This window comes from Gymnoscopelus braueri (genome assembly GCF_963280865.1).
Source record: "Gymnoscopelus braueri genome assembly, chromosome: 22".
Taxonomy (NCBI): Eukaryota; Metazoa; Chordata; class Actinopteri; order Myctophiformes; family Myctophidae; genus Gymnoscopelus; species Gymnoscopelus braueri.
Window position 1 is genome coordinate 10,527,889 of NC_137624.1, and position 288,358 is coordinate 10,816,246.

The following is a 288,358-nucleotide window of genomic DNA, read 5'->3' on the forward strand; positions in this document are numbered from 1 at the left end:
TCTGTGTTTATGCTGGCTGTAGGTGTGAAAGCAGCAGATGCCCGCGGGGCTCGGGCTGCTAGAATCAAGTGCTGCTATGATAGACTGACTGACCAGGGATCAGATTACTGCAGCAATATGGGAACAAAGTTGTTCCCCCGTCAGTTTAAGTGAGAGCCGAGAGCGCACGCACAAAGCGCATCAAACTATACCTCCGTGGAATCAAAGTGCACCATGTGTGATCATGGATTACTTATTCATCGGGGTGAAAACATGCAATTTAATGTCATCGTCTCTTATTGTAGGCTGCTACAGCTGACCTCTCGCCTATACTGTGGTAGAACAGCATTTTAGGTTTGTCTGGTCCATAAAATAATCGTCCAGGTGTCTCTTTTTTTTCTGTCGGCTCCACTCGGATCTCAGAACTACTTTCAGGGGTCCATTAGAGTTTGGGTCCGTCATTTTGAACCCGTGAAGAGCTCTGTGTATTATATATACAGTAATTTAATATCACTGTTTATTCTGACTCCTTATTACCAAGTGATGTTTATTGAAATGTAATATTTCATGTAGTTTTCACTTTCACTATAGAGTAAGCTTGAATTTCCCTGAAAGAAAAATTACTTCCTCGATGTTAAATTGGCATTTCTTTTCCAAAATGTAAAATATATATATATATATATATTGGAATATAAAATATTTGGAAATGGTCTTAAAGTAATGTAAAGTAGCCTATACATGATTAGAACATGCTTGAACATTCGACAGATAAGGCCTAACATTTCTACAATTGCAACAAAAAAGCAAAACCTCTATATGCAGTTGAGAAGGGCACATTTAAGTCTGATAATGATCAGACTTGAATGTACTGCATGTTCACATCATGTATACTAATAGTTTAACATGACTTAATTACTTAATTATATTTTCCAAATATTAAATGTTTTAACATTTTATGGGCGAAAATGTCAATGTAACATCTGAGGTGGCCACTCTTCTTGGGTGCCCACTTTTATTATCTTAGATTATATATATTAGTCATCATGGTTCAATGGTTTCCATCTTCTCTATGGGACGCGTCTATATGCTGGACCTGGCTAATTAATTCACCTGACAAGTTAACAACACAAGCAATACTGAATCCGTCTCTTGACCCAACCTGGCAACGTCATGTTAACAGTTTCACCACACAGGATAAACTAAGACAGAAAACTCAATTTAAATGAATACACATCACGACTAACTATAGAAACCCTTGAAGCAACCAGTAGTCCGTGAGCCAGGGGGGTTGGTCATTACCATCTGAGGGGAATAATGCTCATAGTGATTTTTGTCAAGGTATGCATGTCTAGAGTTAGAAAATATGTGATAGCCTTGCACCAATGGTAGCTTTATGGGTGCTATCATGCATTTTATGTTATAACACTAGGCGAAAATTACATGGGTCAATATATGAAAACATACTATCAACCCCCCCCAAAAAAATATACAAAAGGTTTTTCAATTGGTTCTGGTACATCTAGGCATGCTTAAGAACATACAAAAAAATCTAGGAAATTATATTTCTCGTAAAGCCATCATTTTCAAGATGGCGTCCAATATGACTGCCAGGAGCTTAAATGGCTTTATGATACTGTTCAAAAAAGGTGGTTTTGGTGTCTAAAACTAGGTCTTAGGGTTCAAGAAATATGGCTGAATCAGTGAAATTACCATCAGTTAATTTTGTATTGCCAAATCAAAGATGGTGTCCATCCCATGGTGATGTTCCATTGTACTAAATTATGTTAAAAACAACAAAATATTGCAGTTGTGTGAGGGAATCTGTGAACTTCGTGAACGTGATTCATATGGGGACCTGGGGGGGGGGGATTCATAGGTGTAGAATCTATTTCTAATGTTATATTTTGACTTGCTGGTCAGTCTTTGGCCTATGTGCTAAAGGTCAGGTCAAGGTCTCTCTCGCACCTTATCGTCCAACCAGGTGTCCAAGCAGGCAGCAGATATGGTCACTGGTTGACATGTACAGCAGGCCCTATTCACCTCACAATTGACATGGAGCCGTTTGTTGACACCTTGCAGGTATATAAGCATCTTATATTCTTCAGCTGCATTGCAAAACTGATGCAAGGTTCAGCACTGGAAGTGGAAATGCATGTGGTTGCAGAACATGACAGGCAAGTTCAGTGGTCAGTCCCGAGTGTATCAGCAGCACTCTGAAGTGGTTTCTATCAACTTGGCCAAAGACATTTGAACAGATACAGCAGTAGCCTACCTGGACACTGCACATCTCCATCCTACTGGCTGACAGTGGTTAGACAACTTCTTCCTACACTTCACATCCACCAGTTTGAATGCGCAGGGAGACACATTGACATTAACTTCACCTTTTCTCTCATGAAGCACATGACTGAAGCACTTCTTCCATGCTGGCCATGTGCAGTGTGCTTGATATCTAACCCAGTGCCTGCTGAAGATGCATGTGCTCCATGCCATAGCATAGAGGCTAAGCTAGACCTTGTCTGTCGGCACCATGATGGATTCTGGATCACTGTCTCTGCTGACCAGTCTGGGGAGCAGACTGCCATAACGATCAGGAAAGATGCTGTCATGATGCATGTGAGTGGAGTGGACTGAAGCCTTCCCCAAAATGTGCAGAAACAGAGGGAGAGTTGAAGCACTGGTGTGTCTTGGTCATAAAATATTGGGGTGTAGGATTCCTCACACACAGAAAGATCATCTCTTCAATCCCATCCTTGGCTAATTTGCCCCCATGCTGTTGTGAATAGTAATGTCCTTTACCCACATGAGATGTCATCATGAAGAGTAAGAACATTAAGCAGAAGCCGTTGAGCATGTTGTACACCTTCAGTGCTGACGATAGATACTCCATTTAGTCATGATGAGGCAGACATCACCATGAGTTCCTATATCCCTGATGCAGCCATCTCTGGAAAGGGTGTGATACACATGCTCAGTGATTACACTGATGTTCTTGTCCTGTTGTATGCTGTGTATTGGGGTGTATCAGGTGGACCTACAGTGTAAAGTATAGATGGAGCATTGGGATGGGACAGTCTTATATGTATGACAAAGGCAAGATCAGAGCACACTACACTTTGCTGGCAGGGAACTTCCCAGGCTACCCTGATGTGCTGGGTGAGGTGGGTGCCACAAGTCAATGGCCCTTCCTCCAACACCGACCAACCTGTTGCACCACATGTGGGCTCATTTATTTACAAGTGATGTTGTGGAAAGTGGCAGACCACCAAGCCCCACCTGACAAGTCGTTTGATGTCACAAAATGTGGATAGGAGATCTAGGATATTCTTGTTCCTGTCATTGCTAAGGGTGACCCCACCGTCAGAGCTATGTGACATGGTGCAATATCAATTTAGGGCACAGAGAGTGAGAAGTACATCACTGATGTACTGTAACTGCTCTGGTGAAGATGGTTACTGATGATATGTTCAAGCTACAGATGAGGAGTGATGTTAATAAGGAGGATACTTGTAAGGATGAGGTAGAACAGGATGTGGGTTGGAGAATACAGATGTAGTTGCAAAAGATACATATTTGACATTAGATTATATCATTTTACATTCATGTTATTATGAATACCAATTCTTGTGACATGTTAATGACACTTTTCACAAAACAAAATCATGAATAGTGAACCATGAATGTTCATCAAGTTGTTTCCATTTGTTGTTCTCCCAGAGGTCAATTTTAACCTTGACCTGACCTTTGACATGATTGACCTGATATTAAAAAAATAACATCAGGAATGGATTCTACATATGAAAACCCTAAAAAAGAGGTATTAAACAGAGGTATTCTAAGACAAGCGGATTAAAAGTAAAAAATTGCCAGGCGTGTGTTTAGTGGCCATTTTGGATATTTTCTTACCCATTGCACTATATTCTGTTTATTGAATTTCATAATACATTTCCTTAGAATCTATGTATGTAAACATGGTTTTAAATCTATAGGTAATTTACAAAGGAACCCTTTGTGTTCCATCTTTCATTAAAACCAAAGTACATCTTATGTCACATAGTCACTATGTTGTCACTGCCTGTAATAGAAAAATATTCTAGATATGCAAATTTTAACAACCTTTCTGGACAATATATAGTCTGAGCTTTATCCCAACCATTTTTCAGAGAGAGAGGGTCAATAATAAGAGAGAACCATCAGTTTGAAGTAGAATGCTTCATTCGGATTTTGAAAACTGTGTTTTGGCTTGTGGTTATAAAAGGAGTGATAACACACAGATAGCTACCACCGATGCAAGGCTATCACATTTTTCCTAGCTCTAGGGGTGTATACCTACCCAAAAATCACTATGAGAATTAATCCCCCCAGATGGTAATGATGACCCCATTTTTGGGGTCCTGGCTCATGGACTACAGGGTTGCCATGTCCGCTTACTATAAGCGGTTTTGGGCTAGTTTCTTAAGTGTACTTGCTAATTTTGGTCTTGTTTCCAAATGTTGTATAAACTGTTGCACCTCTATAATAAAGAATACACTTTTGTAACAAATGTACAGTATGTACAAATGAATAATAATAAACGCCCCTGGTTTGGGATTCTTTAAATGTAGGGCAACAGATAAAGAACAACTTCAGATATTTGCATACTTGTCCATATCTAGAGAACTATATCAGTTGCATTTTTACATATAATTATATGGAAATTACTTAAAATGAGAAGTTCTGAAAAGGCAGCTGTACAGGCAGCAGAATGGAATTAATAATAATAATACATCAGACTTATATAGCGCTTTTCTTAGTACCCAAAGTCGCTTTACAAAACAGCTTTAAAACAATTTTATTAGGAGTAAGAGAAAAGAAAAACGTTAAAAGGCTAAAAACAATAAGATAAGACTAAGAGGAAGAAAGGGAGATTTGGTTTGGGTTAGGCAGGGAAAGCAAGTCTAAAAAGGTGGGTTTTGAGGGAGGCTTTGAACACGGCAAGAGTGGGGGCGGCTTTGATGTGAGGTTGTAGTGGGTTCCAAAGGGTGGGGGCTGCAACTGAAAAAGCCTTATCACCTCAGGTGCGTTTGTTTGTTTTTTTGGGGAAGTCCAGGAGGTTTGCATTGCCAGACCTGAGGGAGCGTGGCGTTTGAGGAGGTCAGAGAGGTAGCAGGGTGCCTGGTTATTGAGGGCTTTGTAGGTGGTGTATTTTGAAATCTTTTCTATGTTTTACTGGGAGACAGTGAAGGTCATGGAGGACTGGGGTGATGTGGTCTCTGGATCTGGTTCTGGTGAGAAGGCGGGCAGCAGAGTTTTGCACATTGCACACAGTTTTTTTTTGTACTTTTGCGGTGGCACCATAGAGGAGGCTATTGCACAGTGATGACATCACCAGTGGAGGACGTTACTAGTTGTAGGCCTACATACTGTAATGATGGTACTTGGTACAATATTGGCCTATAAATGTATATTGTAAATATCTAGCATTCAAGGCTTAAACAATTACATGTATTAATGATATAAGTATCCTAGTATTTTTTTATAGGGTGTTTAGGTGAGTTTACCAGGGTGGACTTGCAACTGCTCTAAATATTGAATGATGGAGGTGCATGGGGCAGATGTATAGCTGTTCAGCTGTTTGACAGATTTCTACTCTCCTCAATGCAACAGTTGAACTATTTTCTAATATTTTAAATGCTATTATAAAATACAAACCTACCACAATAAGGTATTTATACTGCCCTACACAAAGCCAAAGTGCAGTAACTACGAAACATCTTTTAGCTGATAAATGGGTTTAAAAGTGTTTCAACTCGTCAGCCAAATGAGATATCGGCATACTGTATAAGTGATATTACACTAATTGTATATCTGTTCTTGAGGTAATTGATTATCCCCCAAAATCACGAAGGCTAATTTGACCTTTGGGATACACAAATAAGTTGGTGTGTCCAAAAACGTAGTTACTGCATTTGGCTTTGTAGGGCAGTATACCTGTTGTCAATTACACTATCCAGTTAAGCTTTTTTGCTCCCCCAAAATATTGCCCTGAGTGCTCTGCAAAAAAGATACAAAATAAAATAGGACACCAAGAGCACTGAAACGCAACCATTCCACTAAACCAGAGGCCTATTTCACGAAAGCAGAATTAGGGGTTAAGCCTGGATTTAACACCTATCCTGGCTTAATTTAGCCAGGATTATCGATGAATCGGTTTCATGAAAGCTGAATTATCTTGCCAGATTAGTTTAGCCAGATTACCCTGGATAAGTTTATCCATGACTCGATTTCACGAGATAAAAAAAAATACTAAGTCATTGACTGAGTAATGGTGTAGTAATGCTTTCCATTGTCAAGTTTTGAAGCTAAACTACCAATTAACAACTCAAGAGCATTCAAAGGCAAAAGCAGGGTCGAGCAGGAAAGTCACATAATGAAGCTTTAAATGCTGGAGTATTTCAACTTAACTATCTGAAGGCTAACCCAAAATAACGCTTCAAGAGTACAAAGAGACATAATGTGAGTGGCTGAGAGATGGTGTCGTGGTCTAAAGATCAGACTCTCCGCATTGAGATTCCATGTTCAAATCCCAGTCCTTCTTTGGTTCATTGCTTTTCAACTTTACTAACTGAAGGCTGACATATAAACACATCAAGACTACTACTAAGAGACACCTGCTAAAAAGCAGTGAGAGATGGTGTAATGGCATAGTGATCAGACTCTCAGCACAGAGGTTCCATGTTCAAATCCCAGTCATCACATATTTCAATGTTGTAGCACTTTGAAATTTTCAAGGCCAAAATACAAAAAAGCGAACACCACTAGAAGACACCTGCTGAGGGCCCAAAGGTGCGTTGACGCAGTGGTGTGGTGCGCTTGACCAGTTGCCTTTGCTACAGACAGTTTGCAGGTTCAAGTCCCAAGCCATCAACGTACACGGAGGACCATCGGGGGGACTGCGTCCCTCCCTTGTTTGCTGATAGTTAAAGGTGGGGGGTAACTGAAAGAACTCTTCCCAGCTAAGGTTTTACTAATTAATTAGTATTACCTTTATCAGCTAATTAAAACAGACACACAGGGTTATTGTAATTTAAAGGTGTCCCTGAGCAAGTCACCCAACCCCTAACTGCTCCCGTTAATTAATAATACATTTAAATTTGTATGAGGTCATATCATTTATAATAATATAATATAATATAATATAATATAATATAACATAATAAGTATAAAAAACAGATATGTCTTTACCCACTGGGCACACACAATACAATGCCCATACGCCGTGCATACGCCGTCCATACGACGTCCGAGTCAGACCTCAGTCAGCAGCTGTTTTGCAAAAAATACGTTGAAACGACGTCGACACACGTCTTACTCGGACGGCGTATGGACGGCGTATGCACAGCGTTTGGGCGTTGTTGTATTGTGTGCCCAGTGGGTAGAGACGTCTGTTGAAAAGACACGTCTTTGTGCAACTTGAATTATGGATTTTTGATTGCATTTTAAGTTTTAGATGGCTTTTCCCAACCCGTAGCCTAAGTGAACGGTGACCACCAGTGATATTGTAAGTTTATTACGTGGAATTCATAATTCATAATTTATTTCCAATTATTGTTTCCCCCCTTCCTATAAATGTAAGGCAAGTTTTAAATTCATCACGCACAAACCTTACATTTCCCCACCAACATAGAAAGAATGCTATCAGTAATTTATCTACATAATGTATATACATAATGTATATACATTTAGCTGGGGACCCCCTGGAACCCCCCGAAGGACCCCTGGGGTCATTAAATCATTTCTACTTTGGTACTTAGTACTTTGAAAAAGACTTGCGCAACAAAAATCGGCAAGACACACCATCTCTGGTTTAATTCCCGTAACTGCATAGTCTCGCGTCTTGCGTAGATATATCTGCGGTTGGCGTCCGGAGATGGTGTGTCTTGCCAAATTATGTTGCGCGAGTCTTTTTTGTTCATCTGCTGTTTTTGCTTTAGAATGTTTATGCTGAAAAGTAACAGTTTTGGCCATAATGAGGTTCCCGCCCGACAGACAATATATTTATATTTATATTGTACATGCAAAATTGCTGCTATACGAAAACGTATTGTTACTGCACTGTTTCTTATTTTTATTAATTTGTAATAAAATGTCACTGACATCACAAGGTATTCTTCATTTTATGTATGGTCCAGTATATTATTAATTCATATCAGTCACTGTTCCAGTGGGGCAAGGCAGCCTACTGTAAGTCTTAAACAAAATATATAAAATATAACCCTAACCCTCAACAGTGGGATAAAATCAATATGGTAACGTCTCATGCAAATGGCCATGCGGTCGAATGTAAACACATCGCTAGTGCAGTCTGGATCTGTCATGACCGTCATGGGTGAACTTCAACCTGGTGTTTGCACTTACTCCATTTTTGACCCGTTCATTCATCTGTACATAAATGTTCGGATTTCAAATATCAAGTTTTTGACCTTGGCAAGGGTGGCAGTTAAAAGTGTGACTTCAGCTTCTTATGCAGCTGCTCTATCCATAGCTCAGTCGGTAGAGCTCTTGACATCAGACCGGTTCGATTCCCAGCACAGGAACCTTGGCATCTGAGTAATCTGGCTCCCACGGGTCTACTATCTTTTTTCGCCTTTATCATAAAGGTTGCTGGACAATATATAGAGGATGAAATGCATAATTTATTAAATAATATAAAGGTAATATCAAATACATTGTAAAAAATGAGAGACACGACGCTGTATTAGCAAGACAGTCTTTTATTATATTATTCCTCATTTTGCTGGTTTCCCCTGAAATCCCTTTACTGTTACAGAGTAGAAATGCCTTAGAATCTCTGTAGCTGATGATGTGGCCATAGCTGAATGGTTAGAGAGCCTGCCTGACAAGCGATTTACATCCAGGTACGATCCCAGGCCTCGGCAATCTGTCAAAGTGTCCCTGAATAAGACACTTAAAAGAATAGTTCACCCCAAAAATACTTATTTTCTATCAATTACACACTCCATGAAGCCTTGAATTCATGGAGATTTTTTAGTTTTTTACATATTCCTGAGCACAGACATATTGGTTGGATGCATGGCGCATATAATAGGCTATCGCATTGTAGATTAGTAGGCGATAATTCCAATATTCACTATACATTCCTCATGTTTAAGCCTAACTGAATTAGATATTTATGGACTTGTATATAAATTGTATATATTTTTGGACGACTTGTGCATTTAATTTGTCGGCAATACTTTGCCACGCTTTCTCCCTGGATCCATTTATTGCGGCCATGTTTCCTTTCTTGCTTATTATACATTTTACTTCCTCGTATGATTCCGGGGAGACATCAAATTTCTCTTTTGGGTTTTGAGTCAAGACAGAGGCTCCCGCGGAGACATCAAATTTCTCTTTTGGGCCTTGAGTCCCAAGTCTCAAGGCCCAAAAGACAAATTTGATGTCTCCGCGGGAGCCTCTGTCTTGACTCAAGACTCTTTTGGGTCTTGAGTCTTGGGACTCAAGACCCAAAAGAGAAATTTGATGTCTCCCCGGGAGCCGGGACCCAAGCCTCAAGACTCTTGAGCTAAAAAGTTTGTGAACCACTGCCATTTAGAACAGTGGTTTTCAACCTTTTTCATGCCAAGGACCCCTAAATTGATATGCATTTGGCCGCGGACCCCCATCTGAAAATGTTTTGTGCCAGGGACCCCCAGAAGCAAAGATTTGAGTCAAAAATGTGTAACGCTTTAAAAATTAATATATATTTCAAAGATTTGACATTTTCAAGACTTTTCAAAAATAGCAAATATCGCGGCACTCGGTGCCGTGCTATGAGCTTGTAGATCTGCTATTTTTGAATAGCCAAAGCTAAGTGGTTAAAAATGATTGTGACGCTATCAGTGGCGTACCCACCGTAGAGGCAGGAACTAAAATCTCGCCTCCCCTAGAAAATGAAGTAAAAGACTGACTGAAAAAACAATTCAAACAGAATAGTGGCCGTCGGACCATTATTAGCCCGCCTCCTCGTCCATTCATAGGCAGGCAGCTAATCACCACCGTATCCATTCAGCAGAGCGACCCTCGCCTATATAGTGATGCAAATGTAGGCCTTTGTCTTCATGGGGTACCAGGAGTGCCAGGGGTGGGGGTCTGGGCCATCACCTGTACTCACCTGGCATAAAAGGGGCTCTGAGAGCAGCTTGAGCCATTCATTACTAAACTACATGAAGTGACCACCACTGAAGAATTGATTGATTGATTATTTTGTAACACAATAAATATATATAATACACAATAAAACGGTACATGAGCACAAATTACTGTTACTTTTCAATTTATAGAATTAATCAAATCAATGTTCTGTTTGTGACACCAGGGAATTTATATAAACTGTTGCACGTCTATAATAAAGAGTAAATGTTTTCAACAAATGTACAGTATGTGCAAATTAATACAAAACGCCCGTGGGCTTCCTTAAATGTAGGGCAACAGATGAGGAACAACTGCAGATATTTACATACTAGTCCAGACAACTATATCACGTGCTTTTTTAAATATAATTATATGGAAATGACTTCAAATTAGTTCTGAAAAGGTAGCTGTACAGGCAGCAGAATGGATTTGCACATTGATGACATCACCAGTGGAGAAAATTGCTAGTTGTACATACTGTAATGATGGTACTTAGTACAATATTGGTCTATAAATGTAGGCTACATTGGGAGAGATGAGACATTGGATCTATGATGAAAATATCTTATGATGGAAGTTTGCGGCCAAATACATAATTTTGGGGGTCCCTGACATGAAAAAGTTTGAGCACCGCTGATATAGCAACATATGTTTTTCAGAAAACCGTTTTAGAAGACATTTTTATGATTGAAAAAGGTGCACTCGTTTTTCAGTTCAGACAGAGGTGCGCCGCCTGAAGGGTACTTGAGCCACGAGAGGCATCAGCGAGCGAGCTTAGGAGAGCGAGTCACCGTGCCGAACGTTGCAAAGTCACCTTCAGTCGACTCAGTTCCGTCCGAGTTATGTCCCGATAGGGGCAGAATCGTAAATTATCGTCCCCCCTAGTCTCGGTACCTCCGAGGTGTCATTTCTTTTTTTGACGGGGCGTAGGTGGTGAACTCGAAGAAAAAACGAGCACTCCTTTTTCAATCTGACTGGTTTTCCAATCATACTGTAACATTATACATAGCATACACAGACTGGTAGGATGTGCTGGGGTCCACACAGACCAAAATGATGCAACAGCTGCAGAACTCAGAACTCAGCATACATCTGGTCATACCATGTCTGGTCAAAGCTCAGTGTTTGTGACCAGTGATACTGTGGCTGGACTATAACCAAGTTGAACTGTCACTTTTACTGATCTCACTGCAGAAGGTAATAAACATCTCCAAAAATGTGGAATAAATTCAGATGCCAAACACCGTGGCTGCAGGTGGTTTGGTAGAATTCATGGCTGAGGAGACGCTGGAGCTGATTTGGGCCTGAAGGATCCGAAACACTAGAAAACAGCGACCTTGGACGGTTCACAGAATGTACCAACAAGGGGGAGCACCAGAGGAACCTGCCATGTTCCTCATTGACAGTAATGTTATTTACTGTTAACCCGTTAAAACCGGGTCATCTGTCAGTTTAGATTTTAACCTCTTTTAACCATTATTTCTTTGGCTATTCAAAAATAGCACAGATATACACGCTCATAATACATGAGCTTGTAGTTCTGTTTGTTTTTTCTTATCATGAAAATTTGTGCAAATATTTGAATATATATATATTTTAAAGCAAACATTTCCAATCTTTGCTTCTGGGGGTCCCTGGAACAAAATATTTTGAGATGGGGGTCGGCGGCTAAATACATAATTCTGGGGGTCCTTGACATGAAAAAGTTTGAGAACCACTGACATAGAAACTTATGTTTTTAGAAAAGTTAAATCGTCCGCTCAGGTCTTAATGTGTTAATACAATGATATGTACTCATTGTCTGTGAATACATAAAGCTACAGGGTTTCATAAACAAATGAGCACCTTTGCATTTACCGAAAGGGAAGTTTTAAGGAACAAAGAAATAGATATCCAAAGAGATAAACTACTTCACTATTTTTTCAAAGCATTAATTTTCATCTTCCGCTTTTGTGACCTTTGTTTTCCAACAAGTCGTACAACGAGTGCAGTTTGAAGATCAACTAGAATGAGTGAGGAGTCTGAGGACGTGTACGCCAAGCCAGATCTGACCAAAAAGGTCAGATATGGCCGAGGAGATACAGAAGGAGAGAGAGAAGACAGAGGAGACTGGGAAGAAAGAATAGTAGACATCTATGGGACTGCAAACTACCCTGACCCCAACCCTGACCCCGGCATACAGCTGAATGCTATACAGAACAACACAGCACAACAGCAGCATGCAGGTAAAATTAAAATTAACAGAAAATTAAAAAGTCTTCAAAAGTTAATATTATTCAATAGTTAATTAACATATCTATGGATGTTACACAGTGTAGTTGTGTCTGCAGAAGTGGGTGAACTGAACTCTCTTTTTGAACACAAAAGGTTAACCCAGAACCTTATGGAACTTTCCAGAACCCATGAAGTTCTGTGATGTTTTTGTTGTTTACTATCCATTATAATAGTCTTAAAAAATGCACTCATAAAAAAGTTGTGAGCTTGTAGATCCATGTTCTACAGATGCCATGTTTCATTAAAAAATATATATATATATTATTATAAAACAGTTCCCAGACCTCAGGATGGTTACTTCCATCTCCTGAAACCAAGCCGTAGCATGTGGAAACAAATCCTGTGAAATATGTTTAATTGCATAGCACTGTTCACTTAGTTCCTGTCGTCGAAAAAATACATAATTTGACCCATGTAGTAAATGACTGTTCCCTGTGTAAAACAATCTCAGAAGCAGTGAGTTGAACCCTGAAAGCTACTCAACATTATTAATGTTATCTCTCATAAAGCGTCATGATAGATGTAACTTATTTCAAATGTCTTATTTTGGAACTAAACTCTATAAAACTTAATATAAAGTAAGTGTGATGATGCGTCTATTATGTTGATGTTGCTTGTTTTTCAGGCGGTGAAGCGTCAAAGCAGAATGGTTGCAGAGCTGTTGAAGTGTGTGTGGGGCTGCTGTGTCTTCTCCTATTGGCTGGCATCATTGTCCTGGTCATACTCTGTGAGTAGCATATTAATATAGTAACACTATTGTGTATGTCTATGATTTGACTCCCAAATACTGTTGATGGCTGTTGAATTAAATATTTGAGATATTTTACCTTTTTGAGGTAGATGGATTGGCATGAGATGTGAAGCAATTGATAATCTATTTAGGTGTTTTTGTCCCTGCCTGCATGTGCACATGCAAGTGTGGGAAATTCACACACTGCCATGTTCTGTTTGGCTCATTGCCAGACGTTATTGAACAGTTTCTTCAGGTGTTTTGTTTAAAGCAGGGAGCAGACATATTATGGAGAGTCCAGTGGATTGTCCATGGACTTTGCCTTTCATACTCCAGTGAACTGGAAACAAATTCAGAGGATAACTAACACCTCTATAGACAATTCTCATGGAAAGGTCACATAGACAGGTATATGAATGGAAGAAAACACTAAACAAAACTGCTGCATTGACCTCCTACAGTCAGATGTCTGCTCAGTGTTCATTATCTGTCCATGCAGAGCCTGAGTTTATTTCCTAGGAGGTCTGTACAGCCGTCATTATGCAGAGGTCTGTTTATCATAATTAGCCCTTATCCCTCCCACCTCACCACTTGGCCACAGTTCCTCCACCCTACACACCAAATGTGTATCACCACGCCCCACCTGCCATGACGTCTTTCTGCAATAAGTACTTTTGTCTCGTTGTCAAATGAAGATAACAATCAGAAGAAAGTTGATTGTAAAGATAATCTGTGTATTGATTCTCCTTCTTACAGATTGTGTATTGATTAAAGAGAAAAACATCCTGCAGTCCAGTTTTGATCAGTTACAGACCAGACATGATGACAACATGACCGGACTGAATGACCAGTGGAATACTAGATTTGACACGTTACAGACCAGACTTAACAACATGACTGAACAGAAAGACCAGTGGAATACTAGATTTGACAACTTACAGACCACACTTAACAACACGACTGAACAGAAAGACAACTTACAGATCAGACTTAACAACATGACTGAACAGAAAGACAACTTACAGACCAGACATAACAACACGACTGAACAGAAAGACAACTTACAGATCAGACTTAACAACATGACCGGACTGAAAGACCAGTGGAATACTAGATTTGACAGGTTACAGACCAGACTTGCTGCATTGACACTTAACAACATGACTGAACTGAAGACGATTCTTTGTGGTCAGTGAGACGTCACTGTTTTTATACATTCTTATCATGTTGTTCATCATTTGTCATTAATCTGAGCACACAAAAACAGTTTCTAACATTATGTTTTGTTGTTAGAATCACATGGATTTACATTTGGTGATGGCGTGTGTTATTACATCTCTACTGAGAGGAAAACCTGGGAGGAGAGCAGAACATACTGTACAACCAACCAATCTGACCTGGTGATCATAAACAGCGAAGAAAAACAGGTGAATGGTGTGTGTGTGTGTGTGTGTGTGTGTGTGTGTGTGTGTGTGTGTGTGTGTGTGTGTGTGTGTGTGTGTGTGTGTGTGTGTGTGTGTGTGTGTGTGTGTGTGTGTGTGTGTGTGTGTGTGTGTGTGTGAGAGTGTGTGTGTGTGTGTGTGTGTGTGTGTGTGTGTGTGTGTGTGTGTGTGTGTGTGTGTGTGTGTGTGTGCGTGCGCGTGCGTGCGCATTTGTGTCCATTACTGCATGCTGTTACCGATTCCATTTTGTTGAGAGAGAGACACACATGTATTGTACATACAAACATCACACACATCTATTCAGTAACCAGCTGCTTTTCTGTCCAGGACTTTGTTAAAGGAGTTGTTGGCAGAAACAAGAGTGTGTGGCTGGGATTGACTGACAGTGACGTAGAAGGAGACTGGAAGTGGGTAGATGGAACGCCACTGACCGAACCGAAGTAAGACTTTACCTTCATTCTTCTACTCTTCATTTCATCAAACATGTTAACTACATTTCACATATAACCTCCTCACATTATTTTCTAAATGGTATTAAACACTATACAAAAAGATAATTATACTGTATCTGTTGTCTTTTTTCATTATCCAGTTGATGTGTAATACCTATTAATGTAATTTGAAGTCATGATTAAAAAACAAAAAACATTTAGAGAAAAATGTTCTTGTGAAGGTATTGTAATGAATGAAATGTTCCTTCTACAGGTACTGGCACGGTCCTGAGCCTAATGACAATGGTAAAGGAGAAGACTGTCTTGAGTTGTCTAATGGAGGTTGGAACGACAGATCATGTTCTCGAACTAAACTAAATTGGATTTGTGAAAAAAAAATCTGGTGAGATGCTCATTTTCACAATGTATTAGTTATGTGGTGTGTTGGTACAGCTACATGATGGTGTGTTTGCATGTAATAGTTTATGTGTTTGCTTTGGTTTGTCTGCCTTTCTACCCAATATGCATTGTAGACATTACTTAACCACTTTAACCCTCTATTCTGAGTTAAACGGACCAGAGTTACAATTGTACTTGGACAACTTTTTTTCTGTGTACACCAAACCTCTTCAAGACATGATGTGAGCTTGTAGATCTGCTATTTTTGGCAAATCTTCCCCCCTGAATGGGCATGCAGGGTTTCAAGAGGATAATTTAATTTCATATTTTCATTATTTAGTTAAAGGGGACTCTATGTAATGTAACAGGTAATACATGAATAATAGCCATCTGTTTCATTTTAATACCACAGACAGATAGATCAGTAAAGTGTTTTTGCATTCTGTGTTGTATTGTGATGGAACTGGGTTTGGTCCAAATCAGTTTGTTAAAACAGTGAATGTTATAACATACATGAATAAAACAGTACATGAACACAAATGACTGCACTGTAAATTACTGTTACATTTCAGAATGTATCAAATCAATGTTCTATTTGTGACACCAGTGAGTATAAACTGTTGCACCTCTATAATAAAGAATACACTTTTGTAACAAATATACAGTATGTACAAATGAATAATAATAAACGCCCCTGGGTTTGGGCTTCTTTAAATGTAGGGCAACAGATAAGAAACAACTTCAGATATTTGCATACTAGTCCATATCTATAGACAACTATATCAGTTGCATTTTTACATAATTATATGGAAATTACTTAAAACGAGAAGTTTTGAAAAGGCAGTTGTACAGGCAGCAGAATGGATTTGCACAGTGATGACATCACCAGTGGAGGACGTTACTAGTTCTAGGCCTGCATACTGTAATGATGGTACTTGGTACAATATTGGCCTATAAATGTTTATTGTAAATATATAGCATTCAAGTCTTAAACAATTACATGCATTAATGATATAAGTATCCTAGTATTTGTTTATCGGGTGTTTAGGTGAGTTTACCAGGGTGGACTTCTAACTGCTCTAAATATTAAGTGTTGGAGGTGCATGGGGCTGTTCAGCTGTTTGACAGATTTCTACTCTCCTCATTGCAACAGTTGAACTATTTTCTAATATTTTAAATGCTATTATAAAATACAAACCTACCACAAAAAGGTATTTATACTGCCCTACGAGCCAAAGTGCATTAACTACGAAAAAAGATTTAGCTGATAAATGGGTTTAAAGGTGTTTCAACTGGTCAGGCAAATGAGATATCGGCATATAAGTGATATTACACTAATGGTATCTGTTCTTGAGGTAATTGTTTATCCCCCAAAATCACGAAGGCTAATTTGGCCTTTGGGATACACAAATAAGTCGGTGTGTCCAAAAACGTAGTTACTGCATTTGGCTTTGTAGGGCAGTATACCTGTTGTCAATTACACTATCCAGTTAAGATTGCTCCCCCCAAAAATTGCCCTGAGTGCTCTGCAAAAAAAAAGAAAGATAAGTAGGACACCAAGAGCACTGAAACACAACCATTCCACTAAACAAGGCATCATTCAGGTTTCAAGGTTTTTCAGCACATAAATGTTATTATGTTATGTTGTTATTCTTCTACAAAACTGGTAGTTTAGTTGTTCCATTACAGTGTTTTTGAAACTGATAGTATAATATACTGAAAGTGTAATAGTATAATATGGAGTTAATGATGATGATTTTTCATTCTGTGGATCACAGGCGCGTACGGTGGGTTCTAACGTGGACCGGGCAAGATTCTTAATGACTCCCCCCTTCCCCCCGGCCCCTCACCCACTGCGTCGCGGGCATGTACGCGCGCGAATTAATTCATTAAATGACCATAAAACAACATTAACAACACTCTACCCATCCCTCAGTGTGTTCCATCCTCAAATGTTTTACTTAAGTAAAAGTATCAAGGGTTAGAAAACTTTTTTTTCACATTTGAAAACTTGTGAAATGGGACCTTCTGCATAATGAGTAGCCTACTTTTACTTTTGGTACTTTAAATACATTTTGATACCAATACTTTTCTACTTTTACTCAAGTACATTTTGAATACCTTACTTTTACTTGTAACAGAGTATTTTTACATCGCAGAATTGATACTTTTGTTTAAGTAAAAAATTTGAGTACTTTTTCCACCACTGGTATTCAGTGCATGCAGTGACTGTTAGTGCACACAGGACGAGGGTGCACACAGGACGAGGGAGTCGAGGGACACAGCATAGCGACCCTTCATTTCAATAAGGGCAGACGGCAGAGCCAAAACCTGCAGAACATGTTTAGCACAGCCACAGAGATCACGACTTGTTTATTAGAGGCAATTAGCATGTCTGGCTGGGGCCGCTTGACAATGGGAACGGTGGGGTGGGCGGAGGCTGCGGAGGCTGCGGAGGCTTTTTTTTTTTAATATATATAAAAAAATAGGGGAGCAGAGTTTTCCAGACCGGGCCATGGCCCCATTGGCCTCTATGACGGTACGCCCTTGGTGGATCAATGGTTGGTGTCATTGAAGGCTGATAACTGTGACTATATATGCTACCACTTGGGAAGGGCTATCATGTTGAAATATTATCTATATTTATATAGACTTTTTCAAAATACCAAATTAGAATTTGCCACCATGAGTGACATCGATTAGTGAAAATTCTGGCCTGGGCCCATGGACTATTTCTTGGGTTTAAAATCCTCTTAACAGACCTTGTATTGAACTGTACTTCCCTGTGCTTGTCTTTGCAAACTGTTACTAAAGTATTCAATCAATCAATCAATAGAAGCTGGCAGTAACAGAACACTGTCCCCCCCCAAAAAAATAAAAATAAAAAACAGAAGTCTCGCTAGACGAGATTGAAATCTCGAGATTTCAATCTCGTCTAGCGAGACTTCATTTTTTTTTTTTTTGGTTGCATAGTGTTCCCAGACAGCACCCAGCGTCGCTGCGACGTCAGAATAAGAGCGTCATATCGCCGATACATCGCGTTCCATTTCTGTGCATAGCGTGGGTGTTGCTAGGGGATCGGCAGAGCGACTTATTTTCCCTGCGTTGGCTATGTAGAGGCTATGTTGCTGCTACATCGCATCGGTGCTATGTCGCGTTCAACAGGATGGATTTTAATCAGAGTTAAATAGTTGGCTCACTTGCCTGTCACGCCACAGGGAGGCGCTAACCTCTCGTCACCAGTCTAGGGATGAGCTGTGAACCACTCCCACTTTACTAGCTGTTCGTCAGAGCCCAGCTGGCAGCGGTGATGCAACATAACTTTCTCCGGCCGACCGTCGTTTCTCCTCATTTCAGCTGTTTAAAACAGGTTTGTAATGTAAAACATCACAGTTATGCACTAGAAATGGTTAGGATATGTTCTAAACTTCATAATTTCATCGATGATATGTCAAATATGATTTTATTTTTTAGGTTATATTGAGCTGAAAACTTCAGTTCTGTTAGTAAAGTAGCCTACGTCACGCTAGACTAGACACTACACAGGTCGGTACCTGGTTTATGGCTACACATGTTTTTCTATTTATATTCGACTCATTGACAGCTTATTTTTTAAGATAATGGTTAAAAATGACACATTGTACTGTACACATGAGGAAAAGAGTAACAGGCTTAGTTTATATGCTCCTAGCCCTGTTTGGAACCTCACTCTCTGTACGAAAGCTATCGTGGAGAGTGAGGGTCACTGTGTGTATATATTGGGCCTTGAGAGAGAGGTGTGTGTGTACTAACCTGACATGTTGGAGATGATTCTTGAACAAATTGAATGATAAATAAATGGTAATTTATTTATTTATTTTGTATAGTGTTGTGTATGTATTTTTATGTGATGTCTATCTGCTCTGTTTTTTTTTTTTTTATAGGCTTTTTTTTTTTTAAACACAAGAGCCATACTGTTGTCATGTTTTATATAATTGAAAAATGCAAAAAATAAGGGGGAAAAAGGAGGAGATTGGTACTGGAACAGAACTAGTATTATCTGTTAAAACTGTTACTGTGTGTCATGCTTGGTGCCTTTAGATTTTTGGCTGATGGCTGCTGGGACTGATTCTGTGACCTATGAACTACGAATGAGACACATGACCAGACAAGACCACGGACATACAGCCAGTGACCGGCGACCACAGGGCACGAGGGATCCAGGCTGAGAAAGTATGCTGTGCATCTGGTACGTTCAAAGTGACTCTGTATCTCTTGTACATTCTTGTGTCTTTCTTCACCAGCGACTATATAGACGCCTTAACAGACTACGTCACACTAATAAGAACCAGTTTGCGCACGCAGGCCGGCACCAACTGAACCCCACTGCTCATAAGATGCGATGTAAAAGTGGTCATAGCCTCACGTGTAAAAATGCATCCCATCAAACTTTCAGATGCTGTTTTTCTCCCAGTGTGGAGGAAGAATGCTTAGGATTTTTACTGTGATCTCTCGCTCTTGAAATATATATAACCCATGGTTTCTGTTGTGTGTAAACAATAATAGCAATTCAAAACAGTTGTCCCCCAAACCCCACCTCCAGTGGCTGTCATAAGAATGGAGGGAGCGCTCTATGATCATGGCACCAGAACCTGCTCTTGCTCGCGCAGCTGCAGCCCGTCCGTCCCGCAAAGGTGTCGTGCGCAGAGAACGTCTGAGAACAGCAGACCTACAAGCTCACAACAGTCTCATCCGCGACGTGATTGTGAGCTTGTATGTCAGCTGTTCTCGGCACTTAATACCGTTGCGGGGTGAAGTACATATGTCTCACTAGGACGCACCTCACTAGCCAACACACAAGAGGGGGTTGAATGAACTAAAACCAGCGCACCCCAAAACAGCAGGTTTGGGGTTTGGAAATCTGTTGGGAATTGATTACATGAAGCAGTCACCTGTGCGTCCAGTGTCAATGTTTGTTAACAAATAATTGGTCTATACTACACTGACTACTTATATTGACACATCAAAATGTAAACTTTGTTCAATTGTAAACTTTGTTGTATTGCCAAGTGTTCCATTTTTCTTTTACCATCTTTTTTAAAATATTTTTTGGGTCTTTTCTGACTTTATTTATTGGTATAGTGGAGAAGGACAGGAAAAGATATGTGAGAGATGGGGAGAGACGTGCAGATCGTCGTGAACGGGACTCGAGGCCTCCCATCTTCTTTTTAAGCAGCTCAGCCAACACCAGACATTTCTGAGACTTGTAGCCCAACAACCTGAATGTGAGTTTTTAATTTTTATGCCTTTTTATTCAATGGTGTCCTCTTTGTAGCTGAAGACTGAAGACTATCTATTCCATTACATTTGTAATAATTATTATGTTGTGCTGTTGACAGCCCCTCTCCACACCAGGTATACTTAAAGAAAGGCTATCTTGATTGACTTATGATCCCTACCACCTAAGCCGTTTTGAATAAGTGTGTGTGTGTGTGTGTGTGTGTGTGTGTGTGTGTGTGTGTGTAAACTAACCAAAAAACAGATGTTTCTTGACAAAAAAGAACTAATTGAATGATAAACAAATGTTTATTTTTAAAAATAGACTGATAAAGGTACAGAGAAACACAGCAACCAGTAGCCTGGGATCCAGCCTGCTTCGCTACGTTCGGCGGACTTTTTATTCTCTCTTCGCTTCTCAGTCTGGAAAGCCTCCCATTGGGAGGTTTTGCAGAACTACACTGGAACTACATATGTTACGTTGGGCAACGTCGTTGCTGATTGGATGTTGTTCAAACGAATGACGAATCACAACGATCACACTGTTTTTTTGGTCCCGCCCCGCACCACAGACCAATCAGAAGCCCCAGGTTCGATTCGAAGCTTTTGGCGTGTCCCGCCTCCCTTGGAGATAGGAGGCTTTCCAGACTGAGAAGCGAAGAGAGAAAAAAAAGTCCGCCGAACGTAGCGAAGCAGGCTGGATCCCAGGCTAAGCAACCAGTACCATATGTTCATTTCATCTGTTAATACTGACATTTATCTGTTATTGTGTGTCATGCTTGGTGCCTTGAGATTTTTGTCTGATGGCTGGTGGTACTGATTCTGTGATCTATAAACAAGACATATGACCAGAGAAGACCAAGGATATGCAGCTAGCGGCAGGCGACCATGGCATGACGGGACTTAAGCAGCTCAGCCAACACCAGACACTTCTGAGACTTATCAGTGATCACCCAACACCTAAATGTAAGTTTTCAATTTGTATCTTTTTTTTATTCAACGTGTCCTCATTGTAGCTAATTATGAAGACAATGTATTCCACTGTACATATGGAATAAGTATCCTCCCAGGTACATGCCGGCCATGTCAAATATGCTGGTGACAGCCCTCCCCACACCTCAACACCAGGTATACTTAAAGAAAGGCTATGTTGATTAATTCATAGTCCCTAATCCCCTGAAGCAAGCCCATTTTATGACCATGCATACACCTCATGGTACACTAGTACCTCAAAGGCATTAGAAGCAAAACTTCAGACCTCCCAAAACAAACTGATCAGGTTACTACTAAACCTTTGCACACGCACATTCCCACTAGGCCGAGGAAGAAATGCCACTTAAAACTTTTCAAATCAGCCTCATGGTGGCGCTATAACAGGCCGATTTGCATTTTTAACTATAACTGCACCGATCTGCGTGAAACTTTGCACGCACACTCCCTAGAAGCCAAGGAAAAACATCTGCACTGCATTTTTCACATTTGCTTTTTACAGCGCCACCAGGAGGCCGACTTATGTCAAATACATTTTTGGATATTAATCCTTCAGATCTTATCCAAACATCACACAAATCGGTACACAGTATCTCTATAGTCATGTGATCAAGACGCATCTGTCCGATATTTCATATTCCATCCTGTTGGCTAAGGTTGGCTTCCAAAGTTAGCAGGATTGGTCCGTTTTGAACAAAATGTCTCAAAGCATGAACGCGGCGTGCGATTTCCCTGAAAATTTGCACGCACATTCCCACTAGGCCGCAGAAGAAATGCCACCCTTTTCACATTGCCCTGTTATAGCGCCACCAGCAGGTCTACTTTAGCAAAACACATTTTTGGAACAAAATGCCTCAAATCATGAATGCATGCACATTCCCACTAGGCCGAGGAAGAAATGCCACCCTTTTCACATTGGCCTATTATAGCGCCACCAGGAGGCCACAATAACCTACCTGACCTGGCGGAGACCTGTGCTCTAGTTATACTATAGGGTGGGATGGCTCAGGGTAGAGGACAGAGTACAGCAACTTGCAATGGGCCTGGTCTTCAATATACTAAAGGGATCATTGAGCCCATGTACCTGTCTAACTGCTTCAAGAACGTGAGAGACACATGCAGGCCCAACATCAGAAGGAGCTCCACTGAACTCGTTCAACCCAGATTCGGCACAAACTTGGGGTTAAATTTGTTCTGTTATGCCACCAAAGTGTGGAATGCCCTACCAACACCCATCAAAAAGTGAGACTCCGTACCCTCCTTCAAAACCGCCATAAAGAGCACCTGTCTGCAATTTGCAACTGGTCCTAGACAAGTCTTCTAAGCTTGACACCAGGAATGTATTCAATCAATCAAAATAGCTTGATACCGTAATGTCCATCTTTACAGCAGCTATAAGTATAAATGTCAAACCACATAACATTGAATTTATTTCATTGTGTTTTCCGCTGTAGATCTTGAAAGTACTCTCTACTGCACATCAAGAGCCAGAACAAGCACAAGGTATCTCTATATGTATATATTAAAATATTGTTTATGTTGACTGTTTTTGTTCATTCGTTTTCTCACATGCATTATCAGGCCAAAAACTAAATATGCTCTAGGCCCTCTTGAAGAAAACGGCACAGGGCTAACAATCTGTAGAGCTGGAAAGTGTTAAACTGTATTTTGCATTCAACATTGGGGACATATTCCTTTACAGCAAAGAGTGAAGACTGCACAAGGTACATTTTAGCCACATTAACCCTATAGTCCCTATTCTGGTCATAATAGACAAACCATCTGTGAAAGTTGCCGATCTATAGCTCACAACATGTCGCGTTGCAACGCGTTGTGAGCTTGTAGATCAGCTATTTTCGGCACGATGGATTTGGTGTTGCAGTGATGGCATCGAAGAGATGCAAGGCTTTAACTAACACCATATTGGTGTATATCAGTGGTTCTCAACCTGTGGGTCGGGATCCCCATGGGGGTCCCCACATGATTTTGGGGGGGACCATTACTGCATCAAACTATACCATAAACGGGTAAAACATTGGCCAAATTGTCAAATAGCCTAATATAACAAAATTGTGAAAATAGCCGATCTACAAGCTCACAACGCCTCGCAACGCGAGGCGTTGTGAGCTTGTAGATCTGCTATTTTCACAATATTTATCTGTGGAACCGAGTCAAACTAAATTGAATGCCTCAACTCCTTACATTCCAAGTGCTTATCAGGGTGAGGGGGTCCCCAGTTCAATTATGATCATTTTGGGGGGTCACGGCCTGAAAAGGTTGAGAACCAGTAGTGTATATGTTACAGTATGATTGGAGAACCAGTACGATTGAAGAAAGCGCGCTCGTTTTTACCACCCACCCAGCACTAGAGGGAGCCACAAGCCAGGCTTGTGCACAAACATATATGGCCACACACACACACACACACACACACACACAGTCACACACACACACACACACACACGCACACGCACACGCACGCGCACGCGCACGCGCACACACACGCGCTCATGCTTTTTTTGGTTTATTGAAAGCAGGACTGTTTAGATACTTTTATTGTGTTCTGGCTTTTGTTTTACTTTCTCCCTGACACACACACACACACACACACACACACACACACACACACACACACACACACACACACACACACACACACACACAAATCAAACGGCGCTGAGTCGACTAGTGGAGCATCGGCCGGTCAGCGCGGGCACTCGCGCCTGGAGGCGCGAGGGCGCGCTTCCTCGGCCTCAAGCTCCACTAAGTCGGCGCGCCGTGCGTGTGAACGCGTGTTCAGCGTTCCCCTCATAGATATTATGGTTCCCCTAGCGTAGCTTCCTGGTTGCTATGTGGGGGGGAACAACAAAAGACAGGTCTCCGTCGGCGCATCAAAGCCCCGCCTCTCCGCGCTCTCCTTCTCCTCCTCGGAGGAGGAGGAGAAGGAGAGAAGGAGAGGACGGGACGGTTTATTACGCGAGGAGGAGGAGGAGGAGGAGGAGGCTCCTCTTCCTCGCGAGCCTCGCGTAATAACCCCCCGCCTCGCAGCGCCGTCCTCCTTCTCCTCCTCGCGAGCCTCGCTAATAAACCCTGTCTCGAAAAGCCCCGCCTCGCCCCGAAGGAGCCCCGTGCCTAAAAACGAGCGCTCTGTCTTCAATCGTACTGGTTCTCCAAACGTACTGTGACATATATATAACACCATATTGGGAGGCTTCCACGACGAGGTGGTCATATTAATGCTCTTCTCCTTAAACGGGAGAATGGCGAAAGCCTGAAACGTCACAGCAGCACTCGGGTGCAATGAAGCACTTTGCAACAGGAGCCCACAGTGTGCAAGCCTTTTTTGTTTTACAACATGGGAAGAGCACCTTAAGGAAGACAGCCACTGGGGCGCCCGCTGGCCTAGTGGTCCTTTGCTGTGTGTCACCCCCCATCTCTCTCCCCGTCTACTTTCCTATCAATAAAGGCAGAAAAAGCCCCCAAAAATATCTTAAAAAGAAAGACAGCCATCCATTCTGTCAGTGGAAGAGTTATCTGTTGATTGCTTCTTCACGGTGTACACATGTGATTGATAAGATGTATAGTCATGAAGGATTTTTTTTCCTTGTCTGTACTACGCAACATCTACAGTATATTTGCTGTTGATGTTTTTTTGTTTGTTTGTTTTTTCATTGCAGAAGCCATTGGGACTACATGTACATGCTACAAAGCATCAAGTCAACAGCGCCATGACCGATCACTTCAAACAGGCTTCAGGTCGAAAGTGGTGGTGGGGGCTAAAGAAACGGACTGCAATCAACAACAGAATGAAGTGGTCTTCTTGTCTTTGTGGGCTCCTCAGCTTTATCATATCGTCAGCGTGAAACAGAAACCTTGCATGTCTAAAACTGTTTCGTTTTCAGGAAATGGGGAAAAAGAACCTGTGTTCCAATGTAGTATTTAGTCACAAGCTCTTTTCATTGGTTAAATATTTTTTAAACCCACAGACACACTTGACCACTTTCGCTTTATTTTTATTTTTTTAATGGCAGATCTATAAGCTCACATTCTGTCGCTATGCGTTGTGAGCTTGTGGATTCACTGTTTTTGCTACTTAAACTCATGGTTCAAGGTTGTTTTATGTTGTTACATCTTGTGCACAGGTAGATGGACTGCATTTATGCATTTAACGCCTTTATAGTCTTTCCGGCCCTTCAAATCGCTGTACGATGTACTTCACATTCACCCATTCACACACCGATGGCGGAGGAAACCATGCAAGGCACCAACCTACTATCGGAAGCAGTAGGGGTTCAGTGTCTTGCTCAAGGACACTTATGATACTTAGCCAGCTTCCTTCCTCTTGTATGTCAAAGTAGGGCATTCATTTACTAAATATTCTAAAATAATAGTCTGCACACTATGGCTTGCAGGGCACCCAGTTAAAAGCTTTATTGGGTATATCAGAGGTCTTCAACATTTTTCAGGCCAAGGACCCCTTAGCTGAGAGAGAGATGGAGCAGGGACCCCCCGCTACATACTGGATTCATGTTAAATGTGTGTTTTCAGACATTTAACCACTTAAAACCCTCAATACTTTGTAAGCTTGAGCTTTGACCTGCTCTTTTTTTCCCTGTACACAAAACCTCTTTGCCGAAAATAGCAGATCTACAAGCTTGTATGCTATTTTCGGCTAATGTTCCCCCCAGAATAGGGATGCAAGGGTTCAAGTGGTTAATGTAAAAAATTAGAAAAAAAATCCCTATCACACAAAGATTTGGCGGCCCCCCTTCAGTATCTCTGAGGGGTCCTAGGGGTCCCGGAGCCCCTGTTTAAGACCCCTGGTGTATATCATACAATAAAGCTTTTGACTGGGATCCCTGCAAGCCACAATGCAGGCTATTTTAAAATTGCCTGTAATGTTTGACATTTGTGACATTCTGCATAATGAGTACTTTTACTTTTGGTACTTTAAGTACATTTTAATGCCAATACTTTTGTACTTTTACTCAAGTACATTTTGAATTCCGGACTTTTACTTGTAACAGAGTACTATATTGCAGTATTGATACTTTTACTTAAATAAAAAATGTGAGTACTCTTTCCACCACTGGTGTTGTGACACTGCACTTTTTGGACTTGTATATACTGCTCTGTATATTATGATTATATTTGCACTGAAAATAACAGACTTCATAAAGAAAAAGGTTTCGTACAAAGCTTTGCTAAATGTTTCTTTGTTGAAATGACAGGGAAAGGGTATTGTGAATGAAGTAGAATTTTGCAGAACAATTTTAAAAGGTATAGTAAGAAAATGTGTCATTTCTATGCAGTGGTAGGCTAAACAATGGAAAACTATTACTGTTAAACTAACTTATATTTAAATATCCAGTAAGAGACCAAAGACATTTTAATGTATATTTATCATATGAAAGGCTTCCATTACCAGGTACAGCAGGTAAGGACTTTTTCTAATAAATGATTTATTCATTTTAGATTTTTGGAAAATATTAACCATCATAAAACAATGTTTGCACATGTAGAGTAGTGTAGAATAAGTGTAGAATGGACAGCGTGAGAAGATAGGATAAAGAGAGGACAAGGAGAGAATGAGGAGAGGGTGAAGGGAGTATAAGCGTCCAACCGTCGGAATTAAGATCGCACAGAGAGAGCAGCGATGTCGGCGCAAAAGCGGCCAGCGACGTCGCGGAGACATCTTCCCAGTGAGCAAACGCTCCCCACGCGACATAGCCCCTACAATGCTACAGAGGGATGTAGGCATAGGCACTACATCGGCGCTATGTCGCTGTGCTGTCTGGGTTCTGTCACTATGAACGTCCGATCTCTCTAAAAAAATTAAAATAAAAAGCTATTAAAATATGTGATCTAACCTAAGGCCTATCCGCGCACCTTTTAAGCTGTGGCGGCTCAGGGGTGGAGTTATGACATTTTTCTACTGTACCATTCATCCTAAGATATCATAACGTCATAGAAAAGGTAAGAAAACTTTAGTCCAAAATTCTCCTTTAAGCCTTAGGTCCTGACATCTCTGTGACAGGGATGTCTGTCTGTAGCAGGTGATCAAGAGAACCGATCAAGCACACACAAAAATTAGTCCACTGACTATACTATCACTCAGTCACTCACAGCACGTCTCTTAGTAGGCTACTGTTGAAGCGTTCTTTTGTATTTTAGCCTTGAAAATTCCAAAGTACTCCAACATCGAACTATTATATACTGAAGGAGGACAGGGATTTGAACATGGCATCTCTGTGCTGAGTCTGATCATTAGTTTAACTGGCAAAACTTTAAAATACTCTGACTCATTTGGTTCAACTGCATCCGTAACCTGGGATTTGACAATGGAAACTCTTTGCAATAACATATATTCAGTCATTTCAATTTGGCCGTTAAGCTTATCTACAGTGTAAATTCAATATGCATCATTCTTCATCATCAGCTGATAATGTCATCTTTTCCACTTTGCTTTGTGCCAGTTACTAATTTGGCTTCATGTGATGGTCTATGCTGCCCTCTTGTGGTTCACAATGTATCCTGCACATAAGGCGCTGCTCCCTAGCCTGGTAATCCATCCCAGTCACTATAGTACTAAGAGAACACAATTATTGCATTGCAGTCGTATGAATTCACATTATCATGCGTATTCTGCACAGGATTAAATTTTGTTTTGGCTTTGGCCTCCCCGAAGATATACGCTTTCCCTATTTGTGTTTCTAATTCAGTTGCTGTAAGCTTAACTTCAGTATTGGTAATAAGTGTACACTTTTTTTGTGAGACTTTAAATGTGTTACTCCTTCCTAGCCTCTAAACTACATTAGGGTTGTGACAAAGTTTTGGATGAATGTAAGTTAAAGGACGACTTCACCGATTTTCAACCTATCTTCATATAATTGGTCCTCCTTACTAATACTCATGATAAAATGGTACAATTTTTTCCTACTTGGTCTGCGTCTCATAGGAGGGCTGTGGACAGTCCAGAAACCTGTCTAACAGTGACATCATCATTAGGCATGATTTTTTTTCCCAACAAGATTTCACATTTTTTATTTCGATTTGTATTAACACGAGAACAATGGCTTCTTTTATTGCATTGCAACTTTCCAGGAATAGAAAGCCTGCAGTTTCTATTAGCTTGGATTCCCCATTGATGATGTCACTGGTAGACGGTACTCTGAACTTGTCCACAGCCCTCCTCTGAGACACAGACCGAGTAGAAAAAAGTATTAGTGAGGACCAATTATATGAAGATAGGTTGAAAATCGGTGAAGTCGTCCTTTAACTCAATTCTCATGACGTACAAATAACTCCTTCAAATAAGTGAACAAGAGTCATGGCAGTCATGGCATAGATTAGAACTTTATGCACAGCATATTGCATACAAGCAAACAATCAAGAGTTTTTGTTTATTTTAATTCTGTAAAAATGACAGGAGTGATGATATGCCACAGGACCTACGTGTATATAGATGTTTCGGGATTATAGACTTTAATAGGCCTACATAAGCCACAATAATGCCTGTCTTCTTACAAAGCCGTTGTCCACAAGACAAACTCTGATTATTTGCATGCAGTCAGATATTGTAATTTTACTTGAAAATATATATAACAAAACATTTACCATAACATGTTCATCATTTAGAAATCTTAGTAATCAAAAACTGCTGCTATAACATCTAGGAATCGCAGTAACTGGCAAGTGAAGAGAGAAAATAAACAAGAACAAATGCACATAACAGGTGCATGAATAATAAAACAAAACGTCACCTTCCTAAAATAATGGTCCAAATATTATATACGTTTTTCAGAAAACATAATGAACGGAACCAAATATATTACTTAATTTCACACAAAACATTTATGACTATATGACTATTGACACACAAACAACGCCGCCTGTTAACTACACGTAAGAGAAGATAATTAAATGACTTAGGCCAATTTGCGTTGTGACTTGGGCAATTGTAAACCTGACTACAGCCAAATTACTTCTGGATTAAGTGACTTGTGTCACCTTGAAAGGTTGTAAAATTACAATTACATTGTCTTGTGACTTACGCAAAATACAATGGCCTAGGTCACATTCTTGACATAGGCCATTATACTACAGCATCATCTTAGCATCATCAATAAGGATATATAGCAATTCTATCAGAGGTGGCCAGCATCATAAAGAGATGATTTAGGCAAAAGACATATATAATTTCCTCGAACAATTATTTTAGGAAGGTGACGAAAACCTCCCTAATCCTGGAGTTGACTACCTTTCATCATCCTATTTGGTAGATGCTGTTTTGTTTATCTTTTCCTAGGATAATTTTGGTTTCATAGTAGCTATCAATACAGAACATTGTGAGATTTACTTAAATTTCCTCCATTTTGAACTGATCAGAACCTACAGTTTTGACACACCAACTGAATTTGAACCACTGTAACCATAAAAAGATCAATTTCTTGTAAAAAATGTCTCTACATAAAACAAATTAACAAAAATGTAGAAGGCCTATAATTGTTTATGCATCCAATGTGATCAATCCAAAAGTAGAGAATGGAAATAAAACAAAAAGTCTAAATGACTATGGCTTTATTAATAAATCATCATCAAAGTTCTGCTGTAAGAGGAAGTTTGCGGCCAAGTTCTTGTTCTTCTCACAGGCAAAGTAGGCTTGTATAACAAGTCCCTTTGGAAATCCTAGAGCTTTTAGCTGGAATGACAAAGACAGAGGTTAGAAGTAAGATAGCAACCAAGAGACCGGTTGACTCACATTTGGGCCTTCTCTCAACCCTTTAAGAGCAGGAACGCATCTGTCATTTTAGATTTCTTTGGCTACTGAAAAATAGCCGATATACAAGCTCATAGCTATGAGCTTGTAGATCTGCTATTTTTGAATACTGTGCGCACAAACTGAAAGAAGAAGAAATAATTGTTATAATAATAATTATATTTCCATTCCAACAACATGGTTTGAGTGAAAACATTGCGTCTGGCTACAGCTGCTATTGACAATGAATATATACCACCAACTTAGAGTTTCTCACTACTTCGCTTAAAACATTTTTCTGCTACTGTAAACAAAATCACACTTTATATGGATTGTTGAAAAACCTGAAAACAAGTTCAATAATCTCTTTTGTGATATACAAGACTTTGCGATATACAGTATATATTGCAATGACGATACATTTTCATTATATTATGCAGCCCTACAGTGTTTTTGTTCATATCAGTAATTTTTTAAACACAATGAAAATCAGAACCCTTAAATTAGTGTTTGTCTGTCTGTGTGTTTCTATGTGCAGGGCGTTGCTGAAAATGAGCACTTGTGCTCAGCTACTACCCTGGGTAAATAAAGAACAAACAAACAAAAAAAGTCTCTTGATCAGAGTCCCCCAGGGCTGTATACTAGGCCCCCTCGATCTCTCTACACCAAATATCTTCGCCAAAACATGTAGATCCGCTATTTCTGGTGCATGTTCACCTCAGAAAAGGGACGCTAGGGTTCATGTGGTTAAAACTATGACTGATGGAGCCATGCAGCCCACTCTGTCTCTCCAAGTCCATAAAATGAATGCACAGATTACCAAAACACTGTTGAACTGCTAGAATGTCACCAGACTGGTGTAGAGCTACCTGGTACCCGGGATCTCCACATTCCATCCACCAAATCAAAGGTCTGTCAGAAATATAAACACTATGAATAATAATAATATTTTTATTCATAATGCAATTTATATTTGAAACAAATCTCAAAGTGCTACATGGCATAAAAAGTCAAGACAATAGATAAACAATGTATAGGAGACCCCCCTCCCCCCAACTATACACAACTTAAAAAAAAAAAAAAAAGGAATCTCTGACTATGTCTCAAGCCATTACAAAGTGATCATTTACAAGTGGCACTATGTATCTTTTTTTTAATGACTAAAATGTAATTGTGTCCAATCTGTATGGTAGAGTATGTAAATACAATAAGACATTTAGATCGTGCCAAAGGTCATGTCTCACCTAGACACAGGATTTGACTCAAATTCTGACCTGATGGTCAAGATTCAATTTATCCCCTGAGCAAGCAGGCAGGCTCTATTAGCTCAATGGTAAAAATGTCAGCACTTGCACAGGAAACCGGGTTAAATCCGGGGTAGAAGAGGAAAGTTACATAATGCAGCTTGCCCTTAACCCTCCAAAGCAGGGTATTCGGCTGGCATAAGATGTGAGAGAGAGATCAAGCAGAAAAGGCGGAGTAAATCAAACATGATGTGTCAAGATATACAACTCTGAACTCTGACTGATGAATAAGATGATGGCGTGGGAGTCTGGGAGAGAGATGTGGGGTTATTGCTGAGTCTAATGATCATTACAAGTTATTACAGCATATGCATAATATGGACAATAAAAATCTGCTGTTTAATGTTGATATGGCACACTGAATAACAAGAAAATAAAAACATGGCTCATGTCCAAAAGTTTGCCGACCTCTGCTCCAAAGGGGTTTCTTTCTTTCTTTCTTTCTTTCTTTCTTTCTTTCTTTCTTTCTTTCTTTCTTTCACTCTGTGCCCGGCTTCCCTCCACAAAACAGTGGTCAATTGTGTTCATATGTACTTCACCCCAGTGCCATCATTTAATTATTCTTAATAAAAAAGAAGGAAAAAATGTGCTGCTTCATTTCAACAGTTGTTGCAGAGTATGTTAGTGAGTTGATGTCATTCTCTTGATCTACAGTACCAAAATCACACTGTGCTGACATTTCCAGTAAATCCTCTGTAATATATGAATATCACCAATGTTGCGAATGGTCTGTCAGCAAGGCCTTGAGGCAGTTTAGTGAGGTATAACCTCACTAAACAAATAAAGGTTCCATTTTAATATCATTTTCAGATCAATAAAATGTGTTGCGTATTCCGCTGAAACTGGGTTTGGTCCAAATCATAATAAAACAGTGAACGTTTTAATCAAACTGAACTTTGTAACGTATATTAATAAAACGGTACATGATCTAATTACTGACTGCACTGCAAATGGCCTATATTCTATATTTCAACATATTTGTCAAATCAATTGTCTGTTTTTGTGACACTAGGGAGTTGATATAACTGTTTCACCTCTCTGATAAAGAATACACTTTTGCATCAAATGCACAGTATACGCAAATGAATACAAAATGCCCCTGGATTTGGACTTCCTTAAATGTAGGGCAACAGATAAGGACAAACTTCAGATATTTACATACTAGTCCATATCTAAACAACTATATCAGTTGCATTTTTTACATAATTATAAGGAAATTACTTCAAATGAGAAGTTCTGAATAGGAAGCTGTACAGAATTGCACAGTAATGACATCCCCAGTGGAGGAAATGACTAGTTGTACATACTGTAATGATAGTACTTGGTACATTATTGGCCTATAAATGTACATTGTAAATGTCTATTCAACTCTATTTGCAAGGCTCTGGAAGCCTTTCTAATGTCAACAATTAAATATATGAATCATAATATGAGCATCCCATTATGTGTTTATACAGCGTGAGTTTACCAAGGTGGACTCTTCCACTCCTGACATCACTAAACTGCTCATGAAAGTTGATATAATGTTGAAGATGTTTGAACTATTTTGTACTATTTTCTAAATGGTATGAAAGCTATTATAAAATACAAACTTACCACACTGAGACAATTATACCTGTCTGTTTAAGATTTCTTTCCTAGAAAAAAAAAGCAGAGAACTCTGAGTGCTCTGCCAAAACAAAGCAGGACACCAAGAAAGCTGAAACGTGACGATTCCACCAAACAGGGCACATTAAACACTGCAGGGTTTTTCAACACATAGATGTTTATTATATTTTTCTACACAACTGGTATTTTATTTTGACAGTGTTTAGATTTTGTAAACACACTGTTAATCAGAAACCTTTTTTTTCCCACTACACCAAATATCTTCCCAAAAAATATTGAGCTTGTAGATCCACTATTTTCGGAGAATGGTCACCCTGAATAGTGACGCTAGGGTTCGTGTGGTTAAAACTCTGACTGATGAAGCCAGGTCTGTCTCTCCACGTCCACAAAATGAATGTAGAGATTACCAACACCACTGTGCTGAATTGCTAGAATGTCACCAGAGCTCCTGTGTCTGGCACACTGTACCTGCTCCATTCTGCTAACCCAAGGCCAGAAATATAAACACTATCTATGATCATCAAGTCATTACAAATGGATCATTTAAAACTGCTGCAACTGTCCCTTCAACTGTTTCATTTTGTTGCATTGCATTGGTCTGGACTGGTCTTTAGTCCCCCACCATAGCCTCATGGACACCTATCCCACAGCCTGGAGGGATGGTGGGTCTGAGGTTATTAATTCACAAAAGAAAACAGTTGTCATACGGATACAAAATAAATAATCAGAAATGGAGTTCCTTGGCTTGCTGGCAGTGCACACGAGAAATATGATGCTGATCTGTGTAGGAGTTGACAGCAAACACATACACACACACACACACACACACACATACACACACATACACACACACACACACACACACACACACACACACACACACACACACACACACACACACACACACACACACACACACACACACACACACACACACACACACACACACACACGCTATCACAACTTAACTGTGTGTGTACACATGCATGCAAGTCATAGGTTTGCTGGTCATGTGGTCAGGTTTCTAAATGTATGTTGTGTTAATCAGACAGGCTTATGAACTTAGCGGTCTCTCTCTGCTAAATTGCTAAATTGGGCATTGGGTGTCAATTTCTTACTGATTGGAGACAAGAACCTGTCTATTATCTACTCAACCAATACAAATTATTGTGCTAAATTGTGATGAGAGTAGCCTAAATGTTAACCTCACAATGCCAAAAAAACAAACGTCTATTGCAAAGTTTTTGAAAAAAACGAGATTGGATGAGCAGCAGCAGCCACAGTATGTGTGTAATTGCACTTAAGTCCACGCACCCAAAGGTGCAGAACTCAACACCTGACAGAGAGACATTAAATATGATTTTCTGTATTTTTTATTAAAGAACAGCATGTACTTACAGTATATTCGGCCATCTGGCCTGGCTGAGACTAAAACGGAGGGAGAAAAAGAGGTAGCTGTTGTCAAGTGTGACAGTACAACACAGTCTTCACATTACTGACCAGAGTGCCTGAGGATAAGCTCATATATCTGCTAACATTGTCCCATTTAAAGGCCAGCTGCTTGCATTTACTTAATGGGAAGTTTGCACAACTGGTAGAAAAATAATACTTCACTATTCTTTCAAAGCATTCATCTTCATCTTCCTCTTTTGTGACTTTAAGTTTTCCAACAAGTTGTGACACATGCAGTTTGACACTGAACTACAATGTCTGAGGACGTGTATGTCAACACCGGGAGAGATATGGAGATGGAGGAGAGAGGAGAGAGAGAAGACAGAGAAGAGATAATAGAAGATATCTATCTCACTCCAGACGACCAAGACCCCATCTATGAGGCTGCAGACGACCTTGACTCTGGGACAAAGCAGGATGCTGGACAGGACAACACAGCACAAGAGCAGCATGGAGGTAAAAACGTAATAGTATACAAAGGTTAACTAACATATATATGGATGTTACACCAGGACAGTGTAGTGGTATCTGGAGAGTTTTGCCACAAAAGTATACCATCACAACTAGTTAAAAAGTGTTACTTATTTTAGATGTCTTAATTTGGGACAAATCTCTCAATCCTAAAATGAGTGTGATGATCAGTCTTAATGTTGGTGTTGTATGTTTTTCAGGCTCTGGAGATTCAAAGCAGAATCTCTACATAGCTGTTGCAGTGTGTGTTGGGCTGCTGTGTCTTCTCCTATTGGCTGGCATCATTATCCTGGTCATACTCTGTGAGTAGCATTCTGTAAACACTATCTCTTTACCTTAGATGGATGTTGATTGAAATACTTTGGGCTCTATTGTGAGGCAGGTGGATTGGTGTGAGGTTTGTAGTGGACGGGCATATTTAAAATGTTTGTAGGCAAAGTTTTTGCCTGCATGTGTGGTGTGTCAGGGACTCATCGTGCACAACATTTTGCCTTTCTGAGTCCAGTATTCTCAGAGCATACTCAGAGACTACAGCCCAAATTAAAGACAACATTTCTCATGGACATGTATGCACAAAATAAATAACTGCTGTATGGACCTCCTAGACCAGGGCTGTCAATGTGGTGGCCCGTGAGCCAAATACAGCTTGTGAAGGTGTCCAATCCGGCCTGTGAGAATATTTGTTGAACAAGAACAGTATGAATCTGTATCTGACCCCAGGCCATTCTCTCGTTTGGTGTCTGCCTCTACTGCTGCAGTAGCATGCAGCTTTGTTGTAGGCAGCCTATAGAAAAGAATAGACAGCAGTTATTGTCACTTCACTCCCCCAATCTCCCAAATATGCATTTGTCAACCCGTCTATCCCAGAGTGAGTATAGGTTGGTCTCAGAGCTGCGCAGTTCATTTCACCTCACTCTCCCTATTGCAAAATTGCATCCCGTGTCTAAAATGTATTATAACTACTTAAAAGGTATTATATTCCGCTTTTAACTCATAAATACTTATAATGCTTCATAACAAAGTAATCATGGTAAATTATAAAGCATTCTGTATAGTGACTTTTAAGGTCAAGCATTATAATACTTCATAATAATATTATAATGTAGCTTAATCATAGTTTCATTCAATAATTACATTCCTGAAGGCATAGGCAGACACTTTTTTGTGTTGTTCTTTCATACATTTAAGGCAATTTATATTTTACTTTAATTAAAGCACCCAATGACTACTTATAGTGACATTAAAATCATGCATTAAAAAAATCATTATAATGTATTACAATATATTGTTATAAAGCATTATGAGTATTTATGAGTTCTTATAACTATGATTATACAGTGTTATGAACAGATTATAATGCATCAGCTGATAAAGCATTATAGACATGTGAAGCATAGCAAGTGTTACCCCCTCCTAACACTGCTGATTCACCCTGCATTATTGCCTGTATCGTATCAGAAAGCCAAAATCGTATATTTGCCTTCAAATCAAAGATGCCTTTAGGCAGATAGTTATTTTGGAATGTAACAAGCATTCTGATAGGCTGAGGACATAATAAATAATGCAGGGTGAATCCGCAGTGTTAGAAGAGTAGATTTAGACAGATATAAATAAAGGCAGACTTAAGAAATTATGAAAACACACAAATTCAAAGGTTTACTACAAGTAAGACGCGCGAACGCTGGAAGCAAACGCAGCTCGAAAATATTGTGTATTTACGGACTTGTAATCCGTGTTATTTCACTGTGATGGGGGATGGTGTGTGTGTGTGTGTGTGTGTGTGTGTGTGTGTGTGTGTGTGTGTGTGTGTGTGTGTGTGTGTGTGTGTGTGTGTGTGTGTGTGTGTGTGGTGTTGCATTGCATTGTCTAAATTCCTGCACTCTGGCGCCCTCTACATAGGTACTGCATGCACACAGACAGACAGACAGACAGACATACAGACAGACACACACACACACACAACCCGAGCACGGTTTCATAGTATGCTCCACTTGCGCGGAGTCCGCTGCGTTCGCAAACACCCCTATAGACAACATTTCATGGACAGTCACATAGACAGGTATATGAATGGAAGAAAAAACAAAATAAAACTGCTGCATTGACCTCCTACAGTCAGATGTCTGCTCAGTGTTCATTATCTGTCCATGTAGACCCTGAGTTTTTGTCCACCTAGGAGGTCTGTACATCCGTCATTATGCAGAGGTCTGTTTATCATAATTAGCCCTGATCCCTCACACCTCACCACTTGGCCACAGTTCCTCCACCCTAAACACCAAATGTGTTTCACCACGCCCCACCTGCCATGACGTCTTTCTGCAATAGGTCCTTTTGTCTCGTTGTCACATGAAGATAACAATCAGAAGAAAGCTGATTGTAAAGATAATCTGTGTATTCTCCTTCTTACAGATTGTGTATTGATTAAAGAGAAAAACATCCTGCAGTCCAGTTTTGATCAGTTACAGACCAGACATGATGACAACATGACCGGACTGAATGACCAGTGGAATACTAGATTTGACACGTTACAGACCAGACTTAACAACACGACTGACAAGTTACAGGCCAGACTTAACAACACGACTGAACAGAACGACAAGTTACAGGACAGACTTAACGACATGACTGAACAGAACGACAAGTTGCAGACTGAACTGAAGAGGATTCTTTGTGGTCAGTGAGACGTCACTGTTTTTATACATTCTTATCATGTTGTTCATCATTTGTCATTAATCTGAGCACACAAAAACTGTTTCTAAAGTTATGTTTTGTTGTTAGAATCACATGGATTTACATTTGGTGATGGTGTGTGTTATTACATCTCTACTGAGAGGAAAACCTGGGAGGAGAGCAGAACATACTGTACATACATACAATCTGACCTGATGATCATAAACAGCACAGAAAAACAGGTGACGAAGTATGTGCGTGTGGGTGTGTGTGTGTGTGTGTGTGTGTGTGTGTGTGTGTGTGTGTGTGTGTGGGGGTGTGTGTGTGTGTGTGTGTGTGTGTGTGTGCGCGCGTGCGTGAGTGCGCACGTGTGTCCATTACTGCATGCTGTTACCGATTCCATTTTGTTGAGACAGAGACACACATGTGTTGTACATACAAACATCACACACATCTATTCAGTAACCAGCTGCTTTTCTGTCCAGGACTTTGTTCAAAGAGTTGTTAGCAGAAACACGAGTCGGTGGCTGGGATTGACTGACAGAGACGTAGAAGGAGTCTGGAAGTGGGTAGATGGAACACGACTGACCACACCAACGTAAGACTATACCTTGATTCTTCTACTCTTCATTTCATCAAACATTTTAACTACATTTCACATATTTCCTCCTCACATTCATGGTATTAAACGCTATAAAAAGACAATTATACTGTATCTGTTGTCTATTTCATTATCCAGTTAATGTATATGTAATACCTATAATATAATTTGAAGTCCTGATTAAAAAACAAAACATTTAGAGAAAAAAACATTCTTGTGAAGGTATTGTAATGATTGAAATGTTCCTACTTCTACAGGTTCTGGCGACCTGGGGAGCCTAATAACCATGGTGGAGAAGACTGTGCTGTGCTTATTTATGGAGCATGGTGCGACATATCATGTTCTGAGGATAAAGGTTTTATTTGTGAAATAGTTATGTAGTAGTATACATTATCTAGTAATAGTTATATGTATTAGTTATGTGATGTGATGTTACAACAAACACATAAACTGTACATGTACTGTATGTGTTTGTTGTAACATCACATGTTGCTTTGGTTGGTCTGCCTTGCAATTCTACTCAATATGCACTGTATATTACTTAACCACTTAACCCTCTATTCGTAGTAAAACGGACCAGAGTTACAATTGTACTTGGACCACTTTTTTTCAGTGTACGCTAAATCTCTTCACGACGCGATGTGAGCTTGTAGATCTGCTATTTTTGGCAAATGTTCTCCACAGAATAGGCATGCTGGGGTTCAAGAGGATAATTTATAATCATATTTTCTTTATTTAGTTAAAAGGAAAGCTATGTAATGTAACATGTAATAAATGAATGATAGCCATCTGTTTCATTTTAATACCACAGATAGATCAGTAAAGTGTTTTTGCATTCTGTGTTGTATTGTGATGAACTAGGTTTGGTCCAAATCTGTTTGTTAAAACAGTGAATGTTATACAGTAACATACATGAACACAAATTACTGACTGCACTGTAGATTAATGTTACATTTCAGAATGTATCAAATCAATGTTCTGTTTGTGACACCAGTGAGTTGATATAAACTGTTGCACCTCTTTAATAAAGAATACACTTTTTCAACAAATGTACAGTATGTACAAATTAATAATAATAAACGCCCCTGGGTTTGGGCTTCTTTAAATGTAGGGCAACAGATAAGGAACAACTTCAGATATTTGTATACTAGACAATATCTAGACAAATATATCAGTTGCATTTTTAAATATAATTATATGGAAATGACTTAAAATTAGAAGTTCTGAAAAGGCAGCTGTAATTGCACAGTGATGACATCACCAGTGGAGGACGTTACTAGTTGTAGGCCTGCATACTGTAATGATGGTACTTGGTACAATATTGGCCTATAAATGTATGTTGTAAATATCTAGCATTCAAGTCTTAAGCAATTACATGTATTAATGATATAAGTATTCTAGTATTTGTTTATAGGGTGTTTAGGTGAGTTTACCAGGGTGGACTTGTAACTGCTCTAAATATTGAATGATGGAGGTGCCATGGGGCAGATGTATAGCTGTTCAGCTGTTTGACAGATTTCTACTCTCCTCAATGAAACAGTTGAACTATTTTCTAATATTTTAAATGCTATTATAAAATACAAACCTACCACAATAAGGCATTTATACTGCCCTACAAAGCCAAAGTGCAGTAACTACAAAACATCTTTTAGCTGATAAATGGGTTTAAAGGTGTTTCAACTGGTGGTCAGCCAAAGGAGATATCGGCATATAAGTGATATTACACTAATTCTTTCTGTTCTTGAGGTAATTATTTATCCCCCAAAATCATAATTTGGCCTTTGGGATATACAAATAAGTCGGTGTCCAAAAACGTAGTTACTGCATTTGGCTTTGTATGGCAGTATACCTGTTGTCAATTACACTATCCAGTTAAGATTGCTCCCCCCAAAAATTGCCCTGAGTGCTCTGCAAAAAAAAGAAAGAAAAGTAGGACAACAAGAGAACTGAAACGCAACCATTCCACTAAACAAGGCATCATTCAGGTTTCAAGGTTTTTCAGCACATAAATGTTATGTTATGTTGTTATTCTTCTACAAAACTGGTAGTTTAGTTGTTCCATTAGTGTTTTTGAAACTGATAGTATAATATACTGAAAGTGTAATAGTATAATATGGAGTTAATGATGATGATTTTTCATTCTGTGGATCAATGGTTGGTGTCATTGAAGGCTGATAACTGTGACTATATATGCTACCACTTGGGAAGGGCTATCATGTTGAAATATTATCTATATTTATATAGACTTTTTCCAAATACTAAATTAGAATTTGCCACCATGAGTGACATCGATTAGTGCAAATTCTGGCCTGGGCCCATGGACTATTTCTTGGGTTTAAAATCCTCTTAACAGACCTTGTATTGAACTGTACTTCCCTGTGCTTGTCTTTGCAAACTGTTACTAAAGTATTCAATCAATCAATCAATCAATAAAAGCTGGCCAGTCCTCCCTTAAGCCTTAGGTCCTGACATCTCTGTGACAGGGATGTCTGTCTGTAGCAGGTGATCAAGAGAACCGATCAAGCAAATTAGTCCACTGACTATAGAGCATCGCAGTTCCCGCCCCTTCCGGGTTCCACCGCAAAATACTCAATGCATTTTTCCCATTGACATTTCAAAAAATATTTATATCTATTAATTTAAGCCTCGAATCAAGCCATCATGACATGACATGAATCATGACCATAAAACGTTTGATTCTGTGATTTTTTTTGTGAAAACGGCAAAACAAAGGGTATTTATTAAATATAGTATATCATATAATTAAATATAAAATAAAATAAAATCACAGATAAAAACGTTTTATGGTCATGATTCATGTCATGTCATGATGGCTTGATTCGAGGCTTAAATTAATAGATATAAATATTTTTGGAAATGTCAATGGGAAAAATGCATTGAGTTTTTCCTTCCGGCACCAGGAAAAACCAGGAAGTGGGCGGGAACTGCGATGCTCTATACTATCACTCAGTCACTCACAGCACGTCTCTTAGTACTGTTGAAGCGTTCTTTTGTATTTTAGCCTTGAAAATTCCAAAGTACTCCAACATCGAACTATTATATACTGTAGGAGGACAGGGATTTGAACATGGAATCTCTGTGCTGAGTCTGATCATTAGTTTAACTGGCAAAACTTTAAAATACTCTGGCATTTGGTTCAACTGCATCCGTAACCTGGGATTTGACAATGGAAACTCTTTGCAATAACATATATTCAGTCATTTCAATTTGGCCGTTAATCTTATCTACAGTGTAAATTCAATAATAATATGCATCATTCTTCATCATCTGCTGATGTCATCTTTTCCACTTTGCTTTGTGCCAGTTACTCATTTGGCTTCATGTGATGGTCTATGCTGCCCTCTTGTGGTCTACAATGTATCCTGCACATAAGGCGCTGCTCCCTAGCCTGGTAATCCATCCCGGTCACTATAGTACTAGGAACACAATTATTGCATCGCAGTCATGTGCATTCACATTATCATGCGTCTTCTGTACAGGGACGGATTAAACTTTGCTTTGGCTTTGGCCTCCCCGAAGATGTACGCTTTCCCTATTTTGTTTCTAATTCAGTTGCTGTAAGCTTAACTTTGATATTGGTAATAAGTGTACACTTTTTTGTGATACTTTAAATGAGTTACTCCTTTCTAGCCTCTAAACTACATTAGGGACAAAGTTTTGGATGAATGCAAGTTAACTCAATTCTCATGACGTACAAATAACTCCTTCAAATAAGTGAACAAGAGTCATGGCAGTCATGGCATAGATTAGAACTTTATGCACAGCATATTGCATACAAGCAAACAATCAAGAGTTTTTGTTTATTTTAATTCTGTAAAAATGACAGGAGTGATGATATGCCACAGGACCTACGTGTATATAGATGTTTCGGGATTATAGACTTTAATAGGCCTACATAAGCCACAATAATGCCTGTCTTCTTACAAAGCCGTTGTCCACAAGACAAACTTTGATTATTTGCATGCAGTCAGATATTGTAATTTTACTAGAAAATATATAAAACAAAACATTTACCATAACATGTTCATCATTTAGAAATCTTAGTAATCAAAAACTGCTGCTATAACATCTAGGAATCGCAGTAACTGGCAAGTGAAGAGAGAAAATAAACGAGAACAAATGCACATAACAGGTGCATGAATAATAAAACAAAACGTCACCTTCCTAAAATAATGGTCCAAGTAATTCTTTTCAAGTTTTTCAGATAACATAATATGAACGGAACCAAATATATTTCTTAATTTCACACAAAACATTTATGACAATATGACTATTGACATACTAACAACTGTCTGTTAACTACAAGTAAGCGAAGACAATTAAATGACTTAGGCCAATTTGCGTTGTGACTTGGGCAATTGTAAACCTGACTACAGCCAAATAACTTCTGGATTAAGTGACTCGTGTCACCTTGAAAGGTTGTAAAATTACAATTGCGTAAGTTACATTGTCTTGTGACTTACGCAAAATACAATGGCCTAGGTCACATTCTTGACATAGGCCATTATACTAATGGGGTGGGAACAGCATCATATTTTCAATAAGGATATATAGGCAATTCTATCAGAGGTGGCCAGCATCATAAAGAGATGATTTAGGCAAAAGAAAAATATAATTTCCTCGAACAATTATTTTAGTAAGGTGACGAAAACCTCCCTAATCCTGGAGTTAACTACCTTTCATCATCCTATTTGGTAGATGCTGTTTTGTTTATCTTTTCCTAGGATAATTTTGGTTTCATAGTAGCTATCAATACAGAACATTGTGAGATTTACTTAAATTTCCTCCATTTTGAACTGATCAGAACCTACAGTTTTGACACACCAACTGAATTTGAACCACTGTAACCATAAAAAGATCAATTTCTTGTAAATATGTCTCTACATAAAACAAATTAACAAAAATGTAGAAGGCCTATAATTGTTTATGCATCCAATGTGATCAATCCAAAAGTAGAGAATGGAAATAAAACAAAAAGTCTAAATGACTATGGCTTTATTAATCAATCATCATCAAAGTTCTGCTGTAAGAGGAAGTTTGCGGCCAAGTTCTCGTTCTTCTCACAGGCAAAGTAGGCTTGTATAACAAGTCCCTCTGGAAATCCTAGAGCTTTTAGCTGGAATGACAAAGACAGAGGTTAGAAGTAAGATAGTAACCAAGAGACCGATTGACTCACATTTGGGCCTTCTCTCAACCCTTTAAGACCAGGAACGCATCTGTCATTTTAGATTTCTTTGGCTATTATATAGCGATATACAAGCTCATAGCTATGAGCTTGGAGATCTGCTATTTTTGAAAAGTCGTGAAAATGTGTGCAAATCTTTGAATATATACGTTTTTTTTTTAAAGCGAACATTTGTAACTCAAATCTTTGCTTCTGGGGGCTTCTGGGGGCTTCCCTGGAACAAAATATTTCATACCAGTGGTTCTAAAACTTTTTCATGTCAAGGATCTCCCACAATGATACGTATTTGGCGGCGGACCCCGCCATCTCTAAATATTTTGTTCCAGGGACCCCCCAGATGCAAAGATTTGAGTACATTTTTTTTTCTCCAAAAATATATGTATTGAAAGATTTGCACCAATGTTCACGATTGAAAAAGAATTGCAGATCTATAAGCTCATAGCACGGCACTGAGTGCCATGCTATGAGCTTGTAAATAATGGTTATAGCTAAAATCTAAAATGACACAGATGCTTTCCCAGTCTTAATGGGTTAATCAACTGACAGTAGAGCACACTCAGCTCGGGACTTCTGCCCCATAGTATTTGGTCACATTTGGGCCTGTTACAATTATTACATAAATGCAATTATTTGAGATTATTACAATCATTTTGCATAATCGTCATAATTGTTTCCATGTTGACAAATGTTCATACATTTTCAAATATATATTTTTTTAAATAGTGAAAATAGCCGATCTATCGCGATGCGACGCATTGTGAGCTTGTAGATTGGCTATTTCCACTATTTCTTTTTAATCGTAGTTATTTATTTGTGTATTTAGGTTATTTGTCACATGTGCCCTGTGGAATTTTGGTTCACGAAGCCTAAAAGCCAAACAGAAATGTAATTTTGATTTACATAGTTTAAATGTTCATGCCAAAACAATAAAATTGTAAATCGCAATTATTTGTATGATAATTAATCGTCGAGTAACATTTCATGATTGTGACAAAAGTATTGAGCAATTTATATACTATACCAAAATACAGAAATCAGTACAATTTGCTGGTAAATTAATCAGTGCGGTACATTTTAAGTGTTCTAGCAAACGCTATTTTGACCATGTGTATTGCTAAATAAATGTTATAATGCGCGCCAAATCTACAAACCGATCTACAAACTCACAAGCGTATCGCATCACGGCGCGTTGTGATCTTGTATATCGGGCTATTTTCGGTGTGCCACACCATTGCGCGACGGAGTAGAACTTAAACATAAGTCACAGCAGGTGTTATGGTCCTCCTCACCCTTTCGATGGCCTCTTTCTCCTGGGGTGTTACTTGGATGTAGTTCATAGGGTTTCCACCGGCGGCGTCACCTGTTCCACCTGCACTAACACCACCAGCTCTGCTGCTGCTGCTGTCCTGCACCCCCTCTGGGTTGGGCTCGTTCAACATCTGGATGAACTGTTCCTGATGGTTGCTGATCTCCTACAGGAGAAAAACGAACGGTTTAGAGTATACCACACACACACACACACACACACACACACACACACACACACACACAGACAGACACACACAATGCTACCAGTGTCACAAAACAAGAGACGCCACCAGTGTTGCCATGTCCGCCCGTTATTTGGGTTTGTGTAAATATTGGTAGCTGTGAGCTGCGTTTTTTGGGGGGCCTGTTTCTTTTTAAATATTCCTTTTTGGGGGGTCTTTTATGCCTATATTGACAGGACAGTAGGCAGACAGGAAATGGGGAGAGAGAGATGTGGAGTGACATGCAGCAACAGGGCAAGTGGAAGCTGGTGTTCCGTTATGCAGAGTGCCAGCATTATTTGATGTCAGCCTTGATCACACCTGGCTCCAAGCCAAAAAACTATTCAAATTCTGCTCTTTCCCAAACAATTCAAAGTAATCTTCCTCTGCATACAACCCAACATCGCTGTTTATTTTAGTGATTATGGAATTTTTCACAGAAAACTGAATGTAAGACCCCATTTAGACGGCAACTCTGTCCGTCTCTAGAGAAAACAGCAAAATAAAATATCAGATGTTGCCACGGCAACAGTGTTTTCGGGGGTTGTAAACGGAACAAAATTAAACCTGATCCCAGAGTGGAAATCTTTGAAAACGCTCCGCCTCCCGTCTCAATGTAAACGGGCAATACGGGAGAGACGACAAAACGTGCGACATCATGGCTCACGTCGGCTCACGCCACGTGCGCGATGTCAACAAAACAAACTGTGATAGGAAGAAGAACGGGAGTGGTTCTACGCATGCGTGACTGGTCGATCTGGCAGCGCGTCACCGCCACCTAGCCACCTGGCATGCACACTACAGCGTTTTTTTCAATCACCGTTGCGTCACCGTGTAAACAAAGAATAAAAAGTGAGAACGCAACGGCACTTTGTCGTTTTCTATTCTGATCGTTGCCGTGTAAACGTGGCCTAAGAGATACTTACGGAACCCATAAAATGAACTATGCACATAGTTTGGCATCTCAGCAGACAGTAAAAGCACAAGTAATGATCCCAAACTGCTGCTGGAGAGAAAGAGATGGCACTGCAAGAACTCCCTTTTCTGCAAGAACTTGCGTTTCATGATCAGCTAAAAAGGTTAACCGACATAATGCAAACGTTAGTGCTCAAGGACCTATACGCACTGAACCACAGGAAAGAGATATCGTGTGCGGCTAAATTGCATCTACATTCCTGCTGCAGTGACACAGTCTGTAGTTTAAGAAAGACACGAGACTTGTCTCGTCATGATGCTTTTGCTGGGTTGACAGCTCTCACTCCTTCGGTGTGCGACGCATGCTTTCAGGATGCTAATCTAAAATAATCTAATGCGAAATCGGAAAAAAATCACAGGATCAGATGTTGCATACCGTATTGATGGAGGAGTGTCGTCATTCAATGAGACAAAACTTACTATATAGTGGAATTCCATCCCTTAAATGACACAACAATAGGTGTGGGTAACCTATAGTTACAGTATGTGTAGGGGTTTCAACAGTAGTCCTAAATTGGCTATATTAATTGGGCCCACAGCCCACAGGCTGTTAGGTGTTGTACCTGCAGGAGCTCTGGGTTCTCTCTGCCGATCTCCTGCAGCAGGGCTGGAAGCAGGGAGGCATTCTGCTGGATGAGCTGCCTCATGGTGTGGAACTGGGGCTGGCTGGCCAGGTAGCTCAGGGGGTTGCCTGGAGAACAGCAGCAACTTTAATTATCCAATAAATAAGTAAATATATATTGAAATGTATTTTATTTAACCTCTTAAGCCCTTAACTGTCATTCTCAAAAATAGCTACAGGATCATAACGCAGTCTGCTATTTTTGAAAACATGCCCAAAATAGGGACGGCAGATTATAAGTATTTAAAAATCGGCAAATACTGATGTCAAAAAGGTCAAATAATGGCCGCTATATTGGTGGGGATGGGGATCTGGTAGACTAGCATTTGGCTTACAGAGCCTACAGAAATGGTTCTCAAAGTGGGTTCCAAATGGACCCTTCCAGGTCTGTAACTCTGAGAGTGTACAAAAGGAACCAAATGGACCCTTCCAGGTCTGTAACTCTAAGAGTGTACAAAAGGAACCAAATGGACCCTTACAGGCCTGTAACTCTAAGAGTGTACAAAAGGAACCAAATGGACCCTTTCAGGTCTGTAGCTCTGAGAGTGTACAAAAGGAACCAAATGGACCCTTACGGGTGCATTTGGTTCCTTTTGTACACTCTCAAGAGTGATGGGGGTCCTGGAACAAGATAATACAAAAAAATAACGTTTGAGGACCACTGGTGTACAGCAATGTGTGACCCTCCACTATTGCTTATTTTCTTACAGATTTGATTCGATAACGTTTTTGTTTAATCGAATATTCATGGAGCATGTTTATTTTTTTTATATATCAACAAATCGATTAACCACTTATACCCTATTTTATATTTCATCACACAACGCATCACATAATGATTGCACGCATTGGGAGTATTTGTCAGTATTCTTTTCCAGATGTTTTGAAACTTTTCACCTATAATGACATGCCCAAAATAGCGATCAATGATTGTATTAAATTAACAAAAAAAACATTGATTGAATTAATTAGTTTGAGTAACTGTTGCACCCACCTCCACTGTCACCCTGTGAGGAGCCGGTTGTGGAGGGAAGACTCAGACCAGCTGTGGAAATGGCTGGCGTTCCTCCTACTAGGGTGGCCACTGGGTCGGCCCCTCCCCCTCCTGTGCTGCGTTCCTCCCTGGCTGGGATGCCCTGGACAACAACATATTGACTGGGCAATTAACCAAACATATATCCAAATAGACGTTTAGAACCAATAACTTACTTAACTCATTCACTGCCTGAATTATTTCTGGCCGCGTTTGCCCACTGCCAGAGATTTTTCATTGAAAAACAAGAAAGAAATGACTTGAAGTCATATTCTACCAGGTGCTCTGTGTGTGTGTGTGTGTGTGTGTGTGTGTGTGTGTGTGTGTGTGTGTGTGTGTGTCTCTGAGGCACAAGTACAGGTCATGCTGTACTTGCCCACAGGTCTTGCCCACTTGCCCGCAGAGTAAATCATCCATTATAAAAGGATAAGCAACATTGTTTTTACCGTTCAATTTAACGTGTATTTTTTACTTTCTACTTGCGAATTCTGGGGCTGTACGAAGAAAAATGGCATACCTCAATGAGACAATTTCTTTTATTTATAAAGTGCTAGCCTAATCACTGTCATTCAAGCAAAAATGTATAGGACTATAGCCTACCTATTGTGGTACAAAACATAAATCCTTCTGCAGTGAATTACAATATTAGAATTGTGCTGTTTTTAAAAAAAAAAGTTTTTTTTGTTACTGACTTATAAAGATCCAAGCATCAAAATATTGTTGGAACTTGTACCACAGATTGTTCTACATACACAGTAAATGATCTAATGGAGAAAAAAAAATATTAAGCAAGAAAATGAAATGGACAATAATAAATAAATAAAATTAGCCTACAGATATACAGTTTTAGGAATACTCTAATACAGTGGTCTTCAACGTGTTCAGGCCAAGGACCCCCTAGCTGAGAGAGAGATGAAGCAGGGACCCCCTCTATATTGTATGAAATTGTGCTTGCAGATTAAACTTTTTTTGTTCCAACTTGGTCTGCTCTGGCAAAAAATAGCCAATCTACAAGCTCAGTTGTGTAGATCTGCTATTTTTGGCTAAAGTTCTCCACAGAAATAGGATGCTAGTGGTTATTGTAAAACTCTGTACTCTGAGGACCCCCTAGGGGTCCCGGACCCCCTGTTGAAGACCCCTGCTCTAATAAGGGACTTGTCTTAGACAGGCATGTAGAGAAGGGCACTTCAGAGTTAAATTAACACTGAGCTTATTGAGAGTTGACAAGTGTCTATTGTGATGAGCGTGGCGAACGGCTGTTGTAAATCACAGATGATTAGTAGATGCTGCGCGTTCAAACTGGCCTACTTTTTATGACTAAATGACTTTATGACTCAGCCCCTCGATCTGTCCCTTAGAGGCAGAAGGAACGGCACTGTGTTGTGTTAGCATGTAGCTAACGCATCAGCACAGACAGTTGAAAGCAACGTTGCCTTCAGAAGGAAAACAACAACAAACATATAGGCTATAATTGCGGATGGGATGCATGCAACCGTTGTGAGCTTGTAGATAAGCTGTTTTCAACTGAGCTGGTGTGTGCGTGACTGCGTGTGTGTGTGTGAGGATTGAGGAACTACTATACGGAGAGGGGTAGACGAGCGGAGCTGTTCAGACGATCTGCAAGACCACAACGCGTCGCTGATGGAAGCGGTGTGGGCTTGTAGGTCAGCTCATTTGTGTTGCTTGTGCTAGACAGGGGAGGGGTCGTATGATCCCATAGCATGGGAGTACGGCCCGTCTCCCCATTGGCTTAACACATTGACTGCCAATCACGTAGATCTACGCGAACCGCTTTAAAGCCGCCACGTGCCAATCGCGTAGATCTACGTGAAGTGAAACACATGGAATGAAGTCAGATGGGTAGTGATTGGTATAATCATTGGGACAGTCATTCATCCTTTCCCAGAAGGTTTTCGACATACAAGGTTTAAAGCACCACTTTTGCCGCTTGAAAACGACACATTAGGCGTAGAGCAGTATGATGCTTCAAATCCACCACAAAAGCGCCGCACATGCGCTTTATCGTGCGCACGGTTGCGCGCGACTGTTCTCGCCAGGCCAGGCCACAGCCGCACGTCTGGTCATCCTATGATACAATACATTTCAATGCCATGCGCTGCCAGCGAGAACGTCTGCTTTCAGTAACATAAAAAAGCAGCGCCTGTGCGCCAATGCTTGCCCGTTACACATTAGGTGTAGTGTAGCGTGAGTATACATGAGGTATAGAGCGGTATGAGTTCACATTAGATGGAGTGCAGTACGAGTACACAGTATTGGATGTAGTGTAGTGCAGTGTGTGAGTACACAATACGTAGGTGTAGTGCAGGGTATCTTACAGAGAGCAGATACTCCACAGCTCTGTCTGGGTTGTTGTAGCTGGCTCTGAGAGCGGCCACCACCTGCTCCCTCTCGTACCCCATCAGCATCATCTCCACCACCATGGATTCATACGACTGGCCCGTCACTGAGAACACACACATACACACACACACAAACACGTTTCTACTACTATACTTGTGAGGACAAACATTTTGGGATGACGATTTTATGAATACTTTTTTTTTTTTCTGCGCCATCTTTAACACATCGACCGCCAGAGGTTAATCTCATAATGTACTCACCAGTGCCAAGGTGTTTTTGTTGTTTTTTAGTTTTTTTCATGTCGCCATAGATCTTGTTAAAATCCTTAAGATTGAGCCGTACACATCTGTTTACATCCGCGACATCCCACTGTATCTCCCAGTGAAGACCACGTGTCAAACGGGGTATCCATGTTGTAGTTAGAGCGGATTACGTTAAACAGTGAAATGCGAGGAGAAAAAACTACAGGAAGAGAATTGAGTTTCAGTTTCGTCTGTAGAACGAGAGCGGACGTGATCGTCAAAACCGGATCCCAAATAATTCTATTTCCGGTCATCAAACCGGAAACGGAAGTGGATCAAAAAAAATCCGAAAGTGAACCCGGAAATTTTTAGCGCGAAAAGACCGTGGACCGTAGGGCTACGGTCTCGGCGCTTAACAGTTGGATTTAACGGACCGTAGGACTACGTTCTTGGCGGTTAATAGGGTAAGTGATATTTCTTGGTTAAAACAAAAAGTATTTTGTTAAAAGGTTAAAATACTATATTCTGATTGTAATCATTGCTATAGAGTGTTTTTTCAGTAACAGATGTCTCCCTGTCTCTCCAGCTCTTTAATAAACAGAAAATCAATTTTTTGGTAGGTGTCAAAATCTCAGCCAATCAGGAGAAAGTACCAATTTTTAAGCTTAATTTGTATAGTGTTCCAGTTCCAATTTTGTCTGCTCATTTCTTAGTGTCATCACTTCCAATTTCACTTGTTTAATCTGTATCCTGATTGAGTTCTCTGTCCTGGTTGGATAAAATTGGAAATGAAACTGAAACTGAAACGAAAATGCATTTTCTGTTTAATAAAGAGGTGGAGAGACAAGGAGACTCCTAATACTGAACAAACACTCTATAGCAATGAGTACTATCAGAATATAGAGCTATTTAACAATTATGTTAACCAACGCAAATCACTTACCCTACCTTTAAGCCTAACCATAAAGCCGAACATAGCCGATCTACAAGCTTGCGACCCGTTGTGAGCTTGTAGATCGTGCGCGAAAGCGCCACACAACTAAGTATAAATCAGGCATAAATCATGTCAGTGCAAAGCATGTTAGTGACATCAGTGGTTGATATAATGTTTTACCTGTAATGTTTTATCAACTGTTCTTAGACCACAAAGAAAACAAAGTGTCGGTAAAGTAGTTCCCCCACATTTGACCATCGAGGGGCCTCGAACACTGTAAAAGTGTCGCTGACAGCAATTTGATTTATCTTTTTATTCCCCTTGTTTTGCTTTGCTGCTGCCAACGGCACCAGTGCCCTTGGAGAACAATAAAAGTTTGTATTCATTACCGTCACAAACAATGTCAAATGTTCAAATTTCACAGGCCTGCATCACCACCAGACAAGAGGAGATGTGGCCGCACTAGCGGTAGAGAAGAATGACGTGACATGACTACTTACTACTCACTTTCAGCTTCATTAAAACCCTCTGTTCGATATAAACAATAATACAGACACAGTTCAAACAAGAAAGCTTGCACTCAGCAGAGTGCGTATCTCTGCCAACAATGTAACTGTCAGAATTATAATCTATATGAAATATTTTCTTGTCGGGACAGCCAAATGATCATTCCCTCCAAATGTAATGAATATTTGGCCTTGACAGTGACCTTAGATTATTTTTTTTACCCAACCCAAAAGTTAATCATCTACGGAATCCGGCGTATTGCCGGAGAACTTAAAGCTCTACATATGGTACATGTATTCAAATCGATAATTCATGACAAGATTGTTGACATTAGTAAGGTCTTACCGAGAGCTGAAAGTGCTTCATCGATTAAGTCGGGATTTGTTCCCTCTTCAGTGGTACTGCAAGAAAACAATGAACATGTAATAATTAATAATAATATGAATAATATGAACGTTACAGTACACAACATTAAGCAGCATGGTGGGTGTCCTGACAGTACGACTGGTCCTAGAATTAAAGTGCCAGTATAACAATACGATATATATATTTTTGAAATGCTTAAAATGATTTAAGTGATGGTTTCATTTAGTGTTTGTGGTAACGTGTCTGGTTGTACTTTCTAAGCAGATATGGAGACAACAAGACAAGTTACGAAACTTCTATATTATCTATGTATATTTCATTAACTCAACAGGGCGCCACCGTTTTGTGCACATCATTGTTAGAACATCTTCAAAACAGTTTTCCAAAAATGTAAAAATTCTCAAAAGTTAGTTTTTGCCATTTGTCATATGACCAAGTATATAGGGCCTGAGTAGCTAAGAGAGATATACCCTGTAACTGTAACAGGTGCAGCAGTTGTGGGTGGACTGTCCTCTGTCTTGTCGTCTTTAGGTGCATCCTCTGCTGGGGTGTCAGAGCCCGACGCTGAGGCAGCTGGAGCTGTGGATGATGTAGTGACAGGACCTGAGGGTGCAGCTGCTGGGGCTGGTTTAGGCTGCAAAAAAAATAAAAAGAGAGCGAGAGCAATGCTTTTATGACTGTCAGAAAAACATACATAGCTAACTCAAATGTCATTAACATTGCATTGCAAAGCAATGCCGTCATTGTAATGAATGTAATCCACATATTGAACAGAGGCGGTTCATTACCTGTTGTAATCTAGATGAGTTTAAGTGTAAACACTTGACCCTGGGGTTAAAGTCCCACGTGTTGGAGTATAAAATGCTCTTACACAATACCATACTCCTGATGAAATCAATAAAAAGCATAACATTACACCCTGAGCTCATGCCTTTTGGCCCCTCTTATTATTTCTCCATTATATTCCCTTCTATTAAGCTTTATGTCTTTAAATTACTTTTAGGTCAAAGGTCAGCTTTTTAAGGCAGTCACAGACTGGTCTTTCCACAGATACAATTACATTTATTGTGAAACGACATGACATTGTTCTGGTGTTTATTCAATCGTTTCTCTCCCTTTCACTGCCAACCCCTTCTTTTTGGTATGGTGGGGCACTGGGGGTGTAGACAACCATGTGTCTCCTCCGACACACATGGCGTCAATGGCGCACGGCCAAACCAAAGGCACCGTGGAGGAATCAAACCCCAGTCTCCATGGTTGTGGGCATAAAACTATTTTTAAAGTTCCATTTCATTTAGAACAACCCAGTGTGCTACAGGATCAAGCAAACCTTTGCTTTTCGCAATGTATGCCCAGGCAGAACACAACAACTTCACTGCTGGTATTGGGCACAGCAAGAGAGACTAATAATTGTGTTTAAATATCTCAATATCTGGCTAAATAACTTAGCCAAAAACATAATTCCCCACACTTCATATCACTCAAATCAAATGTGTCGCAAACTGTGACCTGTCCTGCATACAGCCTAGAGGCTAGTATATAAAAATATGCACAAAGTGAAATTACATTTTTTAACACATTCCCTGCCAGAGGGTTTTTTTTATTTTACTTCCCCCAGTGCCAGTGTTTAATTTTTTTTTACACAGGAGCCGAGATACAGGATTTTAAAGTAATAAGTTAACCAAGGAGTGAATGGAGCTAGAAATCTTTGGATCGTGATATCTCTGGTTCTGTGTGGATAAATTGAAAAAAATTTTTTTTTTTTGAAAAACGGTTATACTCGTGGATGGATTTTTTTTGGCAGTAAACGGGTGTATTTTTCATCAACGGTTATACTCGTGATTGGCAGGTAAAGTGTTAAGAGCACTCCAATACACTCACAAAAGCCAAACAGACAACCACTATTCTCCGACTCCCTCCATTATGCTCACGACGCACCTTCCCCTCCAATGACATGGAAAGTTAACCCATTAAGGCGGGATTCCGATTCTACAAAATGTCTTCGAAATCCTAACAGTTTTCTGAAAAACGTATGTTGCTATAATATCAGTGGTTCTCAAACTTTTTCATGTCAAGGACCCCCAAAATGATATGTATTTGCCCGCGGACGCCCATCTGAAAATATGTTGTTCCAGGCACCCCCCAGAAGCAAAGATTTGAGTTAAAATGTTTGCTTTAAAAAATATATATATATTCAAAGATTTTTCAAAAATAGCAGATCTACAAGCTCATAGTGCGGCACTCGGTGCCGCGCTATGAGCTTGTATATCTGCTATTTTTGAATAGCCAAAGTATAAAATAATGGTTTAAGTACACGTTCCCGGTTTTAATGGGATAATTAACCATCTGCCATCGTCGCCGGTGGTCACAGTGTGAGCTGAACAAGGCCTCTTAAAATCAGACACACATGCATGGTTGAACGTACAAGGCCATGGTTTAAATGTCGTTTCATGGCCAATCGTGACATTTTTACCGTCTGCTTCCACCGAGGGCTTTCCAGGACAAGTGATCGAGAGGAGGTTTTATAAACCAGTGGTTCTCAACCTTTCCTGGACCAGGGCATACTTGAAAAATCTCAAAAGCGTTTGCGGCCCAACCATCTGATCACTTAACTCTTTTATTGCCAAAAACGGGAATTCCCGTCCGATTCTACTATGGCTCTCATGGCCACGGACGGAAATGACGATTTTAATTTAAAAAACATTATTGTGGTTATTATTATATTTTTTTTATCTCAAAAGGAACTAGGAGATAACGCTAACCAAAAAAATGCTGCTCCATTCACTTCAATGTTAAAAAATAAACGGAGGAAAAATGCACATTTTTCGTGGCACTGGGACGACACAGTCTGAAATAAGTGTGGCAATGAAAGAGTTAACAGTCACTTAATCAGAAGGGTGGGCAAGGTGCATTTATTTTAATGATCAATTAATAGTGTTCTGGCTTGAATCAGTGGACCTAACGTAGTATAATTAAATGTATTGGTATCACAATGAAAACACATTTGTTTTAAAAAAATATCACACCCTGTGTGAAGTGGGCGGTGTCTTGCTAGCTAATCACAATACTGAATGGAGTCGATCAATCATGTACAAAGGATAAATACATTTATTGAAACACTCTTTATGATGGACAAAACCATAACTTGAAAAAAACCAAAATTTTGGTTTTTTTCAAGTTATGGTTGCTTATATAGGGCTATGCACATGTGTCATGTGACACTGGCCAATCACAGTCCTGAATAGGCTGTGATTGGCCAATCACAGCGCAGGATAATTCTACTAATTTCCTGGGCCCAGATCACAGCGCAGGAAAATGTACATTTTTCCAAATCTCACTTATAGGGGCGGTTTCACCGCCCAAAAATACAATGATTTCCTTTTTGTATATAGATAGCTAGCTACATAGCTAGATAGATAGATATGCGTGTTATATTATCATCACAATCTTAACTGTTTTGCAAATTATTTGGGGGCCCACTTGCAATATCCTCACAGCCCGCCCGGAGAAAGAGGGCTATCAAACAGTTCTAATGTTCAGAAGGGGAAAAAAATGAATATAAATTGATTTCTCAGACACCCTCCTACCTTTGCAACCATGACGACCACAAAGTTCTTCTCATCTATTTTGTACTCTTTGAGCGCTGTGTCATCACTCAGGATTTTACCTAGGAGGAGAAAACATGAATGAGTGTTCAATAACAACCATGAAAAAAACAAAAGACTGCTATAGTCTTGTTAGACACTGCAAAAGAACAGTTTGAGGAGACATTGATTAAGCCGTTTTTAACGTGTTTCAAGACGTTTCGCTAGGGAGCCATCCACACATTTGTTAATCAGACGTTTTCCTAAGTGACCAATTACAGTAGGAACATAAATGATTTTATGGCATAGCTTGAATAACGGACGGTACTAACAACTATAGCTATAGATTTGTGTCGAAATAGTTTTAACATTAATCAATTTTAACTGAAAATGCACAGTTTCCTCAAAGTAGGCATTAAAAAGCAATGTAATTGGTAAATAATGTATAGGGCCACTTCATTATGCTAGCAAGTGATTCTGGTTTCAATCTCATCTCAAGTTTTGTAGAAAAGGCAAAGGACTCCCATTATCAAGCACAAATCACACAAAAAAATTAAGAATTATGCCTCTCATCAAAGGGCGCACCTCGTTATTTAAAAAATAGTGAAACTAGCAGATTACAAATTGTGTTGCACTACAATGCGGTGAGACCTCCCAAGCAGGCATTCATGTAGCCTGGCATTGGCCAGACTGATAACGTGGATTCACTCTCACGTTCATCCCCGGTATCAGTCTGGACTTCGGCCCATAAGGAGCGAGTATGAGAAATCGGAAAATGATTTTGATGCTTTTCACTGTTGTACGGACAGCAGTTGAAACTCGTCACTCAAGTCACTGATTGGCCCGATCATTTCTGATTTCTCATACTCGCTTCCTATGGGCCGAAGTCCAGACTGATACCGGGGAGGAACTTGAGAGTGAATCCACGTTATCAGTCTGGCCAATGCCAGGCTAGCATTCATGTACCAGCTAGGTGGATTTTGCACTCAATTTAAAATCGAAATGCTTAAACGTTGTATGATGTAATGTCGTGCTTCATCATACAAGAGTGTTGGACAAAAGTAGTGAAAATAGCAGATCTACAAGCTCACAACACGTCACAATGAGACGTGCTGTGACCTTGTTGATCGGCTGTTTTCACCGTTTTAAAATCAGGAACCGTTTTGGACTTACAAGGTTTCTGCCCAACAACAACGATTTGCAATTCTCTCTGTCTGTCATGTGACAGCACAATACCGGGTGTCCTTAAGCAAGTGCACCCTATGGGAGTGGGAGACTCTGGGAGTGACCCTGGCCTGTGTATATTTGTTTTTAATATGTAATGAAGGCATGTTCAAAATAAAATTGAGTGTTAGGTAAATAATACAATCAGCTGATATGTGATTGTTATAGTAGAAGCGAGTGCATTACTGCACTGATATGAGCAGGAATTCATCATTGTAACATACCTGCATATATCAGTTTCTGTCCATCGACTGGAAAACCGTCCTTCCCCTTCTCATGTTCAATCCTTTCTTTCAATGTCTTGACCTGTGGAAACATATAAATACATGTAAAGTACCCTCTTAAATGTTACAGTACATGTTTGACAATCATAAGTGCAGATCCCAATATCATTGGAACATCTCGAGAGAGAGAACTACACAAAGACCATTTTCACTAAAAATCCATCACTACCAACTTCACTGAAATGAGCTTGTTAATTTATCATTTCATGTATCTGGGGTGAACAGGCTGGTTTTAATTTTATGGACACTGGATCAGATCAACCTTGCAGCCGTTGGGGTCACATTTTTGATAGCTCATGCTTTGTAAACAGCACGCTGTACGAGCGTCAGTGAAATCTGAGATCTCCTCGATGTTGCCGGTGGCTCAGCGGTCAACCCCTTCTGTTTGATCGCTCCATTTTCAGTTTTTCATGGTCAATGTGTAGATCGAACAAGTCACAAGCTGCTTTAACACGTGACTGTTGCACTACCAAAATGTCCGGGTCGCCTGCAGAACTGTCCACAGTGCAGCGCTACTGACATGATCGATTCCCGTCCTGCTGCACAGCTCCACTTGTAAATTAGTAATGTTAATCAGTTCAGGTTGTCATATTGCTTATTACTAATGCAATACAAGACGGAATTAGCACCATCGGTAAGTAGACGTGTTGTTGTCGGCATAGGTTGCTGTTGTAGGCTACTTTTTACTTGCCGGCACATCTCATAATGACGTATACAGTCAGTCAACCCACACAAACCGGTACAAGCTTGTACGCCAGACAGGGTAAACCGAAAGCCGACCCAACTCTAGTCACCACTGACGACAATCTGAATGCACTACGATATGGAGATGAGATTCTGTAGTCATTGGCAGTGTTGCCAGATTTTGCGAGAGAAACAAGCAACCATCAGGTCTATGAAAATAAGCCCAAAAGAAGTGATTGTAGGCCACATGATCATTGGCGATTTACATTGTATCACCATACACATTAGCTACAGGCTCACAGCACGTAGCAGATATGACAAATAACTTATGTACAGAGATGACTGACAATGACCAGTACCGGTACCAATGATCAAAATAAATCATCAATACATAACTATGGACAGAACTATTTTATAGGTTCCATTTCATTAAAGAATAACAGATTTACAAACTCTCCAGGAGATTATCTCAAATAATTGCGATGAGGCGATTATGTAAGAATCGTGACATGCCTGCTGCTGTTTGTTCAAAGAATACAGCATCAAATTGCCAATTATGTCCTGTCTGAGTTGGCTGTTCTGTTGTGCACAGATAATGGCAATGTGGGCGCATTTCACTGGGGACCCACCCACATAATCAGCATGTTTTTGCTCATCCCACAAATGTATGAACAGTACATTACAAAGGGCACATCAATTTAAAGGGGAATTCAATGGACAGAAAATACATTACAATGATATAAGTAGTACAGTGAACAGCAAGATCATGATCAAACACACATTTCCAAACCTTTTGAGGGATTTACATTCAGACAGACAGACACTTTCATGTCCCTGGTATGGTTTGAATCCTTTTAAAAAGTCATCTTTGTTGAATAAATGTACATGTCACGTATTTTTCTCCGCTCTACTTCAATGTTTTCTTCCTAAACTTCATTCTCTATAAAGCATAGGCGGCGGACGGGGGGTCAGAAGGCCCTGAACGCCGCGATGACTGTTCCGTTACTGGCTACATGGAGTTGCTCTCTCAACTCGATCAACTAGGTGTCAGACAAGGTAATACACAACAAATCGTTGTTCTGTGTATGCTGGCTGTAGGTGTGAAAGCAGCAGATGCCCGCGGGGCTCGGGCTGCTAGAATCAAGTGCTGCTATGATAGACTGACTGACCAGGGATCAGATTACTGCAGCAATATATGGGGGAACAAAGTTGTTCCACCGTCAGTTAAAGTGAGAGCCGAGAGCGCACGCACAAAGCGCATCAAACTATACCTCCGTGGAATCAAAGTGCACCATGTGTGATCATGGATTACTTATTCATCGGGGTGAAAACATGCAATTTAATGTCATGGTCTCTTATTGTAGGCTGCTACAGCGGACCTCTCGCCTATACTGTGGTAGAACAGCATTTTAGGTTTGTCTGGTCCATAAATTAATGTGTGTCGTCCAGGTGTCTCTTTTTTTCTGTCGGCTCCACTCGGATCTCAGAACTACTTTCAGGGGTCCATTAGGGTTTGGGTCCGTCATTTTGAACCTGTGAAGAGCTCTGTGTATTATATATACAGTAAGTTAATATCACTGTTTATTCTGACTCCTTATTACCAAGTGATGTTTATTGAAATGCAATATGTCATGTAGTTTTCACTTTCACTATAGAGTAAGCTTGAATTTCCCTTAAATAGAAAGTCTGAAAATTACTTCCTCGATGTTAAATTGGCATTTCTTTCCTAAATGTAAAATATATATATATATATATATATATATATTGGAATATAAAATATTTGGAAATGGTCTTAAAGTAATGTAAAGTATACATGATTAGAACATGCTTGAACATTCGACAGATTAGGCCTAACATTTCTACAATTGCAACAAAATAGCTACAGAACCTGTATATCCAGCCATCTTGGGCAGAAAACAAGAAGTTGAGAAGGGTACATTTTTAAGACTGATAATGATCAGACTTATGCACTGTGCATGTTCACATCATGTATACTAATAGTTTGACATTACTTAATTACTTACCATTTTCCAAATATTAAATGTTTTAGAATTTTGTGGGGGAAAATGTCAATGTAACATCGAGGTGCCCACTCTTCCTGGGTGCCCACTTTTCCTGTTACCATTTTCAACTTAGTCATCATTGGTTCAATGGTTTCCATCTTCTCTATGGGACGCGTCTATATGCTGGACCTGGCTAATTAATTCACCTGACAAGTTAACAACACAAGCAATAATGAATCCGTCTCTAATGACCCAACCTGGCAACGTCATATTAACAGTTTCACCAGACAGGATAAACTAAGACAGAAAACTCCATTTAGATGAATACACATCACGACTAACTATAGAAACCCTTGAAGCAACCAGGGTTGCCATGTCCGCTTACTATAAGCGGTTTTGGGCTAGTTTCTTAAGTGTACTTGCTAATTTTGGTCTCGTTTCCAAATGTTGTTTAAACCAGTAGTTCTCATCTCAACATTTTCATGTAAAGGACCCCCAAATTACTATGTATTTGTCCATAGACCCCCCCCCCTCCTCTTGTATGGGGTTGGGGTGCCCCAACCCCATACAAGATTTGTGTTGTTAAAATGTTTCAATGATGTTCCAAAATAACCTTTTTTTCCCCCAAGGTTCTCTTTTCTTTTTAGAAAATAGCAACATCGGCTATTTTTAAATAGCATAGCCTACAGTTGCTTATTTTGGGCTTGTTTTCTTAGAACATGCTTGCTTGTTTCTCTCGCAAAATATGGCAACAGTGAATATACAACTTGCAATAAGTTAAAATTCCGTTCCAGGATATAGTCGACTCCCGGTGAGTGTTGCCAGGTTTAACGAGAGATACAAGCAACCCAGGTCTATGAAAACAATTCCAAAAGCAGCGTCACTATGAGCACTTTAAACCTATATTTGCATCGGCTGTTTGAAAATAGCAGATCTACAAGCTCACAACGCGTGGCATGAGCTTGTGGATCTGCTATTTTCAATAAAATCTTGAAGAAAATGTGAAAAATGTGGAATACTCTTGAAACCTCTTTAAGAAAACACTGGTTTTAAACAATATCAGGAAAACAAAGTCCAAAATAAGCAACTGCACTTTAGAAACAAGCCCAAAAGAGGCAACTAGGCCACATGAGCACTTTAAACCGGCTATTTTCTTGCAATGAAATGTGAAATATTTGGAATATATTTTTTGAAACATTCAAACACAAATGCTCCCATGGGCACAAAACATTTTCATGAAAATATTAGAGAACCACTGGTTTAAATAATAATTTAAACATTTGGAAGCAAGCCTAAATAAGCTGCTACACTTAACAAGCCAAAAAAAAACTATAACCCTCAACTACCAACAATATTTACAAGCAACTTTACAGGAAAAAACAAGCCCAAAGACGCTTATAATAAGCGGACATGGCAACCGTGCTCCCTGTGTGTGTAAATGACATGCATTAATTCAAACCCTCACCGTCTCCTCTCCGTCTATGTCTATTTTGAACGTCTGCTGCTGCAGTGTTTTCAGCGTGATGGTCTGCATGTTGTTTTCTGGACGTTTCGTTTGGGTTTCTCGGCCTCTCTGGTCGGTCTAAAACACAACTTGAAGTCTCGTTGTTTTCACTAGTGCTTCATTACGAGCTGCTGACAGCCGCCATTGCGCTTGTTTTGATTTCTTCTTCGACTCTCTCTCTGTCGCTCTCTTTCTCTCTCTCTCTCTCTTTCTACAGAAGGAATTGGTTGGGTGACAATCTGCGCCCTCTACTGGTTGTTATGTGTCAAGACTCAAGAATCAAGAAGGTTTTATTATTCTATTTAGGTACAAGCAGTGAAATTGTGCTTACAATCTAACATGATAATATATTGAAGGAAAAATGTAATAATAATAATAATAATAATAATAATAATAATAATAATAATAATAATAATAATAATACAATAATAAAATAATAATAAAAGTGTACAATGAAGAATGTACATTCGGTTAATGTACATTGTCTTGGATAAGCACAATAATTAATAAATAATAAAGTTTAATGTAAAAAAATGATTTGCCATGTAACTCTTTTATTTATGTGTAAATTAAACCGCATCCTACCATGGAATTTGTCCCCCAATAAAATGAACACTGAAGAGGTATTGTATGTGTATTATTAAATATAAAATATAAAATAACGTGATTGTTTTAATTGAAAGTGCTGCATGTCACCTTGATGTGGTTCATTTTTTATTTAAAATTGTCAAGGTACAAGAAAGGATACATCTTTAGTAATTTCATTGATTTTGATCAAAACCAAAACAAGGATCAAGGTTCAATGTTTTTATATCTCATGCATTTACAATACCAGCTGTGGCAACATTGCAGGAAGTGAAAGTATTGTTCTAAGAGCCTCTTCAAACAGTGTGACAACAATTAAAAATACAATATAAGCACATCACAACGTCATGATAATAAAAAGTTAAATAGCAACAGAAATAACAGTGCAAGTGGCATACTGTGTATGTCTACAAATAGAATAAATTAAAGTTTTAAAAGCATTAAAGAGTTCTCTGTGCGTGCGTCTGTCTGTCATTTGTGAATTATTTCATAGTTTTCAAAATAGTTCACTTTAAAATCGTTCAGATTTCATGCATTTAAATTAACTTACTATCTATTGTTATTAGGTTTTGTTTAGATTTTTCTTTTTATAATAATATTGATTTACTGGTTGACATTTTTAGGCTACTTCACACAGATGAAGGTCATTGTATTATGGCTCAAAAATAATAATCCTGAAGAAAACATGGAGGTGCCACCAAAACATGGTTTTATAAAGCTAATGTTTGATGCTCTCATATTGAGACCTCAGATAACGTTTTACAGCTGCAGTATATCTGAAGAAATAACTGCAGCATTGCTGCAGTAGGAGGAACGACTACACACCTGTACTGCAAAGCATCATGATATCACTTTAAGTGAGTCAAGAACAAATGAGCCAACGAACAAAACAAAGGCTCAATCATGTTCTCATGTAAATGTACATCCTATAAAAATAAATGGGAAAAAAATACATGATAGAAACTGCTCTAATCAAACTAAGCTAAACCATGTGGTTCTCGACCTTTTGTGGATCAGGGACCACTTGAAAATCTCGGCCGCGTGCATTTTCAGAGCATGTTTATTTCAACGATCAATCAATCTGTGTGTTCCAGTTTGGATCAAGGGAACTAACGTAGTACGCTTTAAGTTCCTTTTTTAGCGATATCTAGGCCTATATCTTTTAGCAATGACAACTCACTTTTTCAAGGTTTTAAAGAAAAAAATGCAAACACATTTATAATTTTGTGTTAATGTTATGTTATCATTACAATCTAGGGTTTTGCCAATTATTTTTGGGGCCCACTTCCAATATCCTCATGGCCCACCACTGGGCCCCCCGGGGCCCACAGGTTGAGAACCACTGTGTTTTACACCTTGGGTTTAGTCTCTCCTCCATCCTGGCTCCTTTTTGGTGCGTCTCAGTGTGACCGGCATCATCTATAGCCGTGTATTCAGAGGCTTCAGTGATTTGTGTCTGACAGGCTGCCAGGCCCAGCAGCTCTGACTCTGTCAAGTGTAAGAGATAATGCGCTTGGAGCTCAATACGGTGACACTCTGCTCCTTCGCCCTTACTTGCTGTCTCTGTGGTTGCTTCTATCTCTCTCTTTATCCGTCACCTTGCTCTCCCTCTCTCTACCAGTGGTGTAAAGTAACTAAGTACATTTACTCATATGCTGAACTTAAGTACGAGTTTGAGGTATCTTTATACAACTTTAAACTTTTTACAACTGCGGTATATCTGAAGAAATAACTGCAACAACTGGAGTATTTCCAATTTTTACTTTTACTTCTACTCCACTACATCTCTGAGGAAAATATTGTACTTTTACTCCACTACAATTATTTGTAAAAAAAAATTACTTGACATGGGACATTCTGTATAATGAGTACTTTTGGTACTTTAAGTACATTTTGATGCCAATACTTTTGTACTTTTACTCAAGTAAATTCTGAATACCAGACTTTTACTTGTAACAGAGTATTTCTACATTGCAGTATTGAATCGAGGCAGGGACAAAGGAGTGCTTATATCTGTTAGTAATAACAGACATAAGCACTCCTTTGTCCCTGCCTCGATTCGTGCAGTCAACGCTGCCAGTAACAGGTAAATGATAATATGTTGCTTATGATGACGATGGTGAACGAACAAGCACTTTATGCCGGCACTTTATATCCTAGCACTTTTTCTGGATGTAGCCTTTTTTAAATATTTGTATTGTCTATTCTATACTTGCACTAGATGCGCCCAGGTTTCTGTTTAGGCTATGGTGTTTCACGTCTGTTGTTGTCCTGTACTGTTTGTATGTTTTAAACCACTACCGCTTTGCTGTAAACCTAATTGCCCTCTTGGGACATTAATAAAGACCTTGATACTTTTACTTAAGTAAAACCTACTTTTACCACCATTGCTCTCTATACACAGCGCTCGTCACTCTTGCCCTCTTCCTCTACCACCCCTTCTTTTCATTCCTCCATCCATCCATCCATCCATCCCTCCCTCCCACCCCCCTCTCTTGCTGGGTCATTAAAGAGGGGGGACAGCAGTCAGTGTCTTCACTTGCCTTGGCTTGCACTTCACTCATCAGGCATTCAGCATGTTTCTCCTCCACTCATGTGTCCTCCTATCCCCTCTCTTTCCTCCGTGGCTACTCCTCCTGCCTCTGTCTCCAGGGGTCGTCGGGGCTGCCGTCGGCCCCTCTGAAGTGGTGAGCCATGGAGATTACCGGGCTGATCCCGGGAGACATGGAGATATTTTTAAAAGATGATGTTAGACCTGTGAAATAAGTAGTTGTGCCCCCAGTCCCCCCATATAGGCAGCAAAGGAAATAGTATGTAAAAAAAGAGAGAGAGAGAGAGAGAGAGAGAGAGGGATAGAGAGAGAGAGAAAGAGAGACCTTGAATATGAAGTGTTCATATTGATAAAAAAGACTTGTCAACAGCATAAGGAATAGACTTTGAAACGTGTTGCACAACCCTGATCAGAAGTGTGGGCCCCACATTCTCTAATGTTTGTGTCCTGTTATCTGAATCGGTTTCCTTTGTTCCTTTGTTCTTTTTCTTCTTTTCTTTATTCTCATGACTACTTTTGACACTGCAAAACATTGAGATCTTGTACGAAAAACAATGTCACCCTCCTTTACACGTGTGACGTGACGATAAGTTGGAGCAGCAGCATATGAACACAAATTTGTATTTAAGTATTGGTACTGTACTGGTTGCGGTGTCAAATTAGCATGTGCACACGCCACACATGCACGCATGCACGCTCAAAAGTTTATCATTTAACGTTTTATGATCATATATTTGATGTTGTTATGAGGGGGTTATGAAGAAGCTACTGCACTATTTGACAAAGGCATATTTATTTCCTCTGCTTGTAAGGTTATCAGATTTTAAATATAGGCTACCACATGGAACAGTCATATTCCACTCAGTATCACCAAAAAAATTATATACTACAAAAAAAAGAATAATTTATTTTCTACAGTACAGTAAGTACCCTACACTACAGACTAGCTCAAGGCCAGGTTTCTTAAGATATGTGTTAGTTAGATTAAAAAAAAGAAAATCCTACTATAACACAGTGAGAAAAATAAGTGAATTGAAGTTGAACATGCTTTGAACTGGCTCTAATAGTGAATGTCAGACCTTTGTCTCCTAAACTGGTCACATCTCCAAGGCCTGTGGGTAGAATGGACGTCTCTGATGCAAACATCGCCGAGCTTTGTCACCGTTCCTTTAGAAGCGACTGCTTGTCACATCTTTTTATCTGTGCCCAAGGTGAAGCGACTACTCAATGGCCTCTAATGTCACACCTCTTTTGTCCCAGTCTGCCTGGAGGGACACCGAGCACAATGGAAGCTGTGTAAATGAAGACATCTGATTAAATTCCAGATACTGTATGCCGGAAGTCACTCGAAGGAAGGTCATGTTTAACTACTTTTCAACCTTGTGCATGTCATTATAGGTGAAACGTTTTCCTTATTTTCCCCTTGAAAATAGACAAATTGTAAACACTGGTTATCACTGTTTCCCTTCAACATAATTATACCACTCTGTCAAGTTAAGTTATACTTTATTGGGTACATTTGTCATCTGCATTGAACCCATGCTACAGTAATGATTAGGAGCAGTGGGCAGCCACTTAGCAACCAGTGGCCAGCTCCAACTCAAGACCACTGCCTTGCTCAACGGCCCTGGCAGGAGGATGTCCCAAACATCATTTATGTGTTTTGGTGTGACAGGAAACCATTTAGGTCGAAACATTGTACAAATAAATTCACTGTGGCAGATTTTGTATCTATCTTTTCTCATGTACTGTTATTCTTTATCCTGCAACTGTCATGTACTGTTTTTTCCAGATGTTTAATTCCCTTGGAGAACATGCAAACTCCACACAGAAAGGCTCCAGACCGGTTTGAAGCTGGTGATCCACTCGAAATATTAATATCTTCTGCAAAGTGCAAAGTTCTCTCACTTTACCATCGATCTCGCTTGAGTCTTGAAAATTATAGTGACACATGGCTGTCTTGATATGCATCCAATCTCATTTGTTCAGGAAATTAATGAGCATAAGTAATGTATTTAACATACTACTATAGGGTGTATGTAGGCTACCATGTGATACTGTATGGAAAACATGTCAGCATTACCCTCATAAAACGTTATTATATCAAAGCATATACTGTCATGAAAAGAGAGAACACACAATTTAACTGTTATCTGATAACTTTATTATCAAGTTAAAAAAGACAATGAATTACAATATTTACATAATATCCAGAGATAAATGGAATAAAATTGTAAACAATCATTCTAGGCAACATCACAACCCATCATCAGGTAATCGGATTTATATTGGAAGAAAGGCAAGATGGAGAAAATCTAGGACTCAAACTATGGAGAGAACAGTCTGAAAAACAAACAAACTAAACATATATACAAGTATCCAGTGTGTTGTCAGCAGGGGCTAAATTGGGGGCAAATTGGGATTCAAGAATAATACAGAGTTTATCTCCCTTATGGAAATACGAGACTGTACACAGTGAGTTGTTTAGAGTGATCTTCTGTTACCCAGCTTTACTACCTGCAATGTCCCAATTTATCCCCTGGTTTCGAGTGGGCTTGCGAGCCTCTGAACAAGCTCCCACTGCAAAGCTTATTTCCATAACGGTTTTTAGAACGGTTATAACTTTCAAAAAGCTACATGGTAGACATGTAAATAGGGAGAGACAAATAAAAAAGGTTTTGAGTTTCAGCACAAACTCAGCCTGTGTTTCTGAGGTACTGAGGCTGAGGAGGGGCGTTGTTGGGAGAGGGCAGCTACATTCCCACCTGTTAGTGTCCCATCTATGACACACTGGGATCAATGTGAGGCTTAACACCCCGGGGCGACTTTAGCTTGTTAGCCGGGTTGACCACAAATGAATGGACTGCTTTCTTCTCTGTTACTCTGAGTGGCAGGGGACCTTATGGGTATTAAGATACTGGAGTTTCTGGCTTTCGGAGGGAACTGGCCTCTCCTAACCGTGAGTTTGCTGGTTTACCGGTAAACCAGATGGCGAGTGACCAAAACAGCTAAAAACATAAGACGCTCCCGAAGGCGCAGGTCTTCAAAGCGGGCTGCTGAGGTGGAGCTTGGGGATAGAAAGGAGATGGACAATAAATAAAATAAGAAATAAAATAAAATCATATATAAATATTGTGCCAGTTTAATCCCTTTCAATCTGGCATCCCTAAAATTGTGTCTCTGCTACTTTAGCCATTTTTAAAATTAGCATTATTTTTTTCCAGCCATTTTGCAAAGTGGGGGCCACAGTCAGGGGCTATGGCTATTTGGGGGTCCTTGACATGGAAATGGAGAACCCCTGCCCTAGGGAACCTGCCGCTTTCTCTTGCTCTTTCTTTCTTGCTGTTTTTCCCCGCCCACAGTAAAAGCCCCATGTCATTGATCAGTAAGGAACTACATGTGTGTTAATATAGAACAACCTGCCCAGTCCCAATACAGTACAACAAAGAGGAGATAGGAGATAGTTTCATTGTAACCAGACATTGTACAACAGCATAATAACATTGGATGGGGGGCTAAAAAGCCCCCAAGGGTTATCTATTATCTTTTGATTTATTTACTTTTTTGTTTATCATGAGAACAACACCTAAAGGAAAAAGGGTTAAAGTATTCTTTCTGAAACACCACAGTTCAAACACTTGACAAGTAGTTTTTGTTTTCTATACATGGCTGCAAACATGCAGATGATCTGGGTTCCTACCCACAGAATTTAAAAATCTGCTTCTAAAATTCCATGGTTCCCATTTCCATCAATGGTTCATTGCTCAGGAAAGACAATCACAGCAAACATCGCCAGCTTGCTAGACATTTTGGTAACAAGAACACAACTCCATTCCCTTTGCGTTCTCTGCCTACACATTGTCACTCCCAGGTCGTAACATGTGGCGAGATGGGAAAAGATCTACTGTCGAGTCAAAAGTTTGTTTGACGCGTCAGGGCAGGCTCCCGTGTCGCGTTGCTCTTCGAGGTTCAGGGCAGTCCCGCGTCACGTGACTGACAAAGGAATGCGGACGTGCGTAGTAAAAACATTTAAAACAAGTCGGGCCGGGACGGGTCGGCAGAAGCAGACTTGAGCCCTGCGAGGCATGCTCGAGCGAGGCGACAGTCGAGCGAGTGCCCGCGCCGAGCGGTGCGATGTCTGCTTCTGCCAACTTAAGTGCCGTTCGAGTTGCATACCGATTGGCTTTAAATCGTAATTCATGTCTGACACTTGGTCAGAAGGTGTCCAACGTGTCACCGTAGTACGACCCGGCTGTGAGGATGTGTCGTCTTTGCAACTTTGACTGCTCAAAGGAGTTACAAGTAACCATTAATCGTTTCAGACTGTTAAAATGTTGCTTACTGATCTCATCGGAAATTGAAATTAAAAGTTGAATTAATTGCTATTCATTTCTAATAAGGCTTTGGGGTATTAAAGCAGCAACTTCCAACAAAATACAATCTCTGCCTTATTTGTCAATAACATCAAAAAAACAAACACAGCTTTGTTTAAAAAGAAGAAGCACACAAATGCAGGCTCTGACGGTTGTCTCAACACAGAGCAATATAATATTATAGCCTCGCATTTGAGGTTCGGGGAACAACAATGTATACACCTCAAAATAATTATTCAATCTTCACATTACGGCCCTCCACTACACACACTCCCATTAGCATACATTAGCATACATGTATGTGCAAACAAATGCTGTCCAAAATGTCTTTTAGCCACTTTCACCCTGGTGGCCCTATTTTGGGAATTTTCCAAAATGTCCCCAAAAATTCCAAAACATTTCAAAAATAGATATAGTTGTATATCTGTTATTTTTGAGTTTTGAATAGGGCTTAAGTAGTTAATGAGGAAAAAGACATACCACACGTATTACTACTAAACGAGTTGTGTTCCAGGGTAATACTTGTTGTTACTGTATATGACTCGGCTCAACGGTACAGTTATGACACGTTAGCATACCTGCTGAGCTGGTATCCTGGAATACAATCACAATATACAGTTTTATAGGGCAGAAAATTCAACGCAACATAGTCCCTTCATTATGTTATTATCAAAGAAATTATTAGCCAACAACAACAAACAAACAAACAAACATCAACAAAGTAATGTTGGAGTGGAAATGCTAGGGGGAGACAAAGGCTGAAGTACATCAAGGGAATTATGATGTAGCATTACGCAAAGAAGGGGAGGAGTGTCCTACAAATCAATGAAAAAATCATAATTATGTATATAACTAGGATAAATAAGGTGCAACTATTCCTCAAGGAATACTTCTACTCAATTACTGTAATACTAGGCTAAGATGCAAAAAAAATACCTCTTTCAACTTTGATTTTAAATAAACAACAAACGGTAGCACAGCTGGGATTCTTTTGATACCAAATTAGTTCCTTTTAGGTAAAAGGTGAAAGGTAAAAGGTGCTTAAAAACAGTGAATTCTTAAAATTTTGATTCGGAAACATGTTTTTATTAAACATCTCTGTAGATTTATATAGGAGGAGGATTCACTGTAGTTTTTGACCAAAATGTCAGCACTAAGAGATCTGTCTACTATTGGTTACCAATATATTAAGATCTGTTCTAGGGGACTGCCCGTTTTAAAATGAGTACTGTAGGATGCAGTACAACATAATACTTCTAATGTGTAACTCGTGTAATCTAATAATATGTCCACACAAGAGAATTCACTTCAGTTTTCCTCTTTTTTTTTTTTGCATCGTCATTTCCTTTAGCATCCTACTTTGATACCCAACTCAGTATTGTTCCTATCAAATATTTAGGATTTTCTAGCTCAATATCATGTTAGGCAACAATTCTCTTCAACCAAACTGTTGATCGTTTTTGGTCTCAAGCAATTCTTTGTCTTCCACGAACAGATTTTGACTTCTCTGTGACAGGTCGGTAGGACTGATGCTCGATAGATCCATGACAGACGGTCCTCCTATGGGTGTCTCTGGGGTGCTGCTGGTGTCCATAATGGTCCTACAAGAGGAAACAGTTCAAAAAGTAAACGTCTGCATCATGGTAACGACAAGAGATGAACACAAAAAAAGATTGCGGTTGTGTAGCTAGGCAGTCAAAAAATCTACATTTCAACTACAGATTATTGCAATGCCCCTTTTGCTAGAAGAATCCAGCTGATTCTAAATGCTGAGCCTGCGGGACAAGATACACTGAACACAATACTACTATACTTACATCACTTCCTATACGATACAGAACCATATACGATACAGAATAATACTACTTACTATTTACAAGCTCCTAAATATATCTCTGACCTGTTCACTACTAAAAAAATCAGAACTCTCAGACTCTGCTGAACGTAGAGTAACATCTAAATATGCTGAGGGTGCTTTAGTCACTATGGTCCTACTCTCTGGATCAACCTCCCTGATGACCTGAGATTGTGCGGTGTCGTATTTTAACAGTAGGCTTAAAGGGGTGATCACACCGACGGCCATCACTACAGGCGCAGAGGCCTCAGACAGGCTTTGGCAAAACAGCCAGGCACGCCAAACCGTTTGAAAACAATGGTTTTCAATGGATTGTCTCAGTATGATCTATCCTTTAAGTGGCTGGCACCTTCGACTCTAGTTTAGAGGAAGCTTTTATGACCAAAGTCATTAAATACCAGCCGCTCCTCAATACCATCACAGAGCTAGGTTATAGGTGTAATCTACTTGATTTTGTTTTTGGCAGTTTAGGACATGTTCATAGGTTGGCCGTGAGAGGCTTCCAACAACTTGGGAAGCCCAAAAGAGCAGCCAAACGGCTTGCAAAATTCTGTGCGGTCTCTTCTATTATTGGTAGCCGCCAAACATGGAGCAGACGTTGTTACTAATACCCCTGAGGGATTTATAAGTAATGTTGTTACTTACATCCCTGAGGTTTCTTTGTGTTTTGTCCGGGGTTTGCTGACTATACTTTTTACAGCAACTTGTAATGTTTGTGTCCCAGTGCTTGTACCCTCTTATGTGGACATAAACAAAACGTGTGTGTGTGTGTGTGTGTGTGTGTGTGTGTGTGTGTGTGTGTGTGTGTGTGTGTGTGTGTGTGTGTGTGTGTGTGTGTGGCATCACTGTATCCTGTGTGGGTGTACGTGTGAGTTGTACAGTAGGTGTGGGGTAGGGTGTCATAAATGTATCATGTACGGTACTGTAAATGTGTGGTGGACGTTATCTGTAGACGCTTCATTGTGTGTGTGTGTGTGTGTGTGTGTGGGGGGGGTATCTGCACATATTGAAGTCCACAGAGTTGAGTGTACTTTGTGTGAAATGTGCTATTCAAATCAACACTGTGTGTGACTTGACATGAGAGAGGACTGGGGTCGAAGTGGAGAATATAGACACAGCGATAGAATATATCGTCACTGTCGGACAGAAAAATGTTTCATAGTTCGTCATACTACAGTGCCACGCAAAAGTAGTGAACATAGCCAATCAATAAGCTCAACATGTCATGCTACAGTACATGTTTTGAGCTCAACAATATACTATAAAATCCACTCTACTTGACATACAACACAAATACATCAACATTTGAGGGTGAACGACAGGACCCTCATTGAGATCCAAGATATAATCTTTCCCCAGAAACATGGAGTGAGGGGCAGATGGGTAGTGGTATAATCATTGGGACAGAGAAAAAAATAGTACAAGCCTGTTCTATCTTCTAGCAGCCATTAGGTAACACAAGTAGAATACTTACATGCCATGTCGCAGGACATGTTTCTCCCACTCGGTGCTGTTGGTGAAGCAGCGACCACAGAACTCACAGGGCAGACGCTTCTCCACGCCACTCAGCCCGTTGGGAGTGCTGCTGGTAGGAGCAGCAAAGGCTTCTGGGAAAGAAATGTAAACGTCAATATTCAGTATTAGAATAATAATGATGATCTATTATCTGTTTGTAAGTCTTTTTCCTCAGAGCTCTCACCAGATTCAGTGAGAAGCATGACCAGCTAGCAAACACGGAATAAGTAAATAATTTCATATTTATTATAAAATAGTAAATTGTGTCAATTTTGGGGGGAATTAAATAGACAAATCCGTGCTATTATATCTTGAATCAATCTTGAATTAATTATTGATTAATCATTCATATAAAAAAGAATATCACTTTCTAATTTCCCTTGTTCCTCACAAGCACATTTTATGAGTGCAACAAAATACATTTTAGACAACTACATTGTCTTCATTACTTTAAAGTGTTTGGCAGTGATAGTGGTTATCTATTTCAAACTGGAGGATTCACAAGCTTTCTGACACCAAAACAATGTTTCTAAACACATCAGAGAGCAATTTATTAGAAAGTGGGACACTGGCAGTCAAGATAAAGTTATTCTCCCTTGCTAACCTTGGCAGCTGTCAATGCTTGGGAATACTACTTAGAAACGAAAAGTATCCGCACACCATCTTAAGAGCTCCCTAAATAATATCAATTCGGAGTACTGAATTAATTCATCATTCATCAAGTCATTTACTTTATGACAAAGTTAACTGGTTAATCAGACTAACTGCTTTTAATTATAAAATATTAGTTGATTATAAATTTTTTTTGTGTGTGTTGATTCGTTGATATATGCATATGAAAATCTAACAAATTATATAAAAAGTGTGCTTCTCGATTATTCGATTAATCGGAAAAGGTATCGATAGAATAATCGCTTAGAAAATAAAGGATAGTTGCAGCCCTATAATATTCAACGACAGCAAACGATGGTTCATTGGTGATCATCTTACCTTGTGGGGCTGGTTTCTCTGCCTCCATGTCCCCAGCTTGCTCTTCCTCATTCAATTCCTCCTCCTGCTCTTCCTCCTCCTCTTTAATTCCTCCCTCCAGGACGGCGTGGTCTGCGTCTCTCCCTTCCTCCACCTCATTGTCCATCATGTCCATCCCTTCGTCCTCTTCCTCTGCAGCTGCCGCTCCATCATCTATCATTAAGCCTGCCTTGTCCTCCTCTTCCTCCTCCTCTTCCTCCTCCTCCTCCTCCTCCTCCTCGCTGGTCCCTCGCCCCTTCATCATCTCCAGCTGGTCCAGGTTGACGCGGCCCATCAGCTCAAAGTTTCTGATAACCTGAAGAAATACAGGAAGTAGATCGATCAATCGATCAATCAATCAATTGATCAGTCAATCGATCAATCAATCAATCAATCAATTAATCAATCAATCAATCAATCAATCAACCAATCAATTATGCGATATCTCCGCTTTAACAGTTAGAAATATAGAAATGCAGTAATTTCTCTGAATCAAGATTGAATCCAAATGAATTCAGCTGAAGATTAATTTGGAGGTTATCAGTAAAGGAGTAGCACTTTAAATTGCATGAATGGCAAACTGACAATCATTCTTTTCAACAGAGGTTTTTTTCCAAAAAAATATGACGGAAGCAAAGAAGCCTAGTGGTGACAGAACTTCAGAGCGATGGAACCAGCAGCACTTTCAAAGAGCACAAACACTTCACACTTCTTCTGAGCTTCTGCTTCCTTCCTCATTCATGATAGAGTTTAGAGCTCTATGTCGGCAATCTTCTTGTACTTCTTCCACTCCTCTTCCTACAATCAATAGACCCTGTCCATCAGCTCATCTTCTGTCGTTTGATGAGCACCAGTTACTCGCTCCCATTAAAATAGCAACTCTTGCAAAACCCATATCAACTGGCAAGAACATTTGTGCTGCTACTGAAGCATATTTCTGCATGATTTCAATAGCAACGGAAAAGTAAGCTAATGCCTTGAAAATTGTGTCTGAAGACAAAAAGCGGAATTGTACAGACTGGGGGAAAAACAGTATATACACATACCGTATATAATGTCTGTGTGTGTGTGCGTGTGCGTGTGCGTGTGCGTGTGCGTGTGCGTGTGCGTGTGTGTGTGTGTGTGTGTGTGTGTGCGCGTGCGTGCGTGCGTGCGTGCGTGTTTGTGTGTGTGTGCGTGTGCGTGTGCGTGTGCGTGTGCGTGTGCGCGTGTGCGTGTGTGTGCTTGCAGCAACTGAAACATCCTTAAGCACAAATCACCCTGTTTTCATGACTTGGTTTTTCCTCTGCAAAACTTTACACATTTATTCAAGCAAAAGATGTTCACTTATCACCGTTTCTGTAGCGTTCCACAACGATAGTTTTGCAACAAGGTATAAAACTAGGCTTAAGTGGTTAAGACACTAAGAGACCCCAAACATAACATTTGCGGTAGTCAGATAAATATCTAACATCGTCATCATCCTGTCATTGGTATCAGAGAGCTTCTCCATTTCCACCTAGAATTCATGGTCTTCTTCTTGAGGTCCCAGAACGTCTACAGCAGTTGTTCTCAAACGTTTTCATGTCAAGGACCCCCAAATTGATATGTATTTGGCCGTGGACCCCTATCTTAAAAAAAGTTTGTGCTAGGGAAGGGAACCCCATAATTAGATTTTTGGACATAAAATAGGGTGGAAGTGGTACCACTGTGGCAACCGATTTCAATGATATATTAACCAATTTAGCTGGGGACCCCCTGGAACACCTTTAAGGACCCCTGTTGATCCCCGGACCCCACTTTGAGAACCACTGATCTACCGACCTCCTCGTGACATCACATCCCTCACAGACACATCAGGACCACCAGCAAATACTTCATTTTTGAATACCGGTACTTCATTCCACTGTCAGTCTCCACCCAGATGTCACTGTTCCCCTTTCCCTTATAAAAGGCATTTGAGCAGACGCTCTAATCCAGAGTGACTTACAATAAGCAAGGTAAACACATACATCAAATGCAGAGAGACAGTGTAGTGCCTCAGTAAACTAGGATCGCAGGTAAACCAAGAACCTAGCAGCAGTCTAAACAATATACAGTACTATCAAAAAAAGAATCTGTGCAATGAAACTATAGGATTCCAGGTAAACAACGAACCTAGCATCTGTATAAATAGCATGCTATCCAAATGACATTTCAACCGTTGCTTAATACGTCTGCACGGTCGTCAAGACTAGGTCAAGTGCTACGGGCTAAGGTGGCGTCTGAAGAGGTGAGTCTTCATTCAATTCACTTATTTTTCCAGAGACGTCGAGTCCCTCTTCCACACTATTTCCAGACATTCCAGGTCCCGCCCCTGAACTATATCCAAACTAGTCCGTTTCCTCCAAATTTCCAGACATTTAACCCCTCCTCCCCCCGACTCACAGAATGTCCAGTTTCCACGTTCCTCCATCCCAGATCTGCAGTTGTCAGTTCTAACTTCACAAAAGAACGAGGACTCTCACTCCCGTACTGGTATGACGATTCTATAGTTGCCGGGTTCACCGTATCATTCCTACCCCAAGTCAGCCAGTAGCCCCTATTCAGAGAGGTATCACTATAGGGTGTCTGACCCCAACCCACTGACTTCACTGTGTCTTTTGGTGCTTTTCCAACGCATAGTCCTGGCATCGCCATGTCACGCCTCTACTCTCCTAGTCTTGCCAGGTACAAACACGTACGTTTTTAGTATCTGTCACGTTCAAGTTCAGGTTCTTACAAACATCTAAACACCTTTTCCAGTGCGTATCTCATGATGTGAAATGCTATACTACAGAATGACCTATGTATAATAACAACTGCACTGACTCATACTGTAAAAGAGGTTATGTCAATTATTAATCTTTGTTTTTGCTGACTATATTGCCGTTGTTCCGTGGAGCTTCAAAAGTGCATCTGTGCGTCTCTTCTTAAAATGATTTCTGTCTGAAAGATGCAAGAAGCTGTCACACGAGTCACATGAGCAGAGACGCATGGAATTACATCTATTAGAATTTTAAGATAACTACTGTTGTTGTCTATTGCCTTGTCATTCTCTATTCTCAGCAAAAGGCCTCATTTACTGTATATCACTCAACTAAAGCACTTTAACCACTCAAGTACCTCAGGGCTCTATACTAGTGTATTTACTATATTCGCTCTACATTAAATATCTTTGTTGAAAACAGCCGATCTACAAGCTTACAACGCGTCGCGTCGCAACGCAACGCAACGCGTTGTAAGCTTGTAGATTTGGCTATTTCCCCAGGTTTTCCCCAGAATATGCATGCTGGGATTCAAGTGGTTAACACATTGCATGCCAGTCGCGTAGATCTACGCGAACCTATTTAAAGCCGCAGCGTGCCAGTCGCGTAGATCTACGCGAACCGCCGATTCCCATGTTAAGTGCCCCAGGTGCACTTTCCGAATTTTTTTGATCCATTTCCGTTTCCGGTTTCCGGTCGGAAACGGAATTATTCGGGTTCTGGTTTTTTCGATCGTATCCGCTTCCTGTCTGGGATCCTGTTTAAAACTCGATTTTCTCTGGTTGTTGTTTTTCTCCTCGCTGATCACTGTTTACCGTTGATCGACTGTAGCTTCAAGATGGCGGCACGGATTTGGAAACTGTTTTCGCTGCCCGTTTCTCACGGATCCGCTGTGTGTTTAGAACCAAATGAACGCGCACTTTTAACTTATTTAGCGAGGTCTGTGGCGACATGAAAAAAACTAAAAAACAACAATAAAACGCTGGCACTGGTGAGTACATTATGAGATTAAACTCTGGCATGGAATGTGTTAATGAGATACATACTGTATCAGACAGTTGATTAAAAAAAACAGTGTTTATGCCACTTATTATACACACACAAATTATAATTTGTACGCAACCGTATGAATTTCAAATCAAACCCTCAGGACAAGCATGAAAATAAACTCGCAATTTCACCGGTAATTCTCTGCATAAAGTATGCAGAGAGAAAACTGTAGCTTTTTCCCCCTTTCATTAAAAACAGCGGGCACAACCGTTTTAAGTATAATGTATACTTCAACCTTCCGAAAATGTCGGATGCCCTCTCCTAGCGTCGCCTGCATTATCTCCATTAAGGGATTGTGGGAGATGAAACGCATTCTCTTTCTGGATGTGTTCGGAATTGATGAGCTTTAAGCAGTGTGATCTGTATGCACCCAGTGTAACGCCCACTGCACCCTTTTTTCCTTTTCTTTTCATCATCACCACGCTACAAGAAATATGATTTGGGTTTATACTAACTTTATCTTGTCATTTGGAGCCGTGTCTGCGACGGAATCAGTCACGTGGAATGCAACAGACGTTTTTACACATTTTCGCATTATACTCCCCAACAGTTAGGCCTAAGTGAACATCTCTAGAATGCATTTACTTAAAAGGAGCACTTCACCCATTTTAAAGCTTATCTTCGCATAATTGGTCCTCACTAATGCTGATTGTAAGCTGTCACATGCAATTTCCGTCTACTCACTCTGTGTCTCATGGGTGGGCTGTGTACGGTTCAGAAACCTGCCTACCAATGACATCATCGATAGGGATTCAAACCTAATAGAAACTACAGCCTTTCTCTTACTGTAAAGTTAACATGCTATATATAAAAGCCATTGTTCTTCCATTGATATTTTCGGGGGGTAAAACATTTGAAATCTTGTTTGAAATGACCAAAGCGGCCTACCGATGATGTCACTGGTAGGCAGGTTTCTGAACTGTCCACAGCCCTTCTCTGAGACACAAAGTTAGTAGACAGAAATTCTATCATCTTATAATGAGCATTAGCGAGGACACATTCTGTGAAGATAGGTTGAGAATGGGTGAAGTGGTCTTTTAAGCAACTTAAGAAGAGATTTTGTTATATCAATTCCAAAACCAGACTACAAGTCCTTTCACAACGGGGCCTTTTTTCCCCTATGCGATTCAATCGCCCGAAAAAAACATTTGTTTTGTGGGTACCTGACATGTAAATGGTTTGAATACCAGGGTCTACACAACATATAAATAACCTACTGTAGATGAATATACCCTCGGTGAACGAAATGTGAGCTTATAGATCTGCTATTTTTAAAAATTCTGTCAAAAGTGGACATGTGTTTTTTTTTTAAATAAATATTGAACCAATGAAAAACATTTACTAAAGTTTGTGACCAAATAATGACTACATTGGATCCAATGGAAAAGTAAAGATTTGGGATATGCAAGGTTTTTTCCGCCCCACAGCGTCGTCGATACCAGGGCCAGTGTACTGACCAGTGGTGTAAAGTACATTTACTCAAGTACTGTACTTAAGTTCAATTTTGAGGTATTTTTACTATACTGGAGTATTTCCAATTTTCTGTACTTTTAATTCTACACCACTACATCTCAGAGGCAAATATTATCACGAAACATACACTAATCACTTCAGCCCTTGATATATTTTGGCCATTTGAAAATCTGCTATTTTCAAAAGATTTTGATACATTTTGAACTTGTGTGAAATGGGACATTCTGCACAATGAGTACTTTTACTTTTGGTACTTTAAGTGCATTTTGTACTTTTAATCAAGTACATTTTTAATTGCGGTCTTTTACTTGTATTTCTACATTGCAGCATTGATACTTTCACTCAAGTACAAAAGGTGAGTACTTATTCCAGCAGTGGTACTGACCTTGTGCTCGAGGCGGAGGTGGTCCTCCAGCTGGCTGTTTTGGCTGGTGTCGTAGTAGCACAGCTGGCACTGGTAGGGCTTGAGCTCGGCGTGCTTCTGGACGTGCTGCTGCAGGGTCTGGTCACTGGAGCAGGTGAAGGTGCACTTGTGACAACGGAACACCAGGCCCTGGAGATGGCGCGACAGCTTGGAACGGCTCACCTCCAGCGGTGCAACTCGCTCCTCTGAGGGGGGAGGGAGGAGGGGGGGGGGGGGGGTTGTTGTTAGGGTTGTCACGATCATGATGTTGTTGTCGTAGGGCAGAAACCACTTATCTTATGGACGAGTTTTGAGCTTGTAGATCTGCTACTTTTGCTATTTCTTTTATTTGAATCGTGAAAAGTAACAGTTTTGGATATGAGATATGAGGTTTCCACCCCACAGAGACGATGACATTTTTACTTGACCCACATAAATAATTGCCATTAACGATTTAATTGTGTTTTTGGCAGTGAACACTGGAACATATGAAAAATTACATTTCTGTTTGGCTCTTAATATTCCACAGGGCAGACAAAATAACTTAAATATACAAAGAAATGATAAACAACTTTATACTTTCAAAAGGTTTTTCACAAATAGTGGAAATAGTCTATCTACATCATCACAACGCGCCGCACATGAGCTTGCACGGCTATTTAAAAAAAAAAATAACGATTTTAAATGTATGAAAATGTTTTGAACATGGAAATCGTTTCCATGTTCAAAACATTTTCATACATTTAAAATCGTTAAAAAAATTACAATTATAATAATTGTGACAGGCCTAGTTGTCGTTCAAGAGGAATTTAAATAACTTTATTTAGTATTTAGTTAGTATATTCAGTGGTTCTCAAAGCAGATTCCAGGTACCATCGGGGTTCCTGAGGGGGTTCCAAATGGACCCTTAAAAGGTCTGTAACTCTGAGAGTATACAAATGGAACCAAATGGGTCCATTTGGTTCCATTTGTACACTCCCAAGAGTTGTGGGGGTCCTTGGAATCAAAAGGTTTGAGAACCACTGAAGTAGATGAAGGGTTTAGATGAGAGAAAGGGACTGGAACACTCAGCTAGGATGTTGTGGTTTTGAGAGAAAACTAATTTTACATTTTCATTTTCCGTGGCACTCTGCTCTTACAATATGGTTTGCTTCTTGGGCAGTTCTCAAGGCCATTGTCCCAAGTGGAGAGAATGGTTGTATTTTTTGATGTCCCCAGCTGAAGGGGTCCCCATCTAAACGATTGATAGTTAGGAACCAAATGGACCCTTACGGGAGAGTGTAGTGTAAAGTACAAATGGAACCAAATGGACCATTCAAAATGGACCCTTCAAAAGAAGCATACGTGTGTATTTTTCTCGGCTAAATGTTTTTTTGTAAGGCGCTTCACAATTAAGACATTAGAAGCGGATGCATTACTTTCTTTTTATTATTACATTTTCATCTATCTACTGTACATCACTTTAAGTAAGTTCTGGTCTACAAATAATGGCGTTGCTTCCATTTTGCATGTGTGTGTGCGTGCGTCCATGCGTGTGTGTGTGTGTGTGTGCGTGCGGTATTACCTCTGTGCAGGACGATGTGGTCGATCATATTGCTCTTGTGTTGCGTGTGGTAGAGGCAGAGGGGACAGCGCAGGTCTTTGGGACCCTCCTCTGGGACGGTGACGTTGTGACCCGCCTCCACGTGCATGGTGAACGTGTTCCTGACACACATTCACACAGTCAGACACACAATTATTCATTGAGAACATGCATACTCTTTCGTTAAATATGATTTACTAATACTGTATAATCGGGTGGAAACCTCATATGTCCAAAACTGTTACTTTTCAGGATTCAAGTTCAAAAGTAGCAAAAGTAGCAGATCCACAAGCTTAAGTGAGAAAAAGTAGCAGATCCACAAGCACAAAAGCATCAAAAAGCTGTGCGTTTTGATGCTTTTGTGTGACGCTGTAGTATGATCAAGTAGGCCGTTAAATTTACGGGGAAAAAAAACACAAAAAGTTAGAAAATAGAGATAGGAGGTTTCTGCCCGACAGCGACAATATATCTGACAACCCTGGGTTAACTATTCTTACTTGTAGCAGGTGAAGAAGGAGCAGTCTTTGCACTTGAACAGCTTCTTGCCGCCGTGGCGGTCCCGGTAGTGGCGACGGAGGCTCTGCATGTAGCCAGAGCTGAACTCACAGAACTCACAGGTCAGGATGCCGTCTGGACGGCCGTCAGTGCCGGCCGCTGAGCCGCCGCTAGACGTTGGACCGGACGTCATGTGACTGCGTGAGGCCAACTGGTAGTGGTTGAGCTGCTGGCGAACGTCGGCCGGCTCCAGGTATGATGGGTCTATGACAACACAAAATATTTGATCAGGTATGATGGTTCATGCCTTCATGTCAACAGGGAGAATCAGTTTTGTATCATTATTAAGACCGGGAAAGCCTATACCTTTTCTGAAGACTTAGACGAAGGCGTTAGAAGGCGTTTTTAAAATCGGCCTCAGTTCTAAATGGGTTATTATCCTACCTTAGATTCGAACTCAGGCGTCCCGCGTGATATTTAACCATTCTGTCAAGACAGAATGCCTGCTTGGCACTATATAGTTCAGAGGTAAACTACATTTTCCCATAGAACATGCCAACATTTTTTCCCTTTTCTCCTTTGTACATATAGTGTTTTATATTTGTTGATGATAATATCATCATCAATATTCATCAACATAGCATAAACATAACGCAATAATTCATATTATGTATTATTGCGTTATGTTTATGCTATGTTGATTAATTGAATACATCGGACCACAATGGAAACAAGTCCCCAGTACGTTTTTGTGTTATCCTTTTAGCCTTAATGTCTGACTGTACCTCGCGTGACTAATAAACTATTCAATCAATTAATCAATCAAACTGCTTGTCAACACGACACCAGAGTCTAAATCTATCAATGGAAGAGTAGGGAGGCCACCTCCAACCACTGCCGATGTACTAGTTAAATTGTATCACTCACACAGAAACGTTTGAAAAATTATTCCTCAACACCTTTGCTGCAGTGACAGTAAATACATTCACAGCAAGTGCAAGTGTGTTTGACGGTTTTGACGCAGGATTTGTGAAAGACATTTCAACCAACAGGCGCATGTCCTGTAATAGTACAGTGGTGCTAATGACATCTCTGCACACAATAAGCTAGAGATGATTTAGATCAGACATCTGCTCTGAGTCTGTCTCCTATTCTTACGCACGGTGAATATGTTCAAAATAACATGAACACCAACAAAGGAAGTCCATTCAAGCCACCAAGTACAGTAACATCATCTGTGTTAATTGGTCCATTTGTAACTACATACAAAATGTACACCCTGGGATTAGGAATAACAGAGGACCAGAAACAAGGATATTTAGGGTGTACTACAGCAGTGGTTCTCAAAATTGGGGTCCCAGGGACCCCCAGGGGTCCTTGAGGGGGTTCCAAGCCAAATTTGTTTAACCACTTTAAACCCATACAGCCTACATACATCTGTGATGTGAAAATAGCTGATCTACAAGATCGAAACATTTTGAATATTTCTTGTATGGCACAACATATTTTCAGATTTTCAACATATTTCCTTGACATGAAAACGACTGCACTACAGAACTCTTGCGTGATGCTATGTCACTGGATTACTGGGAGCTCTGTCTGCCCCCCCCCCCCCACACACACACCCTTTCTGCTCAGTCTATAATATCAGTGAACAAGCTCCTCTTCTTGTCCCAGTTTGAGCCTCCACCACATCAATAAATAAAGCCCAGTGATGCTAATAGAAAGTCTATCCATGTGAAAAATGCCTCATTCAGCACAGGGAGAGCGTGAGGTGGCCAAGAGAAAATCCCCACACTTTCTCTTTTGACTCTTTAAAATGCTTGTGATCCAGTTTTCTCACTTTTTGCATAAGGGGCAGATTTCATATGAATCAAACAATGCCACAGTTGATTCATGCTAGCAATATTTCCCCCATTTTCCAGAGGTGCATATGGAAGTGAAGACGGCAGATGGGAGTTTTGTGGTGATAAGTCTTCCTGAGTAGCTGAGGCAGGTCGATGCCGTCGAGATGTAATATTAACATTAGTGTGCAAAAAAAAAAATGAATAGAGGAAACCTCTGTTAGAAAGTGGACGAGACAAAAGGACAAAAGCTAAAAGTCTTAAAGCTGCAGTCCCTGAGGTTTTGTATGTCCTTTCCGGGATTCGAACGCAGGTCTCCCGAGCGGGAGACAGAATTTCGAACACTAAGATGCTAAGACAGAACGCCCGCTTGGGCTGGGGAGATTATTGTGCTTATGAGCGACAGGCAGTACTACTTGTCAACCAGGAGGTGACCTACCAGACACCAGGGTAGGAGACCACCTCTAATCACTGCAGATGTACCAGTTATATTGTATTGACAGATTCTACCATACATATTATTCATTAAAATAAGCTGCGGATTGCAGATTTAATAATTAATTAAGTCATTTCCCAAAGCACTTGATTATCAGCAAAAGTTTGTTTTTGAAGAGTCAAGGTTGTCAGGCAAAACATTTTATTTTAATGAATGAAGATAAGGCCAGCAGGCCGCAATGCGAAATGAAAAAAAGAAATCACATGGAGCCAGAGCATGCCTCACCTTTTTCCTCATTTTAACGAATGAAGATAAACACACACAAAAAAAAGAATCAAGTGATCCTTCATACTGCATTTTCTCGAAATCCATCGGTATACCCAACGTGTTCTTTAAATTAGTCTGAACTCTGAATACTTGCAACCCTGCAGCTTCTGTGACACCAAACTATAATGCTTTAAAGTTGCCGTAGCTAACTCTGCAAAAATAGATATTTGATATTCTCTGCCCTTTCTCAATGCTTCGTTTGTCTCGGTAGGGCCTGACCGACATCGGTGTTTGGTGCACCGAGGAGGAATGCTGCTCTACTGTGTGCTTCTTCCTCCTGGGAAGATTCCACGGCTCCAGCAGAGCTAGGTGACACCTACTGCCAAAGATCTGTCCGGAATCTAGAACACCGTATTCCCAAATAGTGGGTCGGGACCCATGTTTGGGTCGCGGACCAATTTTTATGGGTTGCAAGTAAATATCCCCTTCTTTTTCGTTTAATTAAATACACAATAAAACAATATTTCAAAATATTTTAAAAGTTTATGCAAAAAAAGTCACTACTTTTCATCAATTACAACAATTCAGATTTTTTTTTAAAGTTAAGTAGTAAATAAAATAAAAAGTTTTAGAAATAGCAGATCTTGTAGATGAGCTTGTAGATCTGCTATTTTCACTAGTTTGGGTCCCGGGCAAACATCTAATTTCTCTTTTGGGTCTTGAGCTAAACGGTTTGGGAACCACTGATCCAGAACACCTAAAACATCACACACCTAACTACAAGGCTTACCCGTTATGACAGCAAAGACTGTTATAATCTGTTTGTCCACAATTACCGAAAACTATACTTCATGGAAATGTAAATTTGTGTCACAGTGCTTGTACAGTGAATATTAAAAGAGTATTTAGGCGTGAAACCTATTATAAACAGGATAACTGGGAGCGCTCGCAGAAGTGTGAAATTAACAGATACTAATACTTGAGGTAACACTGCCTGTCGTGTTATGTATGTATGTTTAATCCCTAATTGAAACAGAATTGGCTTCTGTTATATATCTAGAATATATATTGAATATTCTAGTCAAATACACTGATAAGTATACATGAGCTCCAGAATGAAAGAAGGCTAATCAGAATGAACACAAAATGGCCACTTAAAGGATAATTCCGTCCATTTGGGTTTTATTTACAGTAGCCTGTTTTGGTAATGATCAGATCATGATCATATATTTTAACATGTGTGTTTGGGTTGGGGTTTCACTCAGGGCATACAGTGCATCATATTGTAAATACTGTACATCATTGGTTCTCAAAGTGGGGTCCGGGGACCCTCAGGGGCCCTTGAGGGGGTTCCTAGGGGTGCCCGGCAAAAATGAGGAATATTTAAACCATTTAAGCCCTATTTTATAATTTCACACATTCTTAAAACAAATAGTGGGAATAGCTTATGCATTCTGTGCTTGTAGACCCGCTATTTCCACAGAATTCTCATCTATAAGGACATGCCCAAAATATGGATGCCATGTTGGAAGGATAAAGATAATTCCTTTAACAGGTCCGTTCATGAAAGCCCTTGCGGTCTTGTTTCCAATGAGGGCCTGTGAGCAATTAGGGGTTAAGAGTCTTGCTCAGGGACAAATTTCATTTCATCGACACATTTGCTGGCCTGGCCTGGAATCGTACCTGGGGCAACCAGGGCCTCCGGCTCCCTAGGCGGGCTCACTAACCACTCAGCTATGGCCGCCCCTAAGTGGTTAATTTCACTGTTATTTCAATAGCTAGCTAGAAGTCGGCCAAATGAGAGAATATATAAGAACGGCTAATACTGTAGGTTTCACTCTCCTCACTGTTTGCTTATTTCCCCACCTATAGACATGTAGCTGTAGAATGCTGTGCTGTGCTGTGCTGTGCTAATAACAACAATCTTCACGTATTATGTATTCCGTGGCCTAACAACACATATTCATTTGGGGGTCCTTGACAGGAAAATATCTTGAGAGCCGCTGCTGTACATCATACTGTACGTACTGTACATCAGTGGTGTAAAGTGACCATGTACATTTACTCAAGTACAATTTTTACTTTACTGGAGTATTTTAAAATGTCAGTACTTTTACTTCTACTCCACTACATCTCAGAGGCAAATATTGTGCTTTTACTCCACTACAATTATTTGAAAACATTAGTTACTTTGCAGGTATAAATTATTATATTAAACATTAAACATATTTTATACATAGCCGATCTACAAGCTCACAACACGTCGCATATGTGAGCTTGTAGATCGGCTATTTTCAAACATTTTAGTACTTTTACTTTTGATACTTTAAGTATATTTTGATGCCAATACTTTTGTACTTTTACTCGAGTAACATTTTGAACACAGGCCTTTTGCTTGTAACAGAGTGTTTCTACATTGCAGTATTGATACTTTTACCTAAGTAAAATGAGTACTTCCTCCACCACGGCCGTACATCCCCTGGGATGCGCAGTGAGAGACAGTACAAACTCTGCTTCAGAGACGGATCGTTAACAGAGTGACATCATTACGGGGGGGTATATCTATCTTACCATCTGGGGCCAAGGGAGCCTGCTCTGTGTCACTGCCGAGTCTGGAGGGCCTGAGGCTGCCGTGAGCAGACTGACTGGCAGCCCGGAGCTTGGGGAGGGTCAGGGTCTCGCCGTGGTCTCTCAGGGAGTGCTCCTTCAGCTGGCTGATGGTCATGGATGAAAATGGACACGACAAGCACTTGTACGTGTGCTCTCCTGAAGGAAGAAGAACATGGTATAGAATACTTTATTGGCAGTTAAAACACACACAAAGTACTCATTATGCAGAATGTCCCATTTCACAGGTTTTCAAATGTATAGAATTTATTCAAATCTTTTGAAAATAGCAGAGCTACAAGCTCACAATGCGTCGCGATGCGACGCATTGTCAGCTTGTAGATCGGCTATTTTCAAATGACCGAAATGTATACAGGGCTGAAGTGGGTAAAGCATGTTTTGTAATTATAATCAAAATCTATAAAATAACTAGTAGCTAAAGTTGTCAAAGTTTTGGTACACAACAATGTCACCATTTAGAAAACGCCAATGTGAATTATACACAAAAAAGTAGAAGTTTTGTTTCCATTGTGGTCCACTTTTAGACATAGAACAACGCGCAACAAATTGGACAAATAAGAAGCACATATCGTCATGAGGTGTTGTCAGGCCGCACAACGCTGGCTGCCCAAATGAGTTTAGATTAGAAGAAACCTATAAATGATGCTAACAAAATGGTGCATGGTGTTTTGGGTAGGGTTGCATCGATTATCTTCTTAGAGATGATTACCTTTTGGATTAAACAAATAATCGAGAAGCAGCTTTTTTATAGTTTAAGTTTATTTTTAATAATTATTTTTGCTAATTTTAATAAACAATTAAATCATTTAGTTCGAATACTGAATACTGTTGCCCCTAGTTCAAAACATTTTATTAATGCACACAGTAAGTAAAAGTAAGACAAGTGATGGTAACTCCAACGATACTTGCTGACCACATCACTGCAAAATACATCATTACTGTGTAATATTTCTTATAATTTCCTAATCAATCAATCAATCAATCAAAGCCATTGTTGTCAATAAGATATTGTCCTTGATGCTGTCGTACCAGTTCAACTTGGACTGGTGTTCCACTGAACACAAGCACAAGTCCAAGCAAGAACCAGTCAGGGCACGGGCTACAACAAATAAAAAATCGGCTTCATTCTCCAATTTTCTATTTCTGACACATCTTGATGCCGGCCAGTCAGTGTCCCATTGCAGGACAACTAGATTGCCTGAATAGCAGCCCGAAAAGGCACAAGCCCTCAGACAAGACTCTGAAAAGAGGTGCATTCATCAGTCATTTTCTGCTGCTTTACCCTTGAATGGCTTCAAAGCACCTAATGGAGAGAAGCATATTCACATGGATCTCTTACAGTGGTGTAAAGTAACTAAGTACATTTACTCAAGTACTGTACTTCAGTACAATTTTTAGGTGCTTTTACTTTACTGGAGCATTAAAAAAATGTCAGTACTCTTACTTCTACTCCACTACATCTCAGAGGCAAATATTATACTTTTACTCCACTACAATTATTTGACAACTTTAACTACTTGTTACTTTATAGATTTAGATTATAATTACAAAACATACATTAACCACTTCAGCCCTGTATACATTTCGGCCATTTGAAAATAGCCGATCTACTCTCTGCTCACAATGTGTCGCGATGCAACGCATTGAGATCTTGTAGATCTGCTATTTTCAAAAGATTTTAATAAATTCCATACATATGAAAACTTGTGAAATGGGACATTCTGCAGAATTCGTACTTTCTACTTTTGGTACTTTAAGTACATTTTGATACCAATACTTTTATACTTTTACTCAAGTACATTTTGAATTCTGGACTTTTACTTGTAACAGAGTATTTCTACATTGCAGTATTGATACTTTTACTTGAGTAAAAAATGTGAATAGCTTTTCCACCACTGCAAACCATTCACCATGTGATATGGATCCCACGGCATACAAAACATTCACCAGCGTAACACAAAGAGATTCGTGGAGCGTGGCGTTTCGACAGACAAACAATCAAATTGAATGCTGAGAAAGACACCGGCCTCCACTTTTCAAACATAATCACTATTCGAAATAGATTTTTGGTTCATGTCCATTATTCACAGCATCTGTCAAATTTGACTGGTATTTCTTGTACGCTCCTAGCACAAAGATGAGAACATTCTTTACATTTTGAAAGAAGGTCCTTCTCTATTGTTATTTTTAATGAGAGGCTATTGTGCTACTCCGGTGTTGGTGCGTCTGTCAGCCTGTTTGGCCTCTTCAAAATAAACATCACAACCCTACAGGTATATGTTCCAATTTGTGCCAGGATGGAAGTTTTCTTATCCAAATTTCAACCTGGTGTCCCTATTTTGGCCATGATCATTGGGCCAAAATGTTCCAAAACTTAAAAAAAATTGAGAGCTTGTAGATCTGCTACTTTTGCTATTCAGGGCTTAATTGGTTAAACAGGCACCCAATGAATTAACACTATTATCGTTATATTATTATTATAATTTAAAGCTGCAATCCACAACTTTCATATCATATCCATATTTGGGATGTGGATATCTAAGATAACCCGATGAACGTCTCCAGACCAAAACATTGTGATTCCCATTATGTTTGTATTTGCAAAAAGACAACGAAACAGTGTGCAAGAGTCTTCCACACCACTGGTACACATTTTCATGTGAAGACACCCAAAATAGATATAGATAGATAGACCCCCATCATAAAGGATTTTGTGCCAGGGCCATAAGAGAATATTTGTGTTGTTAAATATTTCGAGATTTTCCAAATATGTGCTGATTCAATTAATACAATTTTAAGTTAAAATGTTTTAACCTGTTCCTCATTTTGCTGGGGACCCCCTGGAACCCGCTCAAGTGTTGTCTTTTACTAGTTTTAATCCCTTAAGCCCTAATGATACTTTCAAAACGTAGAAATTGTTCTCAAAATTGCGAAAATAGCCGATCTACAAGCTCACGCACAACATTTTGCGTTCTAAGCTTGTAGATTTTATTATCACAAATATATGAATAAATACAATGTATATTATTGCATTACAATGAGGTATTTGGTCAAAAGTATCGTGATATCTGATTGGAAGATGACAGACTAACAAGTACTATTGTGGACAAACAGGTATATGTCATGTCCCTGGGTGTGTTCATTTATTTACCTGCATGTGCCTTGTGCAGGTGGCTCTTCAGGCGGCTCAAGTAGGACGACTTAAAGGGACACAGCTTACATTTGAACGGCTTGTGGTGCCCGTGGTGAGACTGCACATGTCTGTCCAGACTGGAGAACAACAAAAACACAAGGAATGGGTATAAAAATAGACAGATAAGAGGCGATAAGAGGATAAAAGAAAACAGAACAGAGACAGGACAAAGGGGTTCAGACAAGGTAAAGAGAATACAGAGCAAGTGAGAGGGAGGGAAACAGAGAGATGCTCAGACAATGTGAGAGACAGACAAACAGAGACAAGGAGTAGAGCTCGACCGATATATCGATTTAGCCGACATATCGGCCGTTATCTGACGTTTTTGACGACATTGGTATCGGCAATTTGCAGCCGATGTGTCCCGATATTTGACCACTTTAAACCGGGCATCCCTATTTTGGGAATGGCATTATTTTAGGTGAAACAATCTACTTTCAAAGATGTTCGAAAATAGCCCATCTACAAGAGATCCGAGCTAGCAGATCGGTCAAAAGAATATCGCTAATCGGTGATCTATACAGTGGTTTTCAAAGTGGGGTTCAGGGAACCTCAGGGTTCACGACGGGTCCCAAATGGACCCTTTTAGGTCTGTAACTCTGAGTTATGTGGGTCATTGAAATGACAACGTCTGAGAAAACTGTTCTAGGACTCTCCAAAATCTGGATAGGCGTTGGACACAAAACGCTGGCATGGGTCAGGCTCTAACGGAGAGATTCACTAATGTCCCGCAGCATCAGCTTTGATGGTTCCTCCAGCAGGACACCTAGCACCATCTAAGCCCTTGATTCTGTTTATCTCTCAACAAGCAGCAGCAGCAGCAACACATTTCCAATGACTACAAAACAGGGAACCCGTGGGGCGGTGAACTCATCTACCCACAATCCCCCGGGGAGAATGGATGTGTGTGTGTGTGAGTGCCTGCAGGGATTGCGGTGGGGTTTTTTATGCCAACCTCATAGGTGGGCATGAGAATAACGGCTTCTTTCTAGGTCAGGGCACATACAGAACAGAGGGATTACACCGGGGAGCCGAGAGGAGATGAGGGGCGCTCTCTCTCTCTCTCTCTCTCTCTCTCACACTCTCTCTCTCTCCCTCTTTGAATAAAAGAAACAAATTATACCATCAGATATCTGTCTCACTAGAATGTTTGTTCCTAAGTCTGCCTCTCTCATAGGAGAGTGGTTCTCAAATATTTTTATGTCAAGGTTCGCCAACTCTCTATGTGTTTAAGCAAGGTTTAAGGTTTATCGCGTCACGATAAGTTGTGAGCTTGTAGATCAGCTACTGTATTTTTGTATTTAACGGAAGTATAAAATAGGGTTAGAGTGGTTAAACTGTTCCTTCTTTTCCTGGGGATCCCCTAGAGCCCCCTCAGGACCCCTGGGTGTCCCCGAACTACAGTTTGAGAAGCACCGTCAAAGGAGACATAAAAACAGGTTAAGATGTGAGGTCAAATAAGTCAAATAAGGACCAATATATTGGCCAGACCAACAAGGTAATCCTTCCCATCATCAGCTGTAAATAAAAACTACAGTTATCTCAGCTTACTTGTGTCTGAAAGGGGAGATGAACTGGCAGTACTGGCAGCTGTACTTGTCCTCTTTGCTGAACAGGGCCATGGCCGAGTGGCTTCTCTCGTGGGACCTGAGGCCCTGCATGGACATGAACACCCGGTCACACTGGGCACACGGGTGGCCCCCGGACGCCAATCGCTGCTTCAGCTGGCCCCCCGCCGCCGCCGCCGCCGAAACGGCTGCTCTCGCAGCGGCCACGAGGGCCGCCGCCCTGCTACTGCCGCTACCGGCGGCGCCACCGGCCGTCCGGGGGGCTCCCATCGTCTCCATGGCGACAGCAGCGACACCGCCTGCGGAGGAGCCCTCTGGTGGGTCTGTTGTCGTGGTGGTGGTGGAGGTGGTTTCCAAGCCGTCAGGTTCTGCCTCTCCGTTAGTCATGCTGTCCTCTGCGGGGAGGGACAGGGGCAGCTCACTGGACTCCTGCTGCAACGGGAAGGAAGAAGAGATGGTTCAGTTAGCGCTCTCTGCTCGCCCAGTGTAAAATCACTCTTATTACTTAATCCATTGAGACCTGAGTGCTCTTAACTTTTTCATGTCAAGGACCACCCAAAATGATATGTACTTGGCCCGCGGACCCCCATCTCAAAATATCTTGTACCAGGGACCCTCCCAGAAGCAAAGATTTGAGTTACAAATGTTCGCTTTAAAAATATAAGCTCATAACCAGAAAAGGCTCAGAACCACGTTGTTTGAGAACCACTGACTTGTCTGATGCTACTATATTGCAATGAATTACAGAATTACAGACATGGATAGTTTTGGATACCCTTTGAGGAAGCTTAAAATTGTGTTGTGTGCAGTGTTGATTTCGTCGACTAAAACTATGACGAAAAAAATTCGACTACGTCAACGAAAACTAAATAAAAACGAAATGAAAACTAAGCTATGATGACAAAAACTAAGAAAGAATAAATATATTGACAATTTCGTCAACAAATAAAAACTAGACTAAAATTTTAGGGAGGGACTAGTGGAGAAGAGATCCAGTAGAACTAAGACAAGTCATTTTATGTTTGGTTGCGCTCTGAAAATAGCAGATCTACAAGCTATTTTCAGCATGCAACCAAGTGTAAAATCAGCCATCAAGGCCTGCCAAAATACATTTTAGTCGACTAAAACTAGACAAAAGCTAAAACATTTCAGATGACTAAAATATGACTAAAACTAAATGGAATTTTATTCAAAAGACTGTGACAAAAACGAAATACAAATTTGCTGTCAAAATCAACACTGGTTGTGTGTTATGATAATAATGTGTTATTATTATTATATGATGGGTCCTACATGAGCGGTGGCCAATAACTGAAATAACTAGTGAGTCAGTACACCCTGCAGGAGGTTGTTGTCACACCGTGTGAATGTGCAAAATGAGAGCAATAGCACAGCAAAGCTGACTTCTCCCACTACAGACACTTCTAGGAATATAAATATTGTTACATGACAAAGAAACCAGATAATCTATTGGTAATAGAAAATAAGACAGGGTCTAATAATGGCTTGGCTTCATCTGACAGTGGTTCCCAAACAGTGGGCCGGGACCCATTTGTGGGTCATGGACTCATTTTTATGGGTCGCAAGTAAATATCCCTTTTTTCATTCCCTACAAAAAATGATTTTTTTTTCAAAATAATTTCATTAAAAAAAAAAAAAAAAACATACAGTTAAAAACCTTTTAAGAAGTAGTAAGATCTGCTATTTTCACTAGTTTGGGTCCCGGGGAGACATAACGTTTCGCTTTTGGGTCTCGAGCTAAAAGGTTTGTCAATGTTCCTATTGGGTAAGGTTTCAACCCGATCGGACCACCCATTGCCTTATAATGCATGTGTGCCGTGTGCACAAGACATTTGGTGCTGATCGGGTCCATCGGTTTGCAAGCTTAGTCCCGGACTGACAGACAGACTCACAGACAAACCCATTTCTAGACGGTTAGCCTCTTAATAATTCACTGCAATAATAACTGGCTGCCTCTATGACACACTATTGACTCGCACCTAAATTATACAATGGGGTTTTTCAAAAATAAATGTAAGTTAAGATTAAATTAAACATGAACTTTCCAACTCTATTTAAATGAGTCACTGGCTAAATGTAGATAGCTATTAGCCTTGATTAAACTCCTGTCTTTGCTACTACCCTAAACATTGGCAGACTTACAAGATGACAAAGCAGTGCTCTCGTCATCTGTAAGAGTGCAGTTCTTGTAGCCATCACAAACATCTTTTTATGTCCTCCAGGAAGCATATTTTTTATGTGGATGGACCTGACCCTGCACTTCTTACAGCCATAAATAAGCTGTAGCGTCTATGAGGACAGTCCTGCCATTCTGGCAATGTTCCTAAAATCCAACATTAACGCGTGTGGCTTCCTTCTCACTTTAAGTATTATGACATTTTGTGGACCTTTCAACTCAAAGTACTACTTGAGGATACAGGTGAACACACTGCAGGTGGTTATTAGAAACAAATCAAATCTTTAGGTTTTTATTTTTAAACTTAGTTGATGTTCACTGAGCTTAGTTGAAAAACGTGTCTGCTAACAAGGCTCATCATTGTTCAGATATGGAGAGACAACAAAGTCACATCTCTGTTCAGTGTTGGTGGTTGAGGTACAGGTCAACCTAGTTCACTGGGTCTCAACATGGGGTCCGGGGACCCCACGTGGTCCTAGAGGGGGGTTCCCTCTAGCCAAATGATTTGATAGTGAGGAACCAAGTGGACCCTTACGGGTCTGTAAACCAGGGAGTGTGCAAATGGAATCAAATGGACTTTTACAGGTCCACTTGGTTCCATTTATACATCCTCAGAGTTAAATTCACTGAGGATTGTGTATATATAATTCTGTTTACCTTGACATGTCCCTCTTTGACCTCTCCATACTGGACATGCTTCCTCAGGTGGTTGCAGATGGCTCTGAGGGTTTGGTGAACCTCCACACAGAAGTTACACCTGAAGCCTATGGGGGTTTTGTTTGTAGGATTCTCCTGTTAACGGAAAAGAGAAGGAGATAAAATAAATGTTTACATGCAACACTTTTGAAAAGGATTTAAAATTAAATTTTAAAGGTGTTTTACACCATTTCCAATCGTGGTATGAACGTCTGCATATACTAACCTTCTCAGACTTGGTGTCGGGTGGCAGGTCCGTGGTCTTCTGCTTGCTGAGAAGCTGCCTCCTCCGCCCTTGCCGCATGGCCCTCTTCTCAAAGTCGTCATTGTGGTTCACCAGATGTGTTGCCAGGACTGGCAGATCCAGGAACGTCAGCTCACAGTGAGAACACTGGTACGCCTCTGAGCCGTCCTCCCCAGGACTGACTGACACGGCAAAGTCTCTCTTCAGGTCTTTGCCGTGCTGGTCGTTGTAGTGCATGGAGAGCAGCACGGCCGTGCTGAAGGACAACCGGTAGCATTTCAGACACTTGAACGGCAGCCATTCGACTTGGCTGTCTTCCTCGGACTGAATTTGGGCCCTCACGTCGTCCTTGTCGTCCTCGTCGCCGGTCTTCTCTGGTTCTTTGGCGTAGATCACGGTGAAGTAGCGGCCCAGCTTGCTAGCATGCTGCTTCTTAGGGAAGACACCCGGGTGGCGTTTAATGTAGTGCGAGACAATGCTCTTCCGGCTGAAGGCCTGGAAACTGCAAAGAGAACACTTTTTCCTCTCCACGGCCAAACGCAGCTCTTCACTCATCTCTGAAGTGCTGTCCCCTTCAGACGACGAGGGCACCGTCACTTTAGCGATTGGCTTGTCCGTCATCGTCTTGGAGGCGGCCAAACAGTGGGTGTAATAGGCGTCGATGTCGTGGCGCTTCTGGTAGTGCGCTGCCAGGCCTTTGCGTATGGGGTTTGTGTATGGACACAGGGCACATTTGAAGACGTTGTTTTTGCCTTCGGGCTGAGCGCGAACATTGTTGTGCTTGATGCGGTAGTGGCGTGCGATGCCTTTCCTCGTGGAGCAGAAGTATTTGCACAGCTGACAGTTGAAAATAGCATGTTTCTCTGTCTTATTGACGGGGAACTGGGAGAGGGCGTGTTCGAAGTCTGATTGGACCTGGGGCGCCGCCGACACGCTCGTTGAGCTGCATTCACCTACTGCCTCTGAATCTTTACCGGAGGAGTAATGTGCGTGAGCGAAGATGTCGGTGGCTGGTTGATTGTGATATTTTTCATAGTGGATTTTGAGCTTCTCCAGTGTCCCATGTGTGTAGGGGCACATCTTGCATCTGTATGCTCCATAGCCCTGCCGTTGCGTTTTGCATTTGTCGTCCGCTCCTTCGTTTAAATCGGGGATCTGCTCTATGTCATCTGCAAAGTCCTCCGCAGTGACTTTCACTAACGGGTGTCGTTTCTGATAGTGGGTAAGGACCCCGTGGATCCGAGAATTCACGTACGGACAGTGGCGGCACTTGTAAACGGAACTGGGGTTGATGTCGGCCTCCTGTGCGAAATCCGCAGCTTTTACCTTCATGCCAGGATGCTTCTTCCCATAGTGTGTAAGGAGGCCATGGAGGCTGTTGTATTCAGACAAACAAACAGTACACTGATATGTGTTGTTGGAAATGGACATGCGGGAATGAGAGTGGTGGGAGACGCTTTCTTGGGGTGGGGTAGCGATGACCAGCGCTCCGTCATCTTCAACAAACTGGAAATTGAACGTTGAATGTTCTTTGGCCATTGGCGGCGTCAGCTTTTCAGGTGGCCTATTTCCTTTGATAATATCCAAAAGTATAGATTCATCCCCTTTGATGACCCATGGGTGAACTGCTTGGTAGTGACTAGTGATGTCCCATATGGTACAGGCTTCAAAAGCACAGTCTCTGCATCGGTAGTGCTTAGTGTCTAAACTGCCCTCTTGCTGGGTTGTTTCAGGTCCAGCCCATAGCTTACTGGCCATGTATGTGTAGTCTACGTTGTGCTCAGGGTGGCGTCTTTGGTAATGCAGCAACAGACCTTGGGGTTCCGCATGGGAATAGATACACCACTCACAATGATAACCAGCCTCTAGAATGCCATCTTGGAAGGCCCAATGTAAAATAGTCATTGCCGTGGCCTTCACAGTAGGATGATCTTTCTTCAGATGTTTCTTCAGGGCATAGACATAGGGGGATGTGTAGGAACAGTGTCTGCACTTTAATGAACGGAGACTTGAGGAGTTCTCGGGGTCTGGGGGCGGCGGTGTCACGAGTCCGACAGATGAGACATTTCCTGATTGTCCCATCTGAGCACGCTCACGCTGACTCCGGACAACCGCCGTGTGGCGCCGTACGAGATCTGCGTTAGCTTTGGTGTCCTTATGTTTCTTCTGGTAGTGAATAAGTACTCCTTTTACAGTACGGTTGCCATAGTCACAGTGCTGGCAAAAGAACAGCATCTCAGCCTCTCCCTTTTCTCCACTTCCAGTTTTGGGACTTGAGCTACTAGATGCATCATGTCCATTATTGTGGAATTGCTTCAGAAACTGTTTGGGAGTTGCGATCTGCAATTCGTCCATTAGTTTCATCAGTCCAGGGGTAGGAGAGCCGTGTTTGATGTATTTTGCTGTCACCTTTACTTCTGGGTGTCTCTTCTGATAATGGACCAGCACGCCCACCACAGACCTGTTACTGTACACACAGTGTTTACAGTAGAAGATGTCCTCATCAGATCCATACAACGAGGAGGTGGCCGAGGGCTTCGGTGGTGTGGCGACGCTGAGGTTGAACGCAGAGTTGGCAGCAGGTTGTGAGCTATCTACCGAGATGACCTTCATGGTCTTTTGTATGCGGAAATAAGACGCCTTTTGTTCTGGATGTTTCTTCTGGTAGTGGACCAAAACGGAGTGCATGTTTGGGCTGGAGAAGGAACACACGTCGCAGTCATAGATCACAACGTTTCCGGCCACAGCCTCTTTCAGAGCTTCTGTCTCAGCACTGGTGGCTTCGGGGGTTTTGGAGGTGCTTTTCGGTGCCGGACTAGAGGAGGATCTTGGGGTGGAGGTGGGGGAAGTGAAATTCTTAGGACCAGAGTTCAGTATTTCCCTCAGTGTTTGAGATTCTCCACCCTTGTGAGATTGCTCCACCACATAACTGGAGAAGATCATGGCATTGTTGATTTTGACAGTGGGATGCATTCTTTGGTAATGAGGCATTAGGCTCCTGACATTGGGGCTTGTGTATGAGCAGAAGCGACACATGTACACCAGATTTGGCTGGTTAAAGTTGAGAACATTGCTAGCTTCGGGGTGGTGTTCCATATAGTGTTGGTGTAAATCATTATAATTTGTATACTCAATGTAGCACTCCAGGCAGCGGAAGACAGCGCTCTGATCCTCAGGATCTAGAATGTATTTAAAGCTGAATTTGATGTACGGGTGCATTCTCTGGTAATGGGTGCTGACACTGCGGGCTGACTTGTTGTGGTAATCACAGTGTTTACAGTAGAAGCGCGCTATTCCAGGCTGATCCGTATATTCTGCAGTCTCCTGGAAAGTGTCCCTGCTGTCTTGGTTATTCTGGTCGTGGAGATCATTAGGGTCAGCAGACACGTTTTCACTGTCATCTGAGAGTGTTAGAGTGATGGGAATGTTTCTAGATTTAGACTTAGGGTTGCTTTTCCTTTTGCCTATTCTGCCACTCTCATGAGAGTTGAGGGATCCTCTTAGTTTAAGTTGCTGTGTGTTGTAACGGTGTTTACTGCTATGGCTGCTTGCGTCTTCATCGAGACCAGTGTGGTTTTCTGCCCCATCTTCCTCCTCCATGTCATCTAGGTTTATTATCATATCCTGTTGGCTTTGGCTGATCTTGCTCTGAAGGTTGCTTGCAATTTCATCAATTCTAGTTCGTTTCTTAACTGAAGACAAATCCAAAGGCAAGTCATTGATGGACTTCCTTGCTCTTTTCCCTGCCACGAGGGGCTTTTTGGTGGCAAGACCAAGAATGGAGGTTTGGGTTTTTTGTAGAAAAATTGGAGAACTGTCCTCTTCAGCGTCGGGCTGGTCAGTCCCTTGGCCTTCAAAGACTTTGGCCTGGAGGTCGTCACAGTAAGAGTGCTTATGCTGCTGGTGAACCCTCAGGCCCTTTAGAGAGGTGGTGGAGAAGCTGCACAGAGTGCAGCGGTGAGGATTCTGATTTAGATCATTCAATGCGGTGCACGCTCTTTTCCCATTGACCCTGGAGCCTACACTTCTTCCGTTTACCGGGTCTGCTGCAGTATCATCCTGTGGTTCTGGGCTATCACTTGTTAGGTCCATAGTCTCCAAGTCCGAGGAGTTGTGGCTCTGCTTGTGTGTGCCTAGTTTGAGAGGGCTGGTACATATGAACGGGCATTTGTCGCATTTATACACTGTAGTTTTACCAGACAGGTGGATGTTCTCGATATGCCGGGAGATGCTCCGCCGGTGCATGGTTACGAAGGAACAGAAGGGGCACTGGAAGCGATTCATGTACTTTCTGAATGGTATCCCTTTAGTCTCCAGTAATTTGTTACTCTCATCATCAGTCAAAAGTTCTTTTGCATCGGCTGACAGCGTTCCAGTATAGCTGGGATCATCTATGTCACCTAAATCTTCATCATTCTCTTCCAAGCTGCTCTGAGAGTCCTCGTCATTGAGCAGGCTGGCGTCCACCTCACTGGCGGAATTGGAGACATTTGACACAGCAGCAAACCTCTTGGACACAATGGAGGAGCCTGTGCTGTTTGGTGTTGCTGCAGAGATGTGTGCGTGCAGCAAGGACGGGTTTTCAGCAGTCGGCTCCCCCGAGTCGAGTTCTGGCGCTTCCACTGTGGATCCCTCATTTGCACCCACATCATTGGGTGTTACATTTGACCTTGACGGGCTTCTGGAAGAAGAGGGAGAATTTGGTTTGGAGGAGCTTGTGCTCGCCTCGCCGTCCAACTCTTCACTACCGGAAACTATCTTCACTTTGTCACCATGCTCCTTCACCACGTGATCAGTCCAGCTATCCCTCTGATTAGTCTGATAGTCACACCATTCACAGGCAAATGTTCCCTTGAGGAATTTACTGGATGCATCCGTGTCCTCCTCTGCCTCAGCCTGCGCTGAAGCCTCCTGCGTACCTTCAGAGGGCATTTTGTAATGATATAGTTGGTGTTTCATGACTCTTGATTTGCGTGGGGACTTATATGTGCAATACTGACAGCAGTACACTTTAGTACCGTCATTGTGCATTACGATAGTGTAAGGGATTCTTAGATGCCTGGGATTCTTAGATGCCGGGGGGACGGAGGAGTTACTGGTATCCGAATCTTCCTGTATATTGTGCACCTTTTTGTTGTGATTCCTCAAGATGGATTTCGATCTGAAGTAACGAACACAGAACTTACACTGGTAAAATCGGAGGGATTCAGCTGTTTGTTTTTGTAATGGCTGACTGGAACTTTCATGGGAGTTGGGACCTGAAAAAGACACAAACTTCTGTTAGTATTGTTGATAACGAGACTTATTGTAAAAACAAAACAAAAAACAATTGTACTGTAATTCAACCACTAATAAAAATGTAATTTGACATCATAAATACGATGATTCTCCAACAAATACCATACAGTCCCTCACATAGTGAGCATCTACCCCCCTTTGGGGGACTTAGCTGGTTTTGTCAGAAGCACTTTTTAATACTTTCCATTGGTTCAATATTTGTTTAATCAACACACAGACGTAAAGGGTGTTCAATAGCACTGATTTATGGAAAAAAATCAAAAGCGGAAAAATTTAGTTTGAGGTTTCTGCCGGACAGCAACGAATAGTGTTTTTTTTTGTTTTACCAACCTTGTACAAAAACATTTAATTACTGGTTTTACACACCTGAATGTATAGCAGATAGCAGATAAGGATTATTATTATTTGTATTAACGTTTCGGTGCTGAGACATTCATCTGAACCTAATGAATGTTGCTGCATCAAAACACAGTTTCAAAATTTGCTAAAAAGCTGCTATTTTCACTATTCATCATACGGCGAAGTATATAGGCCAGGGCATAAGTGGTTAATTGCAACCAACCTAATAGTATACAGATTTGTTCAAGCTCTAGACCAGGGGTGTCAAACTCAATTTAGGTCAGGAGTCTGACTGGTCGAAATGCAACTTCACTTGGGCTGGTTTACTTTTTTTTCTCCAGTGCATGCATGTGTGCTCCCCACTCTAAAGAGCATGAACACTGTCACATATTCTGTCACTAAGCATCAACAGGCTTTTAACCACTTAAACCCTCTAGTCTTAGTGAAACGGACTTGAGTTACAACTGTACTCAAGACCTTTTTTCCCGTCTATACCAAATCTCCTCGACAAAAATAGCCGATCTACAAGCTCAAAACGCGGTGCAACGTGCTTTGAGCTTGTAGATCGGCTATTTTCTGTGAATGTTCCCCCCGGGAATAGGCATATGCATGCTGGGGTTCTTTAACAAGCCTATGATGCTCACCAGTACATATGCGTGCTATGATCAGTGTCCGCATGGGGCTGTAAATATAATTATAATGAGCCTGATGGTCTACAAATATACTACAAATAAACATTGTGTTGTTCATAGGAGGTGTGTCACTATTGACTTTGCACAAAGAATATAAATAATTTCTGTGTTGCCTTTTCCTACGATCTCATTCTGGATAAGAGCATCTGCTAAATGTCTAAATTGTCATTATGATTGACAATTCAAGGTACTGTAAGAAGCCATGACAGCATGATAACCTCCCACATGTCTCCACACACAAGTGCATTTTAATCGAACCAAAGAACAAATTCAGATGGGGGGAAAAATGCAGAATGGAAACGATTATATACTGAATACAGTACGCGCATTTGGTGAATGAGGTTTATGTAAGGCCATTGTTGCCCCATTCATTGAAAGCTCCCCACTTCTTCTGCCGTGACATGTTCTTACATGTAGTGGTCCATTGCTGTAACCAACTTTGAAACTCAGGTGACAGTTTGGTCCAAATTAAATCTATCATTTTGTAGGATTTCAAGGCGGAAGCAGAAGGCTGGCAGCATTGAAAGCACCGAAGGGCACTTGGGAACAACGTGTGCAATTGCACACAGCTTCCCAACATGTTTACCTACAGTAGATACTAGGGGTGTTGGAAAAAATCGATTCGAATACGAATCGCGATTCTACTGTTTTCAGAATCGATTCATTCATTTTGATTCATTTTGAATCGAGAATCGTTTGTTTTGAAAAAATCGATAAAAATCGGAATCGTGACCCCAAGAATCGGAATCGAATCGAATCGTGAGATAGCAAACGATTCACAGCCCTAGTAGATACACCAGTAAGTGTACTCAGGTGGGTAAAAAAGACTTACGTCAGATGGACTCTAGTCTGTACCGATGTTGAGTACTGACCCAATTCAAGCACCGTCTGTAACAACTTTGTTGCGGCCTTTCATCCGAACATGAAGCACAATCAGGCTATCATGAAACAGTCTGGTTCATCTCTAACACTGGCTTCCCTTTCTTGTTTATGAATAGTCCAATTTCTGCACGTAGCCTAATTGAAAGTAACGTTTGAACACCCCTCTCCCTGTGTGGTACGGTAGGCCGTGTCCAATATTATCATCAGACAAAAGAGCATCAAATTGCTGACTGGGTGAGTTGATTGGCTCTAATAAAATTTACCGTCTGTGCTCTCATCAATTGTAAGAGAGAAGACATTAAATGACTTTGTCTTTGTCTTGTAGTTGACTGTAAAACATATCCTACAAGGTCCCTGATTGTCTCTTTGTTTCTTGATTCCATGATTCTTTCTGCCTTGTGGTCTTTAGTTCGTTGCACACAGCGGGAGGCTAACCGCTGCCTCCATTGTTTTTGAAAATTGTCATTGTATGAATTAACAATCATGGCCACTGACTTTTCTTTTTTGCCATTTTTTGTTGTTTTGTTGCCTTTCCTTTTTTCTTCACTACTATTATTATTATAACCTATGCTGCTACGATGTCTGAAGGAAGCCGAAGAAATATACGTTTTACTCTTATTTATGTACCTGTGCACAAGATGTAACAAAAGAAGAACAACCTTGAACTTTTACTAGTAGAATGATGATATATAACCCCATCTAAAGCCTAATTTATGCTCCGTCGTTAGACGGCGTCACGCGCCGAGAACGGGCCGACGTACAAGCTTGCGTCAAGCTTGTAGATCTGCTAGAACTTGTAGATCTGCTATTTTTAGAAAATCGGTGCAAATATTTGAATACATATATTTTTTTAAACAACATTTTTAACTCAAACCTTTGCTTCTGGGGTCCCTGGAACAAAATATGTTGAGATGGGGTTCCGCAGCCAAATACATATAAAAGTTTGAGAACCACTGATATACAGTATAGCAACATAAGACATTTGTAGAATCCCCAGAAGTAAAGATTTGAGTTAAAAATATTCGCACACATTTTCACGATTTTTCAAAAATAGCAGATCTACAAGCTCGTATATCTGCTATTTTCACAGATGCTTTCCCCGGTCCGGTCTTTAATGGGTTAAATAAACACTCACTGGTTCCAGTGTTAGGAGGAGGCGAACAGCCCTTGTTGTCCTCTTTGTTGTCAGAGTCCTCTTCGCCTTCCTCCTCCTCTTCATCGTCCTCCTCCTCCTCGTCTTCATCCCTCGCGGACTCGGACTCGTCGGCGTCGGCGGGCTGCAGGAAGGCGGTGTGCACCTCCTGGATGTGGCTCTTCAGGTCTTCATACGACTCGGCGCGGAAGTCGCAGCCGTCACACTGCAACACCTCCATCCTGGAGGAGAAGAACCACCACGCCCTGGAAGATCAGGGACACCTAGGAAAGGGACAAAGAGGGAGACAGATAAATAATCAGTGGTGTAAAGCAACTAAGTACATGTACTCAAGTACTGTACTTATAAGTACAATCTTTAGGTATTTTTTTTACTTTACTGGAGTGTTTCAATTTTCAGTACTTTTACTTCTACTCCAATACAATCTCAGAGGCAAATATTGTACTTTTACTCCACTACAATTATTTGAAAACTTTAGTTACTAGTTACTTTGTAGATTTTGATTATTATTACAAAACCACTTCAGCCCTATATACATTTCGGCCATTTGAAAATAGCCGATCTACGAGCGACAGCCTACTATCTGTCGTTAAATGTTTTGATGAATTGAGTACACAGGATCCCAACGGAAACAAGCCATAGATCTTTCTTGGGTATAATCCTCTCAGCAGACCTTGTATTGAACTGTACTTTCCTGTGCTTTTTTTTTAGCAAACTACTAATAAAATATTCAATGAATCAGTCAAAAGTCTAAGGTGGATCATACCTCTCAAATGTAACTCAACTCATCTTTCGACAGACAACAACTCACACTATAGGTGTAATACGTCCTTAATGTCATCCATCTAGCCGTTACATTAGTTACAGCTTCTAACTTACATCATGTTAAATGTCATGAAAGTCTATATACTGTATGTCTAAAATGATCAAATGTATTTCTCATAATTAGGGGTGCGTAGACACGCCTTTTTCAACCCAGTACTCTCTTTCTGGGGCAAATTCAACCCTGCTTGGTATCAGGGTTGTTATTTGTGTGTGTGTCAGCTGTTAACTAGCCTCTTTTACCAGCCTTTAACAGTTTCAGCAGAAGGAAGGATGTGCGCAATTGTTATTTCAAATCAAAAATGTATGTGCATACACGGTTTCCAAGCATAATATATGCTTGGAGATATAGATACAGTTTACAGTAATATATTTGAGATTATGCAAATGTGTTAATGAGGAACATTGTTTGTGTATCAAGTTCTTGCCATGTATTAAGCTTTATTAGCCGGTGAAAGTGATTCTTTTTTTCCATGTAATTCTCTGGTGTGAAAAAGAAAATGCTGAAAGACGTAACTATGGTACACAAGGTAGGCCTAGCTGTGCTGTGAAAAGAAATTGTCATGAAATGTAATCTTAATCTTAATCGTTAGTCTCTGGCAAGTGGGACAGGTTGGAAGTTCATTTTAATTCCCAAAAACATTTTTGGAACAAAAGGATGAACTTAAAGGAGAATTCCGGACAAATTAAGTGTTATCTTTGATGTCTCGTTACTCACCTACCGATGTGAAAAGTAGCGTTCTTTTTTTTCATATATTCCCCTGTCGTCATTTTTTAAACCCCCTCCGTTGTCATAATGGGAGTGCGTGGCTAAGGGAAATTCGTCTATTATAACCGACGCAAAGTTGTTTTTTTCACTACTAGTATTCATAGTAGAGTCTCATGATAGTCAAACATGCGTTGAAACTATCTGCGAGGCTGCCGTCAATGGCGAACGATTTAACACTGGTTGCTTGTTTCTTCCAGAACCTGGCAACTCGTGTTGCCAGAATCTGGAAACAAGCAACCAGTGTTAAATCGTTCGCCATTGACGGCAGCCTCGCAGATAGTTTCAACGCATGTTTGACTATCATGAGACTCTACTATGAATACTAGTAGTGAAAAAAACAACTTTGCGTCGGTTATAATAGACGAATTTCCCTTAGCCACGCGCTCCCATTATGACAACGGAGGGGGTTTAAAAAATGACGACAGGGGAATATATGAAAAAAAAGAACGCTACTTTTCACATCGGTAGGTGAGTAACGAGACATCAAAGATAACACTTAATTTGTCCGGAATTCTCCTTTAAGTTTAACATTGGGTGACCATAATTATTTTCAAAAACCCAGTACCCATAATCACTTATATCCTATTTAAAAAAATAGCTCAAAAAGACCATTTGTTTGACTTAATCATGATGGGGGGGCAATTATTTTAGCACTTAGCATGCCTAGTGACTGCACTTTTCAACAGAACAGAACATGATAAACATCTACTGCATGTAAGCACTCAAAACAAGTGTTATTTTGGCTGTGGTGAAAACCGTGACAATTAGCGAATGCTGAAAACCGGGACATTTGAGAGTTTTGGAGATATTTGTCAAGACCCTGGACAGACCAGGACAATCCCGGCCAAACGCGGAACGTCTGTTCACCGTAATTTAACATCAGGTTTTTCATCTGGTCCTCACAGGAACACGCAAGGATTCGGTCCTCGTGGGCGGCAGCAGGTTTTGTCACCAGCATCCAGGGACAGAAACAAGGGAGCTTGAGCCACACTGACTCGTTACCTTGACAACAAAGATAAGAGTCTTTGAAGTCAGGCTGTGGGAAGCAGCGATAGCTAAGAGGTCTTCCACAGACGTCTGTACTGTGATGATGAATAAGCGGCACGTCACTGGAATTACCTAGAAAAGAGCTGCCGATTATAGGCAACAAAAGAGTTCCTTCTCACGGTCAGCCGAGAGTTGTCCATTGTATAATAATCTGGGGCTTCTCTGACAGGCAGGCCAGTCAGAGAGGCAGAAGATTCCCAGTAAGCAGCGGATGATACGAGAGCAGACAATGAACATAGTTGAAGAAGAAGCCGTGGTCACACAACTCACTGAAAATGGCTGGTGAGAGCTTAGAGAGGTGATAAATGTAATAATGGAACGGTCAATTCAGGAAAAGCAGACATTGTCCGACTCGACGGGACCTTGGGGTGTGGTCACACTTTTCCAGATGTGTCATATCCCCTAGGTTTTCTTTGCCCCCCTTGCTTTTCTTAATAGTTTTTTTAAACCCTCCTTTTTTAGATTGTTTTATGCAAATGTTTTTTTATTCTGTACTGTAGCACTTCTTGAGTTTTGTTTCAAATGTAAAGTGCAATATAAATACAATTTATTATCATTATTGAAAAGGTTCCACCAAAAGTCAAAGGGTCGTCCTACTTTTAAGAGTTACAACCTTGGTTTGTTCTGTTTCTAGGACCTAAACGTACTCTAGCTAGTCTCATCATCAAATCAGATCACAAAGTGTATTCTTTTCTATTGGGTTTAGGAAAGTATCTCTGGAGAAAACGTTCCTGTGTGTGGTCTGGCAGAGAGACCTTTTAGTTGATACTTGGTGTTGGATGTTCATTCCATAGGTTTGTAAAAGAGGCCTCAGAGGGAGAGGAAGAGACAGGAAGAGGCAGAGAGGGTTTTAGGAGTGGAGAGGTGCTGTGTTGTGTGTTGTGGCGTGGTGTCACTCGGCTTCCGCTCCATCCTGTTTCCCACAAAGTTCTCCTCTGAAGTATATCCTGTCACCCACAATTGTATTTGATGAAGGACTGTTGAAAACCACTTCAGTAGAACAAGACATGGAACACGAAACTGCTTGTTCTCCTCAGTCACCCATCCTGCTACTGTACCTCTAGAGAGGCATGGTGGCAATACTTCAGGGAAATACCAGTGACGTTCTATATTTGGATGAGTTGCTCTTCTAGTTACCAGGCCAACCTGTGAGTCAACCCTGAAGAAGAACTTAGTTTAGATGTGGACAAGAATGGAAGCCAAGAGAAGCAAATCTGCTTTGCCTGCTGAGGAGATTTGGCACTCGGTAATCTAACGTGATTTCATGCAGCTGAAGCTAAAGTTGAGAGTTCTGCAGTGGTTCCCAAACCGTGGGCCAAGAAGGCAAACTGGTGTGCCGTGTGATTTTATGACAGCCACGCATTATTATTGCAATCTAACTGTAATACAACTAAAATAAATAAATATTAGCAAAAATAGCAGATCTACAAGCTCACATAATGCATCGCAATGCAATGCTTTGTGAGCTTACAGATCAGCTATTTTTGCTATAAATACAGGTGTACCTTGAGATTTTGACTTGCCCATTGGTGTGCCTTGAGCACAAAGATTTGAAAACCATTCTGCTGTAGAGAATCACTGACTGACTTCAAAGCGTAATGAAATATCAAAGCTGTCTTTTCTAATCTTTGTACTTTGCTAGCCCTGTAGGATATAATATATTACCTGTTATAATCTAACAATAAAGGACTGTGGATCACGAAGATGAATTAACCACTATTTTGGGCATGTAATTATAAGCGGAAACAAATCTAAATCTTTTGACACATTTCTACAAATTTCAAAAAGTTCTAAATTAGAAGAAAAGCAGATCATATGAGGAAGTACATAGGGCTTAAGTGGTGGAATAAAATACCAAAGCTGTATTTTATTATCTTTCCATTTTGCTAGTCCTGTAGGACAGATTACCGTTGAGAAAATATGTAATATAGCAATGGACTGTGGATCATGAAGAAGAATCAAAACGTTCAATGAGTGTGGAATTAACAATTCCTTTTAGTCACAAAGTCCTGATTTTATCATATGGTTCACTGTGGATCTTTTTTTAGGATGAATACAAAATCCTCATTACAAATACTGTCACGTTCTGTGAGGAAATACAAAGGGAATAAATGGACTGGGTGTGTGATCTGGTTGGAATAAATAAGCTATAGATTTGGAAGATACTTTACAGTAATCACAGATCGTAAGCTCTTGATCTCAATGTAATGCCATTAAAGCCACTGACACATCCGTCTCAACACTAAACACCTGTACAACCAGGGGGATGTGTGTGGTTGCACTGGTGTGCAGGCGAACACGACAAGTCTAAAAGCACCAGCTAGCTATAGTCTTCCTTTAGCCAGCTAGCTCAGTCCTTAATGCACCCAACTGGAAATGTTGTCCTAATAGTGGCACTGGAGGAAAGGTCATGTATGTCACCCTCAGTGGGGGCCCATCGTCTGGGGGAGCATGAAGGTACATGGCAAATTCCTTGACAATCGAGACATGTAGGTTAGGAACAAGGCAGTGGTGGACGGACAGACGGACAGACGGACTGACGGAGGGACAGACAGACAGACAGACAGACAGATCAGACGGACATTGCCATCCTACCCTACCACTAGAACAGTCGGTAGCGGTACCGTTCACCACTAGCTGGGTTAGATTACGATTCTTGCTCTAATGCAGTCCTAGGTAGCTTCCCTTGAGTATGCATTGATGCTGCTGCAGTGAGACAGCTTGATCGAGTGCTGATGCTGAAATTAATGATACAAGCTGTCCGCAACATAAAGAAGAGCCTCAGTTAGTGCATTTGATGAATACCTCACCAAATGTTTAATAAGCAGTATCCAACAATGACTGCGTTCTGAGGATAGTATGCAGGGTTAATAATAGTCCACAAAGAGGGCTCAAGCCATTACCAAGGATGTGCTGTGCAGTATACATGCTGTACAAGGATGTAGTACACAAAAGACAATTAATCTGATGCCTGGCTGCACAGGAAGTCATGAGGCATCATTACATCCATACACAAATATCTAGAGGAGCCTTGAACTTCATGTGGATTAAGTAAATTCATTCTCAGAAAATATGTTTCTCATAATAGTTGATTTACATTCCAAACAGATGTAGTCTGAATCTGTCTGGTGAAAGATTTAAGCCCTATATACTTCTTCATACGATGAAAGGCAAAAATAGCCGATCTACAAGCTCACGTGTCATGATCCAATTCATTGTTTCTTCTTCAAGTGTTTTAATATAAAATATTCATGAAAAGTTTAAGTTTAATTGTTCATGGATTACCATATGTGGGTGAGTAATAATGTAATGCAGTGTTAAAGGTAGGGTAAGTGATATTTTTGGGTTAAAACAAAAAGTATTTTGTTAAAAGGTAAAAGCACTATATTCTGATAGTAATCATTGCTATAGAGTGTTTGTTCAGTAACAGGAGTCTCCCCGTCTCTCCAGTTCTTTAATAAACAGAAAATACATTTTCTGGTAGGTGTCAAAATCTCAGCCAATCAGGAGAAAGTACCCATTTTTAAGCTTCATTTTTATAGTGTTCCAGTTCAAATTTTGCCTGCTCATTTCTTAGTGTCATCACTTCCAATTTCACTTGTTTAATCTGTATCCTGATTGAGTTCTCTATCCTGATTGGATAAAATTGGAAATGAAACTGAAACTGAAACGAAAATGCATTTTCTGTTTTATAAAGAGCTGGAGAGACATGGAGACTCTTTATATGGACAGGACACTCTATAGTAACGAGCACTATCAGAACATAGACCCATTTTGCAATTATTTGAATAATTGCAAATCACTTACCCTACCTTTAACTACTCATGCTGACTTTGCAGTGTTTGCTAGACTTGTGAGTAAAAAAGATGTATCAAATATGACATCATCATCTTTGCACCATTCATCAAATGCACTGGCTGAAGAAACAGGTGCAATGTTTAAGGTGGGAATTAGAATGATGTATGGGGGAAAGGAAACAAAAGTGTCCAGATTTCTAAATAAATAATTAACATGACACCGTACCAAAGACTTGTATCCAGCAAAAGTCCAAGTCCAATCTTGAGGTGGTATTTGTCTAAGCTTTGACATGTTTCTCCCAGATCTTAATACTAAAATAGAAAGGAAACTACAGACATGAAAAATGATTCATAGCACAAAATGCAAGGATGAAGGTTTTGCACCTGCAGGCAGTGGAGGAAAGTAACCACGTACATTTACTCAAGTATTGTACTTGACGTATTTTTTACGTTACTTGAGTATTTCTATTTTCCAATACTTTATGCTCCACTACATCTCAGAGGCAAATATTGTACGTTTTACACCACTACAAGTACTTGAAAACTTTAGTTACTAGATACTTTGCAGATGTAAAAAACATACAACCAAATGGCAAATAAGCCCTATTTTATGCTTCAGCTATTCAAAAATTGCAAGCTCTACAAGCTCACAAGACAACGCGATGTGACATGTTGTGAGCTTGTAAAGCTTGCTATTTTCGAAAGAGAAAAGGTTAAATGGGGCATTCTGCATAATGACTACTTTTACTTTTAGTACTTTAATTATATTTTGAAAGTATTTGTACAATTTTGAATATCGGACTTTTACTTGTAACAGAGCATTGCTACATTGTGGTAATGCTACTCTTACTTAGGTAACAAATCCAAGTACTTCCTCCACCACTGCCAGCAGGTGTTAAAAAACGACAGCTTCCCACTGTCAAACACCGCTGGAAAGACTGAGGAGAACCAGTAGAAGAACATGTTGTGAGTCAAAGTCAACTCCAGAACACACCTGATTATACCTGAGGGCCGTCATGAAGTAACTCACTTGCACCAGAGGATGGGGCTATTTCTACAACTCCATCAAGCACAAAAGCAGTGTGTGTGTGTGTGTGTGTGTGTGTGTGTGTGTGTGTGTGTGTGTGTGCGTGCGTGCGTGCGTGCGTGCGTGCGTGCGTGCGTGCGTGCGTGCGTGCGTGCGTGCGTGCGTGCGTGCGTGCGTGCGTGCGTGCGTGCGTGTGTGCAGTGGTGGAAAAAGTACTGAATTATTTTACTTAAGTAAAAGTATCAATACCACAATGTAGAAGTACTCTGTTACAAGTAAAAGGTCTGTGTTCAAAATGTTACTTGAGTAAAAGTATTGGCATCAAAATATACTTAAAGTACCAAGAGTAAAAGTACTAAAATGTTTGAAAATAGCAGATCTACAAGCTCACAGTGAGCTTGTAGATCGGCTATTTTCAAATAGCCTATGTATAAAATAGGGCTAAAGTGGTTAATGTATGTTTCATAATATAATCATTTATTCTGCAAAGTAACTAGTAATTAAAGTTTTCAAATCATTGTAGTGGAGTAAAAGTATAATATTTGCCTCTGAGATGTAGTGGAGTAGAAGTAAAAGTATTAAAAATGGGAAATACTCCAGGAAGGTAAAAATCCCTCAAAAGTGTACTTAAGTACAGTACTTGAGTAAATGTACTTAGTTACTTTACGCCACTGTGTGTGTGTGTGTGTGTGTGTGTGTGTGTGTGTGTGTGTGTGTGTGTGTGTGTGTGTGTGTGTGTGTGTGTGTGTGTGTGTGTGTGTGTGTGTGTGTGTGTGTGTGTGTGTGTGTGTGTGTGTGTGTGTGTGTGTGTGTGTGTGTGTGTGTGTGTGCTTCAAAATAATCATGCCCTGCCTAATGTGCAGTATGTCGTTGAGTTGAGATTGGCAGTTTGGACATAATGGAAAACATACATATTATGAATTGAGTTTGAGAACAGTTGACCATATTCAAACGGCGGAGAGATTTAGCTCTTTATTGCTGCTCAGGGGTGAGAAACCCACCCTGTCAGGGTGAAGATTCTCACCCCTGAACTTGACATAAGAGGAAAATGGCCACCGAGTAATTATGGTTCATGCAGGGACTGAGGGGATGATTATTATTAATTTGTCCCATTTCATTACTTTGGGATAAGCAACAGATGGAGAGGGTAGTAGGGCAGCAGACTACCAGACTATCAACAGTCTCAAATAAGACACAGGGATTAAGGATTTTTGTCTTTGAACTGTTATGTCTTTGTTTTTCTGCTGCTTGACCTCAACCACCATATAAAAAGTACAATGTCACCAATGTGTGGGTCTTATAATTCAAGTTAGTTCGGAACTCCTAGTTAAAGCTAATAATTTTTGAACAATATTAGGTAGATTATGGTTCTGTAGCTGTTACTGTTATTGTCAATATACCGCATCCACTCGTCAGAGAAAAAAAACAGAAGAGGAAAAGTGAGAGAGTGAACATGAGCATTGGAGAGGTTCCCAAGCGGTGTCTAATGAGACCAGGTGTGCCATGGGATTTTGTGACAACAACCACATTTTATTATTACAACATACGTATACAACTAAACAATAAGTTAGATTATCATTGTTGTGATGTTATAATTTTCTGTATCCGTACTATTTTCCACAGATACAGATTTTGACTTGTCCTTTGGCGTGTCTTGGGCCCCAATTTTTTTTTAAACCACTTTCGCCTGTAAACCCGAGAGACAGGTGTAACAGAGGAGGGAAAAAACTGTCTGTGACAAAAAAGAAAATAGCAGAGGCTGTGGCAGCTTTTTCCTCAAATAGGTTTTTCCTCGTGTCCACACAGTTCCTTTGTTTGCTGACCCAGCAAGACGCTTTTCATTTAAATATAACTCATTAGCATTCAAAATGGTCATGGCTTGATGAGCTCCTGCCAGGGCGAGCCAAACTAAAAACACAATTTGATGACTTTTCCAAACAAACATCTCTTTGGTCATCTGCTCATAGTACTTTCAGGCAAACGCTGTAATATTTTACATCTATTAAAAATGTGTGTACCCCATATGTTGTGTGCAATTTTTGATAGCTAACCAGAATATTATCAACTATAATTCTGTGTTGTTATAAGACATAAATGGTTTTTTCACTGTACTATACTGCATTGCACTATACTATATGGTATTTGTTTACATACATGCATGCTTATAGACATAGTACACAACCAAAACTACAGTATACCCCACCCCCCCTTAAAGATTATAATTTTGTCTGGATTGCAGATGATATTTGCATATTGTTCCCAGACAGTATTTTTATTTCAGAACCTTATGCTAACAGTCATTTGTCAAAGCCAAAATGAATTATTCATCAGCTGATCTTTTAAATAAATAAAAACTTAAAAATGATGCGTGCATGAGTATTCAACCCCTACGCATTGTTCTTGGTAAATAACAGCTTTAAATTTGCAATCCATGACTTTAATGTCCTACCCAGGATTCCAACCCGGGTCTCCAGCATTAGAGACCTTAATGTCTACCTACTGCTAAGGCCAAGAGGTAGTCTCTGCTTGGCTAGGTGATAGTTGTGAGCTTCAGGCAGCACTACTTGTCATTCAATGGTTAGGTCTCCTCCCAGACACCAGGGTCTAAATGTATGAAGACCACCCCCAAGCACTGCACATGTACACTAGAATTGTGTTGCAGAAACCTTTTCATATATTTCATAGCTAGCTTCATAGACTTGTTTACAATTTATGTTTTTTGTTTGTTTGTTATGTTTTACACATTATATTAATGTGTAGGATTCATGTTAACGTGTGTACTCTGACATTTAACCATTTAAACCATCAATACTTACTAAACTTGACCCTTGGTTCACTTAGTCTGCTCTTTTTTTTCCCTCTACACCAAACCCATGTACTACACCATACAGATTGATTAATAACCTTTTATTCATTAAATTAAGTGCAGTACCAGATTGCAGCATTAAGTCAATGTTAATGAAATGTTTGTTTCCACATTCTTCCTGACAGATTGATTGGTCAGATGATGCTTTCGAACCACAGTTTTCAAACAGTGCCACATATTCATCATCTTTGACTTAGCCAGTGTAGGACAGTCACCTTTAAAACCACTTAAACCCTCTATACTTAAACTAAATAATACTTAGTTGGCCAGGGTTGGCTCTGCTATTTTCTTTTGCCTCTACACCAAATCTCTTCGCTGAACATAACTGATCTACAAGCTCACAACAGAGCACCGAGCAGACTGAAGCAGGTGCATTATCTCCCTCTGTATTTTGCTCCCTCCATTCCATTCAATCCTAACAATTGTATCTAGAAAAGGTTAATGTTTCACAGGCAGAGACCAATTAATAGTTTTAATCTGTCAGTGCACAGGTGTTGATTACTTATGCAAACAGCATCTTTCAGATATTTATTTTTCTCATAAATGTATTATTATTATTGTCATTTTGAGGGTCAGTCTTTTAAAATAAAATATTACACAGAACAAAATGTCAATGTCTCATTTGTAATTCAGACAAATCTGACACTTTCACAGGGGTTGAATTATTTCCCAAGGCACCGTAAATGTTCAGTTTTCTCTCGCAGACCTTTCCACCCACCGACATTAATAGGAGGACCACATTCCACCAACTTGTACCCCTCTGGACCTGTGGTACAATGGCATCTTGGAAAACAACAACCTTCAGCACGAAACCAACCTATATAGTACAAGTACAACCGCAAACCCATAATGCAGCAGGTAAGCATTTCTCCCTCTGGTATGAAAAACTACCTGCGACAGGAGAGAAGGTTCATACTAGTGGTGCAACACAAACCCAGTGCTAGAACCAACACAATGACTTAACCATGTGAACTCTAGCGTCTCTATTCTTGGGGGCGAGCATTTGGCGATAATAACCGATCTACAAGCTCAAGATCAGCTGTTTTCATCGAAGATATATTGTAGAGCGAAAACAGGAGGGGGCCTAGTAGAGCCCTTGGGAATCCGGTCAACTTAGTATAGGGTTTCTACCATTATCAGCTTCATCATGGAAATCGGTCAAAACGTCAGTGTTACATTCATTTTTCGTTAGCATCTTCATGACATGTAAAAGCCAGCCCTTCACCCGGCTAGCCAGCCAGTTGAGTATTCCATGTGAGCAGGCCAAGCTGCCAGTGAGTCCCAGCAGGACCAGAGGGGCTCCATTGTTGTTCAGGGTCGGGTTACAGCCCCGCAAGGGGCCCCACCCTACTCTCTTGGCAGTTCATTGCTGGTGTGAACAAAGTTGCCTTCTAATGCCAGGTTCCTTGACATGGATATCAAGAGAATCCTCTAGGAGAAGGAGGGGAGAGGAATGCGTGAGGAGACGGGGACGGGGAGGGGGAAACCAGCCTAGTAGCTCCATCTGCCTTAGTGTAGGCTGTGTGTCTTCAGCCTGCCAGTCCCTATGCCACACCAAGTTAATGGGCGAGATTGTGTAAATGCTTTCATGTGCTCAGCTGGGGCTCTCGCAGGCAGCCTCTGAGCTGCTCAGATCCTCCTGCGAGCTGTGCTTCAAGGGCGGCCATTTTAGGAGCTGACTATGTACGCTTAGGTGTTCAGCCAGCACACAACATGGACTCACTAGATCTGATCCTCTTCCTCGCAGGCAGGCAGGCAGGCAGCCGTGTCATTGGAGAGCTGCTGACAGAAATCTATCTGCCAGATGTAGCGTTCTGTACCCACACAGCTCAGCAGAAAACACCTTGCACTCTTGCCAGGATTGACTTTTGCCTAGTCCTTTCATTTCTGGAGGACATTATCTCTCACATCAAAAGATTTCCAAAGCAATGCTGGTGCCCCGTTCCAAAAAAAGACAGGAGGGAGGAGCAGATCAGAGCAAACACGTTGACCATACCAAAAGATATAAATACGTTTTTTTTTTCTCGCAGACCTGCCAACTTAGCTCCAGAATAGGGTCTAAAAAATGCCACTCACAGAACTTCCCTTATTTTTTATTTTTTTAACAGCTCCGAAAACATCTGCAACCTTGAGCTAAGGAGCAGAGAAGGAGGGGGCGGGGGGGGGGGACGAGGACACGGACGTAGAGGACGAGGAGGACAGACGTAAGAGGAGCAGAAGAGACATAAAGGGAGCGAGAGGGGAGAAAAGGGTGGGTGGATGAGAGCGTGACAGCATGACCAAGCCACCTGGATGAAGTTCACATGGTGAACAACACAGGACAAAGCCATCAGACTGGGCTCCCCAGATTCCAAAGTCTACTGACATTTATTAATCACCAACCGGTCTCCCTGCATCGCCGAGCCCGTGCCAGGAGTCACACCCTCTACTCAAACTGGCCGACAGCAGCTGCTCGGCTCTGAAAGAGGGCCTTGAATAAGCCAGCATTAAGCTGATTAGAAGCACAGAGGTTTTTGTCCTTAACCGTTGGTTAGGGCCACCGTCTCAGGCCGTCGAGGAGAGTTGAGGCCGTTTGGATACGTTACATTATATGGCCCAGGATCATAAGGTGCAGATAATTCATCTGGCAAACAAGACAGAACATGCATCTTGTCAACTCAATAATTAATGACCCACCGACCGAAAATGACAGCCAGCTTTATGAAGGGAAAATACCATGGCAGTGATAGCAGAGAGGCCGGGCCGTGGACATTGATTTTTGTTTTTGCAGAGATGAGATGACAACATCAGAGGAAAATCTATATTTGACTTCTCAGTTTTTAGGAAAAGTTTTGGAGAAAAAAAAGAAGGTTAAAAAAAAAAAGAACGGCTAAGGAATTGCTTCAAATTCAGACCTATTCAACCAAATGAGACTTCCAGATTAGTGCCCGAACGATGCCAGATTACTGTGTCTGATGCCGATCCCAATTTTGGAGAGTCCTAAACCCATTACCGATGTTTCTAGATCCATATTTTGTCAAAAAGTGCTAAATCAATTCTAAATATTATCAAACATGTTAATAAAGTATTCAATCAGTCTAAAAAGTCAAACAAACCGATATATCAGTCTAGCTCTATTCCAAATGTAGTGAACTTCTGGCTAGACCTATGAGACAGAAGAGTAAAGCCTAATTGTCTCCGCCAGGCCGAAAGGCATGGCGAGAGAGTATGTTTTACCCCCTGTCCGTCCGTCCGTCCGTGTGTGTGTGTGTGTGTCCGTGTGTCATTCTGTCATTTTGTGTACAGCTAATCTCTGGCACCGTTGGCTTGATGCCACCAGGAGGCCGATTTGTGCAAAACACATTTTTGAACAGTACTCCTACAGATTTTGGCCAAAAATCCCCCAAATCGGTACACAGTATCTCTATAGTCATTAAAAGAAACGTCTCATTTCAGATTTTTCATATTCCATCCTGATTGGCAAAAATTGTCTTTCAAAGTTTGCAGGAGTACTCCGTTTCGAACAAAATGCCTCAAATCATGAACACAGCATGCAATTTCCGTGAAATTTTGCACACACATTCCCATTAGGCCGAGGAAGAAATGCCATTTGAAAATGTTCAAATCAGCCTCATGGTGGCGCTGTAACAGGCCGATTCGTGTTTTTACCTATAACTGCACCGATCAGTGTAAAACTTTGTATGCACACTCTCTAGAGGTCAAGGAAAAACCTTTGCCCTGCATTTTTCACATTTGCCTTTTATAGCGCCACCAGGAGGCAGACTTATGTAAAACTCATTTTTTTATATTACAGATTTTATCCAAATTTCACGCAAATCGGTAAACATGATCTCTATAGTCATGTGATCAAGACGGATCTGTTAGATTTTTCATATTCCATCCTGATTGGCTAACATTGACATGTAATATTTGCAGGAGTGGCCCGTTTTGAACAAAATGCCGCAAATCATGAACGCAGCGTCCGATTGCGGTGAAACTTTGAATGCATATTTGCCACCCTTTTAACATTGGCCTGTTATAGCGCCACCAGCAGGTCAAATTTAGCAAAACACATTTTTAGAACAAAATGCCTCAAATCATGCATGCAGTGTCCGATTGCCGTGCACGGCCTAGGAATAAATGGCACCCTTTTCACATTGGCCTATTATAGCGCCACCAGGAGGCCATAATAACCTACCTGACCTGGCGGAGACTTGTGCTCCGAGAAGCACTTTTTCTAGTTTATGCTCTTTCACGCCAACAATAGCAGATCTACAAGCTCACACGCGCACGACACTGTTGTACGACAAAGTATGAATCTGGCTTAAGATAGCAGGTTGCGTCACAGCACTAGTGAGAACATTGGCCTCTTGCACAAACAGAAGACAACATGGTTTCTTCTCTGTCAGCAATAATGGAGACCTTGAAGCACTTATTTCCAATATTTCATATTTCCAAATAACCAAAAAGGTAAATCTAGTGTGGCATGGATGAGCAGAGACCTAGCAAGACCGTGTACCAGCTATAGAGCCCCCCTTTTCAAAATAATAATACGATAGGTGTATTTCCCCCCAGATTTTAATGAAAGTGTATTACTGAGCTCTCATCCTTGCCATGTGTTCCAACGAGCTACAAATCCTTACAACCAAACTGCAGAGCTTCATAAAAAAGTCATAAAAAAATAAGTAACAAAACTCTCTTCTTTTTCACAAATGTTTGTATTTCTCATACAGCCAAATAGTGGCTTATATAGGAACTAACGGATTATCTTATATTTTACATTTTATGTAATTAAAATAATAATAGGACTGAAGTCCCGAGCTGAGCGTGCTCTACTGACAGTAGTTTAAGGCATCAAGGCCAGTTGTAGACTCACAGCAAACAGTCTTAAGAAACAGTAGCACTAACAAAATAATTATTTTACGTTTTCTAATTTACACAAACGGTCGCGTTTCGGCTCCTCAGGCTTTCACCAGCGTCTCAAATGTGATCTCGATGTGTTGTTGTGGTGATACCCAACCATTCTGGTTCTCTATCAGTCCTTCCTGTCTCTTTACAATGAAGCTAAAGGTCTTTCATATCTTTATCTGATTGACTGTGACTACACTCCTACTGCATTCTTTTTTTCTCTGTTTCTTTTCCCCCCAACTCTTCTATGTCCAGTTTGAACTTTGTTGACACACTTCAGTTTATACCACATAGACCGTAAAAAATATGGACGAAGAGAACCGTCACGTGACCCATTGGTTTCTACAGACCCGTTTTGAAGCCACTTTTTCGGCGAATTCAAATCCGCCATCTTGGAACTTCCAAAATGCTTATGCAGTCAGAAGGAGGTGAAATAGCAACATCTGCTGGGCCATTTAAGGGTGCTGGGAACTGCACCCTTAAAAGCTGCACTTCCGGGGCTTCAAATCCAGCGGAGCTTCCTTGCCGCCTGGTTTATACTAAACCATATCATTAAGTTGTAATTTAGGGGGGTTAAATTGGTATTCCACTTTTGTAGTTTCTTCTCACAAGACCTAGAGTATACAGCCAAGAATTGGTTGATGAGTTTATGATATTCACTATTCTACCATTTTTCTCTTATTTTCAGAAGAGCATAACATTTCTCATAATTTCCAATTTTTTATTTTTTTCCCCCCTCCTTTCTCCTCTTTCTGGAAAATAACTTAAGTGATAGAGCTTGCGCAAAAACTAATTTCAGCTACTTCTCTACACCTGTAAACCAGTGATGTGCAGATGTGACAATGAAGTTGATTCGGATTCTCAATTCCTCCCCGCAAACTTTCAAAACTAGCGAAAATAGAAGATCTACAAGTTCACAACGCGTCTCAATGCGACGCATTGTGAGCTTAACTGGGTTGAAAGTGGTTAAGAGCATGGACAGTTTATTTTACTGAGTTAACCTGTTACTGTCAGCCCTTCCTCTAGTGCAGCAGATGTAGAATTCTATTGGAAGCAAGAACCCGAATTCCCTGTGTTGTAGGAAGACGGAGAAATACCAACGCAGGCCCAAAACAAACTTCAGATGAAACTAGGACACAGTCAAGAGTCAGAGGCTACCACCACCACTGCTATGCTATGTACAGTACAGTAGGCTGACCTGAGCAGCAGATACCAACAGCAACACATGCAGTGGTGTAAAGTAACTAATGTACTCAAGTACTGTACTTGGGTACAATTTTGAGGTATTTTTTTTTTTATTTCCAATTTTCAATACTTTTACTTTACTTTACTTTTATTTCAGAGGCAAATATTGTACTTTTACTCCACTACAATGATTTTAAAACGTTAGTTACTAGCAACTTTGTAGATTTTGATTATTACTACAAGACATACATTAATCACTTCAGCCCTATTTAAACTTTGGCTATTTGAAAATAGCCGATCTACAAGCTCACAATTGTGAGCTTGCAGATCTGCTATTTTCAAAATATTTTATACATTTTAGACATAATGATAACTTGTGAAATGGGACATTCTGCATAATGAGTACTTTTACTAATAAGTATATTTTGATGCCAATACTTCTGTACTTTTACTTAAGTGAATTTTGATTACCATACTTTTACTTGTAACAAAGTACTTCTAAATTGCAGTATTGATATACTTAGTACTTTTTCCACCACTGAACACATGCAGTGTGAGTGTCTGGAGGGTCAGCACGACTGACTCACTACTTTCCATGTCTGCGGGGAATCTCAAAAAAACCTTTGGAATTCAGCTCAACCCACTAAACCTTAGAGTAGGACAGTTACATTGTTTCTCAACCTTTTTTAATTTCATGGACCCCCCAGTTTACATCAGGCCACTGACCCCCTTTTTTTTACTCTGGGACCATAATCTACACTGTAGAATTTGTGTTAATTTGGAATACATGTCCATTTGGTTCCATCTGTACACTCTCGGAGCGACAGACCTATAGGGGTCCATTTGGACCTCTGGTGGTCCCCGGGCCCCACGTTGAGAGCCAGTGGACTAGTACATACAGTTGGACAAAGACGAAATGCTACAACTCTCAAAATACAATGTAAAACAAAGTGCAGAACCGTTGCTATATCAATATGTCTCAAAACTATGGCCTAAATATTTAATATAGATGAATATTTAATACATTATATTTAATAAAAGTGGTTTTGAAGTGTCCCGGAGGTGACATCCAGACTAAATGACATCTCAGTTAAAGTCATAAGTTAACCACTTATATGATATTTTATCCGTTGCACAACAGAGTCATGAAAGAAATTGTGAAAATAGCTGATCTACAGGCTCACGTTTCACATGGCGACACATTGTGAGCTTGTAGATAAGCTTTTTTTCACAATATTTGCCATTTATTCCTCCTGTAAGGACATGCCCAAAAGAGGGATTGATTATTCATTGATTATTTAAATTTGATATCGATTATTTTTCATAATCTATTAAATCAATTAGTTCGATCAAATGTTGCACCCCTTCTCTGGTTGCAAGCCCCATTTTTCAAACAGGGTGATATAATTAGAAACACATTCTGAGCATATTATTTATGGTGTACAGTACAGACCGCTACTGGACCTCAAGCCAGAGTTAAAAGGTGACAAAGTAGCTATGCATAATGTCAGAGTATGTTTTAAAGATATGTACAGATATTTTTAGTTTCTAATAATATCTCGGATACGTCTGACATAGTTTAGCAGAGATCAACCAAACACAACACACGTCCATACATGTCCATATTTTCAACATGGGTTTGGGAAAAGTAGACTAGAAGCAGAACAAGAACTTTTGGCAGAGAATGTCAGCACGACTGAGTAAAATGGCTACATGTCATTCCAATGGACACCTTAACAGACGACGTCACACCGATAAGAACCAGTATGCGTGCGCGGGTCAGCACCAAATGAAACCCATTCTGTCATGTCTCGCTAGGACGCGCGCCTCACTAGCCAACACACAAAAGGAGGTTGAATGTACTGAAACCAGCGCACCTCGAAACAATATGTTGGGAATTGATTGCATGAAACAATCATCGTCCAGTCTCAATGTTGGAAAACAAATAATTTTGTCTCCACACACACACACACACACACACACACACACACACACACACACACACACACACACACACACACACACACACACACACACACACACACACACACACACACACACACACCATGAGAACCAGATGAGAACCGTATATGGGGGACATTGGACCTAATCCTATGCAGTATGCATGCACACAGCCTAATTGGTTTCATTGAGACCGACAGGCTGACTAATCATTCAAGACAAACCACCAAATAGTTGACTTTCAAACTTACTTTTGCACATCCCTAAATGAAGCACAATTAACCACTTACATCCAGTAAACTGGCCCTGATGGCTCTTTATCTCTCCGCCAAAAATAGCCGATCTACAAGCTCACAGTGAGCTTGTAGATCGGCTATTTTTGGCTAATGTTCCCCCGAGAATATGGATGCTGGGATTCAAGTTCAAGTTTGTTTTTCTAAAGCAGTCCTAAATGCAGCTTGGGGAAATGTACCTACTGTACATGCACATAATACACAAGAGAGAGAGAGAGAGAGAGACACGCACGCACGCATGCATGCACGCACACACACACGCACACACACACACGCGCACACACACACACACACACACACACACACACACACACACACACACACACACACACACACACACACACACACACACAGACACAAACACACACAGTCACAGTCCCTACTGAATACAGAATTGTACTGTCACCATGTCATGGATTTGTAATAGCTTAAGCTTTACCTGGATTTTTCAACGTCTGAAATATGTCACAAGACATAAATGCAGCCCACGGATCACGTACACGTTTTCTGAAGCATGCTCGGGGGAGTTATTTTAGGTTCACGTTGAGAACGGCGGCATGCAAAGTTATGCACACCAGCCAAAATACCCGTCTCTGGTTGGAATAGATGCTTACAGTCTCATTATACCACATTTAGGGCTGTTATCTGCAGTGGATAACAACACGTCTGAACCTCTCTGACATTCATATTCGACATGACTCCCATTGGCAGCACTGCCAACACTGTCTGTCCCTGCCTCATCCCTTCACAGGGAAATATGGTACCACTCTAGTTTTCACGGGGGGGGGCTCCGGGGACCAAATGGACGCTTACAGGTCTGCAAGTCTGAGACTGTACAAAGAAATGGAAGCAAATTGACAATTACGGGTCCATTTGGTTCCACTTGTACACTCTCTGAGTCACATTAAGCTAATACTGAGGATTCTACAGTGTAGATTGGGTCCCCAGAGATTAAAAGAAGAAGAGAAAATGGGGATCAAATGGGGGTCCGTAGTCTAATGCATATGAAACTGGGGGTCTTTCATATCAAAAAGGTTGAGAAACAATGATGTACGTTACAAAGACACACTGCAGAGCGGCCGTGGCTAAGTGGGTAGAGAGGCCGCCAGGGAAACAGAAGGTCCCCGGTTCAAACCCCACCCCCAGTTTGCACGTCGAAGTGTCCCTGAGCAAGACACTTAACTGCTTCCTGAGGCACTGCCCACGTATGTAGCTACAGCTCCTGATACTTAGGATGTTGTTAAATGTAGATACCACATATCACCGTAGAGGCAAATATACAGTGACGAACCGCAAAAGAGTGCAGACCAAATTATTATACTTCACAAACACATACTGTACCTCGTCCCCTCACAAAGACATATTGTTTAACCCATTAAGACCTGGAACGCATCTGTGTCAGGGGGTCTCCAGCAAAACGATTGATAGTTAGGATTACCAAATGGACCCTTACAGATCTGTAACTGTACAATTACAAGAGTGTACAATTAGAACCAAGTGGACCCTTCCGGGGTCCATTTGGTTCCAATTGTACACTCTCAAAGCTAAATTAACACTGTGGCTTTAACAGTATAGATTGGGGTCCCCGCGATAAAACTCATGTCAAAATGGGGGTCTAATGCATATCAAACTGAGGGTCCTTGAAATTAAAAAGGCTGTGGATCACTGCTGTACTGTATGTAGTTCATCCCTTCACAGAGACACAGGGTATTGACAGATCAAACCAACACACTGCTGAGTCACTTGTTATGCTAACAAGCATGAATCTGTAGACTATTAGGTGAATATAAAATGTTTACAACGGCACGGCCATCCGAACAATAAAATAAAGTCCCAGGTGCTGGACAGAAGAACAGGTGAAAACAGAGAGTACACACACACACACACACACACACACACACACACACACACACACACACACACACACACACACACACACTGGTCTAGGAAGGAGCTAGAGACACTCAAAAGTAAACGTCACCTTTGGTGATAATAATAGAATAAATATCCATGGGAACATGATCCAGTGTGCAGAGGCAGACTCTATTTGACCATTGGTGAATAGCCCATGCATTCAAACACCAGTAAATTTGTACTGCAAACATTTCCACCTCATTGGGTAAATAGTAATGCATTCTAATAAAATGTTAAAAATGTGCTGGAGCTCAATGGAAATGTTGACACTTTTTATTTGTATTCATTAAAAAAAATGTTACACTTAAATCATCATGAATAGCTATCGTAGCACAATAGTCTTGAAACCACTGTGAATATATCTTCAAACGTTCTTCACCGCTAAGCTCCAGCTTCTATAAAAGGTACATAAAAAGAAGGTATCAAATGGTGGTGATGCATATCAAACTGGGAGTCCTTGAAATTAAAAAGGTTGAGAATGACTGCTATTAACCCAGTAAGACTGAGAACGCATTTGTGAGTCATGTTTAGATTTCTTTGGCTATTAAAAAATAGCAGATCTACAAGCTCATAGCGCGGCACCGAGTGCCACACTATGAGCTTGTAGATCTGCTATTTTTTGGGGGAAAATCATTTGTGCAAATCTTTGAATATGATATCGTTTTTTAAAGCGAACATTTTTAACTCAACTTTTTGCCTCTGGGGGTCCCTGGAATAACATATTTTGAGATGGTGGTCCGTGGCCAAATACATTTTGGGGGGTCCTTGACTTGAAAAAAGTTTGAGAACCACTGATATTATAGCAACATAAGTTTAAAAAAAAAACTGTTTAGGATTTAGAAGACATTTGTAGAATCCCCCAGAAGCAAAGATTTGAGTTACAAATGTTCGCTTTAAAATATATGTAAATATATTCAAAGATTTGCACACATTTTTCACGATAAAAAAAATAAATAGCAGATCTACAAGCTCATAGCGCGGCACTCGGTGCCGCGCTATGAGCTTGTAGATCTGCTGTTTTTGAATAGCCCAAAGAAATCTTAAAATGACACACAGATGCGTTCCCGGTCTTAATGGGTTAACGGACACGAGGGAGGAGGACAATGACCTCATCTGTTACCTCTGTCCTCCCACCTCCCTGTCGTCACATCAGAGAGCTTCCTCCAGTGCCGCTGGTCACATGGTCGACATTCATTTTGAAGAAAGTCTGAATGCACAGAGATGAGACATCGATCCACACCTGGCCTAATCAATGGGACCTGGCCTATTCAGAGAGGACGTGACGAATCAATAGTGTTTCAGTAGAAGCTCCTTGTCATAACAGCCATCACACGTCCACCGGACTGGAATGAAACAAGACTTGAATGGCACACTGGATGGAATGCGACGGAATGGGAACAGAAATGAAGAATAGGTGAAAAGGGGCTGAACAGAATGCAACGGAGCAGGATGGTGGGTACACAAGACACTAAGACAGTGGTTCCCAACCGTTTTATTCCTCTGAGCCCCACCTTGTATCATCTGACAAAAGCTGGGCCCCCCCAACCCCACACACACGTGCGCGCATTCATGCATGAACACACGCACAGACACACTATATACTTTTCGTACAACGAAAAGCAAAATAAATACCAGCTCTACAAGCTCTGGCAGGCTGTGTGTGTGTAGCTTCCTCGTACTGTGTTGAACAGGTATTTTTGCCTCTTTTTTCTTTTTTTTTTAATGTTAAAAAAGGGACATTTTTTGACAGAATGGCATGCCCAAAAAATGGATGCCAGGTTGAAAGTTATTATTTTGTCCAACATGTTTCACATTTTGGACTGCCTCCAAACAGACCTCACCCCAAGGATGCCCGGGACCCCAGACAATAAAAGCACGGATATGTTGATGCCCACAGCGCTGTAGCCACTCACTTTGCCCGTGCCTAAGTAACAACACTGATTTGCGTGCCTAATAATGCTGATCGACACAGGTGCCGCTGCCGTTCGGCCATGTGTCCTGCATTTTGGCACTGTATGCCCGCGGCTGGACCGGCCGTCGCCGTGGGAAAAAAACAGAATAGAAACTGGCCAATAATGTCCTCAAAGAGGGAAATGCCAAATGTGGCAGATATGTAGGCCAACCTTCCAAGCATAGTCACATAGTATTAAACCTGGCCCAGACAGACCGTATGCCCATATTGCTTGTGAGACCATGAATCAACCTGCTAAGCATAAAGCAGCCAACATTTATAAAACATCTCTGAAAAGCGCACAACAATCTTTTGAAAGTGACAGCCTTTTATGGGATGGGAAGATCTCCAATCTAAAATGAATTTACTCTGCATCCAGCAGTACATTTTAATGTAAATTCATAAGTGCTACAATTACCCAGACTTGTCACTCTGACACTGGTGGAAAAACGCTGGATTGGATATAGAAAAATAGAAAATTAAATGTAAAAGATAGAATACGATCCACTGGTAAATCTAGCCTTAAGCATCACGTACAGTAAACCATTGCAGCCACACATGGAGCGACATGCCGTAAAGAGAAGTACAGTAGCAGCATAATAGGTCACGTGACATAGAGTCGCCACTCACTCAGCGTAGCATGTGAGAGGTGCCTGCAGTCGTCAGGTCAGCTGTGTGTGGAGGTATTTTAAGCTTATGGGGGAAAAAGATAAACAGCCGAATGCAATTCATGTATTGTGAGCATTTCTGGAAAAGGCATATTAACAGCTCAGCAGAGGTTTAAGTGAAAAAGAGTATTGGAATATTGGTGTTGGCAGATAATCATACGTGGCACCCGTATCGGAACTGCAAATTGGTACAGAGCCATCCCTAAAAAGCCCTCATAAAATTTGGGATATATTTGCATTTGGCACTCTCTTAAATGATGCAGTGAGTTGAGAATTGCCATTGCATCCATTAGTTAAGCATTTATCAAATGTCTTAGACAAAGTAGAAATACGATGGGGTTTGCCTTGTATATTATTTAGGCCCTCCATTCATTGTGTACACTGTAGGAACAGTGGTTCTCAAAAGTGGGGTTTGGGGACCCCCAGGGGTCATTGAGGGGGTTTCAGGGGGTCCCCAGCTAAACCAGTTTAACCGTATTTTATACTTTTATACAGCTATTCGAAAATAGTCAATCTACAAGCTCACAACGCATCACACAGGTTATGATGAGCTTGTAAATCGGCTATTTTCTAAATATTTTGAAAATCGTGCCCTTAATTTCGAAACCTTTTAGCAACAATATATTTTCAAATGGGGGGTCCGCCACCAAATACATATCAATTTGGGATGAAAACGTTTGAGAAGCACTGCTGTAGGATCGTGGTTTGGTAATCCCAGATCTCCTTTTCTTAGATGACAAATATATGTGATCAGCTTCTCACAGACATGTGGTTCAGACTGATCCCTTCTGCTACAGCCTGACCGTCACTAACATCACAGAGGGTGTAAATAATATGAAAGAAATACTAATAATAAAGTGACGCTTCCCTTGGACACATGGATAGTGAGTTTAACCCATTAAGACCTGAGGCCTATTCTGCAAATGCCTTCTAAACCAGTAGTTTTCAAACTTTTTTGTGTCTAGGACCCCCAAATTGATATATATTTGTCTGCGGACCCCCCATCTGAAAATATTTTGTGCCAGGGACTCCCGGAAGAGAAGAGATTTGTAAAAAAAACAAACTTTAAAGATTTTTTGCAGATGTACAAGCTCGTACAACATCACTGCCCGCCCCTCCTCCATAGTGATTGGACGGCTGGATAAAAAGTGATGACAGTGATGAGTGCAGCAGCATACCATGTATCCCAGTGAATTCAAAGCATACAATGGCCTCAGGAGAAAGAAAAAAACACTACACGGCCTCAAGGTAGAGTTAACAAGGTGAATGAATGACATCACCACCCACATACAGCACTGAACAGTTTCCGTATGCAACAGCGATGGATCCTACTTGAAGGACAAGTGGGCGGAGGTAAGGTAAGTAGCCTTGGGAATCAGCGGTTCCTGAGCCGTGTGGCCCCTAGGTCAGGAGCCTATCTCCTATTTCCTTAGCATGAGGCAGCTTGATGTACAACTACACCCTCTGGACATGACACTGGTATGTCACGGGGACATGCCCCCAATCCAACCCTTTGATGCTGAGTGCCAAGCAGGGAGGCATTAGGTACCATTTTTTACCATCTATGTCTCCGCCCGGGAATTGAACCCCCGACCTCACAATCTGAGGGCTAGCACTCTAGGCACAAGGCCACTGAGCTGGTGGGTAATGCACGCACGAAAATATGAAATAAAGTACTTGCAGTGCACAGATTTGAAAACAATCTGGATATGTCTTCCTTGGCCCACTGGCAGCATGTACAAACAGTTTGGTGCTGATTGGGTCCAACGGTTTGCAAGATTAACACACACACACACACACACACACACACACACACACACACACACACACACACACACACACACATACACACACACACACACACACACACACACACACACACACACAGGGGTGAAAACATAATCCTCACCTCCTGGCCTGGTGAGGATAAAACAAACAACAATGCAGTTTGTTTGGGTGAAAACAAACTGCTTTGTTTGCTGGGGACCAGGGGGTCCCCAGCACTTTGAGAACCAGCCTTATATAACATACGGTATGTATAATACCTCAGTGATAAAGAGCAACGTGTATAGGGCCTCAAGAGGGGGAGAATCTTGATCTTTGGACCTCAAGCTATACTGCTGACTGAGGCCTTCAATCAAGTCCTCACTTCAAAAGACACACACACACACACACACACACACACACACACACACACACACAGACACACATGCACACGCACACGCACACGCACACACACACACACACACACACACACACACACACACACACACACAGAAATACCTTCACAGATATACCCTTAGCACGGTTCCTGTAGCTGCAATACTATGCTAATCCTGGGGGAGAGATGATAATTTGCTATTTGATGTCTGCGTCGTCCATACTGCAAGGTCAGACAGAGCCTGTGTGTGTCAGCCTCTCTCTCTCTCTCTCTCTCTCTCTCTCTCTCTCTCTGACAGATGGTTACCTGACATCACCCACCCATTCAGTCAGCCTTTAATACTTTATATCTCTGACACTGTTCTCCCCTTTATAGGGGGCTTTCTTTACCAAGATATTTCCTTTCTCCATTCAAGGGGATTTATCTCACCAACTTCCCATTTTGTTCCACGGCTGAACCGAAAATGAACGAACCTGGAACATCATACTACGAGTAACCTTGCTCTGAGGAGACTGCCTTTGTCTCTAAGCAGGAAGCTCTGATCATTCCATCTTGAAAACGGATGACTGCAACACAGAGCACATCATCATGAGACTCCCTCTCTGGCGCAAATGGCCATTTTTGATCTGACTACTGCCTTTCCGGTTGTCATGGTGAAAATGAAAAACCTCCAAAAGGCTGATAAAAAAGCGACTCTATTCACAAATGTTACTGTAACTCAAGAACAGCCTTTCAAAAAGCATTCACAGCCATCCATCCATCCTGCATTTAAATCATGAGCTTCAGTAGAAAAAAGGTCTGGCAATGTGTTTTTATTCAAGTGACCTTCAAACATAACATTGCAAACAAAACACAAGGCTGGTAGGGATAAATCCCTGAGCTAAAGCGTGCAGGTTTTGAAGGTCAGCTGAGGTATACCCAACCACAGAACTCTCCTCATTCCAATGACTATCCCAAAATGACTCAATTCTAACATTCCTCTGGTTTTGCACCAACCATTTTATCTGGGATGATTTCTTTTTACTGGTCTAGGATTGCCGTAGACGTCACATTATCTGTTTTGAGTGTAGATGTAAAATGTAATGCAGATCAAAAGCAAATCTAACAGAAGTCAAGAAGGCTGTCCTGGGAGGGAGCTCAAGCTTTCTGGGTGGATAAGGGGTGGAAACAGACAGACATGCATGGTTAGGATTCACTGTCAGGGCTATTGCTCAACCTGTTTTAGTATAGTCACCTCACTTGGCTGCTCTCTCTTCCCTCTCTCCCTCTCTCTCGGGGCTGACAGAATTATCTTCTGCATCAGAGCAGAGGCTGGGCCAAGCGTTACACACACACAGTACAGACAGAGGAATCCATTTTCACACAGCGGACCTACTGTGGCTAAGGAGACACAACCAGTAACACAAGAGTATCAGTGGCATGGCCATCCACCATTTTGTGCTCCTCAAGGTCTCAGGCTGGGCAACCTGTTCCCCTCCCTGTCCTGTTTCAGCTGAGAGGAGCTGCCTCTGCTCGCTGCTGCTATCTTGTTACACAGATGGAACTGTTTAGCTTTAAGAACACAGACCTGGGCAAGCAACTTCCCTCTCATTGGTTCCTCTGCAGGTTTGTCATGGCTGCCAGCGAAAGCAGAACTGTGAGTGCGTGTTCAGTACAAAAGACAGCCACCAATAGTGTGGGGGGGGGCTTCTCTTTTCATCGCTGGCTGCAGACGATCTTCTCAAGAGATCTCAGCATGACTCCAAATATGGCGCTATGGATCAATCCCCCCTTTGGGTTACTGTGGTTTAAAGCAGAGCTTCAAGGAGATATCTGCACAAAGGTTCTACAGATGATAACGCTGAAGCAAAAAGACTCAGCCCTGTATGACGCAATGCTTCTGTGTACACATTTTTTAAACAGGTTCTTCATACATTCTAATAGCCTCACAGGAGGAGGAGAAATCTATTTATACATTAAAAGAAAACAAAGCTCTAAATGACCCCCAGCGATATAGTTAAGTAAATATTCCATCCCACCAAAAAATGGCTAACTAATTGCAAGCCTCTGGCAACATAATTTATGATATATTGTTTGTCCAAGTCTGTATGGGAATAGGTATTTGGTTGTCTCAAGAGGTTTTCTTTCCTTAAGTTTAAAGAGAGAAATAAAAAAAACGGTACGTAACTCAGCATACTAAAATAAAACTGCTGCTATTGTACGTTTTTCCACTGCATAATTCTCTTCATACATTCCTCATAGTCCGAACACAAACACAGGACCATGGACTAAACCAAATGGGATTGAAAATGCACAACTGAAGGACGTCCAAGGACAGGTCTGGAGAGAAACCAGGAAGTGTTTTTCCACTAGGACAATTGCTCCAGGAAACCATACATTCCATGCGGCCATGAAGCCCATCTCTCACAGAGCACCATTTCCTGGAGTCAAATCTGCTGTTGTCTCCTATGAACAGTGTTGCCAGGTTTTGCGAGAGACATAAGTAACCAAATCTATGAAAACAAGCCCGAAAGAAGCGACTAGGCCACATAGCACTTTAAACCTATAGTGCGTGCCAAAAATCCTGAAGGGGGCGTCAACAAGTGTCATTTGGTAGCGGTGGACATCTTTGTGGGGTAAACAGGTTGACCTAACATTGCCCCCCACCAGTATGTCTGCAGCTACTATGCCACGCCCTCCGTGGTGACGAGACGTTGGCACGCACTATATGTAAGCTCACAAACGCGTCAAATGCGATGCGTTATTTTTTTATCTTGAAGAAAATGTGAAACATTTGGAATATTTTTTGGGGTTGGTGGATAAATACATATTAATTTAGGGTGGTCTTTGACATGAAAATGTTTGAGAACCACTGGTTTAAGCAACATTAGGAAACAAGCCCAAATAAGCAACTATACTTTAAGAACAAGCCCAAAAAAACATTCCGCAACTACCAATATTTTCGTGCAACTTTACAGAAAAACAAGCCCAAAGTAGCTCATTATAAGCAGACATGGCAACACTGCCTATGAATTCTACAGTAGCCTCTGTCAACCTATGGTATATACAGATTACGGCTGGTAGGTTTAGAGTTAGGATCCTAAACTAGATTACAATGGTTTGGTTTCTCAATATATTTATATCATCTCAACAAATGTAAAGTCAAAGTCACATATTTTGGTCAAAATTGGCCACAATAAATGAGAACACATCCAAGCTAAGTTAATGATATTATAAGGTTGAGCTTCTCTTTACAAATGTAATGAATGTATAATTGGTATAATATGCATTTAATGAAGTTGTGGCTCCTTTTCCTGCCAGTGAAACATATTAGCGTTAATTTGTTGTCCCTTTCTCCTGTCACACAAAGGCTAAGAAGTATGTTTCTCTTCAGCCTTTCTCCTTCAATAAAGTAGTGTGTGTGTGTGTGTGTGTGTGTGTGTGTGTGTGTGTGTGTGCGCGTGTGCGTGTGCGTGTGTATATATATCAAATATATATAAAACGATGGAGCTGGCCGGAAAAAAAATTTCACCCCCTGTTTTACACCTGTAAACCTGTGATGTGACAATAAAGAACAGAAGACATTCAGATGCTCTGAATGTGTATGCTGTAAGCTGTAAATGGGAATACTAACAGAAGATGGTGCATTGGTGACTTCTCTGCAACCCTGACATGCCAGTTACTACAGTTACAGACAGTGGGTGAGGTTACCATCTGGTCAGAATGATGGAGCGCCTCAAACTGACCAAGACGGAAAGGAGCGGATAACTAATAGACTGTGATACACAAGACATTTGAACAATACTGGGATTGGATTCCTTTTTTTTTTATCCTAACACAATTTGCCATGTTGGTGGTGGGTGGGAAGGAAGTGGGCAGGGAAGTGTATTCTCTGTCACTGCACTATAGCGCCTCCTACAGACAGGTCTGGGAACCAGTTCAGCAGGGAGCAGAACTGGGAGGGATGGTGTGTTCCTCTGCACACGATAGGAGTGAAACTCCTCTCTGTGAAGTGAAAAGAAGCGTCCGGTGGCGCTTGTGTATTAGAGGGGACACGTGGTTGTAATGTCTACACTCTCCCAAGACCAACATTAGGGGTTGTCACTGTCAGTGACAGAGAGGGACTATATAAGAAACATGGGGGGGATTTGGCAACAACAAAAATTGGCTAGAAAATACATAAAAAAGAAGAATGAAACAGCTGAAAACAAAAACAGCAGTTGATCAAGTTTGACCTTTGCAGTAATGCTGTTAAAGGCATAGTATGTAACTTAACTTTCCATGTGTTTATAAAACAAAACAATAAATACATTTTTACCCATCATTTCCCTCAATACCAGCAGTTATCAGCCACTGGAGTAGTGTGGTGGTGTTTACCGGCAGAAACACATTGCCCTAGGTTCTGCTGTATTTTGGTTAAATCAAAACAAACAGTGAAAACACCTCCAGTGAGTGAGAGGACAATGTGTTTCTGCAGGTAAACAGAACACCACCACACTACTTCACTGGCTGGTAACTGCTGATATAGAGGAAAATGGTAAAAATGTATATAATTATTTGTCACGTAAACGCAGGGCAAAAGTTACATATCATGCCTTTAAAGACTATCTGATAGTGATCTTTTGAAACGGTTGCCGAGTGTTTAGCCTGGAAGAGAAGCAAACGCGAGGTTCCTCGCTAGGTGCACCAAGCCAACCTCTCGAGGTAAGTCGACAAAGTTTGAGAAGGAAAGATGAGAGACCCATCAATATTAACTCACCACCGAGACCTCCTTTCCAAGCCCTTAAATATTTAATCGTCCTTGGATAGCTCTGTTGCTTCGTAGGCCCGAGCCAGTGGATCCCTCCCTTCTACAAGACCACTCCTGTTCCTGCTCAATGAAGGCCTTGTCCAGTGCCACCACGCTGCCCAAGGAACGGCCAGTCTCTAAAGAATTCAGGATTTTTCCACCCCAGGCAGTGTGTGAGGCTGACAGAGGTGGTTTACTGTATCTTATAAGGGAAGGGGAAGGAGCCTCAACTTAACCTGTGAAACAGGTTTGTCGATTACTTGATTTGTCTTATAGAGACAAATTGGCAGGACAGCTGTGCTATCATGCTGAGTTTTCAATTCAGGCTAAATAATGTACATGTCTGTCTATGGGAGTATATTGAAGTAATATGAAATATATTACTTTCAATATTGACAGTGAGATATATCTTTGCAACAAAACTTTTTTGTACTGGCAATTTAAGAGTAGGTGTTGTAACAGTCAACAATACAACCCGATACTGGAATACACCTTGAGAGCCACTTCCTTGTTCTATTGAAACAAACTCCACATAACAGTTGCACACCGTAGTCTACTTAGTTACGGAAAAATACAAAGATTCAACTGATACTACAATGTTTGGATAGCTTCGTATAACACTTATTTTAACAATAAAAAACTAAAAAGCGACAGAAATGGCACAGGGAAGGTCAGTGAAAATTACAGAGGTAGATAGAAGTGGTTATATCGTCCTATAGTGACGAGAGACTTTCTGAAATGGGGCCAGCGTGTTTCTATACATGCACAAACTGCATCTGATGAGCCATGCATCATGGCAAGAATGCACTCGCTGGAGCATTTCAATTGGCTTTTGTGTGTCTCTCCAGCCTCCTCCACTGCCCCAGGTAGAGAACAGAGTAATGCTGAATTTATGCCCTGCTGTACACCGGTGTTGCACGCCAAAAATAGAAGATCTATAAGCTCACAACGTGTCGCAAATGCGACGCGTTGTGAGCTTGTAGATCGGCTATTTTCTGCATGCAACGAAGTATGAATCAGGCTTGGTGCATCACCGGTGAGCAGCACGCAAGTGTGTGTGTGTGTGTGTGTGTGCGTGTGTGTGTGTGTGTTACATAGGGAGAGGTTGTGTGTGCACGCATGTGTACGTGTGGGTGTTTGATACGTAGAGAGAGAGACATACGAGGAGACCAGAGTGTCAGAGTGAGTTATGAGCTCTACAACCACTTCCTTCCAGCATTCAAACCAAAGTTTTGTCTTTTTTAATCCCCCTGCACGTTTTTCAAAATGGTTACTTTTTAGGGTAATCCTTAGATACCAAACAACAAATAGATATATTTTTTCTAAAGTAACTCGTCGAGCGTAGCACGGCACCATCTCCTTAAAACTGAATAGGAATAAAGCAACACCTAGTATCAATTAATATTCTGGGCTACAAGTCACCTACAGTATGACTTGGCTGGCTAGACTAGATTAGTCCAATGTTTGGCCTAATCCTGCACAATTGGTCACTGACACATTCAGTCTTAAACATTATGTTTCCAATAATCTAGGTACAGACAACAATATGTAGACAAATAATTGCACTACTTTGTGTAACCCAATTATACCTGATAAGAGTATGTTGTTCACTTGACTGAGTGACTCATTCAGAACTCTAAACTGTAAATGTAATCAAAACTTGAATACCCAAAGATGTACAGCAGAGCTGAGCTGAAAAATGAAACTGGTCTGTGTCAGTTCAGAAGTTGACATTCACTGGAGAACATGTGAGAGCTATGAAAGCAAACTGCAAAAGTGAGAAAACAACATGTATTTTTTTTATAATCCAAGATTTACCAGTTCCTTAAAAAAAAGAAACATCAGACAAAAGTCCAACATTAAAACATTCAGCCCATCTGCTGAGCATACTTCACTGGAGGAAACCAATGTGTCTAGTCTGAAACCAATCTGTCAACCATAGCAGAATCATACCCAGACTCCCCTATCAGCTTCTCCTTGAGAACCTGTTTGCCCTGTGACTGCCACACCAGGGAGAAGGAGAGCGCCACCATTTTGATTGCTCTTCTCAGCCCCGTTGTCGCAGCACCGTGTGTCAAGCTCACTCTCCTTGTCAGCAAGATTTCACAGTGGCCAGGGGAACTGCAGAGCATAGCACAGCCATACACACAGCAACTCTCTCTCTCTCTCTCTCTCTCTCTCTCTCTCTCTCTCTCTCTCTCTCACACACACACACACACACACACAGACACACACCCACACAGACATAAACACATGCATGCACGCAAGAGCACACACACACGCACATGATGCACAGATGAAAACACACCTCCTTCACTCCAGACAAATGGGTCTGGTCTACAGACAGCTCTCTGGAATATAATTCCTACAGAAGTTACAGAGAGAAGGTTGTACCACTGGCATACATCATTAACTAAAGTGCATTAGAACTTGTATCCTACTGAAAGACAAACCACTAAAGTCCTGTCATAAGTATGTAAATACAACATTACAGCATTTACAACAAGCATAGCCTTGTAATAACAGGTGTGTAGCCCAATAAATACGCATAATAATAAAAGTTGAGTAAAAAACAAAAAAAAAACAATAAAAATTAAGATATAATTAAAATAGTTTCATTTGGACTTTAAATCCCTCCAACAATGTTCCTACAGTGTTTGATGTCTGATCTGACCACAACTGATCCTGCAACAAGCTGGAGAAAATATTCTTGAGAATCTTCTTGAGAACTTCCACACACAAAGTATCTACCAGTGCAATCACTTCTCTTCCAGAATGTGTGTGCAGGGGATCACTTTGTAGAACATTAACTACCTGCAGGCTAAAACACTGCATTATTGAGCATTAAAATTCCCATCTCACCCATGTGTCCCTCTGCAACCACCACAGTCGCAAAGACTGTCATATAGCATTAAGGAAGCCTTAAATGATCCACAATATTACATGACACATGTAGGTAAGTGGAGATGCGTTAGGGTGCAAATGACAGAAATACGTTTTGGGAGGAAAAACTACTTTAACCTTGACTTTTATTCCATAATTCCATCATTTAGGAATCTAACACCACTTTTCAGAGTTCTTCTGCATCCACAAGCAGGCAAACTTTCAAACTAAAAGCAAAAAAAATCTAAACATTCTGGCTATTTTCAGGACCAGAGAGTCAACCTTTGTTCTTGGCGTGAGGGATCCTGCCTGTCTGACTCCAGGGCTCTCCTTGGAGACTCATCTGCCTTTCCACCATTTTATGGTGAAGCCCTACTATGACACTGCCCTACCTGACTCCAGACCACTGACAGTGTATAATTAATAATACGCATCCAAAACAGCTAAAATAAACCACCAAAAAAGTCACCCTGGGCTAAAACATTTCAGCCCACCGCTAGCCTTATCTAAGATAGTTCCAAAACGTAATGTGGTGGAGAAGCCGTCTCAAATCTCTGCTCAGATATGGGCTTTTTAATTGAAGGAAAGCCGTCACACACATAGCCTCCAATGGACACGGCTCTTTCATGGTGTGCCAATGGACGTGGACCAGCGGCTATGCCAGCTAGACTGTGTCGCTAATGGAGGCTCTGGTTGGGAGAGGAGAGGAGAGGAGAGAGTCGGTGCAATGGCTTCTTCTTCTTCATGAAGCTAAACACACACACACACACTCAACAACACGCCACCGCCAGTGGGACAACAGAGTCTGTTGTCCCACTGGCGGTGCCGTGTTGTTATGTGTGTTTTAGCTCCATGAAGAAGAAGCCATTGCACCGACTCTGCTCTCCTCTCCTCTAACGCTAATTCCCAGACCCAGACATGACAGAAATAAGGAAAAAAACACTGAAACCAACGCGCTATGGCAACGTCCGTTTCGCTGTGTCCATTTCCTCATGTCACTGACAACCAAACACACCGAGGAGAAGGAGGCGACATTGTACCGAAGCTATAGGTTGAATATTATTGAGAAGCTATGAAGACCCACTTGACTTTGCCTACCATGGGTGCCCAGGCTGAGCGATCACCCTGTTTATTGTCGCCCCGGCGGCTTCTTTCTCTCCAAAGTCGGGCTGGTCCTGAAACTAAACCGAAACGGGGGGGATCATAAGCTCTTTCCAGGTCATTCACGAGGCGCTCTCCACATTATATCCCATGATCTACCATAACGACGTTCTCGCAGAGAGACCACGATCAAAGCCCCACCGAGCCTTGAAATCCCGTGGCCGAAACTGGGGAAAATATGGTGTAAAAACTCACTGGTACAACGTTCTCCTGAAGCGATCTTCCCAAAAGTTGTCCCTGACGGTCCTCGTATTTCATGCGTGTGTGCTGCCCGGTCGGTCTAATGGATGATCGCCATCTTTCCTGCTTCTCCTTTGCTGCTGCAGCTGCAGATGACCTGAGATCTGCCGTCTGTCTCTGAATAATGAGCAACCACCACACAGACAAGGAAGACAATCTGCAACGCAGGCTACACAAAGAAGTTTGGGAGACTACCAAGCACCAGAGGGTGCACAAGAGTTTACGATGAGACGAGGGAGCATCGGAGGGGTGGACATCATCAACGACTCTGTCTGAGGAGAAGCTCATCATCATCCTTCATCAAGTCAGATTGCTAAGCAGACCCTTTATCAGCGGCTTCGAACCACCAGCGGATACATAATGTATGGAACGAGAATGTTATATGTATAGGCTTTTTCCATATGTCTGCTGCTGCTACGTCATGGGGTTATCCACAGTTCACAGTTCACACACTGACGACGACGATGCTGCTGCTTATACACAGACACAGACCATAATAGATAGATAGATAGATAGATAGATAGATAGATAGATAGATAGATAGATAGATAGATAGAAAATATTTATTAAATACACATTTCTTTGCCACTATAAATGAACCTAGACACAGCTGAATACAAATTATTAACAATTCAGACAGGTCTATGTAACTGCATTATATATAGTTTATATGCCAGATGTGAAAATAAAACATATTCAACTTTGAATTTGATTTTTTGTTCTTGTTTTGTATTACTTGCTTATTAAGGGTTAGTAAAAAGCATAATGTCTCAGAAGTTGATGTGTGCAATTTTTTCATTATATGATGAATTTATAATTGTGTTTCTGTAAAAGCCAATATGTTCATATTAAAAATGGTGTGATGCTGAGGCAGTGGCTAAAATATAATAGACTGAATCATGTGAATATAATATTTATAATATTTTATATAATATTTAATTTTATTTTGATCTAATCTACTATAATAGTAATAATAATAATAATAATAATTATTATTATTATTATTATTATTATTATTATTATTATTATTATTATTATTATTATAAGAATTATTATTATTATTATATTGTTATGTTATATTGTATTGTAACAGCAGTCTCTGTGGAACAGATCCCACCAACATTTTGCTGCTTGCACCTGTATGAGTGTATGAGTAAGTGATAAAGTACTGAACCCCAGTACTTGAATATATCATATCAAAGTATATAGATGCTCCTGGTCTTGATTCTTTCTTCTTGAGTCTCTTGATGTAAACCTCAATATACAGTATTGTGTGGTATTAGTAATTGTAGTAGTAATAATAGTAGTAATAATAATAATAATGATAATAACAATACAGTAACTACTTAGATTTATAATGTGCCTTTCAAGAAACCCAAGGACACTTTACACCAGTGTCTATCAACCTTTTTTGTGCCAAGGCACACCTGGCATAGCCAAAAAATCCCAGGGCACACCTAGATATACGGTATATATATATATATATAATTATATATATATATATATATACGGTATATCTATATAATATATGGGGGAGAAAAAAAGCAAATGCAAACAAATATTTCTGTTTTTGCATTATTCAGACATGCAAACTTGTAGCTTTTCAGCTTCCACTAGCCGTTTTGAATCCAAATAGGGCAATAGTGTGACACCTGACCCGAAAAAAAACAGCATTTTGTCACCCTTTTCACCTCGGGGCTGTTTGCATGCCTGATTATTATTATTGTTTAAAAAAATTAATTAATTTTTTTTTTTTTTTTTTTTCCAAAATGATATTTTTTCAAACCTTCTTCAAACGGCGCGGCACACCTCAGCAGTAGCCCCGGCCCAAAATTGGGACGTTTGCCAGGGTTGATATACACTGCTTTACACCATAAGGTTTACAGCAAAACAACGTTGAGCGTGAGATGGCAGATGGAAACAGGAATAAAGCTGTGTTTATGGAAGTTCTTCTGTTGTTCTGACGTATGTAGCCCCATGTATTTCCACTACTTTGGCAAATGCACACTTGGCTCAAAAGCATGTTGTCATGGGCACCGCTAAGGATGCCTGGATGTTAGAGAACTCAGTCCAGGACTGTGTTAACCGTATTAGCCTACTTTTATGTTTGTAGTTTAATTTTGACCACATTCAACCTGGTGACCCTGTTTTGGGCATATAGGCAATTGAAAACACTACGTTTCTTTTCAAAATATTTAATAAATAAGAAATTATATTAATAATAAAGAAAGAAAAGAGCAGATCTACAAGCTCACAAAGTGTTGCGATGCAACGCGTTGTGAGCATGTAGATAGGCAATTTTCTCTCTATTTGTTGTACGGTGAAGTATGTATAGGGATTAAGTGGTTGATTTTAATTCACCTATGTTCAGAAAACAGAAGCATACATGATGCTGTACACCACAGGTTTATGGTGTTAACATTTTTGAGGTCTTGGAAGATCACTGAAGGAACGTTTCTGGTTGAACCATGTGTGAAATACACACACACACACACACACACACACACACACACACACACACACACACACACACACACACACACACACACACACACACACACACACACACACACACACACACACACACACACACACACACACACACACACACACACACACACACACACACACACACACACACACGCACACACACGCACACACTGTGTTGACAGTGACTCCTGTGGGTGCTGGGGAGCGGCCAGGGTTTATCATGCTGCTCGGACATATGGCTGCTGCGGCAAATATGATGAATATGGGATGGCCTGGAGGTGGGCCGACTGCACTGGGACAACCCAACCGCTCGGCCTCCCCCGTGCCACCGAGCCAGGCCTCCGTCCAACACGGCTAAAAACAGCCCAGACGTCAGGGATTCAGATGGTCCAAGCGGGTGGGAGAGGAGGAGGAGGAGGGAGCACTGGGACGGGGTACAGATTTAGAAAGTGACCGGTGACTTTTTGGACACATCAGACATGGTCACTGCAAGACTGAATTGTTATATCATTATGATGATGCATTACCAAGGATGGCATGATGCATGATATTAAATGTAAATCTTGATTTTTCATTGCCATTAGTCATTGAAAAATGAAATTAGTCAATCTGTGAATATTATATATGCATGGATATATGTCACATAAATGGATAATATGTACAGACAATCAACAGTAAATGTAATATATGAACAGTCTATGAACAGTGAATATGAATGGAACAAGTATACACTTTGTGGTGTGCAGTGTGTCGGTGTCTGTGGCTGGATGTGCTCCTCATCCAGAATGAGGTGCACATCTCTGGATGAGAGATGTTCATCGGGATAGCGACCAGCCTCCTCCTCATCCTCTCCCCCACAACCACCTCCAGGTTGTTCAGTTTAACTCCGACTACAGAACTGGTAGAAATGGTGCATTCATACAGCACCTTTATCCAAAGCACTTCACAATGTGCATTACATTCACTCACACATTCACACACCGATGGCGGAGGAAACCTTGCAAGGCACCAAGCTGCTCATCGGGGAATCGGGAACCTTCCGATTCCCAAGTTCTACGTCCTGAGCCACTGCGACTATCTGGAGCAGCCTGTTGCGTACATTGAAAGACCTGAGCCTCCTCAAGAAGAACAGCTTCCTGTAGAGGTCCTCAGAGTTGTACGTCCAGTCCAGTTTATTGTTCATGTGTGCACCCAGGAACTTGTAGTTGTCCAGTACATCCACCTGTTCTCCTCACCAAACAGGTCCATTTGGTTCAATTTGTATACTGTCAGAGTTATGGTTCCTTGAAATTTAAAAGTTTCGAAGAATACAGTATGACTCTCACGGCTGTCTCCATGTGTAGGAGATATGCTGGGGCTGTGCATTGGGAGGGGGGCAAGCTGCTGCCTCCTAGGGGTAAGGGGTAGGATAGGTGAGGATGGGCGCACAGGTACTTGGGGTGGGGGGCAGGGGATATTTGTGAATGGGGCACTGGAGCGAGATACTGGGGACCCAGGCTGCCCTGCTGAGCTGCTTGTGGGTCAAACCTGTTGAAAAACAGGTTCAGCTCATTTGCATGTTCCAGTATCCTCTCAACAGCAGCGCTTGACTGTTTTGTCACACACACACACACACACACACACACACACACACACACACACACACACACACACACACACACACACACACACACACACACACACACACACACACACACACACACACACACACACACACACACACACACACACACACACACACAAAACCCTCTGGAGCTATTGGCCCTTAGCCTGCCCTCCAGTCAGTTAAACGACAGTGCCATAGCCCCATTTTAGTTTGTAAGTAATTTACAGTTGTGGTGTTTAAAACCAAAAAATGTGCCTTATTAAAGTGTTTCCATGGGTATTAGGGGCTCTGGACTCCTAAGTGGGATACTGGGATAGTACACATTATGAGAAGTCAGAAGGGGAAAAGGATGAAAGAACACATTTTAGATGCTGCTAGTGTGCCTATTCATGGGCAAACTGCATCCACATCCACTGTACAAGTTGAATTATGCAACATGTTTTCTGTTTTCTTTTTCTCCTACCTGTCTCAAGTGGAATTTATACTCCATCTGTCTCTTTATCAGTTTCTGTCACACCCAGCCACATGGACACATCACATGCATGCAGAACTTTTTCAGACGAGAGTTTAATAGCAAAGTGAGAACAGGATTTGGATTACCATGAAAATGGTGGAAACGTTTTGAGAGCTATTTGAAAGAATGATTTGGTGGTTTGAAGATATTTCCAACTAGGAAGTGGTGCATACCTCTGGCATATCATGCACCATGCAACCCATACTGGAAGTCATTGGCTGCAGGTGTCAGGACCAGAGGATGCTGTGGCGGAGAGGGGGGTGGTTTCTACAATATACTTTTTGCACATTTGGAGTGCTTTTTATTGCTTTTTGTTGTTGTAATAAAAAGGCCCCTCCTACTGATTTTGGAAGCTTACATTCAGTTTGTCTGTACAGACTGATTGTCACGACTTTCAAGTGACCTGTGACATCAGTCATATGTGTGCATGACGTATCTATGCGTCTATGACATATCTATGACATATGACTCCAAATTTGGCCGCAAGGTCACAGTGTGACCAAAGCCCCATTGACTTCCGTCGTGGGTCACTAACGTGTGAAGATTAGTTAACAAATAGAGTCCAGAGGTAAGCACGCACATCCCAAAAATGTATCAGGTGCTGGACAACAATACGTACATTAGAGGAAAAGAGGGGAAGTCTGCACACTGTTAGCTCCCAGTAGAACATTTATTAAATAGTTTAGATAGTTAGTTTTAATAGTTAGATTGAGATTAGTAAACAAACAAACAAAAAAATCTAGGAAATCATCTCAGGATTGACATAAAAACGGCATGGCTCTAATGTGAATCTCAGACTTCAAGTGACCTGTGACGTCAGTGGTCTATGACTTATCTATGACATATGACTCCAAATTTGGCCGCAAGGTCACAGTGTGACCAAAGCCCTATTGACTTCCATTATAAATATGACATTATGTAAAATGTCTGTTTTAACAAGACAGGGTCTGATAATGGTGTGGGTCCCATGTGGATCTCGGACTTCAGTTGGACAGCTTGCAACATCAGTCATCTATGATGTATCTATGACGTATGACTCTAAATTCTGTTTCAGCTCGATCCGAGTTGATCCCAATTGAATTCCATTATTATTATTAATTATACATAAAATACAAAACCTATCACACATACACACACAAAGACCCTCTTCTAGATGGCTAGCTCCTACAGGAGTCATACCATAAAAACATTCAAATCTTGAAAGGGCAATCCGCAGAGTGCATATCTCCGAAGACAGAGAGACACACAAATGGGGCAAAAACAAAATCAGTTGTGAGTCTTCACCTAAGTGGTTTATGTTAAAACGTTTTCAAAGAGCAGGGAAGAGCCATAGTACCGGATTGTGGAAAGCAGCTGAGGGAACTAGATAGATAGATCCTCAGATGCGGGCGGCTGCATGTGTGTTACGATTATAGCATGTGTATGTTTGCGGTGGAGTGTGATTTTGCTTGCAGTGCAATATTGTGTGTTGTGCCCTAAGGGGAGGTCATTCTGGAGTGTGTTGCAGCGCAGTGTTAAATTGCAGCGCCTAGGGGGTTGTAATCTCTGTGTGGGGTATTCTAGATTGGCGGGTGCCCATACACCTGTTTCCGGCCCATGCGTGGCTGGCACTGAAGTGGAGTATAGGACTCAGACTGTGTCCGACATACCTGTGTGCAAGGCTGTCTCCAGTACGAATTTATGGGGAAAAAAGATGATAATTTACTGTTACACTGTTTCCTCCTCCTTTGATTATTTCCTTTAATAGAAACATTCTGTGTGTGGGCTCTCTACACATTCTCATATCTGAGACAAGTTATACTGGTAATCTGTACATTTTTAAACCACCCAGGGTCTGAGCTTTGGCACTGGTCCAGCTTTAGTCAGAGATTGCTCTGGGTGTGAACACACCACTCCAGCACAGGCATCTCCCCATGGGCGGCAGGAGACTCCGCTCAACAGTCTGGGAGAGCGCATAAAGGCACTCCTATATGTTTCCCCGCTATCACTAATTCAGCCATACCTCAGACAGGAACATTACCTTGCCCTACTAAACCTCACACATAAGACTCACCTAACCCCATTATGCTAGGGTGGGATGGCTCAGGGTAGAGTACAGTAACTTGCAAAGGGCCTGGTCTTCAAGATACTCAAGGGATCAGTGCCCATGTACCTGTCAAACCACTTAGATAATGTGAGAGACACACACAGGCACAACACCAGAGGGAGCTCCACTGATCTTGTTCAACCCAGATTCGGCACAAACATGGGGTTAAATTTGTTCTACTGTTATGCCACCAAAATGAGGAATGCAACAGCCATCAAAAAGTGTGACTCCTTCAAAACCGAAATAAAAGAGCACCTGTCTGCAATTTGAAATTGTCTTCTAGACAATCTTCTAGAAATGACACGCCTCCCCCCTCAATGTTTTCTGTACATATACTTTTATTGCTCCTAGTGTTGATGATTTCTTGTATGTTATGTCTTTAAATGTCTTGATGAATTGAATACGTAGGACCACAATGGAACCAAGCCCTCAGGTTTTTTGTGTTATCCTTTTAGCATCATTGTTAATCGTACCACTGTACTTTTTGCAAGCTGTATAAAGTATTCAACCAATCAATCAATCAATCAATCAATCAATCAATCAATCAATCAATCAATACAACCCAATTGCTGTCCAGTTGTCTTTTGGGAATCAGGGTCTACAACGCACTCCTGGAACCAGCATTTCATTTTTGAGAAACAACCTGAACCTGTTTAGCTGCATCTGAATTCACAGGTGGTACCCCCAGCAATATAGCACCCTGTGTACCTGCAACTGAGACCACATGGTGCAAAGCTCTGCAACTCAAGTTCAGTACAAGTTCACAACTGTGAGCTTGCAGACTGGCATTTTCTTTGCTGGACGACACATCACGCAGTGGGCATTAAATCAGGTTTACGTGGTTGAGCTCAAATTTTATGTATTCTGATTGCCGTTTTAAGGATTGACATAATGTTATCAATAAGACAACATGACCACATGATAATATGCAGTAGAATATTGTTTTGCATGTATGTTGGTAGATAATCTTTCCCTTTACTTGCAGTGTCCATTCTCTGATCTCAGTGAAGTGATGGCCTCTGATAATGCCAGTAGGCAGTACCATGCCATTCTCTGGGGTATAATCAAGAGACAGACACATTCAAGTGTTCAAAATGTGAGAATGTTTCCCATTGCTTATTTCTTTTCAACAATATATTTATTGATAATCTTTTCTCCCAAACAACATTACAGTACAGAAAACAAAATAAAATGAGCAATTACATGAAAAATTACAAGACAATCACACAAAATAACAACAAAATACCATTGCTTATTTATCAAACGGAAAATATTCACATTTAATAGATTTCTGAAAATCTGAATCATATGATACATCGACCGGGCCCTCCTCTGCTAAGCGTTTTATTTTTATGCTGGTGAGGCAGTCTCAAATGCATGGATAGTAAATAACAGGTGCTCAAAGGCCAGACAGACAGTATGGTGTTTGAATCTAGTATCTGTTGTACCCAATGTCGTACCCTCACCCTGCTTATGGGCAGGTCACTACCGAGTCAAATGGCAGAAATACGCAAATGATGTAAGGTGTCTTCTTGAGTTCCAGAGCTTGGATAGTGCTGCTAAATTCTGGATAAGCTGGCTTAACCTCTGCTAGTGCATTTAATTTGACTAAAGAGATGACCTACTAATCAAGTCGCAAATTGGAATATGAATTAAAAGTATTTTAACCACTTAAGCCCTATTATATACTTCAGCTATTCCGACAATAGCTAATCTACAAGCTTGAAATTTTTTTTTTTAAATGTGGAAAACTTTGAGATTTCTCTTCCCTTTTCCGCTATAATAATGACAATAGGGTCACCAGGGTGATAATGGTTAAGTACTCTCAAATGTATACAGGATCTTTTTGGGGGAGATTGACTCTCAAAGGTCACACAATACAGTAGATCATCATTCAATCTGAGTCGATATTCCTGATCAATAGCAGCCAATTGATTTACTACAGAGAGATGATGAATGCAATAATTTGATACACAGCACACATGCATGTGCATGCCTAAATGTGTTTGTGCTTGCGTTTGTGTCTCATAAAGACTGATTTACACTCTATAATCTATTTTCTGAAGAACCGTAAAGAACCTGTTCTCTGAAGAACCTGTAACTCCGAAGAACCTCCTGCCTCTCAGCTCCTCAGCCCCTATTTTCTCCATCTCTCCCTCTACAGTATATATCTGCACATCTCTCCATCTCTGCTTCTCTCGCTCCGCAGACACTGTCCAAGGTGCCCAATCCTTATCCCCATCCATGTAACAATAAATCCGCTCTGCCACAGGAACTAAAAAGTCCCCAGGTGAGAGGGCCGTCCTATCAGGGAACAGCCAAGCATACAGTGGACAGTGGCGTCGCTGGGATTAAAAACTGCTGCATCCACTGTTCCCCTGGCCCATTGACGGATGGATAAAGCCTTGGACTTCACCTTATTGAAAGAGGGAGAGAGCGCCCGGGGAGCCATGAAATCCATAGACCCTGCTTTAAATGGGTTTGTAAGAGGCTTCCGCCGGAGCAGACCACGGCTGAAAGAGCCCATTAAATAAAGCCCAGCTCCTCAGCCCAGGAGCCGGGGCAGATTCATCAGAGAGAGGGAGAAGGCAAAGATAATGATAGCTCATGGCCAGTTGTGAGACATTGGCTCCACCATGCAGGCTGCCATGGGGGACCCTGTCAATAACAATAATATACAGTCTCTTCTTTCTTTGATAGTAGCCTTTCTCTATATATGTTTGGAGTTCATGCAGAACCCCCCCCCACACACACACACACACACACACAAAGGCATGCATGCATGCATACATACACAGGCAGACACACATGCGTACACACGTACACACAAACAGATGTTTGAGACAACGAGCAGGACTCAGCATTTCCGAGGCAGAAACATCATTTAGCCTCATTCTGAGTCTTCTATTAGTTACATAAAGGCTTATATTTCTCCGTAAACCATCAACCCAAATACACGGGACAAATACACGCTACTTTCACAAATATGGAGCACAGAGGTGATCTGCCATTTCATGTGACATACCAGACATATGTCACCTCTCTCTCTCTCTCTCTCTCTCTCTCTCTCTCTCTCTCTCTCTCTCTCTCTCTCTCTCTCTCTTTCTCTCTCTCTCTCTCTCTCTCTCTCTCTCTCTCTCCTCTCTCACTCTCGGTAGGGTTATTGTAGCGAGGCCTTTGTGGTGAGAGAGGGTGGAACACTGCCGGGGTACATTTGAATATCAATGTGGCCAGATAGGATGGAAAGGTGGTGGTGGGAGGGAGGAGGAGGGCTGGAGGGCCTCTGGCAGGACACTGGGGGAGATGGAGGGAGAGAGAGAGAGAGAGAGAGAGAGAGAGAGAGAGAGAGAGAGAGAGAGAGAGAATGGAGGGAGGGAGGGACGGACGCAGGGAGAGATTTGTCATTTGCTCTCCGTTCCACCTGCTCCCCTGTCATGCATCCTGCCGGGGGGAAAAATGCACCCTGATGTCTGAGAGAAAGAGAGAGGGAGAGGAGAGAGAGAGAGAGAGAGAGGGAGGGAGAGAGAGAGAGAGAGAGAGAGAGAGAGAGAGTGACACGAGGGAGCAAGGGAGCAGAAAAGGCATACAGGAGAAAGGAACAAATGGAAGAGGGAGAGAGATGGACAGGAGGTGGAGGAGAGAGAGACAAAGAAAGAGGAGATACATGAGGGAGTGCAGGGGATGAAAAAATATCTGCATACCATTGCGCAGCCGAGATGCCAAGTCCTGAGATGCAGTAGCTAACTGGAGGGGCAAACAGGAGGACGCACCAGTGTGCCACCAGATTACTTTCCCCTGCATTTACTATTCATATATTTGCAAGGTGACTCACTTCAGACAAAGCAGGTGATCAAGAGCGCTCTCTGCCTCCCCCTCCTCCTTTCTCCCTCCACTTCTGAGATGCGAGAGGAGGAGAGCGAGGAAGGCATGATGGATCCACGGGCTCAGCAGAAGTCATAAGCCTTGCAAATGCCGCAGCCCACAATTGCATGCCCGCAGATTTGATATGTGTTCCGTCAGCAAACCCCATTTAATCCATTTGGCTGTCAGCCCCCCTTAAAAGCACCTCAAGTAAGACAGGGACTGTTTAGGCTGGAAGAAAGAGACAAAAACAAGCCACAGACACGTGTAGTATAGCAATCACAACCTTCTCAGTCCCCTATTCTTTCTTACCCTAACCTTCAAAAATGTCTCTTGCCAGCTACAGTACATCACACATCGTTAAAAGTGTCCACACACAGGGCTGACATCTTAGTGCTAAAGCACCGTGTTTTATTCCCTTGATTAGCGTGACAACGTCAAACTTTGCGGTGAAATGCTTTTGGAAAACAAGATCTTGATTGCTAATGTATGGTGGGAACACGTTTGAGAAAAGGCTGACCCAGTCCCACCACACAAACAACGAAAAAAAACATATTTTGGGGCGAATTATTCGCATCCTACCAACCGATGGTTAATCAACACCTTATAAAACAGGACAAATCAGTGCTCTGCATACAAATGTAAAAAATAACTAAATCTTATCCAAAGAAAGAGGGCCTGTCTTACATTTACAGTATTAGATATAGGCCTACAGTTATGTTTAAGTAGGATGACTACTGTCCCAGATACCAAACCTCTCCACAAGCCTCTGAGGGCTTTGTCTTGGAAGATGAGACCTTTCCCAATGATTCTGTTTCATTACAGCCTTGTAAGCTCACAGTAAGCGCCAGGATAGGGACTGTGGGAATACCACTGAATGAATTTGTAACATGCTGCCCTCATACAGTAAAGGAGGTACTTGAAGGGGATATTTCTGATGCACCAACAACATTATTTCTCAAGATGCTGCAGTCTCTCCAAGGTCACTCTGCATTTCTCCACCAACACTGCAATGTAACAGCAGAAAGTGTAATTGTAGTAAAAAATTATGTATGAAGCTTCACAACAGAACCTTGGCTGGAGTCCCCTAAAACATCTTGGTATACAAGTGTCTTTGTTTGTTTGAATGTAGTGCCAAATACATTTTTGAAAAGCTGCACTTGGGCTACTTTCTCAAATCGGAAAACTATCTTAACAAACTGCTTAAACACAGAAGAGCCACGATTTCAATAGATGTCCTTGAGCTTTATGTAGTACACATTTTGAGTAATAACAAATTGACAGGTGATTAAAGTAGTGTATAGGGATTGGATTCAGTCAAGGCATAGTGAGTTTGTCCAATCAAGTCTAATTTGTTAGTACATAATACATAATAGAACATAGTATATATAACAAAATATAAACTGCTTGCCAGTTACGTTGAAACCAACGTAACCACATGAACCCAAGCACTAAGTATATAGGGTTTAAGTGGTTTTAAAAAATCAATCAAGGAGAATGTGCTCACCAGTAAAACTGTGGCCCCGGTCACTCACTGTAGAGTAGAGGAAGGAATAGAGAATTAGGGGTGGCCGGTGGCAGGTCATCCACCCCAATGACCTGTCCTACTGCTCTAGAACAATGATTCGCAACCTTTTTAATTTCAAGGACCAATAAGGTAGAAAAGTTTGTGCTCTAAACTCAAGGCTTACCAAAGGTAAAGCCTGGTGCGAGAGGTCAGCATTAAAGTCCACAATTAACAGAAAAGGCTTGCACACTGACAGATGGACGCTATGGCTCGTTGGATGCAAAATATATATATTTTTTAATCACAAAGTGAGGTGACATAGTGAAAAAAGGTGATACATATGGAGCGAACGTTTCGGTCCTCAGACCATCATCAACACTGAATGCAGGTTGCCCATGTTGGCTATAATAGGCAGTCAGGTAACCATTGGTAATGAAACTGGGGGCACCAAGCTCGGGGGGCACCAAACATCTTGCAAGACCGTACAATTGCAAGTAATTGTGCAGAAATACTGTCACGGGGGGGGCTGCTGAAATAGCGCTAAATCGGTGCCAAAATGCATCGGAAGCACCCTTCACCCCACTGTTGAAGAAAACGTTTACAGCATCCATTTTACAGCATCCGAAGTCTGGGGTGACCAATCAGGGCCCAGTATTTAAATATGGGAGACTGTAATTGGTAGTTGGTTGTAGATCTAACCAATTGTGTCCAGAGCCATTGTTTTGATCCCGCCCTTTGGGGAAAAAAACGTCCTCATAGAAGCACCAGACTCATATCCACGCGGTGATATAGTCTGGCTACGCGAGGCTAGTTAAGGTGCATACCACAAATAAGCTCTAATGCAGCCTAGCAGCAAGTCGCAGGTTTAATTCCCATGCCCGACAGCCTTTGCCGCGTGTCACTTCCTTTGCGTGTCTTAAGTAGTAAAGGAAAAGGCCCACATTTTTTTTTTAAAGAAAAGGATCCCTTGAAGGTCCATGGACCCCACATGGAAAACCACTGGACCATTTTTACACTGTCAGAAATATGTGAACACTGAGGAATTCACATGGATGAGTTACTAGGCCTACATTCCAAGAGAGGGGTCTCTTCATCCTAAAACGAACATCAACAGCAGTAAAAAAAAAACATCTCCCGCATGGATGTGACACTCGTCTCCCCAGAGAGTGCTTTATCAGCGACGTCGCAGGGGGTGTACCTGGGGTCAGACTGATCAATAAAAAGATATTGAAGATAAGAAAGCGGTATATGAAATATTAGGGCTACGGTGTAGCTCCAGGAAGCACAGAGAAGAAGTTGTTGGCATTTAATTTCACTTCTTTGTCGAGATTTCTTCCCGAGACAGTCAGTGGTGTCAGCAGATTCTCGCCGCCGGCACAGAATTCATGGGACAAGTGTCCATGTCAGCACTTTCTCCCTCTCAGCTGGTGCGTATATAAGAGGACATCACACTTGTCAGCCGCAGTAAGCCAAAATTATAAGGACAAATAAAATGGTGTGTCTGTGAGGAAGGGCTCCTCCAAAGAGCACGTCCTTTTGCCTGGAAGATAATGATAACTCATGGCAGGGTTTTCACATTGTTGAAAGATAATGATAACTTATACTGTGTGGACTGTGTGGAGAGAAACCGGGTGCTCGTGTGCGTGTGCGTGTGCGTGTGCGTGTGCGTGTGGGTGCGTGCGCGCGCGCGCGCGTGTGTGTGTTTTATGTATAGAGCATAAATTTGATAATGCTAGTATTTTCAAAGCACAAGACGAGGACACTTGCAATGAACCTGTGTCATGCAGCTAAAGGATCCTCAGACCAACTGTGAGTAAGGTAGACCTTCATTAATCCAGAGGGGGGTATTTGGTTTCAGCTTCACCCAGCTGATGGCTGTTCAGAATGATGGACATGATGTGCGCTCTGGGGGGAGGGCCTGTTAGAGGTTAAGGATCTTGCTAAGGTAGGTCGCGTATACTGGGCACTAACTAGACCTGGAGGCAAACTGATGACCTTCTGATCACCAGGCGGGCCTCTCTACCCATTCAGAACGACCTGAGTCAGTCAGGTTAGGAAATAGTGGCAGGTACAGTAGAACTAGATTTTACACACACACACACACACACACACACACACACACACACACACACACACACACACACACACACACACACACACACACACACACACACACACACACACACACACACACACACACACACACACTCAGAGAAAAACAAACAACTCAATTCATTCAAAAAGTTTACATTCATTAATTTTGCATGCTCAAATGGCAGCAGTCTCCCTTCCCTTCCCTTCCTCCCTTGTTTTTTATCCCCCCCCCGTTCCCTTAGACATAGAGAGTTGCTGATGTAACAGGGTGGAAACGACAGGGGAGTTGCAGCAGGTAGATCGGTTGAGATTCTGCTCAGGAAGCTGTGTGGGAACAGCGATGATTTAAGCCCGATTATACTCTGTTGCACGACGGCCTCGCACGGTCGAAAATAGCCGATCTGCAAGCTCACAATGTGCCACGGGCCCGACGCATTGTGAGCTTGTAAATCGGCTATTTTCAGGCATTAGCAGGACCTTATCTATGTTTAAGTTTGCAGGCTTTCAGAATCAACATGATGACAGAGTTGAATCAGAGAGCTATGAAACTATAACCACCAAGATAATCGGAAAACCTCAAAGGGCATCATTATGAGGTTATTGATCTGATGACTGGCCAAGCTGAATATCACGCCAATGATATACAGTAGGCTGCACTATATCATTTTCTTGTCATTCGAAGGTAAGGCAAGGCAAGGCAAGGCAAGGCACTTTTATTTGTAAAGCACATTTCAGTGCTTTACACAGAACATCAAGCAAAGGAAACTCAATTATACAATGACATTAGGATGCATAAAACAAAAGAAGTAAACATAACAGATACAAATACAGTGCAGTAGAGAAAGAGACAGAAAAAAAGAAAAGTAACTCAATCAAAGGCAGCAGCAAACAGAAAGGTCTTTAGTTGTGTTTTAAAAGAAATACGAGTGGAAGCAGACCTGCAGTTTTCTGGAGTTTGTTCCAGACATGTGGTGCATAAAACTAAATGCTGCTTCCATTTATTGATGATAGCATCTACAAAATCAATAATCGGGCCTGGTCTTCTGTCCTCCATAGCAAGGGTCTTCAACAGGTCCGGGACCTCCCGGGGGTCCTCAAGGTTACTACATTAGCACTTGAATCCCAGCATCCCTATTCTGGGGGGAACTTTCGCCAAAGATAGTAAGATCTACAAGCTCACCACGTGTCGTGACACGTGGTGAGCTTGTAACTGTTTTCAGCAAAGATGTTTGGTGTAGAGTAAAAAGAAAGAGAGCAGACCAGAGCTGTACAAAGCCAAAGGTCAAGTGTGTTGAGGGTTTCAGTGAAATATCTGAAAATACACATGAACATGAATCCAACAGACTGTATGAATAGAAATGATCATGTGTAAACAAACCAACAAAAAAACATTAATATGCACAACACTGATGATAGCGCTGTCAAACAAGTCTATGAAATCTATGAAAAAGTTTAATCTGCAACACAATTGTATACAACATGTAGTGGGGGTCCCTGGTTCAACTCTCGCTCAGCTGAGGGGTCCTTGGCTTGAAAAACGTTGAAGACCCCTGTTTTGTTGTGTAATAGAAAAGAACGCTCATAAACTCATCAAACAGTGCATTTTCATTTGACATCTGTACAATTAGTGTGTGTGTGTGTGTGTGTGTGTGTGTGTGTGTGTGTGTGTGTGTGTGTGTGTGTGTGTGTGTGTGTGTGTGTGCATGCGCGTGTGCGCGTGCGCGTGTGCGCGTGCGCGTGTGTGTGTGTGTGTGTGTGTGTGACTGTGTGTGTGACTGTGTAGTCAACAGCCACACATGTCCTTGATAAGTGGGTCCACGGGGAGGAATAGGGTGTAACATCAATCATCACTTTATATACAGTAGTTCATGACCCGGAAGCTTGTTTTTTGTTTGTAGTGAATTCTCAGCACTCATCTGTACAGTGTAATGAAGACTTCAAGTGATGTCTCCTTTGGAAACAGACTGAATTCTCAGCAGATGACAATGAATTGACGATTCTTACAGTATAATGTCACTTTAGCCACTTATGTTGTTGTATGACAAATAGCAAAAACAGCTACAGTAGAAGCTATGAGCTTGTAGATCGGCTTTTTTCACTAGTTTGGAAAATGTTTTATTTTATTTAATTTTTTTCCGACTATAATGGTATACCCCAAATAAGGACGACACGTTGAAAGTGGTTAACTGATGAAGAGATGGTTTCTCAGTACAATTTTGGCAAAGTCGTTATGATCGCAACCAAAATGCCTTTGAAGAAGCAGTATGTAAATGATCAATATAGCCTAAGTGTGACAAGCAAAGTGAGATTTGCAAACTACTATATATGTGTAGGTATCATAATGTTCCACTTAGCTTACCTAGAAAACATTATGTCTCTCTTATCTGTTCATTCATTGCCAGGTTGAAAGTGGTTAATACATGTTGAGAGAAGCCCAAGTGGGGTCTAAAAACAAGAGTATAACTGTAACATGCAGAAAAGAAAGAAAATATCAGGGGAGATCATGGCGATGAATATTAATGATAAGGAAGATGTCAAAAATGATGTGGCATGCCGCATGAAGCTAAGACAACCTGCCACTGATTCCATTATCACATAAAGTACCGTTGCTGTCCGGCAGAAACCTCTTATCTGCGTATTTTAACGTTTTCGGTCCTTTTCATAAATGAATGCCCTACTTCGTCACACTACAATCAATGTCACACAAAAGTGACAGAAATAGCAGATCTACGAGCTGAAAACATGTCGCGACGCGTTTTGAGCTTGTAGGTCAGCTGTTTTTGCTATTTTTGAATTTGAATCATGAAAAGTAACAGCTTTGGACGTGCAAGGTTTCCACCCAACAGCAACGAGTCGCTACACAAATTGGAAATCATAAAAGACAGACAGAAATGACAGCGAGGCCTAGCTCTGGAGAGATGCTGCAAGCTCATCATAACTCCAAACGTTCAATCTTTTCCAGTGTGTCATTATGGAAGTAAACACATGTATGTCAGTGTGTATGTTCACTGTTTGTTTAGCTATGGTTGACGGACACACTTCTCCATCTGGTCTAATTGTTCAGATAATGATAACTGGTTTAATGCTATAACTATAGTTTAATAACTAATACTCCACAGACACAATTATAACAACAAAACATATTTCAGTACTGCTTTGAAATGTGCCATCGTTTGAATGCTGCGCACGCGCGTGTGTGTGTGTGTTTGTTTGTGTGTTTATAGATAATTGGCAACGGAAAACAATATTAGGATAAGCCAAAGAATGAAAACAGGATTATTGGGGCTTTGTTAGGTTAAAATTCAAACAAGCACGCGCATACACACACAAGGTTAAAATTCAAACAAGCACACACACACACACACACACACACACACACACACACACACACACACACACACACACACACACACACACACACACACACACACACACACACACACACACACACACACACACCACCACACGTATCAGCAGTGGAGACGACTTGTCAGTCATCTGATGTTTTCTAAAGGTTGCTGTCGGGTGGAAACCTCATACGTCCAAAACTGTTACTCTTTGAAAAATAGCAAAAACAGCAGATCTACATGCTCAAAACGTGCCGCGCCGCGCCGCGCTTTGAACTTGTAGATCGGCTATTTTTGCCACTTTTGTGTGACGCTGAAGTGTGACGCAGCAGGGCGTTAATTTACCAAAAAATACATAAAAAGTTTAACTATGGAGATACGAGGTTTCTGCCCGACGGCGACGTAGTATGCAGGATAATATCAAGACGGAGACAAACAGAAGAACCCAGGTGCATTTCAACAGTGTCTGTACAGAATTCAATCATCTCTCTCTCTCTCTGTCAGCAAGCATTTCATATTCCACCTGTGTGTTGTTGATCAGCAGTAGTCCATGAATATCAACACGTGTGGCTGCTGCCCTAAGCCAGTGTGTTCTCAAACTTTTTCATGTCAAGTACCCCCACAATGTATTTGGCAGCGGACCCCCTTCTGAAGATATTTGTGCCAGTGACCCCCTGAAGAGAAGATTTGTGTTTAAAAAAATTGGCAGGCTGCAAATAACAACACACAACACACTAACATAGCCAGCACAAAATGTATGCTTCCCAAATCCCCCCAAAAAATATTGGCTAGTGCCATCAGTGAATGTCAACTTTATTTGCCGATACGATATTCACCGATACTGGCAAATTCCGACCGATACTGATATGTTGCCGAAATATCGGTGCGTCCCTAATTGGTGACAGAATAAAAGGAGGAGTTGAACGCATTGTTTGTGTATTGTTGTCTCCACCATGAATCTGTCAGTAGAAAGAACAGCATGGTCTTAGCATAATAATGCACATTATCTTCTGTACATTAATATTCATATTTAGACTGACACATGGGCCCTTTTTGCACCTGGCAGACATCTGCGTCAGAGCAACCGTCGGTATGATTCTGTGCATGCATGCACATTCATAATCATTATACAGTAGATTGTCGACATGTGCTATAATAACACTGGTTCCCAAACTTTGTAGCTAGAGAAATTTGAAGTCTCCCCGGGACTCAAACTAGTGAAAATAGCTTATCTTCAAGCTAAGGTGAGCTTGAGATCTGCTATTTTCACTACTTTTTAAAGGTTTTATTTATGGAATTTCTGAAAATGTTTATTTTTTTTTTACTTTTTGAAAATCGTTTGAAATCTTATTGGTTGTTTTTAATTTGTTAACAAAAAAAGGGATATTTACTCATGACCCGTAAAAATGACCCAGTGTTTGGGAAACAGTGTACTATATACTGTACCAGTGATTGTCAACCTTTTTAATTTCAAAGACCCCCACACAGTTTGATATGCATTAGGCCAAAGAGTTACTGACCTGCAGGAAGTGTATCATCTCCCAGACAGAATGTACAGTATCTCATGTGAAAGGTGAAGCCTGCAACAAAGGGGGGGAGGGGGGGGGGGGTCATTTAATTATGAAACAAAAACTGGTCATTGCAGGAAAATAATTCTTACATTTATACTCATGAATAAATAAATGCATCGATATCTATATCTCTATATCCCTACATGTTTATAGATAGATAGATAGATGAATAGGTTTTTTTCTGGGTCTGTGTTTATATCGCATGTAGCCTACTGTAGATCTGCTGTCTCACATTGCAGCACAAGCTGTCACGTGCTGGTGTGCTGAGAACACAAATGCAGACAGTGAGGCGGCCAGTATAGGATCAAAACCCAATACTGGCTTCTAATACAGGTGACACAGGTGAACAAAGGCAATGAACATCTCAGACAAACTAAATGTGTCACAAGACAATAGCAAGCAACAAGGACTGACTGGGGAACAAGACTGATATACACATGAGGGGTGATTACAAAATGAGATACAGCTGGAGCAAATAGGAAAGTAGACCAGGGAAGAAAGTATGTAGAAATACAAGGCTTAGACGGTACAATCAATGAGACAAAAGCCTGACTGTGTCACAAGCTGTGCATAATGCAGAATCTTCAAGTTATACTCCACAAACTGTTTTGGATGACACGGTTCTTAGACAGAGAGAGTCATTGAAACACTGTTTGTTCCTCACTTGTTCTCAGAGGTGACCATATCACAATTAGTATTCACAACATGCAGAGACTCCTCAATATGGCTGCAATCTGAATGTAAGAAAATGAACATGGCAGAAGATATAGTGTTGGAGTTTTTTTAGTGTCAGTGCCTTGGGAGAAGGAGTTAATATGCATGTCAATCAAGGCTCGTGGCAACAGATAAAAACCAAACAAACCATTTTATAGCCTCAGAATGAATAAGATAGTGGTGTGAATCAACTGACCGGATGCCGTTTTCAGAGTCCTGACCTCCAAATAGAGATTTATGCAGAGTAGGACAGTCGGGGATGCGGGAACAGCGACTCTCATTTGTGCCAGACGTCATTCAAATCCGGAATGGAGTGACACTTCAATTAACTCCCTGTCCTCAACTAAGTTTACCTTGGGGTCTTCAAAGAGGCACTGAATTTCTTCTCATCCTCCAGGATTAGCCAATCATATTTCCAATCTCGGAACCTGTCACACCGCGGTGTCGCTGAGCGACATCAAGGAACCGTAATGACAGTCCATTCCTTCAGAAAGTGGAGTCTTACCTCATTTCTCCCGAGCAAAGTGGAGTATAATGGTTTGTTTCAAATCAATCTGCTTTTTAGATTCATTTGAATTTGTTTTGAATATTCTTGCACTGGTTTTTGTATTGCATTGTTGCCTTATTATTTTTCATCCATCCATAGTTTCATCCATCCAACTGTCTGGTGGTCTGACCAGCTGTATGTGAACCCTATAAAGCCAGAGTGTAGCTTGTATGGAGAGATGACCCGGCTGACAGGCTGGCACAATGACAGTGTCAATGCATGACACATGGACACTGTTTCAGTTGAAACGGGCTGAAGGCACCGAAAGTGCAGAAAACATGATGAGCGTGGAGCTGACAACGGGTACATCAGATAACAGGGGTATTGCACAAGAGGTGGGCCGTGCATTCCCGACTTGCATCATTCCCGACTTGCATCATTCCCGAGTTGCGTGGCCCCGGGGCCGGGTAGGCCGGAGCACCCATCCAGTTCCAATAAATGTAAGACATTTAGGATGCTGCAATAAGCTGCTTCCCCATTCTTTCTTCTTTTCATCTCAATTTTTCATTTAAAATTTCTGTTTTTGTTTCTTCATTCTCATTTTATTTGCATCTTGCATTCCACAGCATGAATAATTATTTTAAAAATGATTTTTTGAAAAACTAAAACTAGAATCATATAGGCTACTGTTTGCTTTGCTTGCTTGTTTTTTTCCCCGTGGCATTGTGTTGTACTGGAATGAACAGTTCAAGTTAAAGCTTCTTGAACTGAAGTTTAATGGAGACATAGTGAAGAGCTGTGATACTCAGAACTGTTCCACACTATTACTGGACGTTGATTATGAACATAAGTGGCTGAATCATTTGCTGCATTTCGTGTCATAACGCACCTACTACACACATACACACACATAGTGTACACACTGTATAAATGCGCACATTTAAAACACGAACACACAAAATAATGCATGCACATGCTCGCTCGCTCGCTCACTCAATCAGTCTCTCGCACGCATGCACTTGACTAGATGCATGCATTAGAACATAAATAGTACACAAATGCGCACTCAACACACACACACACACACACACACACACACACACACACACACACACACACACACACACACACACACACACACACACACACACACACACACACACACACACACACACACACACACACACACACACACACACACACCCTTGTCTGAATGATATCACTTTCCCATATGCCACCCGCACTGTCAGCAGGATATCCTTCCCAGCAGAGATGCCTTCAGACATGGGAGGTGGGTTCATAGTTACATTTCCTGGAAAGGTTAGGAGGCCAGTGGAATTCATTTCAGGGTGCTGTCATTGTCAGGCAAGTTCAGCTCAGTTCAGTTGAGCTTGGCAGTGCAGAGCATCTTGGTGTAGAACAGGGGTCTTCAAACAAAAAATCAGGCCAAGGACCCCTTAGCTGAGAGGGAGCTGAAGCAGGGACCCCCACAACATATTGTAAAATTGTGTTACATACAGATTACACCTTTTCATAGATTTCATAGATAGCTTAATAGATTTGTTTGCCTCAATTATAATGTATTAAGCCAATTAAGGCATATAAGGCTTATTAGCCAATTGCCAGGGATCATTTTAAACCCTCAATACTTAACTTTGGCTCTGTATTCTACTTGGTCTGCTCTTTTTTCCCTCTACACCAAACCTCTTTCCCATTAATAGCCAATCTACAAGCTGACAACGCGTCACGCTGCGACAGCTTGTAGATCTGCTATTTTCTGCAAATATTCCTCCCAGAATAGGGATGCTTTAGGGTTCAAATGGTTCATGTAAAAGAAAAAAAATGGCGGCCTCCCTTTAGTAACTCTGAGGACACCCTTGGGATCCCTGTTGACAACCCATGGTGTAGCTGTAGAGCATCTAAGTGAGCTAAGAATAAAAAAAAAGAAGCCAAACTAACCTTGTCATTTTGTCTGCCGCTGTTATGGTCTTGCCGTCGTTTATCTGTCGTTTCTGGCAGCGTAGTAAAACCGTCTCACTGGGAAGGTGAGAAGCGTAAACTCATTTTTATTGGCTTATCATCAGTCTTTATCAAGTAGGGGTGCGTGTGGTCTCCACACCTTTGACCTTGTCCTGCCTAATGACCCGTGACATCACACAGTTGGTCCTCAGGAGACAAGTATAAACAACAGGAGACAGTGCAAACAACAGGCTTAGTTCAGCGCCCCTCAATCAGTGCTCCGCACCAGCAGTCTCCTTGGCACTGTCATGTTGCTGTCGGGTAGAAACCTTGTATGTCCTTTTTTCTTGTTATTAAAAAAATAATATATATATAGAGAGAAAATAGGGGAGCCGATGGCCAAGTGGTTAAGGGCCTTAACCACGCCTTAACTGAAGGCGCATACCACATTATAGGCTCTAGTGTAGCCTGACAGCGAGTCACGGGTTTGATTTCCGAGCCTGATGACCTTTGCTGCGTGTCACTCCCCGTCTCTATCTCTCCCTGTTTCCTGTCACTCTTCACTGTAGGCTACTATCCAAATAAAGGTCAAGCTATCTGAAGAAAATAGCTGATCTACAAGCTCACAACGCACACTTGTGTGAAGAAGTAGGGCCCTGATTCACGGAAAAACATAAAACGTTGAAATATGGAGATACGAGGTTTCTGCGCGTCAGCGACTAGATTCATCATCATAATCAAACTGTGATTTATGGTTGGGGATGAGGGGTAAGGAAACCACAGAGGGACAAATGCACACAACACACAGTGACAGCAGCTCCCTCTGGTGTAGGGAAAAAAGAGAGGAGAAAAAAAACAAGAGTTGTTTATGATGTAGCAGCTACATGAAAGCAAAGTAGAGATATGTCACAGAAAGGCCACGTTTTGTTTGGGATTCATTATGGTATTCCACAATGATTTCCAGAGATTAATTGCCATTTGAGCATGTGTGAGTCAGTTGGTACAATGCTTTTCTAAATGTGTTGTCAGAGTCAGTTTGGAGGGCTGTCTCTGTTTCCTTTTAGTTTTTTTTGTATATCTATGCATATCCATGAGTGTGTGTGTGTGTGTGTGTGTGTGTGTGTGTGTGTGTGTGTGTGTGTGTGTGTGTGTGTGTGTGTGTGTGTGTGTGTGTGTGTGTGTGTGTGTGTGTGTGTGTGTGCCTGCCTGCCTGCCTGCCCGCCCGCCCGCCCGCCGAAAACCGCCGAAAACCAAAAGCTATCTCATTTAGCTTTTGGTCCTGGCTAAACTACAGTAGGTGGAGGGAGGAGATGACAGTCCTGACTGGCTATGATGACACTACCTTCTTCTAAACTGAAAGCAGAAAATCTGAAATGTAGTGAAAATCAGACTCGCTTTATTTGCCAAGCATACTGTAATAAATCTACTAGTATTTGTTCTGGTGCTTACATATTAACAACTTGCACATTTGCACACAGTATATACTGAAAGATAACCAATGCACAGGTAGGCCTACAATAGATTTAAATAATACAATACAAACTTGGCAGGGTTTCTCAAATGACACCATGTAGCATTGGAGTTCCTCTGCGGCACGGCGGTTGTGACAAATTATGTGCACAGGTAAGTTAAATAGTAGTACATCAAATATGGAAAAAAGGGGATGTAACATCCCTTTCGCCGAGCTGGCGAAAACTTCTGGGAACTCAGATTACAATGAGAGAGTCCACACTGGTTCATCAAATACAATAAGAATATCATTGTGTCAGTATAGTGTGTATGCATGTATGAAGTGTTGTATGCAGAAATAAAGCAAGAAGTCAAACTGAAAACAAACTAATCAACACAGTGGGCCAAGCAGCTGCATGGTTGCTGGTGAGAGAGAGAGAGAGCAGCAGCAGCATAAGTAGAGGAGGCGGCCAGAAAGCCACTCCTTCCTCAGAAGGCAGGGTCAGCAAAATTAGTTAATGTAGCGTTACAATCATTTTAACCACTTTATCCATATTTCCATATCCATATACTTTGGCTATCCAAAAATAGCAGATGTAAACAAGCTCTTCGAGACGTGCTGTGAGCTTGCTGTGAGTCTGCTATTTTTGAGAAATCTTCAATCATTTAGAATTTTTGTAATCTTTTAAAACACAAATCTTCTCTTCTGGGCGTCCCTGGCACAAAATATTTTCCAAGGGGGGTCTGCGGCCAAATACATATTAATTTGGGCCGGGGGTCCTTGACACGAAAAGGTTTGAGAACCACTGCTCTATGACAAGGTTTCAGCCTGATCCCCGTCGACTTCCATTATAAATGTAAAGTTAGATCATTCCAAAATGTATTTACATACTGTATGTGGAAAAACAAATTAGTAGAGATATTTGTTTGGCCTATACTGGCAGTGTGCAATGTCCACATACAAATGTGGTACTGATTGGTCCAGTGTTTTGTGAGATTAATTCTCTCTCTCATGCGCACGCACGCACGTGCACACACACACACACATACACACTGACCTCCTGCAGAGCCACACCGTAAAAACAGATTAGTTTAGTTTATCTTGCTAAAAACGTGATTTCTTTCCCCCTCCATCGTTTTCTCTCTGACTCATTTCACATTTATTTCCCCCCCCCGTGGAGACCTCTGCCTGCTTTATGCCGTTCAACAATGGACAAGTAGGAGGCCACCTAATGCCTCTGCTTTGCTCTACTCGCCTTTGTTCTCTCTTCTCTTCTCTTCTCTTCTCTTCTCTTCTCTTCTCTTCTCTTCTCTTCTCTTCTCTTCTCTTCTCTTCTCTTCTCTCCTCTCCTCTCCTCTCCTCTCCTCTCCTCTCCTCTCCTCTCCTCTGGTCAGGGTAGACTATAACTAATCTTAAACCCCTCAGGAGAAGCATAGAGCGATAGGAGGAATGGAATGCTACAGGCAGCTTTGACGGTATGAGCTGAGACATTTTTGAACAGATGAACAGGCAGATGTTACAAATACACAGAGATTAACATAATGTGTGACATACCTTTAAGATTATGTCGGTACAGTAGTCTAACCAGCTGTAATACAGCGAGTGGTTGTGGCATTAAGATTAGGATTATAAAGTGAAAAAAGGCAAAGGTCAGAACTAACTGTGATATGCGTCCTTCTTAGTGACCCTCATCCCCTACACGACAATCAATATGAATTTCTATCCGGTTACAGGTACACAGCCCCTCTCCATAACAACAATTGTGCCTGCAAATCATTCATAGCATATATAGTACTGTAGCATTTCTCTCCTCAACAAACCAACAACCCCCCATACACACAGTGTAAGATGTTCAATGTAATTGTACTTTATTATGTGCTGTTTGGAGAGCATGTGTGTATGTGTGTGTGTGTGTGTGTGTGTGTGTGTGTGTGTGTGTGTGTGTGTGTGTGTGTGTGTGTGTGTGTGTGTGTGTGTGTGTGTGTGCGTGTGCGTGTGTGTGTTCGTGTTCGTGTTCCCACAGCACACCAGTTGTCCAATTGCCTCTAAACTTGGCACACATATCGCTCATGGCCTTTGAACAGGCTACTTTTCCCCCATTGCATGCAATGTCAGGTTCCTCTGGGTTCTCAGCGAGGATCTAAGCCAGTCACATCATGAGGGCACCGTTGTTAAGGCGGCAAGACAACTGCTCACTGCTTGGTATGGTAGATGCTCTCCACTCATTACTGCAGTGCTGGCCAAAGGCTCTACAGAGGGCGGTTAAAACAGCACAGCACATCAGCAGGAGTGAGCTGCCAGCCTGGGACCTTTACACCCAGACGGTAGCAGAGTGAAGACTCTGTCATGCTGGCTTTCTCAATCACCATCAACAGAAGTTCAGACGCAAGAGAATGAAATGAAGTTGGCATCTACTTGCCTCATGGCCAGCTCTACACTGCACTGCCATCTCCAGCAGCATGGATGTTTTGATTGTGGCCGATGAGGAGGGAATAACTGACTGACATATAAAGAGTTGCTTTAGTTGTCTGTATTCATCATAACACATTCTCTAATTACTCTCTAATGATGGCTATTCAGAAATAAAACTACATTGCTGTCTACATGTATACAATATACAGTACAGTACATGATCAATAGCCTATACATTACACTCAATATTAAACTCAGTACTGTATGTATTAATTTACGTATTAAATGCGAAGATTCATACATTTTAACCATGCCTTTTTTCCCATTGTGATACATGTAAGCGCTGTAATATTGTACCTCTTGCCGTAATAAACTAATTCAATTCAATCTCTATAATGCAGTGGTTCTCAAATTGGGGTCCGGGGACTCCCACGGGTCCTTGGGCGTGTCACTTTGTGTCGCGCTAGGAGCTTGTAGATCTGCTATTTTTGAAAAATCGTGAACATTTGTGCAAATCTTTGAATATATATATATATGCGAACATTTTGAACTCAAATCTTTGCTTCTGGAGGTCCTTGGCACAAAATATTTTTTAGATGATGGGGGTCCGTAGCCACATACATATCCTTTTGGGGGTCCTTGACATGAAAATGTTTGAGAACCACTGCTCTATGTTTATCATAATTCTCTTTCATCCATTTATCGTATACTGTCCTCCAGCCTTGACAAGGTACACAGACTTCTCAGTTGCTTCATCCTCATATGACCCAGGATAACGCAGTATAACAGCAGAGCCTAGTGACCACAGCATAAAAATGCACTCCAGCCCCAGCTCCAGCCTCGTGTCTGTGGAGTCAGCAGGGGAACTTGCCATCAAGTCGTGATCGACCTCCCTTCCATCCCTCCATTCCAGGGCCTGTAGGCTCTGCTGGCGGCCATGATGAATGATTCATCCTCCCAGTGAAAGGAGCTGACTCATCGCTGCATCCCTAGCTCCATGTTTCCAGAGTCAGAGTGGGCAGGAGCACTGTTTCCCAAACAGTGGGTCGGGACCCACTCGTCGTGAGTAAATATCCCCTGTTATGTGTCTTCCAGTTTCAAAACATATTGTTTTAAAAAAATGAAATCAACACTTTTCATCAATCAAATGAATTCCGTCCCGGACGGCCGGCGTACAACTGAATACTATCAATAAAGGCAGAAAAAGACAATGAAATATATTTAAAAAATTAAGAAAATGAAATGAATTCCAACATATTTCAAAAGTAGGCTATTTCATAAATACAATTAAAATATATTTTAAAAAAAAAGAAAATTAAATGAATTCCAATATATTTCAAAAGTATTTCATAAATACAATTAAATAAATCAAACAATTTCCATAAATAAAATAAAAAAAGTTTAAGAAGTAGTGAAAATAGCAGATCTAAGCACCGCGTTGTGAGCTTGCAGATCTACTATTTTCACTAGTTTGGATCCCGGGCAAATGTCTAATTTCTTCCTTGGGTCTTGAGCTAAAACGTTTGGGAACCTAGAGTAGTGATTCCCAACATGTGGGCCGGGGCCCACTGGTGGGCCACAAGGGTGTTGCAAGCGGGCCCCCAAATGATTGAAATACACTTTTAATGAACAAATAGTTATAATAATTTTTATAGTGATCAGTTTTTACAGTCAATACAAATTTAAAGTATGCTACATTGGTTCCATTGATCCAAGTCGGAACACAATCGATTGATTAGTCCTTAAAATAAACATGCTCTGAAAATGCTCGCAAATGCTACGAACGCTTTCAAGATTCTCAAGTGGGCCCTGATCCAGAAAAAGTTGGGAACCACTGGGCTAGAGCATGGATTTCTCACTGGCAAGAGATGCCTTCTCAATCTGTTGCTGAACATACACATGGAGGGACATTGTTTAAATGTACTGTGATCAGGATTGTCGGTCTTGATTTCATTGTCAAATGATGCAGGAAGTTGATTATGTTTCCAAAATCCCTTTCAGAATGATTACACTGTTATTAACTCCGCCAGGCCTAAGATCGGGGCTGGAGATTATGTTTTCGCCCCTGTCTGTGCGTTAGTGGGTTTGAGTGTGAGTGTGTTTTTGTGAGTGGCTATTCTCGAAAACGAATACACCAATGACTGGTCAGCATCACATTTGTTATTCACCCAGGAACTCTCTATTTCACACACGCACGCACGCACGCACGCACGCACGCACGCACGCACGCACGCACGCACACACACACACACGCACACACACACACACACACACACACACACACACACACACACACACACACACACACAATATCTTCACAGAAAATAGCCAATTTACAAGCTTGTAGATCGGCTATTTTCGGCGAATGTTCACCCCAGAATAGGGTTGCTAGGGTTCATGTGGTTAATATGTTTTTATTTTCCAGAATGCTGTTACATCACTCAGTCAGTGGTCAAGAACATCCAAAGCATAGATTAAAAAAAAACGCAACATGACTCAAACTGCACCCTTAAAGGGGAAATCCACCCATTTTCAATATTTAACTATGTCATTAATATAGCATAAAGGAGTTGTGTGGAAATAAGAAAAAATTAAAAAAAAAATTAACATTGCAAAAAAATTTAACATTGCAAAAAAATTAACATTGCAAATTACACTGTGATGAGTCATCACAGTGTAATTTGCAATGTTAATTTTTTTGCAATGTTAAATTTTTTTGCAATGTTAATTTTTTTTTTAATTTTTTCTTATTTCCACACAACTCCTTTATGCTATATTAATGACATAGTTAAATATTGAAAATGGGTGGATTTCCCCTTTAACACGGCGTCAACAAAAACGCCTCCGAGAGTGATGTCCTCGTGCAAGTGTACACCTGCGGTCAGCACATCTTTTCAATCTCAACCTGATCTTCTCTCTCCACCTTGATAATCTCACCTTTGTCCTACAAAACACTTCCTGCCTCCTCACCTCATCCTGTTTTCCTCTAAGCCGAGAACATCTCCGGCTCGCTTTGAAATCAGGAAATGAAAGGGAGCCTCGGCGCTGGGCAGCGTGAAGAACTATTCTTCCATAAACAGAGTATTATAAAGGTTACTGAGTCACAATGAGAGATAGTGCACCTTTTTTTATTTTTTTCATCGAAGGGCTTATTCCCATTGGCTGCAAGTTTTTCCCATGGACCAAAGCTCCTTGTGAATGATATGCCGTGTCTGTGTTGACAGTTTGGAGATAAGGAAGTGCCCTCAGGTATTAGTTGTCATTCCTTTTCACTTGGAAAAGCGGCTGAGAGTAGCTACTTTATTTATTTTTTTCCTTCCCCCTTCCTCCTCACAGGAGCACCTTTCCTCCTATTCTTGGATGAAGAGAGAAATTCACAACAACAAAGCCTTCCGCTCTCATTAAGTCAGCCACAAAGCCAAGCGGCAGCAAGGAGCACAATATCTGAGGCAGATGAATAATCCCCGTGCTCAATCTAGAAGCTGGAACGGAATTTCAAATGTCCATAATAACTGTTAGCGAGGGAGGTGAGGGACGCACACTTACGAAAGCACAAAGTGCGTGCCTGCACACACACACACACACACACACACACACACACACACACACACACAGTGATGAAAATACATGTGTTAATGACCATTAGCCCACTGTGCCACAGCAGAACTAAAATGTCCTCCACCTCAAGAATGTCACACTGAAGTCAGGAACATGAGGACAGAGCATCTAGTGTAGGGAAAAAGGAGGGGGCCTAGTATAGACCCCTGGGGGATTCCGGCCAACTAAGAATATAGGGTTTAAGTGTTAAAACCAAACACCTAAGTGCACTGGAGTAATTACTAGCAGAGAAACACAGCCGCTGCCCTAGATAAATGTACTGGCTTGATTCTTGTTAAACACCAAAAGAGAAATTAAAACCCCAACAACTGTCAGGGTGAGCAGGACCAAATGCCAGGACGGCTGAAGCAGACTACTTGAAGGCAAAAGTTATTTTCTTAGACTAAAGGTTCAATCAATAAACAGGACATAGGTAAGCACCAAAAGAAACCAGGGAGTTATCAGGTCCTCCCATCTGTCAGAGTTTTACCCAAACAACAGATATTTTTTGAAACAGGGGTATAAATAGACAGGGAACTAACTAGACGCAGGTGAACTCAAAATACAATCAACACAGGATAGGCTGGGGCAAACAGGACAACAGGTGAGTAGGGATAGCAATAATCAGCGTGGCTACACAACAGATGTAACAGCAAACAAGGGTAGACAGGATGCACAAGAACACTACTACAAAATAAGATACAAAACACCTGTGGAATTAAAGACACAAAACTACAAGACCTAAACACTAAATACAGAACCAAAGAACAGAAGGGAAATGTCCCAAAACAAACACACACAGCCAATGTCTAACGACTTGAGGAGCGGGCCGTGACAAACAACATTTGAGTTATAGGAGATGAGTCTTGATCATGACTTGTCCTGGGAAAGAAAGGAGAACTATACAATAGACACTAGTTACTGAAAACTGTTCACACACACACACGCACACACACACACACACACACACACACACACACACACACACACACACACACACACACACACACACACACACACACACACACACACACACACACACACACACACACACACACACACACACACACACACACACACACACACTACCCTTGAGGTGCCTTGTCAGTGATTAATGCACGTTGGTTTTTGTTGTGTTTCAGTCGTGGAACAGTAATGCTTGGTGTAACATATCATGTTGATACATAATTTCCGCCTGTCATGAGATGTTATCAAGTCTAGCTTCCTGAGCTATTAAAGTGTATTAAATTATGGGGATACAGGTGCAAAACAACTAGGGATGCAGCTTAATCAAGCTAATACATTTAATTGATCATAAATAATCTATAGTCAATACATTAATAAAATAATCGATGAATAATCTATTCTTATTTTGGGCATGACATTATAGACATTTAAGTAAAAAAAAAAAAAAAAAAAGCCAACCTACAAGCTCACAACGTATCGGCGATGCAATGGGTTGTGAGCTTAGATCAACTATTTCCTCTATTTTTGCACGACACCATTTTACAACAATGGGTCAAATAATGCTTAAGTGGTTAAGTGATTTGTTGACATAGAAGTTCTGTTTTTATAAATATAAAATGCAGCTCCATTATATGATTAATCGAAATCAGTAATTGATAGAATACTCGGTAAGAAGATAATCAATAGTTGCTAAAAACAACGCAGGGTTACGATACACCACACCACACTGTCATAAACATGTTCATGCCTGATACGAATGCACAACACATTACATAAACGTTACGTTAAAAACATTGTTATGGACTAGAAGTCAAGTCAGGTGATATTGGCAACTTTTTCAATGCCCTTGATGGTGAATGGTGATGTGTAAGGTTCATGATTGTAGGAACAAGAAAGCCATTGCATCATCATGTTAGAGATTCATAGACACTCCAATCACCTTCTGCTATTTATTTATTTTATTTATTAAGGTTTCGAGGCCTATCAGGCTCGAAGCCTTATTACGTCTCTACACTTTCACTATTATTCTTCCGCCGTTTTTGGCAGTTCTGGCCTAACCGCGTGGTCACTTTTTACGAAACTCTGCAATATGGTAGAGGGCTATGCCAAACGGCGAAGACCCGAAACTCACAACCATTGGCCAAAGGGTGGCGTTGTAGCACTGAATTGAAATATGCCAACTTTGAACAGGTACAACTCATGCCCTGTTTGACCCACAGCCATGAAACTTCAATACACACATGCGTCTCCTCATGCCTAACAACTTTCACGCTTTGACTTTTGACCTCTTACCTTTAGATCTCCCACCATTTTGAATTGTATGAAAAGCAGTTAAAAACTATCTCCTCCTGGGATTTTTGAGCAATCTGCACGAAACTTTTTACACATGAACTTTGGACCTATGCCGACAAACGTGAGCAAGCGGATTTTCCATAAGTGAAAACGTTAAAGTTGTACAATGCAAAATCACAACTAACGATTTTTAGCAACCTCTGCTGGTCACTACCGTCACTGCATAGAATTTCCGTAATCCTCGATTACCCAGAATTCCATTCGTTTTCACCGGAAGCCGGAAGCGTTTCAAAAAGCGATCTTTTAATTGTTTTATACTATCTACGGATCGTTTCTCTTAGCCAGTGGAGCATTTAGTTACCATGAGCTGTGCTTTCTTTTTCTGTTCTTTTTCGATCTTCCAATCCTACATTATCTTAAAATCAGCGTGAGGTTCCTTTTTGTTAATAGCGCGGTAGTTCCTGGCCAAACAGGAAACCGTTGCGGTAGTTCCTGAGGACGTCGGCCACGACGTCATGACGTTGGCCAGGAACGTCATTTTCCCGGGAAAGTCCCCCCCGTACACGTTCAATAGAAAATATATAAATAAAAGGCTTCCGGGGGTGAAATTCACGGAGTGGGTGTTGTGAAACTTTTGCCACTCGCAAAAGATATACAATTTAACTTTAGTTTTGTTGAAAGCGTTACCTAGTATTACTTTAAGCTTTTAAAAGCCAATGAATATTGCAGTTTTATGAAAATTATTCGTCTGCCCCCCTAACACTGTACATGCAGACTCACATTTGTTTGAAACTTTGCAATAATGTAGAGGGTCTTTCCAAGTATCACTGAAACCAATCTTACTCCAATTGGTCAATTTTTTTAACATGCTAACTTTAAACAGGCAAATGGCAAATCATGCCTCGTTTGGCCGACAGCCGTGAAACTTGCTTACACATGTGCCTTGACTCATGAGGAACACATCTATCACTTTGACCAGTGAGCTCCGCCCTCAGATTTTACGCCATATTGAGCAGTTCGAAAAACATTTAAACCAAGGATTTCTGAGCAATTTGCGTGAAACTGTGTCAAATAAATGTGTGAGCACCTTTTTCACAGGTTCAGGTCTGTTCGTCCAATAGCTTGATCGCTTAATCATCTGCCTTGAAACCACAGGGACGCCGGTTCGAATCCCACCTCATGTAGACTTCATTATAATTGCATTGCACACAACATGACTGTATCAATGAATACATGTGCAATTGTTAAAGATAACGTGAAATGCTTATTTGAAAGTAGTTATTTTCAATGTATGACGTACTTCATTCGCTATTGGCCATGGCCATTTAAAGGGTAGCAACATTAACAAACAAATTAGTCTATACCTGTAACAATGCTCTGTACACCAGGGAACCAGATTATTCATATGCAGTGTTGCCTTTGCCAGGATTCAATCCCATGAACTTGCGGTTCAGAGTCAAGAGCTCTTCCAACTGAGCTACCCAGACACAAGACACAATATACATTGACATTTGATGAACGTGCAACTTTTACACTACAGATTTTTTTTACATCACTCTCCGATTTAATCCAAAAAAATCTAAGCTGTGTGATGTATACATTTTTAGTTAATACCATTAATATCAACCCATGTCCCTCTACACTCTAGCAATTAGTGCACCTGGTGATACCTAGCTTGTCAGTCATTGGCTCCTCAATGGTGCTGAAAAGTGTACATGTACATTTACTCAAGTACCAATACAAGTGCTTACAAAGCACAGTACAATTTTGAGGTACTTTTACTTTACTTTCCATTTGTGTTACTTCTACTCTACTACGATTACAGCATATGACAGCTTTAGTTACTTGTTACTTTGCAGATGTAATTATTAATACAACACCTACAGTAACCACATACAGCCGATCTACAATGTGACGCATTATGAGCTTGTATGTATATAATAAGCAACCCATGCTGTATGATAACTTACCACACATGAAATCCAATTCTGTCTATCCAATGGCTCAGTCAATACTGCGGCCATAGATGAGTGGTTAGTGAGCCCGCCTAGGGAGCCAGAGGCCCTGGTTGGCCCAGGTACGATTCCAGGCCAGGCCAGCAAATGTGTCGATGAAATGAAATTTGTTCCTGAGCAAGACTCTTAACCCCTAATTGCTCACAGGCCCTCATTGGAAACAAGACCGCAAGGACTTTCATGAACGGACCTGTTAAAGGAATTATCCTTTACACTGTCTACCCGCAAGTCTGTAGGTCCCTGGTTCAAACCCCAATTTAACCAGTCCAAATATAATTTACTTAACAAAAATCATGACTTTGTTAATTAATGCATGAACTGCCTCTCTTTCTCTCTCTCTCACTCTCTCTCTCTCTCTCTTTCTCTCTGCCTGCCTCTTCCTGCCTCTGCCTTATCCCTCGAAACCGCTTATTGCTGCTTGCAGCTATATTGTATATTTATTTTTATTTTGTCTTTTATGACAGAAAAACTGACAATACAATATTGTACTGTATTCTCTGAGATATACAATACAAAACATAACAAAAAGAAAAGACAAAACAAAACAAAACAAAGCAAAAGACAATTTTATGCAGTGCAGCTAACTCCGCACAATATAATCAATGGGATCCCACTGTGGGTTCAATGCACAATAAAATAACAGATACTGTACATAAGGTGTCCACACGACACTCCATACTGTAAATTCCATTACATTACATTACAGTCATTTAGCAGACGCTTTTATCCAAAGCGACTTACAATAAGTGCATTCAACATAGGTAGGGAACGAAAACTACTAATCACCAGAAGTCCTAAGTGCATTTTCTGCAAAAACAAGCAACCAAGAGTATACCTAGCGCTAAGGTAAAAGTGCATTATATCAGCTACCTATTTCCTTAAACAGATGAGACAAAAATAGCAAAATCAAATGAGCAGGAGCTAAAACAAATAAGTGTATCGACTAAACAAGATCCAATAAAACAATACAACAATAAAACAAGCGTTCGTACAACTAGTTAACAACAAGTAGTCCAGCTTTCCTTTCATTTTGTAGTACACATAATCAAGTGGGATATAGCTGGATATATCTGCCTTCCACTGAGACAGTGTTGGGGGAAAACAGGCCTTCCAGCCAACAACAATACCCTTTTCGGCAATAAATGTAAGATTACAGAATTTCCTTTGGTAACAGTCACCAACTTTAAAATGACCAAGTAGACGGAGACAAGGAGTAGGTATTAGATTGAGTTCCACGCATGATGAAATAAAAGAATCAGAATCAGCTTTATTGTCACACCACAGGTTTACAGGTGTAATGAAGTGGGTGAATTTTCATTTTTTTTCGTACAAGCTCCATCATTTGTAGTTTTCAGGGAAGAAGAATAGAAATAGAAAGAAGAGTAGTATGCTCCCAGAAAGAGTACGTTTACAACAAGACCATAATGTCAAAAGGACTTCAGCTTCTGTTATATTTCAACTGCAGCTCTCCCTAGTAACACTACAGCTTCCAGTCAGCTTCAGCAGCTTCAGCATTCTAGTGATGATGGTGATGATGGCGGCGATGATGATGATGATGATGATGATGATGATGATGATGATGATGATGATGATGATTGTTAGACTGACAACTGGGCTTGACCCAGTGTATACATGTGTTGAATCACTCTCATCTGCGTAAGCGTAAGCACATACTGATACAACGTCATGACCATCAACTACTTTATCAGATAGCCTGATGTCTGTGTACAATGATACAAGATGCATGTTCTATTCCTATTCATTCTGTTATTTTCCTTGTCTCATATCTTCTGGTCATGCCACGTGTCCAGTACCATATATTATTTTCTATGTGTGTAATAAACTTCAGAACTTGTCATGTGATACTGCCTGGTGCCATCTTGTTCTCCGAGCTCGTCACTCAACTGAATCACTCGCCATCCTTCGTTAGAGGGAGATTCTAAATTCAAAACAATGATGGTGATGGTGATGGTGATGCTGATGAGGATGAAGTATTGAGGACCTGTTGTCTCCAGAGCTCTGAGTGGCTCATATCCACGTTCGTCTCTCTCTGACGTGATTGGTTGGCTGAGTTAATTGTGGAGGTCACAGACTGACATACAGGGAATGGGACTTGTCCCCCGGAGACACGGCAAACTAGATCACTGTGATGATGGTAACGATAACATTATGACTAAAAACTAAACCACCACTATCCAAAGAGACTGACTGCAATCATTTATTTCACTGTACAAGTCAGATGGCGGTGGAATCCACATGGCCTGAAAGGAGAGGATGCACCAAAAGATGAACTCCATATACATTTTGTTCAGGTTGTTCATAGTTATATAATGTTGTTACTGTCGAGTGGAAACCTTGTATGTCCAAAAGGTTAAATTATTATTTATTTTTTATTTTTTATTTTTCTTAATAGTGAAAATAGCCGATCTACAAGCTCATTATTGCTATAATATAGCCGCTTTTGCCACAAGGCAACCTCTGCTCTCTAGTTTAGTAGGGCCTGTTTGGTCAGTTTCCAGGGCCAGGTACTGCTCATGATGAGACTTTCTGCTGAATAATAACTGAGAGGGTCAAAAGCCCATGGAGGCCTGGGGAACCTTCGCACTGCAAACAACTCAACATCCACCAATCAATCCATCGACCTCCATCTTCTGTTTGCTCAGAGCAGTAAGAGTTTGATCCCCCAAGAGGAACAAAGTTCTTCTTTTGTTTTGACCAATGAAAAAGTGCTGCTATCACAACTGAATCAATCTGTCAGGTTGCTTATGGTTTTTTTTTGTAGGGATTTTGTGGGGGAAAGTAACGACAAACTACAGTAAATGACAACGTTGAACCAAACTGCTTCTCGTCTTGGACCAAAGCAAGCAGAATATGCAGACTTAAACGCTCTAAGTGCCCCAGCACACCTCGCACCAGACAGACGCTGCAGACTCCGCTGTCAATCCGCCCCTCTTTGAATCGCAGCATTCAATTAGTCCTGCCCCTGTGTCACATCAATGTGTCTCATCCCTTTTCAATGTGTCTCATCCCTTTTCATGTCCCTGTGTGCCTGTCTCAGTTGTCCTTGAGACGCAGTGGCTCCTCCAGAAGCCCAGGCAGTGGTAGGGGTTTCCATGACTATCGCTTTACCAAGTACAGGATAAGGGCCCGACCATCCTTTGTGCTATTTTGGCGAGCAGCTTTAACCTCTTTTGGACCACAGGAGCTTTACCCGGAATTAAGGAGGAACCTTTCTTGACCGCAGGTACTTAGCTCCATTTTGGTTCCAGGGCAAAGTTCCTATATAGTTCACGGGGCAAAAGAAAAGGCCATGCTCTTGAAGAAATACTAAACCCTCTCAAATGACTGGACCTACAGTATATCACCCGTTAATTGGTCAACTGCAACTGTAGGCTCACTTGGTGAGAAATAGTATACGCATTGCACCATATTTAAATGGATAAACAGAACATTTTAAAAGACATTTTAGATGTCCATGACCAGGAAGAAGTAGTGACATAATGTGACTGTTTCTAGATACAGTAGTTGTTTTAGTAAATTAACACACGTTAAGCTGTTTCCTTCTTTATATATTTTTGGGGCTTTATTTTCTGCCATTGATATAGTAGGTCACAGTATAGAGAAACACAGGAAACAGGTAGAGAGAGGGGAGTGTGACATTCAGCAAAAGCCCAGAAATGAAAAAGAATGAAAACTACAGGCGAAAAGCCAGCCAAGTGGGGTCAATTACTCGCTTCTTTCCTACTGGTGGACGGCTGAATGTGAGGCGTCAACTTCATGTCTTAAAGTGACTCGAAAAAAGCGCCCTTCGGGCGTGTGAACGTTTTCTGTGTGGTTAGCAGTGTTGTGTTATTGGGGCAAGAGTAATTGTTTAGATGTAGTGAGCAATGAAGGGGGTGCAGCGCGTGAAGTAACAGAGATTACACACACACACACACACACACACACACACACACACACACACACACACACACACACACACACACACACACACACACACACACACACACTGTGAGTCGCTGAATTTTCAGGTGATGGAAAACATTTGTTGTGATTCTCGTTTTGCGGCGACCAATGATACACTGTAGCAGCATATGGGATATGCTGTCACTGTTACTGTGTGTGTGTGTGTGTGTGTGTGTGTGTGTGTGTGTGTGTGTGTGTGTGTGTGTGTGTGTGTGTGTGTGTGTGTGTGTGTGTGTGTGTGTGTGTGTGTGTGTGTGTGTGTGAGACGTGTGTGTGTGTGTGTGTGTGTGTGTGTGTGTGTGTGTGTGTGTGTGTGTGTGTGTGTGTGTGTGTGTGTGTGTGTGTGTGTGTGTGTGTGTGTGTGTGTGTGTGTGTGTGTGTGTGTGTGTGTGTTCCAAATGATAGGGCCAAAATGTGATGCAATATTGAACAAACAAATTGTACTTCATGTAAGTACATTTAAGGTGTTGAAGGTAGTTTAGATCCTTGCCAGAGTACTGAGCAATATTTGTACCAAGTGTGGACCTGGTTGGATTACTGGTGTGCTGTGAGACACGGCACAAAGGCCAGTTGAACTGCATGGCCCCTTTGTCAATTCTATTAGATGGATGATGGACTGTTGTTTCTCTTTGGCTAGTTGGGCTATTCTAGCCATTATATATGGACAATACAGTAGGCCTACAGACTAAATGAATGGTCTTTTGATCTACCTTCTTCCAACAAAACTGATTGACTGATACACATTAAGAAGGAAATTAATTCCACCAACTTTTAACAAGGCTTGTCTGTTAATTGAAAAGTGTTCCAGGTGACTAAGCCCTTCACCCATTTTCAACCGTATCCTCGTATAATTGGTCCTCACTAAGATGGCACAATTTCCATCTGCTCATTCTGCGTCTTATTGGTGGGCTAAGGACAGTTCAGATTCAGAAACCTGCCTACCAAAGACATCATCGATGGGGATTCCAAGCTAATAGAAACTACAGTCTTTGACTACAGTACATGGAAAGTTAGCGCGCTGAAAATGAATGAATCAATACAAATAAATAAATAAAAATAAAGTTTGAGATCTTGTTTAAAATTCCCACAGAGGAATTTCTTTTGCCCTGCAACAACTTTGTAACAAGTAAACAATTACCCAATGAACGTTCCACATGTTGTTGATTCAACTGATAATGAATTTCACTGGGTCTCAGGACAGCGTTAGTTCTCCTACAGAGACATTCCATTCCAGAGGCAGGTTGGCCCCAGTGCTTGCTGGGTAGAGGCTGGAGTAACAGATGGTCGCTGGAGCTCCATGTCTTTCTCTCTCTCTCTCCCTCTCTCTCTCTATCCTCACAATAGCCCCACTGCAGTTCTCATGGCAACAGTATCTGCCAAGTCTGAAGGATTGGATTTTCTGCAGGACATATGAGCTGCTCAGCACTATACAGCACCGGTGGACGCACAGCTTCACTCTGTCTGTCTTTTACACCTTCATCTCCTCCCCCCCCCTTCTCTCTCTCTCTCTCTCTCTCTCTCTCTCTCTCTCTCTCTCTCTCTGTATACACATAGCGTCTCTGTCAGGTGGAAACCTCATATGTCCACAACTAGTACTTTTCAGGTTTCAAATTCAAAAGTAGCAAATGTAGCAGATCTACAAGCTCAGAGCTGGTGGATCTGCTACTTTTGATGCTTTTGTGTGATAAAGTAAGGCATTGGTTTACGAAAAAACACAAAAAGTTAAACTATGGAGAGAAGAGGTTAACAATATAATCAGCGACTCCCGGTGAGCCGTGACGAAGATATTGAAAGTGGGCCCCCAAATAATTGCTAAAATACTACGATTTTATTGATCATGTAATATAAAATAAAAATGACATTCTTCTTTTAAAAAACTTTTTGATTGTGATACAGATAATTATGGACTTATAATTATGAAAGTGTACTACGTTAGTTCCATTGATGCAAGCCGGAACACACTTGATTGATCTGAAATAAACATGTTATGAAAAAAATGCACACGGCTCACCCATCTGACCACCACGGCGACCAAATAGCATGCCACGTTGGAGGGCCGAGAACGCTAATCTGTTCAAGATTTTCAAGTGCAGAAAACTCTTATCTCCGTATTTTAAGCTTTTGTGTTTTTTTGTAAATTAATTTGATTATACTACAGCGTCACACAAAAGCATCAAAAGTAGCAGATCCACAATCCATGGCACGTTTTGAGCTTGTAGATCAGCTACTTTCGCTGCTTTTGAATTCGAATTTGAATCCTGAAAAGTAACCGTTTTGGACATAACGAGGCTTCCACCCGACAGAGACGATATAATGTGTTGAGTCTTCTTTCTCATCTGGACCAATGATTCATTCTGAAATTCCTCCAACTGTTCTTCATGTCTTGGTGGGGTCCTGCTAGCGAATCATTCTTTTAAAGGTTTCATGACATCAAATTTCATTTTTTGGGGGAGGGGGGGTTTTGGTTTTGGTTTTCTGACCTCAATTACACCCCAAAAATACGGAACTTTGAACATTCAGTGGATTTTCTGTGGTCTGGGGTTTTCTGAATAATTAGGCTCAGAAAAGTGCTGTGATTGGCCCGTGGACTTTGATGTCACAGTCCATTAATCCCGCCCCCTCTCCTCAGGTGATAAGTAGTTGTTTTTCTTTTGTTAGTTGAGCTATTCCTGCCACAATATGTCAGGAATATCATTTTAAGAATGCTTCTCCTGCACAGTATTTGATTATTTTAAAATAAACTCAAAACCAGATTTTGTACAGATTTTTTAGGCCGATCCATTCTGCATCTAAAAATCAAATGCGAGAACAGGTCTCCACTCAAACTTTCTTGACCTTGTCTCCATCAGAAAAAACGTAATTGAAATAAAAATCCAGACAGCGCAACAGGGCCTGGTTGTTCTGTGTCTGTATCTCTGTCTTCCATCTCAACAAAGGTAAGCTCTCTCCACCTCCTCTCTGGGAAATAGCCGATCTACAAGCTCCCGACTGATTGTGGACGCGACTAGTCGCAAGCTTGTAGATCAGCTATTTTTCACCCGCGGGACTGGGCCGTAAGGCGGAGCATAAAGGCAGCTTTTAAAAAGATGGAATGAGTGTGGTTGCATTGCTGTATTACTGTGGGATAAAGTATCAGTGCTGGTAATCTTCCGTGGATTAATGGCTTCTTCTTTATCTGCTGCGGCTGCTCCGCTCAGATGTCTGGCCTGGCCAGACGCCTCCTACCGGAATACTAATGACAGACAGACAGACAGACAGACAGACAGACAGACAGACAGACAGACAGACAGACAGACAGACAGACAGACAGACAGACAGACAGACAGGCAGGCAGGCAGGCAGGCAGGCAGGCAGGCAGGCAGACAGACAGACAGACAGACAGACAGACAGACAGACAGACAGACAGACAGACAGACAGACAGACAGACAGACAGACAAGGAGGCAGACAGACAGAGAAGCAGACAGACAATGAGGCAGACAGACAGAGAAGCAGACAGACAGACATGACAACTCCATCTTCCCTGTCTTCATGCCCGTGAACACATGCACGCGCACGCGCACACGCGTACACGTGTGTGTGTGTTTTTGTGAGGTAGCTGACCCCCGGCCCCCCTGTCCTGGCTGACACCTGCTTTACATACAGCAGCGAGAGCGAGAGCGAGAGGAGTGGAGAGGAGGGGGCCATAGTGATGCTAAAAGGGTCCCCCAGGGTGAGGAATACATACACATGGAGTGTGTATGTATACACACACACACACACACACACACACACACACACACACACACACACACACACACACACACACACACACACACACTGTGTGTGTGTGTGTGTGTGTGTGTGTGTGTGTGTGTGTGTGTGTGTGTGTGTGTGTGTGTGTGTGTGTGTGTGTGTATGTGTGTGTGTGTGTGTGTGTGTGTGTGTGTGTGTGTGTGTGTGTGTGTGTGTGTGTGTGTGTGTGTGTGTGTGTGTGTGTGTGTGTGTGTGTGTGTGTGTGTGTGTGTGTGTGTATTCTTAATGAATAGAGAGGAATGAGGCAGACAGATAGAGAGACAAGAACAACAACAAGCAGAGACAAATGGGAGAAGGGAGAGACAGGACAAGAACATGACACTACAGAGCACACTTCATTCTAGATCAGTGCTTCTCAAACGTTTTCATCAGAAAAAACTAAACTAAACGTAACGCCTACAATTCCAAGTGCTTGTCAGGGTGGGGGGTCCCCAGTTCAAATATGATTATTTTGGGTTCAAACTATTTTGGGGGGGGGGGGCCGCGGCCTGAAAAGGTTGAGAACCACTGTCCCAGAGCTCCGTCCACATGGCCATGTTTATCTCCACACAGAACCTGAGCCTCAGAATACCTAATGGGTCCTTGGTGAAAAGGACCCAGACTCAAATGCCATCTGCTCCCTCAGCCACAAGAATAAAAGCAGAGAAGAAAGAGTAGAGAGGGAGGGGAGGCCAGCCACTGGCACTCCCATGACAAAAAAAACACAACGTACAGTCCAAGACAAAACAAGAAAGAAAGACTGCCCAACTGGCTTTTACTCCCCGTTTCTGTGTGACGTAGGTGGGCTGCCTCTTTAGGAGACCGGAAGCAGGTTGGGGTCTATTCATTTCAATGGGAGAGAGAACGTGAACACAGCTCTATATGATTCTTTAGCCCGGTGTTCACTGAACTAAATATTGGACCCAATCGTCACAAGCCACACAATCTTCCCAACATTCTGATACTGAAATGGTTTTTTTCAGAGAGACAAATCAAAGAGAAAATAAACGTTGTCATCGACCTTTCTCTGTCGCGAGAGTGAGATCTAGCACCAGTAAACAACGAAGCGACGGTCTTCCTAAATTAAGCATCTTTGATACAGTATAGAACACTGGTTCTCAATGTCTGGTTCGGGGACCACCAGGGGACCCTTACAGGTCTGTAACTCTGAGACCCTTATGGGGTCTATTTGGTTCCATTTATACACTCAAGAGTTCGATTTTGTTGTTCGATGTTAGATGTTAGATGTTCACTTGTATTCTGAGGAGATTTTTTTAGGTGAGTTTTGAGTTTGGGTAGGCCGGGAGTCAAGAACATTTATGTCTTTTGGTAGGTCATTCCACATGTTGGGGGGAACAAGGTCAGATGATGTCAAGGTCAGATCTCTGATGTCATGCTGATGAGGACACCATGTTCATGACGTCAGCCTTGCACAAAATTGGAAAGGAGGGCAGGGCGGAGGACCAGAGGTTTGCAATTCACAAAACGTGAAAAAATATTAAAACAAAAAGTGAATGGATGGATGGATGGATGACAGACGGACGGACGGACGGACAGACAGACAGATCTTTTATTTGCCTTCCCTGCCTCAATCCCACACACACACGAGCGGCTTGCCAGTCTGATTACAGTAGCTCCATTTGTCTCCTTGCAGCTGTTCCTTACAAGTCACGTCTTGAATGGTGTGGTACATGGCCGCCCTGCTCTGGCATTTACTTCTATGGAGGGAGAGAGAGAGGGGGAGAGAGAGAGAGAGAGAGAGAGAAGTGTGCGTGCATGCGTGTGAGAGAGAGTGAAAGAGAGAGGTCATGCACATCACCAGCACTCATGTCATGATGCCCTGAGCTGACTCCTTGATCAAACAAGCACACACACACACACACACACACACACACACACACACACACACACACACACACACACACACACACACACACACACACACACACACACACACACACACACACACACACACACACACACACACACACACACACACACACACACACACACAGAAAAGGTTAGTATGGGGTGTCTGAGTGGTGTATACTGGTATCCACCACCATGGAGAATGGGGTTGGATTGAATCGATTCCTACCACAGCACCTCTGGTTTGGCCGGGCACTCCAACAGTCACAACTGGCCGTGTTGGTGGGTGAGACACATGGCTGGGGAGGTGGCCTGTCCGAACTGAGAGGAATAGTTCCTCTGCACGCCATATGTCCTTCCATCTGAAAGTATTCACCGTCAGGTGAAAAGAAACGGCTGGTGATTCCATGTGTGTCAGAGGAGACATGGTTTTCTACACTCTCCATCACCAAACTGTAGGTACTGTAGGGGTTGGCAGTGGGAAATTGGCATAATGAGTAAGTTGAGAAGATGAAAACAAAGAAAACGGTCACATACTGGTGTGGTGAGAATCCAAATGCGGGACAGCCAGGCAGAATAGTGTACAAAACCGATGATTGGGTGTTTTAACTTTAACTATTAAGACCTGAGGCGATTCTTTAAAAAAATCTAAATCCTAACAGTTTTTGGAAAAAAATCTAATAAAACATTTTTAAGATTAAAAAAAAATAGCAGATATACAAGCTCATAGCGCGGCACTCGGTGCCGCGCTATGAGCTTGTATATCTGCTATTTTTGAATAGCCAAAGAAATGTAAAGTGACAAAGATGCGTTCCAGGTCTTATTGTACAGATGAAAAGAGAAGACATCACAAACATACTGTAAACTATCATAACGCAACATTGAAGGATGACCTGAGAAAGGACTGGCTGGGGAACAAGTCTATAATATACACATGAGGGCTTGATTACACATGAGTTACAGCTGTGGAAGACATGAACATTGCACAGAAATACAAGACCTAGACGAGACAGGCAAAGTCTGTGACTGTGACAAAAAAAGAAAGATAAACAACGGTTGATAAAAAAAAACGAAACAATAATTGCAATCTATAAAAGGTCAAATACATAAACTTGTATTCCTAGTCATAATGGGGCATAAAGATTTGAGAATCCAGCCGTGGCATCTGAAATTCAAATAAGTGACACTTATTTCTAAAAAAAAAAAAATTAAATCTCACTGTATATTATGTATATTTTTTGTATATAATATTAACCACTTGAACCCCCTAGAGTATTCATATTCTGGGGGGAACATTAGCCAAAAATAGCCAAGATTTTGGTATAGATGAAAGAACGCGGGTCCAGTTTACTAAGTCTAGAGGCTTAAGTGGTTAAAAACCTGTATGATAGTATATGTATATGAGCTGTTTGAACTTAGATGTAAAAAAAATAAGGAACAAAGTGTGTCCCTTACCAGTTCAATAAGGTTGGTTTCCAAATAAGGGACAAATTCCTTATTTCAAGGGACGGTTGGCAAAGCGATGACCACAGCAGAGATGGTGATGTTCTCTGCTGCATGGCAAAAGCCACGGAGGAGAAAGAGCCCATAGTGTCCTCGTGGAGAATCACGTCAGTGTCAACAGACCACAGCCTGTGACATCTCGATAGAGGACACCACTGACACGGAGCAGGTGCACAGCCACCAGCAAAATGATTACACATCCACACACACACACATTTTTTTTAACCGCTACTTAAAACCCTATAGCTGACCGGAGTCCCCCAGGGCTCTATACTAAGGCCTCCTGTTTTCGCTCGACGCTGAACATCTTCGCCAAAAATAGCCCACAAGCTCACTCCTCGTGTCATTCCATCCATTTTCCATATCTGTGCTGCTAACCCAGACATCTATACGTCCTTGATAACACCAGATGTTGTTGAGTCCAGGGAAGTGTCTGTATTAGAGATAGCCGGCACCTTTGACCCTAGACTAGAGGGTTTCAACAACTTGGGATCGGATGCCCAAGGCAAATAGGCTGGCAAAGTATTGTGTTGTCTTTGCTATAATTGACAGCCGTTGCCTATAACCATAGAGTACTTTATTGTAGTGATTATTGTATTATTATGATGCCATGATTTTGTGAATGTAACCTTACCGCACCATTAATATTTGTGTCCATGTATGCTCTCCTTTATGTGGACATGAATAAAGTGTTAAAATGTGTCTGCCTCTACACACAGGCAGACACAGGCAACAGGCCTATACTGTAGTGTCATGTCAATCGCTCATAACCTGACTGTCTGAGTGGATATTAGCTTTTCTACTCAAGCTCACAGCTAGCTTGTAGATCGGCTATTTTCCGTCTAATGTTCTCCCAGTCCTCAGATTATGGATGCTGGGGTTCAAGTTGTTCTAACTAAGGTCCGAACTTCAAACGAGAATCAAATAAACGGAATGATCAGTCCAAAAACTAAACAAACAAATATTTAGACAAATAACGTATGTTAAAAAAGGTGTTTCATTTCATATTATGATGTTTTGCTTGTAGATTTGAAAACCAGATGCAGCAGCAGCAGCAGCAGGGGCAGCAAGGTGTGAATGTGTGAGCAGCTCATGTTGGCTCCACTGTCTGGAGAAACACAGAAAAACAAAGTGCCAGGGTCTCACTAGTGGTTGGAGGGGTCTGGTGTGTGTGTGTGTGTGTGTGTGTGTGTGTGTGTGTGTGTGTGTGTGTGTGTGTGTGTGTGTGTGTGTGTGTGTGTGTGTGTGTGTGTGTGTGTGTGTGTGTGTGTGTGTGTGTGTGTTTGTGCGTGTGGCTGAGCTGAGCTCTTTGTGCCTTTCTGATGGACTCAGCCTTTGTTGTCATACACACACGTTGGTCTGTGGGCAGCTACCATTGGCTCTCCAGAGAGGAGTCCCTTCTGTCCCCTGTAGCAGGCTCCTGTGTGCAGCTGCTGGCCAGCCCCATCAGTTCCCATGCAGGCACCCTGCCATCTGAGGGCCATGCCTCCTCACACCACCATGTGGTCAACATCTGCATGTGCACCCTCTCAAGTCAGCAGGCAGTTTGTCTGAGGTTCAGATTGATGTGGGTGTGTGTGTGGGCCTTGACTGCTACGGTCGCTGAATGTGAATGAGAGTAAGACAAATAAAGTTAGAGTACTTTGTACTGCGCTGCCACACAGTGCAAATCATTCATTTACCTCTGAGAATATACACGTTTAAAGCCGATGTATTAAGTGGTTCAACTGGTTTTGATGCTATATTAACAATAATAATAATAGCTTGGATTTATACAGCGCTTTTTAAAGTATCCAAAGTCGCTTTACATACAAGAAAAGGAGGACACATCTCGCTGCAGCGAGATGTGTCCTCCTTGGGGGACCCCCTGGGGACCCCCTGGAACCCCCTCAGGTACCCCTGGGGGTCCCCGGACCTCATTTAGAGAACCACTGTCTTAACCACCGAATTGTGGGGAAAGCTTTTGCAGAAAATAGCACATCGACAAGCTCACAACGCGTTGCTTGTCGATCAGCTATTTTCCGCAAAAGCCTCCCCCACACTGAAAATACACTAGTATAGAGCCCTGCGGTACTCCGGTCAACCATAATGGGGTTTAAGTGGTTAAGGAATATATAGAAATCAAATGTAACACAAATGACAGAGCTGTGCTTCTACAGGAAGTGATGGTGATAGGTAGATCTGAGTGTGAAAGTGAAAAACAAGCTTCAGGTCACTGAGCTGAGCTACTGTCAGTGTCAAACATGACCTGATAGCAAAGCAGCATTTACCCAAGCTGCCATTTGCACCTAATCTCTCTTCTCTCTGCTTATGTGTGTGTGTGTGTGTGTGTGTGTGTGTGTGTGTGTGTGTGTGTGTGTGTGTGTGTGTGTGTGTGTGTGTGTGTGTGCGCGTGCGTGAGTGCGTGCGTGCATGTTTTAGAGGGAAATCTGACAGGTCTGATGCATAGCATGCCATGTCCTTGGCTTATCCCCTGACCTCTGCAATGTCTTCACTATGGGGTGGTTCGGTGTGTGTGTGTGTGTGTGTGTGTGTGTGTGTGTGTGTGTGTGTGTGTGTGTGTGTGTGTGTGTGTGTGTGTGTGTCTGGGGGGGGAATTGCACATGCATGAGTGGGTTGTGTATTTAAATTGAAGAACAGACAGACAGTCATATCAGGGGTATTGAGGGGTTGATGTCGTGTTGTTGGGCAGGTGGAGGGCATAGAGCGAGGGGTCAAGGCCAAACTAGGGGAGGTCTAGTGTGTGTGTGTGTGTGTGTGTGTGTGTGTGTGTGTGTGTGTGTGTGTGTGTGTGTGTGAGGGAGCGAACATGGACATCATTGCCACCATCATCATCAAACAGCAGCTGGAGATGGACAGGCCATAGGAATGCCAGCCAGCTCCTGCATTTCAGAAAAAAAGCACTTCAAGGACTATATGCAGAATCAACTTAAAAACATAAACCACACTTCTAACTGAGAAGTCCTTGCTCCAAATTGAACAACACAGAGAAAATGTCTAATATCCATGGTTCTCAACGTCCTTGAGGGGTTTCCAGGGGGGGTCCCCAGCTAAATGATCGATAGTTAGAAGGAACCAACTGGACCCTTATGGGCCTGTAACTCTGAGAGTGTACGAATGGAACCAAATGGACCGGTCCATTTGGTTCCATTTGTACACTCAAGAGTTAAATTAACGCTGAGGACTTTTCAGTGTACATCGGGGTCCCAGAGATTTAAAAACAAAATAGTATCAAATGGGGGTCCGGGGACTAATGCATATCAAGCTGGGGGTCCTTGAAATTAAAAAAAGGTTGAGAATCACTGGTCTGTACCAAGGATCCACATTCAATGTAGGCGATCTCCACCAGGCAGCCTGAGTCAGGTGGCAGCAGAGAAAGGAGAGGGTCTGCACCATAAAGCCTCTTCCCCATCCCACTTCCAGCACCTCACTTCAATGTCCACATTGAAAGAACGTGTGTATTTCCAGGAAATTAGTATAGTATTAAAAAGTAGTAGTCATCTGAGGACCCGCAATATGGACCCCCCCCCACCCAGGAGGACCATCACACTCCCCGATGATAGTGTGTGTGTGTGTGTGTGTGTGTGTGTGTGTGTGTGTGTGTGTGTGTGTGTGTGTGTGTGTGTGTACTTTGAGGATCTGAGCTGTCATCATGTCATCAACATGTCATGAAGGCGATGTATGTAGGCCAGGGCTACATGAAGTCTTCCTTGTTGGTGACCTACTTTCCTAGGTCACACAGTTCAACATAATAGTCAGTCATGCGCGCGAACTCGCACACACACACACACACACACACACACACACACACACACAATTCCTAGAGAAGCGTCTCTTTGAGCCTTGTAATTGACAGGCTTATACAGTATGTGGTGCAAGGCATGTGTTGCAATTCCTTGTTGAAAATCAGTTATTTACAGTATCACTAGTAGAGTGTCATATGACTCAACGTAAAAATAAAGGCTTTAGGAGAAAATCGAAACATATTGACAATACTGTATAATAACTACCTGCTGTATAGGTTATTTAGTTGCCAGTTTAATGCAGTTATCTTAATCAATGCAAATGTAGTGATTTGGATCTGTGCTTCTTTGGTTCTGACACACATTTGCTCTTTAAAGGGATAGTTCACCCAACTTATTTTCTATCAATTACACACCCCCATGAAGCCTTGAATTCATGGAGATTTTTGTGTTTTTGTCGCATTCCTAAGCCAATAATTTGATGACCGGCGGAAATTAGCTAATGTCTCCGGTAGGAGACTCAAAGTTGACACTTTGAGTCTCCTACCGGAGCCGCCGCCGGTCATCAAATTATTGGCTTTTGGTTTTGGCAAAAACAAAACAAAAATCACCATGAATTCAAGTTTCCATGGTGTGTGTAATCGATTGAAAATTTTGGGGGTGAACTACTCCTTTAAGCTCACAACACGACACGCCGTGAGCTTGTAGATTGGTTATTTTCGGCCAAAGGATTTGGTGCACAGGGGAGGAAAAAAAAAGGAGTGGGCCGCGAAGAGACCCCCGGTCAACTCTTCAGGATAGCTACCACCATTTCAGGCAATATCACTCCTGGTCGTCTTTGAACATCTCCCATCTGAGCAACGACGGGCCCTCTTTGTTCTTCAGTCGTATTCCCTGGGGCGCTCTCGTCCATGTCTGAGGTTACACAGATGTGAGGGGGGTGGGGGTGTCTGTGAGGGGGGCGGGGGTGTCAGGAACTTTTAAACGGGTGAGGTAGAAGTCAGGTGATGATGTTATCATGATGCAATGTTTCAGCTTAAAGGAGGAGGTTAGCTCTAGAAGCTGTGTGGAGTTTTTTTCCCTTTTTTTTATCAACTCATTCACATCCAATTTGGATATTGTCGCTGTCGAGTGGAAACCTTATATGTCCGAAACCGTTACTTTTCAGGAAATGGAATGAAAATGGTCAGAAAGAGTGAAAATAGCTACGAGCTCATGAGCTTGTAGGTCGGCTACTTTCACTACTTTTGCTCGACACTTGTACGACGAAGTAGGGCATTAAGTGACGAAAAAAACTTTTCTAAAAAAGGTTGAAATATGGCGATATGAGGTTTCTGCCCGACAGCGACGATATTCTCGACATGTCTCCGTATTATTTAAAACAGCTGACCTTGGGTTGGACACACTGTGGGGAAATAGCAGCTGAAAGAAAGATGTTGAAAAACATTCCATATTTTGCTAAATATTTTAGAATGTAGATACATTGTATTTAATTTATAATAATTGATTTCATCAGCCGTTTTATTTACGTCATAAATTGGGGCATAATATTCGAAATACTGAGTTTAGGATTATAGAGCAAATGCAGTCTCTGTCTGAACCAAAGCATAGATCTAAATATGCAATTTGTAAGATATAACTGCATTAAACTGGAAACTAAATAACTTTACAGGTGGTTATCACAGAAGATTGTCAGTGCTTTGATTGTCTTCCTTCAATTTTATGGCACCTCATAAGTCTCATATCACTACTATTGCCATAATTATTATTGTTTGGTCTAAAGGTGCTGCAGTTTAGGACCATTTTATGATGTCAGTTTACTGTATGTTGTCAGCGGTGCATGGTAGTGTACTGTACAGTGCCAGCCATTTCTACTGTCCAGACCTTGAATGTCCATACGAGCAACATTTCAGTCTTAATTTCTTCAGACAAAGCACAGCAGTCTGTGATGAAAGCCAGATGTTACGTCTCCATGGTTCCGACTGGTTGAAAAGTTCAAGCTACAATTTTAATGAATATATGGTTATTTTAACCAATCTGTATGTCAATACAATATAACTTAGTACATTCGCAGTGGTTTGAGGCGGTCTGCATTGAGACATTTAGACCTCAAGGTAGGATAGTGTTCCAATAAAAATGTTGTCTGCTCATTTCTGTGTGTCATTACTTCCAATTTCACTTGTTTATCCTGTATGACTTCGCTCTCCTGATAGGATAAAGTTTGTATCGCAACCGGAAAATGCATTTTCTGTTCACTAAAGAGCTGCAGAGACAGGGACACCCCGGTTACTGAACAAACAACTCTATAGCAATGATCACCATCACAATATAGAGCTACTTAACACTTATTTTAACAACAACAACAACAACATATCCCTTACCCTACCTTTAAGCAGACACCGGATTGGACACCAAATTAGATACACTGCCATCTTCTTTATTGTAGTTTGGAAATCACTGTAAATACCTCTCTCTGTTATTGATTGTAGCTTTCAATAGTTTTTTATCATTCATTTGTATTTTAACCAGAGAAGACTTCTTCGCAGACCGAATAGCAAAAATTGCCAATCTACAAGCTCACAATCGGCATATTTCAACACGAAAGTTTAGAAACTTTTCACCAATAATGACAAGCCAAAACATCCTATAATGTATTAGGTTTTCTTTGGCAAACTTCTTCAAATAGTAATATTTATTACTATTAGTAGCGATGCAGAGATGTAGTGCAAAGTGCATTATGTAAAAAAATGCAAGAGGCTGGAAATCACATGAACACATTTTTATTGTGCACGTGAACCCCTTTTCGTGCCAGATTTCCCTTCACAGCATTCATACAACAAACTGAATATAGCAAAAAGAACAGCATTCCATTGTTCAAGTCTTTACATCCATACATTCATGAGTGCAATTCTTTGTGTATAAATAGAATAAACCATCTGAATAAACGTAGAATATAATATAATCTCTCTTGTGAAAAAATCTTTTCAGAGCAGGAAACATTGGAACAGAATATATACAGAAAGAGCAGACCTGATCATAGACCAGCACAGTGTCCCCAAAACCCAGAGGTAAGAAAGGATGCATCACCATTAAGTTAGAAAAAGGATTATTAGCTTGCTTTCAGTATGAATATATAAACTTTTGAGCTACATAACTGTTGCATTGTCTGATGTCGCATATCACAGTTTATCACAGCTTCATGTCAGAGCATACGGAATGTACATGCCATGACGAAAAAGAAAAAAAAACACATTTGGCGACATCGTCTCGCGATTTCAACATTTCACGGAGCACAGAAGACATAGGGTATTTATTTTGCCACACTATATTATTGATCTCCTATCAGAAAAATGGGATTTAGGTAGGAAATGAGTGAAGGATGAGTGGGGTGGTTACCACATAAATAAAATTCGTAATCATTAACAAATAAGGTTTGTTAAGATGTTGAGGTATTTCTCATTCAATTTACACATTTACAAACTTTTTGCAAGTGTAGACCCCATTGTTTTGGGTGGTAAAAAGGGTCTGTAACTGTCAACGTGAGTGTACAAATGGAGCCAAATGGACCCTCACTGTTCCCAGAGATAAATAATTGTATAAAATGGGGGTCCTGAGACTAATGCATCAAACTGGGCGTCCGTGAGATAGAAAAGGTTGAGAATCAGTGCTTATACTGTATATGTATCATTTTGAAGAAACCAAAGAAAAGAAAACGTCATACATGACGTCTCTAACCCTGATTAGAGCTGAGAAGAAGCCATTTAGTCGGTCTTCTTGTCCACCGGTCCCTTGGCCTTGGGGGACCCTTTCTCTCCTTTCCCCTGTCCCTTGGCCTTCGGGGACCCTTTCTTTCCTCCCCCCTGTTCCTTGGCCTTGGGGGAGCCTTTCTCCTCTCCGTTGGCCGTCGCTGGACTGTGCTGACCTGCTGCTCCGTTGGTTGAAGCGTTGCTCACGGTGTCAGAGGGCAGAGCGGCGTACGGGGAGGACCCGCCGGCGAACAGGGTCTTGTGGACCACCGACTCGATGGCAGCGAAGGGTGACGCCGAAGAGCCAGTCAGCATCATCCTGGCCTGGAAGGTGACAACGAGGTAGAGGGTTACATGGGCATATTTTTCGGCAGCTTTTCAGCTATTATTGATACCGTCTTGAAATGTTCTCAGAAGTATAGTAATACAAAAAAAACATACAACGTGTGTGTGTGCGTGCGTGTGTGTCTTGCTCAGGGACACTTCGACACAGACTGGGCGTGCCAGGGGTCGAACTGCAACCTTCCGATTCACAGACAGCCTCGCTACCCACTCCTCTACGGCTAACCTCTGCCGTGTGTGTGTTAGCAAGAGAGCGTTTCAGTAGTCATTGTAATTCTGTTCTTGCCATGCCAAGGTTGCATATTTACTATATGTGCTACTGTGTATGGGATGACAGTCTGATGAGTTTAAGTAATTAAGTAGAGCCATGTGGCTCAGGAGCATATATCCTGTTTCTGTAGTGTGACGCAGCTTGATGTACAAGTACACACCCTGGACATGACGCTAGTACAGTATGTCGCAGGCCCTTACCCCCAATCCAACCCTTGATGCTGAGTGCCAAGCAGGGAGGCATCGCGTTCCATTTTTATAGTCTTTGGTATGACTCAGCCGGGGATTGAACCCCGACCTCCCAGTCTCGGGGCGGACACTCTAACCACAAGGCCGCTGAGCTGGTTAATAAATCATAATATCAGAGTTTATCAGAGACTATCATATGCATTCCCTGTCCTGGATGAACTATCACACTCCATGTAACGACAGTCTGACCTCCCAAAACAAGGAACGTGAGAACAATGCACAGACAGGAGTGTCCACCTCACAGGACTTTGAGGAGCATTCCTCCCACTGGAGACGATAAGGACAGTTTCACATTCCACGTGTTCATTCAGTATTTACACACACACACACACACACACACACACACACACACACACACACACACACACACACACACACACACACACACACACACACACACACACACACACACACACACACACACACACACACACACACACACACACACACACACACACACACACACACACACACACACACACACACACACACACACGTCATGATTGTTGATGGTTGCGGCACGTTACACAAAACAACAACAACAAAATAGGAGGGGAGACACAAGTGTTGGATGTGATGAAATGTCTGTTCATTAATTTGACAGATCAGAGTTGGAGGGGGGGCGGCTAACAGAAGACATGGTAGATTTATCAGTGTTTCAGTCAAGAGCACAAGTCTCCCAGAGAAGAGAGGAGAGGGAATGATGCAAGCTGATGAAAATGATGCAAAAGCCCCGGCCCTATGGGTAATACCAAGCTAATGTGAGTCACCGTAGATACATCTACCAAAAAAAAACACACGCAGGGAGGAAGGTCATTTAGAAGATAAGACTTTGGGGCAATACCACATGATTAGCCCATTAAAACCGGGAAAGGATCTGTATGTCATTTTACATTTTAACCACTTCAACTGTAGGCTATTATTTAAAACTTTGGCTATTCAAAAATAGCAGATATACAAGCTCATAGCGCGTCACTTCGCTATGAGCTTGTAAATCTGCTATTTTTTAAAAATCTTGAACATTTGTGACAAATCTTTGTATATATATAAATATTTTTTTTAAAGTGAACATTTTTAACTCAAATCTTTGCTTCTGGGGGTCCCTGGAACTGTTTTGAGATGGGGGTTCGCGGCCAAATACATACATAATTTTGGAGGTCCATGACATAATAAAGTTTGAGAACCACTGATGAAGCAACATACATTATTCACAAAACTGTTAGGATTTAGAAGACAATCAGGTCCTCAGGTCTGATTGGGTTAGAGTGAGTTCAGGACCAAAACATTTGTTAGACTGAAGTTATGAGAAATGTGCTCTGAAATACTTCCTGTCACCACTGCAGTGCTAATGAATGACATACTGTTAATTAGAGCCTGACCGATGCCTGATTTTTTTTTTTTTTGTTCAAAAACTGCTGATCTACAAGCTCACAACACGTCGCATTGCTGGGACCCTTATTTATTCATATACATTTACCGTATGCACCTGCCGACACGGGAGAGAGAAAAATAGAGCGAGCAGTGAATGGGAGATAGGAAATGAGAGTGCTATTTTATAGCTATTTTATATTTTATATAAGACTAGGCATACAATATTATAATATAATAGGTTGACGTGCTATGGCTAATATGGAAACGGTAAATGATCTCTGCTCCTTGCCTAGATTATGTCTGCTGTCACTGTCCAGTTTAGGGACGCCCCCGTCTGTTGTTTATCACATATTTCTGTGGAAACGGAAATGGGTCGCGGCTCGGGGCCTGGGAGTGGACTGTGCAGTTGCAAAGCACAGTTTCAGGACTCTGTTGCAAGTGGTTTACAAGTTGCAAGTCATTGCGTTGCAAATCTTTGGTCTGGACTGGGCTTTACAGATTACACACCTGTTAACAGGATTGTGCTCTACCAGCTAACGCTACACTTTTCAGGGCAAGGACCCCTTAGCTGAGAGAGAGATGAAACAGAGACCCCCCCCCATTACATATTGTATACAATTGTGTCAAAGTAAAACTTTTTCATAGATAGCTTCATAGACTTATTTGACAGCACTATCATCAGTGTTGTGTAAATTCATGTCTTTTGTTTATTTAGTTACACATTATCTTTTATATGAATATGTTCATGTTAATGTGATTGTGTATTTTCAGACACTCTGTACTTGGTCTGGTTCAAGTGGTTAATGTAAATGTAAAAATGTAAAAAAAAAAAAGATCACATCACAAAGATTTGGTGGCCCTGTAGTAACTCTTAGGACCTTCTGTAACAGATAGACCCATGGTATACTGTATGCAACAGCGTGCATTTGTAGACGTACCTTGTTGACCACAGTGAAGACGGTGTAGATCAACATCAGATGGTGTTTCTGGATGGGCAGGTAGTCGGCGTGCTGCAGGGCAAACAACACTGCCCCTATCAGCGTGATCTTGGTGGGGCTGAAAAAACAACAACAACCATGTTAAACCATCAGTGGAAAATGTGGCAAAGTAACTTACTGTAAATAAAGTTAGTGTTATCTGGAGTAACATTATAGGTGTCAAGAAAGTCTTACTCGTGTGAAACTGGACTACTACACAGATAAAAGAAAGTCAATACAATAAGACTGCCGAGAAAAAAACGGATTTCTTGCATCATGCATGACCGACTAAAAATCGAATCAATTGAAAATTCGACTGTCCAGGTGAATTTCCTTCACAGCATGTCCTTCACTACCAGTGGTGTATACGCCATATACAGTGCCGATTTTTTGGGGAAAAAAGCGTATACAGTCTAATAAGCATTTCATCCATTGAAAACGCGACAGCGTATCGCGCATGTCGTGCAGGGAATAATTATCGTATACCCTCCGAAAAAACCTAGAACACACCACTGTTCACTACCATCTTTGTGATTAGCGACGTGGTTTTTCACCTGCACGCTTGTTATCACAGCGATGTGACCTCACAGTGACGTTAGTAATGGACAGCTGTTGTTGAAGTCACTTTAGGCATCGTGACTGAATGCTTTGTCTTCAAAAGTGTGTGCATAGTTGTGTGGTAGGACAACTTGGCGTCACACTTGCATTTGACCTTGTCATGTAATTTCTTCGTAATAGTTCCACACAGAACTTTTCATACGGGCCAATCTCACTCCTGTCTGTGATGCTGAAAAACTTACTAGGACATTTTGAGGAGTTCATTGGTCTCTGGCTTCCAGACTCCTCGAACCAGCTGCTCAAAGTTACTTATCAACCCGCCGCCAGCACCTTGTGAAGGGAGAGACAGAAACACATTAGCTAAATGCTAATACTCCAATTTCTGCCTCCTCGACTCCTCCTTCCTCCAGTGTGACCCGGAAATCGTTCCCGTCCCAAACCTTAAATTTGCTTTTGAAGGAGCCGAGAGCGAGGAGACATCAAGTGTATCCTTTGCACACGTTTTTTGACAGAAGTAGTGACTATCTGGTTTGTTATCGGATACTGCAGCAGACAGTCTCCACGGGCTATGGGATGCCAGACTTCAAAGTGATGATGGAGAGCAAAAAAAACTTTGATCTTTTCTATCTTTTTGATTCCAATAATGTAAACACGCGTGTCAGCGGTCTGAGAGTCAAACTGTCCCTCTTGATTGAACTGGAAGAGATGCGAGCTATGCATCCTATTAAAATTGGCCGGCTGGCGGCCGGCCACCTCTTGTTTCTTAAAAACAGTGATCTAAGCAGTTCATTTCATATATATTTTTTTGTGGGGGGGTCTTTTCTGCCTTTATTAATAGTAAACAGTAGAGAGAGACAGGGAGTGACACCCAGCAAAGGTCGTCGGGCTCGGGAATTGAACCTGCGACTCGCTGTCGCAGGTTGGCATTAGCCACCCTGCACAGTCGCAGTATGTGCCTTAACCGCTAGGCCAGTGGCATCTTTTCTTTTATGAATAAAACGTTGCCTCCTCCTACTGTATAACTCTGTTCTTTTTCCCAAACTGCATCCTCATTATAAAGAATTGAGCATGTGATATACACTAACATATTCAATAATGGTTTGATTGATCTTTATTTACTCAATCCTTGAGGTTTGTTGTGCATGGGTGTGGAGAATTTATGTCAAACAATCAATTCCTAACTATATGACATCTGAGCTCCGTTACCAGTGATCCAGCTGAGTAACATCATGTCATAAGTAACTGACGTTGCTTCAAGGTAAACACACACACGCACACACACCTTTGGCCCATCCGATGGTGATCATGACGAGCAGGCTGTCCTTGTATTTGCCATGAGCCTGGAGGACGCCTCCGAGGACCTTCCACGTGCGCGTCACTTCCTTCATGCCCGTCAGCACCAGCCTGAGAGGAAACACCGCTGCAATGCAGTAAACCAGGTCCAGGGGGCAGTAGAACACCAGATACCTGACAAGACACACAAATGCAAGGATTGTCTCAGTCAATGAGTGGTGGGAGAGGTAGGTACAATACTCAGTAAAATACCTTTATTTCAACTTTTACTTGAGTAAAAGTGCAAAGGTCTTGACATGAATGTATACTTAAAGTATCAAATAAGCGCTCATTATTACGCAGAATAGTCCATTTCACAACCATATTATTGGATTGCGAATTAAAAATGCATTAATGTGTTCCTCAATGTAATGTTGCAGATGGTAAAGGTGGGGCTGATTTGAATTGCTTTATGTGCTGTTGTGTAGCTTAAGCAAGGGATAATTGGGTCATTCTTGAGAAATAAACCCCAACAGGGTGATTAAATCCCGACGTGAAGCGGAGGTTTTTACTTATCCCGCTTATTAGATGGCTAATTAATAAATACATTAATAAATTGACCCAAAAGTAAGAACAAAATGAAGTATTCTTTTTTTGTTTATTTTGCATATGATGACAGTTGCGGATGCTAAGGCATCCTCTAATGTGTAATGCTTTCATTGGTCAGAATCACTTGATTGCCACCCACAAACTGTACTTAAAGAGTGACTAATCACCCTGACTGTTAAGACCCTGTTGAAGACCTAAGTGTCGAAACGTGTCGGTCAGCTGTTGCCTTGCTCATCTGCTAAATAAATGATTTTTTCACCTGAAGACGGAGTGAGTGCCTCAGTATTTTTCCCCTATAGTCTGCCTCAACACAAGCAGAGCTTTGGTTTTCTTTGCTTCTATTCGTATACCTGTTCCACTGAAGAGCACCTGTTTTGAACCACTGATTGAACCCAGGCAGCGCTTCCTTTTCTTTTGTTTTAGAATACATTTTCGGTTACTGCATTGTCTATTTCTCGCTTCTATTTCTCACTTCAAATGTTTTCAAAAACTTTCTTGAGAACAACATTTAGCTGTAAATGTCATTGTGTTTGTTTGTTTACATGGCTGCTATGTTGGATACGGCACAAAATCAAGCAGCTCAGCAGGTGTTCTGAGCCTTTGATTAGACAGGTCCGTTATTGAGCTCATCTGTCATTGTCCAGAAATAACACAGCTGAATTCAGTGATTGACCAATCAGAATCAAACATTCAACCAAGCAGTGTAATAACCTATATTTATACATCATCATTTGTCAGTTAAAGGAGAATTCCGGACATTTTAAGTGTTATCTTTGATGTGTCGTTACTCACCTACCGACGTAAACAGTGGCATTGTTTATTTCCAGATATTCCCCTGTCGTCATATTTTCAACCTCCTCCGTTGTCATAATGGGAGCGCGTGTCATAGGGAAATTCGTCTATTATATAGGCTACCGCTAATGACGAACGAGCTAACGCTAGTTGCTTGTTTCTCTCCCAGAACCTGGCAACTTGGTGTTGCCATGTTGAGAAACAAGCAACTAGCGTTAGCTCGTTCGTCATTAGCGGTAGCCTCTCAGGAACTTTCACTGCATGTTTGACTATCATCAGACTCCACAATGAGTAGTAGTAGAGAAAAAAATAACTTTGCATCGGTTATAATAGACGAATTTCCCTATGACACGCGCTCCCATTATGACAACGGAGGAGGTTGAAAATATGACGACAGGGGAATATCTGGAAATAAACAATGCCACTGTTTACGTCGGTAGGTGAGTAACGACACATCAAAGATAACACTTAAAATGTCCGGAATTCTCCTTTAATATATGTATTGCATTAATAATAAAAATCTGGCCAATTAATTGTAGTGGAGTAAAAAGTACAATATTGCCCCATGTAGTGAGGTAGAAATGTTAAGTATAAAATACACTCAAGTAAAGTAAAAGTACTTCAAAATTCTACTATAGTAAATACAGTATTTGAGTAAAGGTACTTAGTTACTTTCCACCACTGCTCATTCATCCACCCATGTGTGTACAGAGCACCTCATTTCAGCACCTATGTTACAGTTGACAGTACATGGTACACACCACCTTCATAGAGCCTTGTGTGTTTTACTGAGAAGTGTGTACCCATTGTCACCAGTAGAGGGAGCTAAAGCCTCATATATTTGGTTGTGAATGTCATTGAACTTCTCTCTACCTACTGGCAAAAGAATAATGGCATCACATTAAACAGAGTAAAAGCAGTGCCTACTGCAGTGCATACTGCTCCTAAATTGGTCATAAAATGTCAACTATATACTAAAAGGAGATGTGGAAGAAGTACTCAGATTTTGACTTATGTAAAGCCCAGTCCACACCAATGATAATTTTTTAATGCCAACTTTATATTATCATTAAAATCGGAATGTTTTGCCAATTGTTTGGGGACCCACTTGCAATACCCTCACGGCCCACTACTGGGCCTCGACCACAGGTGGAAAACCACTGAACTAAAGAAAGAGCAGACAAAACTGGAACTGAAACACTAGGTTGCAGAACATTGGACACATAATGGACAGGGTTAGGGTCGCGTTCTCCAGGTCTCACCAGAAGATTGAAGCCAGCAGAACACTGGTGCCGTTGGACAGGGGGGCTACGGGGGGCTCAGCCAGCATGAGGCTAGAGCACACAGCACCTCCGAAGCAGAACAGCATGCAACTGAACCAGCACGCAAACGGGCTCCTCCGTGACAGCTCCAGAGCTCCTGCAAGAACATGACAGCAAAGGCATGCTTATCAGAATGATCATGTGTTCATTTTAGACTACTTGTTATTATGTATTCATATTTTATTTGATTTGAGATAAAAAGCATTATTTTACACTTTGGCTATTCAAAAATAGCAGATATACAAGCTCATAGAGTGCCGCGCTATGAGCTTGTAGATCTGCTATTTTTGAGAAATCGTGAAAATGTGTGCAAATCTTGGAATGTACATTGTTTTAAAGGGAACATTTTTAACTCAAATCTTTGCTTCTGGGGGTCCCTGGAACAACATATTTTGAGATAGGGGTCGGCGGCCAAATACACATCATTTTGGGGGTCCTTGACATGAAAAAGTTTGAACACCACTGATATAGAAGCATACGTTTTTTTCAGAATACTGTTGGGATTTAGAAGACATTTGCAGAATCGGCTTCAGGTCTTAATGGGTTAAAGTCTTAAACTCTATTTTGTACATCTTTAATGTCACATCACATTACAAGTAAGGCAGGTGAATGTCTTGACTGTGCATGTCCACCATTCTGCAGTGTCGCACAAAAGTAGCAGACCTAAGATTTTTGAAACCCAGGGGGTGTACTGTACTTGTACATGCCTGGGGGCGTACATAAAGCCACCTCACGCTACACAAACAGGAGATAGGTATGGGCCACATGGCTCGGGAACCGTTAGTTCCCAAGGCTACTTACATATATTTCACATTAGACAACGTTATGGGAATGTGTGCATGTAATGTGTGTCTTGGAGATGAATTGTAATGTATGTTTTGCACAAAGCCCATCACAGTCATGACGATACTACTGTACCTGAGTCACTCCAGAATCACCCATAACACTTATTATTCTAACCAGCCCACAAAAATAATGATTATGGGGGCTTTCAGGAATGCACCCTAGCATCCCTATTTGAGGGAAACATTGGCGAATATATATTTAGCATAGACCAAAAACAGGAGCGGTCCTAGTACAGAGCCCTGGAGTACTCCGGTCAGCTAACTATAGGGTTCAAGTGGTTAAAGTTCTCAAAACACACCTCCCATTTAAATACAAGCCCAGGCTTTATGAAACTAGACCTGTGCCCGTCTGGGCACCGGCCTACTTGGGAACGATGCAAGTTTGGAACAACGAAAATAGGGAATGCATGCCCCACCCTGAAATCTGTTGTACAAATTCCACATTTTAGTGAATGTTATCTCAAGTTTACAGCATTTACACTGTGAATCCTGTGCTATCATGGTAAAGATAACAGTGGATTAATGATTGCTGAAAAGTGTACCATATAGCCTACTATCTGTAGGCTTTTTTTTAGCATTAACCACATGAACCCTAGCGTCCCTATTCTGGGGCGAACAATCGGTGAAAATAGCAACTCTACAAGCACACAACATGTCACAACGTAACGTGTTGTGAGATTGTACATGGATTGATTGAATAGTTTGTTAAATGTTTGCAAAAAGTACAGAGGTACATTTATACAATGATGCTAAAAGCCCTGTTTCCATTGTGGTCCGGTGTATTCAATTCATCATTGGCTATAGTCGGTGACAGGTTTTGGTGTAGATAATAATAAAAATGAGGGGGCCTAGTATAGAACCCTGGGGGACTCTGGTCAATGCATGGTTTAAGTGGTTAAGTTATAGCAATTAACACCAATAACTAATAAATGTGAAATATAGTTTGTAAATATCTATTTTGAAATAAAATAAAGAGATCAGCTGCAAAGTCAAGCTATTGTTCAGGCTGAACTTTAACATGACATAACAGTCATACTTAGCATAAGTACAGACAAAAACAGTAAGTGAGAACAAAATGAAATCATAATTACAAACTAGCGTCCAATAAACATTAACAAGCTTAACATACTAGAGTAGACAAAGAGAGAAGAAGGAGAGTAGAAGCACTGTGGATGGACCACATTCAGTTCAAAGTGCACAGCTCAGTTAAACTGCCATCTGTCATGTCCGTTAAGATAACGTGTTACTCAACTCAACACACTGTGTGACAGGTCTAGCCTGTACCCCTGGCCCCTTATTACAGGAAGACTGGATAATGAGTGCGTGTCCCACAACTACTCAAGGATGAATTAGGAACCATTAGTGTAAATTCTACAGTGCTTAAGTTATATTTAGAAGTATACAAGGTCAGCCAAAGGATAGAACGCCACAAGACAAACTAGAAAAAGTGCTCCTCGGAGCACAGGTCTCCGCCAGGTCAGGTACGTTATTGTGGCCTCCTGGTGGCGCTATAATAGGCCAATGTGAAAAGGGTGCCATTTGTTCAAGGGCTTTTCACTGCAATCGGACACTGCATTCATGATTTGAGGCATTTTGTTCCAAAAATATGTTTGCAAAATTAGACCTACTGGTGGCGCTATAACAGGCCAATGTGAAAAGGGTGGCATTTCTTCGTCGGCCTAATAGAAATGTGCGTGTGAAATTTCACGGAAATCGCAAGCTGCGTTCATGATTTGAGGCATTTTGTTCAAAACGGAACAATCCTGCAAACTTTGGAAGCCAATCTTAGGCAATCAGGAAGGAATATGGGAAATCGGATAAATCCGTGTTGATCACATGACTATAGAGATACTGTGTACCGATTTGTGTGATGTTTGGACAAAATCTGTAGGAGTAGTATCAATAAATGTGTTTTGCACATATCGGCCTCCTGGTGGCGCTATAACAGGCCAATCTGAAAAATTTGGGCCAGAGGTTCTGAGTTGGCATCCAGGGAGTGTGCGTGCACAGTTTCGCAGCGGCCGGGCCAACGGTGCCAGAGATTAGCTGCTAACGGACGGACAGGACGGACACACGGACGGACACACGGACGGACGTACGGACGGACAGGGGGTAAAACATACTCTCTCGCCATGCCTTTCGGCCTGGCGGAGACAATAACTAGCATGGCCTGTTCTTCTCAGTCAGCAGACATGCCGTGACAAATTACATAATAACCTATGTTTAATTTACTATGTTTATGACTATGTGTGATGTAATTTATATAGAGTACTACAGCTGCGATGGCTGTACATCTATATTATGGAATAAATAGTTTAACACACTACAATACAGTAAACTTAATGCGTCAACACTCATCATAGTTCTATTTAGTGTAGCTTATTGATCAGACTGAAAGCAAAAGGTATCTTTTTTTGTATCTAACACTTGATAAATACCAGTCTGTTATGCGTATCTTCATTTCAATCCTAACCCAACAAATGCTATCAGGCACACTAGTAAATCATTTGCTCAGCATTGGCCAAAGCAACTCAACCGGAAGCCCAAAAGCCTAATGTCTCCCCTGACCAAGGAGGGATTCCTCCCTTGACGTAAACAGTACTGTGTAGATGTTTGGCTTGAACTCCAGGTACGAACCTCAAGTGTTGCACAAGCAGCTATTCAAATACATGGCCAAGGCCATGCAGAGCCACACTGACTGCTAATCTGATGGGATTTAAGCCAGATTACACGCTCCTGAAGTGGGACAGGCAGACCAGGGCATCTATCAACCTCTCCTAACTGTAACGCATGATTTATTTTATACTTCCATGTACGGCATAGTCGCTTACCAAAAATAGGTGATCGCATTGCGATGCGTTGTGAACTGCTGCTAATCCGTTTAGCAATCTGTGTTCTCAATTCAGTAGCAGAAACTCACCACTCATGAAAATGATCATCAGTGCTACAATATGAGAATAAAATGGTATGAACACACACACACACACACACACACACACACACACACACGATAGATATGTATCACGATACAGAGGCCACAATGCGATATGTATCGCAATATGCATTGAATTTGAATAATGACCGTGTCCTACAAAATTTACTTTTGCAGTCCTAGACCTCCGATTGTCGATGTTTTGACCAATATATTGGTCAAAACAAGCAAGGTACTAAATACAAATAAATAATGTTTTGATGGATAAATGCAAAAGATTTAATCGTTAATAAATGCAAATAAAGTATTGTCTTTAAAAAAAAATTACTCCAACTCAGACACACAAACACACCATAGCTGATGTTTGTTTTTTTTAAGCCGCGTCACACAGCAATCCCTGCCGTATCGATATGGTAGCCTCTGTATCGATACGATACGATTATTGCCGTATCGATTAATTGAGCAACACACAGATTTCAAGGAGTGGGTTCAGGACAGGTATATTGAACCGTTACTGAACATAATAAAAGCACATCATCTTCTTTAATACAGCAGCCAATACACACTTACCGGGTGGTTTGAACTACACCACACTGTCCTATGTTACTTATATTTATTTTTGTCAGCTAGAGAGAGGATTTAATGAGGTGTTGTGCACAAAAATAATAATAATAAAAATAATACAGCCAACTAGTATCATGCAAAACACCAATTGAATGTGAGGTTGTATTTTCACATACTTCTACATGATGGGGCTTTATAGTGTAAAGGAGGGAATGTACGCACACGATCGACTGCTCTCCCATATTTTATTTAACCAACAGAAGCATAGTTCTGAAAAGTAGGTCAATCATCAGTGGGTGTCGTCATTCGATCAGTTAATAAACCAATAGGTAGTCGCTATCTGAAGCACGGTTACCCTCTCATAAAAAGGACAGAAATAATCCGTTAAGGGGCCATACTCCTAAGCAAAGAATATAGCGCACTCACTCACACACACACACACACTAAAGAAATGGTCTAATGTCAAATGTAATGTTTTAATTTCATAAATCCAAAAGGTCTCCCTTATAAGTAGAAGAGACTCCCAAACTCCTCCTCTGCATGTTTTATCTCCCTTATCCAAACCAATGCATCTTAAAGCAAATACACTATGGCCAGCTTGCAAGTGGGCGAAACGTTGCTTTTGTTGGCTAAATAAAATATGGGAGAGCAGTCTATTGTGTGTGGACATTCCCTTCTTTCCACATGAGTATTTTTGGCCCAGCACCGTTAAGCCCTATATACTTTGTCGTACGACGGAAAGCGAAAATAGCAAGCTCACGATGTGAGCTTGTAGATCTGCTATTCCCCCCACCCCATATTAACGACGTGTCCAAAAATAGGAGAGTCCAGGTTGAAAGTGCTTGAGTGTGCATGCAGAGGGTTCAGACAGTCTACAATTTAGAGCAAAAACCTCTCATTGTAACTACTGTGAGTTCCGGTTTGGCTGTTGACGAGAACGGTCATGCACATGTGAGCTCCGACGGTTTGCCTCACAGTTACTTCAAAATGTTATCATTTGTTTAAAAAACCTCAACTAACAGAACAATAGCTGGATTATTTCGTCGGTCGGTGCATGGAAACTTACAACCTCAGAAGCAAAAAGGCTACTTTGTCGGAGGATTCTAACGACGCCACATCGTGCCAAACAATGGCGGTCGGAGGTGGACCCCTAACGTTAGAGACGGTGTTGAAAGCGATACGTGAGTGCAAAGATGATTTGTCTAAACAGATTGATGCCAAAACATCCAACATTCAATCGGCTCTCAAGGCGATTGAGAACTCTCTATCAACTTTATCAGACCAAGTTGGAGCAATGGAAGTACGCGTGTCTGCTAATGAAGACAACATGGCGGACGTTCTTCTCCGACTCGAAAAGGCTGAGAAGCAGTTGGGAGACGCGGAAGGCAAATTGAATGATTATGAGGACAGGAGTAGACGAAATAACGTGGTTTTATTTAATATACCAGAAAATGCTGAAGGTCGGGATGCTACTGCATTCCTAGAACGCATTATACCACAGGTCCTCAACCCTATCGTCTTTGAAACCCCGTTTATCGTTGAACGCTGCCATCGCCTCGGTAAACCCATTGAGAACAAGACCAGGCCACTGATAGCAAGAATCCTCAACTTCAAGCACAGAGAAAAGATGCTCCACCGATCCAGAGAGATGAAAGAAGTCTTCCTCGACAAAAGAAGAATATATCTCCACCCTGACTGCAGCGCCGAGACGCGACGCAAAAAGAATGCCTACAAAGCGGTAAAACAGCTGCTGTTGGATAAAAACATCACTGACTATCGCCTACATCATCCAGCAAAATTGCGTGTCGCCCACGGTGGAGCTGTGAAATGGTTCAACACACCAGAAGAAGTGGAGGACTTCTTGAAGACCTTGGATTAAAACTTTTTTTATTAGGATCATTTTTCAACAGGTTAAACCTAGCGGACATTATGGCAGGACAGCCACGGAACTATTCTTCCTGAAAAAGGAGTGGGAGTAAGTCATATAACTACCTTTACAATGTCTTTTCCCTGATATAGATATGTTTGACTTTTTGTAGTTGACTTACATTACACGTAGAGGGGGATCTCCCTTGTTACAATTGGATTTTACAAGGACTATTTTTTGTTTATATTTCGGATCACCACTTCTGCATTCTCTCTCTTATTTTTATTTTTATTTTTTGATCTAACAACTTGCAGAACTATATAACTTTAGAATATATATATATATATATATTAGCAGGTTGATGGTCTGTTCAAGATTGCTCCACCGCTAGGTTATTTGTTTTGCCTTTTTTTTTCTGTTACAAAAGCTCCCTAACATGGTGAATTTGATGTTTCTTTTATTGAACTCTGGCTCGAATTTAACTTTTCAAATATCAGATGTCTTCAAATGTTGATCTGTAGTTTTTGTTTTGTTGGGGAGGGGGGGAATAATTTTGACCGATGTTGTGATTTACTACGAATGACGTTATTAGTGATGATGCCTCCATCTACATCAAACCTGACATCCTTATAGGCACTCCAGTTATTGAATTAACATAGTAGAAACCCATTTGGACTACTTTTTCTTATAGTATAATATTTGATTTTAGAATTGATAAGTTTTTAAAAAAATAACTGGGGTGTCTAGACTTATTATTTTGTTTAAATATGCTTGGCCTACCATCTTGCCCATACTCCTCACTCCTTTAATTTATATAATTGTATTTTGCTGTTGCACATAACGGTTAGGCTATAAAGTATATGCATACTTCTACATATTTTTTATTTTTGCTAAGTTAAATTATTTTGGGGACTATTTTGACTTCTGATGTGCTTTGTGTAGATTTAGCAGGGAGCAGAGAGAGGGGGCGGGATTGGAATGCTAAGAATGTCTACAGGCTACACGGGGATGTTGCTAGACTGCAGTGTCAGAATTGACCTGTTTTTTTTTGTGGTTAATTGGCGCCATCGTCAGGCGAGGTGTGGATATGACTTTTTCCAAAAAAAAACAAAATAATGGGATTTCTTTTCTTCTCTCAGAGCTGCAGGATGGAGGCTTCAATTCACTACTTTATTTCACTACTTTATTTCAAATCTTTTTATTTTTGTTCTGTATTGAGGTTGGTATTTAGAGAGATGAATAGTAACTGTGAGGGCAACCTTACACTAGGTAAGAGTAGCCCATCTAATGTTTGTTTTTCTGTTTTTCTGTTTTCTTGGGGATATTTCATGGGCTCCTGGGGATTTGAATGGTCACTACTTGGGCTCTCTATTGTATTTTAATAGCTACAGCTCCTTATTCATGACACAATACCTGACTCATAGCTCACTTTACAGTATTGGAATCCTGTTGCGCTGTGCTCCTGGCTGGGAATTTATTATCATAATATGCTCCATACTAATTTAAATGACTAGTGAACTAAATTTTGTCTCCTGGAATGTAAAGGGAATTAACTCTCCAATCAAGAGGAAGAAAATAATTACTTATTTAAAGAAATTATCCACAGGTGTTGCCTTCATTCAGGAAACTCACCTTACTGATCTGGAGCATATGAAGCTAAGAAGGGACTGGATCGGCCACGTCTTTTTTTCCTCCTATACTACTAGTGCACGTGGAGTTGCCATACTTGTAAACAAAAACATAATGTTCAAATTGAACTCAGTAAAAAAGGATAGGAATGGCAGATTCTTGCTCTTAGATTGTGTTTTGAACTCAAACAGGGTAACATTAGTAAACATATATGGTCCCAATCATGATGATCCATCATTTTTTAGTGACCTTCTCTTGAAACTAGCAGCAGTCGAGGGCCAGTGCCTTGTCGGAGGTGACTTCAACCTGGTTTTATCCCCGACAGCTGACCGTTCTCAACCAAAGACACTCACACCATCCAGAGCAGCCTCAGTGTTGAACCATGGTATGAAGGACTTAGGACTGTGTGACATTTGGCGTACACTTAACCCCAATGGTAAGGACTTCAGCTTTTATTCTAATACACATAAATCCTATAGCAGAATTGACATGTTTTTAGCTCCACAAAATATAATTACAAGGGTAACGAGCTGTGCTTATTTACCAGCTGCATTATCTGATCATAACCCAGTAAAGCTGATTTGGAAAATGGAGTCTGTACGGCCCTCCTCGTTTCGATGGAGATTTAAATCATTCATGTTAAAAGATCCGGATTTTATCTCCTCTATGAACACTCAAATTGATCACTTTCTTGAGGCTAATTTGAACTCGGCTTCTCATGCCAATGTATGGGAATCGTTGAAGGCTTATATGAGGGGTTGTATTCTGTCTTACAGTGCTCATAAATCAAGGGAAAAGAGAGAAGCCTTATTAAAATTGGACGTAGAAATTAAAATGCTGGAACAGCAACATTCTCAAACTAATAGAGTGGACGTTTTTAATACTTTGACCTCAAAACGGATTCAATACAATAATTTGTGCACTAATAAGGCGGAGGCTGCTTTGGCTAGGACCAACTATCACTATTATGAATATGGAAATAAAACAAGTAAGCTTCTAGCATGGCAAATTAAAAAGGAGGATGCAGACAGGATTATTCACTCCATTGTTAACGAAGAGGGCAGTGTTCTGACTGGTTCAACAGAGATTAATGCTGAATTTAAACTCTTTTACGAAACATTATATAAATCTGATCATGGCACCATTAATGCTGCTGCAGAGCGTTTCCTGGAGGGCGTACCTCTTCCTCAGATCAATCCTGAGGATAAAGAATGGCTAGATGCTGATGTAACTGAGGAGGAGGTTCTCCTGGCCATTAACTCTCTGCAAAATAATAAAGCCCCTGGACCAGACGGTTTTCCAATTGAATATTTTAAATCATTTTCAGATAAATTATTACCCCCATTGACAAATATGATTAAGGAAGCACTGGACAGTCAAGCCCTCCCACCAACTCTGGAATTGGCAACTATAACATTATTACCCAAACCTGACAAAGATAGACAAAAATGTGGCTCCTACAGACCCCTAAGTCTTTTAAATGCAGACTACAAGATAATCTCTAAAATGGTCGCAACCAGATTGGAACTGGTCTTGCCAAAAATAATCCATCCTGACCAAACAGGATTTGTCAAGGGGAGGCAAGGGTCAGATAATGTTCGCCGCTTGTTCCATATAATAGATGCTGCTCAAAGGACAAAGGAGCCCACATTAATAATATCAATGGATGCGGAAAAATGTTTTGATAGAATTGAACCTAGCTTCCTGTTTCAGACTCTTGAGGGAATGAACTTTGGAGAAAAAATGATAAAATATATTAAGACCTTTTTCAATGCGCCAAGGGCTCAAATTCTTACCAATGGGCATCTGTCGGACCCCTTCTTGCTCTCTAGAGGAGTTAGACAGGGTTGCTGCGTCTCTCCCATGTTGTTTACGATCGCCATTGAACCGTTTGCCCTTGCAATTAGAGCTAATGAAGCTATTTCTGGTGTTAAATTTGGTACAACTGAACATAAACTGTCCATGTATGCTGATGATGTATTGATTTACTTGACTGATTTGGCCGATTCAGTCCCTCCACTGTTCCAGTGTTTACAGGAGTATAGCGCAGCTTCGGGTTATAAAATAAATCTAACTAAGAGTGAGGTTCTTCCTTTAAATGCACAGGATACAAATGTCAGAGAACTTATTGATCCACTTAAAACGTGTCCTAGTGGTTTCAAGTATCTGGGTATAAATATTAGAAAAGAGCGTGATAAGGTTTTTAAAGACAATTATTTAAGACTATTGGAGAGAGTTAAGATCGATGTTCAAAGATGGACTGACTTGCCTTTGTCCCTAATTGGTCGAGTGAATACGATTAAGATGAATGTGTTGCCAAAATTTATCTATCTGTTTCAGTGCATCCCATTGTCTGTTTCCAAAGGATTTTTTAGTGATCTCAACAAACCCATTTCCTCCTTTTTGTGGCAGAACAAAACTCCACGTGTCAAATTAAGCACACTCCAAGCCCCCTATAATAAGGGAGGCCTAAATCTCCCTAATTTTAGATATTACTATTTGGCTTCGCAGTTCCGCCCTTTATGGACATGGTTACACCCTGAGGTTGGTGAGGTCAGGTGGCTGCATATAGAACAGGTAGAGCTTGGTCTAACCCCTCTGAAGATCGTTCCCTTTTTGGGCTCAAAGAAAACCCTCTCCAAAATTACAAAGAATCCTATAATATTGAGCGCTTTTGAAGCATGGCAGGAGTCCCATAAATTATTAGGTAAAGATACATCTCTGATGAGATTGACACCTTTATGGGAAAACCCTAATATTCCATACCCCATAGCTGATGGTACATTGAAGAGATGGGTCAATAATGGAATCAGAACTGTGGGGGATCTATACAAAAACGATATATTGTCAAACTTTCAACAATTGTCGTCCAAATTTAACCTGCCCAGACATGACTTATTTAAATATCTCCAAATTAGACATTGGATTCGAGAAAAATCTACAGACTTTCCAAATATCCCTAATAAATCCCCTTTGGAGGATCACATGGCTAGTACACTTGTTACCTCCACCAAAGGTCTAACATCCTCCATTTATAGTATTATAAACAAAAATCTGCCAATTTATAATGCAATGACTTTTAAACATAAATGGGAGACAGACTTGGGATGCACTTATGATGATGTGGATTGGCAAAACATTTTAGAGAGGTCCCAGAGAGTGTTGATTTCAACAAAACATAGACAGATGCAATTTAACATTTTTCATAGAACTTACTTTACCCCACTCAGATTGCACAAGATGGATGGGAATATTTCCCCTCTGTGCCAAAGATGTAAAGTATCAGAAGGTAATTTGGTTCATATGTTGTGGAGCTGCCCACACTTAGATGATTATTGGAAGTTCATCTTGTCCAGTGTCTCGGAGATCGTGGAATCTGACATTCCACATGACCCAAGAATATGGTTACTGGGGGACGTCAATCCGCTCAATATAAATTTTAATAAAAAATATTTCGTGTCGCTCGCCAGTACAGCCGCGAAGAAAGTCATCCTAGTGAATTGGAAATCCGAAAATTCACCTTCACAGAGACACTGGTTAAATGAACTCTCATCCTATTGCACACCAGAAAAGATATTGTATAATGTAAGAAGAAAACCTGCAATATATCAGAAAATCTGGGGTAATTTCTTTGAAGTTCTTCCATCACTATCTCCTAACAGCTGATTTTTCTATCTCCTCTGGTTTTTATTATTATTTTTTGTTTGCTTTATGATATTTGATACTGTCTGAAAGGTGTTGTGAAAAAAAAAAAAAAAAAAGGAAAATAAGAGAATGTTGAGTGTTGAGTAGTGTACCATTCTGGGAAAGGGGTGGGGGGAGGGCATGGGAGGACTGTTTTTGTATTTTTGTCTTATTTCTGTTTTGTTTTTGTGTATTGTGTCTTTTTCTTTCTTTTTTGTATTTTTTATTATGTCTTGTTTACAAAAAAAAAAAAGAAGAAGAAATGTGATAATGATGTGTACGTTGTACATTGTCAATAAATAAATCATTATAAAATAATAAAAAAAAACCTCTCATTGTATGACCTCCCCCATAGACTGTGCGTTTGGGTCATAACTAATGCATCGTCTATGTCATAACATGACTTCTGTGCATATGAGTGGAATGACTGGAGGCGATTGGAAGTAGAACATAGCCTACCTGTCTACAGAGACACAAACCTGCAACATCAGCAAAAGAAGAGTGTTAAGAAGAATCAAGAAAGTTGATTTGCCACTTACAAGGAGTGAAATGCAGTATGGCAAGGTCATTAATGTTAAATGTTAATGACTCTTTGAAAACACTTTCTAGAGTCTAGACTGAGGTCATCTTCCCAATAATATACCAGTAGTTCAAAAAGCCTGAAGACAATTCCTCTCATGCTTGAGTGGGTAGAGTTTGGAAGATCATCTTTCAAAAGGTCAGATCATGTTGATACTATTGTTGTAAAAATGGGGCAGGGTATTGCGGTTACACACATATGTTCTCCTTATATTACACCATTAATTAGAAAGGAGGTAACACAGGCATTAGTTCATTCACATTTGGAGTACTGTATGGTTGTGTGGTCCTCTGCTAAAATGGATATTTAGCACAAAAGAGAGCTGCAAGATTAGCACTTTATTGCTCTTTTAAAACCAATGTTGCAAGGATGCACCACAGTTTGGCATGGTTAACTGTTGAGGCTAAGTTAACATCTAGTCCTATAACATTTTCCAGAAATGCAATTATTGAGGGGAAGCCAGATTTCTTCAGAGATCAATTATTTAATGCAGGTCTAAAACATAGTTATCAAACCAGACAGGGAAGCTCACTCAGGGTATTTGGAACTTCCAAAACTAAAGTCAGAAACACTTATTACTTAGTTTTTAAATCTATTAAACAAATATTAATATGAGAGACCACACAATTGGAATGATCAAAATGTTTTTGTACATTATGTTTAACCTATGTTCCTGTATTATCTAATTATCATTGGCATTTTAATGTAACTTAGATTTAGACTGAAAAGTGTCAATTGTTGTTTGTATGAATATTGTATGTTTTATGTTGTGATGTTTTATGTGGACCCTCAGGAAGACTAGTGACCGCAGCAGCGGAAGCTAATGGGGATCCGAATAAAGAATATTCAAACATTTTCAGATATCAATGTATGACATCATTGGAAAGCTTACAATCTGTACTACTACTTTCATAATCTGTAAAAAAAAATGCCGGGGCCTACTTGAGGATCAAAGTGCTGGGGCTGGGTCACATATGTTTAGTCGTTGCCAGAAATATGTCTGTTTACAGTATGATATTCAAACTTCCTGTTTTATCACTGAGGGACTGGGAGTGGTTTGTAGTTTGTACATGTAACAGCCGGAGACACCATGCTAGTAACTAAACCAGAAACACCACATCGTTGTTCAATGCAGATTAAACCCATGTACCCACAGACAGTCTTAACCACTTTCAACTTGGTGTCCCTAATGTGTCAGCATGTTATTATAGGTGAAAAACTTTCAAACATTTGCAAAATGGGAGCAGATCTACTGTGCATTGCATTGAGGGTTTAAGAGGTTAAATGCCTGAAAAAACACATTAACATTAATCCAACATATTAATAGAAAAGATAATATGCAAACAAATGAACAAAAAATATGAATTTACACAACACAAGTCTATCTATCTATGAAATCTATGAAAAAGTTTAAACTGCAACACAATTGTATACAATATGCAGTGGGGGTCCCTGCTGCAACCCTCTCTCAGCTAAGGGGTCCTAGGCCTGAAAAACGTTGCAGTCTCCAGTCTACACCAGAACTGTGTAGAAGCAGTTGTGAAGTAAGATGCTTTAACCACTTGAACCGCAACGTGTCTGTATTCTGAGGCGCACATTCGGCGAAAACAGCAGATCTACAAGCTCACGACATGTCACGTCAACGTGAGCTTGTCTTGTAGATATGATGTTTTTGGTGAATATATTTGGTATAGAGTGAAACAGGATGGGCCTAGTGTAGAGCCCTGTGATACTCCGGTCCCCACTTAACCACTTAAACTAAGTATAGGGTTCATGTGGTTAAGATTTATGTCTAAAAGCAGCTGTTGGCCTGTGGTTCACAAGGTCACTACTTAGGCTAAATATTTAACAGATAGTTGCACTGTCAACACCTTTAGTCAGCATAATTTTGTTTACCGACAAGCTCTACATAAAGAGGCCACTTGGCAGGCCTCTAAATTGGTACTGCAGTTTAAAAGTGGACAGTATTACACACTGTATACTATACACACACTACACTGTCTCTTTGATTTCCCTTTTTTTTTTTAAATGCCCTTTATAAGGTCTATATAATGTTTCAACCCAAATAATATAATGAAAACATACTGTAAGTATTCCCGATTATAACTAGGTCTACTAGTATTAGCCTTGATAAACAATAGAACAGCATCACTTTACAGTACATACAGTAACTGCCAACTCACGTAAGTGATAACAGATTTATAAAATGACCATTGAGGAGAATTCTGTGACAGTATCATATCATATTATCATTAGGCTTTTCTGAGCATGAAACAATGAGGATGAGTGTTGTACATTTAACCCGGTTTTCAACAGGTCTTGAACTTGTAGATGCGGTAACTTATTTTCCCGGATGAAAAACAGAATAATGTGGAAACATCCTTTCACGTGCAACAATTATTTCTGAAACAAATACACCAGATGCTTAGGTGAAGTTCTTTTTTCTCACATTGGAAACCATGGAGATGTTAAACCTTTGGGTGCCAATTCATTGTTTGAGAAACAGAAAGCACTCTGTTGTGACAGGCTTGGGCCCTCTATCACATAACAAACCTGCAGGTACAGTAAGTGTTACTGTATGAATAATACCCAATATCTGAATGCCCTGTGCAGAGATGAGGGCTTTAAAGTGTTGTTTTTAATTATATATTGTTTTCTTAATAAATCCATACACCACTACTAGTGCTGGTGTACTTATCAGGCTCTAAATGCAGCAACAGCAGATCAAGATCTTAAAAGGATGGTGAGACTCCAGTGTTTGCATTTGGAAAAGAAACATTTACAATTCAAATGCTAGTGTGACAGAGACCAGATCCAACACAGCCCATTAATTTGCTGCTGACTCCAGTATTCTCTCTCTCTGAACAGAGTGAGGCTGTGAGTGTCGTACCGCCCTTATGCTCAAGGCTGCATCTCAATTGCCTAAAGCAGTTTCTTAAGTTAATTTATTCCTTTTCTTTACTCCAATCTAAAAAAGAAGAAAAAAAGAATCCAGAGCCTTTTTTTCTGGGCTTGCTGTAATCTGCATTTCTATAGCACTTTTATCCAAAGTGGTTGACAATGTGCGTTACATTCACAAAATCACACACATTCACACACTGACGGTCAGTGACGGAGGAGGAAACCATTTAAGGCACCAACCTGCTCTTCAGTCAGTGGTGATTAGGGGTTTAGTATCTTGCCAGGAGGAGCTACCCCCGCCCCCAAAAATAAGCAATACATCATCAGTACCTTTTCCATTGGGAAGCCATGAGCCTAGATCTTTCTACTGTCAATGTTTCTCATCGTGGCAAAAGGAAGTACATAAGTGCCATAAAGTACTTCACAAAAAGCTTTCTTTTATGACATTGACAACCATAAATTTCATTGCACTTGCAAAATAAACATGACTTGTCGCTTAACCTTTGAGAACCTGTTCTCAAAGGTTTGCTAAAGCAACAGGATGATCACTGCACTGTTTCTGTATGTACTGTACTACAGCAGGGGGGCCTGGTATCAATCAAAACAAGAACAAATCTCAATCAAACATTTAAATAAGTCTCGGTCACAATTTCTTCTCTTTTTCAACAAAAAAAAAATGAAATGAAATGTTTACACATTTCACATATTTTCGAATAGGGCTTCAGTGTTCAACTTCATTTTCACTCTCTTCTACAAAACTCCCTTTCACTTGAAGTGTATATTCTTTGTATGTCTTTAATTTACAGTCTGTCTGAAGCCTCTCTTTTGACCTCCTCACATGTCAAAGTTCTCTTCACACATATCTCCAATATCTGTGGACATGGTCTCTAGTCCACAGGGGACGTTGCTAAAGGAACCGTAACATGCTAGTTGCTTGTTTTCCTTTCTGGCATGACGACGAGAGGTTAACTGATGGAAATATAACTACCATTTTACTTCTCATGTCACCAATTTGTCACCAGTTATTCTGTCAACAGTTATTCTACTAACACAACCAACTCAGTGGCCTTGTGGTTAGAGTGTCCGCCTTGAGACTGGGAGGTGGGTTCGATCCCCGGCCGGGTCATACCAAAGACTAAGAAAATGGGACCCAATGCCTCCCTGCTGGGCTGGATTGGGAGTCATGTTCATCAAAGATGTAGTCAAAGATTAGCTACATTGTGTCCAGACAAGATGTTCTATCAATGTCTAAATGTAGATACCGGATACGAGAGGGATACTTTCAGCCTGCGAGTCTGTGACATTCCTTTCCTTTCTGGGGAAGAACTGTGACATACCAGGCGGTCAAAGCGCAGTGGAATACCTACGAAAATAGCGGATCTGCAAGCCCTGATCGGCAATTTTTGCCAAATGTTCGCCCCTGAAAAGTGACGCTAGGGTTCAAGTGGTTAATAATAACTGAACATATTTCTTTACATTTTACAGCCTACTAGACGAGAGCCCCGTGCCAGCGGCTAGACGGAAGGGTCGCGCAGCGACCCGCACCTCTAGTTTCTTTACATTTTACAAACATTTGACAAAAGACCTCACTTAGCATTCATAAAACTACAAGCCCTGTAGTGTCATCTGCCATTACACACACACACACTTAGGTGATGTGAGGCTGCTATGAACTGTGTCACTGACCTAAAGTATTTTTAGTGTCCATACTCTCCCTCTCTCTCTCTGTAGATAGATAGATGGATGGGAGCAAAGGACAGAGGGTTAAAAGGCCACAGAGTTTCAGATGCCTTCCAAAGCATGTTCTAAAATAGAATGCTGGAACTACAATGGAGTAATGAGTGAGTGAATGTGTATGTGTTCCAGTATGTGTGTGTGTGTGTGTGTGTGTGTGTGTGTAAGGTCAGCCTTCGCAGTAAAAAGTCCACCTGTCCCTCCAGCTACAATCTCAGTGACATAATAAACTTGGCTCATTGCCTATCTTTGGCCTGAAAGGCGAGTAATGCTATTTGAAGTGGAGATTTGTATTTTGTTGATTCTTCAAACAAACTGAACACAAGACCTGATTAATAATTGATGGGCAGACATTTTCATAGCTTCACTCAACATATCTAATCTAATCGATCACTGTTTGTTTCACAGACAGGAACTAACAAAGCAAACATGCACATGATGTCTTAAGAACATAGGGGGAATCCTCTCTGAGTGAACAAGGTGAAACTTTTTGTCTTTTCATTTGTCACAGACAAGTCATTTTAACACTTCTGGGTGGCCCCTCTATATTTCAGCTCATTTATGCATTACCTTTTCTGGATCAGGGCCCACCTGAAAGTCTCAAAAGCGCTCGCTGCCCACCCATCTGACCACTTATGGGTGGGCAGTGCATTTTCAGAGCATGTTCATTTTAATGAACATGCTCAATAATCGATTGTGCCCCACCACCAACATCAATGGAACTAATGCTTTAAGTTCTTTATTGGCATTACCAGTAATATGAATGTTATGTTATATTATCATTATTAAAGTTTTAGTGTTTTGCCAATTATTTGGGTCCCACTTGCAAAACCCCCATGGGCCTCAGTCCACAGGTTGAGAACCAGTGCATTAGTGCTATTTTATAGCAAGTCATTATTTTGTACAAGCTCCAAACCAAACTGTGCACCATGGTGAATTAGTGTCAAATCCATCTAAATGAAAACTGCAAAAAGCTATCACAGAGGCTACTAGTTTTACATTCTTTTATCAATAAACAGCTTGGCTTCAAATTAAACAAACTAGTGCTAATTATCTTCATTGTTATAAGTAAAATAACAGCATTCCTTATTCAGAAGGGAAAAGTTACAGACTTAATGCAGAGAGACGATATATAGGCTAGTATTCAATACTTTGAACTTGAAGTGATGATCCACTTGACCACTTCAAATATTATGTAGGGAGAGAGAGAGAGAGAGAGAGAGAGAGAGAGAGAGAGAGAGAGAGAGAGAGAGGAAGTGGGGACAGAAAGAGGAGACAGAGAGAGCAAAAGAGTGTACAGACAACCAGTGGTGGAAAAAGTAGGCTACTCACATTTTTTACTTAAGTAGAAAGTACCCATTATGCAGAATGTCCCATTTCACAAGTTTTCAAATGTATAAAAAAAGAAATTGAAAGTAGCAGAGCTTGCCTTGAAGATGAGCTTAAAGTTATAGTACAATATTTGTCTCTGAGAGTTATAGTACAATATTTGTCTCTGAGAAGTAGTGGAGTAGAAGTATAGAAAATTGGAAATACTCCAGTAAAATAAAAATGCCTAAAAAATGCAGGCTACTTAAGTAAAGTACTTGAGTACATGTACTTAGTTGCTTTACACCACTGCAGACGAATAGGAAGAGGAGAGAGAAGTTGGCAATTGTTCCAGCAGTGTGAAAGTGTGTTCAAAGCATTCCTCCTCCATGGCCCCACACATAGATATCAGCCAGTGTTTCCTGCCTATGATATAGCGTTGTTGTTATGAAAGCCTATACACTGTGTTTAATGCTCACCTGGCTGCTCGCGTAGAGCCATGACTGACACGATGTAATGCGCCATGTCAAAGTACGGGAACATGGGCAGGCTGGCCAGTCCATGGGACAGCTCGTCCAGGCTCAGCATCCCCAACAGATCCATAGTTGTGATCGTCCGTATTCTATTCTGCAACCGACTGCCTGTCAGCCGTGTCCACTGTTGTGATGCTGTCAGAGAGCTGTCGACAGGCTACGATCCAACTCTAGAGTATCAGTGTCTTATTAGAAGCAGCTGTGGGGCGGAAATTAAGCAAATGATAAATGGTCAACAGCTGGCTAATGAAGCCTCGAGAGATCTCCTCCTGGTCGCTGGGCAACAGAGCTGTGCGTCCCCTCCGTGGACCACATCACACCTTTAAGTTGAGCCGGAATACATACACGGAATTCCTGCTACGTGTTCCGCCATACCGCTGATGATGTGACGGGGGGGCGGAGCTACAAGTACAGCAGCGGCTGTTGCGTTGTGATTGGATCGGCTGAAAGACCCCGCCCCCATCACGGCGAGTGTGTATGCGTGGGTAAGAATGTGACAGCTCACAGCCTCATACTCACAGACGCAGCACACCTATGGCGTTCTCTCACAATATACATTAAACAACACAATATATTTGGGTGCTTTCACATAATTATGTCCCATTTCAGCCCTCAAAACGAACTCAGACCGGTTAGGGAGATTTGTTTGCATATTATGTAACACTCCATAATATGAACTCAGATAGCCCTGAAACATGTCAACACTGTCATACCATGACAGTCATGGTGCTACTTGTTCCTGTTTTTTTAAATGTTTACATTTACAACCAGTACATCTACATAAACGTTCAGATTTCAAATATAAAGAGCTGACCCCACGGCCACGGATGTTACAAGTTAAAGCGCCTGGGTCTAAGTACCCGTATCTTCCGTATTGTTCAATGAAAAGCTTTTTAATCTGATCGCCGGCCATTTTCCTCGATTTTTTTCCACATGCTTTCAACTACGCGCCCTTATCGGTTGGGAGCTGTATTGTACCCTGATACATTATTTAAAAAATAGAAAATGGCCGCCGATCGGATTAAAATCCTTTTTATTGAACAATACAGAAGATACGGGTACTTAGACCCGGGCGCTTTCTCTTTTTACATCCGTGCCTTTGGGATAAGCACTTTATATTTGACATTTGAACGTTTATGTAGATGTACTGGTTGTAAATGAAAACATTTAAAAAATAACAGGAACAAGTAGCGCCATGACGCTTGTGACAGTCAGACGAGCATCATGTGAACCATGGCTGGGTAAGACCCAATTCCAATGGTGGAAGAAGTACTCAGATATTTTACTTAAGTATAAGTAGCAATACCACGGTATTATAGAAATACTGTAAGAGGTAAAAAGCCTGTGTTCAAAATGTCACTTGAGTATTGGCATCGATATACTTAAAGTACCTAAAAGTACTAAAATATTTGAAAATAGCAGATCCAAGCTCACAGAGCTTGTAGATTTTCTAAAGTTTTCAAATAACTTAAGCTAAAGTTTTCAAATAATTGTAGTGGAGTAAAAGTACAATATTTGTCTCTAAGATGTAGTGGAGTAGAAGTAAAAGTACTGAAATTTGGAAATACTCCAGTAAAGTAAAAATACCTCAAAATTGTACTTAAGTACAGTACTTGAGTAAATGTACTTAGTTACTTTACACCACAGCCCAATTCCCAAATAAGAGAGAGAAATGTAGAGAAAAAGTCAAGCATTATGAGGCATAAAGTGCTCTCAATACTGAAATGAAGTATGGCGCAATGGTGAAAAATGAAGCAATAGCTAAAACCATTGGTTCTCAAACGTTTAATTTGAAGGATAACACTGAGAGTGTACAGATGGAACCAATGGACCCATAATGGCCATTAGTTATATAGGCCTATGCTTTTGCAGTTAATTGTGTGCACTTGATCCTGTTGGCCAATGGTTCTCAAATTAGGAGTCCCCCCCCCCTAGGGGTCATTGAGGGGGTTCCAGGGGGTCCCCAGCTAAATTAGTAATAGTTTGGAACCAAATGGACCCTTACAGGTCTGTAACTCTGAGAGTTGAGTTCTGTGGCCTAATAAATACCAAACTGGTTCTGTTTTTGTCCATTTTGTCCTCCACACGACCACACCAAAGAGTGACACCAATTTTGGACTGTATTTGGACTGTATACTTTTATACTCCGGTCCTTTACAACAATGGTTAGAAGATGAGGGCCGGGCACCTTGGGTTCAGATAGAACAAAATATTGTCTCATCGTTTCACCTGAGTGATACCTTGCTTTGCAATCTGACTGAAGAATACGGCATTAAGAGTTTTGGTCCTATTATTGCTCATGCTGTCCGAATATGGAAATATACAGAAAAAATATTTAAATGGGAGAACCCATGGCACAAGAATACACCAATATTCAGAAATAATCTTTCACTTATTTGTCATAAACCCATTACATTTCATCAATGGCAAAACTGTGGCATTAACATCCTTCCAGACATTATAAGCAATGATGGACTTATGTCATTTCATTTTAAGAACTCAAGTTTAATTTGCCTATTCCGTCATTTTTCTTTTATTTACAGTTATGCACTACAATGCACGTACATGGAGTGTTCTGGAAGGATAACCTTGCTAAACATCCAGTAGTGAATGTTTAGCAATGAAATGGTTAGTTACTTCCGATATCACCAATGGTTTTGTCTCTCATGTTTATGGAGAGCTACAACAAGTGTTGAATACTTACATGGGGATCACAACAATATGTAATATAGATTTGAAAGACCATGGACATATAGATTGGAAGAGTGTTGAACAACATTGCCATAACTTCCCGCAATTACGATCATCAGATGGTTCACTATAAATTGATACAGATTTTATTTAACTCTTTAACTAAAATATTGTCAACTTCAAATACCCCTTATGCACTTTGTGTTCATTTAAATCCTTGGGCACATATATGCACATTTTCTGGGAATGTCCCAGAGTCAAAATGTTCTGGTCTCAGGTGGCCAATGTATCAGATTTGCTTGAGGTTGAGTTTCCATGTTTGCTATTTTTTGCAGATTTTCTTATCAAAGGGCAAGACCACTTTGGTAGAGGTTTGGGTTGTGTAGTTACCTTGCCATGATGTAACACCAAAGGTGGACAAGAAATCAAAAATAATTGCTCCATTGATTAGAAATTAATAATTCAAAATATGCTCCTCATTGACTTACATTGTACGCTGAAGCAGTCTCTCAAAGTCACTCTTTTAGCACATAAACGAACACAAACAAAGTTGATTCACTATACTACTACAGTACTACAGTTATTAACAGTTCAGGTAGTATAGTGAATAGTGAATCTACAGTGTAGATTGGGGTCCCAAAAGTGTATCAAATGGTGGTCCGTGGCCTAATGCACATCAAACTGGGGGTCCTTGAAATGAAAAGGTTTGATAAACACTGCACTAAGGTCTTGGATTGAACTCCACCCACCTGCAGTGGTTGGAGGTGGTCTCTCTGCTCTCCCACTGTTGGGTTAGGACACTTACTGATTGACAGGTAGTACTGCCTGAAGCTCACAGGGATTCTTGAAAGAACGGTAGAAGTTTGTTCTCCCACACAGGAGACCCGGGTTCAAATCCCAGTTAGGACAAGAACTTTACTCCTTACAGCTTTAATTATGTATACATTGGTTTTGAAAAAAACTTGTAATTTTCACTTTTAATGGATGATAATTTGTCATTTGTTCATGCTCTGTCTGAGATGTCTGGAAAATGTGCATCATGCAGTGATTCCCATTAAAGCAGTATATGAATAGATTATGTATTAATCATGTGTTTTTGAATTATGTTTTACGGTGAGTGTTACGTGTTTTCTTGTGGCAACCGTTTAACCCCAGCATCCCTAGTATTCTGGGGGGGGGGGGGGACGTTCACCAAAAATAGCCGATCTACAAGATCACAACATGTCGCGTTGTGAGCTGATAAATTGACTATTTTGGCGAAGAGATTTGGTGTAGAGTGAAAAAAGTACAGTAGGCCTACAGTACAGTTTCAACTCAGGTCCATTTTACAAAGTAAGTAAGGGGTTTAAGTGATATTTTGTTAGAAAACTGAAAATAACAAAGACCCTTATCAGACTGTTTTTTTGTTCTATCACTTCCACTTTTTTATCCTGTAGGAGTTCTCTCTCCTGATTGGATTGGTGTCCCAACCTGTATTTTAACTAAAGAGCTGAAGAGTCGGGGAGACCCCTGTAACTGAAAAGACAATCTATAGCAATGATCTGAATGAATGAACGATGATAGATCTAGACTAGAGCAACTTAGGGGCGGCCATAGCTGAGTGGTTAGTGATCCCGCCTAGGGAACCAGCTGGCCCTGGTTGCCCCAGGTTCGATTCCAGGCTATCCCAGCATATGTGCCAATGATATGAAATTTGTCCCTGAGCAAGACTCTTAACCCCAATTGCTCACAGGTTCTCATTGGAAACAAGACCGCAAGGACTTTCATGAACGACCTGTTAAAAGGAATTATCCTTATCCTTAACTACACAAGCTTCAACAAATGGTGATTGTATTGTTCTCATGTGCAAAAACTCATTTGGACAGTCTGCCTTCTGAGTAAAGGGGGTAAAACTTTGGAACTCTTTGCCTACGGATCTAAAACTAGAGAGATGGTAATGTGTTTAAAAGGGCTCAAATATTATGGTTGAAATCAAATCAACTGCTCACATGAAGTTTGACTGGTTATTGGAATGATTATATCTAATCATTGTTTCACAGGTTAATGTATTGGATCTGATTGATTAAATGGTTAATTATTACTATTATGATTGGGTTTTAGATTAGTAGTGTTATTTTACTTAGAAAAGCCTCCTGTGGACAGGTGTTAAATCATCACTCGTGCTATAACAGTTGTGATGTCCATGTCAAATCAAAACATACCGTAACATAATGATTGCTATGGGAATACAAAGCTATTTAACACTTATTTAACCAAGAAAACATCACACTGCTTTAAACTTTAAAATATAATTTGGTACAACCGGTTATAACCGGTTGTACCAAATTATATATATTGTATAAATACAATCATGACATTCCATTTACCTGGATTGTAACTAGGGTCCAAGTGCCTGCCTTGTGTTTAACATAGAAAAGGCTAGCCTCACTCAGGCGGCCCGCAGGGCTCAAGCCCAATCCCGGTGGTCTGTGTTGTATACAGATTGAACTGAATACTTGATTGAATACTTTATTAACACAATTATTAACAGTACAGGTAGTATAGTGAAAGGTTATGCTAAAAGGATAACTAAAAGCCCCAGGGGCTTGTTTACATTGTACTCAATTCATCAGAAATACATACTTGAAAGTGCATGAGCAAACACTGTTTAACATAAGTTTCATGCTGTTATATATTTATAGAAACGGTCAAATGTTTGTATGCTACGAATAGTGTAGGCTAGGCTAATATACAGCAATGTTGTTGGGCAGATCAGATGTCTCCTGTCAGAATTGGAGGACAATGATAGGTCTTTATTCCTGAGGTGGGAAAACATGTTTTCTGGGAAGTTTTAAGTGGTGCAATATCTAATAGGTTGCTTTATTTAAAAGGTAGGGTAAGTGATATTTTTTGGTTAAAACAAAAAGTATTTTGTTAAAAGCACTATATTCTGATAGTAATCATTGCTATAGAGTGTTTGTTCAGTAACAGGAGTCTCCCCAACTCTTTAATAAACAGAAAATACATTTTCCGGTAGGTGTCAAAATCTCAGCCAATCAGGAGAAAGTACCCATTTTTAAGCTTCATTATAGTGTTCCAGTTCCATTTTTGCCTGCTCATTTCTTAGTGTCATCACTTCCAATTTCACTTGTTTAATCTATATCCTGATTGAGTTCTCTATCCTGATTGGATAAAATTGGAAATGAAAATGCATTTTCTGTTTTATAAAGAGCTAGAGAGACAAGGAGACTCCTTTTACTGAACAAACACTCTATAGCAATGAGTACTATCAGAATATAGAGCTACTTAACACTTATTTTAACCAAAGAAAATCACTTACCCTACCTTTAAAAAATGAATAACATATTGCACCCATCTTATGGAATGACCTGATTAGATGGTTACTGAAGTATTCAACTCCATTCAGTGTCTTGGAATCAATGCAATTTGCCCAACACCATTAGGCGTAATGTGTGCAACACCGCCACCTCCTGTCCATAATAATTTACTACCCGACTCTTGTACACAAATTTCCAACATTAAACTATCCTAAAAGGTCACGGGCAGGTGTCTCGACCCTGAAGGTTTCACAGTTTGCAAAAAAGGTAGTTATACAATAACACAAAAAACCCTGAGGATTTGTTTCCATTGTGGTCCTATGTATTCAATTAATCAAGACAGACAATGTCTGAGTTGTATATGGATTGGAATGCTTCTTTAAAAGTGCATAAGATATTAAAACACGGTTTGAATTGCTTCAATATTACAATGACTATTTAGGCATTTAGCAGACGCTGTCATCCAGAGCAACTTACAATAGGCAAGGTAAACAGTAACACATACAAATGCAGGACAGTAAGTCTCAGTAAACTAGGATCACAGGTAAACCAAGATCCTAGCATCAGTCTAAACAATATAGTAACAAAAAATAATAACCTGTAAAATGAAACTATGTGATACCAGGTAAACAGGTAAATAATGAACCTAGCATCTGTTTAAATAACCTGCTATCTAAATTACATTCTTAACATTGTCAAGAAAAACAAGCATAAGTAACAAAAACATGAGAACAAATAACCAAGATATATCTGCAAGGTAGCCATGTCTTGGTCAATGCCTAGCATCAAGGGAGGCAAAAGGTGGCAGGAAGGGGTACAGGGAGAGTAAAGCACTAGGGGGTGCTAGGGGGAGGTTGTCTGAAGACTCCACCTCACTCCCACCTTTGGGAGTGAGTCTGCAGTTCTGACTGCAATGGAGAGTTTGTTCCTCAGTATGGGAGCCAGAGGGAGAAGAGTCTGGGATGTGTCTGGGAAGTTTTGAGATGATGCCTGGATAAGGAGCTCTGGCTGACTATTCTGGTGCTCCACCTGGAGTTTAAAAAATAAATATGAAAATGGATTACTGGATTGTATTACTGCAACCTAAATAAAATCAGCTAGAATGCACTCTGATGTTCAATCCACAGAAACAAAAATATGAAGAAATCCATCTGAAAACAAAGAATTGAGTATCACCTCTTTCTCCCTGTCCAGCTTAGCGTGGAGTCCTGACACATCACTGGTACTGACACGTATTCAGCAGCTGGAGAGGACAAACACACAACATCACATTAAGGTGGTGGAGAGGAGGACTGGGGTGATGTGACTAGTTCACCTTCCTCACAGGGCAGGATGCAAAATTTACAGCAGAATAATTACTACAGTGAATGATTGCTAATAAATGTACTTTGGGATTGATTGCACACCCGCTCCTGTGTGGTCTGATGAGAGAAAAGTGTTGCTCCTGGTAAAGTCAGACTGGGATTATCTTTCTCGTTGCTGCTGTGTCGAGGCGCATAAAGTCAGAAACATTTACATAACTGCATCCTTTAACTTGTTTGTCTCAATGCTTATAGCAACACATGTCGCAGTAGTAAAAAAATATATAGTTTTCTTTATAGTGATTGTGTAGGGCAGGCTATACGTGAACAAACTTTAGTTAGAAGGCGTTTTAGAATTGCGTCAGGTCTAAATTGGTTAAACTATTGTCTGTCTAAATCAAGTAAAAAAGGTGAAATGAACCAGTCTATAATCCAAGGGTTTCCAAACATTTCTGGCTGTGACTCCCCAAAATAATCACATTTTTTACTGGGGACCCCCCACCTTGACAAGCACTAGGAATTGTAGGCATTACATTTACTTGGTTCCGCAGATAAATAGTGAAAATAGCAGATCTACAAGCTCACAACGCCTCGCACTGCCACTGCGAGGCGTTGTGAGCTTGTAGATCGGCCATTTTCACAATGTTTGCCTCTTTCTTACATAATATTTGGTATTAAAAGGGTCTTAAAAGTCCCTAAATTGTCACTTTAGAAATGTGCAGATACCCTGTACACACTTATACTGCATGTTGATTTGTTTACTGTTGAGTGAGAAAACAATGTTGCACATTAAGCTAATCTAGGAGTAGGGACCCCCCCCAAAATAATTCGGGGACCCCCAGTTTGGGAACCACTGCTATAATCGATGGTCGTCATCAAGGGAAAACATGTTTGTAGAAAGAAATTAGCTGTAATAGGCCTGCTGTTCCATTCCAAGACCAAACCTTTTAGGCCCAGAGGACAGAGAGAATTGCTGTAGTGTTCATAACATACTGTAACTCCTACTAATCTTTAGGATCATTTTACACTGGTTGACAGCCCCCCCGTCTCCACTGCGACCCCGTCAGTTAAATCTACGGTATTAAAAGCGATGCACCACTCCTCACCTGGTCAGCGGTGCTGTAGGCTACAGCTTCTCCTGGGTGGAGGTCAGCTCAGAGCAGACAAACTGCTCCTCAGTGAGATGTTTCTTTTTGTCTCCTCCAGGGCCTTGTTGGTCTCCTCTAGCCTGTAGTGTGAACAAAAAACCAGGACATTTACTCAATTTAGTTTATAATGCAAGTCCTACATTGTCCCTCCCACCACCAGTGGTGGAAAAGGTACTCAAAATGTACTTGAAAAGTACTAATATCAGAATGTACCAAAAGTAGAAAGTACTCATTATGCAGAATGTCCCATTTCACAACGTTTTCAAATGTATAAAAATCTTTTGAAAATAGCAGATCTACAAGCTCACAATGCATTCTGAGCTTGTAGATCGGCTATTTTCAAATGGCCGAAATGTATATAAGGCCGAAGTGGGTAATGTATGTTTTGTAATAATAAGTAACTAAAGTTTTCAAATAACTGTAGTGTAGAGTAAAAAGTACAATATTTGCCTCTGAGATGTAGTGGAGTAGAAATAAAAGTACTGAAAATTGGAAATACTAGTACTACTACAGTAAAGTAAAAAATACTTCAAAACTGTACTTAAGTACAGTAAATGTACTTAAGTTACTTTACACCACCCCTCTGGTTTAATTATTTTATCTACTTCCTTTTGGACTGTAAGGTGGTGCAGAAACTAAACCATGACAACTCAAGCAAAGACAATGCCTTAGTGGTTCCCTAAGCCAGTGGTTCTCCAATTGTGGTCCGGGGACCCCTTGAAGGAGTTCCAGGGGGGTCCCCAGCTAAATTAGTTAATATCGCATCACAAACATTGGCTATTTGAAAACAACCGATCTACAAGCTCACAAGGCATCGCTATGCGACACATGAGCTTATAGATCTGCCTGATATGATTTTTGAAACAAATCTTGTATGGGGGTCCTTGGCACAATATCTTTTCAGATGGGGGTCCGCTAGCAAATATATCAATTTGGAGGTCCTTGAAATAAAAAAAATTATGTGCTGTTCCTCTAAGCTTATAATGAATTATGACCAGCACTCATAATACTTCATAAACCTTGTTATAAGTTGTTATGCATAATTATAAATATTGATAAATGTGTGTTATGAAGCCTTATAAGTGCATTATAGACCCAGCCTTAAGTAAAGTGTTGCCCCAGTTTCCTTCATAGCAGAGCTCTGTTCTGAACACATCATAAACAATACTAAAGGAATATTGGCATAATGAGTCATACAACAGTTTACATAATAGTTCTTACATATCAGGCTCCATCTCTGATGGCTTCTTTTGGGTCCAGGAGATTCCATTTCATGCCCAAACCTTCCCAGGAGGGGCGTCTACCTTGCACAGGTGTTGTCGTGGCTGGCATCTCCTGCCTGGAATGCTTTGGTTTCTGTAACATGTTTGTTTTAACTATGGATTGTCCTTAGTCTGACCCCTTACCCTTTGAGCTGCCTGGCATGGTGGCACCTGCCAGGAGCTTAGCTCTCTGGGTCACTGGGATAACGCAAGCTCCTCCACCAACGACAAGGTGACAATCCTAGGAGGAGATCCCAATTTAGTCATCACCAATTCCCAATTGTCCCCAAGTGTCCTTAAGTCCCTGTTGCTGGCATCACAACCACCTCCACAGCTGGAGAGAGGTATAAACTACTGTGTGCATCCTCCCATACACACTTGCCAGTAGCTGTGCAGCAAAAAGGACGGTCACTTGATCCATCGGCAGATTAAGTTCCCACCCGTATACACGGCCAATTGTGTTTGATGGAGCGCCTGGCCAAGTTGGAGGCACCGCCGTTACTGCTGGGTGTTGAACCCAGCTTTCTGCTGCGGTGGTGGGAGAGTGCGTTTACCTCTACCACACCCAGGCGCCCCATAGATAGACAGACAAACAGACAGACAGACTCTAAACGCTCAGGTGCAAGACGCTACCTAAAGCCTGACCCGCAAGACGCCAGGGCTTGAGACCGTCACATAGATAGACAGACAAATGTTTTTTTTTGTTTTTGGGGTGGGGGGGGGGGGGGGGGGGGGGGAGTGCATTTCCTGAACAACAAGCATTTCTAATACGACTATTACTACTTGATGTTAAAAGTCAAAACCCTAGAAAGTTAGAAAGTTGTTAGTCAGTTGTTAGAAAGTTGTTAGAAAGTTGTTAGTCAGCCCTGGCGACCCCGCAAGACGCCAGGGCTAGTCAAAACCCTAGAAAGTTGTTAGTCAACAGAAAAGCTCAGTTGCAAGACGCTACCTACTGTAAAGCCTGACCCCGCAAGACGCCAGGGCTAGAGACCATCACATAGACAGACAAATGTATTTTTTTGTTTTTTGTTTTTGGGGTGGGGGGGGGGGGGGGGGGGGTGCATTTCCTGAACAACAAGCATTTCTAATACGACTATTACTACTTGATGTTAAAAGTCAAAACCCTAGAAAGTTAGAAAGTTGTTAGTCAACAGAAAATCTCAGGTGCAAGACGCTACCTACTGTAAAGCCTGACCCCGCAAGACGCCAGGGCTAGTCAAAACCCTAGAAAGTTGTTAGTCAACAGAAAAGCTCAGTTGCAAGACGCTACCTACTGTAAAGCCTGACCCCGCAAGACGCCAGGGCTAGAGACCATCACATAGACAGACAAATGTTTTTTTTTGTTTTTTGTTTTTTGTTTTTGGGGGGTGGGGGGGGGGGTGCATTTCCTGAACAACAACACGCATTTCTAATACGACCATTAATACCTGATATTAAAAGTCAAAACCCTATCAATTCGTCAGCCAACAGAATAAAAAGTCAACAACCACCCCTTAATTTAACCTCAACTTAACATTAAACGACCGATCAATATCACAAACATACAATCGGAGCAACAGTGTGCCCCAGAGGCAAGGACACACCCTGGCATCAGCCAACCTGATCCTATCACGACGCACTGACATCAGACGCAGGGTTAGAGGATGCGTCTGATGTCAGTGCCTCCGTAAACAAAAGTTGCACAGGGCAGATATGACAACAAACACATAAAATAAAACATTAATAGTGGAAATAGCTGATGTACAAGCTCAAAACGCGTCGTGATGCGTTTTGAGCTTGTAGATCAGCTATTTCCACTATTTGTCATTTTTTAAAAACATATGAACATTTTTAACATGGAAATGATTATTACGATTATGCAAAAAACAACTGTGATTATCTCAAATAATTGCGATTAGACGATTATGTAATAATTGTGACAGGCATACTCACCTACTCACACAAACTGCACCTTTCCTTCAAGTGGTGTCCCCGTCACATCTACACATACCGTTTCCACCAGCATCTAGTCCAGTCCCGGAGCGGTGATGTCCACTGAGGCTACTGTTCTCTACCAGCATCTACTCCAGTCCCGGCTCCTCCTGCCCCTCATCTCCTTCAGGTGGTGCCAGCAGCCCCTTTCAAGGGTTCCAGGTGCCCCATGCGCCTCCACTTCTAAGTGGTTTTCCCTCCGGCTTTGAATGGGTGTTTCAACAATCCCACGTCTGTCTGCGTTACAGTCTTAGACGTGGCTTGCTTCGAGGGGGGCTTCTGACGATGGTCTCATCGACATCAGCCTCCCTCTTCCGCCGGGTAGAAGGAGAAGGCGCCCCGTCTTCGCTGAAGACGATACGCCTCCGTACCTCATCTCCAGGGAAGCTGCAGAACACGGACAGCATCATCTGTCCGTCTGTCCTGTAGACGGACACCCTGAACTGGCGATGGAGCACACGTCCCCCCTTCTCCCATGTCGTCTCCACACAGGAGATGACTCTGGGCAGCTGCTGACCAGAGACCTCCACGAGGTCGTACTGGTTGCGGGCGTGCCTCCACCCATTGAAGGGTGATGTTAGGGTGGTGGGGTGGGGCGGAGTTACCAGGGACCCGGAGAAGACCTGGTAGAGAACAGTATCCTCAGTGGACATCACCGCCGGTGTCTTCACGGGGGGTGGGGATGGAGCGGGCCATCCCCAGGCTTTGCTGAAGCCACTGAATGTGTAGGTGTCACGAGGCACCGCTGTGAAGTACCTCCCGAAGTCCTTTGGAGGTCTGAGCAGCTCCTTGTCGACCAGTGTGAGTGAGGAAAGGTCCCTCGTCTGGTCGATGCGGGTGTACAGCTCTGGGATGCACTCTGCGATGACCTCCATGTCGTCATCGGACAGGGGACGGTCCCTAAGGTTGTCCACGCGAACGTTGATCAACCCGTTCGCCCTTCTACCACGCTCTGCAATGGAAAACACAACATTAGTTTACTATTATCGTTCTTAACGGAAATGTTCCTTAAATTCCAAATCAAATTGCATTAAAAAAAAATGACTTACTTGCACGTCCAGAGGAAGGCGACTTGTTGATCAGCTTGATGACATACAGCTCCATCTTGCTCTGTGGAGAGAGAGAGAGACGGGGGAGGAGAGAAATAGAGAGAGGGAGCAAGCGAGAGAGAGAGGCTGAGCTCTGAGAGGGAGAGAGAGAGTTGAGAGCTGAGAAAGAGAGAGAGAGTTGAGAGCTGAGAAAGAGAGAGTTGAGACACATGTGAAAGGGAGAGAGAAACAGAAAGAGATTTTATTATGTTAGTGGTGGAAAGTAACTAAACTTTTACATAGATACTGACTTTAGCCTAACAACCCTAACCCTTTGGTAATTTTACTTGCAACAGAATATTTGTGAGCATTGTGAGATTACTACTTTTACTGGAGTAAATAAAATCATCCGAGTAGGCTTGCTTCTTCCATCACTGAATTAAATATCATTGTGTGGAGGGAGCCTATAACTGCTCTCCTCCTGTGAATTTAATACACAGGCAGTGGTGGAAAATGTACTTAAGTAAAAGTATCAATACTGCAATGTAGAAATACTCTGTTACAAGTAAAAGTCCAGAATTCAAAATGTACTTGAGTAAAAGTACAAACGTATTGGCATCAAAATGTACTTAAAGTACCAAAACTTAAGTAAAAGTACTTGTTATGAAGAACGTTTTTTAAAATAAAAACGCATTGTGAGCTCATGTAGATCGTCTATTTTCAATAGGGCTGAAGTGGTTACTGTATGTTTTGTAATAATAAATCTACAAAGTATAACTACAGTTTTCAAATAACTAGTGGAGTAAAAATTACAATATTTGGCTCTGAGGTGTAGTGGAGTAGAAATAAAAGTACAGAACATTGGAAATACTCCAGTAAAGTAAAAAAAAAAACTCAAAACTGTACTTAAGTACAGTACTTGAGTAAGAGTACTTTACACAGGACCCCAATGGTCCTGTGTACACCCTTTAAGCATCCTTATGAATCTGTACCTTTTTTTGCAAACAGTTAAGTAATCCCATGCAGGCTTCTTGCATGGACCACACAGTATGACGGTTATCGTTTGCCAAAGTAGAACAGATCTACAAGCTAACAACGGCCCTAGCTCTGGTCCATAGTGTTATTAGAAGGAGTTCTCCTTAACCTTCTAACGCAGTGGTTCTCAACCAGTGGTCCAGGGACCTTGAAGGGATTCCAGGTGGTCCCCAGCTAAATGATAGATAGTTAGGAACCAAATGGACCCTTATGGGTCTGTATTAACTCTGAGAGTGTACAAATGGAACCAAATGGATTTAATGGACCCGTTAGGGACCATTTGTACACTCTCAGGGTTAAATTAACATTGATTTTACAGTACAAATTGGGGTCCCAGAGATAGAAATGTTATTAAATGGGGGTCCGTAGCCCTAATGCATGTCAAACTGGGGGTCCTTGACATGAAAAGGGTTGAAAACCACTGTTCTGACGCTATGGACCAGAGCTACAACGGCCCCACAAATCCATTCAGGTTGTTAACTTGACGTATTTTGAACGACAGCGCCAAACCCTTTGATTTCAAATGTAAACAAGCTACAATTAGACGTTTTGAATGCATGACACTCATTTCAACAGTACAACCAATTACAATGACATTTACACCTTAATCCCAAGAGCGTTTTGAAAAACAACACCACAACATACATAAGAGACAGACGTTACACAGCTAGAAACAAGCTAGCTGTTATTTTGACAACGATCATAACGACGACAGCAACGGCCATTAACGGTAAACGGTAAACTTCGGTTACCGGTAACTGACGTTATATGGGGTGCGTTCGGAAATTACGCACCGGAGCACACTCGCCTATTAGTTTGTATTGGCCAGTGCGCTCAGTGCTGTATTTTCGAACGCGCCCTTAGTTTAGTTAGTTAACGTGACGGCAACGGCTGTTAAAATAGCAGATCTACAAGCTCACAACACGTTGCGATGCACCTGGCGTCGCATTAGTTAACACGACAGCAGCGGCCGTTAAAATAACAGATCTACAAGCTCACAACGCCTCGCGATGCATCTGGCGTCGCGTTAACTAACACGACAGCAACGGCTGTTAAAATAGCAGATCTACAAGCTCACAAGGCATCGCGATACGCGTTGTGAGCTTGTAGATCTGCTATTTCAACGGCAGCTCACGCTACAATCAAACATAATCAATAAAATAGCATTAAAATGACAGGTTGTTAGCTTGAAAATAAATCAAACTCACCAGTTGTAGAGGAAAAAGCTGGTTGAAAAGCAACAGATTAGCACTGCTGCAAGAAAAAAGTAGATAAAACAATCCGTAGAGGTTCTTCTGGTTGGTGGTTCCGTCCGTTAGTGTGGCTGTTAAGCTCTGGGTAAATGCGACTGATCTCTTAAGGTCTCAGACACATCTGACCATTCTGACGCAGAACGCTGCGTTCAACGCGATTTCCAGGCGTTCCACGCGAGCTCTCGCTTCTCGCTGATTGGTCAGCTCAGCTGTCAACAACAACTTTCATTTCAAACGTTCAACGTAGTGGTGATGACGTCATCACGTAACGTAACAAATCGGTTACGTGTGTTTATTGTTATTATTGTTATTATTTTTGTTTTGATTTCGAATAAGAAAAGAAAAGACTCTTTCTGGTCATTATGTGACACATATACGTTTAGAGGAGAAAATGTAATAAAAAATAAATTAAAAAAAGCTGATCTACAAGCATTGTGAGCTTGTAGATCTGCTATTTCCAAAAGATTTGTATACATTTTATACATTTGAAAACTTGTGAAATGGGACATTCTGCATGAGTACTTTCTACTTTTGGTACTCAAAGTACATTTTGATGCCAATACTTTTGTACTTTTACTCAAGTAAAATGTTTTATTCCGGACTTTTACTTGTAACTGAGTATTTCTACTCAGTACTTTTCCCACCACTGTCGGAACACAAATTGGTTCCATGTGTTTATTTTTTAAGTGCAATTATTATTATTTTGTTTTGATTTTCGTAGGTGCATGTGCAAAAGTCTTGCTTTGTTTTAATTAAGAGACACATATCAAAATATACTAATAGTATCAAAATTAAAAGTACTCATTATGCAGAATTTCCGGTTTCACAAGGTATCATAATGTAAAACAATTATTAAAATATTTTTGCGATGCAAGGCATTGTGAGCTTGTAGCTACAATTTTCAAATAGCCAGAGTTTAAATAGGCCTGCTGAAGTGGTTAATGTATGTTTTGTAATAATATTCAAAATCTACAAAGTAACTAGTAACTAACGTTTTCAAATAATTGTAGTGGAGTAAAAATATAATATTTAATAAATTCGGCTATTTGAAAATACAAAACATGCAGCCACAAGGGGGCGTATGAGTCAACATTCCAATAATATTGTTTAACGGTAGATTCACTGGTTAGAGTGTTCAGTGTTGTGGTGCAGACGAAGACAATGTCACAGTAACATTTACGCGGCATTAACCTCATTTTTAATGCAAAACGTGGTGTATCCATGCTCCAAAAAAGTAATTTTTAATACAGCAATACAAAGGGGTTGTGTTCCTCCGTGGATGACGCCTCTCTGATGGGGTCGCACAATGATGACGTGTTATGTGTGGGACCGTGTTGATGTCAGGCTCATTTGTTTTTGAATAATCTGACAATCGGAACGTATTTATCTGTCGAGACCTATGGTCATCATTCATTATTATTAACAGCTGTTAAAGTGTATCGAGCTAGAGTGTAGTCTTTAGTGAGAAAGGACGTAAAGCAAGTTAACCCATTTTCTATCACCTGAACGAATCGATTATTTGGGTAGATTCCATGTTCTAAATGCTGTCAACTAATTCATAATGAGTTATGATCAGTGGTGGAAAAGTACTCTCATTTTTTACTTAAGTAAAAGTATCAATACTGCAATGTAGAAATACTCTGTTACAAGTACAAGTCTGGAATTAAATATATGTACTTGAGCAAAAGTACAAAAGTATTGGTATCAAAATGTACTTAAAGTACCAAAAGTAGAAAGTACTCTTTATGCAAAATATCCCGTTTCACAAGTGTTCAAATGTATAAAAAACTTTTGAAAATAGCAGATCTACAAGCTCACAATGAGCTTAATGTAGATATTTTCAAATGGCCGAAATGTACTGTATATAGGGCTGAATGTGGTTAATGTATGTTTTGTAATAATAATCAAAATCTACAAAGTAACTGCAGTTTTAAAATAATTGTAGTGGAGTGAAAGTACAATATTTGCCTCTTGAGATGTAGTGGAGTAAAAGTACTGAGTACATGTACAGTTACTTTCCACCACTGGTTATGATTCATTGTAATTGCATATTTCTCTAGGTGTCAGTGATGTCTCAACAGTCTGGGCAGTCTGCGCCCAGCGCCCCTGATGTGCTGGTGACCAGTAATGTCCAGAAATATGCCATGAAAAAGAAGAAGATTCTCAACGCTGAGGAGAGCGAGAGCTCACCCAGGCTGCTGGGATCACCATAGATCAAGAGATCTTCAAGTAGGTTCATATAATAGAAAACCCAGTGGTTCTCAAATTGTTTAGTTTCAAGGACCCCCATTGATCGATTGAATACTTTATTGATGATTTTTTTTAAGTTACAGGCAGCACAACCAGTTAACATGAACTGCTCACATGAAATCTGGAACCTCGGGTTTGCTCAGACGGAAAGTTTAAAATACATTTTTCTTTAGGGTGTAGATTTGGCCTTTACAGGTATAGTACATTTAAAAAAGAAAGAATTCATAACTTTTTGTATAGTTGTTCATATAGCAGCACTTGACCTAGCCTCGATGACCATGCAGACTTATGCAAGGGTAAAACATTATTTTATATGGCATGTGATTTAGACAGATGGTAGGTGCATTGTTTACCTGGTATCCTATAGTGTCTGTAGTTTCAATGTACAGATCATTTTTTGATAGTATAATATATTGTTTAGAGTTTAGACTGATGCTTGGTTCACCTGTGATCCTAGTTTACTGAGGCACTACACTGTCTCTCTGCAGTTGATGTATGAATTTACCTTGCTTATTGTAAGTTGTTCTGGATAAAGAGCGTCTGCTAAATGCCTAAATTGTATTGCAATAATAATGTGTGGTTGTCACTAAATCCCAAAGCACACCTGGACTTGTCATGGCACACCACTGCTTTACCATACATACAGATTGGTTTTATGCATGAAAAGAAGTTACGGAAAACACAGCTTTATCTTTGAGAGTTTACAAATGTAACCAAATGGACCCGCAATTGTTGGTCCATATGATTACATTTCTACGCTCGCAGTTACAAATGGACAAATGGAACACTGAGGGTTTTGCTGTGCAGGCTAAATGGAAACATGGCTGCTATTTTGTCCATCTAGGATCATTGTGGATCTGTTGAAGATGAACGTGGCGCCTCAGGCAGTGTTCCAGACGTTGAAGTCCATGTGTGCGGGGCAGAGGATAGCTGATGCTACGTTGGGAGACTCGTCGACCACCTCCCACACCACCAGTCTGACCACAGCACCTGCAGAACACAGAGGTCAGTTACCACAAACACAACACACGCTGTGTTTCATCAAGAATTCAACCGGAAACAGATTTGATGTAGCTGGGAGCAGGGCCTTGCCAGGCTTTAAAAGTCACCAGTAAAATCTTAAAATCAACCCTGAAACCAACCTAGCTGTAGAATGTTACTCAACCGGAAACACATAATTATGAAGGTGTGTTTCCAGTTCAAAGAGTATGGTGCTGAGCCAATGAAGCTAAGGGAAACTCACCCGGAACAGGAAATGTTCATGTCACTTTCTGGAAAATAGAACTACAGCCATGTACAGAGCCTATTACAGACTCTCTTTAGCATTTGAAGATAGTGGAAGAGTTCAGAGAGAGACTAGGGAGACCCTTGTTACTGAACGAACACTCTCTATAGAAATGACTACTATCGTAATATAGAGCTTTGACTCTAACAAAAATATATACTTACACATCCCCTTTAACCACCCTACGTATATACTTTGTTGACTGGTGTCTAATAGTATTTCCCTCTACACCAAATGTCTTTGCCGAAAATAGCAGATCTAATAGCAGTCCTTAGCTTGTGGATCTGCTATTTTCTCTGAATGCTCGCCTCCTCTCATTGGGACACTGAGGAGAGAGAGAATATAAAACGTTTGCTTTCTTTTTTTTAATAGTGTACCAGCAGCAGCACATCTCCACTCACTCACTACATGTGCTGTCATTTTCCTTTCTTGTGGTTTTAATTTTGGTGTATATTATATAAATCCACAAAAAAGCCTCTTGTTTCTTGTTTCTTGAAGAAGATGATAGTGTGGTCTCTGGCAAGAGCCCTAAGCCTCCTGCACCTCCCCCTTCATCCTCTGGTACCCGGCCCACCAGGGTCAACACTAAGATTGTGGTCTACGGCCAGCAAGACGCTCACTCTCAAGGTCCCCGTTGCTGCGCTGTGTTGTGTAACTCCATTCGTATGCTTGGCCTGCCTTTCTCCTCGGGTGCAAGTCGTGTTTTGTACACATACAGTACAGTGCCTGTTGCATCAAATTAGGGGTGTATCTGAATGACACGTGTTTTGTTCATACCGTGTAAACGAGGACATGGGAGTTTGAATGTGTGTGTTATGCATGTATTATGCATGTGTGCAAGAGGGGTTTAACGACTATTGATTTTTACTAGTTGCCAAGTTTTTCATAATAGTTTGATAGTTTGACTAGTTGACTTCTAAGTCTTTTAACTGTAATCTAGAAAGAGCAGTCCATAACTAGTTGACTACTGCCAACAGTGTCGACTAGTAGTTATTATAATAGTCGATTAGTTTGACTACTGCCTACAGTGTTGACTAGTTTTTGGTGAAACCCCTAGTGTGCATGTGTGTGGATGAGCGCAACTGAACCTGTTCAAGGGTGTTGTAAAAGTGTATCATTGCCATCATCTCATTCAGGTAGATGTATTCACCTTGTGTTTGTCAATTGTTGTTTTAAAGGGGCTAGAAAGTGAATTACAAATATGATAAACTAATCTTTATACACATATAATTCATCAAGTTGTCTGTAACTTGGGGCGGCATATGGTTTTCATAGTTGTAGATATAGTTATTTTGGTGATGGTGCCAAATTGACACGTTGCAACCAATGGATTGCAACTTGCTTGATTCATTAGTCTCCACATACAAGGCTTGCGTGACAAAGATGTGCAAAGTCACAAAGATTAAACCCGATTATTGATTAAAACATGGATGACCGTGGACGGTCATCCATATTAGCTACTGAATTCAGAAGACATGTATGCCGACCACAAAACTCTATTGAGATGTATAACGGGTAGGATAATATTTTTGTTTGTTGAATTAATAACTAATGGACGATTCTATAGAGGTTGTTCAAGTCGTGTCTTTATTCACACACACTTGTAAATACATTTTCAGTTTAGCATGTATGTATCAATGTGAGTGAATTACTCACGGCGTAGAGCTGAGCCCTGAGTCTCTTCTCAAATGAGGTGAATCTCTAATAGCATCGCGCTGGAAAAGGGGTGGAAATTGGCACGTCTACCTGGGTGTCATGATTCCATCTGTCGATAGGCGCTGGAACAGATAAAATACCTGAAACTACTGCAGAGCCATTTGTCCTGGCAATGAAGGCAGATTGTAGCCTTTTTCCACTCAAGACAAAATCCAGGGTGTGTTTTTTCCAGTGGGAAATGTGTTTATAGGGCCCTATCTTACATACACCTGGCTCAAAGTGGGCGACCAGCACTGCACAAGTGTCATTGCTGGTTTCTGACTGACGCAGCACAGTTGTCATTTCCACGCCCAGCACCGACGATGTGTATAATAGTAAATGTAGAATCAACACAGATCACACAAATCACTTAGGTTAACAGAATTATGTGACTTCAGTGTTTATTGAAAAAAAAAGCACTTTTGTGCCCCTTTACAACTAATGTGGATGTTGATATGTGTACTTTTGAATGCAGTCCATGCAATAAGAAATATTGAAAGAACATAATCATGACCCACTGTATCTCATCTTTCTGATGCATGTTTTCTCAGTTTTTGTTAGAAGTTATTTGAACGCTGTGATGTAGGTCATACAGATTCAATCTTGTCTCTCATGGTTTGTGTTCGTTTTGTGCTCACAGTGCGCAGTAAAGCAGGACCTGGTCACAGTGACAAGAACATGAACAGAGAGGGCTCCTCCAGCCAGAAAGTGCAGCGCCAGCCCAGTGCCACCAGGGGGCAGAAGACAAAGAGCTCGGGCAGCAGTAGCTCATCCTCCCAGATAACTTCAACATAATATAGTTAGCACACTAAACACAGGGGTTCTCAAACGTTTTATAATGTCAAGGACCCCCAGTTCGGTATGCCATTAGGCTCTCTGTGAGTGTAGAAATGGAACCAAATTGGTTCCATTTGTGCACCCACAGAGTTACAGACATGTAAAGGTCCATTGGGTTCCTAACTATCCATCATTTAGCTGGGGAACCCTTGGATCCCCCTCAAGGACCCCTGGGTGTCCCCGGACCCCACTTTGAGAACCACTGAGTTTGCATCCTTAGATTCCTTACTCATCTCCAACTGCTGTCTGCCACACTACCTGGCTCTGAATTATTTACATTTGTTCCATAAAACTATTGGAAACAAGTCTTAAAATTCAAGCAGGTTTAAAAGAGACAAATATGATTGAGTAGGAGAATACTGTGGATGCTTAATAAGTGTTGTACCCATGATGATGCTTACTTTGCATTTGGTTTTGTCTTGTGTCGCTCTGTTACATTATTTTGAACGTTTCAGTTTAGGGAGATATATAACTGCTGTTGTTTAACGAAACAAAAAAAGAAAAACGTTTTCACTCAGTGCTTCTCTTTTGTTATAAGTGATCAGTTACATGTAAGCATTCAACTGTTGCATGTGTTTAAAATCAACGATTTTTTATTAAAACAAAAAAAAATCATAATCTGCAGTGCAATTATTTTCTGTTATGATCAAATAAAGCATTGTCGTAGGCTAGCAGTTATTTTACCTTATAGTAGCTAGTCAGTCAAACATTAATTACAATCCAATAGCCTTTGGACAACAATTAGATTTTTGGGGATTTCAATTCAACAGTTGACCATAACAGTAAAAGGCTAATCAAACGGGCTTTTCGCTCTAAAGGTAGTCTATAATGCAACAATATTGTCTTTTTAAAGTCACTGAAGAGTAGCTCCAGTGATTGAGTTAACTCTGAAAGACCTTGTGCATGATTCTATCGTAAGTTTGAGAAGCTGTGATTGAGATGATCTTTGGTTTCCAGCCATGGAAACCTTTGGATTTTAGAGGAATTCTACTCCACAAAAATGTTAATGTTTGTCAAATCTGCTCACCCCCTCCCATACCCACTATTGCATTAGCACATTTTCCAGAGCAGGATAACTTCTAACTGCATTTTGGCTGCTATAAGAAACTATACAATATGCCAGATGCAGATGGCCAGCCCAGACTTTCATTAAGTCTTCTCTTCTTTTATTTTTTCTTAATTGTTACCTTACAACTAATTCTGTATCTATTTCCTCTTACCTATGTTTCATGCCTACTATAGCGCTATGACACCTGAATTTCCCTAGGAATCAATAAATGTCTGTACATTTAACTACCTACAGTACCCTCTTCTGTACAATACTGAAATTTAGTAGTCTGTAATTTGTCTCTTCTGCTGTTATCTGTTGGATGTGTGAAGTGTTTTAATTTTTTATTATTTCACAGAGAAGAGATAGCTGGAAGAATATCCAATAGGTTTGTAGTTATTTATTGGTAGGGCAGCATATATCATAATGAAGCCTTATTTCAGGATTATTTTATGATCATGATTAGATTTTCTTGCATCACATGGGGGCAATAAAATCACATTGCAATAAAGCACACCACACAAATTGTATTAAGGTGTCTGAAGAGCACAGTTTAGACTGTATTCGCCCAAATTGCCCAGTCAGAAGTGTACTCTGCTCTGCTCTAAATTAGATACCTCAAAATTATAGTGTGCACATCGAAAAACAAGACGCCTGGACTGGGCCATCTGCCCTCTGTAGGGCTTTCCGGTCATTCCCATACCAGGTAGTGATGCAGACCATCAGTATGCTCTCAATGATGCTGGTGTAGAACAGCTTGAGGGATGCAGGGGCTCACTCTGAATGTCTTCTGGTGACGGAGTCAGTACAGGCGCTGCTTAGCGTTTTTCACCATGTGCATGATGTGTGTGTGCCCCATTTGAGGTCCACAAACCACTGGGGACCACTGGAATAGAGCATGTCTGCTTGCTCAGGGGAGAAATTGAATTTTATATTGTATTAATTTAACATACTCTACCATACAGATTGGACAAACTAACATTGTATTCACTAAACAAAAGAGTTGCATAGTACAGCTTTAAGTTGACACATGGATCCCAGGTGGCTGGAGTCACCAATTACAAGACATCTCGGAGGCAGCGTCGCTGTCACGCCGCGTGCGAATGGGAGACCAGCCGAACTCAGACTGGACATCTTCAGCCAGGTGGGCACGGGACCAGCGGTGGTCCTGTCTGGAGCCCTGCCTCCCTCCCCACGCACGACGTTTAGGGTTCATCTGGGAAAGAAATGCACACACATGGCTTAGAGCAGAGGTCCCCAAACACTTTCAGCTCGAGACCCAAATAGATACATTTTGGCGGCATCACCCCCAGGACACACAATTAACAAGAATACATAATGAATTAATCACTTAAGCCCCATTTCAATAATAGTGCACATTTTGGGGACATTTTTTTAGACTCTTGAAATAATCCGTCGTCTCACCTGAACAAAGACAGTGGTGTTCATCTGAAGCGTTTCCACTCGCTCTGACAAATGGTTCAACCAGTCTAGGTGGTCAGCAATCGACTGGCTTAGATCACCGTTGGTCTACAAAGAAAGAAAATACATAAAATAAATAATAATACCACAACAAAAATAAGCCGAGCCGATCATCATAATAATCAGAAATGATGAATTATTTAAATGTAACACGAAGCACAAACACAATAGGGACCATTATAGGCCAGATAAGATATACATATTTGCTCGAAATATTTACTGAATTGAGATGGTCCAGGGCATGGGTCTGGCCCTCGGGCCGTGTGCTGCCTATGAGTGTTTGTTCAGTAACAGTGGTCTCCGCTCCTCTTAATACATTTTCAGGTGGGTTGCCAATCAGCATCAAGGCAACACCATCAGTAAGGTGGCAAAAAGAAAGAATAAATATAAAAAAGGTCGCCGCAAACTCGATGGCAATTTTATTCAGGACAAGAGAACACAGATAAAAGCCAATGTTTGGGACAGGGCTGCTGCCTTCTTCAGGGTAAAGAACACAAGCTGTATCTGACACTTATGTACACAAATGACCCTGATGACTGTGACCAATCAGTGAAGGGTTGAGGTATGAGTGGAAACAAAGACACAAATGTTAAATGAAGGTCTAGTCTACAGAAAAGGTTTCCAATTTTATCCAATCAGGAGAGAGTACCCATTTATAAGCTTCAAATTCATTGTTTTACAATTCCATTTTGTTTGTTTGTTTCATCACTTTCAATTGTTTATCCTGTATGAGTTCTCGCTCCTGATTGGATGAAATTGGTATCCTAACCTGAAAATGTATTTTCTGTTTAAAGAGCTGGAGAGATGGGGAGACCCCTGTTATACTGAACAAACACTCTAGTCTATAGCAATGATTACTACAATAGAAGAGCAATTTCACTGACACCACCTTTAACAACGTTTGGAAGTCGACCCAGTACAACAAAACCAACACCAAGCTGAGACTGTACCAGAGCTGCCTGCGTGCATCCTGTCTACCCTGCTATACAGTTCAGAATGATGGAGAACCACAAATGATCTCACAAACGGTCAACCTTCCACACCAAAAACTACGGGAAATACAGAGAATATTTTTGGCCCAAAACCATATGGAGAGAACCACTGGCTAAGTTAGGCCACCCAAATGGCCAGCATTCTGCCCTGGGGTTAATGTGTGTTAATGGGATGTACATTTACATGTTACTTTTGGCAGGCGACACCGTCGTGCGACGACATGTAACAGGCAGGCTTTTTACCCCAGACAGGTTGTCTTTGAGTTCACTGGCAGCGAGCCGGACGTGTTCCAGTTTGTCTATCTGCTCCTTCAGCCTGTCGTCCAGCTCCTGCATCATCATCAAACCTTCATCTGGCCTAACGCCACTCCTAGAAGACATCCTGCAACACACAGCAAAAAGACACCACAACTAGCTCATGTTCAAAGATAGGTTCATAGGTTCGGTATTTGTAGTGCCCCCCCATCCAGTTATTACACTGGCCCGGGGCGCGGAAAAAGAGAAAAACAAAGAAGACTAAACTAGGACAACAATAACTCAAGTCACATTGTCAATCAGTCACAACAGGAGGGATTAGAAACTTCACGCACGCACACGCACACGCACACGCACACACACACACACACGTTACTAGTCTTTAAGATAAGATAATGATATAGGACAGTGGTTCTCAAACTTTTTCGTGCCAAGGACCCCCAAATTGATATGTATGTGGCCGCGGACCCCCACCTGAAAACATGTTGTGCCAGGGACCCCTAGAAGTTAAAAACAGATTACAGGGCAAGGAAACTTGTACAGTAGTTAGACCTACAGCACAGCATGATGGAGACATCACAGTTCAAGGCAACACCATCAGTAAGGTGGCAAAAAGAAAGAATAAATATAAAAAAGGTATGCAACAGTACACCCTCAGCAGTGCTACCATAGTACATGACAAGTAACAGTACTTTGACCTTAATTATTTCAGTCTCCCTTTCTTTAGCTTGTAGCAGCATACATTTTAAACGCATCAGATCATTTTAGATGACACATTATCTTTTTGGATCAGTGGTTCTCAAACATATTTATGTCAAGGACCACCAAATGTATTTGGCCTAGCTCTGGTCCATAGCCTTTTAGAGAACTCCTTCTAAAGGCTATGGCCCAGAGCTATTATTTGGTCCATAGAAATTCCCCCTAAAAATAAAAATAAAGGAGGAAAAAAAGCCAAAGTGTAAAACAGGATTTAAGTGGTTAAACTGAACTGAACTGGAACCAGTGGCCACTCAAATGTTTGAGTTTAATGTATAGCCTATGTTAGGGAAAGCTCTAAATCAATATATAACAAACATCATCATTCATTGTATGTTAAACATGATCATACAGTAGCTACATAGCCTACGATGTGTTTCAAATAGGCTGCCATACATTTGACTTTCATCGTGATGTAAAGTAAACGTCAAACATTTGAAAACAAAAACGGTCAATGGCAGCTGCAACCACTTGTACTAATTTGATATGTTTATTCATGAATTCAATCGGAAATCTTCTGTTTCTCGATTTCACGACGGAGCTGAGAAATGGTCTAAAAATGTGGCTTTTCGCCGTTCTGGTCGCAAAAAGTTAATTAAATAAATAAGGGTCAATGTAGCCTAGTCTCTCTACTATGCATCTTATTCTTTTCTATAACGTTCATGTGTGCGATGCTGCACAACTGGACAACAACAACACGACACATTAACACATTGCAGCATAAAGAAAGAGCTTAAATAATGTTTATTACCTGGTCCTGACTGACAGAATGTCTTTACAACACTTTGAAGTTGGAGGAAAAGCCGTGAAAGATGGTCGACTGCCTCCTTCCTGTTCTTTCCCTACAAACCTTTAAACAAGATGTTAGAAGGCTCTCTCTCTGCTTGGAGGAGAAGTCTAAACAGGCCCTTTGTCTGGCAAAAAAATGCATGGAATTTGACACCTTTGACGTCAGTCAGTCAGTACAACCCACAGCTTTTATGTATGGATTTCTGTTTCTTTTTCTAAAATTCCTTTGAAAATTGTTAGTTTTTTTCTTTTTATTTATTTCTTTCTTATAGGTGGGTTATTGCCAGAGGTGGGGACTTGGACTCGAGACTCGAGACTCGACTTGGACTCGAGTCCCGATTTTGATGACTTTAGACTTGCTTGACCAAATCAAAAATAGACTTGGACTTGCTTGGGACTTGAATGCCAAAGACTTGAGACTTGACTTGACTTGAACGCTAAAGACTTGAGACTTGACTTGACTTGAGCCCTCTTGACTTGAAAATTCAAGTCTTTTCAAGTCACTTTCAAGTCACTTAAGCAAGCCAAAAATGTTTAAAAAGTGTGCATCAACTATAATGTTATTAGTCAGAAATCCCGGCCGTCAGTGACACCTAGTGTAGGGTTGCCAAAGCTGCTTATTTACCCTAACTTTTGGACAAACTTTGGCTTGTTTTTGGCTTGTTTTTGGAAGTCGGTTCGCTTGTTTCTCTCCCGATACTTGGCAACACTGGCCCACATGTTGCACGTTACCAAACAAACAACACACCGGCTTCACTCCTGCCGTCGCTGCTGGAACTGAAGCCAGGTGGAATAAAATGTCAACTCCAGCAGTTATAGCTTTCGGTTTGAAAGATTACAAGGTGGAAGACAAGACGAGAAAAGCAATATGCAAGGCAAGACCTATACTTCACATTAACATTACTGCGTGCTAAGAGCAAACTATAACCAGTGGTGGAAAGTAACTAAGTATTTACTCAAGTACTTTACTTAAGTACAATTTTGACGTATTTTTTACTTTACTGAAGTATTTGCAATTTTCAGTACTTTTACTTCTACATTACAGTCATTTAGCAGACGCTTTTATCCAAAGCGACTTACAGTAAGTGCATTCAACATAGGTAGGGAACGAAACTACTAATCACCAGAAGTCTTAAGTGCATTTTCTGCAAAAACAAGCAACCAAGAGTATACCTAGCCTGCTTGATCAGAGGATACACTGAATTTGTGTCAGATCCTGTGTCTAGGTGAGACATGGCCTTTGACATTATCTAAATGTCTCAATAGAAGAGCAGGGAGACAAAATACAACCACCCTGATTGTATAAGTTATATTGTAGTAACATACTCTACCATACAGATTGTAAAAATTACATTATATTCATTAAAAAGGGCCCTTTTAAACCCTGTCCTCAAGGAGGAAATTAAAAGTACAGTATCTGCGTTCTGTTGGCCTGGAAGAACCCTTGTTTTAAAACAAATGCAAATTGTGAAAAATGCTCATGATTTATGTAAATCTTTACATATCTTGAATTAACATTTTGACTTGTTTGGGACTCGAAACAAAAGGGTAGGACTTGTTTGGGACTCGAAACAAAAGGTTAGGACTTGTGTGGGACTCGAACCAAAATGCTAAGGACTTGTGTGGGACTCGAAACAAAAAGCTGAGAACTTGGACTTGACTTGGGACTTGGCTGTGTTGACTTGGACTTGACTCGGGACTTGAGAGCAAAGACTTGAGACTCGACTTGGACTTGCAACATAGGGACTTTGTCCCACCTCTGGTTATTGCTCATTACATCCAGGATGTAATGAGCAATAACCCACCTATCTCCCATTCAGAGTTAGGAGTTTGAATGAATGTAGAATTATGTGCATTTGTATGTAGATGTGAGGGGACTTAATTTAACTGGCTAAACATTTCTTGAATATTTGTATTTTAAAAGTAAAAACCTCTCTCTCACACTTATGTCAGCCAGTGTGTCAGTGATCATCACCCTCCCCTGTGCCAATGTTGGCACCCGTGCCAACCCCTGCTCTACATGCAGACAGACCTACTGGTGTGTCCTCCTGTGTGTACTTATTGCAACTTCTTGCTTATATGCAAGTTGATTTATAAGTAACACCACACCTATAATAAATGTCACAGGCATCATCATTACAGTTAGCTCTGGTCCATAGTAGCACCTTCTAACGCTATGGACCAGAGCAACTTTACAGTCAGTTCCACTGAATGGACACCATACATTCAATCAGAAAGTGGTCTGATGTGAAACTGACCATTCTGGAATGGAATGGCATCATGAATCTAAATAGCCATTTTATCTAACTTCAATTATAGCAATAAAAAACTGAGCTAACAGTTCACTGTTACAAGTTTTTACAGGATGCCTTCGTTAACCACTTACAACACCTATACTTATTCGATCAGAGTCCCCCAGGGCTCTATCCTAGACCACCTCCTGTTTGCGTAACATAACTGGGTTGATGTAGTTAAACAAGGCAATAATACAGAGAATACAAAGGTAAGATTTTTGAGAAATCACAACTGCTTTATTTATTCTCTCAATAAGCTCTTTTTGTCTTTTTTAAACAAGGAAAGGGGCGAGTAATGACCACACATTTGAAAGGAGTAAGATCAGGTAGGATAAATAGACAGGATCAGCTCTAGAAAGCACTGGTCCTTTTGACAAAATTAAATATGAATCTTAAAAGTACAAAAAAGGAAAAAAAGAGGGCAACACTTCTGTGCCGGTATATGAGGAGTTGTATCCGGATCCTCTGGGATTCAAGAGGCAAAAACACCCAAAGCCCAAAACAATCCTACCAACAATTGTAAGCAGTCCACTCCAAAAACATCATGGTGACCTTTTAAACATAGTTATTTATTTTTTTAATTAGTTGATACAATATCTAAAATGAAGCATGATCGTAGCCTCCCCCCACTGACAAAGTTTGACTGTACAGTTAAGTATGCATATACATATATACCAGTGAAACACTGTCATAAAGATACATTGGAACATTTTGTAGTGTCATGGAGCGTTTTAGTAAGCAAGTAACATTTATAACCAGTTATGACATTGGCATAGTGAAGTTTCAAAATGAGTGTCCATTACAAAGAAATCAATGATGGTGCCGACAGCTTCACATTTTTTTCAAACAGAACAAACACAAGTCCTTCGTAGTCCATTGGAACTGCAGTGCTCACAGGAAAATAGCTTAAGCAAAAAAGTTCATACATTTATTCAACAAGCAAAGCTAAAAGCCTCTCTCTTTGTGATGATCGACGTCTAACTTAAAAAATAATTATTTGGACCCTGATTGTGATTATAGTTAGGCTGCATTTATTGCTAGTGCCACCTCGGAGACCAGAAGCGGAATAATAATCGGATGGTGGTTTGTTTCTTCACATTTTCCCAGCCCCGCGTTTCACATAAGCTGGATTCAAATGGAATTGCAGAGGAAAAAAGGTCTTTCAGGAGCCCTATAGGAGAAAACGTGAAGGAGAAAAAAACCAAACACACACTAGGCCAGGGGATATAAAAAATCACTTATCACATGGCCACCTAACAAACATCTCAATTCTTTACAACCAAAGTGAAGCAACATAGAGTAAACGTCTCATAATCCGTTTAGAGGTTTCATTTTACAGCAGGGGTTCTCAAAACTTTTTGATTTCAAGGACCCACCCAGTTTGGTATGCATTAGACCGCGGACCCACATAACTCAGAGAGTGTACAAATGGAACCAAATGGACCCATGAGGGTCCATTTGGTTCCATTTGTACACTCTCTGAGTTACAGACTGGTAAGGGTCCCTTTGTATAAGAATCAATCATTTAGATAGGGAAGGACCCTACTTTGAGAACCCATGATTTACAGTAATGAATGAATTCAGCCCCCTTTCCGCAAACTACAGAGCAAGCTCCAACACGTTGCCAGCTTTGTTGATCAAAATCCACACACTGTGGCAGCATCCAGTATGTCCACTGACTTCAGGTACTGAAGGCGTTTTTTTTTTTTTTTAAATGTCACCAGGTCCCGGGCGGGAGTCCTGTAAGCTCATCATCACATGCACACACCCTGTTATCAAGGCCAGCGAAGTTCCCGTGGAAGAAATGACAGTTTTGCCAAAACAATGTCCAACTTTTTGCTTCAGTTTACATAAAGAGAGCGAGCTAAAACTTTAAAACAAAACAAAAAAAGCAAGGAACATCACCATTAAAAAAAAAGAACTCTACCAATCTAAGCGGTTTTTGTCACAGATCACAAGCTGTGAAGTATACCCCCAGAAAGATTCACTTCACTCTTTCCATGTTAACACAACATCCTCAAATTCGAGCTAAAATATTTATATTTTTAAATTTTTTTATGATTGAATAAAAGCAGTCCTTTAGTAATTGAGTAAATATGTGACAATAACTTAGAAAAAGTTTCAGCTCCACAACTACCAGCAAAAACGCTTATGAAAAATGACAAAAAAAAAAGTGTCCTTCTGCATTTTCTTAGTTGAAAACGCCTCGCAGACACATCTTTCTCATGGTAACGGATCAGCGTGTGCCCGGTTTCAAGGACTATAAGTCCCATTAACGGGGCATACATACAGTTTGGCAAAAACGGTGTGAAAAAATTAACCCTCTGTGTTTGCTGTTTTCCTTTTCCTCACTTTTGGAGAGCGAGAAACACAAAAACAGGAATATATATTTTCTCCTTAACATTGTTCTCTTAAAAAAAGGACATTAAACGTTAATAAATAAAAATGGGACCTTGAAGAGATCTGCTTTAGAAGAAGTGTCTATTGTGTCTATGTATATATTTATATATATATTTATATATCTCTATACGTGTTGTGTGAGAATAAGTGTCCAGTTCTGACAGTTCAGAGGGGATAGTACTGTATGCCCCTGTGCATTGTGTGGCCCTTTGCCTTTGGGGGGGGGCCTTGGGAGGAGGCATATAGCTCTTTTCAACTACGAAAGGTGACCCAGAACCTGAAACTTTCCAGAACCCTTGAAGTTCTGTGATGTGTTTATTTTTTTGTCTACGTTTCCGTTATTATCAGAACCACCCCTGATGGGGAAGTAGGTCATAATAATAAATTAAAAAAAGCGAAGATAGCAGATCTGCTATTTTCGCTATTTTTAGGAACATTTTGCAGGTTTCCAGAACCAACTCCTTGAGCACGGCCCAAATTAGGTTCTGAGAACCTTTAACTGAAACCGAGTCATTGCGCGTGGAAAACAACTCCAGAAACCGTGAAATTCTGTTTTCACGGCACGGTTCACTTAAGTTTCTTGTAGTGGAAAAGAGCCTTTTAGACACTGGTCGGGGGGGGGGGGGGGGGGGCAGGTGGCGTTCTGGTGGTGGTGGCGAGAGGAGGCTTTTAAAGGTCCGTTTGCTAAGCCTCCTCCACTTTGACAGCCTGAGGTTTGATGGCTCCAGTGCGTGCTGGTTTGGCTTGTCCCGAGGAGGGCAGGGGCTCCTGGAGTTTGCTGGTCATGCCCCCAGATGGCGTCTTTCCCTCGCCCACCGTCTTGCGCACGTCCCGCAGGGTTTTATTCTGTGCCAATAAGGGATACGCAAAGGTTACTAACATCTTACAGCACTAACACTGACTTATACACACAAAGTTGCTAACATCTACATCACTAACACTGAAATTAGGGCTGGGTGATATATCAATATTATATCTTAATAACAAATATTTACTAAATTTACTTAACACTTAATTTATATAATACTTCAAAAGCAAAAATAGTGATAACAGCAGCTCTACAAGCTCACACAACGTCATATTGCTATTCTTAAAATGTTAGGATTCAGGTTAAAATCAGCCCTTTATTACTTTTCATGCAGTTAAAGTGTTCAATACCTATGCTAGCCGTTTGCAGAATTATCCACTACAGGTGCTACATATCATCCTAATGCATTATACAGTGTTCTCTCTCTTACTCTATTTCTCCCTTTGTAAAATCAATAGTGCAAAAATGCCCAAGCACAATTAAGTTTAAACATATTCACAATCAATAGTATTTACTGAAATTCTACCATTGCCAAAATGTTAAGCACAATTACGTTTAGATTAAACTATTAAAGGGATATTTCACTTTCAAACATGTTTGAAAGTGAAATATCCCTTTAAGACAGTATTATATCTGACCAAAGCCTCAAATCAAGCCATTATAAAAGCTACAATGTAACAGTATATCGTCGATGTCGGGCAGAAACCTTGTATCTCATACTTCTTTTTATAGATCAATGCCATATTCTATACTTTGTCGCATGACAGTGCAATGGTAGCAAGAATAGCAGATCTACAAGCTCACAACTGGTAGCGATGCGACGCATTGTGAGCTTGTATGCTATTTTTGCTACTTTTGAAACATAAAAAAAAAAAATGAAACAGCTTTGGACCTACAAGGTTTCCGCCTGACAGTATTATAGTTGTAGACAATTACCCCAAACCACAACTAACTGCACAACAGCAACATTAATATGCATTCACATTTAATTGGCGCAAATGGAAAAGGAAAAAATGGATAAAAATGGAATTACCTAAATTTACAGTGGGTGGCTCACCTTCATGCCATCCTCTGGCCCCTTAACGGGGGGCTCGGGGGCAGAGGGAGGGGTGGAGTGGGAAGGCTCGCGCCCCCCGTGGCTGGGGTATGGGGGGGAACGGATGATGACTGTCTTGTTGACCTGCATGACGGGTCTCTGGATGGGGGTGGGGAAAGGACCAGTGGTGGGGGGCCGCATGTGCATCACCATGCTGCCCTGGGGAGGTGGGACCTACAGGGGGCAGCAGAGGGACACTATTATACATCCATATCTGGATGTATAAAGAATGCTTCAATAACGGTCATTTATTATACTTGCATATACGGCTATCACAATCATGACACTTTAGTTGATGATTCATTGTCATACAAATAACTGAAATTAAGTTCAAGTCAATTAAGGTTGAGTACATGTTTTGGGGGGCATTGAACATTGGAGGCTTTGTAAATAAAGATTGCACAAGGAAGATATAACAAATAACTTAACATATACAAAGCCCATTATTGAAATATACAAATAAATGAATGACAATGCCCGGTGCTAATTATCAAAATAAGTAATGTACCATGACCCCAAAAATCCACTGTTAATAATTTTACACTTGAAATGTTTTTGCCCTAAAAGCCCCAAAAAGGGATGATAGGTTTAAAGTGGCTAGAAGTGCATGGACAATAACATGGAAATAATATAGATGTGTACATTTCTGTTCATTTCATCCAGCTGTTTTTATACAAATGAATGGAAACAATTCTACATTTTAATAATAATAATAATTGTGATCAGGTGATTATGTAATAATTGTGACATGCCTAATCTGAGGACACGAAGCTTCAATAAATTATTTAGCATTTCCTTTTTTGGCAGCAGAAGGCTTATAGGAATGCAATATAGTGGTTGCTATTTGCAATCATTTATTCCACACATTTCTGAACAAGACAGTAAAACTATCATAAACTTTTCTTTTAACTCTCTGGCGTCCACATTTTGTTTAAAAATGCAAAATGACTATCCTTTTTCTATTAGGGCTGGTATGGTCAAAACAAAAATAGGTCTTCATATATGACTTCCCCAAGTCGTTCATGAGACTTCTCACAACAATTTTGAGACGAAATTTAACTGAAACCCATAGGAACAGACAGACTCATTCACATTTTAGAGATCAGAACTTGTTTGTTGTGGTATTTGCTAGTTGGAAATGGCCATTTTGAATTTTTTTATGTTTAATTTCATAAATGTATTGTTTTAATGTTGAGTGAGAGCTACCTGCTGAGCGTAATGTGTAGGCAGAGGTCCCACGGGGCCTCCAGGACCAGAGGGCTTCCCACTGGGGCTGGCAGAGCCTGGCCTGCAAACAGAAAAACATGGCTTAAATCCTCTATACTTAGTAAACTAGAAACTTAGTAGAACAGGGTTGGTCGACTCTGGACTTGGTCACCACTAGTTCTAAAACGTTTTTGTGTCAAGGACCCCCAAACTGATATACTGTATATTTGGCCACGAACCCCAATCTGAAAATGTTTTGTGCCAGGGACCCCCAGAAGAGAAGATAATAATGTGTTAAAAAAAATCCAAACATTATCGATATTATTCAAAACAAATACAAAAATGGCAGATCTACAAGCTCACAGTACCTTGCTGCGAGCTTGTAGATCTGCCAACGTATAAAATATGGATTATGGGGTTAAAATTATTGTGATGCTGTATGAACACATTTTGCTGGAGACCCCATGGAACTCCCTCAAGGACCCCGGACCCCACTTTCTGTGTGTGTGTGTGTGTGTGTGTGTGTGTGTGTGTGTGTGTGTGTGTGTGTGTGTGTGTGTGTGTGTGTGTGTGTGTGTGTATACATACATACACACACACACACACACACACAATGTACATCTGCTATATTCGGCTTATGTCCCCCCAAAATAGGGATGTTAAGGTTCATGTGGTTAATCCCGGTTACACTTCATCGGTTCATCTCCGGGGCAAAATGGAAGCCATAATTTAGTATTTATGCATACTTAACAACTTGAGCTCTATATAGCCTTATATCCTTTGTTGTATGACGGGTAGCGAAAATAGCCGCACTACAAGCTCACAGCGTTTTGCGTTGCGTGCTTGTAGATCTACAATTGTCACATTTTTGACATTTGAGCTTTTTTTTTTGCCAATAATGACATAGCCAGTAGTATGTAGCTCAACTACAGGTTGAAAGTAGACTTGAATGGATTCAGAGTAGACTTGTTCTCCTACCTGTAAGAGCCCTGTAAGCCTGGGGAATGATTGGGCTTGTCTGAGAACTGGAAGCCTTTCATTTCCATCTGTGAGCCCTGGGAGTGAGGAGGGAACAGTGTTACACATTGACTTCTACACTACGTCATGTCAAGTAGTCAAGACGTGCTTCTCACACATTTTCATTGTCAAGAACCCACAAATTCATTCATATGTATTTGGTCCACAAAGATATTGTGCCCAGGGACCGCCATACAACATTTGTGTTCTTAAAATGTAGCAAAAAAATATTTAAAAAAAGTCAAGTTTTTTTTTCAGCATAGAGCAGAGATTTTGATGCTATGTTAACCGATTTTGCCGGGGATCTCCCGTAACGCCCCTCGAGGACCCCCGGAGAAGCACTCTGGAGTACAGCACTTAGATTGAAAAGTAACATGCTCTAGATTTACTTAAGGGTAGTGTAACAGATGTTTTATTTTTTGTACTAAAATAAGTGTTAAACGTAGTAAAAGTGTTAAAAGTAGTAACTATAGAGTGTTTGTTCAGTGACAGGGGTCTCCCCCCCTCTCCAGCTCTTTAGTAAACAGAAAATACAGGATACAGGATACCAATTTTATTCAGTCAGGAGAGAGAACTCATATAAGATACAGGATAAACAAGTGAAATTGGAAGTGATTTAGTTAGTTTATTCATTTCGGTCACAATTTAACATAACAGTTGTGCATACAATAGAAGCAGCAAAATAATTATTGGCCGAAAAGGCATGGGCTGAAGCCGAAGCTTATTATGCCCACCTATTAATATTTGAATTATTTAACACACCAGGAAAAAAAATGTGACTAGAGAGCAAACAAAAGAAAACAATATTTCAACGTAGCTTCATATATTATACATCAGAACAAACAGTTGAAACAATTCCGGCAATGCATCAATTATACAGAAGAAACAATAGATAAACAAAACAAAGCAGAGCTTGATCTGCAAGGATAGTATTTATTTTACCTCCCTTTCAATACGTATTCTTACATACATTATACACATTTATCTGTACACATACAGGTGCATGTATGTAAGAATACATATTGAAGGGAGGTAAAAAATGATGAAACAAAACAAAAAATGAGCTGAAAAACACTGGAACTGGAACACTATAAAAGTCAGGCTGATAAATGGGTTCTCTCTCCTGATTGGATGAGGAGCTATTTTCACTAAAAGTGGTTAAAGCAGCACTATGTAACTTTCTTTTTATGAATACATGTAATTTTGTCCAATCTGTATGGTAGAGTATGTTAATACAATATAACTTATACAATTGGGGTGGTTGTATTTTGTCTCCCTTCTCTTCTATTGAGACATGTAGATCGTGTCAAAGGTCATGTCTCACCTACACACAGGATCTGACACAAATTTTGACCTGATGGTCTCAAGACTCAGTTTTATCCCCCGAGCAAGCAGGCAGGCTCTATTAGCTCAACGGTAAAAATGTCAGCACTTGCGCAGGAAAAACCCGGGGTTCAAATCCGGGTGGGTGGAAGAGGAAAAGTTACATAGTGCGGCTTTAAGTGTGCCTATGGGTTTTATAAATATTGAACAAGGAACGGTTCTGCTGGACATACAAAGTTTCCGGCTGACGGTGCGGCATTTGCTCGTTATGCTGCAAACCCATAATGTTGCTGTTGCCGTGTGACCCAGTGGATCTCACCTCTCGGCCGCCGGGCATGACTTGGGGCTGCGAGCCGGGCGGCAGCATGCGGCGCGGGGGGGCTCCCACTGACAGGTTCTGTCCCTGCTGCAGCTGGATGGACTGGGGCAGGATGAGGTGCTGCTGCGCCGAGCCGTACCGCAGCTGAGAGCCAGGCAGGGGCATGGTCACCTGGAGGGGAGGGGAGGGAGGGAGGGGGATTCAGGGTGAAAACAGTGATATAGCGACTGCTGCGACAAAGACTGGAGGCACAGCCGTTATTTGACTTTTCTAACTACGTCGGTATCGGCAGTTCATTTGACCAAAAAAAGTTATTTGTGTTCGTCAAAACATTCATTTGTTTGCGTAGAAGTTAAATGTTCTCAAGTAGAAACTTTAATCAGAGTTCTTCAAATGTTACACTTTTTATAAGAAAATGAATCGGTTAGAACATTGGTAATCTGCGGTGTCTAGGATTCTCCAAAATCTGGATCCGTCATCAAATAGGCGTGTATCGTCATTGTCAGGCAGAAATCTCCATTTCAACTTTTGTGTGTTTTTTCAGTAAATGAATGCCCTACTTCATCATACAAATGTTGCGTAAAAAGTAGCAAAAATAGCCAATCTACAAGGCTCACAAGCTACAAACTTGTTGTGAGCTTGTAGGTTGGCTCTTTTAGCTATTTTTGAATGTTTTTCTTAAGTGTAAGTGGTTTAGTCTGTGAGTTCTATTAATATTTAACCAATTATTTGTATTAACAATTATTTTTAAGTAACACATTTGGACCTACAAAGTTTCCGTCCGACAGCCATGATATCGTCTCTGTCGGGTGTAATCGTCTCATGTCCAAAACTGTTACTTTTTCAGGAGTCAAATAAAAAAATATCAAAAATAGCAGATCTACAAGCTTCGCTTCCTGCCGCGTTTTGAGCTTGCAGATCTGCTATTTTTGATACTTTTGTGTGACACAGCAGTATGATCAGATAGGGCATTAATTTACGGGGGGGGGGAAAAAAACCCACAAAGTTAAAACATGGAGATAAGAGGTGTCTGCCCCGACAGCCAAACGAACGATATGCTGCTGGATCTACTGTATATATATATATATATACCTGTATGAGCTGGGAGTCCATGAGCTGGGAGGAGCTCATGCCGGGGCCCTGGTTCATCTGGCCGTCGTAGACCATCTGCTGGCTGCCGTTCATAGGCTGGTAGTGGGAGCCGGACTGGGACTTCACCATGTCGGAGGGCTGCATGCCCGGGAAGGGCGAGTAGGGCCCTTTGAGGGGCGCTCCTCCCGACATCACCATGGGGTTCGGCTGATGCATGTAAACCTGGGACCTGTGGGGGGAAAAACCAAGAGGAATTATTATAAGCATTAAACTACATTTTACTACATGGTGATTTGATCCATTTAGACCTGAGGCTCACTCGAAAAAACACCTTCTAAATCCTACCTAAGTTTTCTGAATTATGTTGCTATGTATAATTTTTTTTGCAGAAGTAGCAGATCTACAAGCTCAAAACGCGTCGCTTTGCGCCGCGTTTCAAACTTGCGGATCTGCTACTTTTGATGCTTTTGTGTGACGCTGTAGTATGGATCAAGTAGGGTGTTAATTTATGAAAAAACACAAAATGTTAGAATATGGAGATTCTGCCCGGCAACAATGATAAATAGCAACAACTAAAAATGACACAGAGGCGTTCCCAGCTTGAACGGTACAACAACGTATAGGTGTTAACAGGTCTAAATGGGTGAAAAGAGCAGAGTTGTAGCAGACGTGCAATTTTCTGGGAGTTTGTTCCAGATGTGTGGTGCATAAAAAAACGAACGTGCTGCTGATGGTGGTGGTGGTACCGTACCTGAAAGGGGGCATGGAATTGAACATTTCCTGGGACTGGGAGACGGGCAGGCCTCCCCTCAGCCCCAGCTGAGCCTGGGCCTGCAGGGACGTGTGCAAGGAGATGGGGATCTGCTGGGCCGCCGCCGCCTGGAGGAGGAGGAGGAGGAGGACACGCATGGAAATGTTAAACCCATTAAGGCCCGAGGTTCCGATTCTACAAAATGTCTTCTAAAATCCCGACAGTTTTCTGAAAGACTTATGTTACTATATCAGTGGTGCTCAAAACTTTTTCATGTCAACCGACCCCCATCTAAAAATATTTCGTTCCAGGGAACCCCCAGAAGCAAATATTTGAGTTAAAATGTTTTGCTTAAAAAATATATATATTTAAAGATAAAAAAATTATAATAATTAAAAAATTGCAGATATACAAGCTTATAGCGCGGCACTACGCTATGAGCTTGTATATCTGCAAATTTCACTATTCGCCTTACAAAGAAGTACAGGGCTTACGGGGTGTTACAGAAAGAAGAAAAATGCCCCCCAAAAATCATCAAAAGCAGATCAAATATTTATTTCTTGAAATATGGCTTTTAGTTGGTCTGGTACCTGCTGGTAGCTCTGCTGCTGGGACATGGATGGTGGTACGAGGCGCGGCTGGCTGGGAAACACGTGACCGTCCAGGTACAGAGGAGGAATGTGGTTCCCTGCAAGGACAAAACAACAGCTCAGCTCAGTGGGAAGCCACTACTGGGTCCAACAAGAACAAACACTTCATTCATGCAAGCGTGTCACACAGAAGTAGTGAAAATAGCAGATCTACAAGCTCCTTCACCATCTTAAAATGTTATATATTTTAACTGTGTGTTTTTTCGTAAATTAGTGCCCTCGTTAATCACACTACAGTCACACAAAAGCATAAAAAAATTGAATCCTGAGAAGTATCGGTTTTGGACCCGTTTTCAATCCGACAGCGACGATATATATATACGGTATTGAAGGAGGGGAAAAAAAGGAGGGAAGGCTTACCCTGCATAGACATGGAGGGAGCCACGGAGGCCACAGGCATAGGGGGCATGGAGACGCCTCCAAAGGAGCTGTAGCTGACGCCGCTGGTGGAGCCCACGCTGCAGGGAGGCTGGTTGCCGGACGCTCCCGCACCGGGGGAGCCCTGCTCGGGGAGAGACTGGGAGTTCTCCCAGGCCTTACGCGCCGATTCCATCTGCACAGAGAGAGAGAGGACACACACCAGCCCCGATCTGTTACTATATGACCAAAATACTAAGGGACAGAGGTTGACCGAGCTGAGTGTGCTCTACTGTCAATAGATAAACCCTTTAAGACCGGGAACGCATAATAGTGAGTCCTTTTAAGTTTTATTTATACTTTGGGCTATTCAAAAATAGCAGATATACATGCTCGTAGCTCGGCACGGAGTGCGCGGCACTTGAACAGCCTGACGTTTTAAAATAATAATAATGACTCATAATCATTATATGCATACCTTGAGGGTGAGGTCAGCGCTGGGGAAGGAGATGGGGTTGAGGTTGATGCCAGGCTGCAGGTGGTTGGAGCGCAGCATTGGGATGCTCTGGTTGAGAGTGGGCTGTTGATACATGAACACAAGTTGAGATCCATGAGAACGTCCACACGCGACGCAAACATTGACCACGTATACTGGATGGCAGTGATTCTCAACTGTAAGATTTATCACACCGATAAATAGGAGCTGAAAGTATACTACGTTAGTTCCATTGAGATTTCTAAATGGGCCCTGATCCAGGAAAGGTTGAGAACCACTGCTCAAAAAGCTGGCCAAATTAAGTCTAATAGAAAATGTACTTGATAAGATAGTTGGTATATTAACCACTTAAAACCCTCCACACTTGACTAACAGAGACTGGGATGCGAGGGTTTCAAGTGGTTCCATTTATACACAATTTCGTCTGTCGGGTCCAAAACTGTAACTTTTCAGGATTAAAAAATCAAAAGCATCAAAAGTAGCAGATCGACAAGCTCGAAACGCGTCGCTTCGCACCACGCTTCAAGCTTGCCGATCTGCTATTTTTTATGCTTTTTGTGTGATGCTGTAATATGATCAAGTAGGGCATTAATTTCCGGGAAAATTTAGAGATAAGAGGTTTCTGCCCGACAGCGACGATTCACAACGTTCTCCCTCTCCGACGACGACTCACGTTTGTAGCCAGCGCGTCCTGCAGCTGCTTGGCCACAGGATTGGACACGGGCACCGGGGCCGAACCCGGTGGCAGGCTGAAATCGGAGTCCTTGGCGCTGACTCCAAACTCGATGGGAGGCACGGCCAGCCCCGTGTCCACGTGCAGGTCCACCACGCCGTTGACCGGCGCGATGGGCCCGCCCTCCAGGCGGTCCACTCCCTCCGAGCCCTTGCGGTGCTTCAGGGAGCGCTCGTTGCCGATGGGCCCCGGTTTGTTGTGCTGTTCCTTGTTCTGCTCTGGACCGGCGTCAGAGTCCTGCAGGGAGCGCAAAGCGGTTAATGGAACTAATAATCCATTGAATCACTTTTTTGATAACCTCTTATCTCCATATTTTAACTTTTTGTGTTTTTTTTTGTAAATTAACACCCTACTTGATCATACTACAGTCACACAAAATCTAAAGTAGCAGATCGACAAGCTCGAATCTGCTACTTTTGCTAGTTTTGAATTTGAATCCTGAAAAGTACGTAACAGTTTTGGACATCATCAGGTTTCAACCCGACAGAGACGATTATAATAAAATAACAGTTTATTCATCAAGCCTGATTTTGGGCATGTCATTAGAGGAGGAAAACATTTATAAATGTAAAAACTCCTTACAAAAATATCCTCACAACTTCGTAGCGATGCGTAACGTAAGCTTAGACTTTTTTTTTAACTATTCATGCCTTTTGTGTGCGACAAAGCATAAAATACGGCTTAAGTTGTTAATCAATTTGCTGACATGAAAAAAAAAACTCATCTACAACACAAACGTCTACAGTTGGTAAGGCTCTAGAGATTGTAATGTATATCTCCATCGTTTTAAAGTTCCATAAATGCTAAGGTCAGATTTGAGGGCACATAAAAAAAAGGTTTACCACACAGATACAAAATAATAGTATAAGCATGCAGATATGCATGACTGTACCTCAGAGTTGGGCTCACTGCCAGTGTATGACACTTGTTTAGTCCACGAGTCTCCTCCTGAAGACTGAACTGACAGAGCTGGGGAGGAAAATGGAGGAACAAGTTTAATACAATTCACAGCTCAGAATGTTGCAATGAGGCTGCCTTGTCTGTCAGTTTGTCCACCACCAGAGGGCACTGAAAGTGCCAAAAACAAACTTGGGCTGAAACTAATTATTGCTCATCTCAAATAAGGAACCTCACACTACAAGTTTAAATGTTCTTCTTAAGATTTCTTTTCGGCATTGTATGGTTTATTTCAGATAGGTTGGTGGAGATCAGTGGTCCTCAAAGTGGGGTCCCGTCAGGGGGGTTCCAGGGGGTCCCCAGCTAAATTTGTTGGCTATTCAAAAATAGCAGACATACAAGCTCACAGTGCGTCACTTTGTGCCGCACTGAGAGCTTGTACATCTGCTATTTTTGTGTGAGAACCACTGGTATAATTAAATGAATGACATGAAAACATTTGAGAAGCACTGGTTTAGAGAGACAGGAAACCGAGGGCAGAGAGGAGAGACATGCGAGACAAGACTGATGTCTATTCGGACCCCGGTCCTCGTTGCTCACAAGGAACATAATGTGGTCCTTGTGAGCACCATCTAAATCTAAATCTAGCCACTCTGTCTGAGCCACCAGATACCCCACAATTTGTCTTTGCAGTGTTAAAGTTACTCCTGGGGAATACTAAATAAAGTGTTATCTTGTGACATTTTACTTGACGATTAATTGTCACACAAATGATTGCGATTAACGATTTAATGTTTTTGGTTGTGTTTGGTAGTGTTTTTGGCATTGAACAGTGGAACTTAATAAATTAAGATTACATTTCTGTTTGGCGTTTAGGCTTCGTAACCCCAAATTTCACAGGGCAGATATGACAAATAACTTAAAAAATGACATTTCATAACTTTATACTTAAAAAAAATATTGAATAGCAAAAATGACGTCTATTTCCGCTATTTGACGGCTATTTCTTCCATTTTGTGAAAATATCATTTCAACGTGGAAACGGTTAGGCCGATTATGCACAAATAATTGCGATTATCTCAGAGAAATAATTGCGATTAGGCGATTGTATGTAACAACTTGTGCCAGGCCGAACCTGAGCTGTTGGTCTCCCAGATCTCAGTGCCGAGGTTATTGGAGGAGAGACCGTCCTCTGGTTGATCCATACTCATGCTGCCCTGTTTCTTGGCAAACCGTGGTGGCATCTTGGAGGTGATGGTCCTGCTCTTCACTGGCACCTAATATATAGGCAACGACAACATTAAAAGCATGCAACATCATATCGTTGCTGTCGGGCAGAAACGACCTCTTATCTCCGTATTTTAACTTGTGTTTTTTCATAAATTAACGCCCTACTTGATCGTACTACAGCGTCACACAAAAGTATCAAAAGTAGCAGATCTGCAAGCTCGAAACGCGGCGACGCGTTTTGAACTGGTGTATCTGCTAGTCTAGCTATTCTTGGAATTTGAATCCTGAAAAGTAACAGTTTTGGACATATGAGGTTTCCACCTGACAGAGACGATACTGAACCACATTATCCATCCTCGCTAGATACATTTAACTTTAAACTGAATGTCAGGCGCAGACACTCGAGACAAAAAATCGTGTTCAGAGTAGTAAAAACATTGATATGGAATGGTTATTGTGAAAAAATATACCACATACTTTTGTTTTAAAAAGTTACACACTTAACCATTTGAAACTTAGTATGATTTGAGTTGACTGGATTCCAAAGGGCTTTATGCTAGGCCTCCTCCTTTTCGCTCTACATTCAAAAACGTTGCCGAAAATAGCCGATCTACAAGTTAGCCATAGAACAGGGATGCTAGGTTTCAAGTGGTTAAATAAGTAAATTGAGGAGTTAAATATCCAAAAGTTTAGCTTACGCTGGCTCCCTGTTCCTTCCTCCTCCTCTCCTCGTCTTGTGGTCGTCTCTGCTTCTTGGACAGACTGTCTGTGAAGCCATCTGGATCCACGTCCCCCTCAACTGCACAAACACAAACAGAGTCAGTTAATGGAAAAGAACTAAATGCCACTAACGGCAAAATTACTTTTTTCGCTCGGTAGAAAAATGAGGTGATAGAAATGTAATAAAGACAAGCATTGATCATTAAGTTTATGTGCAATGAAGCAGGGTTCTTCTCAGACACCAACAAAACTAACTGCAATGCATTCGTAACGGATACAATTTCTGAAGCCAAAAAGGGGGGAATTTGTTACAAATACACTATATTATGGTCTTGAAATAAAAGGCAACTAATGTGATGACTGTATAAACTAGTACAAAAATAAAGGGTAACGCAACAGATGCCCTAACTACCTAACTTTTATAAACATTCCTGTTAGAACTGCTTAACACTAAGTAAATTGTGGGCGGCCCTAGCTGAATGGATAGAGGCGGCGTCTGGGAAACAGAAGGTGGAGGAATGAGCAAGACACTTGATGATGATGAGTGCTCATCGTGGCCATCTGAGTAGCCATCAGCTGGCTGACGCTGATCTTCCCCTCACACAGGATTAACAAAGGTCTCCCTTAAGCTGTTCAAATGGTTGTACATTATTTGGACATTTTCTAAACTGAAACCGAGCTTAGTATGAACACCGCCAGATGCTTTTAATACAAGCTGGAAACAATATAAAAGGTTTCTGTTTACAACAGCAAAATCTGAGTTCATCTTTTTTATCCGTTTGGTTGTGCCATTGTTCATTTCCATGTAAAAGGTTTATATTCGACATGCATGAGTTTAACTTTTGAACTAGCCGATAAATCAAAACAACCCTAATAGTTATTCAACTGGGAATGTAAAACAACTGGCATTAACCCATTAAGACCTGTGGCCGATTCTAAAAATGTCCTCTAAATCCTAACAGTTTTCTGAAAAACCTATGTTGCCATTTTTCGTTGCTGTCGGGCAGAAACCGCTCATCTCCATAATTCTACTCGTCACACAAAGGGCATCAAACGCAGCAGATCCACAAGCTCGAAACGCGGCGCAAAGTGACGCGCTTTGAGCTTGTAGATCTGCTATTTTCTTATTTGAATCCTGAAAAGTAAAATGTTTGGACATATGAGGATTCCACCCGACAGAGACGATATATAGCTACAATCTAAAATGATAACCCATTAAAACCGTTAAAGGGTACCAACTTATTGAACACAATTCAAGTTGCTGGCTTACTTGGGTAGCTGTTGAGATCGTACTGGGACAGTGGTTCAGCCATGTCAGACTTGATGGAGACTGGCTTTAGGTCCTTGTCCAGCTTCTTTCCAGAGGGTTCACTGGGCTCTCGCTCCTCAGGCTGCTCTACGCTGTACACACAACCCGACTCATCTGGGGACCTGTTGGAGATGGGAAGCAAAACAATTAAAAACTGTTTCAACAAATATCTTTTAATCATCTGTCGAAATTCAGGATGTTATAGGTCTTGGTCTACATTTAAAACCGGCATGTACGGTAGACAAGCCTCGATTCTGGTCACATACAGTACGGAAATCACAAAGGCATGTGTTCTGGAAACCCTAGGTTAGCGACTATGTCCTCATTTACAGCGATGCTGCGCATCGCAAATAGCAGATCTCACAACGTACCGCACTGCAACGTTTTGTGCATGTGCACCACATGGCACTTCTAAAATAGCAGATGCGAGCTTATATATCTGCTATTTTTGAATAGCCAACGACGCTAAAATCAAAAAGTGACACATTTAACTGGTGACATGTTGATATAGATTGGACATGCAGTTAAATTCTAAAAATAAATGTCTCCAGTCCACATCAAGAGGAATCTGCAACGGTGTGTTTGCCGACTAGTGCAAGGATTGATGATGAATTACATGCTGGTTTAGACATCAGCCAATGCTATCACAGAACTGTTTCAGTTTTTCAGAACTGAAAAAAATACATTTATTTGATCAAGTTTCCGTCTAACAACGACTCATGGAGCAGGTTTAAAACAGCCTACAGGTATAAAAAAAAAGAAAAAGGGACCCGCATTCAACCAACCTTCTGCAAGGAGCTCCACCATTCTGCCAGCTGTCACTCCTGTTATCAGCCCGCGTCATCTTGCTCCCCTCCAGGAGGGTGGGCTCTCCCTTCCTGTTCTGCCGCTCCACCAGGGGGCGCTGGCTGGAAAAGCTCCTTTTGGAAAGCTCCCTCTTCTCCCCGGAGTTTGGCTCACCGTGTCCTCCAGAGTCCGAGGGGATGTCACCGTGTCCCTGCTGCTGGCCACCTCCTCCGCCTCGCTTCTCCCGCCAGTCTCCAAAGTCGCTGTTTTCCGAGCCGGTGTCCCAGTCCTCAGCCTGGCCGTGTTGGCCGGAGCGCCCGCCAGCGTACTGACCGCTTGGCCAGTTCTCCTCGCCGCTGGCTTTGGCGCGTCCGGGCCAGGGATTGGTGAAGTCGCCTCCGTTTATGTACTCGTCGCTGGTCCAATGGCCTGGTTGACCGGGTTGACCGGGTTCGGGTTCCTGCCGAAGGCGGCGGAAGCGGGGAGGCTTGTCTTGGCGGGGTGGCCGCCGCCTCCTCAGGGCCTGCGTGTCAGGGTTAACGTTTTCCAAGTAGTATTCTCCAGTGCCTGTGCCTTCTGTGCCGTTTTCAATGAAGGGGGTGTTGAACTTAGGGGTATATTGTAAGGGCTCGCGTTCGGCGGGGGGCGCTCTACGGGAATAAGAGGTCTCCACTCCGGGACCGTAACCATTCTCTTGTAACGGAGCGCCTCCACTACTGCTGAACTGGGTCCCTCTGCCCCTCCAAGTGGAGATGTCCCTTGGGCCCCCGAAGCCTCTATTGTAGCCCCCGGTGCCGGTGGTGTTCAGTCTGGGAGGCAATGTGCGTCCTCCAAAGCCCCGTTGGGCCTTGGCCTTGTCTCTGGCATCAATGGCTGCCTGGTCTTCTGTGTAGACCTTGTTGGACCTCCAAGACGCGTCTCTGTCTGCCTTCCGGACCTCTCCAGCCTCGGTGTAACCCTCTCCGTTTTCGGAGCCTTTCTGGCGGCGCCTCTTCGGCAGCTCCTCGTACTCCGAGGTCTCGCTCATGGTTTCACTGACATTCCTCCTCCGTGGTTTCCCCCTCTGGAGATCCTCCACCTTGACAAATTCCCTGATTGGCCCTCGGCCTCTCCCCGCCCTTTGGCCCCCGGCACTGCTGCTGCTGCTGTTGTTGTTGTTATAGCCCCCGCGGAGGTTGTCTCCGGCTCTGCCACCTCGACCTCCTCCTCTGGAGCTGAACTCTCGGAAGCCGCCCCTGGAACGCCCTCCTCTGCCCGCTCCCCTGGCCCCGGCAAAGGCCTGCTCCTCGTCGATGAAGATCCAGTTGTTGCGACGGGGCGCCTGGGTCTCCCGGCCCTCCTGGCTGTGACTAGATGACTGGCTCTTGCTGCTGTCCCAGCCGCTGTCTTTGTGGGAGTCTTCGCTCTGCGTGCTGACGGGTCTCTCTGGTTTGGCTGCAGCCGGCGTCGGAGGCTGGAGTTGCTTCTCTTCAGGCTGCTTCTCGACGACGACGGCAGGCGAGGCCGACCGCCTGTTGCCAATCGGTTGGTTATCTTTCTTCAAGTCATACACGTTGGTAAGGACTTCCTTCTCCAGGCGGTAAGGAACTGGCTTCTCCTCTGGCTCAGGTTTGGGTTTCTCATTCTCCTTGTCCTCCACTTTGAGCGCTTTGAGCACTGGCTTTTTAATGGGCCCAGTCCTGCGGATCAGTGTGCGCCCGCCAGTCTCAGACGGCTGACTGACACTGCTGCTGGAACTAGAGACGGGTTCGGACCACTGGCCTTGGACTCCACCGAGTCCTCCGTCTTTTTTCTGGCTTCCATCCCTTCTCCAATTGTCTGTGGAGCCATCGAAGGCCTCGCTGCGAGGCTCAGGCCCGTCTTTCGGGTGCTTGTCTCTGGGGTCCTGCTTGGGGTAGTCGCCTTCGGTATGCTGCTGGGAGTGGCTCTGAACAGTTGTGAGCAGGCCTTGTTCGTGGTGGTGGTCCCTGTCAGGGCCGCGATTCTGCTGGTAGCCCTGCTCATCTGAGGGGTGGTCCAGGCACTCAGTGGCCCTCTCTTCATAAGTCTCCCGCTGGGAGCAGGCCAGGTCACCTCTGGGGAGAGAAAATGGTGAAAATGGAGATTAAACGGGTGCTGTAAGTGACTATTATAACGTTTTTTTGTTTAAAAGTTTAAGCTCTAAATTCTGATAGTACACATTGCTATAAATTGTTCACCAACAGGGGTCTCCCCGTCTCCAGCTCTTTAATAAACAGAAAATACATTTTCAGGTAGGTCACCAAATTCAACCAATCTGGGGGAAAAAAACATTTACCAACTTCAAATTAATATTATTCCAATTCCAAAATCAGCTAATTTCTTTGTTTCATGACTTCCAGTTTCACATGATTATTATACTCTATTCTGTATGAGTTCTCTTATATCTCCTGATTGGATGAAATTGGTATCCTGATCTGAAAATGTATTTTCTGTTTACTAAAGATCTGGAGAGACCACTGTTACTGAACAAACACTGTATAACCATGATTACTATGGGAATATAGAGCTATTTAACACTTATTTAAAAAATATTAACCACTTTAACTCCAGCATCCCTATTCTGGGAAAGACTTCCACCGAAAATAGCAGATCTGCAAGACGCGTTGAGAGCTCGTAGTTCTTTTTGAAAAATCTTGAAAATGTTTGAAATGTTGTATCATTCTGCGTGTCAAAATTATGTTTTATTTCTGGCAGTCAAAGAGTTAATGGGTTTAAGTGGTTAAAAATTCTTTCACAGCATTTTGTTTATGATGGTCAACTACCTGTCTTCTGGCTGGCCGCTGTCTGAGCTCTCGTGCTGTCTCTGGTAGGGCGGGGTGAAACTGCGTAGGGGGTAACCATCCTGGTTCCAAACAGGGTACGGCTCAGTGGAAGGGGCCCTTCTCTCCTGATGGAGGCCAGGGTGGCAGCCTTCATCAGAGCCAGGGCTGTTAAGGTGGTCCTGGTGCATTACAGGTTTCATCATTCCTGTGCAAAACACAAAAGTCCAGATTTATTTCTTTTCTTTGAGCAAAATTAACAAAACTGATGATGACACGGTTCATCATCTTCTAATATCCAAGTGCAAACTTCTTTGTAAATACTGAGGACACACATGGGATACAGGACACTTGGAATTACACTTTAAGGGTGCGGTCACACCGAACTGTAATTCTACCTATGCGGGTGGATTCTGCCAATGCTTTTCAATGGGAACGGAGCGTTTTGTTACCATTCGCGGATTTCTGCAAAAAAAACGCTGTTCCCATTGAAAAGCATTGGCAGAATCCACCCGCATAAGTAGAATTAAAGTTTGTTGTGGCCGCGTTGTTTTGGAGTTTATATAAACTGATTGTTCATAAATGTTTTGCCAATTTTAAAAACTTTTTCCAACTTTTCAACGCGATACAAGCGAAAGTTCTCCTTGTATTCAAGCCATCACGGGGTGAGTAAATGATAGAGAAACCTTTTCTGGATTTTGAAAATCTCAAAAGCAAAAAATAAATACATAAATAGTGGGCCACATGCATTTTCAGAGCATGTTTATTTAAATGATCAATCAATCGATTTGGGGGGCCCACTCGCAATATCCTCACAGTGGGACCACTGCCCATTAAACTGGGAAAGCATCTGTGTCACTTTTTGATTTTAGCGTTGGCTATTCAAAAATAGCAGATATATAAGCTTGCATCTGCTATTTTAGAAAAATCTTGAGTGTTTGAAAAGTTTTGAATAATTTTGATTTTTTTTAACACAAATCTTCCCTGGCACAAACATTTTCAGATGGGGGGTCCACGGCCAATTACACATCAATTTGGGGGTCCTCGACACAAAAAGACCACTGCTTTAAGCCAGGGCTCACCTGATGAGTGCACAGCGTTGGGATAGTAGTCCACAGGAGATCGACCCTGGGCCATGCGCGGATCCATGAAGGGGGGCATCATCATCCAGCGGGGGTCAAACCCAAGCACATGTGGGGGGTAGTAACCCCGCTGGGGATGGCTGGAGCCAGAGGGGGCAGGGTGACTCGGCTGCTGCCAGTGCTGCATCTTATACGCTTGCTCCTGAAGAGGGAACAGAAGGGATAAAACCTCGTTAACCACATGAACCCCCTGCGTCCCTATTCTGGGCATGCCACTAATAGGTGGGGGGGAAAAAGGATGAACATTCTGCCAAAAATTGCAGATCTTCAAGCTTGTTGTGAGCTTGTAGATCTGCCATTTGATGTTCAACACAAGTATATAGGGTTTAACTGGTTAAGTAAACATAGGCAAACAAGTTCATATTACAATAGCAAATAGTGAGCATCGTGTCCCCTGTCAATGATGTAGCAACCCTCCTAGCACTGCAATGTCAACCGACTGATATTTCCACATTTTTCACATATTTTCAGTTTTCACAATATTCTCGGAATCGGAGAGCCGAGCCAGGAGGCTCAAGTCTACCGGGTCAACCTTCTATAACATACTCTCACATACAGTCATGAAATGTGGTGTTGTGACTGCAAGAACAAGATCACGGATACAGGAGGCATCACTGGTTGGTTTGCTAAGGAGGGTGGCTGGCATCTCCCTTTTGGATGGACAGGGTGAGAAGTCCAGTCATCTGTGAGAGACTGCTGCTCCTTTATGTAGAAAGGAACAAGTTGAGGTGGTTCGGGTAGTAAGGACCCTGCCCACTGCCCACCTCCCCAAGGGATTTTCCAGGCACTCCCAGCTAGGAAGACCAGATTATATCTCCAAGCTGTTCTGGGAACGCCTCGGGATCCCCGTTCAGAGCTGGCAGAGAAAGGCAAGTCTGGGGTTCTCTGCTGGAGCTGCTGCCTCCACGACGCGACAAGCGGATGAAGATGGATGGATGAAATTGTATCGTTGCTGTCGGGCAAAAACCTCTCCATATTTTGATTTTTTTCGTAAATTAGTGCCTAACTACAGTGTCACACAACAGCATCAAAAGTAGCAGATCCACAAGCTCGAAACGCGCAGCTAAGCAACGCGTTTTGAGATTTAGATCTGCTACTTTTGCTATTTTTGAATTTGAATCCTGAAAAGTAACAGTTTTGGACATATGAGGTTTCCAACCGGCAGAGACGATATTCTCACAGAAATATATAAAAGGTCATGTTTATTGTCATGACCGTTACACATAAACAGACTAAACTTCCAATATACAAATTAAATCATGGTTTAAGATCTTGAGTAAAAGAAAATATATTAATATACTGTATATAAAGCCAGGATAAAAGGCAATCAGATCCAGTTATAATATTAACCACTTGAACCTCAGTATCCATATTATGGGGGGGAATATTAGCCATAACATAGCAGCTCTACAAGCTCACAACACTCAGCAATGTAGATCGGCTATTTTTGGCAAAGATTTGGTGTAGACTGAGAAAAGCCGTCCAAGTACAGAGCCAACTCAGGTCTACATTACAGAGTTGAAGTGTCTAATCGATTACAAAAAAAATTCCAAAACATTTGTTTTCGCAGTGATTCACTGATATTTAAATAAAAGAAACATTTGCTGGTGAAGATTTACAGAAGTGCAAAGATGTGAGATGAATTTTTGGCTTATTATAAAAACAACAATCATTGTTTAGTCATCATTGACTGCTAGACTTTTCAGTTGCTTGTCACTTCAGCTTCACGCCCAAGTGAGTCCATTATTAAACATATGGGAGATTTATTTTGTGTGAGACTGATCATGAATCATTTCTAGGCCTGATGTATAGGCTTGCGATAGCTACAGATGTGACATTCAATTTAATATATAAACTCTCAACACTCAAACAAAATGTATCATAAATAGGGCTGCAACAGTTAAGACGAATTTAAGAAATTATAATTATTTTCCCCAAAATGATAAAAAGGACGACTTCACCCATTTTCAACCTATCTTCATGTAATTGGTCCTCACTAATGCTCATGCTAAAATTACCATTTTTGTCAACTCAGTCTGTATCAGAGGAGGGCTGTGGATAGTTCAGAAACCCGCCTACCAGTGAGATCATCAATGGGGAATCCAAGCTAATAGAAACTGCAGGCTTTTTATTCCTGAAAGTTAGCATGCTATAATGGAAAACCATAGTTCTCGTCTTGTTAAAAATGTAAAAAGCCTAATAATGCCGTCACTGGGAGGCAGGTTTCTGAAGTGTCCACAGCTCTCCTTAGAAACACAGACCACGTTCATTTTGTCACGAACATTAGTGAGGACCAATTATATGAAGATAGTTTAAAATGGGTGAAGTCACCCTTTAATATAAAAAACTGTGAAGCCATCCTTTAATATAAAAAACAAAAATATGGAGCATGATTGGATTAATTGAAAAGGTTAAGACTATTTGCCAAGAACGTAATCCATAGTTGCAGCTGTACCTTAATTGTATTACCCAATAAAACTAATTGGAATATAACTGAAAGTTCAGTTTGACTGGCATGTGCACTCCCACATCAAGGGAGCCAGTCTGCAGTAGGTGGTCTAGCACTACACTAAAAACATGGATGCCATGTTTGCGCTGTCAGCCCACCACCAGAGTCGGTTTCCCTACTTTGCTTGCAAAGAAGCATTCCTGCATTATTTCATTTATATTTTGACGATGCACCTTATTGACATTGTGCCTTCCCTTTGTTTTCCATGCTTCTTCTTTCTTAACTCTTACCCTACCACTCTTAAAACAGTAAATGTTGGGACCTAGTTCCAAAAAAAAAAAAATCACCCACTTTTAGACCTTGAAAGTTCTGATGTGACAAGATCAAGTTGGACTGGATTGGCAGTAGTGACGTAGATCTATGTTTATACTTAAATTAATTTATGGACAACTATGGCTCGATTAATAAGCTTTATTGCTTAAGCTTAGCTCAGACTAAAAGGAGAAATGGGCCAATTAAGGTTAGATGCTTTTAACCGCTAAACCCTATACTTAGTTGACCGGATTCCCATGGGCTCTACTAGGCCACGCCCGTCTCTCTCCTGAGACAAAGAGAAACACCAAGTGTATTGTCATTTTAAAATCCCTATATAGGGGCCCATAACAACCCCCCCCCCCATTTAAAATTCCTACATAGGGGCCCATAACAAACGCCCCTCATAAAACATGTCTTGACTAATGTTTTAAAATATTGTTTAGCTCCATCCATTTGGTTTGCCATCAACCATTATCAGCTATTTCTCAGATTTTGTGTTAATGTAATGAACCAAGCCCATTGCTCCCTTCAACTCTTTCCTTACAGAATGGCCACTTATCCTTTGAGAAATTACATTGTAATTGTTTTATCACTTTTATTGCAATTTATTAAAAAGGTCATTACAACCACATTGTCCAGTTTAGTTCAATCTCCTTGCAATTATTGTAAAAAAAAAAAAAATGAAAAAAAATGATAGCAAACACGCAGTGATGCAAATAACAGAAACAAAAAACAAGAAAAAACCCAACATTCATCCATAGAAAAAAAACGACATTCATCCATATATTTAAATACATTAATATATCTGTATGCATACAAATATATGAAGACATTAGGGCTGCCACAAACAATCGAACCATTAAAAAAAATCGATTTAAATAAAATAATAAAAAGATTTAAAATATATGTTTTCACAATCACCGTTTAGTCAACATCATTGGCTTCTGAAGAAACAATTCCATTTTTCAGTTGCTCATCACTTCAGCTTTGCATGCAAGGTTTTTTTAGACATGATTTCGCAACAAAAATTCTCCATGCATTCACAGCTATACGGGGTGAGTGATTTTTTAGAAAAAAAGCAATTCCTTTGAATACAGTAGCATACATGGACCTTTAAGTCCAATAGGGCTGCAACAGTTAAATCGGACAAATCAATGTGAACCATTATAGAAAATCACTTGAAAGTCTTTCACAATTTATATAAAATGAATTAAAAAAATGTGCTTCTTGATTATTCAATTCATCGAACAAGTAATCGATAGAATAATAAAGAAAGTAATAGACAGTTGCAGCCCTAAAAGACACATGCATACAGGTATACGTGCATCCACCTATATAGATTATCCGTCTCCAAGTCAACAATTAAAAAAGAAGAAACATTTAAGGTGGGTGTGTGCAGGGGGTGTAGGCATTAGATTGTCAATTAGGACATTGGGGGGTTTGAAGGGGTGTCACCAGGCCCTCACCTGCTGCTGGTGGTGCTGCTGTGGCTGCTTCTGAAAGCGGGGTGGAACGGGCTTAGAAGGCTGATGCCCACTGCTGTCCCCTAAAGGTGAAGTAGGCTCCTGTCCGTCCTCCTCGCTGCTGCGGTAGGCGGAGAAAACGGGCTCTTCCCGGTAGTCTGGGAGGGGCGAGTGTGTGCCCTCATTCGGATCTGGAGCAGGGAAATCATTTGACTGTTTACAGCTGTTCATGTTTCATTTATTTTATTTTCCTCCCCAATAAAGCCAATATAAAATTGATGTATAATCTGTATCCGATTATCTGCATTATTTGGAACCATTATAGAACACTTAAACCATGTTTTTTTTTAAAATAGCCCTTTCTACAAGATCACAAGGTGTTGCGATGAGACACGCTTTGAGCTTGTAGATTTTAGAAAAATGTTTGAGCTGAGCTACACGTTGTGAGCTCAACGTATCGTGACACAAAGTGAGCTTGTAGATCGGCTATTTTTGAAAACAGAATCTATTCTGAGGCTTCTTACCTTTTGAAGTGTACTGCCAGCTCTCCCGTTGGGGTTTACTTTGCTCTCGATTTGGCGACAGTGAAGGGTCTTTGTTCTCTGAATCCGTCAGGCACTCCTCTGTCTTTGATGTCTGCCGCTCAGGCTTCCCAAACTTCTCGTCCAGCTTCTTGAGTTTCTCGGCACAGGCCGCAAGCCTCTCCTCGCGGGCGTGACGCTCCTCCTCCTCGCGGCGCCTGCGGGCCCTTTCCACAGCCTCCGACAGCTCGGCCGACACAAACTTGGCCCTGGAAGGAGCCTGTGCCAGAGACTGGCGCTGGTCCTGGTCGTCCAAGAGCTGGCCTTGGTGGGCCAGGCCGGACCCTGAGCTCTTCTGCTGGGTCTGGAGACAGAACAGAGGTAGGCATGGATTAAAGGAAGTTGTTTTGGTAGCTACTTATAAGCTTCTATAAGCCAGTTGAATTGCAGATTGAGGCCTTGACCTTTGCTTTTATGAAATATCCGAGATCATTAGGGTTTTTTGGAAGATTGAACATGCAAACTATAGCTAGTTTGACCACTTCAAATACACTTTCATCTTAAAAACTACTAATAACTGAAAATATCTACAAGCTTACAACACATCGCAGACACAGTATAAGCTTGTGGATAGCCTATTTTTGGTCAGTGACATGCTCCCATAGAAGTCATGCTGACTGAATCCAAATGACTGAAATCAGTCATGGCGTTACCTTGTTGTTTATTGACTAGAGTTCATTCTTACTCTGCTTATTCCGAGCTCACACTTGTAAGTCGCTCTGGACAAGAGCGTCAGCTAAATGCCAAAATTGTAAATCGTCTTACAGGGTAGGCACCAGCTAATTTACCTGCCAAAATCTCTAAAATACCCCACAAGGATATCATAGTAAGTTTGTGACCATAATCATTAAAAAAAAAACATATGCATAACTGAAGTTTAAAAACTCAAATCCAGTGTGTTCAATCTTGGAAATAATACCCACAATGCAATATGTGAGGTAACGTGTAGAACTAGTTAGCATAGCCAAGCAGGGACAGTTTTGCAGTGGTTTACTGTGGTCAAATTGATTGTTGGGGTGAGAAATCACATCACCTCAACACCTTCATAATGCTCCGTTTTCAATAGTCGCATTCCGCTGGTCTGCACCAGTTCCAAGTCAGCTGCTGTCAGCTGGCAACTACCCCTGTTCACCCCTTCCTCTCTCCGACCGCCCAGCACGGTGAAACCCGGCACCGAAGGACCCCATCAGTGATGCAGAATGTCACGAGAGAGAGAGAGGCGTGTCCCAGAGACTGGGCACAACGCACCTATCAGCAGCCAGCGTAAGGGAAGCACCAGTTGGACTGGTTCTCAGTCATGGTCTGAAGCCCGGGCCCGCTTCTCTCCCCCCAACTGGGTGCTGACGCAAGGCCCCAAGACTGGGCTTGACCATCATGTATTTTATATTGGTTTAACTAAGTGAACTGCCTATGTATAGTGGCTTTCCGGTCAAAATCTTGTAACATTTTATTTAGTCACAAGATCTTGTTAATACATTGCATCGGTTCAATATTCATAAAACCCACAGGCACACTTAACCACTTTCACCATTTATCATTTTTCAAAAATAACAAATAGCCGCCAATCTACGCTAAAAAGTTGAAATACGGAGATGCAAGGTTTCTACTCAACAGCAACGATATTTGAGCTCCCGTTTGAATTACCTGGGTCTCTGTAGGGGGATATCTGACACCAGGCTTCCGGGTGGGATCGTGGTGGTGGTGGTGATAGGGGTAAGTCTCCTCCTCGGGGGTCTCTTGAGGATACAGTCCCTCACCTGGGGATGGCTGGCACTCACGCTGATGCTGGTTCTCTCTCGCCCTCTCCCTCTCCCACTCCGCCCTGCAACCACAAACAACAATCGCTTTAACACAAGGACCTTTGTTCCAAATTGTTCCCACATTCCTTTGCTCAACAGCACAACAAACACAAAGGCCGGGCGGCGGTCTTTTCAAACTCTTTAGAGATAAGCAATCTCACCACATCTTGTTCTTGTCACGGGGTTCACCGTCTTCATCGTCGCTGAATTTGAGTTTCTCACCGTAATCGACTTCTTCATGAATACCTGGAACAAGAAAAACATATTTAAGACAGGGAACAGATAATTTGAAGTGCTGAACAGTTCAAATAATGTGAAACGGGTGCATGTTATTATCTCATAAATAGATTATATTTTTAAGCTAAATACACCCTTCCACCACATTTCTCATACTCAAGGCTGTGATGCCAAGAGTGGAATAAGATCCACCCAAGCTCCGAATAAACAAATAGGATACTTCTAATATATGCATATATAAAATATATATGCATATATATATATATATATATATATAACATATATATTACTCATTTAAAGTAATAAGAGTGACCTGTATTACAGGCACAATTGTTGGAGTATTATACTACCGACTCAGCCTGACCTTGAAAGACTGGTGGCCCTGTTAACTCCATGAAGTTTAATTTGGCATGTTTTTATTTGTCCACACTACAGAAAAAGTGTGTCCAATAATGGCCATGGGCCATAACATGCAGGTAAAGCACTTTCCAAAACATATTTACAAAGGTTTGTTGATGAATTATTTTTTTTTTAATATATGCATATATAAAATATATATGCATTTAATTTCATATTTAGCATACTGCCAGAACATTTCTACAGTTAATCTCTTAACTGGCTGTTTCAGATTCCAGATGATAGAAGTCTGTTGTCACCGATGAAGAACTTTGATCGCTGCTAACAAATCAAAATGTTCCGTATGTCCTTACCAGCCCATCCGTCCTCAGTGTCAACGTCAAGCTCATCCAGATCCTTCAGGTCTTCCGGGTTGACGATGGCTGGCCGTGAAGGTCGCTCACCAGGACGGCGGATGGGTTGAGATTGAGAATTGAGGCGAGGCGAGGCACGGCCGAAGCGATTCTCTCTCCTTACTTCACCACTAAAAGGATAGGGGAAACCGGTGAATGAACTGGCAGATGTCAAAATGTTTCTTTTTTTATTTAACTATAGATTATATAAAATAATATTGTATATATGTCTATTATATATTTTTATAAAATAGATCTACAAAAATATTGAAAACAACAAATCTACGAGTTCAGAAGATCAGCTTGAAGTAAATAGGTGGTTAATCAGACTAATCGGCTTTAGTCAATTATAATTATAAAGTATCGCACAGTGGCTGTAACAGAACTTACTTGACAGACTCCGGATTGGTAAAGTTTTGCCTGATGCTGGGTCTGTTGTCAAAGCGGGCCGGGGCCACCACGGTGGTGGGGACATGGGTCACATGGTCGCTTGTGGCCGGGGCCTCACGGGTGTCTTTGGAGCACATCTGACAGAAGACAGGGCGAACAGAGCAGACATTAATTTATTCATTAAATCTATATTATTGTCCATAGTATCAACAGCCTTAATGTGGAGGGATATGAGAACGTCAATACTTTGTCAATATTTTTTACAATGCTCTCAATACCATCATTAAAAAAGTACTCCCGCAAACTGCCTTTACATACAAATGTAATTAACCCAACATTTCAGTCAACCGACCTTCATCGGGCACCCGATGCCTGATGAAAGTCAGTTGACCAAAACGTAGCAATAATGTACTTGAACCCTATTATTCCTATTGTGGAGAGGGGGGACATTCAACCGAAAACAGCACATCTGCAAGCTCACGACATCGCAATGTGACGCGTGGTGAGGTTGTAGATCAGCTATTTTCGAATAACCGTGTTTAAACTGTTCCTCACCCCCATATTAGCGTTTTCAATTCATGTTCAAACTGCAGTACTTACAAATGCAGGCAGCATGTCGTGGTAGACGGCCGTCGGGGTGCGGTGGGCGTGGCTCTGCAAGGCAGTGGGGACGGTGGTCCTGCGGACAGGCTGAGCCGGTCGCAGGCTGGGCTCCTTGGGGTCTGGAACCGGGGACTGGGCCGTGACCACGCTGGAGGAGGTGGTGGTGGTGGGGCCGGTGGCAGAGGCAGGGTGAGATGAGGGTGGAGGCGTGGCGGTGGTCTCAGCCATGGCACAGAGCTTGCCCTCGGGGTCTGCGGGCAGGCTGAGTGGCAGGGACGAAGGTTGGAGGTTCCTCCCGCCCCCCTCCCTCCAGCTGGTCACATCTGGAGAAGGAAAAGTGAAAATTTAGAAACATAATAAAAAAACAATTGGACCGTTTTAACTTTAGTTTAACCACTTCCCTAATCTGGGCATGTCATTATAGGCACAAAAAATATATATGGTATATGGTTTTATAAATATCCTTCTTCTGAAAAGAACCAATTTCTGCTGATGCATAATGAATGATGTAATAAATATTTTTGGAGGGGCAAAAATAAAACGAGACATCAAGGTTCAATAAAGGCTTCACATCGATCTCAGACTCGGATGGATTCTACGTTACCACGGCAACAAATAAAGCGTTAAGGCATCTGGGTCAGCTCTTCTATGAACCAATAAATCACCAATATTTCTCCCCATCGTCTTGCCAAACCTACTCTGGGGGCGGAGGCTTGGTCCGGGCCCATACGACGGATCGAAGGCGCTTCTTTCCTTGACAGCCTTGTCCTGTTCCCCAGCTGCCTTCAGCGTGGGAAATTCCTCGTGAGAGAAGGGCTGAAGTCGGTTTGAGGCCCTTAAACCTGCAGTTACCATGGCAACAGGCATCGAAGAAAATACAGAATGTCAGGCTGACGCAAGTAAACAGACGCAGTGTTGCAAGCATCAAGGTCAGGGACCAGAGTGTAGGAGTCTAACAATTAATCAAACAAATCGATTTAGTTGATAATAAAAAGTAATTGATATTTTAAAATAATTAATTCATAATCAATCCCTATTTTTGGAATATCATTATAGGCGAGAAGATAATGAAAATAGCCGATTTACATGCTGGTTTTCCAGGTTTTGGGACTACAAACTATGCCACCCTATTGGCACCTGCGCCAAGTGTTAGAAATCAGATTAAATATCAATATAATTTCTGTTTCAGTGCGTCATACACTATGAATTAAGATGACTCACCACCTTGCTCTAGTGCCTTTCCATTTAGCTGGGCCCATTGCTTTGGTCCACCTGTGTTTGTGCTCTGTGGAAATCAAAAGGACACAATTACAAAAGGTGCAAAAAGCAACAGCGTGGTTTAAATCATAATCTTGTGGTAGAACGGTATATGCCCCATTTGGCGGACTAGCCTCTACACCACCCTCAATGTGGAACAAACGTGAACAAATGGCTTAAGTTTAATCAGGGTTAGTGATGTGAGCAACTCAGTTCATTCATAGTTCATATGACACTGAAAAATAAAATTTCAACCTATGAGTTACTTGACTTTAACAAGCTAGCCTGCCATTTAGCCTGGCCACATCAGTATCTCTACGGTCTAGGGTGATACTAATGTCCAGATGTGCAACAAAGTCCTATACACGATTTCTAAAAAGCCAGCAGCACAAATGTAAGCACATAAACCAGCTGTATAAAGCCAGATTACAGATACCAACATCTGTCTGGGGTAGCTTAACCTATGCAACCAATGTTAAAATCTAGTTGCTCTAGAAACCATTACCATTTTGGTGAAGAGATGTGGTGTCACAGGAAAAATGAGCGCACCAAGTACAGCGCCAACTCATGTCAGGTTTAGTAAGTATAGTAAGGCTTTAATGAACCTGGTTCACATCTAGCTGCTGAGCAAACTGATCTCACTAAGCTCTATGAATAGAGGTAAAGTATGCACTGGCAATTATACCAAAAATGTGTCTCATAAGAGCTTTATTCCTTTTGTGTTATGCACAAATAAATTACCAAGAGTGTTTTACAAAGGAACACTTGTGTAGGCTAGAATGCTTTAAAGCCAACAACTTTATTGTAGGATCGAGTTGCAAACATGTATCCTAAAATTACAGTACTGCTTAAAGCCATTATTTATTTATATTTACCTACATATTTATGCCAGAGGGAAAAAATATGTAGTTTTCCCGACTGTACCAAAAGCCATAATACTTGTGTAAAAATCATTCCACCCCTGATTAATTACTATGTCAGTGAAGTTCAATAAAGCCCTTCACACCCACATACCTCCTGGCTGGCTACCGCTGTGGGCTTCTGAAGATTGGAGACAGATTTCTGTAAAGCCAGCTGCGGCTGCAACTCCGGCAGCTGTGCTGTTGATGCAATAGTACTGGGGAGGGAAAAGAATAACACCGTCAGAACATCAGCACATTAGGGCTGAACGATATATTGAATTCATGATGATGTAGTGATATGACAGCTATGGCTGTGATAGTCACTTGTTCTCTTTCACAAGCCAATAATGTCAAAGGCATGAAACCCAGCGGATGTGCAGTGCTCATGGAACGCATACAGTTTCACTTTGAGAAGCCATGGCCAAACCCAATGAACCCAAACATTATGATCCATTCAGTTAGAACAGCTGTGCTGTAGCATTGTTATTCCAATTTAGGAGGCAATACATGTTGACGTCAGACTAAATGTTCCCGGGTTCATTGTTTGTGAGCAAATGTTATGGTTTGACCTGAGGCCTTCTAAACCAGTTTTTCTTTAAAGATTTTTAAAAAAAGAGCAGTTTCAAGCACTGCAAGCTTGTACATCTACTATTTTTGAATAGCCAACGCTAAAATCTAAGATTACAGTTGCTTTCCCGGTTTTAATGGGTTAAGCATTCTGGAGTGAAATGTATGAAACATTCAATTAGAACCAGAAGTAACTGCCAACTATATTTACTTACTATGAACCATACCAGCTTCATTGGATGTTTGTCTTAATGTTACTATGGGATGAAACACCTATAAAAGATGTTGGGAGTCTCTAAAGAAGGACATTCTAACATCATAAAAATCTGATCCATCGGCCATTAGTTGACTTTTTTGTCGGTAATGGCAATTATGCAACCGCTGTGTCCCGATTTCGATATGGGGGGCGGCCTCAAAAATATGGAATAGGTTGGGCTCGACTCCTCACCTCTTTTGATCTGGTTGTTCCTGCTTGTTTGCCCATCCTGTTCCGTCTTTGGGCACAATAAACACGTTGGGATCGTTTCCTTTGTTTTCAGACTTCAGGCTCGGTAGGTGAGCAGGTGGGGGCATGCGGCGGGCTGCAGCCACTTTGCCAAGACTCTGTAAGCCATGTCGCGGAACTACTGGGGTAAAATGGACAGAACCAGGGATAAAGAAGGAGAAGGGGAGTGGTACACTGTATGAGAGCCAATACCTTGTCCACATGTTCAATTAGTACATTATTTTGTTACAAAATAAAAAAACATATATCGTTGCTGTCGGGCAGAATGTTTTTTTTGTAAATGAATGGCACACTTCTTCATACAAGAGCATTGTGCAAAAGCAACTAAATTAGCCGATCTATAAGCTTACAATGCGCCACATTGTAAGCTTGTAGATCTGCAATTTTTCCTCTTTTTGAGTTTTCAAAGGGAAAGTGACTGCGGTGTGTCTTAGTTTTATACATATTTAGCCAATGAAAAGTATTAACAAGAGTTGTGACTACATGTGACTGTATTCTAAATATTTGGCTATTTCAGCTGGCTTGTCAAAACCAAATGCATTTCATTAAAAACAATCTGTATGGCAACAGCCTCTGTAAAAGGAATTATGATGAATGGACAGCGTCTTACCTGTGGTTTTATGAGTTTCTATTGACTTTCCCTTGTACTTGTCAAATAGGTTGAGTGAGGAATACTTGCTTTTCCCATCCTTGGACTTGGTTATTTGCCCCAAACGATCGGACATTGCGATGTAATGTCATCTAGTATGGAATTTTTTCTTTGCGCCGGTTTCCAAGTGCTTTTTCTGGTTCTGTCGAATGAGAAGAAAACTAAATCAAGCATGATGTAACATCAACAAACTGAAAAACACACCCATGATAGCTTGATAGTCAAGCTTAGGTAACTATCAGTCAGGATATTATTTCTACAGACTTCAAATTAAGATCAATTAAATCTATTCAACAGAAGACTGCCCTTCAATTAATCTGAGAGTTCAAAGCCCAGGCGGACTGCCAGTGGTGTAGTGATGCACAGCCATAAACAGAGCAATATTTAACTGTTAAAACACAAAAGGAGACAGATGCAGGAGTGTTTTTGTCCAATTACTTCAGTTTGAACATATTCACCCACAAGAATCTGATGCGGCCCTGAGCCACTCAGAGCAGCAGAGCTCTAATCTGGACCAGTGGTTCCCAAACGTTTTAGTTCGAGAACCAACCCCCAGTACCCAAACTAGTGAAAATAGCCAATCTACAAGCTCAAAGCGGTGTGAAGCGTGTTGAGCTTATAGATCTGCTATTTTCACTACTTCTTGCTGGGGTTTTGTCCGCGACCTACTGTTTGGGAAGCACTGATCTGGACCATAACAGGACATTTGCTCGCCGCTGCCCAATGGGCCGCTACATGTCCATTGGAATCCACGGGGAAAAAAAAGCTTCTGTCAATTTCAACTGTCAGTGTTCACTTATTTGTTTTGTACAAGGCATCACACTACACGGCTGTTAGTGACATCTTTCAGTTTGTTTCCATCCATGACATGTCCATACATCTCCTGAGAATGGCGCTAATATGTACAGACTTTGAAATTGTGAGAGATGTATGCCACCCTACAAAGCCAAAGTACAGTAACGATGAAAAAAAGTGTTTGAAATGGTCAGCCAAATGAGATATCGGCATATAAGTGATATTACGCCAATCATAAATCTATTCTTGAGGTAATCGTTTATCCCCCAAAATCCTTGAGGCTAATTTGACCTTTGGGATCCACAAATAAGTCGGTGTGTCCAGTCCGGTGTGTTGCTGGCTTGGTAGGGCAGAATGGGGTGATTTCATGATGACGTTTTAGTCTTTATTTAACTGGCTACCACCTGAAATTATGTCTTTTGACAATGTCTGCTGTGGCCTTGGAAAATATAACAAGGATGTTCAGACTGAATATCCAAGTTGCTTTGCCTCCCCACTGTGCATGAAAAAGACTCAGACTCACCTATCACCCCCCTACTTATTCATTTCCGAATTGAATAGGCAGATATACAAATTTACCGGTCAAGATGTTCTGCTGGTAAATTAATTATTGTGGGAACAAAAACACCCTATCCAGGAGATTGTAACTGTTCTTCTGAAAATTATACAAATGCCAAATGTTTCTTTAAGGGTAGCAAATAACAATATTGATGTAACGATTGGATTGTTTGGCAAAGAAAGACTACCATTTTTCAATACATTAACAGAATCTGAAACGATTTCAATAATCATTGGCTGCAATATCGATACCAAGCCTTCTAAGAAAACATGATTTTTCCTCTCTCAGATATCACAGGCTACACAAACGCATACGTGCTTGTCTCGTTTGATATACTCGACAAGGTCTTGTCATTGTGTTATAGTTTGTATGATTTGCCACAGTGTGAAACACCAGCTGAATAATTCATATATCGCAGACTTCAGTACTTGAACACAACGAGCAGAAAAGCCAAGTTGGCTTGGACCCTACAAGATTGCAGGTGCAGAACCTGGGAATGGTTTCGATTGACAATATGAGGGACCATCCTGGACTAAATTCAATCAAATTGTGCCATCAATCTCTCCCTCATGCTCCTAGTGATAACACATGAATCCTGTAAAGTGAACCTGGTCAGCAAAGAAAAACATTGCCATTGCACATTCTCGCAAACCACAGATCCGTTGAATGTTGACATTTGTGAACCCCAAATATGTTACATATCAGATCCAGATGCAGTCCATGTCTGCCAATCCCAGATTTACAGTATATCAAGTACTATGTGCAATTAAATAAGAGTCACAGCACGAATTTGGCCCACAATTCCTGACACTGCCAGAACTCCATGGTAGCCTATGATGGTGACAGCTTATATAAGGCCATCCTCTGTGGGAACCCTGACCTCCCAATGAATCACAAAGTGGACACTCTAAGGCCACTGGGCTGGTTTTTATACAAATCACTTTGTATTTGTATGGACCATTAAACAGAGACATCCAGTATATATTGACGTCCAAGACTGACAGAGATAAACAAATATCAGAATCTATATGGCAGTCTTGGTCCAAGGCTGAAGATGTCTGATGGCCTTGGAAAATATAACAGGGATGAAAATACCACATTTTGAGGTAAAGTGCGGAGGCCCTGGTGAATTAGGGTCAAGCTCAACCATGCATCACCATAGTAAATATGTTGGTCAAGTATGAGATCATTGGCGTGAAATGTCAGCTAACAAAATATCACTGATTCTTTAAAAAAAAAAAAATGTCCATGTAGTCTCATTTTGGTTTAGTTAGGTCTCTGGCCCATGCTAACCAAATAGCATTCAAGCTATCACCACCAGACGAATCGTAATGCCTCGGTGGTCGCAACTGTGGAAATGCTATTTAAAATCGACTATTGGTGTAAAGTACATTTACTCAAGTACAGTACAATTTGAGGTATGTTTTACTTCCTTCAGTATTTACAATTTAATGCTTTTACCCCACTACACCTCAGAGGAAAAAAATATATACTTTTACTCCACTACAATTATATGGAAACTTGAGTTACTAGTTACTTTGTAGATTTCGATCATTACGATCATTATTACAAAATACATTACCCACCGCATCAGAACATTTTGACCTCGCCAGACCAGACCCAGCTAAAGCTGTTACGGTACCCACTGACCCCCTCGGAACGATAAATGCTACATCTGAAAAGGCTAATTATGTATTAATTGTACGCAAACGGAGATCAACTACTTTATATCATGTAAGGCAAGACTAATTGATCAAACTTAAGCAGAGAGTCAACCTTACCAAGTTGTAGTGGCTTAATTAAGGCGACAACAAGGTCCTTTGATGTTAGCAAGCCAGCCGAAACTAGCTAAAAAATACTAGCAAAATGGCTATGTAAACACTTACGGGGTTGTTTATTAAAAAAAACTGCATTTAGGAGGGGCTTAAAATACATTACATGGCTTTTAAAAGGACGAGAAACATTGACTATTGTTATTATTTAGGTTTAAAGCCCCTATGAACACTATAAAAAAACAGTGTTGAGGTTGGACGGTTAAACGAAGCCTTAGCTTTAGCTCCACAGTGTTGCCATGTCCGCTTATTATAAGCGACTTTGGGCAAAAGGGACCCCAATGGAAACAAGCCATAGCGTTTTCTTGGGTTTAATCATTATGGCATATTTTTGTATTGAACTGTGTTTGCAAACTGTTATAGTATTCAATCAATATTCTTTGTCTGTAAAGTTGCTTATAAAATATTGGTAGTTGCAGGTTGCCATGGACCCCCAGCCAGACAAGATTGTGTTTTTAAAATGTTTCAATAAATATTCTACATTTCCATCACGATTTCCACCCAAATAGCCGATCTACAAGCTCGAGCTTGTAGATCGGCTCTTTTCAAGAAGCCAGTGTAATTATGTTTAAAGGGCGCAGGGCTTGCTTCTTTTGAGCTTGTTTTCGTATACTGGTTCTCTCAAAACCTGGCAACACTGCTTTAGCTCGCAAACTAACAGTACAAGTTCCTGGCTGGAAAAACGAAAACAAAACCCCACAAACTAGGCCTGGTTAAGCATGAAATAGTATGAATTTACATTTGTCAATTTAAAGCGAGGTGCCGAGTATAATGTCATTATCCAGGGCCTTGTAAAAAGAACATTTCCACCGTTTTTTCCAGCATTCAATACGTCGGAAGACGGCGATGGAAAATATAGGACAAGACGATTAAAAATGGCTGCTGCCCACAGAACAAAGCAACAATAAAAACTGGGCCGGTCGGAGGAGAGCAAGCAGAAAAAGAGCATAATAACCCCACCGCACACGTCCGTAACTTACCGATTATGTGATTTAAATTGACTTCAGATCTAGTGGTAGTGATGTATTTCCACGATTTGCTGTTTCTTCAGAGGATGGACGGCGATTGTAACAGCCGAAGGTTGTTCAGTGAGTGTTGTTGCTGGGGACCAGACCGGCCTGGATGTGGATATGAAGCGTTTCTTCACCGGACACCGTCATACGTCGCTGGGGGAGGGACCAGCGTTGCCAGGTTCCGTGAGAGAAATAAGCAACAAAAGCCCAAAAGAAGCAACCAGGCCATCTGAGCGCATCGGCTATTTGAAAGTAGATCTGCTTTTTTCAAAAACTCTTGCAATAAAAATGTGGAATATTTGGAATGTTTTTTGAAACATTCTAACAACACATATCTGGTACGGGGCTCCCTGGCACAAAACATTTTCAGGGACAAATACATATTCATTTGGGGGTCTATGACATGAACATATTTGAGAACCACTGGTTTAAAAACATAATAAAAATAATTAGGCTTGCTTCAATTTTTTTGTAATTATTTTTTAAACCAGTGGCTACCTAAGTAAGCAAGTACACTTTAGAAACCAGCCCCAAATACCAATTTTTACAAGCAACTTTACAGAAAAAGAAGCCCAAAGTCGCTTATAATAAGCCGAGATGGCAACACTGGACCAGAGGCGAGAGCTTTAAATCTAGTGGCCCCTATTGGCCGCATTTATTATTAAGAAGACAATGGTTCTGAAACTGACCTGAGGCCGATTCTACAAATTGATTGATTGATCATTGATTGAATACTTTATGAACAGTTTGCAAATAGTACAGTGCTAAAAGGATAACACAAAAAGCCTTGAGGGCTTATTTCCGTTGTGGTCCTGTTTATTCAATTCAGAGACCTCTTTGTGCCTTCTAATGACTTTCAAGAATTTTCAAAAAATGTTCAAAAATAGCAGATTTACAAGCTCGCAGCACAAAGTGACATGCTGTGAGCTTGTATATCTGCAATTTTTGAATAGCCAACGCAAAAATCTAAAATGACACAGATGCTTTCCTGGTTTTAATGGATTAGTTTCAAGGACACAGAATTTGAAAGTATATTTCTCTCTGGCACCCCAATCTAGGATCTATTTGGTTCCTCTATCATTTAGCTGGGGGACCCCTGAAATCCCCTCAAGGATCCATGTGGGTCCCCGGGCCCTACTTTAAGGTCTTAAGAAACAAACATTTGAGTTTTCCCTTTGATTTATTGAATACTTTATTAACAGTTTGCAAATAGTACAGTGGTACGATTATACAATGGTGCTAAAAGGATAACACAAAAAGCACTGAGGGCTTGTTTCCATTGTGGTCCTGTCCTGTGTATTCAATTCATCAAGGCATACAATAATATACAAGACATCATCATCAACATTAGTAGAAATAAACGTATTATGCAGGAAAAATACAAAATAATAGGCCTATATCATCTTTTTGACAGGACCTGCAAAATAGCCATTTAAAAAAATAATTGAAGTGTGGCCTGCTCATTGCTCAGTTCATCAAAAATGGATTAATTAACAATATTTGCAACCAGATTAGTGTGTCTCAGCGAGGATAGGCATTGGAAATGCATCAGACAGACAAGCCATTTCTCTGTTTACAATGTAAAGGCAAGGACATCCTTGCCTGAGTCAACACCTATTGTGTCAAGGATTCAGAACATCACAGGTTTACAAATGAAAAAAGTGGGTGAAATATTTGGGGTGGGGGGGGTGATACTGGGGTCACTGGAACCAGTGAGTGGGTACCCAGACTGCCCTGGTTGTGTTGAAACCTGTGTAAAAACAGGTTTAGCTCATTTGCATGTATCCCCTCAACAGCAGTGACCCCACCCACCCACCCACCCCCACACACACACACACACACACACACACACACACACACACACACACACACACACACACACACACACACACGTTGCATACAATAGATCTCCACTGATCTCTTTCCCCCCAGATTCGGCACAAACATGGAGTCTGAATTAATTATTATGCCACCAAAATGTGGAATGCCCTACCACCAGCCATCAAAAAGTGTGATTCCCTATACCCTCCTTCAAAACCGGCATAAAAGAGCACCTGTGTGCAATTTGGGAATGGGACCGAGACAAGGCTTCTATTGCCAAAAGCAATGACCCCCACTCATGTAGCACTCACATTAAAGCCTCACCCTGAGTCACTATATTTTGATGTTGTGGCTGTTATCTGAACACCAGTTTAGAAGAAGTGGTTCATCTCAGCTCTGTAGGGAAGTGGTTCTCAAACATTTTCACATCAAGGACCCCAAATTTATATTTATTTGGTTGCCGACATTGTCATCTTAAAATATTTTGTTCCAGGGACACCCATACAAGATTTGTGTTCTCAACTGTTCAAGATTCTTTGAAAATAGCAGATAGTGAGCTTATAAACCATCTGTCTTCAAATAACCTGTGTACAGTATATAGGGTTAAAGTGGTTAAACTGACCATGCTAAATCAACTATTTTTAATGGGGACCCCCTGGAACCCCCCCAAGGACCCCTGGGGGACCCCAGAACCACTGCTGTAGTAGGGGATTTAGTGGTTGTACAGTTCATAGATGCAAGATGCAGCCCTTGGTGCCAGTGCAGTGCTTTAACATTTTAAAATAAGGATAAGAATCTAAGAAAATAAATTCTGTACTTCACTGGTATAAGTGAAGTGGTACAAGGCAGTGAGAGGACATCTGGTCTCATGCATTTTGAACCAGCTGCAGGCCAGATAGGGCTGACTGACACTGACTGATAGATATATATTGATCCGTGGGGTAAATGCAGTTGTCATGGTGTGGCAGGCAGCAGTTATGAAACACGGGACAGATACAGAAAAAGAGATACAGCTAGGAGTAACAAATACTACTAATAAAGAAGATACGTAAAAATAAATAAAAGATTAAAGTAAGCCAGGGATGAATGTGTGTATGTACAGGGATGAAAAGAGTACCAGAAGGTACGGGCTATTTACATGTTAATGGCACCATGACACCCACCCCATACAACCCCATTATCCCCAAGTAGAACTCAGGGCAATTAAAACGTGTGTGTGTGTGTGTGTGTGTGTGTGTGTGTGTGTGTGTGTGTGTGTGTGTGTGTGTGTGTGTGTGTGTGTGTGTGTGTGTGTGTGTGTGTGTGTGTGTGAGTGTGTACATGCACACACGTTTTAATTGCCACACACACACACGTTGGATATCAACATTTTGTACCTTTTATAACTAAAGATAGCAGATCTACAAGCTCACAAAACACACACAACACACACACACACACACACACACACACACACACACACACACACACACACACACACACACACACACACACACACACACACACACACACACACACACACACACACACACACACACACACACACACACACACACACACACACACACACACACACACACACGTACGTACGTTGGATATCAACATTTTATACCTTTTTTAACCAAAGAAAGCCGATCTACAAGCTCACAAAACACACACACTAACAGTCAGATGTTAATGAAGATGTGCTTGTGATATGGACACATTTTATTGTCCCCCTTTGTTCTAACACAATAGGGAGGACAGATGTTATACTGTTTTCAAGTTTCAAACAGATTAAGGAATAATGTAAAGAATGCAACTGAAGTTTAAACTAATTGAGATTTTAGTTTAAACCAAAATATTCATCAACGTGGAAAAATACAAACAATGCTTTACACAACAACTTAATGCTGCAAACCTCCCCCAGAAAATGGCAGACAAACTATCTTTCTCCTTCTTGGGCTTTCGGAAAATATGCTATTGCTGGTTGGCGAAGTCCATCACATAATTTGTTCAGTGTATCGCATCACTGGGAGATAAAGTGCTGCTCTGATTGGTTGGAAAATCAAGCATTGTCAAGAATTGTCATTGTGGTAACACAGTGACATCTGTCATTGTGGTAACACAATACCATTTCTTGATGTTTGGAGGCTATTTGGTGGTATACACAATGACAGATGGTATCTGAAAACGTTTTTTAACCATAAAAACAACCATGTATCTTGTGAGGACATGGGGAATTGTCCTCTCTCACACACACACACACACACACGCACACGCACACGCGCACACGCACACGCACACGCACACACACACACACACGCACACGCACACGCACACGCACACGCACACGCACACACACACACACACACACACACACACACACACACACACACACACACACACACACACACACACACAGAGACTGCCGGAGCCGGCCATATAGTGTTGTCTTATTTACATTTTAAATGCGGCTGGCTGGCCCACTCAATACAGCACAGCACAGCGCAGCAAAGCTAATCCACACACACTTTAGGATTGCCCCCAAGTACATTTGCACATTGTATGTAGTAGTATCTAGGTCAGTTGAGCTACCAGTGATTCTCAAACTGTTTAATTTCGAGGACACCCAATTTGATACTCATGTATCAGGCCACATAACTCCGGTTGATAAGATTGTTCATCTCTGGAGCCCAAATCTAAGAAATGTTTCGTTATTAGGCTGCAGGCATGATTCGGTCCAATATGGTCGGTCCTGAATTCCTTTATAGTCTACTGTAGGTATAGAAATAATAATGAATGACATTCTGATTTAAATGGTGATTCCTGTGTGTTCTCTATTTACTTGTACATGTAAATGATGGTGAAGATGAGCTATCAATTATTTTGCTGGGGACCCCATCTAACACCCCCAAGGACCCCTGTGGGTCCCAGGCCCCACATTGAGAACCACTGAAATACAAACACTAATATAATATGGCACTGTAAGAACTATCTATAGACACCAAATATGGAGATACTATACATCTAAGATGTATATGGCGACAGTATTATTGTATGCAGATTAACAACATCTCATATGTTTGGTATGTCAAGAATTATCCACATTTAAAAAGTACTGAAACTGTGCTTTCGTTAGTAAACGAAAGCAGTGTGTGTGTGTGTGTGTGTGTGTGTGTGTGTGTGTGTGTGTGTGTGTGTGTGTGTGTGTGTGTGTGTGTGTGTGTGTGTGTGTGTGTGTGTGTGTGTGTGTGTGTGTGTGTGTGTGTGTGTGTGTGTGTGTGTCTGTCTGTGTGTGTGTGTGTGTGTGTGTGTGTGTGTGTGTGTGTGTGTGTGTGTGTGTGTGTGTGTGTGTGTGTGTGTGTCTGTGTGTGTGTGTGTGTGTGTGTGTGTGTGTGTGTGTGTGTGTGTCTGTGTCTGTCTGTGTGTGTGTGTGTGTGTGTGTGTGTGTGTGTGTGTGTGTGTGTGTGTGTGTGTGTGTGTGTGTGTGTGTGTGTGTGTGTGTGTGTGTGTGTGTGTTGTTTGGGGGTGAGGGTCTGTTAGGTGTTGGGTGTTGTCTGCACTATTCCCTCTAATCCACAAAATAGGCATTGTACTTTGTCTTTCTCAAGGATCCCCCCCCCCAGTGGTCCTTGGGGGGAGGGGTTCCAGGGTGTCCCCAGCTAAATGAGTTTATGGCATCAAAATCAGTTTAACCACTATAACCTGTTTTATACTGATATACAAGCTCACACAAGCAAGTGGTACAGTGTACTGTGAGCTTGTAGATGAGCTATTTTGGAAAAACCTTTGTGAAACGTGGGATAATCTTGAACGTTTTTAACAACGCAACTCTTATGAGGGTCCCTGGCAGAAAATGTTTGTTGGGGTTCCGTGTGGCTTAATACAAATCAATTTGGGGGTTCTTGACATGAAAATGTTTGAGAAGAATAGTACACAGAGCATGACAAAATAGGTCTAGACAGGGCTATACGACTGTTAAAAAGGACTATAGTGTTTAAATGCTATCGAGTGCAAAATTGTGCAGTTATACTGTTATTTCCCCTTAATATTCCAAAATATATTCTATTTTTTTAAATGAAAAAGGGTGGCATG

The 288,358-nt window shown here is 41.2% G+C and overlaps 6 protein-coding genes, 1 long non-coding RNA gene and 1 pseudogene across 23 annotated transcripts; 3 read left to right on the forward strand and 5 right to left on the reverse strand.

The window, feature by feature from the left end:
- Nucleotides 1-12,144: 12,144 nt before the first annotated feature.
- On the forward strand, nucleotides 12,145-15,961 carry LOC308078043 (uncharacterized protein). The gene is made up of 6 exons (XM_080419102.1): nucleotides 12,145-12,377; nucleotides 13,052-13,153; nucleotides 13,913-14,344; nucleotides 14,450-14,583; nucleotides 14,926-15,038; nucleotides 15,304-15,961. Exons 1-6 carry the CDS (start codon nucleotides 12,161-12,163, stop codon nucleotides 15,434-15,436), a joined length of 1,131 nt encoding a protein of 376 aa, XP_080275228.1. The 5' UTR covers nucleotides 12,145-12,160; the 3' UTR covers nucleotides 15,437-15,961.
- A 2,764-nt stretch (nucleotides 15,962-18,725) lies between these two features.
- Nucleotides 18,726-26,776, forward strand: LOC308077885. The gene is made up of 6 exons (XR_013932467.1): nucleotides 18,726-18,798; nucleotides 19,509-19,656; nucleotides 20,550-20,692; nucleotides 21,525-21,650; nucleotides 23,129-23,177; nucleotides 25,352-26,776. It is a non-coding gene; the product is annotated as an uncharacterized lncRNA (long non-coding RNA).
- A 15,514-nt stretch (nucleotides 26,777-42,290) lies between these two features.
- Nucleotides 42,291-61,753, reverse strand: rad23b (RAD23 homolog B, nucleotide excision repair protein). 2 transcript variants are annotated; one of them, XM_080418594.1, is made up of 10 exons: nucleotides 61,555-61,753; nucleotides 57,343-57,424; nucleotides 55,898-55,977; nucleotides 52,788-52,944; nucleotides 52,290-52,346; nucleotides 50,237-50,364; nucleotides 47,862-48,003; nucleotides 46,809-46,936; nucleotides 45,031-45,213; nucleotides 42,291-43,672 (listed from the first exon to the last, which is right to left on the reverse strand). In XM_080418594.1, exons 1-10 carry the CDS (start codon nucleotides 61,621-61,623, stop codon nucleotides 43,559-43,561), a joined length of 1,140 nt encoding a protein of 379 aa, XP_080274720.1. In that variant the 5' UTR covers nucleotides 61,624-61,753; the 3' UTR covers nucleotides 42,291-43,558. The 2 variants fall into 2 exon arrangements, with proteins under 2 accessions (XP_080274720.1, XP_080274719.1); XM_080418593.1 differs by having other exon boundaries at nucleotides 52,290-52,345; nucleotides 52,781-52,944.
- Nucleotides 61,754-66,876: 5,123 nt separating this feature from the next.
- Nucleotides 66,877-137,359, reverse strand: znf462 (zinc finger protein 462). Of its 7 annotated transcripts, none has more exons than XM_080418902.1 (13): nucleotides 137,042-137,359; nucleotides 102,668-102,948; nucleotides 94,304-99,579; nucleotides 94,039-94,173; nucleotides 91,168-91,616; nucleotides 89,575-89,693; nucleotides 86,367-86,561; nucleotides 81,251-81,512; nucleotides 80,736-80,875; nucleotides 79,154-79,377; nucleotides 73,463-73,796; nucleotides 72,432-72,561; nucleotides 66,877-70,703 (listed from the first exon to the last, which is right to left on the reverse strand). In XM_080418902.1, exons 2-13 carry the CDS (start codon nucleotides 102,903-102,905, stop codon nucleotides 70,541-70,543), a joined length of 7,665 nt encoding a protein of 2,554 aa, XP_080275028.1. In that variant the 5' UTR covers nucleotides 102,906-102,948; nucleotides 137,042-137,359; the 3' UTR covers nucleotides 66,877-70,540. The 7 variants fall into 7 exon arrangements, with proteins under 7 accessions (XP_080275028.1, XP_080275027.1, XP_080275022.1 ...); XM_080418901.1 differs by having other exon boundaries at nucleotides 72,432-72,564; nucleotides 91,168-91,613; nucleotides 137,042-137,358; XM_080418896.1 differs by having other exon boundaries at nucleotides 72,432-72,564; nucleotides 137,042-137,358.
- A 51,925-nt stretch (nucleotides 137,360-189,284) lies between these two features.
- Nucleotides 189,285-216,359, reverse strand: tmem38b (transmembrane protein 38B). Its single transcript, XM_080418895.1, has 6 exons — nucleotides 215,941-216,359; nucleotides 197,358-197,514; nucleotides 194,705-194,889; nucleotides 193,665-193,752; nucleotides 192,826-192,943; nucleotides 189,285-189,979 (listed from the first exon to the last, which is right to left on the reverse strand). Exons 1-6 carry the CDS (start codon nucleotides 216,062-216,064, stop codon nucleotides 189,671-189,673), a joined length of 981 nt encoding a protein of 326 aa, XP_080275021.1. The 5' UTR covers nucleotides 216,065-216,359; the 3' UTR covers nucleotides 189,285-189,670.
- A 16,013-nt stretch (nucleotides 216,360-232,372) lies between these two features.
- LOC308077973 (mitotic-spindle organizing protein 2-like) lies at nucleotides 232,373-237,714 on the forward strand (annotated as a pseudogene). Its single transcript, XR_013935040.1, has 5 exons — nucleotides 232,373-232,586; nucleotides 233,061-233,229; nucleotides 234,095-234,255; nucleotides 235,034-235,162; nucleotides 236,871-237,714. The product of XR_013935040.1 is annotated as a mitotic-spindle organizing protein 2-like (transcript).
- A 4-nt stretch (nucleotides 237,715-237,718) lies between these two features.
- Nucleotides 237,719-242,483, reverse strand: LOC308077974 (uncharacterized protein). Of its 3 annotated transcripts, XM_080419000.1 has the most exons (5): nucleotides 242,352-242,429; nucleotides 241,319-241,344; nucleotides 240,833-240,971; nucleotides 239,541-239,645; nucleotides 237,719-239,331 (listed from the first exon to the last, which is right to left on the reverse strand). In XM_080419000.1, the coding sequence occupies exons 3-5, from the start codon at nucleotides 240,968-240,970 to the stop codon at nucleotides 239,167-239,169; spliced, it is 408 nt and encodes a 135-aa protein (XP_080275126.1). In that variant the 5' UTR covers nucleotide 240,971; nucleotides 241,319-241,344; nucleotides 242,352-242,429; the 3' UTR covers nucleotides 237,719-239,166. The 3 variants fall into 3 exon arrangements, with proteins under 3 accessions (XP_080275126.1, XP_080275124.1, XP_080275125.1); XM_080418998.1 differs by lacking the exon at nucleotides 241,319-241,344 and having other exon boundaries at nucleotides 242,352-242,483; XM_080418999.1 differs by lacking the exon at nucleotides 241,319-241,344 and having other exon boundaries at nucleotides 240,833-241,000; nucleotides 242,380-242,437.
- Nucleotides 242,484-246,169: 3,686 nt separating this feature from the next.
- Nucleotides 246,170-282,564, reverse strand: prrc2b (proline-rich coiled-coil 2B). Of its 7 annotated transcripts, none has more exons than XM_080419948.1 (31): nucleotides 282,428-282,564; nucleotides 278,223-278,403; nucleotides 277,556-277,733; nucleotides 276,653-276,755; nucleotides 275,606-275,666; nucleotides 275,080-275,223; nucleotides 274,379-274,704; nucleotides 273,779-273,915; nucleotides 273,350-273,519; nucleotides 272,564-272,648; nucleotides 272,248-272,425; nucleotides 270,547-270,907; nucleotides 270,026-270,213; nucleotides 265,736-265,937; nucleotides 264,657-264,861; nucleotides 261,873-263,948; nucleotides 261,049-261,209; nucleotides 259,757-259,857; nucleotides 258,964-259,105; nucleotides 257,824-257,900; nucleotides 256,872-257,168; nucleotides 256,181-256,282; nucleotides 255,706-255,898; nucleotides 255,286-255,383; nucleotides 254,696-254,823; nucleotides 253,945-254,173; nucleotides 252,853-253,023; nucleotides 251,172-251,248; nucleotides 250,194-250,275; nucleotides 248,949-249,161; nucleotides 246,170-247,929 (listed from the first exon to the last, which is right to left on the reverse strand). In XM_080419948.1, the coding sequence occupies exons 2-31, from the start codon at nucleotides 278,335-278,337 to the stop codon at nucleotides 247,768-247,770; spliced, it is 6,762 nt and encodes a 2,253-aa protein (XP_080276074.1). In that variant the 5' UTR covers nucleotides 278,338-278,403; nucleotides 282,428-282,564; the 3' UTR covers nucleotides 246,170-247,767. The 7 variants fall into 7 exon arrangements, with proteins under 7 accessions (XP_080276074.1, XP_080276072.1, XP_080276073.1 ...); XM_080419946.1 differs by having other exon boundaries at nucleotides 275,603-275,666; XM_080419947.1 differs by having other exon boundaries at nucleotides 246,171-247,929; nucleotides 275,603-275,666; nucleotides 277,556-277,730.
- Nucleotides 282,565-288,358: the final 5,794 nt, after the last annotated feature.

Coding starts and splice junctions, on each gene's coding strand:
- LOC308077974 (XM_080418998.1), bottom strand. CDS start 240,970: ATGTCTTCTAGGAGTGGCGTTAGGCCAGATGAAGGTTTGATGATGATG. Junction 239,646..240,832: donor TCAAAGACAACCTGTCTGGG/GTAAAAAGCCTG, acceptor CTTTCTTTGTAG/ACCAACGGTGATCTAAGCCA. Junction 239,332..239,540: donor ACACCACTGTCTTTGTTCAG/GTGAGACGACGG, acceptor TTTCTTTCCCAG/ATGAACCCTAAACGTCGTGC.
- rad23b (XM_080418593.1), bottom strand. CDS start 61,623: ATGCAGACCATCACGCTGAAAACACTGCAGCAGCAGACGTTCAAAATA. Junction 52,346..52,780: donor GCACCTGTTACAGTTACAGG/GTATATCTCTCT, acceptor GTTTTCTTGCAG/TACCACTGAAGAGGGAACAA. Junction 46,937..47,861: donor CTCACAGGGTGACAGTGGAG/GTGGGTGCAACA, acceptor GCTGTTCTCCAG/GCAACCCCCTGAGCTACCTG.
- znf462 (XM_080418896.1), bottom strand. CDS start 102,905: ATGGAGGTGTTGCAGTGTGACGGCTGCGACTTCCGCGCCGAGTCGTAT. Junction 81,513..86,366: donor GGCTCCCTTGGCCCCAGATG/GTAAGATAGATA, acceptor GTGTTGTCATAG/ACCCATCATACCTGGAGCCG. Junction 80,876..81,250: donor TCCTTCTTCACCTGCTACAA/GTAAGAATAGTT, acceptor AATGTGTGTCAG/GAACACGTTCACCATGCACG.
- tmem38b (XM_080418895.1), bottom strand. CDS start 216,064: ATGGATCTGTTGGGGATGCTGAGCCTGGACGAGCTGTCCCATGGACTG. Junction 194,890..197,357: donor CTGCTGGCTTCAATCTTCTG/GTGAGACCTGGA, acceptor GTGTCTTGTCAG/GTATCTGGTGTTCTACTGCC. Junction 189,980..192,825: donor TCTTCACTGTGGTCAACAAG/GTACGTCTACAA, acceptor GTCACCTTCCAG/GCCAGGATGATGCTGACTGG.
- prrc2b (XM_080419946.1), bottom strand. CDS start 278,337: ATGTCCGATCGTTTGGGGCAAATAACCAAGTCCAAGGATGGGAAAAGC. Junction 272,426..272,563: donor CGTGACAAGAACAAGATGTG/GTGAGATTGCTT, acceptor TTGTGGTTGCAG/GGCGGAGTGGGAGAGGGAGA. Junction 263,949..264,656: donor AGCGGCCAGCCAGAAGACAG/GTAGTTGACCAT, acceptor TTCTCTCCCCAG/AGGTGACCTGGCCTGCTCCC.
- LOC308078043 (XM_080419102.1), top strand. CDS start 12,161: ATGAGTGAGGAGTCTGAGGACGTGTACGCCAAGCCAGATCTGACCAAA. Junction 12,378..13,051: donor AGCACAACAGCAGCATGCAG/GTAAAATTAAAA, acceptor CTTGTTTTTCAG/GCGGTGAAGCGTCAAAGCAG. Junction 15,039..15,303: donor ACGCCACTGACCGAACCGAA/GTAAGACTTTAC, acceptor TTCCTTCTACAG/GTACTGGCACGGTCCTGAGC.